The 288358-nt window shown below is 38.8% G+C and overlaps 3 protein-coding genes and 2 long non-coding RNA genes across 5 annotated transcripts; 4 read left to right on the top strand and 1 right to left on the bottom strand.

Moving 5' to 3' along the window:
* Positions 1 to 23673: 23673 nt before the first annotated feature.
* LOC125254372 lies at positions 23674 to 26113 on the top strand. The gene is made up of 3 exons (XR_007181648.1): positions 23674 to 25564; positions 25877 to 25937; positions 26021 to 26113. It is a non-coding gene; the product is annotated as an uncharacterized LOC125254372 (long non-coding RNA).
* Positions 26114 to 55640: 29527 nt separating this feature from the next.
* spon1a (spondin 1a) lies at positions 55641 to 288062 on the top strand. Its single transcript, XM_048169100.1, has 16 exons — positions 55641 to 56218; positions 57701 to 57807; positions 78730 to 78863; positions 97222 to 97295; positions 97886 to 98008; positions 102967 to 103115; positions 231414 to 231478; positions 265761 to 265962; positions 267423 to 267563; positions 268010 to 268085; positions 272589 to 272771; positions 279749 to 279919; positions 280543 to 280710; positions 281189 to 281353; positions 284083 to 284349; positions 284757 to 288062. The coding sequence occupies exons 1-16, from the start codon at positions 55966 to 55968 to the stop codon at positions 284918 to 284920; spliced, it is 2442 nt and encodes an 813-aa protein (XP_048025057.1). The 5' UTR covers positions 55641 to 55965; the 3' UTR covers positions 284921 to 288062.
* Positions 132481 to 153388, top strand: LOC125254479. Its single transcript, XR_007181673.1, has 2 exons — positions 132481 to 143308; positions 150574 to 153388. It is a non-coding gene; the product is annotated as an uncharacterized LOC125254479 (long non-coding RNA).
* LOC125254477 (myb/SANT-like DNA-binding domain-containing protein 4) lies at positions 170153 to 171573 on the top strand. The gene is made up of 3 exons (XM_048169102.1): positions 170153 to 170748; positions 170862 to 170972; positions 171296 to 171573. Exons 1-3 carry the CDS (start codon positions 170394 to 170396, stop codon positions 171469 to 171471), a joined length of 642 nt encoding a protein of 213 aa, XP_048025059.1. The 5' UTR covers positions 170153 to 170393; the 3' UTR covers positions 171472 to 171573.
* LOC125254476 lies at positions 236060 to 247766 on the bottom strand. The gene is made up of 7 exons (XM_048169101.1): positions 245655 to 247766; positions 244612 to 244729; positions 242059 to 242174; positions 240076 to 241131; positions 239740 to 239898; positions 237302 to 237397; positions 236060 to 237169 (listed from the first exon to the last, which is right to left on the bottom strand). The coding sequence occupies exons 3-7, from the start codon at positions 242059 to 242061 to the stop codon at positions 236867 to 236869; spliced, it is 1617 nt and encodes a 538-aa protein (XP_048025058.1). The 5' UTR covers positions 242062 to 242174; positions 244612 to 244729; positions 245655 to 247766; the 3' UTR covers positions 236060 to 236866.
* Positions 288063 to 288358: the final 296 nt, after the last annotated feature.

The raw sequence follows: 288358 nt of genomic DNA, 5'->3' as shown, positions 1-288358 counted from the left end.
CTTAAAAGTTGTGCCTGATCAGTACCTGGATGTGACCTGATAAGGTCAGTATCGGGGTGCTGCTGGAATTGGTGCTAGTGAGGGAGGCAGAGGTGCTCAACCTGTGGTCTGTGTGGGTCCTAATACTCAAGGATATTAATGTGAACCCTATTCTATCATTCGAATGAGGTGTTATACCATGATTTCTGAGGTCATTAAAAATCCTAGTGGGCTTCCAACTTGTGAGAAGTTAGTTTTAAGTTAAGTTGTACAAAAACATTCAACTTAAAGATAACCTATCTCAGCCATGATTGTAACAGGTAAAGTTATAGAAGTAAAATGTTAACATACAATTTCATTATCACATAAAAAGTTGTCATGAGAATGTCTCCCTAAAGGATTATGGGATAAAACTGATATTTTAATAATCCACAGCTATGAATTTGTTACATATGCTCCCAGGAAGACGAAGATGAATGTAGAAATCCAAGAAGGTTTATTAACAAGGCTTAAAGGTAATCCAACAACGTAACCGTGTGCTACAAAGCAGGTTCACACAAACAATACCGGACAACTAAAGGGTGAAAAGGCAGGAACTTAAATACAAGGTTAATAAGGGAACTAATGATGATTAAATGAATTACTATGACAACTAAAAGGTGGCGGGAAAACAGAACAAAGGAAGACATGTGACATGAAAACTAAACTAGAAGTTCATGAAACTAAGATAAACAAGGCATAACTGTAACATTACGCCCCCCTCTGAGTAGGCACGTACTCGCGCCGTAACAAAATAATAAACTAAAGAGGGTGGGAGGGTGGAGGCTTTGGAGGAGGGCGAAGAGCTGGAGAAGGGCTGGTGCGAAGGAGCAGGCAGAGGGCTGGCAGAGACAGGTAGGCCAAGAGGCAGAGACTCCATGGAGGCATAGATGGAGGGAGCATCCATGGGGGCGGTAACGGGAGGAGCGGCCAGATGGAACCAACCCAGAGCACGGTAATGAAGACAGCCCATGGTGGTGTCGATGGAGGGAGTGGGCATAGTGAAGATCTCCGTGGGACGACCAATGGAGACTGAGCCGATGTTAGAGGATCCCTAGGCGATGACGGAGAGCTGATGGGACCGAATGGCACCGCTGGAACTGGAGACCTTGGCGGAGGCGCGGTGACGAACACCCGAGGCGACATCAGAGTTCCCGAAACCTGAAGCGGAGCCAGTGTGACCATGGACCTAGGCGAGTCCGGGGGGAAGGAGGATCCCACTGCAGCTGTAGGGGTGGAGAGTCGAAGCGCAGCAGGAGGCTCGTAAGTCCGTGGCACAAAGGTGACGACTGACCAAGAGCGAGCCGATGGGACAGGGAAGCATGGTGTAGTTTCATGGTGGAGGGTCTCTGATGGAGTCGAGGGTGGTAGGAAGCAAGGTGAAGCCAACTGGTCGACAGTCCAAGGTGTTATGAGGGAATCAGAGGCCGGAGGCTGAGCCACAGGATCCACTAGATCTGCCGATGCTGTAGAGTGCAGACACGGAGACTTCACCTTACTGTCAATAAACACTGGGGAAGACGAGTGACTGCAGGAAGACAGCTGAGGCAGGGCTGGCGAAATGGCAGTGCTCAATGGTAGAGGTGAGAGAGGAGGGTGGGGCAGGGTGGGAAGCAGTACCTCTGTGTTCCAGTCTATTAGCCAATCTTCTCCGGTGTCGATCTCCACCAATATCCCCACCGGGACGGCTGTTGCCGGCTCACACCCCTGGTCAGACTCACATGGGAACTTCGGCTCCGGGGCTCTAGTGGGCGCTGTGGTTGCAGGCTCCATCCTAGCGGCAGGCGGAAGCCCTCTGTCTGCGGGGGGCTCAGGCATCGTCGTCTCCACGGTGATGGGTGCTGGTGGGCTGTGCTCTGGGTCGGCTTGCGAGACGTCTGTGGGGTGTGGCTGGACGAGGCTGCTGGAATCCTCCGCTTCGCCCACTGTGTAATCCAACAACGTAACAGTGTGCTACAAAGCATGTTCACACAAAAAATACCGGACAACTAAAGGGTGAAAAGGCAGGAACTTAAATACAAGGTTATAAATATAAGGGAACTAATGAACACCGGTGATGATTAAATGAATTACTATGACAACTAAAAGGTGGTAGGAAAACAGAACAAAGGAAGACATGTGACATGAAAACTAAACTAGAAGTCCATGAAACTAAGATAAACAAGGCATAACTGTAACAGAATTGGTTATGTCCATTGCTATCAATAGTGTCATACTAATGGTTTGGTTAAGTGTTTTATAAATGTTGAGTGGAACAACAAAATTGGGTTATTGGATTATTGTGTGCTTAACTTCAACAACAATCCATTCAAAATCTATACTAAAAAAACATCCAAATCCATATGTTAAACTAGCATATATGTAACACATAACAGTAACAAATACAAATTATTTGCATTTAAGTATTTTGTCCAATTTGTATTTCTTCAGTACATACAAATTAATTTTCTTTTGTTTATATAGTCAAAAGAAGGGTCTTTCTCATTCTAAAAGCATATTAAACATACACTGCCCGGCTAAAAAAAAAAAAAAAAAAAAAAAAAAAAAAATCGCTAACCTCTTGATGGAAATAAATGTTGTGATGTTATTTCCATCAGGAGGTGGATCAATTTTTGGTCAAGGTCTTGTATTGACAATGCAAGAAGTGAGCACTCTGTAAAGTCTCCTAAAAGACTAACACAGAGGTTAAAGTCAGGACTCAGAAGTGCCCATTCATGTGTGAAAATGATTCTTTGTGCTCTCTGAAACATTTTTTTCACAGTTTTAAAAGTTTCTAAAGAGAAGAGTTTCTAAAGAGTTTCTCACAGTTTCTAAAGAGAATAGTTGTATACAAGAATTTTACAAGTGTATGGTCTATTGGACTAAAAGCTAATTTTAGCTCTTTGAGTTTCAGGGAACTCATGGTGATTCTTCTTGTATGGCTTAAATTGTATGAGGAGTCAATGTTTCTTTGGGCATTTATAGAGCAGGAGAAAATAGACTGGATATTTTCTGTGATTAACTTTTTTTCCTTATTTCTTTTTCTTTTCTTTTTTCTTCTTTAGTTTCATTATGCATTTTTGTCATTGTCCCACTTGCTGGCTTCCCTCAAAGATGTTTTATGACATGTCAATGCTATTGTAACCAGCACAATGCCCTCTGCCATATAGCTACCATCAGGCATCAATGCCCCATCTGTAACTCTAACATTAATGATTAGCTCCATAAACCCAAACAGTCTCATTCAGCTTAGCTGGGAGTTTAGGGAAATGCTACATGTTGCTTGACTTAGTGCCCAAAATGTCTGGCTTTAAAATGTTACAGACTGATTGGTTTTATTAGACTGATTGTAAGTTTACAATATTGTTAGCCCTTGTGGCCATATAAAGCCAAAAGCCAAGACTTCATGATTCCACAGTAACTGCCAGGATCACCATTCACCAGTCACCATGCCTGTCTTCTCTGTACACTACATTTACATTTACCCCCCTTGTAATCACCTGCACACACTTCTCAATAACACACACACATATACATATACAGTATCTCACAGAAGTGAGTACACCCCTCACATTTTTGTAAATATTTTATTATATCTTTTCTGATAACACTGAAGAAATGACACTTTGCTACAATGTAAAGTAGTGAATGTACAGCTTGTATAACAGTGTAAATTTGCTGTCCCCTCAAAATAACTCAACACACAGCCATTAATGTCTCAACTGCTGGCCACAAAAGTGATTACACCCCTAAGTGAAAATATCCAAATTGGGCCCAAAGTGTCAATATTTTGTGTGGCCACCATTATTCCAGCACTGCCTTAACCCTCTTGGGCATGGAGTTCACCAGAGCTTCACAGGTTGCCACTGGAGTCCTCTTCCACTCCTCCATGACGACATCACGGAGCTGGTGGATGTTAGAAACCTTGCGCTCCTCCATTTGCTCCACAGATGCTCAATAGGGTTTAGGTCTGGAGACATGCTTGGCCAGTCCATCACCTTTACCCTCAGCTTCTTTAGCAAGGCAGTGGTCGTCTTGGAGGTGTGTTTGGGGTTGTTATCATGTTGGAATACTGCCCTGCGGCCCAGTCTCTGAAGGGAGGAGATCATGCTCTGCTCATTCATGGTTCCCTCCATGAATTATAGCTCCCCAGTGTCAGCAGCACTCATGCAGCCCCAGACCATGACACTCCCACCGCCATGCTTGACTGTAGGCAAGACACACTTGTCTTTGTACTCCTCTCCTTTTTGCTGCCACACACGCTTGACACCATCTGAACCAAATAAGTTTATCTTGGTCTCATCAGACCACAGGACATGTTCCAGTAATCCATGTCCTTAGTCTGCTTGTCTTCAACAACCTGTTTGCGGGCTTTCTTGTGTATCATCTTTAGAAGAGGCTTCCTTCTGGGATGACAGCCATGCAGACCAATTTGATGCAGTGTGTGGCGTGTGATCTGAGCACTGACAGACTGACCCCCCACCCCTTTAACCTCTGCAGCAATGCTGGCAGCACTCATATGTCTATTTGCCAAACACAGCCTCTGGATATGACACTGATCATGTGCACTCAACTTCTTTGGTCGACCATGGCGAGGCCTGTTCTGAGTGGAACCTGTCCTGTAAAAACCGCTGTATGGTCTTGGCCACCATGCTGCAGCTCAGTTTCAGGGTCTTGGCAATCTTCTTATGCCTCGTTTCCACTGAGCGGTACGGTTCGATTCGGTACAGTTCGGTACGGTTCGGAACGGTACACCTTGATCAGGCTTGCGTTTCCACCGCCAACAGTACCCTTACTTGATAGGCGTGGTGTAGCCGGAAAAGTAATGATTGACGTCATTCTCACGCGAAGAAGAAAACGACACAGTAAACAACAATGGAGGACATACAACAGATCTTGTTCTTGCTTCTCGGCTTGAGGCTGTCTGTCACAAGAAGAAGACGAGCTTTGCTTGTTGGCAGCACCTACCAGCAAGCAGAGGAGAAAACCCGCGTAATTTAAAACTATTTTCAACTATCTCAAATCTGTGGTTTATTTATAAAGATAGTGCCTATTTAAAAATTTGATCTGACGTTGTTGGAGTTGTGAGATCCAGGCGATCACCGGGCGCTCGGTACTAATGTACCCAGCCGAGAGCAGCTGTACCTCGGCTAGTCCTTCTGACATTCGCCGCTGGCTCAGATGTCTCTGTAGTGGTTAAAAACAATATATCATTAATCTTGTGTATAACGGGCAATCTTTGCTCTCATGAATTTATAATTTGTTCCCGGGCAAATCGTTTTTGCTGAGGGCAAAGTGAAGTTTTATAACTTTAGCGCTGTAGTGCGCGCGCTGTACGTTTGACTGAATTGTTTGCTTGTCTTTATTTCTTATTGTATAGCTTGTCATATTTTATACTTTTATAATGGTTATTATTGATAATTAAAACTGACTTTTAACAAAAAGAGAAGGTTGTTTTGTCTTATTTCATTTTATTATAGGCTACATACAGTGAAGATAATCACTGTAGAGTACATATACACATATTGCCTGAACCACACATTTTTTAAATAAAAACAAAAAGAGGCAGGGTTGTGTTTTATATTTTGTTTTGTTATATAACCTACATGAAGTGAAGATAATCAATGCACGCGTTGCCTGAACAACATTTGTGTGGCGCCTCGTGTTGTGTTGTCATTCCCCTTGTAGCACGCGCAAGTGACGATTCTCTGTCAACCAATCAACGTTCTGCAGAGTGTAGCTCCACCCTTTTGGTATGGTACTGTTGTGCTTGGTACCCCAACGAAAGGGTCCCAAAAAAGTGGTACAGTATAGTTCGGAATTAGGGTACCATTCACAACTTTTGACAATGGAAACGGCAAAAAATGCGTACCGTACCAAACCGAACCATACCGCTCAGTGGAAACGAGCCATTATAGCCTACACCATCTTTATGTAGAGTAACAATTCTTTTTTCAGATTTTTTTAGAGAGTTCTTTGCCATGAGGAGCCATGTTGAACTTCCAGTGGCCAGTATGAGAGAGTGAGAGCGATAACACCAAATTTAACACACCTGCTCCCCATTCACACCTGAGACCTTGTAACACTAAAGCCCCGGGTATACTTCGGCCGTCCGCGTTCGTGCACCGTCCGCATGACGTAATTTTCGTCATGCGGAGGGCTCGCAGCTTGCCGCACACCCTGGCCGCGTGCAGGCCAAATTTTGAGACCGCGCGAACAGTCCGCGTGCAACAGAGCATGCGCAAGCAGTATAGAAGAGTCCACTAGGTGGCAGTACACACAGTATTGAGCACAGTGTTCAGCCGTCAAAGAAGAGTGTGAAAAGACCGGTTTAAAAACAACACACTTGAAAAAAGAGAAAAAGACGACAATGGACAGCGAACTTGACCAGCGTTTGTGCGAAGAGATTAGAAAGTAACCACATTTGTACAATTCATGTTTGAAAGAGTACAGAGACGTGTTTAGGGCGGCAAATTCATGGAGGGGGATAAGTAAAATATGGGAAAGGATGCACTTCTTTTCTTCTCCGATCATGCCCAGTGAATGTCACGTTGATGACACGACTCAGTGCTGCTCTCCGATGTCTGGTAGAGCATAGAAAAAAGCTGTACTGTGCATGTGACGAACGCGGTCATCCGCGCACATCCGCGCACATCCGTGGTGTAGCATACTTTGAAAGAAGCGCAGACGTGACTGCGCGCGTGACGCGTCCGGGCGCGGAAAGTGAAGTATACCTGGGGCTTAGCGAGTCACATGACAAAGGGGAGAGAAAATGGCTAATTGGGCCCAATTTGGACATTTTCACTTGGGGGTGTACTCACTTTTGTGGCCAGCAGTTTAGACATTAATGGCTGTGTGTTGAGTTATTTTGAGGGGACAGCAAATTTACAATGTAATACAAGCAATACACTCACTACTTTACATTGTAGCAAAGTGTCATTTCTTCAGTATTGTTACATGAAAAGATATAATAAAATATTTACAAAAATGTGAAGAGTGTACTCACTTCTGTGAGATACTTTATATATACACATTTTTTTTGTATAAAGCACAAACTATGCTTTTGCATAGTTTGTGCTTGTTGTTTAATAATCATTTGAAACTCTTGAATTCTGTCATGGAAATTATATATAAACCTTAGATAAACAATTTAATAATCATTTAAAAATTAATTTATACCTGTATTATATTACGCAGTACGCCGCAGATGAGCGGTTTGTTAAAGTAATTAATGGATGGATGATTCCGCTTCAGGCGCCATCTTCTGCCGAAACGTGGGATTTCATTCAGTGTGCGACTCTCACAGTGCATTATGGGCATTCACTAGCCACATCAGTTGTACACATTGTGGGATTGAATGAGTGCACTCAATAATATCCACTAAGGTTTGGACACCACTAAAAATTACTGTTCCCTCAAATAGTGCCCTATTTAAGGGAATGGGGCGATTTCCCATGACAACAGCTGATTAACTGTTCTTGGACAGAAATTTCTTATTATTGCTGTTAACATAACTGTTGCAAATAAGATATATAAGCAAACTGAACATCAGGATTGGGGAAGAAAGGTGATGTAAGTGACTTTGTATGTGGCATGGTTGTTGGTGCCAGATGGGCTGGTCTGAGTATTTCAAAAACTGCAGATCTACTGGGATTTTCATGCACAATTATCTCTAGGGTTTACAGAGAATGGTCAGAGAAAGAGAAAATATCTAGTGAGTGGTAGTTCTGTGGGCAAAAATGCCTTGTTGAGGTCCAGAAGTCATAGAAGAATTAGCAGACTGGTTTGACTTGTCTGCCATCATCCTCATCAACTCTCCATAAAAGCCAGAACCACACACACAGGGCCTTGTCTGGTCTCATCCTTGCAAACTTTAATTGCTTCTTTGTCTACTTTTTGGATTGCCTGTATTGCTAATTGCTACATACTTGCATCTACTTACCCAGTAATCACTGCGTGCTGATATACAGCCATACCGCACGGCTACGAGTGTGATATTGCGTTTATACAACAGTTCGACGGCACGAGTGTGTAAATACATAAGAACAACAACGGAGTGTCTTTAAAACCCTCTTTTGTGCAGCACTACTTCCTTCCGCCACAGATTCATATCTCAAGTTGTCAGTTGGACCAAGCCTCCGTTACTAACTCTAAAACGTCACTTTAGAACTAGTAACGAAGGAACGTCGAGTCGCTTCATTGAAACACACTGAATTTTATACAGTATTAGAGAGAGAGAGAGAGAGAGTAGGCTATTACCTGTCTGATATATTGCATTACATTCATTCTTCAAGTTGATGTCCATAATATTATATCCATTATAAAAGTCCGTTTGAATGTCCTCTGAGGAAAGCGATCTTTGTATAACACCACAGCGCTAAAAACAACTTCCTTTGCAAAAGTTCCTTTCAATTTAAAAGTCTCTTGTGCTTCACTGACTCATTACTCCTGTAAAGTGTTGCCGCCATCTAATGGCGTATTAATGTAACTTTCACTCAATCCATATTACTTACTAATGGACATATTTATATAAAATAATATTTATTGAACAACAAATAAGCACAATTGTACAGTTCAGTCAAACAAAGCACTAGTTATTTACAAAAAACAAAAACAAAACAAAAAACATTTACGCTTGAATGTGGGTTTTACAAATATTTAACGAATGAAAAGGATTTTAAAGAGCTTGTGACAAAACCTCTTAACTCCATTGGATCCTCAAACTGTCAATCAAACCTCATTACATTAATCCGCCTCCCCTCGTGAATGAAGTGCGCACGCAGTTTGGACATCTCCTCTATGTAATGCCAAGGTAAATAAAGATCTGATGTTTGAAAAAAAAATTGTAAAGCGTTTTCTTTACTCAAAAAACCCTATGTTTATAAAGTTTAATGTTTTACGTATTTGAAGAGCGGAGAAGAGTCTTCGTCTGATATGTCCCGTCTAGTTGAAGCCAATATGCTATATATAATGATGTAACATAACGTCGTTTATTATTATCAAATTTAACATAGCACAATTCGACTTGCTCTGGAACAAATAATAGATTAATAAAGACCAAAGATTGCCTGTTCTATGTACTCAAATTGAATAATGTCTCATGTTTAACCACTATAAGAGCCAGCGGCAAATCCACAAAGCACTGGCCGAGATTAAGCTGTTCTCGGCAGTTACAGAAGCACTGAACGGCCGCTGACGCCCTGGAGCTCACATCTCCGAAAACGCCAAAACAAGTTGTAAAAAAGGCGCTGTTATTAAATATGAGTCACATATTTCAGGTCTAAACAACTACATTCTCGCCTAAAAACTATTAAAACTACAGTTTGTGGTACAACAAGTAGTATTTGTAAAAATTGCGGTTGATTTGGTCGGCCGCCATGGCGGTCACTTCAAGCGGAGTGATACAAACGGTGAAAAGGTAGGAGGAGTGCTGTTATCGCTGAAATATCGCATGGCTATCAGCCAATCAGATTCGAGAACCAGACAGAACTGTTGTATAAATATATATAAGACCCATATATGTGTTCCCAGTTCAAACCCATGCCAACTTGGCCCATAAATATATCATGCAAGACCCATATATGTTTTCCCAGTTCAAACCCATGCCCACTTGACCCATAAAAATTCTATGCAGGACCCATATGTGCATTCCCAGTTCAAACCCATGCCCACTTGACCCATAAATATGCCATTCAAGACCCATATATGTATTCCCAGTTCAAACCCATGCCCACTTGGCCCATAAAATTTCTATGCAGGACCCATATGTGCATTCCCAGTTCAAACCCATGTCCACTTGGCCCATAAATATGCCATTCAAGACCCATATATGTGTTCCCAGATCAAACCCATGCCCACTTGGCCCATAAATATGTCATGCAAGACCCATATATGTGTTCCCAGTTCAAACCCATGCCCACTTGGCCCATAAAAATTCTATGCAGGACCCATATGTGCATTCCCAGTTCAAACCCATGCCCACTTGGCCCATAAATATGCCATTCAAGACCCATATATGTGTTCCCAGATCAAACCCATGCCCACTTGGCCCATAAATATGTCATGCAAGACCCATATATGTGTTCCCAGTTCAAACCCATGCCCACTTGGCCCATAAAAATTCTATGCAGGACCCATATGTGCATTCCCAGTTCAAACCCATGCCCACTTGGCCCATAAATATGCCATTCAAGACCCATATATGTGACCCGATCTGGCGAAATGAGTCGGAAGTCGCAACGTTCTATTTTAAGATATGGGCCGATAATGTGGAAAAACAATGAAAAAAATCGATTTTTTTTTTTTTAAAGCTAATTTCAAAGAACAGACTTTCAAAAATAATCTCCCAAAGTTTCGTAGTCCAGATAATTGAGTAAAGGTGTTTAAATGGCTATTAAATTTGACATGGTTTTACTAAATTCGCTGGAAATTAACTTCTCAACTCCTCTCGTCACTTATGAGCATTTCCCAGTATCCCCTGAAACGTCATTATCTCTGCTCTACAAATATGGTGTTACACGTTGTATAGAACCAATCAAAAAGCTTAGAAATGTAAACATACTGACCTAAACGCTGATTTTTAACAATGGGAAGCCCCGTTTCGACTGACAGGCACGCAATCGGTCCAGCCATCCTCCTGTCAGACTAGCGCGCCTTATAAAATAAAACTCCCATTTGCGTGTCTCTCTTTAAAAGCCAATAAAAATTGAATCCATATAGGTAGCACAAAAATTCTTTTTGCATACAAAACCAAAGACTTTAAACTTTAATATCAAGCCTCCAACATGCTTCTGTTGCGTTGTTTTCACCCTCTAATGAGTCTGAGTAATATGCGTTTACAACAAAAATAGCACAGCAGCTAACTGAATACAAGTATGTATATTTCACATGCTCATAACTTCATGAAAAATGCACAGATCATAAAAATCGCACATCAATATTTAAAGCAGATTCTCAAGATTAAAATGAATCCAAAATCAATATAATATATTGCGTTGATCACAAGATATTACTCACGAAATGATTTAACATACTTGGCTAAAAACATGTCTCTCATCTCTCCGGGATGCAGTGTGTATCCAATGTTCCCGGACCTATCCATGTTCGTTTTCCAACGTGGAATAACACATAATAGATATCATTTTAAAGCTTAGAATCTCATCTTTGTAATGCATCTAACCATTTCGAAAAACTCCTAACGAGTGATGAGAAGCTCCTCTAAACCGGAGTTTAACGCCCGTTGGCGCCACCTGGCTGCGAAAAAAATGAACAACAATTTTTCAAACTATTCTTTATAATATCGCCACGAAATTTGAACCAGATGCAGCTCACATATAGGAGAGCATCACCAAAAAATAATTTTTTAGCGATCTTATTGTGTTCCTGAGTTATTCCATGTCAAATAAAAAAGAAAAAATATTTTTAAAAAATTATATATATTTTTTGTCTTTTATCAGCTGTTTGTCAGCAAGATAATGTCCAAATGTAATGTAATTTATATTTTCTTAAATTTTAAAATGTTTTCTATCAAATGATACCTACCTTTTGACTCTCCTTGCTAGAGTTTTGGAGTTATGAGTCTTTACTTTTGTGTGTGTCGCTCAGAAAAAAAAAAAAAAAAAAAAAGAACTCTAAAAAAGCCTTCAGGTCTTAAAGGGTTAATTCAAATAAATACTTTAAAATAATTTGAGCTTCAGCCTGGTTTAATAGCATTTATATATATATAAAAATGTCTTTGGTCAAATTAAGCTGTAAAATAAATAGTTTATCCCTTTAAATGCAATGGATTTTGAAAGATATAAACAAAAAAACGGGCAAAAAACTTTCAAAGCGATTTTCTCAGGTTTTCAATTGGAAAAAGAGGGCAGACGACCATAATTCAAATGGGTATATCTTTAAAACCATTCAAGGTATGACTTTGACTAGGATATCATTTTAAAGCTTATTGTCTCTTCTTTCCATTGATACCAAAATCTCAGTTTTGAAATTTGGGTCACTGTGACTCATTTTGCTGGATCAGGTCACATATGTGTTCCCAGATCAAACCCATGCCCACTTGGCCCATAAATATGTCATGCAAGACCCATATATGTGTTCCCAGTTCAAACCCATGCCCACTTGGCCCATAAAAATTCTATGCAGGACCCATATGTGCATTCCCAGTTCAAACCCATGCCCACTTGGCCCATAAATATGCCATGCAAGACCCATATATGTGTTCCCAGATCAAACCCATGCCCACTTGGCCCATAAAAATTCTATGCAGGACCCATATGTCCATTCCCAGTTCAAACCCATGCCCACTTGGCCCATAAATATGCCATGCAAGACCCATATATGTGTTCCCAGATCAAACCCATGCCAACTTGGCCCATGCCTGTCCCTTATGGGGCCCATGTAATCAGCTCATATGGGCTTCCTATGTGGGACTCGTACTACAAAACCTACATGGGACCCGCTGATTTCACCCAGTCAAAGCCCATGCCCACACAGTACCCATGGAACCCGTAGTTAACCCATCTGGGCCCCACGTGTCATTGCTGGCTGGGTACCTTAATCATCTTCCTGCGTCCATTCTGTGTTCCTGTTTCCCTGGGGTCTGTTCTTCGCACCTCACTTAATACATCCAAGATGATTTGACAGATACCAGATCTTCTAATCGTGATAACTGAACTCATATAAATTTGCGGATTGGATTAAAATATCTGGATTAAATTATCTCAGTTTACTGCGCATTCTTGTGTTCCTACTCAAAACACAATGAGCAATGCAGTGATTGGCTGGCGTCGAGACGGCAACGTAGTGACATCATATAGTTAAAAAGACACTAGACGAACTTGACAAATTTCTGGAACTTTCATACGAAAACAGCCAAGCAACCAAAACGACAAAAGTTATAGTAGATTAATGAAATGTGCACTTTTTCACTTTTTAACATGGTTCCCATTTATTTAGGCTATATTCATGATTTCCTATTTGTACAGGCTTTACATTTTTTATTTCAATGTTGTAATTAGGAATTCATTGAACTTTACCTTTGAAGTAGATTTGTTATGTGACAGCATTAAGGGTCAAGATCAAGTTATCTGCATCTCCTGTGCTGCATCAAGCCACTCCCATAATAGCTATTGTGATTCAAATTAATGCAGCACAGCATAGACTACTGTAGCCTACATCATGTGTGTAAGAATCCAATAAAATTAATCTCTCAATGAGTAAAACTGTCTGTGTCTATATTATGATAGACTACACAATATAAATATATAGGCCTATTTAAATATTTTTTGTTTATTTAATTATTTATTATTATTGTCCTTGGTTCACATTAAGGTACTCTTGTAAGAATGTAGCAATGGCTGGGACAGACTTCAAGCATCACCTCCGCTTAAAAAGATGCAATCTAATCCTGTTTACATGAAATGAGCCTGCTCCCGAGCAGGTTTATGCTTACGGACATGTTACTTTGACAGCAAGTCCAGGATGAGCATCGAAGAACCGAACAATCCAAGACCATGTCAAATCATCATTAGTGAAATCCAGCTAACTGAGTTAGTGACGTACGAAGAACGGACCCCTGAATTTCCCTCTTCTCCATTGTCGTCTATTCTGCTCCTATAAAGATAAGAGACACAATTATCATCTGCTTCAGCGATCAGCAACGTGTGTGCAACTTACCTGTTTGGACTCATTCACTCTGGTTGTTGTTTATTCTTTGCATCTGCCCTCATTTTTTTCTGTCAATAAACACTTAATACTCAACTTTCGCCGTTGAGTCTGTGTTTCCGTGACAATAACAGAGACGGTAAGAAAAAAAAAAAGGGTCATACAGAAAACACAGAAGGAATCATAAAAAAAATGTGATTGTGAAACAAATGAATGAGTACGGAGTATTTCAAGATAAGCCTACATTGCTGTTTTACAACAATGCATACTCACAATGTATTTTTGAATCATATTCAATTGATCCATATTTATTTTTTTTTCAAGAATTTATATGTTCAAGTTTAATGTTATTAACTGCAATTCATTCATTCATTCATTCATTCATTCAAAATTCTCATTGTTTTAAGCCAAATAAACAGTGTGCTGATTAAATATTATATATATATATATATATATATATATATATATATATATATATATATATATATATATATAAAAAACAAAAATCATTGTGTGTGACTGATATGGGAAAATAAAATCAATCTACACTCCATACCCTTTTAAAGTTGCTGGAGCTGAAAAGATGGCAGGTGAGGTGGATCTATGTGCAAAGGATTTATTGAAGAAACAAACATAAACAAAAGCCAAAAACAAAAGGAACACTGAGAGCACAGGGAACAGAACCATCTACACAAACAGCAAAAGAAGGAGGCTTTCTGCCTCCTTTTTCCCGTACATAAACGAACTGTGTTACATTTGTGCGAACCCCGGGAGGAAGGAGGGACATGCTGTCAGGGAGCCTTCACTGCTGAGGAGGTTGAGCAGCGCAGAAGAATGAAGACTGCGAGTGGCTGCCCGAGGCGGTGGTGCTGGAGCGAGCATACAGCAAGTGGGACGGAGAGCTCACTGCCATGCTCCTGTGTCGAGGTGGGGGTGGCTGCCATCCTAGAGGGAGCGGAGGAGTCGCCATCGTCTCCTTTTCTCTCGTCTCGTCTGTCCTTACCCCCAGGTGCTGTGGCCGCCGGGGCAGTAGAGTGCAGTCTCATGGGTACCCCCCGGCCTGTGGGCCACACAAACATAATAAAACATAACATAACATAAAATCCAGGCCTGGTCCTCTGTTGTCCTTCACTGTCATCGCTCCTCCTTTTATGCTTCTGGGGCTCCTCTGTGAGAGATACGAGACTGGTGCCAAGCGCAGGTGATGCTCTTTAGCAATCACGCCACCGGTCTCTTGCCGTTTCCTCACGGCTTTTGTCCCGCCCTGCTTGTCACATACCCCCATCGCCAGGACCAAGCCTGAATTTTATGTTATGTTATGTTTTATTATGTTTGTGTGGCAGGCAGTCGGCCGTGAGGGACTGCCAGCATTTTACTTTCATTTTGTTGTTTGTTTATTTTATATATTAAAGTCGTTTGCCGGTTTCCACCTTCTTCTTCCTGTACATAAACAAACTGCATTACACCACTCTTGCGTTGTCTTGGCTGAGTACTTAGGGTGATAGGGTGATTGCACAGTTGGAAGGTACTTCTTACCAAGGCTCTTCTCCCCTGATTGCTCATTTTGTTTGGTTGGGCGGCCAGCTCTAGAAAGAGTCTTTGCTCCAAATTTTAATTTGGGAACCTTCAGCACAATATATTTTTCTAGCCTTCCCCAGATCTTTGCCACGACACAATCTTTGTTTCTGAGCTCTGCAGGCAGTTCTGTTGACCTTATTGTCTTCGTGGCTTGATTTTTGCTTTGATATGTATTTTCAACTGTAAGGCCACATCGACAGGACTGGTGTGTGTCCTTCCAAATCATGTCCAATCAATTGAATTTGCCACAGATTTAATCCAGGTTCTAACCAATTTGTATACACTCACCAACTCAATGCATTTAGGCATTTAGACATGGTCTAATGATCTGCTGAAGTTCCAACTGAGCATCAGGATTGGGGAAGAACGGTGATTTAAGTGGCTTTGAATGTGGAATGGTTGAAATTTCAGAAACTGCAGATCTACTGGGATTTTCATGCACAATTATCTCTAGAGTTTACAGAGAATAGTCAGAAAAAGAGAAAATATCCAGTGAGTGGCAGTTCTGTGGGCAAAAATGCCTTGTTGAGGTCCAGAAGTCAGAGAAGAATTAGCAGACTGGTTTGAGCTTTAAATGCCACAGCTTTAGTATTGTTGCTGACCACGTCTATCCCATTATAACCAGTGTACCCATCTTCTGATGGCTACTTCCAGCAGGATAACGCACCATGTCACAAAGCTCAAATCATCTCTAACTAGTTTCTTTAACATGACAAGTTGTTCACTGTACTCAAATGGTCTCCACAATCACCAGATCCCAATTCAACAGAGCACACACCAACACTGGGAGAACATGCAAACTCCACAAATTCTTGAACTAGGGAACTGGCTGTGAGACAACAATGACCCACTGTGCCATCCGGGCTTTAAAGTCATACTTTTAAAATAATATTAAACTTTTGATGAGATGTTTTTAGCCTCTTTGTTCATCGCAGTGTAAAAGAAGAGGTCAAGGCCAAAAAAGAGGTCCTCCTACTGTTATTGTATTAGCTAGAAGAGAACTAATTCAATTTAAAATATCAGTCATCACTTAGAGTGAACCTACTTCATTAATTAATTACAACACTGCTTCAGTGAATAGACTGTGGGTGTTCCCTGGGCTAAGACATTAAGACACTATGAAGCTAATTCTGACACTCTGTCCCCTCACACTAGGAAGCTAATTCTATGCAGTGGGAATAACATCAATATATCTTCCAGCACTTCTTGTTTTCCCAAGTTGCTTTGATTGAGGGACATTTTTGTTATTGAAAAATAAAAAATAAATCAACTAAGAGGAAAACACCAGTGATGGGAAATTTTTTGGCTGTTGACATGTAACTTGTTTTGTTTGCTTTGATTTCACAGTAAACTCCACCTGACCTGAATCAGAAGAGGTTCAATAGAGTCTGACAGAGTGTGTAATTTCTTCAAAGCCTTACGGATGCTGTGTGGGTCTACGAAACAGGGGACAAAGACCCAATGAGTTACGCTTGAATTCCCACCCTCCACCAGAGTCAGCCATCCACACTGATGTCCTGTAATGACTTCTGAAGGACCTTGGATGACCCAAATGCAGATATTAGAGCCAGATTGTTTAAGTCGACAACAAGTCCAATCACATAAGCCCATGACAGAAGTCCTCTGTAAAGATCTGAAATATAGTGGAATGTTAAAATATAAATTCACTGGGCCCAGTGTTAATTTCGTTGACGAATCTTTTTCGTCATAATTTTCGTCAACGTCATTTTTTCATGGACAAAAATGAGACGATGACTAAATAAATTTGAATGACTATGTAGCGATAGACATCTCTGCAGCAGTCACTCGCGTGTAACAGTCACCAAAGTGATTAACTTATTCACGGGAGAAAAATCAGACAGACCACCATCGTCTCTTGAACTCACAGCATCAGCACCCTTTTTTTTATTATGCGCATGCTCATAACATACACAGTGCGCGGGACATGCACGTTTCAATGACGTCACTGCGTAGACCAGCACTTCTCAAAATCCGGACTCCGGTCCGGATCCGGACCTGGAGGGAATTCAATCCGGACCCGCCTCCATTTCGTATTTCAACAGCAGTAATTGTGTGTAAGGGATTAAAAATCTGGATTTCCTACTTTGATAAACGCATGTCAAAATCATTTGTTTAGTGTTTTATGTCTTTTTGGAGATGGTCCGAAATTAAAGCGAAGGCGAGATATTTAAAGTTTTCCTTCGTGATTCAGTTGCCATGACATCCAGTGAGCATATACTTTTGATGTAATTGGGCGCGAGTCGCGCGACGCGACACTTCACGCGCAGTAAGCGTTTGAATGGGTGTGGAGCAGTGGTTCTCAACCTGCGGCCCGTCACAAATGTAAATGCGGCCCGCGATATGCCGACCACAATAATAATAATAGCCTAATAATAAAAATAAATTAGCATACAATTTATTTTTGTTTTAAAATTTAAATTAAACTGAATTAAAAAAATATAAATGAGCTATAATGCTTTATTTGTCATATAAAATAATTGATTTATTCATTTATTATTTTCAGACATCAGGCAATGTAGGCTAATGACGCAATCACTCAGTTAACGAAACAAACACAAGTGCGCGCTTAGGAAGAACTCAAACAGTAGCCATTAATTTTGTAAATTTAAGCCTCAAAATGGTCAAATTTGTTATTAAAGGAGAAAAACTAAATGTGTGGAAGATAAAATGAAGGAACACATGCAAACAAGAAGAGTCGCAGCATCAAGCAGCAAAGGTAAGAAGAATGGAAGAATCAGTTTGCTGTTAATGAGCGAGATGGGCAGCCTTCCTGTTTGCTCTGTAGCAAAGTACTTGACAAGCAAAACCTACAATTTCAAAAGACTGAACTGTGAATTCGATGTGTTTGTTTGATGTATTTTAAATCAGTAAAATAACCGCATCAGCGCACCCGCGGCTGGATGAGCCCAACTCTCCGATGCTGCGCGAGGGATTGCGACATGACAGAATGCTTGATATCGTCAGAGATTGTAATTAGCCTACAGTGCGCTCAGTGTTGTTTGTAAAAAGAGCTGAGTAACATTTGCTTATTAAGGCATTTATGTGATTGTTTGGTGACTATTGCGATGATGTTGAAGAAGAGAGTCATAAAGTCATACAGAATTAAATAGCAACTTAAAGTGATTGTATATACAGTTTGTGTGTTCATTGAGCATTACTGATTATTATTGTTAAGCTAATGTCAGTAAGTTAGTTTTTATTTGTTATTTATTGTGTGCAACATCTTGGTATAATAATAGTATTATCTGCTAATACCATAACATTAAATCTGATTGGTTTGCATTGGTGACGTCATATGTAAATTATATGCGGACCGTGAGACTTGCACTTGGACCATTGTGCGGCCCACTGGGAAAAAAGTTTGAGAACCACTGGCGTAGACTATAACATGACTTTGCCACTTATACTTATTCAAATATGCTTAACACTCCCACTCAAAGACATGTTTATAGCATTCTATAGTGACAAACAAAAACTAAACAATACATAACTCCAAAAATAAAACATTTGGTATACTTTAAAAAAATAAATAAAACATTTGGCAGTAATCTAAAAACCTCTCAAAAATAAAAAACACCTGCCAGTTCACATTATTCTCCAAACAAATACCTCTTGAAGTTCTCAAACTTAGCTTTTGTCACCGGCTTGGTAAGGACATCAGCTATCATGTTCGCAGTAGGGCAATATTCTATAGATATTTTCCCTTCTGTGTGTGCAGACCGTACAAAGTGATATTTTATATCAACGTGTTTACTTCAATGTCTGCATACTGGGTTCTTAGACAAAGCTATCGCCCCCTGGTTGTCCTCATATATCTTGACTGGTACATGCTGGTTACTACTATCAATTCCTTTAAGTAGTTGTACAAGATACATACTCTCTTGAGTAGTGGCAGCTAGTGCCATATACTCGGCTTCACAGGTGGATAAAGCCACCATTGGCTGTTTCCTACTCTTCCACGATATGACTGGACCATTCTCAGTTAAGCTGAAACAATATCCAGTTGTGCTCCTCCTATCATTTTTATCGGCTGCCCAATCAGCATCACTGTATCCCTCAAGCTGTAGGCTTTCCTCACATTTTCGGAAGTGTAGTTCTTGATCTATAGTACCCTTTAAGTACCTCAGTAGGTGTTTTGCTGTAGCCCAATGCTGTTGTTTTGGTTCTGCTAGGTGTTGTGAAAGTTTACTAACAACCCAGCTCAGGTCAGGTCGAGTACATGTCATAATGTATATCAAACTACCTACTATCTCTCTATATCCTGTTGAGTCAATGACTTCACCTTCATTGTCAAAGTTTAACTTTTGTTCACATGGGGTGGATCTTGGTTTACATTTGGACATTCCAAATTTTGCTAACATCTTCTTTATGTGTCTCTTTTGGGTCATTTTGATCTCTCCATCACTCTGTATAAAATCAATACCCAGGAAGTGTTTAAGTGGACCCATATCTTTCATCTTAAACCTTCTCTTCAACATTTCTTTTACGTCACTGAGTAAGGTGTTGTTACTCGCTGCTATGATTAAGTCATCTACCCATACTAACAAAATCACTTTCTCATTCTCAAATTCTCTGCTGTAGACACAATGATCAGCATCATTTTGTACAAAACCATTCTCTGTAAGGTGATCATCCAGTAACATGTTCCAGTTACGTCCGGACTGTTTTAAGCCATATAATGATTTATTGAGTTTACACACTAAGTGTTCTCCTGTTTTAGATTTGATCTCAAAACATTCCGGTTGCTCCATATATACCTCACAGTCCATCGGAGCATGGAGGTAAGCAGTCTTTACATCCATTTGATGTAGGGTAAGATCCTCCTGTACAGCCACTTGAATTAATGCACGGACAGAAGTCATGTTGGCTGTTGGTGAAAAGGTCTCTTTATAGTCAATCCCTTCCACTTGACCATACCCTTTTGCAACATATCTGGCTTTACAAGTCTCAGATCCATCTGGGCTCTCTTTTACTGTATATACCCAGCGACCTCCCACTGCTTGTTTGCCTTTTGGCAGTGGCGTCAGAGTGATAGTCTCATTCTCTGTCAAAGAGTTCATCTCCTCTTTCATCGCATCAGTCCACATTTTTGACTTCTTAGAGTCCATAGCCTCTCTAAATGTTTTAGGTACATCGTAAGCCACTCTGTAGAAATAATCTACATTTTCACTTTCATCATTATTACACTCAGCTTTTACACTGGTAATCATTAAGGTATTCTGGAGCTTTTCTCTGTCTTGTAGGATACCTTCTTTCTCCCTGTTCATTCTGAGTACTATTTGTCTGGGTCGGACCCTCCTCAGTACCGGACTCTTTACTTTCTTTAGGCTGTTCCTGACCTTGGTTGACTATTTTTGGTGATGTATCTCCATAATTCTCAATTTCGTCCCCCATGTCACAATCTGTCTGAGTCTGGTTATCTGCGCTACCTTTGGTGATGAATTTGACCAGCCTATGTTTTAGGACTTTTCCTGTCTCGGGATAATACACATTATATGCTGGACTATATTTATCATAGCCTACGAAGATCCCTTTTTCGCATCTAGAATCCAGCTTCTTCTTATCCTGCTTATATACGTAGCATTCAGAGCCAAAAATCCTCATGTTAGACAGGTTAGGTGTTTTTCCTGTGAAAACACGGAAAGGTGTTTGCTCTAGCCGCTTACTGTAACACCTGTTGTGGATTTGAGCTGCTGTCTGTACAGCATAGGTCCATAATTGCTTTTGGAGGTTACTCTCCAATAGCATGCATCGTGACATCTCAAATAAGGTTCTCCAACCTCTTTCGGCAGTTCCGTTCTGATGAGGTGAGTAGGGTGCACTGGTCTCGTGCCTTATCCCGTTACTCCTAATTAGAGACTGGAATTCCTGCCCGTTAAATTCTGTGCCATTATCAGATCTTATACACTTTATTTTTCCATATGGAGCTACGTCTGCTATGAATTTTTCTTTAGCCTTTGTCGTGTCACTCTTTGCTTTGATAAAGTATGGAAAAATCATTCCAGTGTAATCATCAGTAAATGCTATCGCATACTTGTATCCATCTTTATCTGCTGGTTCTATAGGGCCGCATAGGTCTGTGTGTGTACTAGCTCTAGTACGGTTGTAGCTTTAGTGTCTGCCTGTCTGTTTCTACTTTGTGTAAATTTGCCCTGTATGCATATTTCACAGTTTTGATTGGACCTGTCATGTTTCCCTCTTATCGTCATCCCTTCAACTACCTTTTCTAATTTTGCAACATCATCAAAATTACAGTGACCAAGTATCCTATGCCACGTTTGAATGTCATGACTACCATACACTTCATCAACATTTTCATTTTCTACTGTGTTAAGGTAATAAAGCCTACCATACACATCCATTTTAAATTTGGTACCGTCCTTCTGAATCAGTCAGTTATCGCCATCTTTAAAGTGCATCTCGGCTCCGTTAGCTGTAGCTGATTTGACTGAAAATATGTTTTGTGGAAACGATGGGATGTATAGTGCTTGCTTTAGCCTCGTTTTCACTTGTCGTCCCTCGCTGTCCAGCAAGTAGACTTCGGCTTCTCCCCTCATCTTCGCCATCCGGCTCACCTTGGTTCCGTCGGCAAGCTCGATCATGTGATCCTCGGGCCTGAAGCTCTTGTCAACTGTTATGAACTTTGTGGCGTCATTGATCATGTGTGATGTGGCGCCGCAGTCAACCAGGAGACCCTTCTTGTTTCCTCTTTGAATAGAACAGTCACTCATCTTGAAGAAACAGAAAGATGTAGGCTCTGCCTCTGTCTCTCCATCTGCTTTCTTCACGTGATCACGGCCTCGTCCTCGGCCGCGTCCCTTTCCTCGCTGTGGTGTGTCCCATTTTCGATCATCTCTTCTCGCCTGGGATTCGTCGGGACATGTCCTGGCCATATGTCCCTTTTTACCGCAGGTGTAACACTCAATATCAGTCAAATCCATTTTCTTTCCTCTCCCTCTTCCACGTGATCTCGTTGTCCCGCTACTCTTCATCACGTTGTCTTCTTCTACATTCACGTCACTTTTCCCGTATTTTTCAGTACTCTCGTAACTTCGTAGTTTTGTTTTAAACTTGCCGAACGTTACAGCGTCATTAGTCTGGGTGATGTGCACAACAAACGGCTTGTATGAATCAGGTAGCCCCTTTACTACCATAGCTATCTGAAGTCCATCACTAATATGCTCGTCTGCTCTTCTCAATGACGTAAATATAGTCTCTGCTCGAATAATGTAGTCAGTGACCGTTTCATTGCTAGCCTTCTGGAGTGAGGAAAGTTCACAATACAAACTCACAACGCGGGGTTTGTCCTTTCCAGCGTAATGCTCGCGAAGAATCTCCAGTGCTTTTCTTCCATCACGTTTCACGTCCCTCATTATCAACGACAAACTTTTGTTATCTAGGCATTGTACCAGCTCTGCATATGCCTCTCCGTTCTTTGCCTCATCATCCGCGAGAGCTTCTTCGTCTCCCTCGTCTATCTGCGGGTCCTCCAAAATAACTTCTCTGAGGCCACGCAACTCCATGTGCGCAAGGAATCTCGTTTCCCAGAGTTCATAATTTTTCTCATCACCGTCGAATAAAAGTCTGAACCATCTTTGTCCTGAATGACTGGGCCCATAACCTGTAGCGATAGACATCTCTGCAGCAGTCACTCGCGTGTCACAGTCACCAAAGTGATTAAATTATTCACGGGAGAAAAATCAGACAGACCACCATCATCTCTTGAACTCACAGCATCAGCACCCTTTTTTTTATTATGCACATGCTCATAACATACACAGTGCGCGGGACATGCACGTTTCAATGACGTCACTGCGTAGACTATAACATGACTTTGCCACTTATACTTATTCAAATATGCTTAACAGACTAAAACTATGACAAAGATCTACTCTAATTTACGTCAATGGATAAAAACAAGAAGAAAATGATAGAGAGGGACGATTTGGGAAGATATCCAGTCAGGTCTGCTGTCCTGGGTGGAAGATGCGCACATTTGAAGTGTAACGTGCTGATCTAACCATGGGAAAAAGCGGCCTTATTGCGCACTCTACAGGCTCCTGCAGCAGCACTTCAGACTGCTTCGCAATCAATGAATAGTGCACATTTATGCCAAGCGATTGCTTATAAGCTAATGTTTATGAATTATGACAATGTTTATTACACAATGTTTATATGGTAGTATGTTTTAGACGGTTGTAAGAATGCATATTTTATCTCCCTCATCTGAGCTTAAATGAGACTGCAGACATTTCAGAATAAGAGTCATGGTGTATTTCAGGATGGTTTATAATTATTTTTTCCTGGTCATTATTGTTATACTATATTTAAATTTAATTTCTATTTAATTTATAGTAAACTATATCTTCTGTCACAGGAAGGAAAGACTAAGAACATTATTTGACACATTCTATATATTTTACCAGTATAAGAATTATAGTTAACTAAACCTAAAACAAACAAACAATAAATAAATAAATAAATAAAATAAAATCTTCATTACTTAAAATAAATGTTAAATGAAATAAAATATATTTAAAAAGTAAACTTTTTTTCCATCTAGTTTCCAAGCTTTAGCTTAACTTGATGTACTAAAATAAAACACTCCCATTGTGCAGCTCTTCTATCAGGAGTCGAGTCAAAATTGAGCTTGCGCGTATATAATGTGCACGGCCGGTGTGCGATACCTGTGAGTTGTCAGAGACGCGACATCTTGGATGACATGGGGGTGAGTAAATTATCAGCAAAAGTTTATTTAAAAGTGCACTGTAAACGATTTCTGTTGTTTTCACAGTATTATTGCTGTATTATCAGAGAAAGCTTACTGTAGAAACAGTTTACAGTAAGTTGCTGTCAATTTTATAACTTTTGCAGTATTATTGCTGTATTTCCATCTTTGTCTTACTGTAGAAACTATTTACAGGACAGTTGCTGTCAATTCATGCGATTCTTTGAAAAAAACAATAGAGTGGGAAAATAATTACAGTAATCCTTATATTACTGTTAAATTGATGACAGTAATAATCCAACAGACAAGGAATTTTATTTATTAATTATATATTTATTTATAAGGAATTTTATAATACATCGTTTCATAAGGTAACCCATATATTAAGGCATTTAGCATATAGTTTAATGTTTTATGTGGGTGTTTTTTAATTGCGTATCTTTATGGTTGCCAGATTTTGACACAAAACCAACCAATCTCATAGGTTATAGCCAACAATTTTGTGGCTGGGAGGTAGTTGTAGAGATGTAGATGTCAATAATATAGGCTAGGTAAATAGATAAAATCAATTCCCATGATATTTTTTTTATTATTATTATTTTGCTTTCTATTAAACACACTAATTACATAAAGAGCGGAATCGCACGGGATATACCTGGCAACCAATCATCTAAACCGTCAGCCCGCACTCATTTTCCAATTCATTTTCTGAGCCTTTGAGGATGAGCAAGACCAACAAGAACCAGTCAGGTGAGATATACAATTTTATTCAATATCTTAAAGATGTGTATTTGTAAAAGTTTCACCCCAAATGGGAAGATTTACCACTAACGTTAACCTTAAATAATCAGTGGTGAGATAGTAGTTTGTAACACAAACATTCTAACGTTAACGTTAGACAGTTAACTTTAGCCAAATACTAATTATCACAAGGTTTGCTGTTAATGTTAGTTAATAATTTCAAGTTTAGAACAAAGTAATCGAAATGTTCTTGTTTCTGAACATTTGTGTGTAACTTACACCGTGTGCGTGTGTCCTGTTGCGATCGAGGCCTTACGTGCCTAAGCCTAAAGCTATGTTCGAAATCGACCTATTACACTAATGTTATGCACGACTTGAAGGGACAACCACAGTGTTTTCAGTCATATTATACATTTATTACGTGAGTACAACCGATGTAAGTTACACTTAAAGTGAATACACAGGCAGTGAAAGTCGCGCCGAATTAATTCCCGTGTCTCGTTAGTCCTTCTTCAGACCAGACGTTCACAGGATTTTGCTCACTCGTTTTCATTAACTTCTTCAAGTGCACTAGTTTATTAATATCTGGATACAGCCACTGCCAACGGACTGCGGATAATTTAGTTGTATATTTGATATTGTTTGATATTCACGATAATGGCTATTATAATCCCCGTTTTTTGTCACTTTGGGTGCTTCTCATTTCTTCATTCATAAAGGGGATGCATTGTGAAACGAATATCTCTGTGTAGGTCTATGCAGTGTTGAATATGTTTTTCATTTCTTTCAGTGTGCATGTTGTTCGACATTGCAGCGTGCTGATGAGTTAATAAAGAGGTAAGTCATTTTCAGCTATTGAAGAACGCAGTAAAATTCATAAAATGAGAGCGGTTTTAGCTTTGTAACGGATGGAGGAGATCAGGATGTCTATGCAGTGTTGAATTTGTTTTTCATTTCTTTTAGCGTGTATGTTGTTCGACATTGCAGCGTGCTGATGAGTATCGCTCTTCGGTTAATAAAGAGGTAAGTCATTTTCAGCTATTGAAGAACGCAGTAAAATTCATAAAATGAGAGCGGTTTTAGCTTTGTAACGGATCAAGGAGATCAGGATGTCTATGCAGTGTTGAATTTGTTTTTCGTTTCTTTCAGTGTGTATGTTGTTCGACATTGCAGCGTGCTGATGAGTATCGCTCTTTCGGTTAATAAAGAGGTAAGTCATTTTCAAGTCTGTTTATCACATTGATGTCTGTCAAGTTGTAGTGCAACTCAATTTTTGTGTTTTGTTCTTTATAGGCAGCAAAAACCTGGGATCTGCATTGGCCCTGTCAAGTCTGGAGAGTGTTTTTACAGTTTAATGAATTAAATTGTAATAAAAGTTTTTAAATGGACTTCTGAGTGTTGTCATAATTTACGTGACATCTAATAATCAGTAATATAACTGTGTGAAATTTTTTTTGCATACAAGCCTTTATATTTCATTATTTTTTAAGCATGTAACAGATTGTAGTTAGTTATATGTTGTGTATATATGCGTATATGTGAATATAAAAACTACCGTAATCAATTATACTGCATAGTAACTTTACAGTATTTTAAAATACAGTGCAAAAACATGAACTGTAATTAATTTTACAGTATAAATATACTGTAAGTTATTATACAGTATGTTGTGAACTACTGTAGTCAGATTTACAGTAATATTACCATGGAATAAAATACTGAAGCTTGCTGGCTATTTGTTGCCAGTAAGTTACTGTTGATTTTACGTTAAATTTTTTACAGTGTGGACTAATCCTTAATAAAGGCCTTCTGAAGCGAAGCAATGTGTTTGTGTAAAAATATATCCTTATTTAACAAATTATGAAGTAAAATATTTAGCTTCCACCAGACCGCAATCCATATTCAAGTTACGTAGTAAACTTTTATCACATCAGTTACACTTTTTCTGTAAGTTTAATAGGGAAGGTGTAGGACATAGCGTAAGCTTTGTGAACAAGAGTTTTACACTTTCTTCGTACACTGAATATGGAAGGCGGAAGCTAGATATTTTACTTCTTAACTTGTTTAAATATGGATATTTATTTTACACAAATGCATCGCTTTACTTCAGAAGGCCTTTATTAAGCCCCCAGAGCTGTGTGGAGGACATTCATGATGGATGGATGTGGATGGAGGCACTTTCTCCAGCTTTATACTCATTGTTCACTATCACTGCCATTATAAAGCTTGGATGCATCAGGATATTGATTAATATTTCTCAGATTATGTTCATCAGAAAGAAGAAAGTCATATACACCTAGGATGGCTTGAGGGTGAGTAAAGCTTGGGCTAATTTTCATTTCAAAGTGAACTAATTCAATCCAGGAACGCAACAAGGTAAGGTTGAGACCAGACAGTGAGTGAATGGGTGGAGTGCAGTATATATGGAGCTGGCTGCTGATTGCTGACAGGTGAATGGCATTAGTTATCTGGTGATTGGGACCTGGTGACGGTGGTGACTGTGTTGACTCCCTGACAGCTCCCTATTTAAGGTGTCTTAGGGTAAGAGAGTATGTAACATAATTGATAAAGTTAGATAAATTGAGAAAATAATTAAATAAAAGAAACGGGTTCAAAAAATAAATAAATAGAATTTAACAGTAATATCACATTTTGATAGGAACAGGGAAATTCCATAAAAATGCATAGGCTACAATGATATTTTACCTGTTGTTGATCAACTGATTATACGTGTTACTGAAAAAAAAGGCATTTTCCTTTAATTAAAAGTAATTGTTATGTATTAGTAACCTTACATGTCCTTAAAAAACTGTAGAATTTAACAGTCATATCACATTTTGATCAGAACTGTGAATTTCCATAAAAACGCGTACATTGACACCAAATGTAGCCTACATTTTGTCAGCTATTTAACAGCTATAATATGTGTTACTGGAAAACACGTAATTTGTGGTGGCACGGGTGAGTACGTCCCCACAACGTTTTCAAACACCTCACTGCAAGGATGTACTCAATAATGATTTTATGTAGCAGAGCAGAGCATTCATATCATTTGTTTGTTAAAGAGGCGATCAGGCGCTGGAATGTGTTGTTTCTAAAAACATACTAAGTGCTTAATGCCACCGTTATCAGTGACTGAAGGCAACAGTCAGTGTTCCCTTGTGGCGTGCACTGCACAGTCTTCACAGTTCACACAGAGGAGCGGCTGGAGCACTTAACGCTATTGCAGAGACCCTGAATTTGTTGTGGCGAAATCACAAAATAAACTGCACACAAATATGTTCGTATTCTTGATAAACAATCATGGATTAACGTCTTTGGTTTTTATGAGATTAAAAAAAAAAAAAAAAAAAAAAACATATAGCCTACGAGGTCAGATTCTAACGAAGAATCTCAAACTTTTCGACGAGGATTCAGCCACCAGACCATTGAAGCTCAACAGCCGTACAGATGATACAAAAATAGATCTGTCAATAAAATAAAATCAATGTATAATTGAAATTGATTTCTGTACAACATGTTATTTTTTTCTGCAATCGTTATTTCATTATTGCACATATTTCACATAACACCTTTTTGGCAGAGGCCATTTACACTAGCTCCACCCACCAATGTCTGGTTAGAGTAGGCAACACTAAAAAAATACAACAAACTACCTAAAGTCTCTGGTGTAGGGTGTAGGGCGTGAAGCAATAGATGTCAGCCTTTGCTACAAGCGACCCGCGTTCAAATCTGCCTTATGCCAAAGTCATTCTTCTCTCTTTTCCCATCACATATCTACGGTGGCCCAGTAGTGCACAACACAACGAAATTAAAAAAGCAAACATAAGTTCACAACACAACGGAATAAAGCCACAACACAACGGAAATACTCCCGACCAATAGGGGGCTCTCAGAGCTTGTTAATATTAGTATTCCTTGCCAATGTTCTATAAAGTCGACAGTCTTACAAAGATATCAATACCATGATTAGTTTTAAGTATGTAAACGTTGTATATCGACATGAAATATTAATTCAAAATCACTTGAGTGCACAATAGCTTCATATTTATACCTGTGAATGATTTGACGCGCTACCACGGCGAATGATGAAGGGATCGTCTGACAATTCCACCAAATGGTTAAAATGTATAATTTGTATTTATTACAATGACTTTGTTTAACATTTAAAAACAGACATGTTCAAATTCCAAAGCTTGTTTCTTCCTGTTGGTAAGACTGACAAGCTTTGTAATTTGAACATGTCTGTTTTTAAATGTTAAAAGTAATTTTAATGAATACAAATTATACATTTTAACCATTTGGTGGAATTGTCAGATGTTCCCTTCATCATTCGCTGTGGTAGCGCGTCAAATCATTCACAGGTATAAATATGAAGCTATTGTGCACTCAAGTGATTTTGAATTAATATTTCATGTCGATATACAGTGGTTATATACTGTTGAAACTAATCGTGGTATTCATATCACTGCCGACTCTATAAAACACTGGCAAGGAATACTAACAATACCGAGCTCTGAGAGCCCCCTAGTGGACGGGAGCATTTCCGTTGTGTTGTGGCTTTATTCCGTTGTGTTGTGGCTTTATTTCGTTGTTTTGTGGCTTTATTCTGTTTGTGTTGTGGCTCGATTTCGTTGTGTTGTGGCTTTATTCCATTGTGTTGTGAACTTATGTTTGCTTTTTTAATTTTGTTGTGTTGTGCACTACTGGGCCACCACAAATCAAATTGAAAAGACACATAGTTTTTTAATTAAAATGAAGAAAATATTTAAAAATGTAAATAAAGATCCTGACGGGTATTTAAGCTTAAAGGGAAAATCCTACAAATTAATTTAAAATGAGGTCAAGCTGTAAAGATCATTGTCCATGCCTTTTCATCGTGTATTCGGTAAACCCTGACAGTAGTTTTAAACACTAATAGTGTGCAGTGCCACAAAGAGTTAGCAAATGGCCCTAGGTATTTTAAGGGCATAAACTAATTTAACACTTAAATGTATTTCTTTCCACAAAATACAGGGATATGCTCTATGTGCTCTTTAACAGCATGTAAATAATACTAAAAATAAAGTAATAACTCAAATAAAAATGCCTTGAAACTAACATTTTATTGCACCTTTACAAAACACCAAAACAGAAAACATTTTGTATTCTTAGTCACATTTCATTGTCAAGGGCACTTCACATCAAGTCAAGTATTTATCTTAACATCAAAACAATGTAAATTCCATTGCATTTACAATCTAGGAGGCATAACTACTCGTATTCATTTTTGTCCATTTACTACTACATATTCCTGTCCACCATTGTGCAGTGAACAATGTCATAAAATATGAAATTATACAAAACAATAAAATATAGAAGTACAAAAGACTAAACTTCTTAAATTATGATAGCCACAGTGTTGCTGTAAACAAGTCAAGAAGCGGTTTATAACTATAGCAAGCTTTTAAAATAAAACCATGGAAATAAATAACATTTCCAGCAAAAGCGATGCTTCAAGACACAAATGTGTAGCTACATTTAAAAAAAAAAAAAACTATCGGGCCTGGATACTAATAATACAGAACACGTCCTTGGGAAATAAAACAGATTTTGAAAGAACATAGCCATGCGTTACAGTACAAAAAGTTTGTCCTGTACTGTTGAGGAGAATGTCACATTTCTGAATGGGGGATACAAACAGTTATAATTAAAACACAAACCAAAAGAAGAGCAGAAACATAAATGAGCATTTACAAAATTATCTCATTTGAGGACACACAGTTAGTTTAGTTACTCATAAAAACATTGGTGTACTTTATCAGTGATAAATGATAAACACAGGCCATAAAGCCACTGCTATGTATACAAGACAGCATAGAGCCAGGTCAAATTAAAAGACCTGTTATACTCAATGCTTTTGGGTTGACAGAGAACACTAGCTTTTCTCTCTCTTTTCCACCTTGTACCTTTATGAGGATTTATCCTGAAGATGCACCTTTAAAAAAAAACAATAATAGTAACAATAACCTTAATTTCTGCACATTTCTTAACCTAATGAATGCAGCCTATGACTTACCTTTGCAAGAATTCTAGCATGGCCAACTGATGTTCAATATTGTTGTGTATTGCATTTTAAGCATTGTACATTTTGTCCTTACGACACCCTGTACTGATGCTCTTGTTTTATGACGCATGCTTAGTTGAACACTGAACGTTACCTGTAGACCAGTACACAGTAAAGTTGCATTGTACGAAGCTCGTGTCAGTGTCGTCGTTTACTGCAGCACACGTTTTTTATTTAGTGTTATTCAGCTGAACACGGCTGCACGCGATTGCACGCATTCGTCGGAAGCTAATAGGCAAAACGCCTGTGAAGCCAATCGCGCTGGGAGAATAGCGCAAATAGAGAAAAAGAGACGATGGCTGCACATTACAAAGACGACACAATCCGCCGCGGGAGGATGGCAAGTAGGCATGTTACCACTGTGAAAAAAGTGGTCATCCGGCACAGGAATGCTGGTACAAAGACAAAGACTGCAGAAACTGCGGGAGAAAAGGGCACATTGAACGTGCATGTCAAAACAAAAAGCTGGGTGTAAGTGAGAAAGTAAATCCAACTAAACACATGGAACCAAGGAAAGGTTATGTCAAGAAAACTAAAAAGAAACATGTAAATCAAGTGGAATATACAATGAAACAAGAGGATGAATCTGATGAAAATGAGTTCTCACATGTTATGTCTGTGGCTTCAAATTCGGATGGCTACTGGGTGACGCCACTGCTGGATGGGGAGGCCCTTCCCGATGCAAGTGGACACAGGCGCAGCTGTATCGCTCGTGGCAGAGTCAACTTATCTAGAGAAGTGGCCACACCTCTGTCCCAGGGAAGCAAACCTGACCCTGAAATCATACACAGGAGAGCTTGTACCTCTTTCAGGGGTTGTGGATGTGACTGTCGAGCTAAACAAACAGAAGGTAAAATTACCACTGTATATTGTGAAAGGTAGTAGTCACACAGCTCTAATGGGCCGAGCATGGCTAGAGAAAATAAAGTTAAACTGACAGGAAGTGCACTTAGTAGTGAAAGATTCTACCAGTTTGCAAAACATCCTGAGGAAGCATGCAGAGGTGTTCGGAGATGAACTGGGGAACATGAAGGATATTACGGTAAAGCTGGCCATTAAACCTGACAGTAAAGTGCCTAAAAGCGCGCCCTGTCCCTTATGCGATAAAGCCAAAGGTGGAAACAGAACTAGACCGCCTGGAGAAAACTGGAGTACTTAAGAAAGTAAATATGAGTGACTGGGCCACGCCCATTGTTCCTGTTTTAAAAAAGATGGAACAGTCCGAATCTGTGGCGATTTCAAGGTTACTGTCAACACCGTTTTAACCGTGGAACAGTACCCCTTGCCGTTAATCGAAGATCTTTTTGCTGGATTATCAGGTGGCCAGAAATTCAGTAAAACAGACTTATGTCATGCTTACCTTCAAATGCAGGTAGATTCTGTTTCCCAAGAGCTGTTGACCATCGTGACGTACAAAGGCCTATATAGATATCAGCGACTACCTTTTGGGATAACTTCGGCTCCAGCATTGTTCCAGCGTGCCATGGACCAGATCCTGAGTGGCTTGAATGGAGTACAGGGTTACCTCGATGACCTGTTAATCACAGGAAAAGATGATGAGGATCATCTCAGGAACTTGAATACAACACTGCAGCAGCTAAAGGAGTATGGTCTCCGGGTAAAAAAAAGACAAATGTGAATTCTTCCAACCCACCATTGAGTATCTTGGTCATGTAATTGACAGCGCTGGTCTCCACACAGTATCATCAAAAGTAAAAGCTATTGTGGATGCACCATCTCCTAAGCATGTAAGCTAGCTGAGATCATTCTTTAAGGCTGCTGACATACTATGCAAAGTTCTTGCCAAACCTGGCCAGAAGGCTTTGTCCACTACATGAACTGCTGAACAAGTCCAAACAATGGAAATGGTCCGACAGATGTGAGAAAGCATTCAAGGATGTGAAATGTGTATTAACACAATCCAAGGTCCTCACTCATTACAACCCTTCACTACCGATACAGCTGGCATGTGATGCTTCACCATATGGCGTCGGCACAGTACTTTCACACGTTATGCCATCCGGTGAAAAAAGGCCAATCGCCTTTGCGTCAAGGACCCTGAACTCAGCAGAGAGCAATTACGCTCAAATTGAACGAGAAGCCTTAGTAATCGTATTTGGTGTCAAGAAATTTCACCAATACTTGTTTGAGCACAGATTTACTCTACTTACGGACCACAGACCACTTATCTCTATCTTTGGTCGCCAAACTGGCATTCCCTCGTTGACGGCAAATCGCATGCAGCGTTGAGCTTTGTTGCTGTCGGCACATCAGTATGACATCAAATACAGAAGATCCAAGCAGCGCTGTAACGCTGATGGACTGTTTAGGAAAAGGAATCACAGGAAAAGATTATGAGGATCATCTCAGGAACTTGAATACAACACTGCAGCAGCTAAAGGAGTATGGTCTCCGGGTAAAAAAAAGACAAATGTGAATTCTTCCAACCCACCATTGAGTATCTTGGTCATGTAATTGACAGCACTGGTCTCCACACAGTATCATCAAAAGTAAAAGCTATTGTGGATGCACCATCTCCTAAGAATGTAAGCCAGCTGAGATCATTCTTTAAGGCTGTTGACATACTATGCAAAGTTCATGCCAAACCTGGCCAGAAGGCTTCGTCCACTACATGAACTGCTGAACAAGTCCAAACAATGGAAATGGTCCGACAGATGTGAGAAAGCATTCAAGGATGTGAAATGTGTATTAACACAATCCAAGGTCCTCACTCATTACAACCCTTCACTACCGATACAGCTGGCATGTGATGCTTCACCGTATGGCGTTGGCGCAGTACTTTCACACGTTATGCCATCCGGTGAAAAAAGGCCAATCGCCTTTGCGTCAAGGACCCTGAACTCAGCAGAGAGCAATTACTCTCAAATTGAACGAGAAGCCTTAGTAATCGTATTTGGTGTCAAGAAATTTCAGCAATACTTGTTTGGGCGCAGATTTACTCTACTTACGGACCACAGACTACTTATCTCTATCTTTGGTCACCAAACAGGCATTCCCTCGTTGGCGGCAAATCGCATGCAGCGTTGAGCTCTGTTGCTGTCGGCACATCAGTATGACATCAAATACAGAAGATCCAAGCAGCACTGTAACGCTGATGGACTGTCTAGGTTGCCTCTGCCGGACACACCACCAGAAGGCAGTCAAGCTGACATCTTTTACTTTAAGGAAGTACAGAGTGTGCCTGTCACTGCAGCTCAAGTGAAACGATTCACAAGAACTGACCCAGTTTTGTCAGAAGTTTTGGCCTAGATCTCTCATGGCAAGAGAGGAGAGATGGCAGACAACTTCAAACCGTACCTGGTTCGACAAAATGAGCTCACAGTACAATCGGGCTGCCTGCTATGGGGTTATCGTGTCATTATACCCCCGCCCCTGAGGAATCTTCTGCTAAAAGAACTTCATGCAGGCCACGCAGGAGTAGTGAGGATGAAAGAGATGGCCCGCAGCTACTTCTGGTGGCCTGGTATAGATGCAGAGATTGAAGAGGAAGCAAGAGGTTGTCCAGATTGCCAGAATGTAAGAAGCATGCCACAGATAGCCCCCTTGCACCCATGGGACTTCCCAGAGGAGCCATGGCAAAAAATACATATCGACTTCGCAGGACCAGTGGAGAGTCACATGTTTCTGATGATTGTCGACGCTCACAGCAAATGGCCGGAGGTAGCAGTCATGAACAGCACATCTTCTGAGAAAACCATTGAAGAGCTTAGATCTGTGTTCAGTCGTTTTGGGATACCACAGCAGCTCCTAAGCGATAATGGCCCCCAACTGGTGTCTCAAGAGTTTCAGTTCTTCCTGCGTGTGAATGGGATTCAACACATCAGATCTGCGCCATATCACCCATCCACCAATGGCCTGGCTGAACGATTCGTCCAGACTCTGAAGAAGCCTCTAAAGACATCACAGAGTAAGGGCTCGCTAAACCAGCGATTGAACACTTTTCTGTTGTCTTATAGAAACACACCACACGCAGTCACTAAAGTCTCTCCAGCTACAGCACTGCTGAAACAACAACTACGCAGCAGACTGGACCTGCGGAGACCAACAGGAACCAACTTATCACAACAGCGAATGCAGGTGGAGAGGCGATGTAAGGCAAAGTTGAGAAGTTTCAACAGAGGTGACCGCGTATTTGCTCGTAATTATGGAAAAGGAGCAAAATGGGTACTTGCAACCATTCTTGCACAAACTGGCCCTGTTTCATACATTGTTGAAACTAAAGACAATCAGACATGGAGGAGACATGTTGACCAGTTATTGTCTTCAGCAATCTCCAGTGATGACCCCTGTGATTTGGAGGTCCAACAACAACTTACATCTCACATCAACCCTGGTCAGTATGTGGTACCAGAAATCATGCCCACACCACCTTCTTCTGAACCTTGGGCAAGTGTTCCTTCTGAGAATACATCTCCTATACCAGCTACATCAGAGACTGTTACAGACACTCTAGTAAAAACACCACATGTGCCTCCTCTTCATCGTTATCTGACTAGAGTGCGGAAACCACCACAAAGGCTGGATCTCTAGTTAGTGGTTAACCCACGTCGTTGGGGCAGAATAATCCCCAGGGTTCAGCCAAGGAAACGAGGCAGTCTACCCTCTATCCCTAGAGTTAGAAGTTATGTGCATATATATATTTACAAGTGTTTATATTGTTAATGTTCCTAAAGTAAAAAAAAAAAAAAAAAGATAACATATGTATGATGTCAAAAATATTTAGTTGTTGAGGTTGATGTTGAAAGTAAAAGGGGAGGAGTATGTTGTGTATTGCATTTTAAGCATTGTACATTTTGTCCTTACGACACCCCGTACTGATGCTCTTGTTTTATGACACATGCTTAGTATGCACTGAACGTTATCTGTAGCTATACCAGTACACAGTAAAGTTGCATTGTACGAAGCTCGTGTCAGTGTCGTCGTTTACTGCAGCACACGTTCATCGAATGGGGATGCAACAAATATGTAGTAGAGGGAAAACATCAGACACAGGGCCTCGGTAAATCTCAAAAGAGTCATTCACAATCATGTGGTCTACTGCTACCATGTATAAACTGGCTGTCAGTGGGTTCTATCCTGTGAACAAACAAAAATCAGCAAGCAGTAACATTTACAGAATGTGAATTTTGCAGATTTCATATCAAGTCAACCACAATCAGTAACTTTGTGGTGTAAGATTAAAAATTAAGTAATCACATGAATGATACCAACCACACACTACTATACATGGAGTAGGTAGAAGTTGCTCTGGGCATACATCATTTGGAACACAAGTGTCTTCTACCATCACAAGAAACTGGTGTTGGTCATTTTTGAAATGGGCAAGCAGCAACATCACTGCCCCACAAACATGATCCCCTCCAGTTTGGTGAGGATTCTCCCTGCTCTGCTTGCTCTCTCTGTGCACTAAAACTGAAAGTATTCTAATATTCTTCTGAATTTACTGGTAGTGGCTTCTTCAAAGCTGTCGTTTATGCCAATGCCAGTAAGCTCTTTAAAGTGTGCTTTCATTCCTGCTGCCTGGAAAGGATATGGCCACTCATCAAGTAACTCTGCGGTTTCCTTTCCAAATTGGATGTCATTTCTTTGGGAAGTGTAGGTAGCAGTCATCAAGTTGTAGATTGTCTTTACATTGCTTTCCTAATTTTGAAAACATTTCAAGCTATTTCTCATTTTTTTTCTTACTGCAATTCTGAAGTTTCTCCAACTGCCAACTGGGGTTCTGAATTTATACAACCATACTCCAATTTCCATTTCTTTGACTTTTCTGGCATATCAAAAAGTGATCTAGTGGTAGTTTTTGCACTTTTGAAATTGTCAATTCGACAGAATAGTTGTTTAAGGAGAGAGTCATATCCACTTCCTACAATCTGGGAATTAATTTAACCCTCAGGGGTCTGAGGATTTTTGGGGCCCTGGAGAAGTTTTGACATGCCCTGACATTTGTGCTTTTTTCAGTTGTTCATAAACATATTAATGACAAAAGTGTCATTACACTGTATTCAGCACAAGCTAGGCTACAATAATATGTGAGGAACATGTATGTACATGTTTGTGTTTTTGAAGGAATAACATTTATGCGTGGTTATTGAAAAAACAAAAAACTTAAGTCACTGAAATAAGGCCAAAAAAATATATTAAAACTGTGTTCACAAGGATTCTGGGTATTGGAGGTTGTAGACTAGAGTTTTTGCTTCAGAATGAAGTAAAAATGATCCTTCCTACTCCTTCATATAAAACAATAGAGAGATTTAAATTTGGTCAAGAAACACAGTATGCATGGAGGCGTGAATCCTCATGTATAATGGGTGATTCTCACCTGAGAAGACAAAAGAATTGAATAATAATGACCTGAAATGACTTGCATATTAATGAGGCCTTTCAGTCAGGTAGGCTGTGAAAAAACCCTCTGTGATCATGCTGATAACAGGATTAAAGTCCACTCAGGACAAAAAAAAAAAACATGATTTTTGTGATCTCATGCATGCACGTATTATTGCACATGATATGAAAAAAAATTTGTATAGGCCTATGTTAAATTACACTACCAGTCAAAAGATTGAACACATTGCCATTATAATGTTTTTAAAAGAAGTCTCAAGTCTCTAACCAAATAATGGTTTTCTATTTTAATATACTTTAAAATATAATGTATTTCTGTGATGCAAAGCGTCTGAACATTATTACCTCTAGGGCATTTCATATAGGCTACTATATTTGTTATATTATAGAGCCTAAATGTTGATGTGCAGTTGACAAACTATACATCATTAAAAAGATCTAAGACTCGAGCTTCACATTTTGACTTAAAATCTTATATTGACCATAATTTCTTAATATGCTTAAAAGCATACACATTTGGAGAAATATTGATGGATTCTCATATGTTTATATAAATTTTCTATACAGAGGAGTAATATTTATTATTCTATATTTATTGTCATCATTATGAGCGCTGGATGCTGTGTTTCTAATTCATACTTGCAGCCGGAGGGCGCTCTGCCCTTTTTGTCCACAAATGCCTCAGTAAAAGAAGAGGCATATCATGTGACAATCAAGGAACTAACAGAGGCAAGAGATTGCTAAATATGGCTATTCAAAACACTTTTGAAGACAATAAATACACGATTGAGATGACGAATGCATGTATTGATGGAATTTGCGTCTGAATAGCGCTGGCTCCGTGGGCGTGGCCGCATTAGCGGATAATGAGCTGAATCACAGACTTCTGACATGGCTCTCTTTTCATACAGATTACATAAACACAGAAGGTTTGTTTTCGATTTGACTTATATGTTTTAAAACCTGACATCTTAACGTTTTTTTAGACATAAGTGTAATTTTTTTGTCATTAGTATTCACTAAGTTACAGTTCATTTTCTAATAACTATCAGATTGGACTTCGTTCAGAGGGAGACGAGAGATCACGCATCATGTTAGTTTTCTTTATTTTACAAAAAGCACAACATTTTGTTTTTACTCTGAGTGTACACAAATGAAAGAAGATATTCCACAGATTAAAATGGTGTATAACTCTTAATTGTATGTGCAGCATTGACGGAGTATTTTGAGTCTCTTTCACACTGATAAGAAAAAAACCACGGTGGTATCGCCGGCGATACCCTCAGACCTCAGAGTGTTAATCTCTAAAGGACTTTTCTGCTGACAGTTTGAACTGTTGCAAACAAATGTGCCCACTGAATCATCCAAATATGTTTGTTGTCTTTTGTGATGGCGATAAACATGAGCTTTGAGAGCACTGTATTTTGTGAACTTAAGTTTGCAGGCTGGGAAACAACATGGATATTGAGCATTTGCTTCAGGTCTGTGTAAGACCTGATGACTAACGTATCCCTTAACAGTCTTAAAAGAGCAATCACAAAATTTTCACAAATACATCCATATAGTTGAAGGTAACACACCTGATACGAAATAGTTTGTCCATCCAATGAGTCTGCTTCCTTAAGTTCTAAAAAAACACAAATAAATAAAACAACGAACCAGAACCAGACTCTGCTAGTCTGGGTAAACCCAGCCTGATCTGCCGGCGATTTGATTTCGCTCGGCAACTCAGTCTGGAAACCCGTGCATTCATTTCTGCTGCGCTGTTACACTTTTGCGGGAACCAATCACAGACTGGCTTATCCACCTTGCTCGCTATTGGCGGGTATAACACGATGACGATAGAGAAGCGACGGCAAGCAGCTTTCAAACTCTACCCGTCTCTCGCACGACCGTCACTCCAAAATAACAATGCACAATCACAGTGACGCCGATTGTGTTAAGCATTTACCTTATCTGAGAGAAATGTAGCAGAGCGTTGATCTGACAGTCTCTTCATAGGAAGATTACAAACAGCGATTAATGACACACAGTGATTCTCTGCTGTTATTTTGGTGGTTTGCTTCACGATGTGACTACAGGACTCTTTTACTTCAATGCCCCTTGATGATAGACAATATTTTTATTATTTGCTCTATATGTTTCGTCTCCCTGTTTCTGTCAGGGAATAAACACAGAGAGAGGATCCAAGTGCAAGTAAAACCGGATTTATTGACAGAATATGCTGTACAATAACTTCACTCCAAAAGGACAGTAGTTGCAGTCACAAAGACGAGCTGACGCCGTGATGTGTAGAAACAGAGGAATCGGGTGGCGCAGGGCTGCAATGGGTATCAGAAGCCAAGGGATAATCCAACCCAGACGCGGGCACAAGATGGAGATCCAGAACCCCAGGATAACAGGAGGTGAAACACAGAAACACGACAGCGGGACAGCCTGCAACGAACTGACAAAGACACCATGTAGACACACACATTAAATAGCAAACACTGAACAAGACACGGCTGGCAGCACATCACAATCAGACAGGTGGGTGACGCCCACACAATCACTCACTCAGTGCAACACACACCACAACCACACGAGGGCGAGTAAGTGAACCCATGAACCGTGACAGTACCCCCTCTCCTACGAGCGCCTCCTGGCGCTCCCAGGAGAGCCTACCTGTTGACGATATTCATCAATAAGAGAGTGATCCAGGATGTCCCTGGCAGGAACCCAACTCCTCTCCTCCGGACCGTAACCTTCCCAGTCCACCAAGTACTGGAATCCGCGTCCCCTTCGCCTAGCGTCCAAAGCTAAAAGCCTATATGAAATGCCACAGAGGTAACATAATTGTTCAGACTCTTTGCATCACAGAAATACATTATATTTTAAAGAATATAATAGAATACCATTATTTTAAATTGAGCTGAGACATGATTACAGAGGGTTTTTTCACACCCTACCTGACTGAAAGGCCTCATTAATATGCAAGTCATTTCAGGTCATTACTATTTGATTCTTTTGTCTTCTCAGGTCTAAATGGCCATTATTCATGATGATTCACGCCGCCATGCATACTGTGTTTCTTGACAAAAAGTGACTTACAAAAACTAAATCAATATATAGTTTTATATGAAGGAGTAGGCAGCATCATTTTTACATAATTCTGAAGCAAAAACTCTAGTCTACAACCTCCAATACCCAGATGTCTTATGAACACAGATTTAATATACTTTTTTTGGCCTTATTTCAGTGACTTAAGTTTTTTGTTTTTTCATTAACCACGCATAAACATTATTCCTTCAAAAACAAAAACATGTACATACATGTTCCTTACATATTATTGTAGCCTAGTTTGTGTTGAATACAGTGTAATGACACTTGTGTCATTAATGTGTTTATGAACAAATGAAAAAAACACAAATGTCAGGGCATGTCAAAACTTCTCCAGGCCCCAAATCAGCCTCAGACTCCAGAGGATTAAACTCTCGACGATGCTGAATGACTTCTTTAGTTAGCAAACAAATTGCTCGAGTGGGTATAAATACCAATCACTTTTTGTTTTTTTGCACAACCTGCAAAAATCGCTCAATGCCATTGCTGCTTCTGCAAACTGCGGATCAATGCTACAAACCAATACAAACTAACCCTGCGTCTCAATCAGCTCCCTAGTTCCCTAGGTCGTGAATCAGTATATCATGCAAGTGAATGTGGCTGATTCCCTGATCAGTGCCCTGACTACTGAACTAGGGAGCTGATTGAGACACACGGTAAACCTGTCTGGAGTTTTCACATCGCTCTGCAAAGTACGTCACCCAGATCGTTGATCTGATTGGTTGAAGGACTATCCAATCGCGTGACTAATGCTCGTTGATCATGCCTCTTGTGCAGTAGGAAATACATAGCAAACTCCCTAGACCAATGTTCAATTTTAAATTGAGCTTGGTCTGGTGATAGCCAGACTAAGACTCTGCTGCAATAAAACAAAATAAATAAAATTAACTAGACAGTTCTGTAGCCCAATTACTATTTGAAGTCTTCCAACAAACAGTCTAGCGAATTGCATGAAACCTTCATGATCTAAACTGCAAGATGAATAGCTTACAATTGAAAATTTATGTAATTAGCCATTTCCACCGGTTTGCCATTAACATTTAAAATAATTTTGGATGAAAGGTCACTTGAATAAAAAAAATACACTTACCATCAAGGTCCAGTGTTGATTTGTTGTCATTCTGTCATTTTGAGAATCCACAGCAGAATATGTTGCTTAAAACAGTCACGTTCACACACTTTAGCTAGCCTACTTGAGAGAAACGTTACAGATTGTTTTTTTTTTAACGAACGACTGTATTCAAGCAAAGTAGCAAACCCAACCCCGTGCACTATGAAAAACACACACTGTTAAACTTGTAATGTCATACAATAAAAACAATAAATGTGGCCGTTTCTATATTTGTATTTTTTTTTAAATCATGCAAAGAAAAGGACAGCTGAACCTCACTCCGAATGTTACTGTGACATGAGCAAATCAGGTCCTGCAGAGACCTTGTGTGCGTTGCCTGTTTTAGCCAATGTGTGGCGCCAATAACTCTGTTTACATCCAGTCACGCAATCCCATCGGAGCAACTAACGTTACCTTAATTTTTGTGTTTTCGTCTCCACTGGCAGGTTATATCTTGATTAACTTAAAGGGGATATATAGAGGAATGACACCCAGTGGTCGAAATAAGTACTGCAGTCCAAATTCAAAATATTGTTTGCCTCACCCCCTCCTTCAAAGACGCGGGTTGCCAGGTTGAGGACACGCAACAAGAGGGAGCGCAATTGACAATGAAAGCTGAGGAGACTTACACACTGTAAGCTGATGAGTTGATTTATCTGTGTTTTGCTGTGTTATGCTGTCGTTCATAGAGATTTTTAGATGAATGTAGAAGCTTTTTAGGTCAGGTAGAATTTGCGATTCTCTGACCCTGTTTGTTTGCTGGTTTCCATGGCTGCAAAACGCAGTGTTTTCCACCAGCTGGGAACCTGTGATGTCGAAATACTATTGGATAAACTGGCAGCACATGGTTTCACACAGACCAAAACAAAATCAAAATAAGTTTATCTACTTTAAAGGTGCTAAAGAGGATGTTTTGTTTTATACATTTTTGCAATTTTACTTGAAACGAGACTCTGCGCTGACTGCGCTATGGGGAACGTCCCCCGTGACCCATGTTCGAAATGCCAAAAATCACAACACTCCAATCCTAGTCCATCCCCGCTGCCACCAAGGAGGCCTAGCTAAATTTAGCGAAGCCAAACCTGGCCTGGCCAACCTTGTCTGATATACAGAATCTCCAAGCGCAAACTCCAAAGAGGAGAGCAGGAAAGAGCGACTGCGAAAAGGCAGTAAGCAACTCAGACCCACACACAGAGATGGGCATCCCGGAGAGTGGAACTCAACTGAACGCTATAAACCCTCGTATGAGGGGAGTACAACCACTCATCCTAGGATCTACTCAGCCGCTAACAAGGTGCTGAGGAGGCTGTGCGTTAAAGAACCCCTGACCCAGGGGAGCACAAACCAGCCTGGGGGCCGGTCTAACGGGAGACTTCACAGAAGTCTACAACCAATAACCAGCTACCTACCCTTCACACGCGGCATCAGCCAGCGGCCACTAAAGTTCTAGGAGCAGAATAGAACCCAGAATCAGACAGGGTAAATATTTAGCTTGACTAGAGCTAAAGGAAATAAATGCACCAAAATTCATTGACCTTATAAAACACGCGGCGATAGCTAGTGCAATTAAAATTCACCCATAGGGGAGAGACATACAGAAACCCATACAAGCTGTGCCAACATGCTAGGTTTAACACCTGAAAGGAGGCCCCAATGGGGGCCAACGACTTCCATAAACACCTGGCAACAACAGGGTAATGCATGACTCAATCATGGAATGATATCAGTACATGACCAGCCCAGCTGGGCCAACAGGAAGCTACAAGAGAAGCCTGGAAAGGCCTGCTACTTAAAGAACCATGTGGCACCAGCCCGTGGCCATAACAGGGCCCTAGCTCAAGGAAGGGCCAGTTATAACCTTAAATGACAAATTTGAGGGAACTAGCTACACAACCTGAGCCTAGGCGCACACATTCCAACAGGCAATGTTAACTATGCTGAAAAGCGTGAGCGAACCGGAAATCGTAGACCAACAGCGCTGTATTCAAAATGAGCTGCATAATAGAGAGGCTATAACAAATAGCCAACAATCAAACAGCAATGAAACCCAGCTGCTGCGGTACAAACGACCGGGAGAGATCGGGCAAACACTATTCCCTACACTCACCCTGAGTGTGCAATCCAGCAGGTGATGCACTCAGTGAAACACAGGCCCTAACCGGGGAGTACAACAAAAACACCGTATTCATAGATACAGGCTAAACAAAGCCTGCTATCACAGAAACAGGTGTAACCTGTGGCAGCATAAATAAGCTCACATAACACGCCTGCATATAACATATGAAGGGGAAATCTGGGCAAAAGTCGCGCAGGGCGGCCTAGCGGGAGCCGTGAGCTCACTCGCTTCTCCCACCTCGGCCATCTCCTGCTCTCTGGGGCTTTGAGCCAAGAGAGCACTCGCTAATGGGTCTGAGGATGACAAGGACAGAACATCATCGTCATCCCCCAGAAGCGCGTCCTCGTCAGTCACTTTGGCATGAGAAAGATTAACACCTCTCTCAAATTCCTCAGCGAGCTCCACCTGCGAGCCCCATGATTTCAGCGTATTCATGGGGAAACGCTCACAGTTAACACAGACAGCACCCTCGAGTACTGTCCGTGTGTGCTCCTCGCCCAGACAAATAACGCACAAGTTGTGTGTGTCCTCTGGTGTCAGAAACCTGGGACAAGGATCAGCACACTTCCTGAACGATTTCTCAGACATTTTGGAATAGCGTGAGATTGGCACGAACAAAACAGTCGCGAAAAGAGGATGCCGGCTGTTTCCCCAGGCGCTCCCTTTATACACATATACTTTTTTCATGGTTCGCGCCGTTTGACGTGATAGGATTGGAGTGTTGTGATTTTTGGCATTTCGAACACGGGTCACAGGGGACGTTCCCCATAGTGCAGTCAGCGCAGAGTTGAAGTTCCCTTTCGAAAGGGAAATGTAATTTCAGATTACAATTTAAGCATTTTTTTGTACTAGGGCTGTCAAAATGGCTGAAAAGCTAAATTCGAAATTCTTTCTGAAATATTTGCAAAATTTGAATTATATTCGAATTCTAAAGGCAATTCTTAATGTTAGAGGAAAAAAGTGCTTTATTGTCCGCTATGTAAGAGAGCGCAAGCGAGCGCAATAAGCAAAATACACAAAATCAAGCATCGCATCTTTTATTGAAATTAAATGACATTCACTTTTTTTTTTTCAAACAACCGTTTTGGTAACACTTTATAATAACTGCACACTATGAAGCATTAGTTAAGCATTAGTTAATAGTTAATTAATCACTTATAAAGCATTAATAGACATTAGTAAGTAGTTTATAAATACAGCTATAATTGCTTTATTCTTGATTTATAAGCATATCTATAATGTGTTTAATAATTGTATTTTCATACTTTATTAATTATCAATTTATCATTTCTAAATTAAGTATTACATTATTTACAAACCAGTTATTTAGGAGTTGTCAGAAGTTCATTTAGGAAGTGTAAGTAAATGATTAATAAACTATTTAAACATTCATTTATACATCTTATTATTTAGACACATAGTAATAGTTACTTAGTGTGTTAGTAAATGCTTTATTAACACATATTCCTACTGCAATTCATGATTAATTCAGGTAGTTATAAAACATTTAGAAGCAGTCAGTTAACTATTTTTGTGAGCTCATCTAAAGTGAGGACTGTTTATGCTTTGTAAAGCTTTTATAAATGAGATTTAAAGGTTCAGTGATCTTCTGCACTGCTGTTCTCTAATGATTTAAAGTTAGTGCTGAGGTAGTTTTGACACTGGGAATAAAGCATTTAATAACACGCTAAGTAACTAATACTATATGTCTAAATAATAAGATGCATAAATGTACATTTAAATATTTTATTAATCATTTACTTACACTTCCTAAATGATCTTATGAACCACTGACAACTCCTAAATAACTGGTTTGTGAATAATGTAATACATAATTTAGAAATGATAAATTGATCATTAATAAAGTATGAAAATACAATTATTAAACTCATTATAGATATGCTTATAAATCAAGAACAAAGCATTTATATCTGTATTTATAAACGGCTTACTAATGTCTATTAATGTTTTATAAATGATGAATTGACTATTTACTAATGCTTAACTAATGCTTCATAGCGTGAGTTATTCTAAAGTGTTACCACTGTTTTTAAATAAAAGATGTCATTAATGTGCATGCAAGGTAACAAAAAGTGCATAAAAACTGTAAGTACATCACGACACTAACCTGAGAAAACACGCATCAACAGACAGCGTAATGTTTGTACTACATGAACACAAAATAGCGACCTGCCATTCAGAAACAATCTGCTCACTACACATATTGCTCGTCAAAACACCTGAAGGTGTTTTTTTTTTCTTTTTTTTTCTTGGACAATGTTTCCAGCTGATGAAAACACGCGCTCAGCTCTGGGGTTGTGTTTCCCGAAAGCATCATTAGTCAACTATGGCCGTAAGTCCCACTGAACTCTCTTGGTAACGACGGAACTTGCGACCATAGTTTGCTTTGGGAAACGCACCCCTGACCGATGTGGCAGGTATGGTCAAATATGTCTTTGCCAGCTGCGCAATATGTGGAAACAAACATACCGCACGGTTTTTGCCACCAACTGAGAGGGTTTTCGTCAGCGGGTAGCGTAGCTTCTCTTTCATACATATCCATCTGCTCCAAAGGCCTGCTGCCTTCTTCAGCACTGCTTAGGGTCTGACTGCATATGCCGTCGAACTGGTTGGCCATAGCAGACAGCGCAGTCTTTTTTTCTTGCGTCAACATTAGCGCGCTCACTTTTTTACTCCTCCATTATATTTATCACATTAATGCACCCTGCACCGCGCTGTACTGGATAACATAAACAAGCCGCATCAGTTACGTCATCATGACTTGCGCTCCTCTTGACACTGCAAAAATTCGAATGCACAGGTTTTACATTCGAATGTGCCCTTTTTTTTTAAATTCGACGAATATTCGAAATTCTAATTTTTTTTGACAGCCCTACAATGTACCATTTCTCATGTTGCTGTGTAAACACGTTACTTCAGTTCATGGTGTATCACCGTTATTCCCAATAAAGGAACACTCCACTTTTTTTGAAAATATGCTCATTTTCCAACTAAGTTAAACAGTTGAGTTTTACCGTTTTCTCCGGGTATGGCGGTACCACTTTTAGCATAGCTTAGCATAGTTCATTAATCTGATTAGACCGTTAGCATCTCGCTCAAAAATGACCAAAGAGTTTTGATATTTTTCCTATTTAAAACTTGACTCTTCTGTAGTAACATTGTGTACTAAGGCCGACGGAAAATGAAAAGTTGCGATTTTCTAGGCCGATATGGCTAGGAACTATACTCTCATTCCGGTGTAATATTCAAGGAACTTTGCTGCCATACCATTGGAAAATATCAAAACTCTTTGGTCATTTTTGAGCAAGGTGCTAACGGTCTAATCAGATTCAATGAACTATGCTAAGCTATGCTAAAAGTGGTACCGCCAGACCCGGAGATTGGCTGAATGGATTCTAATTTTTTTATTTTTTTTTTTTAAAGTGGAGGGTTCCTTTAATGGCAAATGTTTGACACCCTGTGCTGCCATGCATTGCACTTTTTTTTTTTTTACGTGTTTTTTTTTTTTTTTTTTTTTTTTACACTGTACTACATGAAAGGTAATTTTCAAAAATCCATAATAGGGGCACTTTAATGCATTTTAGTATAAAAATCGTAAAGATAATACACCCGATTGTTTTCACAGTGCAATAGTGAACCAAGAAATAAATATTTACAGAATATGCAAATAATTAAACAACAGAAGAACATAGGAGTAAGGGACAATGAACGATACTAAAGCAAAGAAATTAACAAAACATTCCCTAACTTACATCATTTAATGTACTAAAGTAACAAAGAAAAAAGTATAAAAAAAATAACTTTCCGCAACGAAACACCAACTAAACTACACTAACTAAAAAACAATAAATACATGGGGTAGCATCCGCTTCTTACCTGGTGTGTAGAAACAAACTCAGGGCCCTATTTTAATTTATTTGCTAGTTTAACGACAGAAAAAAATGGTTGGCCCGCCAGGCGCATGGTCCAAAATGGTTGTACCTAGTCTCTTAATAAGTGTGTTTTGGGCGTAATGTGCAATAAACCAATCAGAGTGTCATCTCTCATTCCTTTTAAAAGCCAGGTGCACTTGCACCATAGTGGATTGCTATTTACATGGCAGAATATAGGGTGCTCCTCAAAATCCTTCCTCGTTTCCTCGCTCCTCTGTCCTCCATCCTATGACCCGGAAACCGATCGAACTCTGCCATTTTGAAGGACATCTCAATTCTCTAATTGCACTGCGAGAACGCAAGGAATGAGGAGTGAGGAAGCTTCCTGAGGACTCATGAGCGAGGATACACAGGTGTATCCTTTGTGGAAGTCTTTCTCGTCGAAAAACCTGACGCACATGTACATTCTGTCACAATAATTTAAATGTATGCTTTACTTTTGCAGTTTAAATAAACTTTACATCTCACATATTTCAATGGGGCATCTTGCTTTATTAATATTTATTATGATTTTTTTAAATAACCAAACTTTAACAACATATGGGTAGATCCCTCAAGTGCAGCTGATGACGCTTTGAAGTGACGCTAAAGGGAGCAAGGATATATCATTTCACTTGATTCAATTCCTCCATCTTCGCCTCTTTTCCTTGCATCCTTCCCTCGCATCCTGAAGGGGAGGAGCTAAGACGCGAGGAAAGGAAACGAGGATGCACAAATAAGAATTGAGAAGCACCCATAGACATCCTCAACCTGAAGAGTTAGTTTAAATACATGTTTGTATTGAGTTAGTTTAAATACATGTTTTTCTTCTCTGTCACTTCCGGGTCTTTATGGAGAAGGTGAAAACACAACCAAAATATGCCACAATCCACAGACATAACAAGTGTTGAATCAGTTCGATTTAGTAACTGTGTAAAGTTCATCAATTATGAAATGAGTTAAATTAATCTATAAAGCATGATAGTCATCATCCAGCTCAGTTCAGTTCTCATCCAATAGTGTCAGTGCAGTCAAATTAATATTTCTGAATATTACGGATCCACAATCCTTAAAAATGAAGCTTGCAATTTATGTATAGGCCTAATGCATTTATGAAATCTCCAAACTAATAATTGGCTATACTGGAATGGAATACTATAAGTATTTTAGCATGAAACAATTGTACATTTCTCCTTAAAATAAATACAAACACAGCATATGACTTCACAGCATGCAGTATTCTCCACAAACGTTGGAGAATTCTTAGTGGAATAACTCATCAAATTCCACCTGAGAATCATGCAGTGTTGAAGGGTGGAAGAGGGCACTGCTTGTGTGGGTGGGCATTTGAATACTTAACACAAATTCACACACCTAAATAAAAGACATTTCTGCCAATAGGACCTATTGACAGATGGGCTCTGTTAACATGTTGCAATTAAAACCAGCCTAATAATTAAGAGAATACTTTGAGGAGAAAAGGAGGTTTTAGACGGATGTCAAAACAGTATAGCACCTTTTTGTTTTGCTCATCTCTGCTTCTTATTTTATGTCTTAATTAGCTGAAGCAGCTACTTAACTGGCAAAATTAACAATAATTTCACTATGTACCAGAATTATGGAAAGCCAAAAGTTGATGGCACATCATAAAAATGCTTATCAATTTGTCATTTTGTCAAAATATCATTTTGTCATTCAAAGCAGTAATCATTCATTTACCAGTAATATTTTACACTTTTTCCAAATTTGTGAAAATCTGTCTGCTGACATACAAAGCTGTGTTGCAGTTAATTGAATCACATTCTTGCCTCCATTTTAGTATGTAATGTTCACTTTTCACAATCTAATCACCAAGCGATGGATAAAATTAGCCTCACCCTGCTTTTTCTTGTTCAATTAGCCACTTCACACCAGAATAACACTTAAGTATATATAACAATGAAGTAAGTTTGGTTGCAATTTCACTTTCTTTGCAGACTTCAGTGAGTTTGTATGTAAGTTTTAGCAGGGACGTGCACAGGAATTTTGAGGGGCAGTTGCTCTGACCTAAAAAAAAGGGCCTACGTGAAATTCTGCATCCATTGTACGAATTTTTTATTTATTTTTTTCCAACTCGGAAGGGCAACATGAGTCGAGAAGGGCATATGGGCAGTTGCCCGGGCAACCTGAGCAACCCCCCTGTGCACGTCCCTGAGTTTTAGTTATGTTCAATCAACTTTTGAGTGAAAACTAAACCAAGGGTTCAAATAGCTACAAGGTAAAAAATAATCTTTACACATTAAGATATATGTTAATTATATTTCTGTCATGACAACTCTCAGAGTGTTTGGCATGGTAATGGGAATGACAATGTTGATATGTTTGGTCTTGGTAGAATAGATCTACTACGCTGCTGTTGCTTTATTGCTGCTGCTGCTGCAGAGCAAGCTACTACCACTACATACACGACACGCTGCTTTGAGCAAGTAAGACGCGCTGCTGCTGTACAATATATTACCCGTAGCAGATCTATACAGGTGGAGCTGGGGAAGGTGGGGGATTTCTGAAGTGCACTGCACTGCTAAGACAAATGCTAACTCATGTATTTGAAGATTGAGCATGCAAGCTCATTGGCTAATAATACAGCAAGAACCAATCGTCTGTGTCCTGTAGATAATGATGTGATTATGAGCAGGCTGAGTTAAAGGACCTATTAGCCTGCCCATTAGAGTTTTATGCCAGAACTTTGTATTTGTTAAGTTTCATGAGCTGTTGTCTCCCCTGTGTGGCAAATTCGGAAGTAGTAGCAATATACTCTTTCATAATATAGTTGTTGCTGGCAGACATTTGTGAGGAAAGATGGGCAACTCTGCTTCTTGCATCCCACTTCCTCACTTGCCACTTCTCCTTTATAAATATGAAGATGGAAGTGTACACCCAGCATTTTTTTTTTTTTTTTTTCAAATGCTGGGTTGAGCCCATTGAGTCATTTTGTTAGGTTATTTTTTTCATGGTTGGGTAGTTTTTGTGTTTCTCAGCTGTTGGGTTAGAGGTATGGGGTTAGAGACATTTTTAGTGTTTTATATACATTAGATACAGTAAGAACACGAACAAAGAAACAAAGTGCTTTCATTTGTTCATGTGTTCAAGTTATATAGCCTAGAAAAGATATATGAGTGACCAAATGTAAAATAACACAGCATGGTTTTCACAGTATAAATTAATAGATTAATGCTTATTAAAGCTAAATATATTCAGATTAAGAGCTGTGAGTGATATTAACACACGTCAGATTTTCTCCTAGCTGTTCATGTCCACTTACGATATAAACTGAGTTTAGCTAAATACTTATGGAAGTAAAATAATGCCATATGTTTTGAATTGCACCACTTGAAAAAAAAAAATGCATTGCATTAACCGTGCTTGTATTTTAATGCATTGTATTTTTAGGGCTTGCATTGTTATGGGCTGAAATTCAACATGGTTGTACATTTAAAGGTGCAATATGTAATATTTTTAGCAGTAAAATATCCAAAAACCACTAGGCCATTGTTATATATTTTGTTCACTTGAGTACTTACAATATCCCAAATGTTTCCAACTATTTGTAAATCGTGAGAAAATTGCAATTTTAACCAAGGCTCCGGGACATGTGAGGAGTTGCCTGTCAATTGCGTCATACCCGCGTTAACCCTTGGTTTCCGGTTGAATTTTGTAGAAACCATGGAAAGGCCAAAGACGCTTTAATATAATGCACGTTTTAATAGACAAGGGGACAACTGTTTTGATATATTTATATAGACAGAAAACTGATTGTTGTTATATAGCTCAACATGTTTAGTCTTATTGTTTAAATCTAATTTTCTTGATTTTTTTGTGAGTACCATGCTTTACCATGCCTCAGAGAAAAACACTATTTTGTGAAGTAGCTAACATAGCATAATCAGATGCAGCTGTATTTTTAGTAACAGTAATACAGAATTTTCTCCATCATACAATAAATTTTAAAATTAATTGCATGCCATTTATCAACACAAGCCATCCAGCATTTAAAGTCCCTGTAAAGTCAATTCTGAGAATTCTTTCTAAACACTTTATAAATGTTACATGTATTACTGAAACACATTACAAAGACTGTGAATTGTGTAATGCTTAATTGTGAAGTTAGAGCGTTAAACAGTTTTTCACCAAGTCTCTGCTCAGGATTTTTTGGGCGGAGCTAAAACGGGGGTCTGATGACGCACTTGGACCCCCTGAGCATAGCCCCTCCCCTAACACTATATAACTGTCGATGACGCACCGAGCATGGCACCGCCTCTAACTCTACAGCGGTTCACTCGCTCAATCTTGAGTGCCATTACAGTTATACAGCCCTTTTTTTACATTTAGCTAGTAATGCCTTCGTCATGCAAATGCATATTACATGGTTGTTATAATATACAACATGCTCGGTCTCCTTATTTAAATTTCCTAAAACGATGACATGAAGGATTCTAAAGTGATCGTTCTACACCGGATAATTTTACAAACTTTCATCAGACAGCTGGGATTCACAGATAATCCACTGTTTTTGGTGAATGTTACTGAACAGACCTCAACCCCCCTCCCGCCTCGGCCTTCCTACCATCCCACCGATAACCGATGATATATGGGGCCGGACAGAGTCTCTCCCATCCCGGCCCTCATCCTCCAGTCTCGCGGCACAGTCATCTGTCGACTCGACAACAGTCGGCAGTATGTGCCCACCAATGAGTGTAAGTTGCCGAGTTTGCTTATTATAATTAGTAGGTAGTCCACAGTGACTCTACTAAAATGTGCAACCCTCTAAATGATTCTTTTTATATGCATCAGTATGTTTGACTCATTAGACTCAAGTCAGTTGAGACGGCAGCTCTCGTGAGTGGGTGTGGTTTCAGCGCAGACAGCGGACACGCCCCCAGCATTTGAGAGCAGAGAGAGCTGCCTATTTTTTCGAGATTTTGATAACTTATTTCATTTACTTGCAAATTTTTTTAATCATTCAAATTTGGCTGCGTGGTTAATAACACATTTTTCTGCGGTGTGACAAACTCAGAACACATACTTTAAAATGACTTTACAGGGACTTTAATATGATATTCTAAAATTGATCTAGCTTACTGCAGTGTGTCTCAAACAAGTGTCTCACAGCATCCGCCGAGCGAACGCATAGAGTAACGTTATAACTTCATTTTCAACACTCTCAAATGTACCTAATATGATAAACAGAGCCGTGTTACTGTTACCTCATACTCATGACTGGAAAAGCGGAAGCGGCGCCAGCGACTGTGGCATAATAAAAGTTCCGCTGCTCGTGAGGCAAATGTTGCGCAATCGCTCCAGCGGCCTCGTTCAGCTCCCACAACACTCGGTCCTGCTCTGCTTCATACTACAGTAACGTTAATAATCACATCCATGAACATGATTTCTTCCCGAGCCCTATCCCTATTCTTTTGCACCGTCCGTTGAGGTGGAGACTACATGTTCCAAGATTCTGCGCTCAAACTTGGCATCATCAAGCTATGCCTTTGTCTTTAATAGGCCTCTAGCGACCTCTGGCAGACAGAATTCTTACATACTGTACCTTTAAAGATGCCATAGAATGCTTTTTCACAAGATGTAATATAAGTCTAAGGTGTCCCCTGAATGTGTCTGTGAAGTTTCAGCTCAAAATACCCCATAGATTTTTTTTATTCATTTTTTTAACTGCCTATTTTGGGGCATAATTAAATATGCACCGATTCAGCGTGCTTCCTCTTTAAATGCTCGCACTCCCCACCCCAAGCTCGCAACTCTATAATACATTGCACAAACAAAGTTCACACAGCTAATATAAGCCTCAAAATGGATCTTTACAAAGTGATCATCATGCAGCATAACCGATTATGTAAGTACGGTATTTATTTGGATGTTCACGTTTAATTCTAAATGAGTTTGAGGCTATGCTCCATGGCTAACGGGCTAAATACACTGTTGGAGAGATTTCTAAAGAATTAAGTTGTGTTTATGAATTATACAGACTGCAAATGTTTAATAATGAAAATAACGACAGCTCTTGTCTCCGTGAATACAGTAAGAAATGATGGTAACCACATTTAACAGTACATTAGCAACATGCTAACGAAACATTTAGAAAGACAATTTACAAATATCACTAAAAATATCATGTTATCATGGTCAGTTATTATTGCTCCATCTGCCATTTTTCCCTATTGTCCTTGCTTGCTTACCTGCATAAAGTCTGATGATTCAGCTGTGCACAGATCCAGATGTTAATACTGCCTTGTCTAATGCCTTGAACATGGGCTGGCATATGCATGAATTTGGGGGCGTACATATTAATGATCCCGACTGTTGCATCACAGTCGGTGTTATAGTGAGATTTGCCTGTTCTTTGGAGGTCTTTTAAATTATATTTACATAAGAAGGAGGAAACAATGGTGTTTGAGACTCACTGGCTACGTACGAAAACTAGAAAATGCTGCTTTCAGAGGACACATTTCAAGGTAGGAAGGCATCAAGGCACGTCCGAATCCAATGATCGCTTCACTTCCTGTTTCCTGAGATACCTTCATCTGATTAACATAGATATATCTTTCGCTGCCTTTGATATCCCACAATCCTGTGTGTTCCTTTTGTGACAGTTGAGCTAGAAAAATAAAGATGGTGTCCGAAAGTTGCGTTTGCTGGTCAGTTTGTAAATGTACATTTTTGACCAACATTTTCCACTTTTGATGTCATTTCTAGTGCAAAATTACTACTGTAGTAATTAAATATTTGTTTAATTCTCACCAAAGCTCATGCTATTTTGCTGTAGATCATTAAACGGTTACACTGCCTCAGAAGTCTGTCCGAAATCAGTTTGGTGAGATGTCACCAACCTTACAATTTGCCTGATAAGGCATCAAAGCATCAAGTCAGCTACCTAGGTTTTCGGATGCAGCCAAAGTATTTCATTTCCATGTACTGAACTCTTGTTATTCAACTATGCCAAGATAAATTCAATTTTCAATTCTATGGCACCATTAAGCTGTGAATATTTCAATTCAAAACATTTCACACACATTTTCATTGTTAAAAATGCGACAATCCATATTCACCTTTCAGATTTAATTTCCAAAATATTCATTCTGTTTAAAAATACAACCTATAATATTCAGCAGGCAATTTTCGGTCCATTTTATAATGTCTATTTTGCCTAAAGACTGCATATAAAATAGCTATCAAAATGAATGTTGTTAACTGTGGTTTGACTAAAAGTAATGACTAAAACTTGACAAAAAAGCGATGACTTTTTGTAGACTAAAACTAGACTAAAATATGAAAGACAAAAATGACTAAAATGTGACTAAGACTAAAGAGCATTTTCGTCTGAATAAAGACTAAGACCAAATCAAAAATGGCTGCCAAAATTAACACTGCTTGTATCCAAGATAAACGGCTTTTCCAACAAGAAAAAAAAAAAAAAAAAAGTAGGGTGGGACTTGATTTTTGGGAAATTGGGAATTGATTGGATCGTTGGATCATTGTCATTTGCTAGTGCTGTGATCACATGTGAGTGACTGGTTGTCCCGCCCTCACTCCAGTAATCACCTCATCAGAGAAGAGAAGTGATGTCACTGCAAGAGGGAGTGTAACTTATTTTGATTAAAGATTGCAAGGGCACACACACACACACACACACACACACACACACACACACACACACACACACACACACACACAGAATAAAACATAAAATGATGTGCACTGATAAATCATTTATAATAAATATGGCAATATTCCATAAAAAATCAAGAATTGTCAACTTTAATTCAATGGTGACTTAACAAAGAAGACCAATCAAAATTTACAATGCAAATATTATAATGATGTCATCATTGTGGATACTATTTTGAATTAACATGTTTTTTTCATTTTTAGATTTTTTTTATTTTTTATTTTTTTTTATTTTAATGTTACATTTCTTAAAACGTGTAAAATTAACAATTTTTAGAAAGGAGAAGCATCAATACAACACTGCCTTGAGAGCCTAGTAATTAGGTGCTCTAATATAAAGGCATGATGAGTGTTCCATTTAAAAAAAAACAAAAAAAAAAAAAAAAAAAAAAACAAAGCTTGCATTTATAATTAAGGAATATACATTGGTCGAAGAGAATCACTTGAAAGAAAAAAAAAAAAAGTGACGATCTTGTAAAAAAATGTGGGGGAAACAAAAAAAAAAAAAAAAAAACGAGGCTCTTTGCTCTGAGCATGTGGTCTTTGTTTGAAGTTTGTGTGGCTGAATCCATTCAGCTGTCAGTGTGAGACAGCAGCAGCACTAGAGTCAGTCCACTCTAAATGTGCCACTCGGAACAGGCGGCCGATTCTTCATCTCTCATTCTCTCTTCAGTCCAGGATGGCAAAATAACACGGTGAAGGCGAGAGAAATCAGCATCTGCGTATATGGGAGACTGTTATTACAGCCAAGTTTAGTTTCCACTAGAGTTAAACACTCTAGACACACGCTTATAAATGCTTATTGATGAAATGAAAGTGAAGCGATCGGAGATGTGGAGAGCCCGTGTCCTGCTGCTGTTCGCCGGATGCGTGTGTGCGAGTGTGCCGGAGGAGCCTGCGGACAGAGCGGCTCCATCTGACGGCTACTGCAACTGGATAACGCGGGCTCAGCCGCATGGAGCTGGAGGCAGGAGAGAGGGCTTCAATGAGTTCAGACTGCGAGTGGAAGGAGACCCGGAGCATTATCATCCCGGCAGCACTTATCGAGGTACATGTCAGTGTTTCAGCTGTTGTTAGGACCACCGGCGCGGACAGAGACGCTTCACAGTGCGCGCGCTGGAGATATGCGTTGTGTCTCAAAAACTAGCGAGTTACCTACATAGACAGCATGTTTGGGCATCAAATTGCCCAAATGATAGTGGAAACTGGAGTTTGTTGTCAAGCGAGTTGTCTCGGTAAATATGAGGTTTTGAGTGAAAGGTTGTGTAATGTTTGTGTGGTCTAGCATGGCTTTGCTGGTTTGGCGCTCTGTGTCTCTTCCAAACTAACTAACTAACTACAAATTATCATCATATATGTATATTTTTATAGCTACTGTAGCTGCTGGGTAAACAAGTAATCACTGTACCACATTAGCATACATTCAGCAAGAATGTTGTTAGATTTTAACTGTTAAACGTGTTTTCAGGACAGTAGTAGCTGGCAAGTTGTCACATTTATATAAAGGCACGTTGTCACATATTTAATTTTAATTTAATTGTTTAACTGTTGTCCCGCAATTTAAATTAACCTTTTCTATTTTTGCAGTATTACAAATTATTCAGTTTAAGTACTGCTGAAAGATCTTATATAACTCTCAATATATTTTAAATACAGATGTCATAGAAGATGGCTTGATTTATTTTAGGCAGTGTTGTCATATTTCTTTAAAAAAAAAGGCCCGTCAGCTTGCCCTGTTCTCCTCGTGATACTGAAAATTGTTGTATGCACCTGCTGTCAAAATTCTGTATAATTAGGTAGCCTAGCATACTAGGTTATGAGACACGAAGGGAACACTGCAGATAATTGTCAGGTTTAAAAGACACTGAAAGTGTATATGAATTGTATCTGAACTATTATGACATTTATTTTTTTCTACCTACACTAAAAAAGAATTTTATATCTAGTACATTACACAAACTAACATTATATAATCCTAGATCAGTCTGTATACATAGTTTTATATATAATTTAACTATGGAAGTCAAAGTTTTATAATTTTTCTAACCATTTGTACTGTGTGCATTGATCAATGATCTGCTTATATGTGCATTATAATGTATGTTTGAAATATTGCATATGAGCATAAGGTATAGAAAGAAGAAACATTATTGTAAATACAAGACATAGGGTTGTTAGAGTTTTTTTTTTTTTTTTTTTTTTTTTTTTTTTTACTACAATTGAAGTTCCTAAATGAAATTTCGGGAGGAGTAAACCCATTTAATTTTTCAGTGAACTGCTGGAGCAAGCAGTGCACCTTGTTCTGGCATCAGCTGTTTCAGCATCCCTTCACACCAGATCTCAAGTTGAAGCCGCTTTCTTGAGTCCCTCCACTGCGAACAATTAAAAAAAGTTTAACCTCAATAGCTAAAAATATGGGCAAACACACTTGTGAAATACCTAATTGTATGTGTTTTTTTTTTGTTTTTTGTTGTTTATTACCTGTGAAATCAACCAGAAAATTCTGAATAATTATTGTGATTATTTCCAGTAACCCTGTATGCAACCAACCCTGCGTACTTCAGAGGCTTTACTCTTATCGCTCTGAAGGAAGGGCAGAATGGTGACCAAGAGGAGGATTATGCTGGGAATTTCCAGGTGAGATGCATCACATGTGTCACATATACAGTTTTTAATATGTGGTAATTCAATTTTGTTTAATTTAAAGGGATAGTTTATCTGAAAATAAAAATTCTGTCATTAATTGCTCACCCTCATGTCGTTCCTAACCCATAAGTTTTGTTCATTTTCTAAAAACAAATGAAAAAAGAAAGAAAGAAAAAAAGATTTATTTCCCTCCATTAAAGGGCACCTATTATGCCCCTTTTTACAAGATTTAAAATAAGTCTCTGATGTCCCAAGAGTGTGTATGTGAAGTTTTAGCTCAAAATACTTCACAGATAATTTTTTATAGCATGATAAAATTGCCACTTTTTGGGGGTGAGCAAAAATGTGCCATTTTAATGTGTGTCCCTTTAAATGCAAATGAGCTGCTGCTCCTGGCCTAAGAGGGCAGAGCTTCAAGAACTCATTCTCTGGTGTCAGGAGTCAGGATGCACTAATAATGTCAATAACTGTCAGTAACAGTGTTCAGTCCAAACCGGATTCGGACAATAATGCCTACAGAGCCAGAGAATATATGTTGCATGGACATAGAACAAGTATAGTTTCGTTTAATTACGGTTATAACTTATGTTGTCGTCTTGCTTTTATCCATTATCAGTACAAGCCTGTACACCCTGTCCGATGATGGCCAAAACTTTACTGATGAGTTTTATGACGTTTATTGTACTTCACACAAAAGATGAAGCATCCATTGTGACTCCAGTAAATCACTGTAAGAGCTTAATAAAACACAGTGCAAGAAGTGTGCATTAAAATATTAACTATAAACTCTCTCTCTCCCTTGCATTATCATCAACATACACAACGAATTACACACACACACACAAACCTTCATTACAATTAATTGTAAACAAACATATACAGATCTTATGCCTTTTCGGGGTTATCTTTATAAACTGGTTATCTTTATATCCGTAATTCAACTCTGATGAACTGTAATAAAGTGCGTGCTCTCCCTTTCATTCCTGCCGTATCCAGTATCGCTCTGGAGACTATAAGCTGGATCAAGAACAGTTGGTAGTGATCCATCCTTGAGTAACAACTTTTTAGCAAGACCTGTGTTTTGTATTGTCCCTTTATATTGACATTCGTTCACAAAGAAGTCTGGTGTAAAATGATTTGTGCATAAACAAATTTAGGTATATGGGGGCACATTCCCTAAAAAATAAAACTAATCTACTGCGTCTTCTGTGGCTCTGATGTCAGGAGTACATGAAGACTGTTATGTTCACTCTTACATCCAACAACAAAACACTTCAATCGCTTACGAGACGTTCTTGTCGCTACAGCTGCTCCAGCCTGGAGAATATGGCAGACTGTGTACAACTCGCTAAGGGTGGGGTCTATGCTAATACGGCAGAGTCTGTCAGCAGTTGTGGGTGGGGCCTGTGCAAAGTGATGTCACTTTGCCCAGAATCTGCAAACGGCTTGTTCTGAGACACTGCTTATGATTTATGGAAATTAAAAAAAAAAAAAAGGAGGGGATTTGTATCATTATAGGCTGGTTTTGTACACACGCTGCCAACACACATTTATGTTCAAACACCATGTAAAAGTGGATTTTGGTGCCCTTTAAAGTCCATGCATGCAAAACCCTGATGCTTCAAAAAGTTTGTACAGACATTTTAAACATAATCCATATGAATCAAATGTCAAACAAGTATGATTGAGCTTCCGTTTACCCTATTTAATGAGCTCAGTAAATGTGCATTGATCAATGTTTATATGTGAATTATAGCCTAAATTAAATCTGGTAATAATATAAAGTGACTGTGTCTCTTCAGAAGACTTTAATTAAACTGCTCAATTCATATGGATTATGTTTACAGTGTCTTCATGAACTTTTTGAAGCCTTGCAAGTTGCATGGACTTTCAATGGAGGGACAGAAATTTCAGGTTTAATTAAAAATATATTTTTTTTAAGATAAACTACAGTCTTATGGGTTTATATTGACATGAGGGTGAGTAAATGATGACATAATTGTTTGGTGAACTAACCCATTAAAGGAAAACTTTATTATTTCGGTATTGTTGGGCCTCTACTTGATGTCCAAAGAGCACTAAATAAGTATAAAACCTTATAGATTTCACAGTTGCCTTAGGCAGGATTTCATGAATATTAGATACCTTATAGTCCTTTTGGGACAATGAATTAGACAAAGATTCCACAAATATAAAGCTGATGGTTTAGTTCGTATTAAAGCAGTCATCCTGATTGCCTGGCTGTGGGATCTGCTGTACTCCCTTTGTGCGCTGGAGCCAAGCTCAGATTCAGCCACACCTGGCAAAGCTCTTACATCAACACCATATGCTGCCTCTCCGCACGAGCTCTCATGCTATGCCAGAGAGTGGAAACGGAACAAAAAAGGCCCATTAAATGTCATATAAACCATAAATCTCAGCTCCCTGCAGAAATGCTCTGCTCAAACCTGCTCTTGCACAGAAGAGATTTCTTGTCTTGCAAGTGGGATGTACGTAGAACAGTGGCTCTCAAATGGTTTTGTTTCAGGTCCCAGATTAGACATTTACAGTTACAGTTGGCGATGAACACAATACAACACCATACCAAAATTGTTTAGTGTTAAAAAGTAAATCCTTTCTGTAAAATCATTGATGAAAATTTAGATTATCAAGAACTATGTTGGACCAACAATATGCAAAATTTTGATTCTTTTATGCTCTTGAAAACCAATAACATATATTTATACATATGCAATATGTGTAGATGCATATGCATATGTGAAGAGTGCCATTTTATGTCTGTTACCATAGCAGTGAGACGCTTATCAAAGAAAGCCAGTCATATGACTAAAGACATTTTCATATGTGTCAGAGCAACTCAGCATCACGGACCAGTGCGTAACTTGTGTGTTACCCTTTCTAATATCTTGAATTTGAAGAATTCTAAAGAAATTAGCTACATGGTCATTCCAACAATTAATCATCTCTGAATCAGAGTAGGTAGCAAAAATTGTTAGGAGAGTCTGCACTGTGCATATACAAGGTATTTTTGCTTGAGTCTCATTTAAAAATGTATCTAAAGTTTTACTATTGATTACTAGATTATATGGTAACACTTTACTTGAAGGGGTGTGCATAAGACTGACATGACACCTTCATAATCTTGACATTACACGTGTCATGAATATGAAGGAGGTTTTATGCATGTTTATGACAACTGTCATTAAGTGTCATTCGCTCAATTATGTCATTTTTAATGCAAAGATGACATTGTTTGAGATGTCTTTGTCATGACAACTTAACCTGACTTTGTCATGACAACTACATTAGCAAAACATCATAACCTGTCATAAACATGACATAGCAGATTGATTAGCAAACTTAAAAAACTACTTAGCTTTATGGGTTAACATTACATTACATTATTTTGGTAACACTTCAGTATAGGGAACACATATATAAACGATTAACTATGACTTTTCCCTCAATAAACTCTTAATTTACTGCTTATTATAGTTAATTGTTAGGTTTAGGTATTGGGTAGGATTAAGAATGTAGAATAAGATCATGCAGAATAAGGCATTAATATGTGCTTTATAAGTACTAATAAACAGCCAATATTTTAGCCATATGAATGCTAATAGTAATAAGCAACTAGTTAAAAGACCCTAAAATAAAGTGTTACCATTATTTTATAACAGTGTCATCTTTTTTACGAAATTTGAAATTGTCTATTATCTGACCTTCTGTTGGAGGAAACTTAAAAAAACAAAAAACAAAAACAAAAAAAACATGAAATGAAAAATAGTCATGACGCTGTTATAAAATTATTTGTCAGAGTATTGTCACTTAATAACATTTTAATGACAAGTTCAATTTGTACCACTGTACTTGAGCTCAAGATACATATTTATGACACTATTATAATGGCCTCATGTCAAAACCAACTACATGACAGTTTAATGTAATGTTAACCCATAAAGCTAAATGATGTCAAGTTGTCATGACAAAGACACTGACAGGTTACGATGTATTGGTTTATGTCAAGTTGTCGTAACAAAGACATCTCAAACAATGTCATCTTTGCATTAAAAATGACATAATTAAGCGAATGACACTTAATGACAGTTGTCATAAACATTCATAAAACCTCCTTCATATTCATGACACATGTCATGTCATGATTATGAAGGTGTCATGTCAGTCTTATGCACACCCCTTCAAGTAAAGTGTTACCGATTTTATTATTTTTTTTTCTTTTTTCCACAGTCTTCAATTGGATAAAAATTTAGTTTGGCTCAAGTTCAGTTGGATCTCTTTTGTGTGATTGAGGTTGACATGAAGGGTTTTCTTTTCTATTGCTTACAGATTATTAGGATGTATAAGTTTGTTAACTTTATCTAAACTGCAATGGTTCTTTTTCGCTTAACTTCCATAAGTGCTTACTATGGAAATACTATCCCTAAAAGGCAAAAATTGTGAGAATTTAGCGTCACTTAACACCAACTTGCAATAAAGTGGGGAGGGGAAGAATACAGAGTTGGGGTGAATATTTGATTTGAAAAAAAAAAATAAATAAATAAATGCTTCAGACTACACTGGTAATGTGTATGATGGAAGATTACATAAGGAGGCCAGAAACAAATAGCAGGGGATTTTTGGCAGAACAGCATTTGTTTTCTGATTTTTCTGCTTGAACACATAGTTCTAGCATAAATCTGTAACAAGATCTGGCAAAATCCTTGAAGTATGACATAATATAGTGGCATAGACACAGGACATAACGTACTTGGAAATGTCAAGTTGTACTGTATATGTTGCTTCTCCACTGCAAACAAAAATATACCAACAAGTTTTTGGCCCAACCAAGGCACTAACATTATGATGCCATTGCCTTGGAATTATTGGGCTATAGGCGACCCCATCACAACATTATGAACTAATTATACAATGGTTCAAGACAGATACTTATACATAGATGAGGCACAAATGCATTTACATTTATTCATGAATTGTTAAAAACACAAGCATGTGGGGTAACACTTTAGAATACTGTTCCGTCATTAGAAAAAAAAAATTTGTAATGCAATATTAACATACTAGTAACTACTATTAACTAACAGGGAACTCTGATTAACGAATTAGTAAGTAATAGTGCTCAGTTAAATTAGATAATTTACTATTAGCCAATCAGTTAGTTTTTTTTTTATTTGGATAGTAATGACTCAAGTGTTACTACATCCTTCTAAAAAATTTACTGGCCATTTGGAACAGTATTCTAAACTGACCATCATGGTAACCCACTAGTAATGACTCAAGTGTTACTACACCCTTCTAAATGAATTACTAATTATTTGGATCAGTATTCTAAAAGTGAAGATCTCGGTAACCCACTAGTACTGACTCAAGAATTACCAAATCTGTCAGAAGCAAATACTATACAAAACCTTAAAAAAACCTCAAAAGTTTTCAGTGACATCAGTCATTACTACAGTGTCATCATGCTTTTCACTTTAGAATATTTATGTAAATAATTAGTAATTCCTTCTGAAGGATTTGGTAATACTTATTTCATTACTAGTGGGTTACCATGGTCTTCATTTTAGAATTAATTATAAATTATGCATTATTCACATTTACAATGAGCCATAGGCATAATTTGCAGGTGGAGCGGGTGGGACATGTCCCCATCACTTTTTGCCAGGGTTGATATTGTCCCTACCATTTTTTGAAACATCTCCCCGTACGGATGTATACTAATACAAAAGAAACATCTCTGGTTGATTAGCAATTTGTTTGTTTGTGTTAAATAAGAGGTGATCTGGCATTGGGATGTTGTTTTTGAAATCATACTGAGTACTCGTTGACGTTGTCACTGTTATCAGTGGCGCAACAGTGTTCTTTTGACGCTCGTGCACACTGCACGGTCTTCACACAAACGAGCACTTTAAATGATTACTTAACGCTGTTGCGGAGACTCTCTATTCGTTCCTGTGAAATCACAAAACAAAATACACATAAACGTATCCCTCCCTGCTTTTGATATACAATCACTGATGAACATCTTTGGTTTTAATGAGGAAGAAAAAAAAAAAAAAACTATACTAGGGCGGATTAGAACCCAGATCCTCTGGCATGCTTAACAAAAATCCTACCACTAGCCCATTAGGACATCAAATTAATTGTTAATGTGGATCTATATATTTATTCAATACTAACAACATATTGTTTTATTGTAAATGTAAGGATGAAACTATCACATTAAACTTGAATTCTGTGTCAATAAATTGTGCTTTTATTAGGCAGTTGTACATTTCTGATATGCAATCGTCACAACCCCCCTCCCACCTCCACCACCACACACACCTGTCCCACCCACTTTTTAAAACAAAGTTACGCAATTGCAATGAACCTGAATATAGCAGTTCTTAGTAGTACTCTGAGAGGTATGAAAAAATAGTAGTTATCGATTAGCTAAACATGAACTACCTCATTCAACTGAGCACTATTACTTACTAACTTGTTAATCAGAGTTTCTTGTTAGTTAATAGCAGTTAGTAGAATGGCAATATTGTATTACTCTTTTGTTCCTGTGTAGTTATTCATTAATGACAGAACAGTATTCTAAAGTGTTACGAAATGTGGTTCGTTTTGAGGTTTTTATTGTGTGAGTTGATGCAGCTTGAGTTCCTCCTTCAATGTAAGTCTATGTGATTTTTGTTTTTCTTTTTCCAAAAAGTTTTTTTGGCAGTTTTCCCTTAATTATATAGGATAGTAGAGATTTAACAGGAAGCAAAGAGAGAGAAAGGGGGATAGGAAAGTTCCATTAGCAGGGACTCTGACTTGGGTCACCTGAAGCGTAACCACACTGTCACGATTCCTGTCAGTTCCTGGACTACACTTCCCATAATCCTCCCTGCCAGTCACATGCACACTCCACACCAATCATCATTTGCCACATACAGCTGTAGCTTATTATCTGGACTATTTAAGACTCACTCACACACCACCTCATTGCGAAGTCTTGTTAACCTGTGTTGCAATTCTGAGAGTTCTATATCTCCGATCTGTTTACCGTTTACGATTCTCTGCCGCCTGCCTTTGGACTGTTTATTGTACCCTGACCTGTGAGTGATATCTGCCTGTCCTGACCATTGCCTGTATCCTGACCACGATTCTGCCTGTCCCTTGCTGTTCCTGTTTGTTCCTGTTTGACCCTGCCTGTACGACCACGCTTACTTTTAATAAAGCTTGCAAATGGATCCCTGCCTGAGTCCCGTTTTGTTACACACACCATGTGTGAGCACTGCCCACGTGTTTTTTTTTTTTTTTTTTTCAGGTTAAAACAACGAAACTCCTTTACAATGATTTGATGATGATCATCATCTATATCTATAGCAAAAAACAGACATGAGTTATGTGCCAAATGTAATACTTTTAATTAACTATTAATTAACAAAGAACCACCCACTTAGACAAAGAAACAGTTTGACTAACATGTAATAAACAGTGAACGTTTGGTTTATTTTACATGCTGTAAAGGATTTATCTGATAATATAAGTAATGATATAGAACAGAAAAAAAACAAACAAAAACAAAATGCGTGTAGACTTTGTGTTAAGAATAGCTGCCAGTCCAAAAGTAATAAGTACAGGCACGACACTAAGCTTTTCTCATTGCAAGACGCTCATTGTATCAACGGGTGCTTTGCAAACATGACTCTACTTGCCTGTGTGAGCCAATCAGATTGAAGCTTGCCAGTTCAAGAAAGTATTTTTTTTCTTTTTTGTGCAGTATGCTTTAGGTGGGCCATGGGTGTACTGAGCCTGAGACTTGGGGTTTTTCTGAATACCTAGCCTTACGTATGAGCAACACTGATGCTGGTTCTTATGACTACCTTGTCCTGTAATCATAAACAGAATTTATTATGCCTGGATCTTCTATGTAATTAACTGAAATAGGGTCGACAATGGCTGCTTTTGGTGTAATTACTCAGGCTTTAACATGCCCACGTAGGCAGCACTCCCAAAGGTATATGAGCCATGGAGGGCTGAAGGAAAGGTCGGCGTCTCGAGAAGACACCCTCACTGCTCCTCTTTCCTTCCTTGTCTCTGTTCTTTTTTGCTCAATTCCCACGAGAGCACACCTTCGTGTCTCTGCCCTTAATAAGTGAGAGCACTGCCATACTGACTCTTCCAGTCAGAGCTGCCATACAGAGACTCACCTTTCACCCCTCTGCTACATTTACCACTGTAGCTGGGAGAGATTGGTATTAATGATGGGGTCTTAAGTGCTGTGGAAAAGTTTCATGAGGTGGGATCTGTTTTAAGGACAAGAGGCTTAAATTTTAACTGCATTTGGCTTTTGGCTACTTGTAATCTTGTTTTTACACCTTACTGTGTTGGGTTACTTTGCACAGAATATAAAAATAAAAATGTATCAAAAGTGTCATGTTATGTGAGACACTTGATACTATGGCAATAGACTACTATGATTTTTTTTTTTTTTTTTTTTTTGATAATTTATTTTTGGTAATATCTTGATAATATTTGCATACCATGGTACATTAATACAGTAATCGTTCAATAGAGTGGTACATTTCAGTGTACCATGGTATCATCAAGATTTTTGTAAGGGTATACTGAAGAGTGTTCCTTCAGAAACCCTGAAGATTCATGACCACAAGTACCGACCTCCCCATTAACCTCCAGAATCAACCCGGAGGCAAGTCGCATTTATTATTTCGTTTCTTATTATTCCCAGGAGCTGGCATACACATTCTCTTTTTTGGGCTTTTATTTGCTCTTGAAATTGATTTTGCGCCATAGTTAATTAGTGCCAGCCTTGGGTTTCTTTGAATGGATGATGTGCGGTATGGCTCTGTGAGGGGAGACTGTCGAGGAAACATTCAGTCAGAGCCCTTCAGTCAGTGATATGCTTCCTGGCCGTATTCAAATTCAAATATGATGAAGGCATTGTGAACATATTATTTCTGAATACCTGAATCCCACTGCAGTGACTGAATGACAAAAGTGAGAAAAATGAATTGTTTTGCAGAATTTTTGCTTTGTGTTACTTTAGAGAAATGACACAACAGCAGATTTGGAGAGTTTAAACAGAAATATGCTTCATGGCTCTGTTTCAAAACCTAGTGAGTTGCCTTGCTGCCTACGTAGCTGCCTTATAGCTTTTTTTTTTTTCAAACAGGGAAAACAGTTTTTCTTAATTGCTTTGTCTCAGTTCTCGAATGAGATTTTTCCACCTCAAAACTATAAGTTCAGATCTCTGAACAATTAGTTTATTGTTCACACCAGATTTTAATGTTTTATTCATTTCAGCAAATTGCACGTTTTGGCACATGTGTGCAAAAGATTACAATTGTCTACAATTTGTGAAATAATTAATGCACATAGCTTGCTGATCAAAACTGATGAGTTGTTTATCGGTTAAATTGTATAAAAACATTCTTTCATTGTCTGAGCCATCACATGCAAAATGATGCATTCAGTTATAAAAATCTGCAAGACATACATGTGTATTCCATAAATATCTATGACATGGAATGTTTGTAATATCTGCTGAATGACCTGCCATTAAAATTAAATAGGAATTACAATCTTAGCAATCAACCATTGACTTTTTCAAGTAAACTATATCTACTGTTGAAATATGTATCTAAAAACCAGTGTTAGACACAATAGCATTTAGCTAGATAAATCTGACATTCTTGTATAATATAGTAAGCAAAAAGTGTCAACAAAAAAACATCTAAATATTTTGACCAGTATGACTCACATGCTGAGACACAATATTTTTTTTTTCCAGTTTCACATTGGAGAGCTTCTTTGTAGTGGAAATTAAAGTTGTAATTCTAACTAAAAGTGGTACTGACACTGTTTTTTTATGTTTAATGTTTAGCTGCTTGCTTTAGAGCAATATATTGTACAAGGTGGTATATAAATAGACGTGTTGTTTCTTGAAGTGACTGGAGTGACATCACTATGATCAGATGCTTTCATTACTGCTGTTTTCTCACCACTGTCATTTTTTATTTGTGTTTATTTTGCTATTGAGAAGAAAGTGCAAAGCATATATTTACATATTCATCTAAGTGCTACTCCCAGTAGCATGGGTGGCGTTGGGATATTCGGAAACAGTATACACTGTAAAGGTATTTCAAACTTCTTTTTACCCCTAAGCGAAGAAGAACTTCCCCATGAGTATATCGGGGCCTTTACTCTGGAGACTCAGGCCGTTTTTCACACTCATCTGGCTGGAGAGACAACCATATCAAACCATCCACCTCAGGAACAGCCTCCCTGGAACTGGTTGCTGGTTTAGATTCAGTGCCTGGAGTGACAGTCACTTAGAGCAGCACTCTGTCTTTCTCTCACTTGTTCGTCAGCCTTCAAGGTTGATATAGCCTAATAAGGCCTGGCTTTTTTTTCTGTGCCTCCAGAGAAACCTTTTGCAACTAAGGTTATTTGAAGTACGGCTTATTTAAAATCTGTGAGCATGCGCCTTTTCAGCCATTTTTGAGACTGCTCTAAAAGCACTTTTTTTGGGTTCTCCTGGGAGGTGAGCTGGCACTGGTGCTGACTGACTGCTTTCCTTTGGACTTCATAACAACGTGCTTTAAACAAAGCAAATAAGCATATAAATTTATTGCAGGTTCTGCATCTTGTTCTTATTAGGGTGAGTAATCATGCTGTGGTACCTGCTGAAACTATAAGCCAGCTATGGTTTGAACTATATTTAACTTAGATGAGTAATAAATATTTGAATGGGAGAGAACAACTGTTATTGGCATTCTTTATATAACTATAATGTTATATAATTAAGGGAGGTATTAATTAAGTTGAAGATCTTACCTGACACTATTACTACAGTGACCATTTTGACTTTGCAGTTTCCGGAATCAGACTCTCTTTATTGATGTAATTTACTTTTTACATCATCTGGGATACCAGCAGCACTTGAACCACTAACTGTTATCTTAGCCAGAAAGCTGGAACAAAGCTCTAAATCCACAATGCCGGTGTATAAGGTCAAAATAAAAGAGAAGCATTGCAAGAAATACAATATATCTGGATGGTAATAGATTTATAAGAGGATGCCTGAGCTAGCTGAAAAAAAAAAAAAAAAAATGTTCCTTAGTAATTTTTACCAAGGTTCTGTGAGGAAAAAACACAGACGTCTTTGATTGTGATGGGATTACATAAATAAGTTGTTGATATGAATGTGCTCAGGTTTTTCTCTAATGATTTAGTGATACATGACCAAAAGTGCCAGGAAAATGTGGGCCAGCTGGCTTTTAACTAGGGTTGGGAATTGAAAATTCGATTCCAATTCTGAAATCAGATACTTAAGCTCAGGAATCGGATACTTGTTATGAAATTAAAATTTCGAAATCTGCTTATCAATTCTTGTGTGCCCATTTTATTGTGGTTTTAAACCATCCAAGCACAAGAAGACATGAAAGAGAACTCAATTCGGCACGTGCACACTGTTTTATGTGCTGGGCACATCCAGAGTGTGCGCACAAAAAGGCGCTTCTCACATAGTGCATGAATACTGAATTTAATTCCCTTTCGTGTCTTCTTGTGCTTGAACAGAAAAAATTATGTCATCTTCATAAACAGTCGGTTATGTCTTACATGAACATAAACAGTTAAGAAAGAAACAAATCAAAAGAAAAAGAAAATCACTCACTAATCTTAACTGAATAACTTGTGTAACTTTAATTAACCTATATTTTATTTATAAAATAAAACTATTCAGTGTTATTATTATTATTATTTTTTTTTTGATTTCAAGTTCTGAACTTTGTTCAGTTGTATTTATTTGTGCTATTGCCAATTTGCTTATTTGTTATTATTGCATTACAGACTGTATACATGTACTTGTGTTTAATAATGTTTGAAATTATATTAGTTAGGATAGTTGTTCTTTAGGCTACTGACTTTTGTTCATGGTATTCTGCTCCAACAGAATGTTTTGCAAAAAGACAGAATAAATATGTTTGATATCTAAATGTTAGATTGAATTTTGTTTTTACCATATTGGACTCAAAACTAGGAATCGATAAACAGAATCGGAATTTGAATTGGAATCACTAAAATTCAAATGATACCCAACCCTAGTTTTGACCCTACATTTTTCAAACTACTGGACCTTAGACTCACTTTTTGAGTGAGTTGGGATGTTATAGTACAAACTATATAGATTCTATATAGATCTCTAGTTTTTAGATCTCTAGTCTATATAGATCTCTAGTTTTTTTTAGATCTATAGTTTTTGAAGGGGACACAAACAATACAGCCAAAATTGTACTTGTAAGGATATGTGTAACACAAAGTGATAGTTGTTTAAATATGAGTTAGGTTTATAGGTTCACCACGCGGCCATATTATAATTATTACATTTTCTTGAAAAAAATCTATGCATGTTAATCCAAACAGGGAAAAAAAAAATGCTTGTCTTTGTAACCTTTTATCAAAATGTGATAATTAGATTTTTCTCTAGTCGGGCTGTGCAATTAATCGTATTTTCGACTTCCAACGATTATGAAAACAAGATAATTGAGGTAAAATGGTTACTGTACCGCTTCTGCATTCTGTTCAGCACACCTTCCTTTCCTTCACAGTGGTGCACTTTCATTCCTCCCTACCCAAACTTAACATCCAAATCATCCGAATAAGAGAGGGATGTAAAATGCAGTCTACTGTTGCTAAACTTCGGGATGTGCTTGATATTAAACATAAACCGTGCTATTAAAAAGCGCATTAAGCCACAAAACGGACGCTGTTCCCTAGGCGGCCGGCCACCTGTGCGCGTGCTCCGAGACATAAGCAAAGTGCTTCAGATACGCTCCTAAACAGTCAAATAGCCAACACCAATAAATCAAAATGCCGTTTTGGTAAGTATCCTCGTAAATGCAGTTGGTTATAACTTAAGTGTACACTGAGAAAGTGCGCGTGTGTATTGCTGCCTTCACATGCTATCGGAAATTTGATAATTATCACTTCTGAAGTCGTGATTACGAGCTCATCACATTCATGTTGCGAAATGAAAGGGTGTTCATGTGCAATTTTTACCTAGGAAACTAATTTACCATAATTCCAAGACCTTATGAAGGCAGTATAACAGTAGGCCTATATTGGGTCCGTGCACCTCTTAAAGTGATAACAGCCAACATTAATGACTGTATTAATGTATACAGCAGTTATTTTATATTTGATTACTTTATTCAATTTCTGATGGGTATTACTTATCTGTATACCACTGTTAGTACGTCTATCTGAAAAACCTAAAGTGCTGTTTATTTCATTTGTATTTTTGTTCTGTTGTATTTTTTGTCTGCTATGTTTATAAATAGTTTCTTTGTTCTTATTTAATTTTTTGACTGTTTATTGTCTTCTGTAGCTGTAGCTGAGGACTTTTTACTTACATTAATTAACCTAGGATTAGTTTTTGCTGAAGTACTGATAATTGTGAAATTTCACTGACATTTAAAATTACTCATATCATGAAATAACACTTTGATCATATCACCCACCAATAATCCTGTTAAATAATCGTGATTTCAATATTGACCAAAATAATCATGATATAATCAAATAATGCCATAATCGAGCAGCCCTGTTCTCTGGAATGGCTTTGATTCTCTGATGGCTTAGGCCGAAAAATCTTTTAACCACTCCACTCTAACTGCTAGTCTGCTACAAGCGCATGAGAATAAATAAATAATAAAAAATAAAACTCAAACAAACAGAAATGGTGTAATAAAATCAGACCCTGCCCTCTATTTTTTTCTTATTCAGTATTCTATTTCACTCAGAAATGTCAAAATGTTGAAATAATGTTGGTCACAACTTCAGTTTCACCCAAAATTCAGTGTCACATAAAATTAATGGCATCATGCTCTGTTGCTCTAAAATCATTTGACCGGTAAGGTTTATTTGGCTGGAAGGGTTTGTTTGACAGTACATTTCATTGCCTCAGCTGCAACAGTTTGCTTGCCATCAGTCACCCAAATAGTGCAGGTCAGGGCAGTGGAGGTCAAAGGTCACCCAAATGCTTTTCACAGGTGAATATATTACAGGATGGTTGTGAGGAGTCATAGAGACAAAAGCACATACGTACACAAAAATGTTTATATTTCCCACAGCTAATGTTAAGATTTTTGACAACCCTCTGGTTCTTTTCACAATGTGTATGAATATTTGCAGAGAACATATGGCGTGAACAAAACTTTATATCTTATTAGTGCGTTCCTATGGTCCTAGTCACACTGGGATGAAATTGTCTGATGTCAAAGCAACATCGAGGAAAAAAAAAAATAATAATACTACTTTTTGATTACTTTTAGATTACTTTTGTCCTAACTTGTTTATAACATTAATTTAAATAGCATAATATTGTACCATATGATAAAATAATACAAGAAAGACATTAAACATTACATTATACTGTAAAACCGGCTAAGTTCAGAATAATCTTTTTATAATAAATAATTTTTGTAAACATTGATTACCTCAAAAAAATTTAAGTTAAGCAACTCAATTTTTTAAGTAAACAATAATTATAAATAATAATTAAGTCAAACTGAAGAACAAAATAATAATTTGAATTTTATTTAATGTTTAAATCCACTGTACTTAAAAATATTGTTTACCATTCATAATGTCTCTCATTTTTCAATTATTTTGATGACGTGGTTGTAAAACAACTCGAAGATCATTTTGGTAGAATAAAAAAAAATAACTTTGCATTACACAAACTCACTAGTTACAATTAAATTGAAATATTGAACAAACTAACACCTAAAGTTTATGGTTTAGTGTTAGTTAGTAACAGCACACCAGCATGCACTAATGTAGCTAACCAAAGAGACTATCACTCGCATGAACTGTTAATCAACATGCATTATATAGCCTGAAAGTTTTGCAGCCCATTCTCATCCTAACCACAGGCAGTACTCTTCACTACAATGGTAACCCTACAAAACTTCAACATCACAGAAACACCTTTAAATACCAAAATAACAGAACATTAAATAATAACAAATATTCCCCTGTATTAATCTTGTGCACAAACACACACAATAACACTCAATTTCAACATTTACTCTCCTTACACAGTGTGATGGAAAGCATGCTGGGAACTTGAAATCTGCTACAACTCAGTTTAATGTTGAATGGATTCTTCTGATAATGTCGGTTAGAGCAACAACGTGACATATATTTAAGCTTTATGTCACTCAGTAAACTTAAAAATAATATTTTAAGTATAAGGGTTTACTCAAAAATGTTGAGCTGCACAAAAATAAAACTAAACTGTAATTGTAAATGAAACTGAAAATGTAATTATTTTAAGTTGCATCAATGATTTAACAGACTTTAATAGCAGTGTACTCAATCTTTGTAAGTTAGTAGTACTGTTCAGGTTTGGGAAGGAACATCAAAAGGTTTGTAAGCTGACGAAAAGCTAATAGTTATTAGTTATCCTAGTAAAAAAAAAGTAATACAGTATATTTAAGGGTGTTTTCACACCAGAGCGTTTATTTCGGAAGCTGGTGCGTTTTCTAACTTGGCTCCGTTCATTTAGGCATATGTGAACACGGCAATATTTCATAATGGGAAATATATAAAATGTAGCAGTGTTTGATTCTGTGCGTGCGCACATTAGTTACTGCAGTTAAAAACCAAAGAGTGCCTCTTCATCTTAAAACAGTGTGTAGTCTCTGTGCAAGAAAGCTGTCCAGACAAAGTCTTGATTCCCGCTCTAGCTGCATTATAACATTCATATAGTGTTTGCATGTTTCTCGACACAGTCTATTATTAGACAGCAAGATTAGGGAGAGTCAATGAATTCTGAATAATTTACTGCCATTTTGTAAATATTAAGTAATCATTGTAATCCAGAATACATATAGGCCCAATCCCAATTCTCTTTTATACCCCTTTGCCTACCCCTTCACCCTTCCCCTTGCCCCTTCAAACAGAGTGGCAAGGTGTAGGGGTGAAAATATTCCCCTAAGAAATGGGACACCACTACTACACCATTACACATGTCATCATAGTTTATTTTATTAGTGTCCTGTAACATTTAACCGGTATGAACAGCAATGAAGTGCAAAGAACTAAACAGAAATTAGGCGCGAGCACATTTAACAGATTACTTTTGCACTGTATTTTGGACTTAAGAAAATGCCGCTCGGTTTCAGTTCGCAAACGTATGAGCCTTCAGTTTCTCAAGACGATACAGAATAATACAGAATGTACAAGACTGGTGGAGCCGCTCTTCCATCGGGCCAAGTTTCATTCCGTGCCGAGCCGGCGGGTTTTGTTTCATTTGAAGGGCTATCTGGCCCTTCCCCTTACCACTCCAGCCAAAAGAGAATCGAGACACCCCTACCCCTTCACGTGAACGTGCAAAACGAAGGGGTAGGGGAAAGGGAAGGGGTAAGGGGTAGAATTGGGATTGGGCCATAATCAGTTACTACCCAGCACAGGTTTTTTTTTTTTTTTTTTTTTTTTTACATGCATGCTCATACTGTTATGGACATTTTAAATTATGTTATGTTAAGGTCAGTAGGTTTAAGTCTTAGATGATTTGGCTTTTTGACATGGTAAATTTAGTTGAGGGACTTTTCTATGGAAGCTTGTTTCCATAAGCATAAAATTTATTTTCACTAAATAAGTTTTACTAAATATGTTCCACTAAATAAAAAATAAAAATAAAAAAAGAGGTAATTTCAACTTTTTATCAATTCTGACTTCTTTCCTTGCAATTGTGAGTTTGCATCTCACAATTCTGACTTTTTTTTTCTCAGAATTGCGAGTTTTTATCACACAATTCTGACTTTATACCTCACAATTCTGACTTTTCTATCAGAATTGCGATATATAAAGTCACAATTGCATGATATAAAATTTTAATTTCGTCTTATAGTCTTTTTAAAGACTTTTTCTCAGAATTGCGAGTTTATATCTCACAATTATGACTTTTTTCTCTGAATTGTTTATATCTCACAATTCTGACTATAACTCGCATTGTGACTTTATATCATGCAATTCTGACTTTATATCATGCGATTTTGACTATAACTCGCATTGTGACTTTATATCACGCAATTCTGACTTTATAACATGCAATTTTGACTTTATAACTCACAATTCTGAATTTTTATCTCGCAATTCTGAGAAAAAAAGTCAGAATTGTGAGATATAAACTTGCAATTGCGATAAAAGTCAGAATTGTGAGATAAAAAGTCGCAATTACCATTTTTATTTTTTTTTTAAACTAAAAAATAAGCTTCCTTTCTTTTCTATGCTTGTCTGTGTTTACAGACAATCTGGCAGTCTGCATTAGTGGTGGGGAATTTTCAGTGACTCTTTCTGCAGGTTACACTGTTACATCAGCAGGTGGCAGCAATTTAACAGCAAGTAAAATGTCTTTATGAGAGAGTCATTGAATCATTCATTCACACAATTGTTCCAAAAACCAATGATTCATTCAGGAAAGAAACAAGTGTATTCATTAATTACTCATTGAATAATTTACTCAACCGATTTTTTTTCAAAAATGCTGATTCATTCAGGAACGAAAACAATACTTACGTTTGTTGCTCAAAATTTGACATTTTTTACAAACCCGATTCCAAAAAAGTTGGGACACTGTACAAATTGTGAATAAAAAAGGAATGCAATAATTTACAAATCTCATAAACTACTAATATTTTATTCACAATAGAATATAGATAACATATATGTTGAAAGTGAGACATTTTGAAATGTCATGCCAAATATTGGCTCATTTCGGATTTCATGAGAGCTACACATTCCAAAAAAGTTGGGACAGGCAGCAATAAGAGGCCGGAAAAGTTAAATGTACATATAAGGAACAGCTGGAGGACCAATTTGCAACTTATTAGGTTAATTGGCAACATGATTGGGTGTCATAGAGTATGCCGTTAGGGACCAAGAGAGATGATAGGAAGGCATAGGTGAACACCGGGATAATCCAAAGAGCACTTTTTATTTATCCAAGCAGTAATCAGCTGGGGTGAAATTTACAAATAAGTGAGTAACGCATAAATGAAAAAAAAAAGAACAATAAATGAGCCAAAAAACCAAACAAACAAACAAACAAACAAAAAAATTACAAACGCTTTACACAGCGTACACTTGCTCTAACTTACCAAGAACAAAGTAAATTTGCTTAAACAGCATAAACATAACCTGCAGTTTAACTCACTGACCCCCTCCTTTCCCAAAGGCTGAGAAGGTCTGGCTTAAATATCTTAAATTCCCGATAGAATAGTAAGTGGACTATACCACCTTTTTAGCCAGACAACATAAAGAAAAAAAACAAACAAGTAATAATAAAAAAAATAACAATAATCTCATGTTTAAAGAAGAGCTGGACAGCCATTGCAACAGAAAATAAACAGATATAGAAAATACAATTAATAAACATAACAGTTAGACTAGGGCTGGGCGATGTATCGAATGCTTTTGTCACGCGCATTTCTTCAGTAAAGCCGGTTCCCTGATTACCGCTAAATCGCCATCACCTGCTTTCAAATGGAGCGGCATTTAATAGACAGAGCTGTAGATCACTGATAAGCCACGCAATATCGCGTTCAATATCGATATGTATCGCCGCCGATATTGAACGCGATATTGCGTGGCTTATCAGTGATCTACGGCTCTGTCTATTAAATGCCGCTCCATTTGAAAGCAGGTGATGGCAATTTAGCGGTAATCAGGGAACCGGCTTTACTGAAGAAATGCGCGTGACAAAAGCATTCGATACATCGCCCAGCCCTAAGTTAGACATGTTTTCTTATTCAGCTCATTTGTCAAAAGAAAACACCTGAAAAAAAAAACAATTGGTTCGTTCCAGCCCTTTAAATGCGCAACCTTGAAAGCGCCCCTCCCTTTGGGAAATCCCCGATCCAACCAGGAAGTAAGTGGAAGCGTCTAAGCCAGAGCAGACGAAACGGCAATCATCTTTACTCTTCAATCTTAGAAATAAACGGTATAGTAACAAAACAAATGTGTTATGTCCTTATTTAATGAAAACTGAACTGATAAATGAAGCGTGCTGTGATGTTCGCTGATATGTGCACCTATCACCGAACATCCACCACAGCGTCCTCATTCCCCCGTTCATGCCATCTTACCCAAAACATGACGACTGACCAAGGTAACTAAACCTTTTAAATATAAATGGTTTTATTGTCCGAGTGTGGAAATAATTTATGTGAATCATGTAAGGACTGTATATCACAGAACCGGTAACGATATAAATACATAATTAAACACATCTCATTGTCACATTGGGTATAAAAAGAGCCTCTCAGAGTGGCAGTGTCTCTCAGAAGTCAAGATGGGCAGAGGATCACCAATTCCCCCAATGCTGCAGTAAAAAACAGTGGAGCAATATCAGAAAAGAGTTTCTCAGAGAAAAATTGCAGAGTTCGAAGTTATCATCATCTACAGTGCATAATATCATCCAAAGATTCAGAGAATCTGGAACAATCTCTGTGCGTAAGGGTCAAGGCCGGAAAACCATACTGGATGCCCATGATCTTCGGGCCCTTAGACGGCACTGCATCACATACAGGAATGCTACTGTAATGGAAATCATAACATGGGCTCAGGAATACTTCCAGAAAACATTGTCGGTGAACACAATCCACCGTGCCATTCGCCGCTGCCGGCTAAAACTCTATAGGTCAAAAAAGAAGCCAAATCTAAACATGATCCAGAAGCACAGGCATTTTCTCTGGGCCAAGGCTCATTTAAAATGGACTGTGGCAATGTGGAAAACTGTTCTGTGGTCAGACAAATCAAAATTTGAAGTTCTTTTTGGAAAACTGGGACGCCATGTCATCCGGACTAAAGAGGACAAGGACAACCCAAGTTGTTATCAGCGCTCTAGAACAACATATGCTCCCATCCAGATGTCGTCTCTTTTAGGGAAGACCTTGCATTTTCCAACATGACAATGCCAGACCACATACTGCATCAATTACAACATCATGGCTGCGTAGAAGAAGGATCCAGGTACTGAAATGGCCAGCCTGCAGTCCAGATCTTTCACCCATAGAAAAAATTTGGCGAATCATAAAGAGGAAGATGCGACAAAGAAGACCTAAGACAGTTCAGCAACTAGAAGCCTGTATTAGAAAAGAATGGGACAACATTCCTGTTCCTAAACTTGAGCAACTTGTCTCCTCAGTCCCCAGACATTTGCAGACTGTTATAAAAAGAAGAGGGGATGCCACACAGTGGTAAACATGGCCTTGTCCCAACTTTTTTGAGATGTGTTGATGCCATGAAATTTAAAATCAACTTATTTTTCCCTTAAAATGATACATTTCCTCAGTTTAAACATTTGATATGTCATCTATGTTTTATTCTGAATAAAATATTGAAATTTGAAACTTCCACATCATTGCATTCTGTTTTTATTCACAATTTGTACAGTGTCCCAACTTTTTTGGAATCGGGTTTGTAGAAATGAGAAAAAAAAAAGAGAGAGAGAGAAAAAAAAAAAAGATTTAGAAAAAAAATGTTGCTCTGAAGCTTTAATGTAGGGCAAGAGGTTTTGCTGTAAATGAAGTACACTGACTTCCATGTTTGGCTCTCCATGTCATATCAAATACATCACCTCTGTTATTGCTGTTTGGGTTATTGGGTGGAGGAATTGTGGGTATTGTCACTGATCTAATAAAAAAAAAATCTGAAAAATCTAATCGAATCTTCCATAGTATTTTACAAATTTTCAAGGAAAATTATTATTATTATTATTTTTTTTATGTATTACATGAATAGACATAGAAGATAAGTAACAGGTATGCAACCATATTTAAATCGGACACATTTGTAATGATGAGTGTGGGTTTGTGCACTCTGCAGATAATTGACGAGGAAGACACACAGTTTATGACAAACTGCCCTCCAGCAGTGACAGAAAGCACCCCTCGCAGAAGGACCAGGATACAGGTGTTCTGGACAGCACCACCGTCAGGCAGTGGCTGTGTACTGCTGAAGTAAGTTGCACAACTATCCTCACCTCATAACCAAGTGCTAAATTAAGGGGACTCTAGGATTCTATGGTGATTGTGGTCATAGGACAAACTACTCCTCTCAAAATTTCCAAATTGTTGGTCACTTGACACTAGATGTAATAATAAAAAATAAAAAAATGAAATAATATAATCAATTAAAATATATGTGTGCTATATATACAGTTGTAAGAAAAAGTATGTGAACCACTTGCAGAATCTGTGAAAATGTGGAAAATTTTAACAAAATAAGAGAGATCATACAAAATTAATGTTATTTTTTGTTTAGTACTGTCCTGAGTAAGATATTTTACATAAAAGATGTTTATATATAGTCCACAAGACAAAAAAAAAAAAAAAAAGAAGCTGAATTTATTAAAATGACCCCATTCAAAAGTATGTGATCCCTTGATTCTTAAAACTGTGTGTGGTTACCTGGAGGATCTATGACTGTTTTTTTGTTTTGAGATGGTTGTTCATGAATTAAACAATGAACAGTTAAACTGAGCTCTGTTCTTCAGAAAAATCCTCCAGGTCTTGTAGATTCTTCAGTTTTCAAGCATCTTTTGCATATTTGAACCCTTTCCAGCAGTGACTGTATTATTTTGAGATCCATCTTTTCACACTGAGGACAATTGAGGGACTCAAACAGAACTGTTAAAAAAGGTTCAAACATTCACTGATGATCCAGAAGGAAACATGATGCATTAAGAGTTGGGGGGTGAAAACTTTTGAACAGGATGAAGATGTCCAAATTTTTCTTATTTTATTGAAATAGCGTTGCTTTTCATTTAGTACTGCCCTCTGGAAGCAACAGAAAATACTTGCATGTTTCCCGGAAGAAAAAATAAGTACAATTTACCTTGATATTCAAATTCAAAAGTTTTCACCCCTCAACTCTTAATGCATCGTGTTTAACACAGAAAACAGAACCTTAGCTGGTTACCTACATGCTAATTCCCAAATGTCAAAATTTTGATAGGAAGTGGCAAAAAAATCTAAACAAAGTCGTCCATGGGTCATTTTTTATGATCTTATGCATATAAATGTCTATAACTCCAAAACGAAATGAGATATTTTCACCAAATTTGACACACACATGTATGGGCTAACTCTGAGGACACATAAAACAATTGGTGGGATTGAGCCTCTTGGTGGTGCTATAATTGAACAAAACATGAAATTGCCATTAACTACAATACAGTATTATAATAAAAAAGGTTACGTTTTATGAATGCATTGGTGTATCATTACAAAACTCAGTATGGTCCTATTGTAATGAGACTGGTCTTAATGGATTCCTAGTAACATAGATACCAAATTTTACATAGCCAGCTGAACTTCCTGTCCGCCATTTTGTTTTTCCTTAAAAACCTACTTTTTCGAACTCCTCATAGACCGTTGCTGCGATTTTCACTAAAATCGAATCTTATCATCTTCAGGCCATGCTGACAAAAAGTTGATTTCAAGTTGATTCATCAAACCGTTTTCGTATACCACAGCAAAGAAGTAGGTGAGGATTATTAAGTGTGTGGATCCGTGTCCTCACTATCTGACACTAGATTACACACACAAGCTGTGGGTTCTCTGTCTGGGGAAGAGCACACATGGTAAGTTCTCGAGGGAGCTGCCTATGCAAACTGAGCATGTTCCTTTAAGAACGCTCCGTTCTCATCTGGGTCTCTTCTCCAGGGAAGTGAGTTCAGCATCTGGGCTTAGTGGTTTGGCCCCGCTCGCACTGAGACAGGGAGGAGACTCAGATCACGGGGCTCGCAGATGGAGCTCGTCAGACAGTTTGAGAGGGCGTGACCCCTCATGCTGAGGGGCTGAGGAGGATAGAGAGGGTGAGTTCACGGAATCCTCTCAGCCACCCTGTCCCGCGTATGCTGAGCTGTTAGAGATTATGGAACTTGCAGACTACAGTTGCCATGGCAGCGCGTTAGGATAGAGGCCTTCACACATTAACAAAGAATGATGATCGGTTTCTCTCTGGCCATAATCCTACAGCTCAAGTGAGCTTCCCATTCCTTCCTGACCTGCATATTGAGGTTGAGGCGGTATGGGAGAACCCAATTCCTAAAAAAAAAACAAAAAAAAAAAAAAACACCTTTTTAGGCTTAAAGCGGAACTCAGTAAGATTTGCGAAGCTCCCCCTACAGGTTCCTTCAGTGAATCACACTGTCGTAAACACTCCAAGCGCAGCTCTGGACTACAACGACTACAACGCTCACCAGCGCTGTAGTTTTGCAAATACAGTACAAGAAAGCTGCCTATGCAAACTGAGCATGTTCCTTTAAGAACGCTCCGTTCTCATCTGGGTCTCTTCTCCAGGGAAGTGAGTTCAGCATCTGGGCTTAGTGGTTCGGCCCCGCTCGCACTGAGACAGGGAGGAGACTCAGATCACGGGGCTCGCAGATGGAGCTCGTCAGACAGTTTGAGAGGGCGTGACCGCTCATGCTGAGGGGCTGAGGAGGATAGAGAGGGTGAGTTCACGGAATCCTCTCAGCCACCCTGTCCCGCGTATGCTGAGCTGTTAGAGATTATGGAACTTGCAGACTACAGTTGCCATGGCAGCGCGTTAGGATAGAGGCCTTCGCACATTAACAAAGAATGATGATCGGTTTCTCTCTGGCCATAATCCTACAGCTCAAGTGAGCTTCCCATTCCTTCCTGACCTGCATATTGAGGTTGAGGCGGTATGGTAGAACCCAATTCCTAAAAAAAAAAACAACAAAAAAAAAAAACACCTTTTTAGGCTTAAAGCGGAACTCAGTAAGATTTGCGAAGCTCCCCCTACAGGTTCCTTCAGTGAATCACACTGTCGTAAACACTCCAAGCGCAGCTCTGGACTACAACGACTACAACGCTCACCAACGCTGTAGTTTTGCAAATACAGTACAAGAAAGAGGAGGTGGGTAATTTGCAAATACAGTACACTCGATGGAGGTGGGTAATTTTCGAAATTGTCTTATAAAGTCATAATATATACATTGTTTTTGAATTACCATAAAGCATTTTGTCACTCTCGCATGAATGTGAACATGAGGCGAGATTGTGTCGGGTCGATGCAGCTCAACTTGCAAGTGCTGTATTCTGGCGTAGACGTGCCAGAGGGGGTTAGTGCTCGCCTCAAACACACCACTACAAGTCAATCAACCATCGTAAGGACTTAGAAAACTATTTATGAAGGTAAAAAAAGTTACTTAGTTCTGCTTTAATAAGGGTGAAAGACCTTCACGTTTTCCATGGTGTTAGGTCGCCACCCTGTGGTCACAGGTTGAACTGTTTTTTTTAGGTCTGGTTACTATTTAAATACTTAAATATTTATTTTAGACCACTGTGAAACAGTTTCAGAGACTGTTGGGTTTGATGGCAGCAGCATCTAACATGATACCTTTTGGCCTGTTGTACATGAGACCTCTACAGTGGTGGCTCAGGACCAGGGGGTTTTCCCAGAGGGGCAATCCTTTTCGCATGTTCAAGGTCGCACAGCAATTCTTACGTGCCTTGGTTATGTGGAAGAAACCCTGGTTCCTAATCGAAGGTCCCTTGTTGGGAGCTCCTTGTTATCTCAAAATGTTAATGACAGATGCTTCCCTCACAGGTTGGCGAGTGATTCTAGATGGTTGCTCAACTCAAGGCAAACGATGGCTGTCTTTCTTGCTCTCAAGAATTTCCTCCGAGATCTCAGGGGGCCACCATGTGCTCATCCACTCAGACAACACATCAGTGGTCACCTACATAAATCACCATCCAAAGGAAGGGTTTGCACTCACATCCTCTCTGCAAACTGGTGCACCAAATCCTCATGTGGTCCCAGGGAAAGCTGCTTTGGGAAAGCTCACTCAGGGCAGCGTTCATCCCTGTGTGCCAAAATCAGGGAGCAGACATCCTGTCGAGGCAGAGGCTGAGGCCTGGGGAATGAAGGCTCCACCATGAGGTGGTGGAGCAGATATGGAGGGTGAGGGTGTTAAGCCAGACACAAGTGGATCTGTTTGCGTTTCGAGAGACGTCTCACTGTCTAGTCTATTTTGAATGGTATTTGTGCTACGGGTGGTACAGTGGAATGCTAACAGGTTAAAGGTCTATGTGGTGGCCATATCTGCTTACTACATTCCTTTGGGTGGAATGTCTTTAGGGAGAGACCTGTTGGTAACCTGTTTCCTCAATGGCACATTGAGGCTGAGGCCTGCAGTATGCACTAGGGTACCAGCTTTTGATCTGGCCTTGGTGCTCCAAGGCCTGTCCCTGGCTCCCTTTGAGCTTATTAAAGAGGTTCCAGTCAAGTTTTTGACTCTTAAAATGTTGTTCCTCCTGGCTATCATGTCTCTTAACAGAATAAGAGATCTGCAAGCCCTGTCGGTTACCCCTTCGTGCGAACCTTCGTACATGGTGAAAGCATTTCTTCATCTGACACCGGGTTATGTTCCCAAGGTCCCCACTAATGTGGCTAGAACTATTGTGTTACAATCCTTCTGTCCCCCACCCTTTTCAGGACTCTGGCCAAAAAAGAAATAATCTGCTTTGTCCAGTTCGAGCTTTAGATGCTTACGTCCAGAGAGCTGCCCTGTGGAGTAAGTCAGAGCAACTTTTTGTCTGGTTTAGGTCACCCAGGAAGGGGTCCACAGCGTCAAAGCAGAGAATGAGCAAGTGGATAGTTGTGGCTATCTCTCTTGCATATGAGTCGGCTGGACAACCTTCCCCAATGTCAGTTCGAGCCCACTCTATGTGTATGGCTGCCTAAGGCTCTCTTGTTAGGAGTTAAACTTTAAGATGTTTGTGATGTGGCAGGCTGGTCCTCACCACACACATTCATGAGGTTTACAACCTGATCTTGAGCTCTACACCAGGGTTTCAGGTGTCCTAGTGCTTTTTCTTTCTTATTCTTGCCATATTGGATTTCATTTTTACTACCCACCAGGCTACATCTCTGACTTGTGCTGATCTTTTATCATGGTCATTGGGCCACATTTCCACTGTAGATGAGTGCCACTGACTGTAAATAAATAAATAAATAAATAAATAAATAAATGTGGTGGGACTCCATTACAGTTAGTTCCCATTCAGTCGGTCACGTTCGACGTACGTCGGACAGACCGACGAATAGGAATCTCGCTAGAGAGGCCAATCTACTTCGAGTGTAACTAAAAAGAGCCAATGCACATTGGCATGCAATCATATGCATCAGCTGCTCGCCTCGCAGCGCGGGTATATAATGAGCAGCAGGTGCGTTGCATCTTCAGCTTTTCGCTTCGGAGCCGAACGGTGTTTGTTCCTGTTCTCTGCAAGCGAGTGTCTGCTAGAAGACGAGTCAAGCTTTTTGGTTGAACTTCTCTTTTTTTTCCGAGTGCAGGCGAACAGCACAGCAGCGGGGTTGAAGTCCTCTCTTTTTCTGTTTTTGTTTCGTTTGCCTTTTTTGAGCAAATAGCTGTTTTGACAGCGTCGGAAGGCTGTTCTCACGGCCGGTACGGTGCGCTTTTGAGCGCTGAAAAGCCGTTTTTACGGCTGGTAAGAGTGAGCGCCTTCAAAGAGAGAGAGAGAGCACACGACAGGCTGCACACAATCCCTGTCTGTGTTGCGGCGGCCGTTCCCCTGCGTGCTTCAGCACTTTTAAAAGAGTAAAGTCCCTGAAAGAGCTTACACAAGTAGATTCGCGTCTTTTTAAAGATGACATCCTACTTGTGTTTCTGGATGCGGTCGTTCCTGTCCTCACTGACGGCCACGATCACTGTTTCACATGTCTGGGCGCGTGTTGAAATGATGTTCGTGGGTGTTTCATGTTTTCATATGAGAACATGATCACGTCGACACGCCGGTCGTGACTCTTCTTTCTCCGGGAAGCTTGAGTCCCCTCTGTTGTTGGCCAGCTGCCGCTTGTGTGTAAAAGCACAGCCGCGGGTCTGCCCGACACTCTGGGAAGACCGTGGAGATCAGCGAGAGCAAACCTCTCGCTCCTCTGCGTGTCGTGTGCCGTCGAGCTGCCGGGCTGCAGCGCGGGTTGTCACGGCAACCCAGCGCTCGCTCGGCGCTCTAGATGCGCGGTTCCCTTGCATAATCTCCATTGTAGCGCCCTCTCTGGTGCACCAGAAGAGGTCTACTTTGCTGATATGGCTTGGGTGACATGAGGTTGAGGGGTTCCTTCGGGGATCCAACCCCCTAGGGCCCCTTCCCTCTCTAGCGCATTGCAAGCTGTGCAGTTTCTGGATTGGATTGCTGGTCCGTCTCATAGGGGAACCTAGCATTTCATTCAGAGCTCCAGCTGAGGGACAGACGTCGATTGCAGCATCGGAGAGAGTGCTGTTATGCTCTGGAAATGAGGGTGACGCTGCCCACTGTAATGGTGTGTGCTTATGCTGACTCAGATTCGGAGTTTACAGCCATGCTTTCCTGGGTCTTCCAGATGTGCATGGAAAACTTGGCAGTATGGGGGTATGTTGGTGCCATAAATATGGAATGCCAAAAGTGCCAAAATCTGCATAAGTTTTTCCTCTCTCACTACTCTCTTGGTTGGGGTGGCTGTACACAGACCACACCCACCCTGCATGTGAGGCCAAGGCACTCTTTTTGCATGAGGGTAGTTCTGTGCTGGGGTTGAGCTGCGCTTGTTGACTAACCGTGATCAAAGTCACGGCGCAGGCCCTCAGCCAGACGATGTCCACCTCAGTGGTCCAGAAGTGCCCCCTGGCTTACCTTGTGAGGTGCGAGAGGTTGTCAAGCTAAATGCTTTCTCAATGCTCCCATCTTACGAGGTGGCCTTTTCGGTGACACTGTCGAGGACTGAGCCCAGCGGTTCTCCTCAGTTAGTAGCGGATCGGGGAGCTTCCCATGACAAACCGTTGAGTTCCTCTTGGGCCGCCCCTCGGTCTGCTCGTCGCCAAGGGTGTCGTCCCCTGCAAGAAACTCTGGCCCAGCAGGCTCTGCTGTGTCCATTGCGGGGAGATGACGCCTCCCGTCTCTGCAGCTGTTTAAGTGGTTGGTGAGAGTTACCCCTGAGACGGGCGACCCAGAGATGGGTGGGGCTGCTCTTCCACCCCTGGAGGAGGGCCGGGTGGTAAATCCTTTTATTGGGTTTGTTTCTGTTCCGCCACTGACCCAAGAGGCAGTGGTACCCAAAATTAAAAGAGCAGTTCCTCCATTTCCAGGTCTGAAGAGGGTTTGGAGAGCAGTGGGAGGAGAAAAACCTCACCACTCTCATCCCCCTCTTCTGTCGCCAGCAGACAGCAGCGAGCAGCGGGCAGCCAAAGCCTCGACTGCTCCCTCTGTCCATCCGTGGAACCAGGTAAGTGTTGCCTAGCACACTGTGATGCTGCTTCGGGCCGCCTCACAAAGAGAGCCCCCCGAGCCGCGTCCCTGTGTTCCACCTCGCTGCCCCGCTGCGGGTACGCCGGTGGTCCCTTTGGTCCCGCTTGTACGGTCTCTGCGAGCCTGGTTAGCGCTCCCCAGTCCGTCTCGCTGGCTCATTCGGACTATCAGGCTAGGCTATGCGATTCAGTTCGCCCGGCATCCCCCCAAGTTCAGGGACGTCCTCTTCACTACAGTGAAAGATGTCGTTGCCCCTGTCTTGCGTGCGGAGATCGCAGTCCTACTGGCGGAGGACGCGATAGAGCCGGCCCCTCCAGCCGATATGAGGTTAGGGTTCTACAGTCCCTACTTCATTGTACCCAAAAAGAGCGGTGGGTTACGACCGATCTTGGACCTGCGAGTTTTGAATCGGAGCCTGTACAAGCTACCGTTCAAAATGCTGACGCAGAAGCGCATTTTTGAGTGCATCCGTCCCCGAGATTGGTTTGCAGCGATCGACCTGAAGGACGCGTACTTCCATGTCTCGTTTCTTCCGCGACACAGGCCATTCCTGCGCTTTGCGTTTGAAGGTCGAGCATATCAGTACAGAGTCCTACCCTTCGGGCTGGCCCTGTCTCCCCGCGTCTTTACGAAAGTCGTAGGGGGAGCCCTTGTTCCCATGAGAGAACAGGGTGTTCGCATTCTCAACTACCTCGACAACTGGCTCATTCTAGCACAGTCCCGGGGTTAGTTGTGCGAACACAAGGATTTGGTGCTCAGACACCTCAGCCAGTTGGGTCTTCAGGTCAACTGGGAAAAGAGCAAACTCTCCCCTGTGCAGAGGATCTCTTTTCTCGGTATGGAGCTGGATTCGGTCGAACAGATAGCACGCCTCACAGAGGAACGTGCTCAGTCGGTGTTGAACTGCCTGAATACGTTCAATGGCAGGACAGCGGTCCCACTGAAATTCTTTCAGAGGCTCCTGGGGCATATGGCGGCCGCGGCGGCAGTAACCCCGCTTGGTCTGCTTCATATGAGACTGCTTCAACACTGGCTTCACGGCCGAGTCCCGAGATGGGCGTGGCAACGCGGCACGTTCCGGGTGCTAATCACTCAGGAGTGCCGCCAAGCCTTCAGTCCGTGGTCGGACCCTTTGTTTCTCCGGGCAGGAGTGCCCCTAGAACAAGTGTCCTGGCATGCTGTGGTATTCACAGATGCTCCTGCCACCGGCTGGGGTGCCACGTACAACGGGCATGCAGTGTCAGGGGTTTGGACGGGACCCCATCTGCATTGGCACATCAATTGCCTCGAGTTGCTAGCAGTACGTCTTGCTCTGAGCCGCCTCAAAGGGCCGCTACGGGGCAAGCATGTACTGGTCCGTACGGACAACACTGCGACCGTTGCGTACATCAACCATCAAGGTGGTCTACGCTCCCGTCGCATGTCGCAACTCGCCCGCCATCTCCTCCTCTGGAGTCAGAAGCGTCTGAGGTCGCTTCATGCCATTCTTGTCCCTGGTTTGCTCAGCCATGTGGCCGACGAGCTATCACGAGCTGAGCTGCCAGGAGAGTGGCGACTCCACCCCCAGGTGGTCCAGCTGATCTGGAGAGAGTTTGGAGAGGCTCAGGTAGACCTGTTTGCCTCACCGGAAACCTCCCACTGCCAGTTGTTTTACCCCCTGTCCGAGGGAACACTCGGGACAGACGCACTGGCACTCAGCTGGCCCCGGGGCCTTCGCAAATATGCGTTTCCCCCAGTGAGCCTACTTGCACAGACCCTGTGCAAAGTCAGGGAGGACGAGGAGCAGGTCCTCTTAGTTGCGCCCTATTGGCCCGACCAGACCTGGTTCCCAGAACTTTCACTCCTTGCGACAGCCCTCCCTGGCCCATTCCTCTGAGGAAGGCCTTCTTCTCAGAGACGGGGCACTCTTTGGCACCCGCATCCAGACCTCTGGAAACTCCATGTCTGGTCCTGGACGGGACGCGGAGGTTCTAGGTGACTTACCCCCTGAGGTACTTAACACCATCACTTCGGCACTTGCACTGTCTACGAGACGTGCTTACGCCTCGAAGTGGAACCTGTTCGTCGAGTGGTGCTCTTCTCGCCGAGAAGACCCCCGAGGATGCTCGATCGGAGTCGTGCTTTCCTTCTTGCAGCAAGGGTTGGAGCGTAGGCTGTCCCCCTCCACCCTCAAAGTCCATACTGCTGCTATCTCCGCTTACCACGACCACATAGATGGCAAATCTGTTGGTCAGCACGACCTGGTCGTCAGGTTCCTTAGGGGGGCGAGACGGTTAAATCCTCCTCGTCCCCCTCCATACCCTCTTGGGACCTCACTCTGGTGCTAAGAGCACTTCAGATTGCTCCCTTTGAGCCTTTGCAATCGGCAGACTTAAAGATTCTGTCTATGAAGACTTTGCTGCTGGTTGCATTGGCCTCCATCAAGAGGGTAGGGGACCTGCAGTCATTTTCGGTCGACGTATCGTGCCTGGAGTTCGGGCCGGGTGATAGCCACGTGGTACTAAGACCCCGGCCTGGCTATGTGCCCAAGGTTCCTACCACTCCCTTCAGGGGCCAGGTGGTGAGCCTGCAAGCGCTGCCCTCGGAGGAGGCAGACCCAGCCCTGGCTTTGCTCTGTCCAGTTCGCGCTTTGCGACAGTACATAGACAGAACACAAAGCCTCAGGACCTCAGACCAGCTCTTTGTCTGTTATGGAGGCCAGCAGAAGGGAAAGGCTGTCTCCAAGCAGAGGATGGCCCACTGGATAGTGGATGCCATCGCCCTGGCTTACCAAGCTCAGGGCGTGCCCTGCCTACTCAGGTTGCATGCTCACTCCACGAGAGGTGTCGCATCCTCCTGGGTGCTGGCTCATGGCGCCTCACTGACAGACATTTGTAGAGCTGCGGGCTGGGCGACACCTACACGTTCGCTAGATACTATAGCCTTCGTGTCGAGCCGGTCTCCTCCCCTGTTCTCGCCACAGGTCAGAGGCACGGAGAGGCCCCGGCTTAGTGTCGGCTTGCTGCGCTACATGCGCTTCTTTTCTCCAGAGAGTCCCTACAAGGCAGACCCTGTCGAGTCCTCCGATATCCCTTCGGCAGCCGACGTTGCGGAGCGTCTGGCGCCAGGCCTATACTCCGTTGTATCCTTGAGAATCGGGTTTAGGCTGGGTTCCATATGTGTGACCCTACGGGGATCCCATATGGTTGGTTCCACGGTTGCTCCTAAACGAAGCCCGTGTCTTTCCCTCTGGGAGAACCTACCCTTCATCGGGTTGGAGTCACCCCAGCTCTTCCATATGTAGCACAGCCCTACAGGGTTAGTCCATATGTACTTCTCCACATAACTCCTTCGGGGAAGGATGTGGCTTCCGCAGCGTTCCTTTCCCAGCGAAAGGGTACGCTTTCCCAGCGTTATCCAATAGTCTCACTGAATGGGTTTTGGGGAACAGCAGTGATCGACTCTCTCTGTGTTAGCCCTGTCCCACCATCCTCAGGCAAGGGGGTTCAGGTGGCTTACAACAGAGCGCTGGAAGGGGGCAGCTCCTGTGGCGCTTTGGTAGGGATTCCTATTCGTCGGTCTGTCCGACGTACGTCGAACGTGACCGACTGAATGGGAACGTCTCGGTTACAAAGGTAACCCTCGTTCCCTGAAGGAGGGAACGGAGACGTACGTCCCGTCGCCACAGTCGCTGTACCCCGCTGATGCTGCTGCCTATCCGGTTCGGCTCCTCAGCGAAAACCTGAAGATGCAACGCACCTGCTGCTCATTATATACCCGCGCTGCGAGGCGAGCAGCTGATGCATATGATTGCATGCCAATGTGCATTGGCTCGTTTTAGTTACACTCGAAGTAGATTGGCCTCTCTAGCGAGATTCCTATTCGTCGGTCTGTCCGACGTACGTCTCCGTTCCCTCCTTCAGGGAACGAGGGTTACCTTTGTAACCGAGACGTTCTGGCCCACTTGTTTTTTTTATCTTAGATTGTGACATATACATCATAAACAAGATGTGGTTTGTTAATGTTAGGCCTGGTTTTAACAGCTCAAAAACAGCTCAAACATGCATTTTAGTCTGGGAATAGGCTTAAGCCTAGTCTGTGAAACCGAGGGTGAATGTCTTTCTAATATCTTGTCCTATATCCTTAGAAACCATTTTAGGCATTTTTTTTCCCCCCTATGTTGGTTAAATCCATTAAAGAAACACAATTTTTGTGTTTCTTTTATTAATTCTGAGTCAATCGAATGGGTTTTGTAATCCAGTCTTAGACTGTGTGGACACTCTTAGTCAGTCCATACAAAATTAGACAGTGCGGATCATCAGTGGACGCTAATAACAGGGTACAGGTATGTAGGCAGGAAGTTGACTGAACATGAAGAGATTATGACTGTTCTATGATTCACTTGTTTTTCATATGGAATACTATTCTAAAAATAAGTTGTGAGTCTCATAACTTTATATGGTTCACTGTCTGTAATGGAGAGGCTTGAGAACAAAAAAGTGTGTTTTAGTGGTTGGAAAATAAAAAATGCAGCAGGAGAAAAGACAGGAGGAGTGTATTGGACATGAAAAAAGTGCTATATATAAAAAAAAATAAAAAAAAAGACATGGAAGCATCAAACCAGCATGAGCGATGGAGAGGGCGAGCTTCAGGCAGTCAGGATACAAAGAGGTGGGGAGCAGGGCAGAAGAGGTGGAGTGTGGGTAATGAGTAGAGATCCATGGTGAAGGTTGCTGAACTTGACTCTTTGCTGTGAGTAAATTCTAGAGGGGATGCTGGGAGCAGAAATGCTCTATGAAATCAAAACTTTCTCTTTCTCCTATTTACTCCAAACAGTCTCACAAGTAAAAGCAAAAGAGTGAAAAACTAGCTTGACATTGAAAAATTTAAAGACAGCAAGAAACTTTCTGTGGTGTGTCAAACTGTTTTTTCATGCCCTCCAGATCTCCCCTGCAGCTGAGATCTCATGATTAAAAACTTGGTCCAAAAGGAAAGACAAGTGAACTTGCAAAGCCACTGGGTAAACAGTCAACATTTTGCTTGTTTATGATTTGACCCTTTCACATGCAAGTTGAAATATTGTAGCTGAGTCCCTGGTGTGAGTTTAAGGCAACCATCATTTTAGAATATATCACATTATTATTTCCATGGCACACCGCAGCCATATGACTGATGTGTCAGTTTTATTTATTTATTTTTTTTATTATTTAGAATTTTAGAATATATTATTTTAATGCTTTTTAACTATATTGTAAAATATATTTTATTCTGATACTGAAAAGTATTTTGACATTTAAACACCTTTACAACGATCATAATAGTTGATCTATAATGGGCAGTGGGCGTCGCCATGATAGTTTGCACTGCAATGCAAAGAACTGTCAGATTTACAAAACAAAACAGTGAACTAGGAGAAGAATAGAGTAAACTTTATAATTATATATAGTTATATAGTTTGTCCCCTTGGAATTGTAAGGTTCTATCTGACATTTTTGTCAAAATTGAGTTATTCACATATTCTCATTCTTTGACAACTTATTTACATTATGTGATGTTTCTTTTTTTAAAGTTTTAAAGTTAAAGTACATTTTGGGACTTTTTTTTTTTTTTTGTTTGGTTCTATCTACAAAGTCAACTCTAACTTGGTTCTATAATGTTCTATCTGTGAGCCAAGCAGCACTTTGAATGCACACGCAAGGACCAATCAGCATCAGCTTTCTTTGTCATGTTGCCAGACTGCTCCATGACAGCGGAAAAGAGCGCAGAAAAAACTAAAACAGTGAAGACTAAACAATTCCACTCAACGTGATGTTTATTAGAAACCTCATGATCGCCTATTTTATTTATGATCTTGTTAGTGACAGCAGCCAAAATTCCAGGGAATTTCAGTCTTTTTTTGTTTTGCTGTAGCTATTGCTGAGGAGTTGTTTTCATAGTTAGACAACACGCTAGCCATCAGCACTATTAAGAGGATAGGTTCAGGTTTTGTAGTCTATTTGCTTTATTCCAGTCACGTCATTGTCATATGAGGGAATGTTATATACTTTACAAACTTTTATCATAATGCAAGCACTTGCTACTTCCATTTTCATCATCAGTAGTGCTTAAGAATGTGTAACATGGTGTGTAGACAGGCTGATTAAGATGAAGACGAATTAAGTTCTAACTCACAGTTTAATAGAATAACCCAGACAGGTTAAAATCCAAACAGGCGGCAGGGTACCCACACACATAACTAGAAAAAGGTGCCGTAGAACGTGTTTTGAAGATGTAAAAGATGTAATATAAGTCTAAGGTGTCCACTGAATGTGTCTGTGAAGTTTCAGCTCAAAATACTCCATAGATTTTTTTTTTATTAATTTTTTTAACTGCCTATTTTGGGGCATCATCAAATAAGCGCCGATTCAGGCTGCGGCCCCTTTAAATTCTCGTGCTCCCGCCCCCCGAGCTTGCCCTTAACTTAAACAGCATAAACAAAGTTCACACAGCTAATATAACCCTCAAAATGGATCTTTACAAAGTGTTCGTCATGCAGCATGTCTAATCGCGTAAGTATGGCATTTATTTGGATGTTTACATTTGATTCTGAATGAGTTTAATAGTATGCTCTGTGGCTAAAGCTAACATTACACACTGTTTGAGAGATTTATAAAGAATGAAGTTGTGTTTATGAATCAGACTGCAAGTGTTTAAAAAATGAAAGATTAAAATGGTGTATAACTCTTAATTGTATGTGCAACAGTGATGGAGTATTTTGAGTCTCTATTCACACTGGTAAAAAAAAAAACCGAGGTGGTATCGCCGGCGTGACCGCCAACCCGGGGAAGTTAAGGATCTTTGGGTGAGCTGAGTAAACCTCTATATAACGTGGATCACTGTGATGAGATTTTAAAGAAATATTTTCTGATTGTGTATCTGCAAACATTACTTAATTCACCACTGCATGTTGATGAAAGGCAAAATAAAATATTATTAAATAAAATAAGAAAGCATCAGAAAAATGGGGTGACAAAATGTTGTGAACTCCATTTACACTGTATTTTGTGGTTGGATCGCCTGAGACTAAATATCTAAAAATCTGAGAAGTAAAAGTTATTTTTTTTTTTGTACATTGCAGTGAAAAAAAAAATCACTTGTGATTTCTCTTTCTTATGGGTGCTACTTACAATAAAAATATGACATCTGTGAAATCAGCTAATGCCCTTTCGTTTGGTCGGACTGGTGCACAAAAAACATAAATAAAAGCTATTTCTGTTCAAGCTGCTCTCAAATGCTGATTTTTCATTTATAAATGTGTGAAGTAAAAGCAAGGTGAAGCACCAAATGAAATATAGATGTTTTCGAGGCAATTGGAGGCTCATTACAGACCTTTCGCAAAAAGCAATTTTGCTAAAAGCCAAGACGAATAATCCAGTTTAACAGCCACAAGGTTAAATAATTACAATATAATTATATGCCACTTTTTTTTCTTTTCTTTTTTGGTTTCCAGGTTCACAGTGTATAAATACAAATGTAACCTGCATACTGTCTGACAGTGGCACAAATCTCACTGCCGGTGGTTTTCTGGGTTGATGCGGGCCCTTGAATTTGCATTGCATAGCCTTGAGCACTGGCCTGAGAAGATCTCTCACAGACACACACATTGGGAAAGAAGCGATTAGCATCAGCTGTGTAAAAGCAGGAAAGTGAGTCTGCCCTTAATAACATCTCATTGATAGAATTTAAATTGGATGTTAAATAACCATTACCGCGGCTGATTGCCTGGCCGGCCCTGGAAAGTGAGGAGGCTTTCTGCCAAAGCCGCTCTTCTTCAGATATGTGAAATTGGGGTGAGATTGAATTAGAGCATGGACAATTAGAGTGGTACCATCAGTACCTTAACATAAAAGGTGGTGTGGGTGGGTTTGAATGTTTTAGAGTCCTTCTGTGTCTCTCTCATTCTGTGTACGGTCCATTGACCCATGTTTGTCACCCACCATCCTTCTAAATGAACGCTTCTGATGGTGAATAGTGATTGAGTCAGTGGTGTAGGTTTCATTTGAACACCAAAAGACATGCTCTGTGGAAGGGGAAAAGTTGGAATGGGATATGTGACTGTACTTTCTGCTGTCTGCCTCAAAAGCAATCAAAATAAACAGATAAAGAGATTGAAGCAGTAAATAGAAGAGCTATCAGTTTTCTCCTCACATCATCAACAATAATTTGGGTGAGGGAAGAGTAACTGGTCACAGCCACCCATAGCGCAATGCAATTCAATTAGACAACTGAAGTAACTGGGGAAAACTCAAGAAAAAAACACTTGAATGCCTCTGTTTTTCCTCTTTCCTTCCATTATCTCTTTAAAGTTGCCCTGGAATCAAAATCTTTTTTTTTTTTATACATTACATTTCCCGAAATGACAAAGCAAAAAACAAATTTGTGATAAGTTTGCAAATTTATAAAAAAAAAAAAAAAAAAAAAAAAAATCACATCAACAATTATTCAGACCCTTAACCCATTACTTCGTTGAAGCACATTTGGTGGCTATTAGAGACTCAATTATATTTGGGTATGAACACCTGGATTTGGAGATTTTTTTCCCATTCTTCCCTGCAGATCCTCTCAAGCTCGGTAAGGTTGGGCGGGTACCATTGGTGGACAGACATTTTCTGGTCTCATCCACTCACTGCCTCTGAAAAACACCCCCAAAGCATGATGCTACCAGCATCATGCTTCACTCTTGGCATGGTATTGCACATGTGATGAATGATGCCTGGTTTCCTCCAGACATGATGCTTGGAATTAAAGTTCATCAGACCAGATAATAATGTTTCTTACAGTCCTTAAGGTGCTTTTTGTTGTTGTTGTTGTTGGTGGTGTTTTTTTTGGGTTTTTTTTTTGGCAATTTCCAAGCATGCTTTTATTTTCATCTGGCCACTTTGCCATAAAGCCCAGAGTGGTGAATTGTTGCAGTGATGGTTGCCTTTCTGCAACTTTCTCAGCCAGAGTGACCATCGGTTTGGTCTGGTCACCAAGTCTAGGAAAAGTCAAGGTAGTTCCAAAGTTCTTCCATTTAAGAATCATGGAGGCCATTGTGCTCTTTGCAACACAGCTGATGCAGACCAATTATTGACTATGGGAGAAATCAAAGCAAACCCACACCAACCTAGGGAGAACATACAAACTCCACACTGAAAAGGCTCCTGACTTGAACCAGGGACCTTCTTGCTTTAAGGCGACTGTGCTACATTTGCAAAGTTATCATGCTTGAGCTCGTTATTCTTTGTGAAGTGTTAGTTTGTGCTGTGGACACCTGTTTGCATACAGCTACTTATGCATATCTCTGACAGATGTTGTTCCTCTTGCATTGCAGTCAGCTTCCTAGATTGCAGTGGGAGTGATGCAGTTTTGTTTTGTTGCATTCATTGTATCACTCACTTACAGTGTAAACACAGACACATTAAAATTTATAGACCAATGATGGGCAACTTTGGTTCTGGAGGGCCACTGTCTTACAAAGTTTAGTTATATCCCTAATCAGAACAACTGCCTGTAATTTTCAAAATATTCCTGAAGACTTTGGTTGGAATTTTCAGGTGTGTTTGATTAGGCATGGAGCTAAACTCTGCAGGACAGTTTTCCTCAAGGACTGGATTTGGCCATCCCTAGTATAAACCTAAATTACTACTTTAGTTGGAAATTGTATTTGTTATCAAAAAAAAAAAAAAAAAAAAAAAAAAAAAAGTAATTAACTATTTACCTAATAACTATTGTAAGGAATGTTACATGATATTCTTTACTCTAAGAAAATCATGTCATGTGATACGGGGATCACTTTTTTTAAGGTTTAAATTTTGGTGAGTACAGTTGATAATAATAACTAGTTAATACTTTTCAACCCTGTAATCATTAAAGTTGAAATTTGGACTGGAGTTTTTGCCTTTCACACTTTTTTTTTTTTCCCAACCGTCAGCATCTTTTATCTTTCAATGGATAATGATCAGTCCAGTGAGTGAAAACTACTGGTTCATAAATATTCCTTGTCATTTGGATGAGGACCACCTGGACTGGCTCCAGCTCTCTCAGTACAATAATGCCAGGCCTGTTCCTCAGATGAGAACTTCAGTGTTTGAAGAGGAAGGACTTTTTGTTTACTCTGAGATTTTTCCAGGCTGTATAAAGACCTCCATGGCTGCCACAAGTATCTGAGATGTCACCATGTAAACAGGCGTCACCAACTCTTTTGGAACTCAGAGCTTAAGCTATGTCCATGATCGCTTATCCGATTTTAATTACAACTTGACCAAAGTCTCTCTCTTCTCTCTTGTTTACATCCTCTGAATTCTTGGACTGTGCTACAAGGTTCATTCTCATCTTCAAATCAGCTATTCACTCTGCTAGAAAAAAGACCATATTTGACCAAAATTAAATTGCCATAATGGTCCAAGCTGGTTAAGTGATGGTTTATCTCCTGGGCCAGCATAGTTATCCTGTTTACAAGCAATACTCTGGTTGACCAAAATGATATTTCTGGTGAAGCTAGTTAATTAAAATGTATGGTGGGATGACCAGCACAGTAGTATCCGAAATCCAATTGGAGACAAGCTTCTGGCCCACATTTAGATCCATACAGACATGTTTTTTTTCTTCTCCTGTTGTACAGTGCATCAGCACATATAGTGTCAGAACATGATGATCAGCCTGCTAAAACATGTAGTGTCAGAACATGATGATCACCCGGCTAAAAGGGAAACTTGAACATTTAGAAATGTCATTAGAATGTGACTTTTTTTTTTGTTTTTGGCATTTTTAGTTCCAGCAGAAACGCATAAATATGCTTCAAATCTGCTGGCTTGTGATATCTAGGGCGCAGCCTTTTGTGATGTACTGCTATTCGAATTGCACGTGCCTCTTTTCGTGGATTACAATCACTCCATGGGGGGTTCATGATTGCTGCCTTTTCAAACTGCTGATTTGCAAGTTATACTTTCTTTCTTTTCTTTTCTTTTTTATTCTTTTCTTTTCTTTTCTTTTCTTTTCTTGATTCCCTATCATTACCTTGTTCTCATCTCTCTATCTCTAGGGCTAGTATTGTTCAGAGGAAGATCATCTCTTTCCAGGATGAGGGCTCGCTCACGAAGCGGATGTGTGAGAAAGGTGAGTCTTTTATTACTCCTAGCTAGATAGTTTAGCACATTACAAGGGGTTATTCTCTGAGATTTTATTTCACAGTGTATAGTGCTTTTCCTATTTTCTGTCTTCTCCCCCAATTTGCTTCCTCATATAGCCGTTTCTATCTGAGCTTTGGTTGTTTCGCAGGCCTGATTGTCCAACATCCTGCCTGGAAGTTTCTAGCAGAGATCTTTTTTTTAATGGGAAGATATCAAATTCTGTGCCTTGATAACCAATCACATCACAGCCTTAATGTCGTTGAATTGCTGTCAGTGCCATGGACTGAAGCCTGTCACAAATTTAACTGATTTTCTCTTATAGAAAATAACTTTTTTTTCCAGTGTAAACTCCAAAAATAGATCAAATCCAAACAAAAAGCTGTTTCTTAACAAAAGCAGTTTATACATAATACATCATTAAATGTAATTATAATTTTGTAGATATAATTTTATAGATCAAATAAATAATACATAAATAATAAAATACTTATTATTTATATTAAATAAATAATAAATGTTGCTTACATTTGGATATAAATTATTGTAATAATCCAGCCATTCTCTCTTGTCCTTTAGAACCGCTGTATGGAGAATCCACAGACAAACCTCTGCTGGACTGCTGTGCCTGTGGAACTGCCAAATACAGAGTCACCTTCTACGGGAACTGGTCAGAGAAATTGCACCCAAAAGACTACCCAAGTAAGACACTATGTCCTCTATGACATGTAAAGTGTGTAATTTTTTCAATGTTAAAATACTTTGTCCTATCCCAGTTTAAAGTGCAGAGACAACAAGTAAGCCATTATAATTGTAATGCAATACTCAGGCACAAATGATACCTTACATCATGTAACCCACATGAGGAGAGATTTTCTGTTGCAAAAACAGGTGTAGTTTTTTTTCTTCTTCTTTTTTTTTTTTTCTTCTTTTTTTCTGGCGGACGGTACTTACATTGAAGGAGGGAGGGAATCAAGCCATGTCAAGAGAGCAGAATATCATAGAGCAGTTCTTGTGGAGTACACCCAGTGGAGAAATGTATAGTATAACATTATACATTTTATTTAAATTGGTATTTTAAATTTTTTTCTTGTTTTATTTGTGATATACAAGTAATTTGTGTATTTACAAGTGTTACATGTTTGTGTGTCGAAAAGGGACACTGGACTAAAATAAAGTACCGTGAAACACATTTTTTTCTATGAGTGTATGTTCAAAATCCTGCCGTACTACAGAGGGCTATTCATATAGCTTATCAGTAAGTTACAATATATTTGTCCCAAATTGTTAATGTACATACTGACATAACCCTTGAAGCAATATGTTTGTATTTTTGTATATTTTTGAGTCTGAGCTTTATACAGAAAAATATCTTTTTTTTTTTTTTTCAAACACCAAACTCATTGTCACCAGTTCATCAGTAAAGTGAACTTGTCCCTGTTTGTTGGTTAGGTCCGCTATGGACTGTTGGTTATGTATTGGCACATCTGGTTTGTACAAACGTTTGAGATGTCATAGCCACGGTGTAGCATGTCGCTTCTCATCTGGTGTGCGACTGGCTTAAGCCTCTAAAGCTTTGGTTAAGTTCAGTTGATTTGATTGAAATGTATAAACACTCTCATAGTCTTGCTGATCATTAAGCAATTACCCAGAACACCCTAGCAGCTTCACAACAATGGCTGGCATTATAACAGTAAGTTTTGGAGTAGCAAGCAGCACTAGTGGTTTAAATCTGTTGGCTCAATCTATTTTATGCTCACAATATGTCTATAGGATTGTTTATTATAGGATTGTTATAGGATTGTAGCATTTTGCAACAAACATCAGTTTAGATGTGAAATATGCAATCATTTCCTCATTATTTTCCCTTAGCACCTGTCCACTCTTGTCTTTTGTGGTTGGTGTGGATAACCTTGAGAGTGTCTCATTGGGAGTAAATTAAGCCTGGGGATTATAGTCACTCTCCACTTGAGCTTCTGCAGCTCAGATCAATACTCTGATTAGAATGTACTCTTGGAGCTAGATGAACCTGATAAAGAAAGTGTGGTGCCCTAGTTTATGGGGTTAGGAAACAGTGAAAGACATACGGGTAAACCGACACACACACACACACACACACACACACACACACACACACACACACACACACACACACACACACACACACACACACACACACACACTTGTACAATAAATAAACACATGGAATTTATGACTGTCACATGTGCAGAAAACATTCCCATGTGACGGTACAATTACATGTATCCTAAAGCAAGCACACTGTTGTGGACATCTGGAATATATGCAGTCGTTATCATTTCATTTTGATGTATTTGCATAAATTACTTGATAAACAAATCAACTTTAATTAATCATAGCCAAAAGCACATATTATAATTTATTCCCATGCCACTTTCATCGAATGATTAAGGCACATCAACCAGTCATAGTCTTGACTCTGTCGCTCAAATAAAAACATGCCTATGGCGCTAACGGTGGAATTAGGTTCAATACTTAGAGTAAGGGGTTTTAATAAACCTTACCTTGGCAAGCAAACTAATGATTGTGAATGGTAATTTCTAGTCTGCCATTGTTTAATAACAGGTTGTCCCACCCCTGACAAAAATAAAGAAATTGCCATGTTGAACGTATGCATGGGTGGTCATATTGCAATGTTCTCTTGGTAAATAAAGTGCATTCTTTTATAAGCATAATTTGCATATAAATGAGGCATTTGTGCTGAAAATAATGACAGTGATTACTGAAGAATGCAATTGTTTAGATTTGTACAAAATATAGGGTTTTTAGGAAAAAAAAAATAAGCATGGAAATCTACAGTAATAATAAGTGAGGTGTAAGCATATCATATGAAAACATATCAATGAAATAGAACAAACTCATATGAATTCCCCACCAATCTGTAATGTAAAATATTTACAGATTGCCATGAAAGTGTTTTGAACATCACTGTTTATTTCGTCCCACTTGTGGAAATCAACCAATCAAAATGGCTCACTTGTAGATTATACTAAACTGGGATATGAGAAAGTAACATCAAAAACATTACACATATCACCTTGAAGCTTAATTTCAAAACAACTATCTTGTCAAACCAGTAGATCAAGGGCATTTCGACAGCAAAATACATATACATATTTTTGAAGCAGATAGAGAGGAGAAATAGAGAGATACTGTGTTTGGCAGAACATATGAAAATAAGCATTGGAACATCAGAGCGCATCAGTGAGATTTGATACAGGTCTGACGGATTGAGCGGATTAGCGGCACAGAGAGGATGTGGTAAGCAGTTCTTCACAGAGCCAGTGTGAAAACTCTGTCATGCCTGTGGAATAGCTTAAATTGGTGAGTAGAAATTAGATTGAGGGCTTTAAAGGCCCAGACTGGGAGATCTGGAACTTAATGCCTCAGGGTAGAGATTTTCCTACAAGGTGACTTTATTGTTTGAGCAGGACATTATAAAGTTGAAAGAGAAGTGTGAAGTAATTTCACAACTTTTTCACAGATAGGATATGACATTTGTGAAACTCTTTTCAGTGGTTCAGAGTAGGACTGTCTGTCATAACTCCGGCTTAATGTAGCACCATAATCTAATACAACATTTCTATTAAGTGAAGAATTTGTTTGTGATAAGGTGGAACTTGCCTTTGAAGGACTTGGCTAAGAGGACAAATTGAGGACATACACTCAAAAAGTCCTGGGTAAAGCTATTCTAGTGTTTTTTGGCCGGCCCCTGCGGGAGAACCTGTGGGAGGTGGAAACCATTTATATGACATTTGTGGAAGCCATCATGGAGTAGTTGTACATAGTACACAAAGCTCCTCTAAAGCTTCACACTGCTCCTGCACAAGAGAGGGATGCTTCCTCATTATCAGAAAAGCAGGATTATTATTTTAATGATTGTATAGTGTTATGTACAATGCAAAACTTTTAACCTCTATGCACAGCATTTTAGTTACAAATTTTTGCTTGGTGGCACTTTGGTACACAAGTTTCATTCCATCTTGGATTATTTCCAGATTCCATTTAACCTCTTCTTCTCATCATTTCCTGTCAGTGCTCTAGGGTCTTTAAAATACCATATGAAAATATGAATAATTGATTTTCTGATATATATATATATATATATATATATATATATATATATATATATATATATATATATATATATATATATATATATATATATATATATATATATATATATATATATACTTGCAATATACTCTTTTATATTACATGTAAAATGAGTATAGGATAGTTTAATTATGAGCACATTTCCCATTGATTTGGCTGTTGTGGGCCATGCTCTGTGCCAGAGACTAGTGTCACATTTTGACTGAAGCTGTGGTTGACTTATTACACTAAGAGTCATTTGCCAATGGGTAATGTGAATCCAGTCCCATGAGAGTCAGGGAGTGCTTTGTACGTAAAGTAATCATTTGGAGAATAATTTAGATTAATATTGCTATGGCTGCTTGTTCCTGAAATTACAATATTTATTTTACATTATATTTGTCTTTTTTGGCAGTTTTATTGGGACGATAGTGGAGATAGGACAGGAAATTATGAGGAGGGAACAAAACTGGGAAATGATGCAAGCTGGATTCAAACTCACATTACTGTACATTGCATTGCACTGGCATGTATTATTCTAGCCGAGTGCTATATTAGGATGATGTAGAAAAAGAATGCTAGATGGAGCGCAAGAATGTTATCACAAAATGCATTTTTCAAAGATAAAATATTTTTTTAATTTGATTTTGTCTTTAAATGCAACACTTTAGCATACTTTTAAAAAGAGTACTTATTACGGAAATAAAATACTTTTTAAAGTATATGCTTAAGTTTGAACTGAATGCAATGATTTTTATTTCATGTTAACTGTTTCCCCGCCATTGGCAGAATTTTCCGGCTTTCCCGTTTTTCAACATTTTAATGTGGGTAAGCATATATTCATATGACAAAATATTCTGTTCAGATATTCATATGACAAAATATTCTGGGGGCCATGAAACTTGTGAAAATGGTTGAAAATGCTGGCACTGGCTGGCAACTTAAAAAAAAAAAAAAAAAAAAACACCAGCGGGGAAAGAGTTAATTGCAATTAAATAAAATATATTACAGTTTAAATTTATATTATATACAATTACTTGAACTTGAGTGCTTTTTTGACTCACATTTCATAATTACTTCTGTTGTACTGACTTACATTAAATATACTTTAATTCATTCTATTGAAACGTGTCATGTATTTAAATATATTTGTTATTGCACATTTGTTACAATGACATTGCAATTTAGTACATTTTTAACATATTAGCTTTAAACGTAATCAAATTACACTTTGTTTTCAGTCTGTTCCCTGTTCTGTTTTGCCTGAGTTCTTATCCTGTGTATTTAAGCCATTAGTTCAGTTTAACACAAACTATGCCAAAGGTTTGGTTCCCAGGGAACACAACATTAAATATACTGATGTGTATCTCCAATGTGCTATGCATAAAACCATCTGAAAAATGCATAAATGTATGTGTATATTTCACTAATGATCAGAAACACATGGAAATTGGTTTATTTAGTAATTATTTAAGGATTTTATAATGCATCATTCTAAGACATCGGAACTTTTTGTACCTTAACAGGGAGAGCCAATCACTGGTCGGCTCTCATTGGAGCTTCCCATTCGAAGAACTATATATTGTGGGAGTATGGAGGTTATGCCAGTGAAGGAGTCAAACAGATCGCTGAACTGGGCTCACCGGTCAAGATGGAGGAGGAGATCCGTCAAAAGGTAAGGATGCCGAATTATTGCCTACCCAAACTGTTAATTTATTTAGCCACCAAAAGCTTATCCAGAGTTAGCCATGATGTATAAAGAAATATGATATTAAGCTATAGTCCTTTTAGGTGTATGTTTTTTTTTTTTTTTTTTTTTTTCTGCCCTGTGAATGAAACGGCAATATCTTCTGTGTTTTAATGTTGTGCTGTATATCTAAAAAAAAAAAAAAAAGAATTATGGGATCTTAATGCCCACCAGTGGTTATATTGTGTTCTAAATTCTGCCTGGATATCTTTTTGGATCTAGAATTAATGTCTTTACACAACTTCAGGATAACCCATGTATTCTTAGACAAAGTCAACTTGCGAACCCGCAGCTGCAAACACATGGTTTAATTATAAGTCAGCTGGGTGGGCATTATCCTCCTTGTCCTTGAAGAACTTTGATAAGAATAATAATAGGAATTAGAAGCAGTGTCTATGGAAATTCAATGATAAAATGGAGCTGAAATGGATCAGGTTGATCATTACATTAGTTCTCCACTGGAGCATCATAATTACCTGCTGTTGAGGTCATTTTGTGAGGAGTATTGAGAAAAGACCTTTGCAATTGACAAGCTTGCAGCCTATTCTCTAAGTTCAGTAGAGCGTGCAGATGCTCTTGGAGATCTGTGAAAGGCTTAGATGTTTGGTTCCCAGTACGCACAATGCATTTCCATTTGCAAGATCAGCTGAGAATTGACATGGAAAGGATAGAAGATAAGAGGATGAGGGAGATTATTAAACTTAGTTCTGTTTCAATAATCATGTCTCTTATTCTCTCAGTTGTCATCTTTCTTACAATAGTGAAGGTACAATAGTGTAATATAACAGTTTAATAGTGATTTTAATAAATCAGTGAAGCTTATGACTTATTCTACACTGTTAGCAAGCAATTATTTTCTTGATTAAAACAGGATTGATTTGACTTTGTAACACTTGTTGCATTTAATAGTAATAATAATAATAATAATAATAATAATAATTTGTATTATTTTATTTTATTTGTCTACACAAATCTGTTTTGACATAGGCTTATATTCAGTTTGGTACATAACTTTGGCCGAGTTGTTGTTTTATTTACACTTAATGAGTTTCACCAAATAAAGGAAAATACTACTTGGGCAACCCCATGAGTCTTTGTTCTTCTCATGTTTATTTTTTCCCCATCCCATTGTTGCATGTAGGATTGGAAGGCATCATTCTTTGTACTAAAATCTTTGTACTAACACATTCAACTGGACTGAAATAAGAAAAAAAAAATGCATTGTCCCTTTAGACCAATAAGTTTCAGGCATCCAAACAGCATTGGCTGATATGGTTGGAAATGGCGCTTTGATAATTAAGTCTTCAAGTCAGTGCACCAAAGACACTTCAGCTCTTCTGAGCAAGTGATAGAAACCCTGAAGGAGGTACAGTATCACTGTGTGGCAGCTCTCCAATAGATCTGTTATGTGAGCCATATCGCTGTGTGTTGCATTGGCTCTTGAGTATGTTGTAAGCAGAACTGTTTACAGTTGGTTGGAGTGATAATTATCCTCCCTGGGTTTTTACGGTCCAGATAGCAAACAAATCCTACTGGAGGCTAGAGAGCTGGAGAGATCCATGTTGTGATATGGGTCATGGCTTGGCTGAAACGTGTGTTTGGCCAGCGACTGAAAATGTTCACTCTGACATTTACACTTTTACATAGGTTAAATCAGATCAAAAGATACTCACAGTGTATAGTAACAGCTGGGTCCATATCTGAGACACTATTGGAAATGGCGGTTTCATATCTAGAAAAAAATTTGGTAAAACTACTTAAAGGATTAGTCCACTTATAAATAAACTTTTCCTGATAATTTACTCACCCCCATGTCATCCAAGATGTTTATGCTGTATGTCCTACGCCTTTCCTATTCTACTTATGGAACGAATGAAGCGGCAATTAAATTTTTACCGTAAGTAGAATAGGGAAGGCGAAGGACATACAGCGTAAACTTTTTGGCGAATACGGAAATGCGGTTTTGGCGGAAGCACTTAGAAGGTGAACATTTGTTTATATAAAGCATATACATTTACATTTTTTCAAAAATGACTGAGCGTTTCGCTAGATAAGACCCTTATTCCTCATCTGGTATCGTTTAAAGCCCTTTGAAGCTGCACTGAAACTGTCATTTTGACCTTCAACCGTCTGGAGGCCATTGAAGTCCACTATAAGGAGAATAATCCTGGAATGTTTTCATCAAAAAACTTAATTTCTTTTCGACTGAAGAAAGAAAGACATGAACATCTTGGATGACATTGGGTTGAGTAAATTATCAGGAAAAGTTTATTTGAAAGTGGACTAATTCTTTAAAGCCTTTATATATAATGCATTATAAAAGTATTTTAATGCATTAATTATGCCTTGTAATGTACCTTATAATGCAATGTATGATGTCATGAATAATTGTAACTGAAGGTATAATACTTACATAACACCTTTAGAAAGTTCAATAAGATGCATTAAAAACACATGACACACACACACACACACAGACACAAATTCAAATGTAACAAGGCATCTGCAAATATTAAAATGCATTTTAACTTTGGTCACAATAATTAATGAAAAGATATAATGCATTATAACATACATTATGAATACCCTTATAATGCATTGTACAAGTAAAGTATAACCAGAAATTCTTCTTCAAATCAAATTATTGTGTTTAAATGTTGGTGCCAAATAGGTATATTATTATGTATTTACATTATGCATTTGATAAAATGTACTACAGTGAGTTTTAAGGTCCTGAAATAATTGAAGCGAAACCAAACAATGAACTTGTGTGACATCATTTGGCCAAAAGGTGTTTTGAAGTTCGATCCAGTGTTTTAAACAGCCAACTTTATGTAAAACTTTTTGCATCTGTTAAACACCTTCAAGCTGCCATTGGTCCATAACGATTAGGTGGGTGTGCTTTGGTGCACACATCCCTTTGATCAGATGCTTGCTTGTTTATTGTGTTATTAAGAAAAAAGTATGTTATATTTAAATACTTATCTAAACAGCTCCCAGTAGTGTGGATGGTGTCTGGATATTTTAAACAGTTTATCATTGCTAAACTATTTAGAACTTCTGTTTTCCCCTGAGCGATGAGTGAATAAGAACTTTGCAGAGAGAATATCGAGGCCTTTAGGGGCAAGGCCAACAGTATAATTGCAGTTAAATTACTTGTATATACTTTATATAAGATAGCAGCACATGTGTGCACAATAAGTACTTTTGATAAAATGATTTTTTTTTTTACATAAATGAATCAAAATACAATAGAAATTAGAACAGCTCTATCCAGGAGTGATGCCATCAATGTGTATGAAATTAACACTGTGATTGGCATAACCAGTGAACTTGGTTTATGCTTAAAAAGCAGCTTTACAGAAAATCCAAGTTTCAATGTTACAATGTATAAGGTCATATTATTGATTGGTAACACCTGTTGGTGCTGAAGCAAAGATTATTCCTGTTCTTACTGGTCTCAGACTTCAATATCAAAGTCGATGTTGTTTTTGCTCAGTTCACAGTAAATATTAAATTTGCTATTATTACAGTCTACAGAGTTCATGAATGCTCAGTTAGAATTCATATTGACCCTCAAGAACAATTTGAATGCAACAGTCTCCATGTACAGAAATCAGACATTTCTTACTATTCAGAGTTAGTACACTTGCCATTCTCCAAGCTACAGGCAACACTCAGACAATAGCAGTGCTTAAATCGAGGAATCATTACGCGCTGTTACCACCTAGATCGAAATGAAGCAGTTGGTCGAAGCCCAGAGTTTGATGAGATGAATGTGGGGGGTGTTCGGCACAGTGAGCCAGCGGGTGGGAACTCCACAATGTGACATCTTTCCTTCTCTCGAGCAGAATAGAAGCACCATCTGTCTGAGATGTCTAATTTATGTTCATATCTATCCAAAGATTGTGCTTTCACTGTGCTTTCAACTTTCAAGTGGCTTTTAAAAGAATCTGGAATTATGAATTACCTCTCATTGAAATGAAGCCTCACCTATTGCCAGAGGACAATTTTCTACCATCCATTCTCCAAATCGCTTGTCCTCTGTAGGGTGCAGGGATGTTGGAGCTTATCCCAGTGTCTCAGGGCATAGGCAGGAAAACACCTTTAGATGGATGGCCATACTATCACAGCGTGATTAAAGATATTTTACTTTAAATTCTTTAAAATTAGAAATGAGGTGAATTAACTATTATGTTCAGCACACAAAACAAATTGCATCATTCAGTTTAACAAGCTTTAGTCAAGAGCACTTTCTGAATTTTAAAGAGTTGAATTAGATGACTAAATTGCAGTGATGGTAAGTATGCCAGGTTGTGATAGTCTGCTGCATCCATCACAACCTAGTACCCAGAACCAGCCTGCAACATGGGTAATTATGCTGTGCCAGTTGCATTCAGCACAGATTTTCAGGACATGTTTCCACTGTTACCTGAATTGCATAACTGTGAATCAAGTAGTAAAGTGGTCAATAAAACAAAATGCATTTGATTATAATTAACATGACCAATGTGTACAAAACTAAAGTATCCTAAATTCCTGTTTATTTTTACATATCTGTCAGTCTGAGGTGTTGTTGCCATAACGTGTTGCTATGGGTTGCATGTGACTTGCTTTTGACTTGACTGATAGGGTCTATAGCGTTTTCAAAAATCTCAGTTTTCGAGGTTTGAAAACTCCGGAGTAGTGTGGACAGCAGGCGTAACCGTAGCAAAATGTATGCGTTTTAAAACGAAAGCACACTAGTGTAAATGTGTAAATGTAGGTATTCCACAGTCTGCTTGGGAACCTAACATCTCGAGCCAAATATGGTTCTTTCAGTGAGTAGGCCTACCTATGGCGCGACAGGAAAAAAATATACCAAAGAATTTTTAAACTTTTTTTTTTTCAATAATCAAACGTAGTGTGTCAATTCAATTATCCACATATTAGATATTTTAAAATATTACATAATTCATTGATGCCTGTTTGTCATATATAATACATCGACCAATCGTCATCTGGCACAACAAGTATAAATTTGCACAATGTGAAGTGCACAATGTGAAGTGGAGCGGTATTGTTCCGGTCATTCATAAATCAGTTGAAAATTACATGGACATTTGGACAGACGAATTTACATTTATGAAGTGATCTGAATCTGCGTCGTTGAAACAATGGATGTTAATTGACTACAAAGCACTACACAAAACCATGCAACACCAAAAGTCGCATTAATGGTAAGTAGTATTCAAGTCACTTGCATTTAGCCTATGTATATTGATACACCGTTTACCATTTGATCAAACTATCATAGTTGGTTAAAAAAAAGCTGCAGTGCAAAGCTGAATTTTTAAGAGCCATTACTCCAGTCTTCAGTGTCACATGATCCTTCAGAAATCATTCTAATATGCTGATCTGTTATCAATGTTTGAAACAGTTGTGCTGCTTAATATTTTTTTGGAACCTGGATTCTGGATTTTTTTCAGGATTCATTGATGAATAAAAAGTTAAAAAGAACAGTATTTATTCAAAATAGAAATTCTTTTAGAATTCTTTACTTCTTTACTTCTAGTTTTTACTTCTTTACTTTTTTTTTATTAATTTAGCACATCCTTGCCGAATAAAATAATTTATTTCTTCCAAAAAAAGAAAGAAAGAAAGAAAGAAGGAAAGAAGGAAAGACAGAAAATTACTGACCCCAAACTTTTGAACGGTAGTGTATATTGTTACAAAAGATTTCTGTTTTAAATAAATGCTGTTCTTTTTTTAACATTTTATTCATCAAAGAATCATGATAAAAAGTATCAAAGGTTATAGGCCTAAGTATTTTAAAATAGAAAATCATTATTTTAAATTGTAGTAATATTTCACAATATTACTGTTTTTTGTGTATTTTGATCAAATACACAGTGCATCGCAGTTTGTTGTGTATGGGGCTGCATAGCAGACCAGTCAGGGTGCCCATGCTGACCTCTGTCCACTGCCAAAAGCACCAACAGAGGGCACATGAGCATCAGAACTGGACCATGGAGAAATGTAAGAAACTGGCCTGGTCTGATGAATCACGTTTTCTTTTACATCACGTGGACGGCCGGGTGTGTGTGCGTCACTTACCTGGGGATCACATGGCACCAGGATGCACTATGGGAAGAAGGCAAGCCGGCAGAGGCAGTGTGATGCTTTGGGCAATGCTCTGCTGGGAAACCTTGGGTCCTGCCATCAATGTGGACGTTACTTTGACACATACCACTTACCTAAGCATTGTTGCAGACCATGTACACCCTTTCATGCAAATGGTATTCCCTGGTGCCTGTGGCCTCTTTCAGCAGGATAATGCACCCTGCCACAAAGCAAAAATGGTTTGAGGAGCACAATAGTGAGTTTGAGGTGTTGACTTGGCCTCCAAATTCACCAGATCTCAATCCAATCGAGCATCTGTGGGATGTGATGAACAAACAAGTCCGATCAATGGAGGCCCCACCTCACAACTTACAGAACTTAAAGGATCTTGGTGCCAAATACCAGATACCTGATCGGTGTGTTGTGTGTGTGTGTGTATATATGTATGTATGTATGTATGTATATATATATATATATATATATATATATATATATATATATGCCCTTTTTACCTGTCCCTGAGGAACTCTCTGCACGTCCCTGTTCTCAATACAATGTCAGTATCGCAAGTATTTATACTAATTTCCGCACTTACACCCACTTGTCTTAAGCATGGAGTCAAGCACGCTAATGACAGGATCACAAACAGGTAGCCAGCCAGAGTTTGCAATGTGCAGTGTCCTACACATCATGCCCATCAACCCCAAAGAGGACGACACGGTAGTGAGCACAGCTTGGTACATGCAGACCATCCTCAGTTAGCCTCTCTCTCTTGCTTCGTGGAGCTGGTAAACAGTGCACAGAAAGCGTGATCATATAGCGTCATCAGCATGTGCTAGTGGTTAACAAAAAGGCCATGTTGAATCACACTTTGGCAGTGGTAGCTTTTTTATGTGTGCTGAAAAACAAAAGGAAGCGGGAAAAGAACAAGGGAAAAGAGCTTGAGGTAAGCAGTTTTAAGTTTTAGCGCCATGTCATGTTGATTTCATGTCACATTTTTATTGGCTGGTCAGTAGAAGTAGGTCGTAGCAGCAAACACACTGTGTGTTGATCATGCTGAATTTCTGACACTGTCAGAAAATGATCGTAGGCTATCTTTGGTCACAAGACCGGGAAAACAGTCTTGACTGTGACTGAATATTACCATGTTGATGTCTTCAGGTCAGGACTATTATCAAACATGTGAAGTTGGGAGCAGATCGGACATTGTATGCCCGAGTTACAACAACTTCCTTTTTCGTGGTGTTAATATCATACAGTAGCACTTAGCCAATTGTTGCATGATTTAACATGTTTCTAACATGTTTGGTACTTCATAGCATATTTAAATGTGTTTCTGGGAGTGAATCACAGTTCAAAGCATACCATTTCCTGTTGTCAGCAAGTGGCACTATGACTAACTGAATATTGGCATATAGATGTCTTTTGGCCAGGACTCTTATCACACATGTGAAGTTTGGGGCAGATCGGACACTGTATACCTGAGTTACCACAGATTCTTCTTTCATGGCGAAACATCAAATTTTGTCAGGCAACCACGGACACGCCCTTCAGCGAAAACTCAAGATCTTCACAATTTAACATCACTAAGACCTTAAGATTAGACTGACATCATATGTTTTTTATCTGGTTAAATCTCTAGGAGGAGTTAATCACAGTGTAAAACATGCCATTTCCTGTTGCCCACAGGTGGCTCTATGACTCTATGGCTCTATGATTGAATATTGCCATGTAGATTTCTTCAGGACAGGACTCTTATCAAACATGTTAAGTTTGGGGCAGATTGGACATTGTATACCCAAGTTACAACAACTTCCTGTTTCATGGCAAAACATCACATTTTGTCAGGCCTCCACGGACACACCCTTCAATGAAAACTTTAGATCTTCGTAATTTAACATCACAAAGGCCTTTAGATTAGACTGACCAAATATGATGTTGTTCTGATGCAAAATCTCTAGGAGGAGTTTGTTAAAGTACAACATCTGGAAATGGCAAAAACTGCAAAAAATTTGCAGAGAAAATTCAAAATATCTCACTTCCTGTTGGGTTTTCAGATTTGGCACCCGCAGACTTTTTTGTAGGTATTGGGTTGTTACATGTGTCTACCGAATTTCATACCTGTACGTGAAACATAGAGCGAAGGGCGCTTAATTGAAATTTTGTAGGTGGCGCTATCGAGCCATTTTGCCACACCTAATTCTGAAACCCATATTAGACGTAAATTTTCACAACTTCTGACACGTGCAAAGTTTCATGAGTTTTCGAGCACGTTTAGACCCTCAAAAATGCGATTCATTTCGGAGAAGAATAATTGACTGAGCAATTACAATAGGGTCCTCAGACCATCGGTGCTCGGGCCCTAATAACTCTATGGCAATGTTACTACCACTCTTCTTCTCTCGGGTCTGTCTCAGGTTTTTTACCTTTTTCTTTCTTTCTTTTTTTTTAATACTAATTATTTGTGCTTGTCAGGTTCGGTAACAAGTTACTTGGGTTGATTCAGGTCAAGTACATATCTTGGGACCTGAGAAGACATCTAGTATAAAGCTATAATTAATGTAGATGTCACACAGATCATTTTCTTAGAAAGGTCTATATTGAGATTTCTGACTTTTGATTGCAGACTTTTATCAGCTTTGGTATCAGACATTTACAGAAGCTTGTTTCTGCCACTGAATAAAAATTAAAAAAGGTAATTTTTCTCTCACAATTCTGACTTTTTTACCTCAGAATTGCATGGTATAATTGCAAGTTATAAAGTCAGAATTGCATGATATAAAGTTGCAATTGTGTGTTATAAAGTCAGAATTGTGTGAAAAAAAAGGTTTTGAATGCTTGTTTCGGAGTAAAACAATTTAAAAGATGATTGCAACTTTTTATCTTACAATTCTGACTTTTTTTCTCACATTTGTGACTTTTTATCTCAAAATTCTGACTTTTTTTCTCACAATTGCGAGTTTACAACTCACAATTCTGACTCAGAATTGCAAAATATAAACTCGCAATTGCAAGTTATTATGTCAGAATTGTGAGATATAAACACACAATTGCAAGTTATAAAGTCAGAATTGTGGGATATAAACTCGCAATTGTGAGAAATAAAAATTGTGAGATATAAATTTGCAATTCTGACTTTCTCGTAATTGTGAGTTTTCAGAATTGTGAGATAAAAAAGTAATAGTTGACTTTTAAATTGTTTTATTCTATGGCGGAAACAAGTTTCCATAGACATTGTTGTGATCTCTTCCAAAACCCTTGAGGAGACATATGAGATTACTGGGGTCGTTGTGCTGCATTTATGCTTAATGTTATCTAGGAAAAACATTTAAATATTAAGGCAATCTAATTTTTGATTTTCCCCCCACCCTTCGTGTGGTCGGTTCCAGTATTTTTCTAAATATTTCAGTTGCTCTTTTACTGTCTTGTCCTGGAAGAGGTGACTCATCAGCTATGATGAATTTGAACTCTGAAGAAAGAAATACTTCCTTGTGAATGCTGGCGTGGACAGAAATAGTCTTTGTGCTTGCAGTGAAAATTCAGTCAGGGCTTAGTGTGTGTGAGAAAAAAATAAATAAATGAAAAAGGAGGGGCTAAAATCTATCAGTATTTGTGTGAATATTTTCTATGCCCAGCCAAACAGGTGTGGCTGTAGAGATGTCTTGTAAATGACGGCTTTATTTTGAGTAGCTCAGGCCATTTCAGCATCTTAGACATTTTATATCTGTGTTCCCATCTGTCCAACCTTCTGTCTGGTTTGTATTGTTTTCTCCATTGTTGTGTTGATAAAGAGCCATATCCTGTTGATAAATAAGCAGTCTTCTCAATTTCCTGCACCGCAGCTCATCATGATGTGTCTTCCCCTCTAGAGGCCGTTGCTAGTCATCGTTGTGAGCTAAAATGTTTTTCATAAATTTTCAGGTCATTGTTGACGCTCTGTGGGGGAGTAAATGGAAAATAAAATCTCCATGCTTCGGTGGGTGCATCTCATTCAGCTCAGATAACACTAATGTTTTCTCCAAACCCTTTATGCTTCTACTATTTCTAAAGAGTCCCGGCTTCCACACAGCAATGAGAGTGTGATTGTTTGTGTTCTCACCCGTGTAATTCCCTACCCAAATGCCACATGGCCATATGCTAGTGCTGTATGTTTGCATATCATGTAAGGCCTCTCTTTATGAAGGGTTCTTTTTATAAGATTTGGTATATTTTGTACTGGACACAAAAAAGATGTTCTCTTGTCACTTTTAAAGTCATATCGAAACAACATTTGTTAGCCATTTTATTTTCGTAATGTTCAAGAGAATATTCAATCAAAATTTATTGAAGAAAAATTGTCTCTATACTACAAGAGGGAAGAAAATTTGATAGTTATGATGTCTGCCAAAAAGGGAAGTCATTTCAGAGGCGAAGCAAGTATTTTGATGAAAGGTTGCAAAGGACATATTGTAAAAAAAGCGAAAAGTCATCAGTCTTTTTCAACAAATAACAGTGATGGGCTTTTTTGAGTTTTACTCACTCCAAAAGGTTTGTCAATTCAAAATTCGACAAACACAATAAATTAAATTAAATGTTTTTTACAGTGTAATTGCCCATATTTAGTCCTCTCACACTATTAATTTATGTGGTCACGTACCTCTCTCATTCAGCACAAATTCAAATGTTTCCATTCTCACAATGTAACATTTGGTTAATAACCTATTATTTCTTTTGTAAACAAACCTTTTGTACTTCACTCGTGTTCACATGTCATACTAACAAGAAACTATGCTTCTAAACACAGGTCGAGAGCTGTCCATTCACACAAGTTTACAATGCTGCTCTGTTAGAAGTATGGTTTTGGGAAAGCAATATTTAGCATTTTTTGGGCAGTACATCAGGCGATCTGTGACAGGTCTGTATTGCTTGCTACCTGCAGCCTGAGACTAGATGGGCAATAACCAGACAGATTTTGTTGAGGTCACTGAAATATCCCCCTTTCCTGATGTTATCTGAGCTGAACACTATAGGCCTGAATAAAAATATGGCCTCAGCAGCTGATGTCATTGTATTGCCACACCAATTTTTTTTCTCACTTCTCACCCAGTTGGTAATTTGTGTATGCAGCTGGCTGCTACCTCAGCTCAGTGTGGTGCTAATGAGAAGACTGCTGTTGTGGTGTTTTTAATGGCTGCCTTGTCTCAGGTTCTGCTGGCACAGGCCACCAGAGGATCTCAGATGGATTGTAAAATTCTCCATTTCCTGACTGAACAACTGCTGTTCTCTCCCCACATGGACAAAAATAAGGTGCCACCTGAAATAAAGATGATAGCAATGATAGTCAAATCTACTATTGCAGTCTACATGAGAAAATGGACAATGTATCTCCCACACGCTTTTTCCAATCTTTTTTTTTTCTTCTCTTTTACGGTTTCTGTGCTGTTTTTTTTCTTACTTAAAATCCTAAACAGAAGTCTTCAAGTCTCATAAAGTATGGTTGTGTCTTTTAAATATGTTTCTGTTTTGTAACTGTATTACGTTTAAAGCTGTAGTTTTAAAAAAACTTCCAAACACAAGCAAGACACTCTAAAGTTCTATCTTTCTTAAACATCATTACCTTAGTTTGAAGTTAACACATGCCAACCCAAATGCGGGTGACTGCATTTGGGTTGGCATGTGTTCGACTTCGACTGGAGCCCTATTGGAGATAAGGCCATTTTTTTTTATAAATGTCAATGAAGGAGAGGCTTCAATACGCTGAAATCAGTATGCTGACTTTTGCGAGGAAACAGTTGACCACTTTATGGATTGACAGCAGCCGTGGCTCATCTGTAAGGGCATCAAAAACACAGACCTATGTACACTCTCAGAAATAAAGGTACAGAAAAGACAAAAAAAAAAAAAGGTACAAATGCTCGTCGGTGGGGCAGTACCCCCAAGGGGAACAAACTTGTACCATATTAATGGGTACAAAGAAGTACCCCTACAGTTTGTGCCTTTTAGGTACAAATATGTACCTTTGAGGGTACAAATGGCTCATCGCTGGGGTGGTACCCCCGAGGTACAGCAATGGTACCCTTACCATAGGTACAGAGTTGTACCCTTTTATACTGTACCTTTTGAGAGACAATTTGGTACCTTAGCAATACATTTGCACCTTAATCCACTGGTACAAAAATGTACCCCATTAGATGGTACCAATTTGTTCTCATTAGTGATACCACCCCAGCGACGATGCCATTGTACCTATAAAGTGGCAAAAATGTCCTTGATAAATAGAAAAGAATGAGAGCAAAAGAAAGCAATGTTTTGTTTTCCCACAATCAATGATTTAAAAGAAGTTAAACTGTACAAATAAAAACTGGAAAGAGAATAACGACCGCACACCACAATCTTCGTTTGCAATAAACTTTAATAAACAAAGTTTTTCACATTTAAACAACTTTAATAGAGAATCACTTTATGAATGCATTACTTACTGCAGTGTAAGAACATAACATAACATAACATAACATAACATAACATAACATAACATAACATAACATAACATAACATAACATAACATAACATAACATAACATAACATAACATAACATAACATAACATAACATAACATATATTGACTAAAAGCTACTGTGAGTGTTCATTGTATGCTTAAAGGATTAGTTCACCTCAAAAAGAAAATGTCCTAATAATTTACTCACCCAATGCCATCCAAGATATCCATGTCTTTCTTTCCTCAGTGGGAGAGAAATTATGTTTTTTGAGAAAAACATTTCTGGATTTTTCTTCTAACAATGGAGTTCATTGGTTACCATCGTTTTTAAGTCCAAATCAATGCAGTTTCAAAAGTCTTTGAAGTGTTTAAACGGGCTGTACGCGATCACAGCTGAAGAAGAGGTTGTTTTCTAGCGAAACGATGGGTCATTTTCAAAAAAAAAAAATATAATTTATACTTCAATAGTTTGGATTGAGCTGATCAACAAACAGACAGGGAACTACATCACGTTGAAAGGTCACGCCGGCGCCGGCAGAAGTACCGCCCCACTGTTTACAATGCGAGAAAAATCCAGAAATGTTTTCCTCAAAAAACATAATTTCTCTCCCACTGAGGAAAGAAAGACATGGATATCTTGGATGGCATTGGGGTGAGTAAATTACACTGCTAAAAAAAATATAGGGAACACTTAATTCAGCATGATTTCAGCAGTTTAGCCATTTGATAGGAGATCCGAATCACTGATTCATTTCGTAAAGCGCTGAAGCAGTGTTTTGAAATCGGCCCATTACTATATTGTTGGAAAGTCGTCAAAGTATTCTCGTCGCTTTATAATATTAAGGTAGAACTACTGAATTCACATGAACTGATTTAAATATGTTTTTAGTACCTTTATGGATCTTGAGAGAGGAAGTAGCAATGCTGCTATGGAGGCCATCGAATTTAATCAAAATATCTTAATTTGTGTTCAGCCTTACAGTACAGTGTAGAACAACATCAGGGTGAGTTATTAATGATAGAATTTTCATTTTTGGGTGAACTAACCCTTTAATTACCATTATGTCGTTCCAAGCCCATAAGACTTTCGTTCATCTTCAGAACAAAAATGAATATCTTTTTGAGGAAAACTGTCCCTCCATTGACAGTCCACTCAGCTACAACTTTCAAGGTCCAGGAAGGTATACAGACATCATAAAAGTGATCCATATGACTCCACTGGTTTAACCTCAAATTCATGAAGTGGGAAAAAAGCTTTGTGTGCATGCATAAGTGAGAATACAAGCACTAAGGGGCTCATGTAAACATGTCACAATAAAATAAGTACATAATCAAATTCATAAATATTACACCATTTAAACATTAAAGTACATACTGAGTGTATTGTTACAATAACTCAGTATGTACTCTAAATGTTTACAATAAATGGTGTAATATTTATGAAGTTGATTATGTACTTTTCCATTTCATTGTGACTGTCGTGCGCTTGACAAAGAGCACACCTACACCATGTTCTGATTGGCTGTGGTTTTTGATTGATTTTGTCGCATCACTTGGTCACATCGCAATTGGTGTGGCCGGAAAAATGGCTCTGCGCTAGAATCTTATCCCATTGCATTTGGTTAGAACATGGTGTTACTTTTATGATGTCTTTACTACCTTTCTGGACATTGAAAATGGTAGTTGCGTAGGCTGTCAACAGAGGAAGAGAAAGCACTCAGATTGCATTGAAAAAAGATCTTCACTTGTGTTCCAAAAAATAACAAAAAAATCTTACAAGATGCAAGATCATAATGGTGAGTAATTAATGACAGAATTTTCATTTTTGGGTGAAATACTTGGGTGAAAAACTTTCAATTTCCTGTATGTTCAGTTAAAGTTCCATATTGAGATTTGACAAAAGCTCAAATTTTACATGGATTTTCAAAGTTATTCATACCGAAACTTCAGCAGTCTTGGAGGAATGTGTTGCCGTTTGGTTTCCTTCTCAGCCTTCTTGACCCTTGTTCAGGATTTCTGCACAGGAAAGTTATTTGAAGAAACTGATATTCTTTTAGATACACAAGAAATTGAAAGAAACTGAACTACAAAGTAGCATGCAGACCAGGTTGGGGTGGAAAAACAATCATACAGTATTTTAAGTTCATTAAATTAACAATTGCTATCCTAATACTTTCCAATTCAAACAAGACACTATAACACATATGCATGTAGGGAACATCCACGAGTATGAACTAAATCGTTCAATGTGTGACGATATGCATAAAATGATAAATGCAACGGCTCCCGCATTCATTTACCTAACAAGCCAGATGGCAACCAATAACGTTACTTAAACAGCTTATTTAACATGTAACAAAACATAATTCTCATATTTTACCACAGTAGTGTTAAAACTGCTTCCACAAATCCAAAATCCGACTTAAAAAGAAACTTTGACCGAGAATATCTTCGTGTGTAATGGCGCTGGTGTCTCGAACTTTTCGCGCCGACCAGGCTCTTGTTCCCACAATGCAACGCGTAATTCAAAAAAATGGATAAAGCCCTGTAAAACTCAAATACGGAAAATTCCTTCAGATTAATACAGTACATTGTACTGTATTTTTACGGACTTATTTTACAGTGTAGCTGCTACCCCAGAGGATTGTGTACCCTGTAACTTGAAAAGTACTTCTTAGTACCCAACAGGAAGTGTACCCTTTGACTTGAATAAGGTACTTTTTTGTACCCTACAGGATGTGTACCCAAAAGGTACTTCTAAGTACCCCATGGGAACACGATAGGACCTTTAATGGTACATTTGTGAATGTTGTACCTGTTGGAAATCTCAGAAGCATAGACCAGGAGACTTTGGGATCTCTTGAAGCAGAAGTTACTCTTTATTGAGAAACACGCTGTGCGTCGCTGTGGTCATCCAAAATCTAACTAAGGCAGTGACTTGGTAGTTCATATACATTCAAGGGGGAGGGATACATAGAGTAGAGGTGTGGACAATCTAAACAAAAGGATGCAAATGCAGTACAGGAATCAGATCATTGCCTACATTTCCCAGCCATGATCTAATCAGCATAACTGTGTCATTCAAATGCATAGGTGCTAATCCAATCAGTCTGGCAGTATCACCTATACCTTTACATTATCATAGAGACAAAAGCACTGCTGTATCTTGAGCTTGTCCTGCCAAATGGTCAGGATGTAGGATCCGCAGATTTTAAACAGATTCTTAAATTTGTAATTCCACAGTTCCCCCTTTGAGAGTTCTAATAACTCTCACATAATACAAATTTAAACCTTCTTAAATCCCTTCTATAACATATGTTTGTTAACATAAGTTCCATCTTCCAGTCATGCAACTTGTAACAGTTACAGGCACATACATCTTATTCTGTGTCGTGTCCAACATTTACATAAGTGTTGTTCTTTAACTTGAGTATACTGTTGACACACATATACAACGCAGGGTGGTAACATGTTGTATTAACTACATGATGACACAGAAAAACCATGTAGCATAAGCGTGGAAGTCCTAAAAGTCCATGGCGCCTGAATAGCTGTGGAGTCTGTTCCCGGGAGAGTCCATTTCCATGTTTGTCCCAAGATGATTATTTGTCGTCGTGCAACTCCGAGTTGCTCTGATGAGTCCGTCATCATGAAGGTTGTTCATGGATATCTGAGGTGATGCTTTACACCAGGTGCTGCTTGTGAGACGTCATGGCATATACACAGACCTGCACACAAGAAAACAAAGAGACAGCAGACCAGCAGTATTCATGCATAGACTTTAGTATGTTACACCTCTGATGATCGTATAGTTTTTCTGTCTAACTCTGATCATCATAACCTTCTAGTGATCGTATAGTGGTTTTGTTCTTCTTTTTCTTAACCTAGTCTTAATCAATTTGACACCTATAGACCAGTAAGGTTGGGATAAACTGAGAGAGGGGGAAACCTATGAGGAAGTCTTCACCACAGGGTTAACCCCCGAGGCCTTATGCACTTCGGTTCTTCCCTGGGCTCCTCACTGGTCTGTGTGTCCTATTCTCTCCCTGTAGTTAATTTCCAAATTTAAGATGCTACATCTCCATCTTCCATTGAAACATCAGTCATAGCAGACATCATAACCCATTGAGGATGGACAAGTGAATGGAGTGTGCTGCAGCATAACATTTAAGGCTGTGAGTGTACTTAACCAGTGTCCCCCAAATAGTGGAAGTGACAGTCAACTTTCATTTGTTCATAATGAGTCTTTCAGCTTTCTAGTAGATTACTGGGGAAATTAAGCACTCACAGCCCAAATGGTTAGCATGTCAGCAAGCTGTTGCTCCAAGAGTTTGGAGAAGAGGGGAGGGGCAGTTTCAGTGTAGCAAGTAGACTGAGTAGGAGCTGAGTAAAGCTGTTCATTTCTTTTGATGTCTTTTTGTTTTTCCTACACTCTTTCATCCAATGTCCAGGTTTACCACAGTAATGACAACTGCCTTCTCTCTTAGGACGTTTACGTTTCTGTCGATTCTCTGTGTTGACCTTAAAGGATGCTGCTGCAATCTTTACTCTTGTCTTGACATCTGAGTCTCTTTCCCAAATAGCTAACCTATCCAAGCTGTTTTGCAGGGTTCCATTGGACCATGTGAGGTCTAAGAAAGGCAATGCATTTCTGTATTCTGATGAAAGCCCATCAAACCACATGCGGACCAGTGGTCCATTATCCTCTAACACCTTCTCTGGAGTGTCAGCTATTCCACTGTATGCTGCAGCTAACTGACAAAATCTTTCAGTGTACTCACTTACAGTTTCATCCTTCGTCTGTACACAACTAGTGATCTTTGACCAGTCTACCTTTGGTCCAACAAGGTTCTGTAACACTCTCAGAACTCCTTCTCTCAATTCACCTTTGCTGGAATGCTGAAACTCAGAATTATTTACAGCACTTTCAAAATCATTGAATTCTGACTCTTTCAGGATTTGTGACATTAGCTGGGTGACGTCAGCTAGGGACATATCATAGAGCTTCATTTTTCTGGACAACTCTGTTCTAAACTCAGAAAAGTTTCTATGCACTGATGGCAAATTCTCAGCAATTCTTTCTATGTCTTCAGGACCTATAGTGGTACTGACCGCTTGTAACTGCAGTATGGGGGTTACAGATGGAACTGTGTCAACCCCTTTTGCCCTACTCTGAGCCTTTTGTCTCGCTCCACACACTTCAACTGCATTTACATCTTTATCCATGAATCCAGTATTGCTATTGCCCTCTAGTCTACAGAAAGACTGTAAGTCAGGATAGCTTTCATCTGACTGTTGGTCTTTTGAGTCACATTTGGTTAATGCTTTGTTACGACCCAACTTCTGAGTGAGACGAGACACTCGAGTGTGCAACTGTTTGTTCTGCTCTTCTAACTTAGTAATACGTTGGAAATTTGTTTTTGTGCAATGGATAGAGTAAATTCTCTGTGGCAGCAGATAATGCCCTTCATATTTTTCTTCCGAATACAAGCACCAAGTACCTTTTTGCATTCTTCAATGGACCAAACTTTTTCTGGATGAATCCCAAATTTCTTTGTCAAATCCAATCTGACTGACTCAGTCACTATTGAGTCCATGTGCTTTCCTAACAATGATTTGAACTCACTATCTGTCCATAAAGGGGTAGCTAGTCCACCTTTCTCAGTTGTTGGAATTTTTCTAGCATTCTTTCTCAACATTGTGTAATGTCTTTCTGGCACAACAATACACTTCAACACTTCCCTGACAGAGCAGAGGTTAATCTAGTTAATACACATCGTAATGTATTCAACCTTCTCTGGTGAGCAGAGTAGAACCAACTTGCTAAGACACTGTAACAGTTATAACCTTCCCTGAGTTAACAGAGGATGAACCTTCTTCTCTAGCAAAGTAGAGGGTGGCTATTCTGTTAACACACCACCTTCCCTGATAAAACAGAGGACAACACAAATTATTAGCACTTTACACTAATTCTTCCCTGCCTGAACAGAGGATACCTAATTATTAGCATGTGATGCTAAACTTCCCTGCCTAAACAGAGGATAAACTTCATCTCTAAAAGAACATTTTTAGAGGATAACTTAGTTAACCAAACCCTACAGCTGTCTGTTAACTCCTCTCTGACGGTGCAGAGGATAACAACTTTGTACTGGTCTTAATGGTTCTTTTGGATAGAGTATCACTCACCAACCCTTGGGTGTACAGGAAAATTCAGCCTGGATCTTCTTTTGGATCAGATCTTTGTTGTGCTTGAAGTTCCAATCTGGATTGAGGTGAGAAGCTCTATCCGGGTCACGGCACCAAAACTGTTGGAAATCTCAGAAGCATAGACCAGGAGACTTTGGGATCTCTTGAAGCAGAAGTTACTCTTTATTGAGAAACACGCTGTGCGTCGCTGTGGTCATCCAAAATCTAACTAAGGCAGTGACTTGGTAGTTCATATACATTCAAGGGGGAGGGATACATGGAGAGGTGTGGACAATCTAAACAAAAGGATGCAAATGCAGTACAGAATCAGATCATGCCTACATTTCCCAGCCATGATCTAATCAGCATAACTGTGTCATTCAAATGCATAGGTGCTAATCCAATCAGTCTGGCAGTATCACCTATACCTTTACATTATCATAGAGACAAAAGCACTGCTGTATCTTGAGCTTGTCCTGCCAAATGGTCAGGATGTAGGATCCGCAGATTTTAAACAGATTCTTAAATTTGTAATTCCACAGTACCCCATGGGAACACGATAGGACCTTTAATGGTACATTTGTGAATGTTGTACCTTAACTATTACTTTATATGACAATGTACCTTTTCAAAGGGTACATATATGTACCTTTCACCATGCATATTTCATTGTGTACCCCTTTTCTTTGGAAAGGTACTTTTTGGTACTCAGCTGGATACATGTTTGTTCCTTTGCTGGCACATTTGTGAAATCTGTACCTTAAAGTACTTAATTATACCCTCACTGTACCTTTATTTCTGAGAGTGTAAGGCCTTGTCCACACTAGTATGTTTTTGTTTGAAAATGCATCTTTTTCTCTCCGTTTTGACCTTCTGTTCACATTGAGACAGCGTTTTTGTCAAGGAATACTGAGCTAAATTTTGGGCCGATCAAGGGCCGGAACTATCCGTTTTATAATAAAATTTAACATATGGCTTCGGCAGGAGTGTATTATGATACTAAGTGGGGCAGAGAGTGCCTGAGCCCTGCCCAGCTCTGTAGCACCCCACAGTTTCCAGTGTAAATCTGTGGTGAAAAATGGAACTGCAGCACTCTCCAATCTCTCTAAGAGCCATTGATTTCAGACTGCCCTGCTTATTTTTTCACGTTACCTTACATAAACCTCGCTTCAGACCAAGATGATATCAGTCCGCTTCAGCTTGTGTGTATTAGTCTGCATTAGGTAAGTAAATAGTTGGCATGTGTGTTCTTCCTATGTGCAGTAGTGTATCAAATTAATTAAATGATAAATCCTTTAGTTTAAACATGCTTGTATGAATAGCCTTTAATTAGTTCTGTTGTTTGTTTTATGGTTGTTATGAGAATAGACATGACTTTCTTTTCCTCACTGGAATCACTCCACAAATTGTAATATTTAGGAGGCAATAAATACTACATGTGTGTGTTTAAGCCTGTCAGTCAACAGTAGAGCACCACCCTCAGGCTGAATAAGGCAACATCTGTCAAAAATATGTCTGGAATAACTTGAGTTGGATGAGAGACAGTGACATTGCTCATTGTTATTATGACAGCTTAGAATTTTAGATTTGCTTAGAATTGTTATCATGACAGGAGAATTTTGAGATTTTTTTTTTACTTCTGTGGAAATAGCAGTGTGTATTTGTGCTCATTGTCATGTTTCAACACTTAGAAACTGTGGATTCATTTAGTTTATTTATAGCTAATACTGTCTTCACTCTGCAGGCAGAACTTCCCAGGTTTAGCACTTGACATCAGAGCACAAAACACCCAGAGTTGTTGTTAGAGTTGCGTAGGTGAGAGGAAAAATAATAATTTGCTCTACGGCAAAAGAGCCTTGACTAACAGACATAAAGGACTGGCTTGATGTTTGACACGGTGACAGAACTGACATGAAACAATGTTCAGTCAGCACTCCGCTGGAGGTATTTTCTCTTCCATTTGATGAGGAAGTGTTACATTCTCCTCCCCTGCCTTCACAACTCAGGGTACAATAACCAAATAATCATACTCCAAAGCTTTGACAAAGTCTGCCTTAAACAATAGCCAAAACTTTTAATTGATACAGGGTGTGAAGAGACTTTTTGTCAGGATGTTTATTAAGACGACAGCAATATTGATCTCCCTTTTATGCTAAATGCAAAAACATGAAACAATCTGAGAGAAAGATTGTTTGTGCCTGCTGAGATGAAGAATGGGGAAGGTAGAAAATTCACACTATACAGGAATTTTCGAATGTGAAACCCACACAGGCACTTCAGCAACACATGCAAAACAGCAGTGCCAAGTCTGTTTTCTTTTTTAGGGGTGTTGTCCTGTACATGTTTGGTGTGTATATAACAATATTTAACTTCCTTATGGCTTGTTATTGCATTTCTTTGCTTTTGTAAGAATTAGTTTTGTTTCTTAGAAAAAAATCAATATACTTGCATTTAAGGAAGTCTTTCAATAGGGCATCTGACATTTTATTACCTATGAAACTGTAAATGATTACTATAAATTATAAATTACACCATCTACCACCCTGCTCTCTTGGCATCGGCCATCAAAAAACCTATATCTGTCAACCACTACTTTCAATCCTGTCAGTCCTGAAAATTCATTTCACTATCAAAATCCAGTATGTTGATAGATAAAGCACAGTTTCTGCCAATTTCATGTTAATCTTGAGAACCTATAGAGTAGTATTGCATCCTTCATATCTCCGAAAAGTCTTTAGTTTTATCATATTTATAAAAGATACATGCTGTACCGTGCCGAGCTCCTGGAGGGGTGCCTGAGCTAAAGAGCCACAAGCGCGCACAGCTTTTGTGTAGAGATTTTTTGTAAGCTGCAACATCATTATAAATAAAAAGGGAACACAAATGTTTGTGTTGTTTACATTATATGCACTTGCACGCCGATTTCCAACAAAACACATACATCTGATGCAGCCTTACTCACCAGCCGCAATCTGCAAATCCAGCGCCGAACTGGGACTTGTTTACAAAGCATTTATCACCTAAATTCCGGGAACAAACAAACATAAGTGTGCAACTCCATTGCTGCTCCGGAAAAACAAACTTTATCCACTGTTCCCTTAAAAATGTGTTCTTTGAGAAGCTGAAAAAGGTAATTTTTCCCTCACAACCAAAAACACACTCCTTCGGTGACAGGAGCTGTGTCTCATTTCGGAGGCTGCGTCCTCCGGAGGTCGCATTTGAAGGCTGCATACGTCATCAAGGATGTCTTATTTAAGAAAGTAACCGTAATAAAATGACTGATATTCATTGTGAGGTGTAAAATACTATAATTTCTTTCTTACTTTGCAATCTAACAGTTATTTTTCTTAAAGGGCACCTATTATGCCCCTTTTTACAAGATGTAATATTGGTCTTGGGTGTCCCCAGAATGTATTTGTTAAGTTTCAGCACAAAATACCCCACAGTTAATTTATTATAACCATTTGAAAATGTCATTTTTGGGGCCTGTTTTAAAAAGAGCTGTTTTGGTGTGTACCACCTTAAATATAAATGAGCTGCATATCCCCGCCCTGCCTTTGGATGAGGGCGTAACTTGCATACCTATGGCAATAAACAGTCGGTAGAAGCAGAATGGCTGAGAGTGAGAGACCCGCTGTTTTGAATGGCATTCAGCCGTAACGTTACATGTTTGAACCGGAATCAGACCCAGATGATGAAGAGACTCCGGCAGAAGAAACACAATTGAGAATGGAGCAGGACGTCTCTGAATGGTTATTTGATACATTTATGTACTTATAGAGTTTTAATCGCGTCCCCTTTGCAATTATGGATGCGCAACACACACACACACACTGTGATAACGTTCGCGCAATTTTTTGAAACTACAAACACAAATACTGTGATAACGTTTGTTAAGTAAACATACACAGTTTTTAATACAATATCTTTAAAAAAATATGTATATATACGTGTGGATACACACTATACAAACCAGGTTTAAATTATATACACAGACATTCTACGACGACGACAACAACTTTAGACGCATTTGTTATTGAATTGGCTGACATCGACTGAAATGACTATTTGCTCAAAAAACATTAAATACACTTACTTCTTCTGGAGGTGACGTTGGATCGCGAACAGTAGGCAACGATCCACACTTGAGGATTAACTTTGAAGCAAGACCTGCTTTGAATTGACCCTCGTTCTCAAAACAGTCAGTCAAAAAATGATTTGCACGAACATAAACGTATTTTGGAATTTTGAGTGGCGCCTTTCCTTCGTAAATAAAATCCATCCACTGCGTTTTCAGTGGCTCTGATGTCGGAAGTAAGTGAAAACTACTATGTTCATTATTACATCCCACAACAGAACACTTATGTTTCTTAGGAGACATTACCGGCTGTCCTTGAAACAATGGAGGATGGTTGACAGATCACCGAGGGCGGGGTCTATGCCAAAACCAGATTGTCAATCAAACCACGTGGGTGGGGCTTAGCACAATTCTACGTCACAGTGAGAGCAATCTTAGAACAGGGCATTCTGAGACAGTGCTTATGAATTATTGAGATTGTAAAAAAAACACTGGGTGGATTTTTCTCATTCTAGGGTGGTTTTGCTCACACACTGCCAACACACATTTATGGTCAAACACCATGTAAAAGTGAATTTTGCATAATAGGTGCCCTTTAAATGAGACTGCCTCGATGATGTATGCAGCCTTTGAAGGGTGCAGCCCCTGAATTGGGCCATTGTTGAAAAATCTCTCAGCTTCTGTAACCCGACCGAAGCTCTTGCTCTTGCTCTGGGTGATCAGGGAGAAGTGCCTATACAAGGAATTCCACCCTTTATTACGTGATAAAGGGCCATACTAGGAAAAAAAAAAAAAAATCACGAAACATGTCCACAACCAGAAGTTGTATATTTGGCACAGAAATACTCTGTCATACATCCAACTTGTGTTTTGAAACTTTGCCCATGTTTAGCATGAGAATGCAACTCTTTAACGGTGTAAATAAGTCAGAATGCATGACCCCCATTTAATTACTGACAGGATTGAAAGTAGTGGTCGACAGATTGTCATGACAGACATCATCTCTTCTACAGTGTTCATACGCCAAACATCCAAACACAAGTGAGACACTCTAAAGTTCTATTCTGATAGCTCTAAAGACATGAGCCATCATTTATAATATAACCAGGGTTTGAAATTTACACACATCAAACCAAATGCAGGTGATGTCAAAGGTGCGCTTTGTGCTTTTTAAAATTTTTTATTATTATTATTTATTTATTTTTTATGATCATTTTAAAACCATTTTCAATTTAATATATTACCCATTACATCATGTCTAGAAATTGAGGACATGGAAATATCTTTTTTGCTGGTGTGAGTATTGATCTGCTTTTTGAAGGCTATATCAGAATGATCCTTACTTGTATTTCCTGCTGTTGCCTGTGTATAATAAATTACAGAAAGCTGTTCTGAGTATAAATAGGACCCATTAAACAGCATCCATGCCTGGGTGGGCAGACAAGCTGTGAGTTTTTTTATTTTTTATTTTATCTTGTAATCTCTTTGTCACTCTTGTGAGAGAGCCCCTGATGAGTCTGTCAGAGAATCGACTGCCCAGATCACTTCTAATGGATGGCATGCTGACAATGACCAGTGTTCTACTCCGCCCCACTGTTCCTCAGATCAAGGCATCACAGAGATCTTTATAAAATACCTCTTTATCTCAAAACACACCTCTTTCCCTCATCATTACGCCAGACTTAATGGCATATGACAGATTAAACACATACTTGCGTGCAAGTCTCAATGTCAGCCACAGTTCACTGACTCTCTGATGCATAATGCATAAATGGCAGACACTGACTCAAATTGACAGTTCAAATACTATTAGCCAGCTTCTAGTAATAACTTAATTTGCCAAAGTTTGTGAAGTTCATGGCACTGACTCTTTGAAAGATAGTCAGAGCTTTGCTTGAGACACTAGTTTAAAAGTAAACTAGATGTCCATGAGCAGAACCAGACATTTTTAGATCCTTTTTATTTACGGTCGTGACATAACCACATGAAGATGAATGATGTCAAACTGACATTTACCGCAAAAGCCATCCCGACTGCTCATATTATATATCATTATTTTAAGTTTACTGTTGTGAAATGTGTTAAGGCAAGGTGACCGTTTTGAACATTGATTTTTTTTTTTTTTTTATGTACTTGCTCAACTGAACATATACAGCAGCAACCAGTTGAACATATTGTACATTTATTCTTAACAGCTTTGTTTAATTTACATAAAATTAAAGATGGTGTTTATCATGACTTACATTATTTTTAACAGAAGGATTATTCCAGTTGCTAGAAGCAGTCCACTAACACACGATAACATTTGAGCAACATTATTAATAGGGATGGTAAACTTAAGGAATGTAATGCTTCAACTCAAAGATTCCTGTTCCAATAATAATTCTTACTTGAGAAAGCAGCAAATAATTACTATATTTTGTCTTCATGTAACACATATAAAATACTAGGCAAAAAAAAACTAAAAACAAAACAAAAAAAACAGCATTAAAATATGTATTAAAACAAAAATGTTCCATGTACCACTAAGTACATGTCAACATATGAACAAGCATTCATTAATTGCGTTAGCTGATTCCATCCACATATTTTTATTCACATTTTGGGATATCGGATGAAAAAATGTTGTATAGAATCACCAAGATACGCATAAATTCTAAAAAATGCACATAAAAAAACGTATGAGCTCAACTGAGTGGGATATTTTTTTATAACATGCGCATAAACTATGATGTAAACACATTTACGTTACATTTTGATGTGCATCAAAAAAGACATGTGACTTTGTGATGGGGCGGCATAAATGGACCAACCAGCGGATCAATCTTGTTGCACAGCATCTGAAATATACTGTTTTGGTAATTCTGAAATGTCTGAGCAAAGTCTGTTGTCAAAGTGGTCCGGTATAATTACCTTCCTTCAGAACTGTCCTACACAACTGTGTTACCAAACAGCAGGCATCCGCATAAGAAAGCAAGTTAACATGACTGCATTTATTAGTTTTCATCTGCATGCTCTGAGGAGTAATATAATATATGTGTAATATAATATATATGAAAATGATTACAGTATATACAGTGGCTTCTACTGTGTTAACTTACATTTTTCTTATCTATTTTTTTCCCGCCAGTTCATTAAATTTTATTCTCTGATTCAGTGGATGGAAACGGTGCTTTATTCACAAATGTTTTATGCGATATTCCAATTTTGCGCACAAGTTAAATTTGCAACTTTGAATGGAAACATAACTACTGATCCTTGATTTATTGTTTAGATTATAGTTTATTATGTGTATATGACCTAAAATGACTTGAGGTTCAATGAGCATTCATTTGTCAATAGACAATGCAGTACAATAATGTGTTGTCTGTTTATTTATTTTTTACTGTATTACCACATAAATCTTATCGCTCACCACATTCAATTTATAGGCACAGTAAACACTGCCTGTTTTAGTACAATGTTCTATCCGCATCTACAATAACTGCTAAATGAATTGAGCATCATTAATTATTTGTAAAACTGTGTACCTGGCTCTTTTTGTGTTTTTCGTGAAGAAAAACACTCTTTTCGTGAAATTCTTTGAGGGTATTGTAGTCTTGAAAGGACTGCTGCATCCTCTCTATCCTGGTAATTAGAACCGATCCTCAAATGGGCATGTTTTCACCTTTACCAGATTCATATTACATTAATGATTTAGGTGCTAAAACAATGCAGGCAACATGTACACACAAACAACGCTGTCAGTGGCCATGATTCTGTCTTCGCTGTGTGTACTACCTAGCATAAAGACTTTGTCATAAAAGAACAAACTCAATAGATACTTCCAAATTCTGAAAGGATCTCTCAGGGCAAGAAGTGGCTTAGCAATAAGATGGATATCCAGGTGGGCATGTTCTCTTCACGTCCCATCAATCAATTGTGTTTGTGTGTGTGGCCTCTCTACAATGCCGTACTACAACCCTGAAAGCATCAGACTGGAGAGATCGCAGTCTTTGAACATCCTCTGATAAATGTGACCTCTGGTGTACAATCGCTCAGGCGAGATACGAACTGTAATACAGATTCAGGAGAAAAATAAATAAATAAATAAATAAACTATACCTTTACTAGCTGTAGTAGTAGTAGTACACAGAAAAAATATTAAAAGATGATAGATGAAATATGAATAGCCCCTGCTAATAGCATTCTCTCTTGCAACACGGCTGTGACCTCTTCTATGGCTACTGTGGCTACATGACTACAAAGTGTAAAGTGGCTGCAGGAGAATGCAGTGACAAAAAAAGAAACATTTCCTGATTTCTTTTCACCGACAGTCTAAAACCATCATGACTTTGGATGACCGCCATTTAGTTCTTTCTTGTTTTCACTTTCTCTCTCATCGTCCATGCATTACATCCCTGTGCAGGTGCCTCTCTCAGGGCCTTGTGTCGTCTCAGGCTGCCGCATTGTTTGAAAAACACCATCCTGCATAATGCTGTTGATGATTGTTTAATTTCAGTCAACTGGCAGATTTTTGGGCACTTGTCAAGTCAACTATAGTGCTGGGCAGAGCTGTTGCCTTTTAGGAAAACAAAGAGCGTTTTCAAATAGAACAGCTAAAAATTATCGGCTTTTTGGCAGGCAAAACTGTTATTATGATTCAACATCCTGCAATACTAAGCGTAGGCAAGTAGGTCTTAAAACGCAGTATGAAATTATGATTGTATGAATCGGTCTGTGTGTGAATGTGAAATCTGTGAAAAATGTTTTTTTTGTTGTTGTTTTTTTTTTTTTTTATAGAGATGATTCCAGTCTGGCATATTGAAAGCCCCAAATTAAAGATAAACAATAAAGCAATCTCAAAATGTGTTTGTGATAATTTTTTTGCTGTTAAGCTATCACACAGTAGATATAACCTCGACAACAGCCAATCCAGTACACTCAGCTATTGGACGAAATGATGGCTAATTCATATAAACAGTCACGTTCAAATATTTCTATATGATCCATATGATGCCCCACTGATAGTTAGGTTTAGGGATGGGGTTAGGTGGACCTTAATGCGTATGTTTTTTGTTTGTTTGTTTGTTTGTTTTTTCTAAACTATTTTTTTAGTTGAACTATCCCTTTAAGCTGCTTCATTGTGTGCAGCAAAATATAGATTAAGTTTATTAATAACAAGGTTGATATGAGTTGAAACTGCTGAGGTTATGTGCTTATTTTTTAGAGGGCACTGCTGAATATTTCAGCCAAGGCTGGAGTAGCTTGGAGCTGGACTATTTGTCTTTTCCAAAACAAACCTTTAGACACAATTAAGTAAGTCTGTCCTTGGAAAATAACCAAAGTCTTGGTTTGCTGCAAGAGACTGAAAGTTATTTGCTATAGAATAATGCAGACAATAAAGTGATATAGCAGTGCTGCTTATGGTATTGTTGTTGTATTTTACATTTTAATTGAATTGAAGACCCTGTCATAAATCTTGCTAATTTTAACACAGTATAACAGAGTATACACCGATCAAGCATAACATTATGACCACTGACAGGTGAAGTGAATAACACTGATTATCTCTTCATCACGGCACCTGTTAGTGGGTGGGATATATTAGGCAGCAAGTGAATATTTTGTCCTCAAAGTTGATGTGTTAGAAGCAAGAAAAATAGACAAGCTTAAGGATTTGAGTGAGTTTGACAAGGGCCAAATTGTGATGCCTAGACGACTTGGTCAGAGCATCTCCAAAACTGCAGCTCTTGTGGGGTGTTCCTGGTCTGCAGTGGTCAGTATCTATAAAAAAAGTGGTCCAAGGAAGGAACAGTGGTGAACTGGCGACAGGGTCAGGGGCGGCAAAGGCTCATTAATGCACATGGGGAGCGAAGGCTGGCAACAGACGAGCTACTGTAGCTCAAATTGCTCAAGAAGTTAATGCTGGTTCTGATAGAAAGGTGTCAGAATACACAGTGCATCGCAGTTTGTTGTGTATGGGGCTGCATAGCAGACCAGTCAGGGTGCCCATGCTGACCTCTGTCCACTGCCGAAAGCACCAACAGAGGGCACATGAGCATCAGAACTGGACCATGGAGAAATGGAAGAAGGTGGCCTGGTCTGATGATCACGTTTTCTTTTACAACACGTGGATGGCCCGGTGCGTTTGCGTCGCTTACCTGGGGAACACATGGCACCAGGATGCACTATGGGAAGAAGGCACGCCGACGGAGGCAGTGTGATGCTTTGGGCAATGTTCTGCTGGGAAACCTTGGGTCCTGCCATCCATGTGGATGCTACTTTGACACATACCACTTACCTAAGCATTGTTGCAGACCATGTACACCCTTTCAGGGAATTGGTATTCCCTGGTGGCTGTGGCCTCTTTCAGAAGCCACAAAGCAAAAATGGTTCAGGAATGGTTTGAAGGGGAACAAGTTTGAGGTGTTGAATTGGTCTCCAAATTCCCCAGATCTCAATCCAATCAATCATCTGTGGGATGTGCTGAACAAACAAATCCGATCCATGGAGGCCCCACCTCACAACTTACAGGACTTAAAGGATCTGCTGCTAACATACCACAGCACACCTTCATGAAGCTAGTGGAGTCCATATTGACGGGTCAGGGCTGTTTTGGCGGCAAAAGGAGGACCAACACAATATTAGGAGGGTGGTCATAGTGTTATGCCTGATCGGTGTATACACAATATCTACACACTGAAACTTTTTACTGTCAGGTTCTAAGGTAAATTTACCTAAAAGTCCTAAAGTTGATTTTACATGTGTTTGTTGGACCTTTGTAGGTCTAGGAACAACATTCCTGTAAAAGAAACATACACATTAGCAACACCTAATTAACATTAACAAGACCTAAAATTACAATGTTGTCAAAGCCCCAATTCCAGTCCTAAATCTAACCATACATACAATGTGATCCTGATTCTGGAACATCTGCAACCTGCTGAATTTTCATGCTGGTCCAGGCTTATTCTGATTAGTCCATATGCTAGTTAGCATAGTCATTGGGTCTCATTCAATAGTAATTGCATGTATTATTCGTATTTATAAGCACAGGAGAAGAAAAAAAAAAAAAAAAAAAAAGCCTAATTTACAACACGTGCATACGCACATAGATTTGTTCTTAACATCATTCTTACTGTAATGAATGTGGAGTATTCTAAATGAGCGACCGTGTGCCCGAGGATAGAAATTTGCATAAAATACACCAAAACATTTCCATATAAGGGCTTTCTGCACACCCTTTCCTTTCATTGCTCTCAGCAAACATGATGCTCTCTAGGGCACGCTCTCATCTAAGAGATCCTCAAGCACTGTCAAGTGTGCCATCCTCCAAACAAGTTCAAACAAAATAAACATCTTTAATGCAGACCCAGATTAGAGAATAAAATTTAGAATGAAAGTTATTGATAAATTCATGAAAATCTTCGTATGCAGATGTCACACGCATGGTTAGTGAATGAGACCCATTGTTTTCTCCAGCAAAGCATGTTGGTGAACATCGGTTAGCATGGTTTGTAGTTCTAAGCTGGTTAATTAAACTAGTCTTGTCGGTTAAGTTAGATCAGCAGCCTGATGCCATCTTTTAAGCCAGGCAACTCCACACTACAGTTTCATGAAACAACATGGACCATTAAATGACCAAACCCCTTCAGAGGTTTTCAAAATCCACAGGTGGCTAGGGGAGCTGGGAAGCAGGGCCTGCTGCTGAGCTACATATGCTAATGATTCATTCATTTAGCAGTCCATTACGCCTCAGCATTCAGTGTTCCTGGGCCAAGAGGGAGGGTCCTGACGACTGAACACTGCTGCTTGACAAACTGAGCCTCTGTGCTTATATGCCCACGGCCACATCACATGCATCTGTTTGGTCATGCTGATGAGATATGCTCTCCATTTTCCTAAGCCTCCAAAGGTATGGTGGGCATTTACTGCGTAGAAAAATAACTAATAGACATTAGCTGCTTTCTTTGTAAAGTAAAAGATAAATGCACAGAAGTTTTATGTTTTCTTTATTTATTTATTTTAGTTTGGTTAAAGCCATAACAGTCTAAATTTCTAATGTCAGTCGGCACATCCCGTGAATATTAAGAGCTTTTTCACATGTTATTGCCCTTAAACTGTCAAATACACACAAGGTTATGTCAAAAACAAACAGTTCTCATAAACAGTCGGTTATGTCAGTGAACGTAAACAGCAAGTAAAGAAATCACATCTGTATATTGAATCAGATCTGTGTATTAAAATGAAAGCAGTGTAATACAGTACCTACTGCTTCACATATATGCTGTTAATATGAATCAAACAACAAAAGAAAAACAGAAAATCACTCACTGCTCTTGATTGAATAGCTTAGTAGCTTTAATAAGAATGAATTTCTTACTTGAATGCAGTTGTTAGATGCTCTGGTGAGGAGATAAACATACAGGGTGTATGCTAATAGGGCAGATTCCGTCAGCAGTTTAGGGCGGAGCCAAAGCATTTGTAACATCACAAAAGCTACAATCTGCGACACTGCTTATGATTTATTGGGATTATAAAAAGAGGAGTGGGTGGATTTTTACCATTATAGGGTGGTTGTGTATGTTTAAACACCATGTAAAAGTGAATTTTGCTTAATTGTCCCCTTTACGGCATGTTTCTTGATAAGGCATGCAGAAAGCATTCAGCCACACACCTGCTATAAGGAAAGGGTCCTTTGTAGCAAATTTCTTAACCAGAGTAAAGCACTTATTTGCCGTGTTTCTAATCACAGCTGGCTGATAAGCATCGAAAGGCTCTTGAGCAGAGGCGCAGATATGGCCTCCCATGAACACACACACACACACACACACACACTTGTACGGAAGTGTGCATGCTTTTCCAAAGATGTAAGTCAGAAACGTTGAAGCATTTGCTTGCGTTAAATGACTTTTAGTCATGGGCTGTTCGCACACACTGCACTGCTTATTCCAGCTATTTCAGGCACAGGTGTAGATTGGTTTTAACATTGATGGTGGCATTTTGAAATCAGACTGAATAGATGCACAGATATGCACATCTGCACAGTCTGTATGCGGTTTGCCACAGTATTATCATTTTAAGTATAAGTAATAATAAAAACAAACAAACAAACAAACAAACAAAAAGCCATAGACATGCACCAGTAAAAATTAGTTATTGTCTTTTTTGTGTGTGTGAGAAATTAATAATTTGCATGGGTGATCACACAACGTGGAAACATTCTGAACTTAAAAGAACATATTCTGATTCTTAAATGAATTATCTGGTTCACAAAACTAGTTCTAAATTATTCTTTCCCAAAATTGACTGATCTTCTCTTGTTTAAAGCACTCACTTAAAGTGAGGATTAGTGCACTTTTAAATGAAAATTACCCCAAGCTTTACCTTCAAGCCATCCTATGTATGTGTATATCTGACGAACACAATTGTAGAAATATTAATAAATATCCTGACACATCCGAGCTTTATAATGGCAGTATGTGTTACCAAACGAGTATGAGCTGAAGAAAGTGTCTCCATCCACATTTATTCATCATAAACATAATCCACACGGCTCCGGAAGGTTAATAAAGGCCTTCTGAAGCAATGCGTCTGAAGCAATCCTTTAATGATGACATAAATTTGAGTCTCTTCGTCACATTAAGTGACCATGTAACTTAGTTCAGAAGTCATATGGAATACATTCATTATACTTTTATGGTGCGTTTGCAGCTTCAGTTACCTTTATTTTCAATTATTTTATTGAAAACATGCAAATTCTTCACAATTTTTCCTTTTGTTTTCCACGAAAATAAAATGTGTTTGAAAAAGGTTGAGCAAATGATAGAATATTCCCTTTTGGGGAAACAATTAATTTAACCTTGATAGTGACATTTGATTTGAGGAGTAATATACCACACTCTCACACACTCTCACACACACACACACACACACACACACACACACACACACACACACACACACACACACACACACACACACACACATCTTTACTTCTGTTGACACGCTTTATGCATGTTGCTCTGTCTTTACACCCCTCTGTCAACACTATAAATTTGAATCATGTGTTCTTGCTCATCTTTAATTCATGTGCCTCTCTTCATAAATCTGTTTACTGTAATAGTCTATACCTGGCCTGTTTTATGTATGTAAATAAGCCCTTTACTCTGAGATATTTTTTTACAGCGTAATATGCATCTGATTTGTACGGAGCCCAGGAAGTCACCTTTAGGAGGAAAAATCTCTGGCCACAGTTTTGCAATTCGTCCCCTCAGTTTATAAACCATACACACAGATTCTTAAATTGTTTCCTTGTTTTATCAAATCGCTCCCATGGATGAATAAATCTTACACATGAATTTCCAATCAGTGCGCTAAGATTTGTGAACCATACTTTCAGTTTTCAGTCTATACCCACAAATTCATAATCCGTGCCCACACTTTCAGAATCCTTTCCCACAGTTTTGCAAAGTGTACTCACGGATTTGTGGCCCATCCTTAATTTTTTAAATCTAGTCCCGACACAAGAACAGAGCAAGCTGCCAGTTCTGTTAACATATCTTTTATATATAAGCGAATAAAAAAGGCATATTTTAGCATGCAAATATTTTCTCTCAATACCATTTCATCAATATTTGCCATGCCTACTTCCAGCCTCAGGTATTTGGCAAAATGGTAATTGCAAAGCCTTCAGTCAGCTCCACCAAGAAGGATGAAAGCTTAATGGAACATAGAGGAATAATCACAGAAGACGTCCATGACAGTCAATTAAGCACAAACAATAGAGTGTTATTTATTTACTGAAGACATACAAACCCCTTTCCAGACATCTGCCACCCATTCTACTTAATAAAGTATGTCTGTGTTAGTGTTTATAATCAAACTGACTGAAGATTTACCAAAAAACAAGTAAATGCGAAGATAGAATTTTTCAAATTTTAGCTGTGTTAACTCTGCTTAGTTAAAGAAACCTGACTGCTTGACAGCAACTGCTCAGCACAGCTGAGGATGGAGGGCTTATCAGAAGAAACATGCTGCTGAGGAAAGGAAAGCTGTGGCTTTCCGTGACCCACTGGCATTGCATTTGCCTGAGGAGATTATGAGGACAGTAGGTGACATAAAGTCAGTGTGGACACATTCTAACAGTAAACCACTGTAATGTTCAAACAGTATAGCCTCAAAGAAGTATTTGTCCTTATTGTCTTTGTTATTTCACATTGCACTGGTTGGCTTTAAGTCTTTATTTATTAATTAAGGTTGTCAAAGACCCATAGCCATCTGTATAAAAATGTCTTTTAAATTTAATTGGTTATGCTTGCAATAGCTGCTACCAATCACTTCTTTGAATTCAAGAGCAGCCTGCAACAAAAGGTGTCTTGTTTTCTGTTTATTTCAGTACCCTTTAATATCTCAAGTACTTTATAACAACTATATTATTTTATTTTTAGTAAATGAATGGTGTACATTTTAGCACTACAATTTTACTGATATGTTTCAAAAATTAATATCTCTGTTGTAATAATTTTGCACACCCATTTCTCTCCAGTAATGCAAAACAATTTGTTGCAACAGTGTTTAGGAGAAAATAACATACAAGAGGTATTTTATCCAGAGAGGCCTTTGGTCCCATTTTACACTATCATCTAAAGTAATGTTCATGAAGTTAGCAATTAATTAACATATTACCTATTCACAACTGTAAAAAGGGACTAAATCTTAGTTTTGTTTTGTTTGTTTGTTTGTTTTTTTACGTTAAATATGTAAATGTTAAAGTTATGTTCAGTTTGTGTTAGTCACATACATTTAGTTTTCATGATTTTTTGTATTCAAATATGTTTGAAGAAACATAAACCTAATAATTACTTAGGTTGAAAAAAAAAAAAAAAAAAAAAGTGAACTCAGGAAGAGCCAAATGGTTTTTCACAGCATGGTATGTTCTAGTTATTTTAGAGAGGATTTTCTTACCGTGTTCATTTTCTACTGAAATAGATGTAGGGCAAAAAACAACCCAAGTTAAAACAGGAAATCGCTGTGTTTAACCAGCTTCTTCACAATAACTATATTACTGTTACCTGAAAGAAATATACTGATTTAGTTTGATGTGTGTAACAGGGCCTATGAGCTTTATTAACCAGCAGGAGCAATCCATCAATAATTTTACTGCTTCACTGCCACTGCAAGAAGTCATTTCCAAAAACCAGTGAACTGCACTCACAAGAGTCATTCTCTGGAATATGCCAGAACAACGATTAGATGAGTGAGCAAAAACTGTCTGTATCTTAATACTGACCAGTGACTGTGTAGTAGTCACTCTGGAGAGGAAAGCATTTGTGTGATTAACATGATATTTTTGATATTCCAAACAACATATTTAAATCTGAAATTCACTTTTTGTTTTTTCTTTCTTTCTTTTTCTACAAATACTATGAATACCTAACTGAACATACACGCTATACAGTAGTGAATGTGGAGGGGTTTGTGCAGAAAAATAGATTGTTCAAATTAGGTCAACATAAAGAGAGAGTTAACATCCACTCCTTCTCCTTGGTCTTTCCATTGTCTCTTTGTCCACCCTGATAAATGACTGTATCAGGCTTTACAAGCACACATGATGTACGCATTGTTCTGGCCACAGTGGATGGCCACAGTTGGCTAATCAATTTGAAATCCTACCGGAGAGAATGGAAGTGTTTTTCTATAACGTATCAGCTTAAAGCGGGGAAGCATTTGATTTGAACATCAAACTGGCCTACAAGACCCAAATAGAACCTTTCACCAAAGATTTATGAGCTGTTTTATCCCTACTGTACTAGAAGTGTTACTTTATCCATTTGGGAGGACATGTATTAGAAATGTCGAAGGGGACAATTAATTCCTGACAATGATAGCAGTATCACAGTTACCAGTGTCTAAGTTGAAGTTATTAGTATTCTATGCACTTGTGGCTAATACTGCCTTTGTGTGTGCTGACACAATGAAGAAAATGGTTATGACATCAGAAAACCAATGTACTGGAGATGACTTCCAACAGAGTTGCAAAGAGGATCTTCTCCCAGTGCCTAAGGCAAGAAGAGAAATCCAGAACAATTCTTTTAGCATTACCTGGACTTTGCAATATCCCTGGTTTTCACTGCTGGCGATATGTGGACTATGGCATTTTTGGAGATTCTTGGCCATTTCTTGACTTCTTATGGGAATCATTTGAATCATTTCAGAAAATTAAAAAATATAATATCAATTTAATGTACATACAGTTTGATGGAAAAAAAAAAAAAGAAAGAAAGAACTTCCCTCTAAATATTAAAGGAAAGTATTTGCATGCTAATTAGCGCTAATGATCTTTTTAGCACAATGATTAACTCCAGGGTGTTCAGCTGGGATTGAGTGCCATGGGGGGGACTAGACAGCCAGCTGCTGATGCCAGCAGAGTATGTTCTTAAATGCTTCTATGCATTTACCATAAACAGCAAATACATTAATGATAGTTGGGCATATACATCTTAACTTTGCCAAATTGGTGTTATATTCACAAAACTAATGGTCTGTGCATTAATGTGCAAACTTGTTTTATGTAATAACTGGGGTTATCTACAACTGCCCTGGTATATAGGAGTTACTTACTTTAGTAAAGCAAAAGTCTTGCAAATATTTGTAAACATTTTATGAAGATCATGTGTAAGTAAATATATTACTATTCCACAATTTAATGTGTGTAATTAAATGTGTTATTACAAATATAAATACATAACATACAAGTTTCAACAGAATTTACATTAGCGTTTCAATTTCTAAGTTTACTAAGTGTAGATACTCTGTCTCATTTAGATTAAAAAAAATGTGCATCACTCAATTTCTGCAGTGACGTAGGCCGTAGGGAGTATGGCTTGTGAAAGTAACTTTTGATGCGATCGACCCAATTTCGAATCCGGCATTTATTTTCAACAAAAAAACCTGAAGCTTTGGAGCACAAGACTTAAATTTGGTCTCATTTTAAAGAAGACCTTTGGCAGATTGTTTTCGAAGTGAAAAAAAAAAAAAAAAAAAAATATTAACAAAATGCATAATTTTATAGTTAAATGGCCCTGGACTTAAAAATTGCAGTTTTAATGGGTTTCAATGGAGGCATTTTTTTGTCCTTAGGTCCTATATTTTGTGTACCTGATGTAAAATAGATTTATTAAAGTAAGTGAGGGTGAAATAGTAAGAATACAATAAAAATACATCTACCAAAATGTATGCAGTTGGAATTAACACAGGCTAAATGATTCAAAAATAAATAAATAAAAAATTAAGAAGATAAAAATGTCCTAAAGTATTTTTATTTGAAGAATATTATTTCTGTAATACATTTTCATTATTTATTTATTAACAATAACTTTTAAAACGTATTGTGAATTCCATCTTGACAATCAGCACAATCATGACATTTGTGCTGGCTGTAACTTTTAGTGGTGTTACAGTAATTGGTGTTTTTGCCACTGGTTTTATGTCTTTGGTCTAACTGGTTCTTATTGATTTTAATTGACAAAATAAGAATTAATGTTGCTGTATATTAGAATGATAACTCACATTTCTGAAGGAGAAATTTGATATTTTTAGATGCAAATCGTCCCCTTGGAATTATAAGGTTCTATCTGACATTTTTGTCAAAATTGAGTTATTCACATTATTCATATTCTGTGACAACTTATTTACATTATGTGATGTTTCTTTTTTTAAGTTGCGTACATTTTGGTACTTTTTTTTAGAAAACAAAAAGGTTCTATCTACAAAGTTACACTCTAACTTGGGTCTATAAGGTTCTATCTGCGTGAGCCAATCAGCACTTCGAATGCAGACACGAGGACCAATCAGGATCAGCGTTTTTTGTCATGTCACCAAATTAGCGGAAACGATTGCTTTAACATGCTAAATCGGTGAATCGGTGATCGTTAGACAGCAGCACTATTAAGAGGATAGATTCGGGTTTTGTAGTCTATTTTCTTTACTCCAGTCATGTCATTGTCATATGAGGTGAAGTTATGTATATACTAGGTTATGTTTTAACCTTGATCCATCCTGTGTACTTGTACTGAGCTGTATGTACTATGTATCTATAAAGCTGTACGAAATGGCACACTGGATTAAAGTTAAATTAAAGTTAAGTTAAATTTTACATTGTTGGTAAAAACCGAGTTGTTGCATAGTTGAAGTAATTTAAATATTTTAAAAGTGAAACATTTTTAATTATATATAGTCAGTGAAACATTTTTCAATGTTTATTAAACTTTGTTAAACACCTTTGCTGAAGCATTGTCTGTTTTCTTGCAGTTTTGTTAGTCTTAAAATCTCTTAAATTTTACAATATTAAGCCTTAAAGGTCAAATAGTCAATCATTTAATTGATTGGGTCGTAATTACAACAATAAACATTAGCATGTTATTTCAGCCATACTGATGTCTAGAGAGAAAGCCATTGTACCTGTCCCATTTTCAGTGGAATAAAGTCCTGTCAGATGTATTACAGTAGCTGCTTTCTGTCTAAACAAAAGGAAAATTAAACTTAAATGGTTCCTGCAATAATGTGTTAAATTACCCATCATATTCCTACCTAAATTTAACATCTGCACTGGACAAAAGATTAAGCACTGCCTTTTATGCTTAACTTGAACAAGAAAAAAATATTCATTTAAAATATGAAATAAATGTCATAAAACCATTAAATTTAACTTTCTCATGCATGTCAACACATTGTCACAACACTAATTTTGTGTTCTAAAACAAATTTTAAGTAAACTGTTTTTCATGTTTGAAAGAAAGTTGTTCCCCATATAGATTTTGCTATATGGAATGCAAAAACTTTGAAACTCAATATCTCAAAACTGCTCAGAATGCAGATAGATCCTTATAATTCCAAGGGGACAAAATGTCCACCCATTTGTAGACTGACCCAGCTCACCCAGCTGACCAAACCCCTTACAAATCTCATCAGGAGAACACTTATCCAGTCCTTGTTTTACCCAGTTGCATTAAACGTCAAGTCAGAGCCTGCCATGGTAATGCAGTGGGCTTTCAGCAGAAGTCAATGGGAACATGGTGCCATTTCCTCAAGGCAGGACACAATAATTGGGCATACTTAACCATTCATGCTGTCCTACTGGGCATGCCTGTGGCTGTCCTGAGATGCTGGATGCTTACGAGCTGGAATTTTCTTGTCGTACTCTTATGAAGTCTTGTGCATGTGCAGTTATCTAGGGGTAGTGTGATAATTGCAATTATGGAATGTTTCATTGCAAAATTGATCTAATAAATAAGGTGATGTTTTACTCTTATGTAACACAAAAAGACAATTAAACCATCTGCTATGTCCTATCCTTACAAAACGACTGACTTGTCAAACACAACTTGGGCTATTATTTGTGCCTCAGCAGCTCGGAGATGGTCATGCAATCTGCCAGAAAAAGCTTGTTAGCCCATTCAGGCATGCCATGTTATGACAGTTATTAGGGGATGGAGTAATTGTTTTGAATTTAAAATTGTGTTAGAGATGGCAAAGCAAATGAGGCACTGGCCAGGATGTCTGATTTGCAGAATGAGTGGGAAACATCTTTTCTTCAGCTACATTGTAATAGATTAACATTCTGGCTTTTTCTGTATGCCATTCAAAGAAATAATCATGTTTGGGTTAAACTACTTTTCTTCCCTAACATGGTTTTAATAATTCATAATTATTTCTTCTGATGTAAATTGAACATCTCAAATAATGTTTCAATGCACTTGTTTCAGTTTATGCTACATAAATTCACTGGCCTTCTGTGGAAAAAGTGTATGGCTTTGTTTTTTATTCATAGATTTGTTATTCCCCACCTTTCAGATTTATAGGTAAATGACCTCTGTTATGCTTTATGTTATGGGTCCTCTGTTACCTCTGTTACCTCTGTTATGGGTCATAGGTTTGCTGTCAGGTCCTTATGGCTTAGTGTCCAAAAACTTTGGAGCCACTGCATATGAGACCTTTAAACAGCATTTTTACATCATAATTACATGTAAACAACTAATTTTTGGAATTTTTTCACTGTAAACCTCTTAAACTCCAGTCCAGGGTTCTGCCAAGTTTAGCTCCAACCCTAATCAAACACACCTGAACAAACTAATCAAAGTCTTCAAAAGTACTTGCAAATTACAGGCAGGTGTGTTTGATTACAGTTGTAAATAAAGTCACTAGGACTCAGGTTCTTCAGGACAGGAGCTGAATAGCTCTGCTTTAAAACTTCTAGAATGATCAAGCACTCTTGGAAACAGACAGCTTAATCTCTGTAGTAAGTATTGACAAGCTTTACTTGTTCCTACACACTGTTCTAAAAGTAGAAACAGATGTTTCGTTTTGCACCAGATCCGCTGGTGAATGCCAGCGGGATGGATGCTTTGCCCACACCCAAAACCATCTGCTGCTCTAAATAGTATTCATGGATGCACACTGGCTTCATGTCAATTCATAGGGTTCAAATTCAGTCATTGGAAATCTATAAATATGGCATTAAAATTCATTGTTACTTTGGTACCATCAAATAAAGCTTCAAGTGTATTTGAGGAAGTACTGTATATTTCAAGCAAAAGTTTGTAAGTGAATATAATGACAAGGGGATTCTAGAATCTGAGGTGGCTTGGGCAGCCATGGTGAGACAGAGTCCGTAGATGACCACGGTGGGTCAGAGTCCATAAACGGCCATAGTGGGTTATAGTCCATGGGCGGCCATCTTGTCCGTAGACACAGGCGGAACGGGCATCTTGTCCGTAGACACTGGCAGAATTGAGTGCATTGCAACCGGCGGAATTGAGTGCGTTGCAACCGGCGAACTTGAGTGCGTTGCAACCGGCGAACTTGAGTGTGTTGCAACTGGCGAACTTGAGTGCGTTGCGGCTGGCAGGCTTGAACTTGAGTGCGTAGCAACCGGCGGGCTTGGACTTGAGTGCGTAGCAACCGGCGGGCTTGGACTTGAGTGCGTAGCAACTGGCTGGCTTGCGTGCGAAGCGGCCGGTGGGTTAGAGAGCGAAGTGGCTGGCTGGCTTGGGAGCAAAGCGGCCAGCGGAGGCTTAGGAATGCCAGCCGCTCGTGCTGAAGTCAGCGGTGGATCAGCCACACTGGAACGCAACCCTCTCCGCTCTTGGACAGATCCAGAGATGTGACATGATTCTAGAAGATCAGCAGCGACTTGACTTGGCTCTGGAAGATCGGTGGAGACGTGACTTGGCTCTGGAAGATCGGTGGAGACGTGACGTTTCTCTGGAAGATCAGCGGTGATGTGACATTGCTCTGGAAGATCAGCGGAGACGTGACTTGGCTCTGGGAGATCAGCGGGGACGTGACGTGTTGTTGTTGTGGTAGCTGCCATCTTGTGAGTGTTCTCTTTAGCGGCAGCCATTATGTTATTCAGCGAGGTGTCGTGTTCCTCCGCGACGCCCACAGTAAAGGGAGATCCACTCAGTTGCAAAGCCAGCTCTATATACTGTTCTAAAGTCCCGTTAGGATCATGTAATGGCATGATGGAACTGAGCGGTCCACCGCGAAAGAATATCATAAGGCACTCCTCATTAAAACAAGTTAATGGTGCCAGTTCAATAAAGTCCATGACATAATCCTCTATAGCTCTTGACGGAGACACATTAACTGGGCAGATGGGTTCATTTTAGATGAGACAGAAACACTCACGGTAGCTGCTGGATCTTGGTATGGCGAAGTCTTCTGTAACGAAGCTGGACTCAGGCAGGGATCCAATTGCAAGCTTTTATTAAAGGTGAGTGTGGTCGTACAGGCAGGGTCAAACGGGAACAAACAGGAACAGCAAAGGACAGGCAGAGACGTGGTCGGGATACAGGCAAGGATCAGGACAGGCAGATATCACTCACAGGTCGGTATACAAAGCACAGGTCAGAGGTAGGCAGCAGAGGTATCGTAAACGGGTAACAGGCAAGATCATCAACAGATAGGCAGACAGGATACTAACGCTCAGAATTGCACACAAGGTAAACAAGACTTCGCGATGAGGTGGTGTGTGTGAGTCCTTTATAGTCCAGATGATGTGCCAAGTTGTATGTGGCGACAGGTGATTGGTGTGGAGTGTGTGCATGTGACTGGCAGAGAGGATGATGGGAAATGTAGTTCGGGAACTGACAGGAACTGACGGTGATCGTGACAAATATAATATAATATAATAAATATATTAAGATATTATCAATAGAATGAATTCAACACAGGCTCACTTGAAAAATGTGCCTGTGGTAAAATTTCTGCTAAATAATGTTTTTGTTTTGTTTTGTTTTGTTTTGTTTTTTGCATATGTAAAAGAACAAATGTAACAGATAAACTGGCAAAATTTTATTATGTTTATTATGTTATTTTTTTTTTTGTTTTTTTTTTTTTTGTTTGTTTGTTTTTTTTTTGCATATCACAGCAGTTTTAACCAGACATTTAAATGTCCGGTGAGTGCCGCTAAAATTGCATTTGATAATAACATGCCACCTACACTAAACCTTAACCTAAACCTAAACTGATTATGTAGCTTGCTTCTACAAGTCTTTGAGTTCTTTTATAGTAACTCATGTTTCATGGGACACAAGTGCAATGCTATAACAGGTGAGCTACCACGCAAGTATACTGTGTCAGATAAGCCTTACATATGGAGCTTATCATGTTGTGCAACCATCAACATTTTACAAATCATTTATTACAAATCATTCACTTAAACAGTCCTTATTTACAAACCAAAATTATACTCAGGACACAGGAATATGTAAGGGATAACACTAACCACTTAAACATTAAGGAGAGCCGACAACTGAGCTGAACATAACAGAGACTATAAATACCAGGCGAACATAATGACAGACAGGTGCAAATAATACGTAACCAGAACAAACAAGGACATAATTAGTAAATAAAGGAAACCGGAACTAAATGGAGTGGGGAAACAGGAACTGAATGAAACAAAACAGAATCAAAATAAGAGTCCAATTAGTAGTGATAGCACTATGCTAAAAGTGTTTTAAGGTCAGAACATAGTAATGTGCAAAGAACTGCATGGAAATAAGTCCTTATTCACCAATAATCTGCATGCCCCTGTAATCTTAATTTGTGTGAAAATGAATAAAAGTTGTTTGTGCTTTACTTTTTACTACTGTTCATTTTAGCTGGAAATGAACAGTAGTTGTACGTATATTGTACGTATAGGTAAATTTAGTAATATTAGTAGAGGCCTGTTTTTGCAGTGAGTCTATATGTTGAATTAATATTATTTCAAGGAAATTATGATTACTACTGATTTTATGATTTTCATTTATATTCTGCACACGGCTGATTCTCTTCATGTTCTGTCAGAAGGAATAACCATCTGCCCATCTGCCTGTCAAATCACACTCATCCCTCTGTCCTCCACTTTAATGCACCCGTTCACTAGACATCATGTCCTGTGAGGCAGCCGTAAGCTCCATCCAGCTGTTTCACACTTCCCTTCAGATTTCGGACAGCCTGTTCGTGCTAATGTAAAGCCAGCATGGAGTCATGAGCAAAGCTAAGCTCCAGACATGATGTTCACAGGCACACTGACCCGATCAGCAACCACAACGAAAGGCTCTGTGAATCTGTACTATTTTAGTGAACTTTGGCTGCTTTTTCCCTCCGGCCACTGTAAGCTTTCTTCAGCTTATGACAGGATAAGAGAGGTGTCTCCAGAGAAACAGTGAAATATTCAAAAGTCTCTCTAATGATTGAGGACAGCCAGAGGAACGTAAAGCAGCTGCTGTCTTATCAAATTTACTGTCAATAGATTTTCCCAGCTGCCCTTCTGATGTACTAGACATCAATCAGCTCACCATTAAGGACTGAAATATTGGACACTTGCACAAAAAGCTTTGCCTCATTCATCACAAAATCTGACAGATATAAAAGATACAACTGCCACTGCTGTTCTTTACTTAAAGGATGGATTTTTATTTCTTAATAAGGAAAACTGAAAATTCTGTCATGACTTTTGCTTTCACCCTCATGTTGTTCCAAACCCGTATGTCTTTCTGTGTTCTGTGAAATGCAAAAGGAGATGTTTCGAAGAATCTTCATTCTTCTTTTTTACTTAGGATGAAAACTACACTTTAAAACCTTAAAACGAATAACATTTCTGCACTCGTGCCATCACTTATCATATTGTATTTATTTTGTATGCTGAGGGACACAAAATGTGTTTTCTAAAAATGCCTTGTCTCAAATTACCATACATCAAAAACAACATTAACACTAGAACCGCCACGGGGTAAAATTTATCCGTGGCTGTTTTTCAAATGTACATAACAGATTTTCAATGAAATATCCAAGCCTCCCAGTCATTGACTTTTACTAAAATTGTGTTATTTACAATCCCCTGTTGTTAAAAATTGTTTAGATAAAGCCAGATAATAAAAAAAAAAGCAAAAAAAAAAAAAAACCAGGGTATTTATACCTACAGACCTGCCAACATGTACGTATGTTGCTTAGCGGGTACGCTTTTTGACCTCCGAGTACGCTGGTACGATTTGTCACTCTATACTATGCAAAAACCCGGTGACTCCTCTGTGCACGCGTAGTACTCAAATCTAGCAAAAGAGCTCGACCAATCACGGCGCTGGGTTCATTTCCCCAAATAGCAAGGATGATTGACAAATGTGTATGGCCTATCAATAAAAAGACACTGCAAATCGACAGCAACACAAAATACTGCTCGATCTCCCTCCCTCCTTCCACTTCCGAGTCCCGCCATCTGATAGTGACTGAATTCTCAAACGAGAACAGTACAGCAGTCATGGTACTTCTGACTCCTAATTAAGGTAAACAGGTATAAAATGATCAAGTAATGTTGAACAACAAATCTAAATAAAAATTAAATCGCTATATGGCTTAGTGATTATGAAAATGCTGTGATGTGTGACTGACTGACAAGCGCGAGTCTGGAGAAACAGGCGTTTATTTATTTATTCTCAGTGTTGAGAAACGTAGCCTAGGCCTACATGTGTTGCGTCATTGTGTTAATACTAACTAATGTACCTAATTATGTAACATAGCCTACTTATTTTGTATGAAAACTAGCACATTAGTTACTTATGCATTTAAAATTACCGTTGTCTGAACTCGTCTCAAAGCAGCGCGAGCTCCCATAAACACAAACGCGCGCGCGCGCACAGAGAGGTAAAATGAAAATTGCCGTGCTTGGTTTAAAATTTGTTCTTGCTTGTGTTTTTTTTTTTTTTTTTTTTTTTTTTTTGTCAAAAAACATTTTTAATTGTCTACCCGTGTTTTTAAGATTCGGTAAATGACAGACGCTTTAGTTAACACAACCTCTCGTTAAATGACTTCTTGATATTCTTGAATAATCGATTCGTTTTGCTCTTATTGGTCCTGTCTATTCTTTGTCAACTGTTTTCTATAAATATGTTTGTATTGGCAAACCTTTATTCAGAAAATGTTTGTCTTGTTTATAATTCAAAGTCAGCATGCTACAAATAGAAACCCTTTTTTTTCTGTGGGATTTAGTATCATATTTGGATATTGGAATAATAAATTAAGTACTTTAAATGAATCACATGTAAACTCAATGTTTACTGTTTTCTAAGGGTTTCTTAATTGTAGACTAGTTTTCATTACAAAACCTGTATAAATGACTCGACTGTCAGGTTAATTGTATGTAAATATAGCCTACTTGAAATTGCAAACAAAAATTTTTAGTCCATATTAAATATATGAATGCCATTCACTTGTGGTTGTCAGTTTGTATAAGAACACATTATGCAATGCAATATTAATCATTAATTAAAAAAAAATGCTTTTCAGCAGGTGTAGTGAAATTTTTAATTGTGTCAAATTAAAAAAAAAAACTTTAACAGTCAAAATTAGACTAACGAAGATGGGTGTGTGTGCTTTGTGTATTGTATTCTCAAAAATGTAAAAAAATATATATGATACCCCCCCCCCAAAAAAAAAAAACGTGTCCCGTCCCATCACACTGGTACTCAAAACAATTTTCCAAGGTTGGCAGGTCTGTACCTATAAACTCCAGCTGGCCATATATGCTTTTATATTTGCGCTGTCATTTTTGCACCGCTTATGTTTTAACGTTCTATGTTACTAGGCAACGCCTTTCACCCACTGAGATCGCGGTAATCAGTTTTAGTCACGATGGATAAAACGCGATTTTATGGATGCCAAATAGAGACACTAAATGCAATGATTGATGAGTGCTATTTATTCTAGCCTGCCTGTTTCCCAAAAAAATTATTTCTGAACTATGATGTAATGAATAAAACGATTTTTAATATTTACCCCAAGTTTATTGGTGTTGTTCTTTTATTCAAATTATACATAACTAAACAAATTAATAATTAATTAGGTGAAACTGTGCACTTGAATTTGTTGTTGCATCATAGGCTACATATTATGCAGTGCGGTGAATTATTATTGCTCTTTATTGTCTATTTAGGGTATTTTCGTAAATAACATGGGCTAACTTAATATGTGATTAATGACTTTTTTTTATTTATTTTTTTATTTCAACACCCACATATGTATTTCTTTTCTAATTTTCTTTGTCATTCAGGCTGGTTTAGCCTATATTCACCGTTAAGAAAAGTGATTAGTGAAAAGAAAATAACTTTGAACATAAAACAACAGGACAAAAACATTGTCATTTTATGACTTTATATATTATTTTGTAAAGACAATGGCATAATACAGTGATATAATATGTTTTTTACCCATATCAAAACAGTAGTCGTGTGCGTGGGTAAATTTTACCCACTGGCGGTTTTAGGTATACAACGACCCCTGGTTCTAGTGTTAAATGATCATACAAGTAGTCCGTTTTATTGTGCACTATATTCCAGATCTTTTTGGGTGATGTGCGTTTAAATACTCACACCTTTATGGAATTGATCGGGATGAAATTTACAGCAATTAACAACTTAAATTTGGCTCTGCTCCTCACACAAACCTCGCACTGTACCACTAGAGAGGACAGCGAAACACATTGACAATAAATAAATTATGGTGATTACACTTATCTGTAATGTTTTTCTTCGTACTGTATTTTGGAATGGTTAGGGCAAGGTTAAGCAATAGAAGTGGGATTAGTGGTTCCTAAAATATCTATTTGATGGAAACTAAATTTGTCATTGTACAACATATTTTTAATGCATTAATTATGCCTTGTAATGCACTTTATAATGCACCTGCCCCAGGTGTGTGTTCATGGTGTGTGTGTGTGTGTGTGTGAACTTGGATGGGTGAAATGCAGAGCACTGATCAGTACCGATGTTATGTAATCCTAACCTATGTGTAAACAGTGAGAGCAGCCATATAGTAACAAGTTAAATTGACTGCTTTTATGATATCTTTATATTGCTTCAATGGCATTTTTGTTTGGACGTTTGGAAGAACATGACCGTGAGTAAACAATGGCATCATTTTGAGTGAGCTTTAATAAATATGTATTACACAACAAGCAAAATGATTAATATAAATGCTGACAGGTGTTCAATGTTTATTTTAATTGGCATCTTCCTCAAGAGCTTCAAGCATGAAGAAGGACACAGTGAAGGCCTGTGGGAGAAAATGCCACACCTGTTGTTTTGTTTGGCATGTGGCGACATGAGAGAGAGCTGGACCTAGGACAAATTTCCCAGGATCCCTGTTGGATTTCATGAATAATCAGATAAAGGCATGAATTAGCAATGACGCTTGGCTGGGTGCTACTGCTTGGATTGCCTTTTTTTTGGGACAATAAAAAGATTAAAAGATTTCCAGGGTAAGGATTGAACCTTAATTGGGCTACTTCCCAATAAGACTTTAAAAACTATCGAGAAATGTTAATTAATACAGCTTTTTTTCTTGTTTTGCAGAGAAGTTGTGCCTTAATAAGAGCTTCTGCTTTTTTGAACAATAAATTAAATATTGTGTGCACTGTTTTTTGTGGGCACTACAGAAGGTACTAATGAGGATAGAAGTTAAGGTTGAGCCCTATTTTGTGTGCTTAAAAACAAGCTACAAAAATAAATCACTGACAGGATATTCACTGATAAGCTAACTGAATGGCATTGTTTTTAACACTGATGTCTCATTAAATTTTACAAAATAAATAAATAAAAAAATGTAAAGGCTGTTGTGGTGCAAATTAGATACCCTTTAATTAAATACTTTAATTATTTATATTTTCTTCAGTAATTTTGAATATTTTTATAACAGTGTACCCGAACAATACCCTCTTATGTATGCAATTTGCAGGGGCGTGACTATGGGTGGGGCAAAAGTCCATCTGCCCACACAACTCCAGGCCAGCAATCTGTGCAGAAGTTTAGGACAGAGCCATTGAATTACATTAAAGTTACTTGCTTTTATTAGATTTAAAACTTGCTGTGTTGATGTTGTTCATTTTGATTGCTATCTAACACTATCTGAAATACTATCATTTCTTTTGTAGTAATGATGCTACACAGAATATTTATAAAAAGATAAAAAGACACAAATGAGTCATAATTAATAATGCGTTTAATTGCGTACAATACAAAATAAACATTCAGTTAGAAATCCTAAAAAAAAACATGTCTATGTAGTTCTTGTATAATGTTCTTGTATAGTAAATGACTGAATGTGCGCCTATAGTCTTACTATAAATTGAGCTTGTATTAAATTGTGATATGAAATAATTACAGTGTTATAGTGTTCATAATTTATATGTTGGTTAACCAGTTTGATTATGTTCAATATGTTCTACCATAGTTGTGGAGTCTCTTGTCAGACAGAACATAATTAAACATAAACATTAAAAAAAAAAAAAAAAAAAAAAAAAAAAAACATTTTCTATAGGCTACACTTGAGCAATAGCATGAACCTGGCTCTCTTAAACCTAAATGGAATGGAAAAGGACTGGAAGACCAAGAAAACATTCAAAATATGATATATTTCTTAGATTTTCTTCTTTGAGAAGATTTTTGAGAAGCCATTTATTCTGATTTTATTATTTGTTTATTTATTTATTTATTTTTACATTTTTGTGTACATATTTCCTGTATTTTCTGTTTGTATCATAATAAAGACCAACAGATAAATACGGATGGCCATTAAAACATTGCTAAAACAACAAAGCTGGTGGTATATATACATAAATATGCAGTGGGGTTTGTTTAAAGATAGAAACAATATCCTAGAACCTTCATTTTTTTGCTTAGCTGTATATTCATAAAATTTAAAGTTAATTAAAAAGACAGTTTGTTAACTAGCATTACTTATAATCATCCCACTTTGATCCTCCTGTCAGCACTCCTTTCAGAAAGAAAAAAAAGGTCACTGTAAAATTATAGCTAATAAGGACTAATTCAGCACATCAAATGTGAGCCACTTTTCTAATGACATAGACTTGAATGAAGGTCAAAGCTACTGTAATTCTCTAAATTAAATGCATAGTCTGATCAGGGTTTGTTGTAGCTATTTCTCATCCAGTGCCACATAAGCAACTGAAGTTCATTTCAGACCCAGATTAATTATTTATATTTATGAATCTATGGCTTTGTTCTAAAAAACCTAGTGAGCTGCCTTGCTGTCTACTGCCTAAACTGGCAGCATCCTAATTAGAATCTCATAAGTGCCTCATATGGGACATTCTACACAGGCAACAACTCTGTATGCCATACAAATAGCATGAGTGAATCTGTAACAGTATTCACGGCATCAGTCAAGCTAATTATATTAAATGCATTTTCAATAACTCATCTCATGCATTTACAATGCATTCTAGTATTTTGTTCCTTGGGAAAAGCACATGCAACGCTATAGGCACGTACTTATGCACTATTCTTTGAAATTTTGTAATAAATAGTGTAGTGTGTTCACGTTGAAAATTCCAAGTAGTGTGAGTAGTGTGTTCACATTGAAAATTCCAAAAAGAAAAAGTGAAAAATGTTGTTGTGCACTTCATGCACTCAACTGTCACAGCTTTAATAACGTAGCAGTGGGGGAGGGACTGTTAGCCTCTGTAGTGAATTAGCTCAAAAGGTAAATATAAATAATTAATCATAACTTGTTATAATTAATTATAAATATTTTAATCAGTTAATCGAATTAACATGATGTAGCTGAATTAATATTACAATCAATTAATCTTTTCAACCAGCGTTCTTTCCACTCAGTATTGATCATCTATCAACTCTTCAGAAAGGATATTTTCCATAGCCACAGAAAAAAAAACAAAAAAAACCTCTTTCTTAGCATGTAGCTTTAATCGTAATCGTTGTCAGTGACATATGTTAAAAAGCAGATCAGAATCAACTCGCAAGAATGTGCACACAAGTTTTATTGAACTAAATCACGGACACATAGCTAGACTATACACACAGACATATAAATCACGCATACATAGGAAATGAGAGAGTGGAAATTAATTTTAACTGTAGCATAATAGAGGAATGGAGCTATGAAGAGAGTCCTTTTTAACCTTTTTCATAACTTAATACTAAATTGCCATTTAGTGTTCAAATGTACGATACTTGCAAATGCCTTAGCTGTTGAGGAGCGTCCGGATCCGCAGGCTCAGGAGAAATTCTTGATAGTTTGTAATCAATATCTTCTGCATTGTCGAGGAAGTTGCGGATGGCTTACAGTGAATGAAGCCTGTTGGCACGGCTGTGTTGGCCGGCTGGCCTGGTCAGTTGACCAGCAAAAGTAGAATCATTAAGAACAAAGGCAGAAAACCTGAAGAGAGAGTGTGATCTGTGTGGGGGCTTTTTAACCTCTACAGAGTCACACTTTTGAGTTTTGGATTGACCAATGAGAAAGTTGCAGTTTCCAAGCGGGAAAGTTCCTTTGTTTGAAAGTGGACTCATTTGCATGATGGGAGTAAGCTTGTAGTTTATGTCCATTTATACTCTGATAAATATAACAAACATACAATGCATTCTTTGAGATGGTGATGTCTACCAAAGTGTAAGTCATTAAACAAAGAGTAATTTGATATGAAACACCACCTAGATGGGTTACATTATTTAGAAGTTCTGTCCTTGGGCATGCATAACACTATACAATATACAGAAGAACAATATACAAACCGTAGTAATACACAAAATTTATTGGGGAAATGCATGTTCCTTCATTTAAGCAAATTTTTTAATGAATTGGTGGAAAGGATGCCATTTCTATGCCCTGCATGTCTGGTTCTTGTATTGAGAACAATCAATGTGCCAATTTGAAATATATGTGGGGAGTGAAGATTGACTATTACAATTATGTGTTTGATCGATCCAGATGCTACACCTCCAATGTTATTTGACAAATTAACCATACAAAGTTCATACATTAGACAGTAGAATACATAGTGCATAGTAAAAGTGCATAGTGTACAGTAATTCATTTGGGTTCTAGAATAATTATGCAGAATAAAAATATACCTTTATATACAGAATAAAATATACTTTTAGGAACAGCCTTTGCATCAAGTGTGCAAGGGAAAAAAGTAGGATCTGTCATCAGAGTTTTTACAGTGATGTTAGCAGAACTTGTATTTTTGCCACAAGTTTTGGCTGCTTCAGGGTGGCATGAAGTAGCACAATGTGGCATCATTCACGGTTCTGATCTGTTCCCCTAATTAACCAGACCAATCTACAGCAGATGCACACACACAGTTATATGCCTGTGTCTAATGACATCATGGAAGATAAGTGAAATTAGAGCCTCAGTTGAACATGCACATGGTGCATCAACACATACATACTTTTTCTTGTTTCTCGGCACCTCTCTCTCTCTCATGTTGTTTTTCCAGTTTCACAAAACATACCAGCGCAACACGCGGTCTTCTTTTTCTCAAGCTATGTGTCCTCTCTCTTCTCGCACATCCACATCCACCCACCAACCCACACACATTCATGCTGTCTGCCCAATGCATTTCCATCCCCATGCTTGAGTCTGTAGTGATATCCGCTGCATCTGTTATGCTAGCCCTCTTTGGGACATCATCATTTATAAATGACATGAAGAAAATTGCATTTAAGATACAATAATATTCAACCAAATAATAATAAATAGAATAATAATAACCATCATAATTTTAGTAATATCATTTGACATCCCGTTCCGCCAATAAAATTAAAATCTATTTGCTTGACATTTTTGGCAACAAGGAAGTGAAGGAGACATTAGCACATGTTAGGTCAGATGCTGTCAAGGCACAACAGTGAGTTATATATATAATGTTATATATATAATATATATTATATGTATAATGTTTATTGAACATAACTTCAAACAAAAACACTCTTCAAAATGAAACGGAACAGAACAAACAGGATTAAACAACACAGAAAACAGACTGAAACACAGGCCTTAAATGCACTGAACAAATAAAGGAACTAATAAACTAGACATACCTGAACATAACTACAGGACTAATTAACTAAACACAGCTGAACTCAAACACTAATCAAAACAGAAACCATGGATACAAACAAGTGGCAGGAAACTGAGAACAAGGGGGAACATGTAACCGATGAAAAACAAACTCTAAACATGAACTAAACAGAACAAAACAACTCAGACCTTTACTATATATATATATCATGTGATTTCAGTTCTGTCTTCCCATTGGTCCTCTGTCTTCATTGTTCACAGGTGTTCCTTGTTTTGTCATTAGTCTCCCTGTATAAATAGCCCTCATGTTCCATTGTTCTCTTGTCTAGCTTAGTTTATTGTAACCCGTAAAGTCCAAGTCCAAGTCCAAGTCCAAGTCCAAGTCCAAGTCCAAGTCCAAGTCCAAGTCCAAGTCCAAGTATCTTGGATTTATGTTATTAAAAACTGCACTTGGGTTCTCAACAACGCTCGCCTCCAGTGGACTCCCTCTACGTTACAAATGTGTTTTCAATGCACTGTTTTTTTTTTTGTTTTTTTTACAAAAAAAAAAAAAAGACAAACATTTATTTATTTATGTGTGCCAGGCATAAATGAGAAATTCTTTTAGTCCCACCAAAAATTTTTGTTCAGATTGTAATAATAGCATTTTGCATACTCTAGTGCTTTTAAAAAATAGGTGTAAGTATGCAGTATGCATCAGTAAATATTTACATTTGCAGTATGTGTAGTACTGTATGACTCATGTGCATGTTTAATTAAGACATAATGGAAATGATGCAATTATACTTATGCTGTGATGCCATTGGCTTCAAGGTAGCACTTTATTGTACAGTCATGTTAGGTACTAACCCATAGTATGCATTTTTTAAACCTATATTAAGATGTTTTTAAAAAAAAAAGCATAACAACACATTCTCAGACCAAACCTTATGACCACAGCAGCAATATTTAAACCATAGTTCATTTTTAGTTTTACTCTGCCTTGAACTAATTTCATGGCTGATCTGCTCGGCTTTCCAACACGACAGGCCAATTCTTCCTAGACAAGAGAACCCTGCTCTGAATGCCCACAGAGAGACTTGGGGTTTCAGCCGGTATTTTCCCCATTTAACGGGTCAAGAGCAAATTAAAATATGCAGTAAGCCCTCCATGCATCCATTAATTAAAACCTAATATAGGTTTTAATATTCATAAGTGTCCTTGGAAGTGATTCTGTAGGTAAATGCAGGCTTAAAAACTTCTTCACTCCAATGACATTATGCAAAGACACAGATACTGACTCACACATGGATATGCTGAGAAGGGCAGTGAAGCATTATATTTTGAGGGATCATGACTCAGGGTTGGTATCAAAACCTACTGGGTTCAGTAAGTAATGGAGTGGCTGCTGCTGCATTTAAACCCACTGAGATGAAGACGGTTCTTTTAACAATATCCCCACTTGTGGTTTCATGGATTAAGTCATTTCTTTTCGTCGGTAACCATCTGGTCAAGGATACTGCAGTGATACTGATTACATCAGCATTTGCATGTTTAAAGGGGTCTTGTCATATATGATTTAATTCCTGTGATTGCAAAGCTTACTTGGTAGCACTTTACCATAAGGTCCATTTGTTAACATTAGTTAATGTAATAACTAACATGAACTAACCATGAGCAATACATTTGTTACTGTATTTGTTAATCTTTTTAATGTTAGTTAATAAAAATACAGCAGTTCATTGTTTGTTCATGTTAGTTCACAGTGCATTAACTAATGTTAACAAATACAACTCTTGATTTTAATAATGTATTAGTAAATGTTGAAAATAACATTAAAAGGATTAGTTCACTTCTGACCATAAAAGGATCACAAGATTGTGCTGTGGATGGCTGCCAGTTGTTTTACTGTTTTTGTTAATTTGTCCTGTCTTTAGTTATTATTCTACAATCAGTTTAAACAGGGATGAACTGCTGAACATTCAGCAGTACACATTACACATTATTTTATTGTCTTAGATTATTCAGACATTTTGCTTGATATTGTAGTAGGAGGGGCAGTGGTGCTGCTCAAGAGCTGTAAGACATGCAATCATGCAATCCTCATCTAGGACAGTGATAAGTCTGCTTACAGACAGGAGGTTTAAGAGCTGGCTGTCTGGTGCAGTGACAACAACCTGGAGCTGAACGGTCCATGTTTAAAACAGTGGAGATGATTGTGGACTTTAGGAGAAAACCCCAGCACTCCCTCTCTCACCATCATGAACAGCACTGTGGCAACAGTGGAGTCATTCATGTTCCTGGGCACTACCATTTCTCAGGACCTGAATGAGGAAACTCACATAGGTCCAATTGTGAAAAACGCCCAGCAGAGGTTGTATTTCCTTCGCCAGCTAAGGAAGTTCAACCTGCCACAGGAGCTGCTTCTGCAGTTCTACTCTGCAGTCATAGAGCCTTTCTGTATCTGTCTGGTTCAGCTCGGCTACCCAGTCAGACCTCAGAAGACTGCAGTGGATAATCCGGATTGCTGGGAGTATCATCGGTACACAACTTCCCACTCTACAAGAACTGTATTCCTCACATCCAGGCCACTTCCAATTTAAACTGTTGCTGTCTGGTCGGCGCTACAGAGCAAGAGTTTGTTGTAATCGAACCTAACCTGCCAACACACTCTAAAATGACTTTGTTAAAGGACCTTATTGAAAGTAAAATCTTTGTTTCTAATGTTGAGTTTCTTCAGACGTTGGGTACTATTCATACAGGTTATGTGTTGTAGTTTGTTGTACTTTCAACATAGGTTTTTTTTTTTTTTGAGAATCCAATCCAGCTAGGACAGTAACATTGACCAGTGGTATCAGGTTGGAGCAGGATGATCTGTTTGACCAACCAATGAAAGATGGCCAGATCATTTGAGAAACCTGCTGGAATAGTCATTATTTTTTTGCAAATCCATCTGCTGCCATTAGTGATGCGACAATTACACACTGTGACTTTAAAAATTGGCTTGATTATCTTTAATTCTCAGTTCTGGACTAGAATGTCACCTCTGGACTAGAATCTGTTCTAGTCCAGAGGTGACATTATGATGCCTTTGAAGCTGGTCTGAATTCAAGTTCCTTCAGAAGTGCCTTCACAGCTATAAACATATTAATTATTTTCTGCTTGAGTACTTTTAAAAAATATATTTAACATATCCCATACTTTCTTAATGTCTTATTAAAATCTGATGGCTGTGTTTAGTCTTGAATAATTTTGCTTTTATTTTTGATTAATTATCATGATTATGATTTGATCATAATTTGCATTTTTATGTACAGGTAATTGAATGTAAGTGTAGAATGAGCAAATGACACATTTGGCATTAATCAACATATATTCATTTTATGTATGCAGAGCTCCGTGCGGATAATTAAGAGCGGCAGCTGTTGTGTTACGGAATGGCATATTTAAAACCCAAACTGATGAAGCTCCTGATGATTCGGTTCAATTCTTTTGTTTCTGATGGCTTTGATTAATGAGGATCAGGAATCCGTTGTATAAATCATGTTTACATTCTGTCAAGTGGAACTAACTTTCTTAAGGCTTCTTTGCAGAATTGAAAAGTAAAATCCATACAGACACTGGACCAAGTTAAATCAGGGTTAAACATATCTTTCCAAGGTGTAATTACAGCCTTGATTATTATTCTCCAGTTAGAGTTCTAATACTTTTTTTCTTTTTCTTTTTTTTTTTGGCAAGGACACTTAGCATATAATTAGGAGTGAATAAATAAGGATTAAAAAAAAAAAAAAAAAAAAACACAGAACAACAACAACTTGAGACAGGCAGTGCACATTCTAAAGTGCATTAACATGCATTTATTCAGTGTGTGGTGTACAAAGAGAGAGGGGAAAGGGCTCTGAACTAATGGCTATCTGCACTTAGACTGAGATGACGAGGCACAATTTATTTTCATCTTCATCTTTACAAACTTCTCAGAAGGCTTCTTCAACAAGTGATGTTCTTCAAGTGATGACTAAATATAATATATATATAAGCTCTAAAAAAAATTTGGGTTATTTATTTCTGGGTTGAGCCTTTTGGGTCATTATTTGGGTTATTTTTCCAGTGTTTAGGTAGTTTTTGTTTTACCCAGATCCTGTGTCAGATGTGACAACCCAGTGTTTGGGTAATTTTTGTGTTACCTAGATCCTGGGTCAGACATAACAACCCAGGGGTTGAGTTATTTATTGTGGGCATTTTGAGACCTCTTCAGGAGAGAGCAGTGCAGCTCCATCAAATTGATGCATGTCTTCGGTAAGATACAGTTTTGTGTATGTTTTATTTTATCTAAAAATTCGTTGTTGTTCTGTATATGGTTTAACTTTATGCAAAACAAACATACAGGGGCGCAATGTGAGGGAAACAAGTGTTGCATCTGTCTTTTTGTGTGACGGAAAAGCCTGATGCCTTGCATAAAAGTTTAGTTTAGTCTAGTCCAATTCTGATTGGTGCAATGTCATCCTGTGATGTGTGCCAATGGAATGTGGAAGCTATAAAGCGAGCCGGCAACACAGCTGTTTCAGCCTACTGATCTGAAACAAGCCACTCACAGGCATACAGTAAATATGGCAAGGGGACACATCACAAATGTCTTGGAGGGATACCGCCGATAATAGAGCTGTAGAAGATGCCATACTTTGTGTGTAATGTGCTTTGAGAGGCAGAGGTGGAGGCAGCCTGCCCACCTCATATGCCATAGAAATAGCCTCAACAATCCACCTGCTTATAGTAGGTTTGGTAAGTGGCCCGAAGCATGCCAGCAGTTGATCATATTTTCTCCACTGAGAAGTTTTTCTCAAATAAATTTCAAGGGCCCTGACAGGGAAGAGTAATTGTAGCTTTTCACGTACAGCCAACAATTGTGGAGGATGAAAGGCCTAAAGGACTATCGACTGGGCCACATTAGTGGGTTCTTTGGGCACATACCCCGGTCTTGGGTGCAAAATAGCTTTGTCAGTTGCTCCCTCCTGCTTGGAGTTTGCTCCAGTGTTTGTAACTCTTTTGAGGGACGTAATCACTAGAAGAAATACCATCTTTAGTGCGACACATTCATCAGAAGTCGTGTCCAACGGTTCAAAGGGTGCCAAGAATAACCCTTCTAAAACTACTGTCAGGCCCCAAGCTGGAATCCTGACTTGAGCCGTAGGCTTCATCCTCAAGGTTCCATGGAGCAAACGAGTAACTAGATGGTGTCTCCCCAGAGATGCACCATCTAAAGGCATGTATGGCCACATATATGGCCATAACATGCACCTTTATTGTGGAGGGTGAAAGACCAGCAGAGAAGCAGTCTTGGAGGAACTCCAGCAATGAAGCCACTGGGCAGTTGACTGGGTCAAATAGACACCTCCTACAACATATAGTAAATACTCTCCACTTCAAAGCATAAAGTTTCCTTGTGGAGGGAGCTCTAGAGTTTAATATGGTCTCTACTACCCCAGCAGAGAGACCTGCATCTAGGAACTGATCCCCCTCAGGGACCAGACCCATAATTTCCACATCTCCGGGCTGCCTCAGGGCCTGCAATATAGCTAACATCTCTAGGCAGTATATGTGCCAAGAGAGATGATGTTCGCTCCACCAACTCCGGGTTGAGCGCCCTTACATGACTGCACCCCACCCTGTGCAGGACGCATCAGTCAATATTATTTTGCAATGACACGATGCTCCTAGTACAGGGCCTTTAGACATGAACCAAGGTTTCTTCAATATGATCAAGGAACGAAGGCACCTGTGCGTTACCTTGACTATATGGAACAGGCAGCCTCTCGAGGCTGACTGCTGATACATTTAACAGAGCAGACTCAGTACCCTAAAGTGCGGTCTCTAGAGAGAGCGACCCCCCCATAAGCAGGTTTTCTTGCCACGCATAAAATGAGTTTTGGGTTCATTGGAAAATGTTGTGCGATTTCCTGAGGGCTCCACGGGGTAGCAGGTGTTGTTTTCTCCAGCCCTGGAGGGGGCACTATCAGAGGCTATCTAAGCCTGCTTTGAAAGAATAACTGTCCTCAGATCCGTTTTCTCCTTCGTGAGATTTGGTTGAGAGTATTGCTTTGGCCCCTGAGGTTTTTGAGGGGGGCTCAAGCAGCAACACTCTCTTTATGTGCCTGCCTTATGAGGAGCCAGCCATAAATGGGCGGGACTGCTCCTTGGCTTCAGCCCGTGGGATTTAGATTTGCGAGGGATAAACCTCTGAAATGCTGCTTGTTTCTTTGCCTCCTGAAATCTCTCGATGACTATCGCAACAGCATTGCCGAAGAGACCAGGAGGCAACAGCGGGGCATCAAGAAGGAAGGCTTTATCCTTCTTCTTGATGCCCAAGAGGTTTAACCAGTGGTGCCTCTCCATTGCTATTAGAGCTGCCATGGAGCAGTCGATGGTGTGAGCCGTCTTTTTAGTGGTGTAGAGAGATGGATCAGACGCAGCTCTTTAATATCGTCGGGCCGCACCCCTTCACCCTCATCTAAATCCTTCAGCAGGTCCGCCTGCTGCTATATATACCTTGCTCACCAGCGATGTAATGTGGCACAGATTGGTGGGCAATGTCAGGGATTTTAAGGACGATGCAGCGTCAGGTGAAAGATAGGCAAAGTCTCCTCGACCTTGGGCATCATCCCATAACCATTTTCTCTCAGTCCCACTAAAGATGAATAATTATAAACAGTGGGACTCGAAAGCCTTGCTGAATATGGCTTATTCCACGATCTCAACACCCCAGTGTGGAGATCCTTGAAAAACAGTAAGCCCTGACATGGAGGTTGTGGTGCTGACTGAAGGAAGTGCTCATCAAGTTTGCTTTTCTTACGCGCTTCCTGTCTCTTGGCCGGCCACTTGATATTCAGTTTCACCACGGCACAAGTAACAACATCCACTAACTCCTCATACTGCGGTGAATGGGCTGGCGAGTCACCCAAATCACTCGCTTCGATGCTGAGCACATCCAATACCTCAGAACTAGACGCGCTCAGTATCAGGGCTGAGCACTGGACCCAGAGGTTGAGGGCGGAGAAAGGGCCAAAGCCAACTCAAACCCCTCCTCTAGATCCATCTACGAACCACATGAGTGAAGTTGCTGAGCTGAGTAAAAATAAATCAACCCATTTTGCTGGGTTAAATAAACAACCCAATTTGCTGGGTATAATTAACCCAACATGTGTTCTGTCCTATATTTACAAAGCCCTTGGGTTGAAAACAACCCAAATTGGGTTGTTTTCAACCCTGTTTTTCTTGCAGGAAAAACAAGCCCCTGTGTCCTGTTCTTTTAGTGGAGTGGTTTCCTGCTGTCTGTCATGTCTCTAGTGTATATCGTCTTCCTGTTTGGTTGGTTTTCAATTTATGCAGTTTCAAGCTGTTTGAGCAACAATTATTTTGAGTGTATGTGATTTCATTTCATGCAGTCCATAAGACAACAACAATAATATGTCAACTGTCTGAAAGTCACTTGTATATAACATTTAAGGTAACACTTTCTTTTAACTAGTTGCTTATTAGCATGAATATTACTAGAATATTAGCTGTTTATTAATACTTATTAAGCACATATTGTTGCCTCATTCTGCATTACCTTATTCTACATTCTTTATCCTAGCCAATACCTAAACTTAACAACAAACTTACTAATTATTAATAAGCAATAAATTAGGAGTTTATTGAAGGACAATTCGTAGTTAATTGTGAATATGTGTTCCCTATACTAAAGTGTTACCACATTTAATTTCAGAAGCACACCCATAAATAAACTTCACAAATGTAGAAATACAAAATTCAGTAACATTAGTTAATGCAACATTAATTAACATTGAGCAGTACGTCTGTTACACTATTTATTAATCTTTGTTCATGTTTGTTAATAAAAATACAGTAATTCATAGTTCATGTTAGTTCACAGTGCATTAACTAATGTTAACAAATACAACTTTTGATTTGAACCCTTTCACACGTAAGTTTAAAATATTCTGGTTGAGCCCCCAGCGTGAGTTTTCAAGGCAACCCTTATTTAGAACTTTAGTTAGTAACTTTATTGTTTCAAAGGTGACTTGTCATTGCTTGACATGTGACACATCACAGCCACAATAGCGCTGTATGACTTATGTTTTGCTTTTATTTAATTTTTCCTTTTTTATTCAAAATATTCACAAACTTGTTACTATAACATGAAATATATGATATTCTGACTGTCAAATATGCGTAAGTGGATGTGTATTGTAGTTTAAACACCTTTATAATGATCACGTAAGTTGAACTATATGCGCGATGGGCGCCGCCATGTTAGTTTGTGCCGCAGTTCAGAGAATCAGATCTCTTTGATTTACAGCATGTGAATTCATCCACTTCTCTTGAAATGCATGAAAGTAAGTTGCCAGTGAACAGGGAGAAAAATAGAATTGAATAGAATACAATACAAGAATTGTATTGGAAAGTATTATTATTGCTGCTTCCATAGACAACAAATGTATTGATTTGTTAGTACAAACCCGATTCCAAAAAAGTTGGGACACTGTACAAATTGTGAATAAAAACAGAATGCAATGGGGTGGAAGTTTAAAATTTCAATATTTTATTCAGAATACAACATAGATGACATATCAAATGTTTAAACTGAGAAAATGTATAATTTTAAGGGAAAAATAAGTTGATTTTAAATTTCATGGCATCAACACATCTCAAAAAAGTTGGGACAAGGCCATGTTTACCACTGTGTGGCATCCCCTCTTCTTTTTATAACAGTCTGCAAAAGTCTGGGGACTGAGGAGACAAGTTGCTCAAGTTTAGGAATAGGAATGTTGTCCCATTCTTGTCTAATACAGGCTTCTAGTTGCTCAACTGTCTTAGGTCTTCTTTGTCGCATCTTCCTCTTTATGATGCGCCAAATGTTTTCTATGGGTGAAAGATCTGGACTGCAGGCTGGCCATTTCAGTACCCGGATCCTTCTTCTACGCAGCCATGATGTTGTAATTGATGCAGTATGTGGTCTGGCATTGTCATGTTGGAAAATGCAAGATCTTCCCTGAAAGAGACGTCATCTGGATGGGAGCATATGTTGTTCTAGAACTTGGATATATCTTTCAACATTGATGGTGCCTTTCCAGATGTGTAAGCTGCCCATGCCACACGCACTCATGCAACCCCATATCATCAGAGATGCAGGCTTCTGAACTGAGTGCTGATAACAACTTGGGTTGTCCTTGTCCTCTTTAGTCCGGATGACATGGCGTCCCAGTTTTCCAAAAAGAATTTCAAATTTTGATTTGTCTGACCACAGAACAGTTTTCCACTTTGCCACAGTCCATTTTAAATAAGCCTTGGCCCAGAGAAAACACCTGCGCTTCTGGATCATGTTTAGATATGGCTTCTTTTTTGACCTATAGAGTTTTAGCCGGCAACGGCGAATGGCACGGTAGATTGTGTTCACCGACAATGTTTTCTGGAAGTATTCCTGAGCCCATGTTGTGATTTCCATTACAGTAGCATTCCTGTATGTGATGCAGTGCCGTCCAAGGGCCCGAAGATCACGGCATCCAGTATGGTTTTCCAGCCTTGACCCTTACACACAGAGATTGTTCCAGATTCTCTGAATCTTTGGATGATATTATGCACTGTAGATGATGATAATTTCAAACTCTTTGCAATTTTTCTCCGAGAAACCCCTTTGTGATATTGCTCTACTATTTTTCGCCACAGCATTGGGGGAATTGGTGATCCATATTGACTTCTGAGAGACGCTGCCACTCTGAGAGGCTCTTTTTATACCCAATCATGTTGCCAATTGACCTAATAAGTTGCAAATTGTTCCTCCAGCTGTTCCTTATATGTACATTTAACTTTTCCGGCCTTGTATTGCTACCTGTCCCAACTTTTTTGGAATGTGTAGCTCTCATGAAATCCAAAATGAGCCAATATTTGGCATGACATTTCAAAATGTCTCACTTTCAACATTTGATATGTTATCTATATTCTATTGTGAATAAAATATAAGTTTATAAGATTTGTAAATTATTATATATCCTTTTTTATTCGCGATTTGTACAGTGTCCCAACTTTTTTGCATTTTTGCATTGCATTTTTCCTTTTTTATTTGAAATATTCACAAATTTGTTAACTATAGCATGAAAGATCTGATAATCCGATTGACGAATATGTGCAAGTGGATGTGTTTTGCTGTTTAAACACCTTTATGATGATTGCGCGATGGGCGCCACCATATTTTTTTACACAGCAGTACAGAGAATCAGATCTGTTGGATTTGATTCTCCCAAAGTACATGAAAGTAAGTGAGCCGGTGAACTGGGAGAAGAATAGAGTAAAATTTAAAGTTACTTACACAATGTGTATCTGAAATAAATAAAATGTGTCTAATTATTATGGAACGAATTGTTATTGCCGCTTCCATAGACATCAGTGTGTATTTTACAAACTCTAAATGTATTGTTTTGTTAGTACTTATGTATATTTAAATGTCTGAAACCTAAAATAAACATTATGTGGTTGAAAACACTGCGTATTTGTGATATATTAAAAGTGCTGCGCACATCCATCTCTGGTTTAGCGCCGGCCAAAGCACGCACAAAGCACACACAAATTTGAATTTGGCAGTTCATCACGTGATGTACTGAACAATCTAATCACACTGGTGTGATCGTACGTGTCAAAAGGTTAATAAATACTATAAAAGTATTGTTCATTCTTAGTTCATGTTTACTAAGGCCTGGGGCACACTAGACGATTTTCAAACACACCTGTTAATTTCAGGACTCGTGAGATCAAACATGACTTGAGAAGATAAACAAATGGAGGACAATCGATGTTGTCCAAAAAAAAAAAAAAAAAAAAAAAAAAAAGAATATGGGTGATCTTCTTTCTCAATACTCAATTTCTGTGGTATGTTTGTGGCTGACAAGTTTCAGCTAAAGAGGCACACAACATCCAGTAGGTGATGCTTGCTCACTCTCATTGGCTATCACGGGTATCACATCAGAGGCAGCCCGATCAAAATTTGAGATCAGGGACATTCCATCTCGATCGGGAGCACTTTACATAATCGTAATGCCACCACACAATAGACTTGTCACACTTATGACAAGCGTCGAATCAGGCTGTGCCTCCCCAGTCATCCGGGGGGTGCAAATCTGGCTTAAAATCTTCAAGTGTGTGGCCAGCCTAAATAGTTAATTAATGTTAACTACTGAAACCTTATTGTAAAGTTTTACCCAAAGTTCTGTCATGAAACTCTAGATGGCACAGGCTAATAGGTCCTTAACTGCTTGCAATCACATCATTCTCTATAGAGCACAGCTGATTGGTTCCTGCTGTAGGGTACAACAGGGCTAGAGGTGCACCGGGGTAAAAGGTGCGTTTGACTTTATTCTCTTTTAAACCACTAGATGGCAAAACAAAAATCAGCTCAGCACTTTTCTTTAACATCCTCTTTTGATGATGCATGTGGAAATTTGGCTGATCCTTGACGCAGTATATTCTGCACTAATTTGATATGATTAACTGATTAACAGACTGATATGATATGATTAACAGACTGTCCTTCAAAAAAAAAAAAATGACCCTATAGGTCGTTTTTCAAGCACCTTATTACGACTTATATTTACATTTTAAAGGATACATCCAGGTTATAGAAACTGACAAGAGTGCTCAGCAAGAGTTGGTCATGTAGAGGGGCGAGAGAGGATCAGCCGCCTTGTGCCATGTTTAAATTATTTTTGCTAGGACATTCTGCTGGGCAATTATGTATATGATGGTGGTAAGTTGTTATAGTGAGTATATACTTAGAGCATAGAGGGCATACAGTCACCGTCCGAGTACACTTGCTTAAAAGACAAAGTGATTAACACATGATTTGTCCCTTGATCTACACCATGTTCAATAACCTACTACACTTCTGTATAATGTGACAGAAGCAGAAGCCTTTGTGCCTAAAACAAGGCAACTTGCCACTTGAGCTGCTTTACTAGTGAGGAAGAGCTGGAAGAGGGAGCTCTGATTCTAATGTGCTTTGTGTGTGTGTGTGTATATATATATATATATATATATATATATATATATATATACAAATACTACTTCTTGTACCACAAACTGTAATTTTAATAGTTTTTTAGGCGAGAATGTAGTTGTTTAGACCTGAAATATGTGACTCATATTTAATAACAGCGCCTATTTTACAATTTGTTTTGACGTTTTCGGAGATGCGAGCTCCAGAGCGTCAGCGGCCGTTCAGTGCTTCTGTAACCGCCGAGAACAGCTTCATCTCGGCCAGTGCCTCTGGGATTTGCCGCTGGCTCTTATAGTGGTTAAACATGAGACATAATTCAATTTGAGTACATAGAACGGGCAATCTTTGGTCTTATTAATGTATTATTTGTTCCAGAGCAAGTCGAATTGTGCTATATTAAATTTGATAATAATAAACGTTACGTTACATCCTTATATAGCATATTGGCTACAACTAGACGGGACATATCAGACTCTTCTCCGCTATGTAATACGTAAAACAATAAACTTTATAAACATATGTTTTTTTTGAGTAAAGAAAATGCTTTACAATTTTTTTTCAAACATCAGATCTTTATTTACCTTTGCATTGCACAGAGGAGATGTCCAAACTGCGTGCACACTTTATTCAGGAGGTGAGGCAGATTAGTGAGGCTTGATTGACAGTTTGAGGATCAAATGGAGTTAGGAGGTTTTGTCACAAGCTCTTTAAAATCCTTTTCATTCGTTAAATATTTGTAAAACCCACATACAAGCGTAAATGGTGACCTAATTTTTTACTAGTGCTTTATGTTTGACTGAACTGTACAGTTGTGCTTTTTTGTTGTTCTAAATATTGTTAATAAATATGATTTTATATAAATATGTCCATTAAGTAATATGGATTGAGTGAACATTACATTAATACGCCATTAGATGGCGGCAACACTTTACAGGAGAATGAGTCAGTGAAGCACAAGAGACTTTTAAATTTAAAGGAACTTTTGCAAAAGGAAGTTGTTTTAGCGCTGTGGTGTAATGGATGTTATGGAAAAGGACAAATACAAAGATCGCTTTCCTCAGCGGACATTCAAACGGACTTGTATAAAGGATATAATATTATAGACATCGACTTGAAGAATGAATGAATGTAATGCAATATACCAACCAGACACAGGTAATAGCCTACTCTCTCTCTCTCTCTCTCTCTCTCTCTCTCGCTCTCTCTATTACTGTACAAAATTCAATGTGTTTCGATGAAGCGACTCAACGTTCCTTCGTTACTAGTTCTAAAGTGACGTTTTAGAGTTAGTAACGGAGGCTTGGTCCAACTGTCAACATGAGATATGAATCCATGGCGGAAGGAAGTAGTGCTGCACAAAAGAGGTTTTAAAGACACTCCGTTGTTGTTCTTATTTATTTACACACTCGTGCCGTCGAACTGTTGTATAAACGCAATATCACATATCGCACGGCTACTCGTGTGATATTGCTCATATATATATATATATATATATAATTAGGGTTGTCACGATACCATAAAAATGTCTTACGATACTATACCAGCTGAAGTATCACGATACCAAGTAGTATCGCGATACCATGCAGTATACAAAATGAACCAAACTTTCATAAATACATGAAAACAGACCAGATTTTTCTCTGAATACTTCATTAATGAGAATGAATAACAGGCTTTTATTACCAATCAAATGAATCATTGTAAACAAAATTAATCTTAGCACTGCACAGAAGCTGTATGAACTGACATTACGATGTAGCATTTATGCATTTACACTTCAATTACAATTGCATAAATAATGTTATGATATTAATGTTTCAAATATAAAAATCTGAATATAGAAATAAAAATGTTGGCGGGAAAAAAAAATATAGAATAGGCCTACTTTTAGATGGGAGACTAAAGTCGCCAGTAGGTGGCAGCAAGTGTTAATGATTAAGTCAATGAATCATTCAACCGATTCGTTCAAAACAGCTGATTCATTCAGGAACGAAGCAAATGACTGTCTTAATGAATGGATTAGTGAGTCAGTGACTCGTCCAATTTGTTCAAAAACAGATTCATTTAGAAACGAAACAAAAACAGCGCTCTTGCTCGTGTCACAAACTATCAGGAGCATTTTTGCCAGCCTATCTTGAAATATCTAACCCTGACTGGAGAGCAGTATGTATATTAAAACATATAATACATTTATAATTATAAAATCACGATTGATATGACTGATAAGAACCGAGTACAAACCCGCTATAACTTATTGATGAATGGAATTGCATTTGTCTGAATCGTGTTCGCAAAGATGTTTCTAGAAACAAGCTATTTAATCTTTTCCAGAAGTGGCCAAATAAGCAACGGAAAAACTGTGAGAATTCATTTTTATATAAAGATTTTATGATGTTAATTAAGTGAATTAGGGCACAGCAGACAGTCAATGGCAGTCTCTTGTAATGTTTTTTGCAGGCACGCATGTTCAATTGAAGTGCACCTGCCGCACATACAACATTCCTTACGGAACTGACGATACTACCGTTTAAAAAATACAATGGCATCGCCAGTATTTTGAAGCTTTAGTATCGCGATACTACCGTAGTACCGGTACACCGTGCAACCCTAATATATATATATATATAGCCTATATATAAATATATATATATATATATATATATATATATATATATATACATATATGTTGTTCTTATTGTTTCTAGAACTCACTCTGGGGGCGTATTACAGAAACATTCTATCTTAGGTCTTAACTTAAGATAAGATAAGTTAATTTAGGATTTTTCACAAATTCACATTACAGAAGCAAATCTTAACTTGATTTAGGATTCTTATCCTATCTTACAAAATCTCATCTTATCTGTAGTTAGGAAATCTTAAACCGCTCCATCGAGTTCGGTAATCAACTGTCAGGTCTGTTACCAAGCAACCAACAACGCGCGCATACTGCTTCTGAGATAAAAATAAAACTAAAATGGAAAAACAACGGCGTGCTTTCAATTTCAGTGCAGCAGAGATAGAAATTTTGATAAGCTCCGTCGAAAAGGGGAAGCCTGTTTTATTCGGCAAGTTTTCACCTTCGCTCTCTAACGAAGATAAGGAAAGAGAGTGGGCAAAAGTTGCCGAAAATGTTTCTGCGGTGTCTGGCGTTTCTCGTAGCGCAGAGTCTGTGAAGAAAAAATTCACCACTCTTGTAAGCGAAACGAAGAAGAAAGCTGCTTTACAGGCAAAAGAGGTAAAGAAAACGGGAGGGGGAACGAGCGACGCTCCATCGCTAACTCCTTCGGAAACGAGAATACTGGGTGTCATCGACAAGGTGCACTATGAAGGTAACTTAAGACAACACAGGACTTGTTGTTTTGTAATGTTTGGTTTGAAGGTAGCAAATAAACGTCAGTGCTAATATGAAATTTATACAGCTATGCTTCCATTATTGACCCAGGCATCCCTGGTGGTTACGAGGTAGGGCTGGAGATGGACCAAAGTGAACTGTCAACAATACAGCTGTCAGATCTGGAGGAGGGAACATCAGTGCCCCTTCAGCTACCCCCATGTATGCTATGCATTAATTCTCACCTTGTCTATATGTTGAATTCTGTGCATATAATTTAGCTAAACACGTAAATGAACGGCAAGAACACATTAAAGGTCTTCTGTTTTCAGTTAAAAAGGTGTCTAATAATTAATTTTTACAACGGAAGTGATTAAATATATTTTAGCTCGATAACAAATTTTTCCTAGAACTGCTGTAAAGCCAAAACAATCTCTGTCTTTTAATTTTCCTATTATCACTGTGATGCTGCTGTGAAACAATCTGTATTGTGAAAAGTGCTATATCAATGAATGAAGATGACTTAGGCTTATGTTGTTTTACAGCAAAAAGACAGAAAGTCTCCACTTCGAGCCATGCAACACAGTTGCTAGAGATAGAGAGGGAGAAATTAGAGTTGTACAGAGAGAGAGTGGCCATTGAGAAGGAGAGGCTGAAGATAGAGAAAGAAAGACTGCAGATGGAAAGATCACTTTGTAAAAGATGCAGGGAGGAATTGTAGATTCTAATGTGTTAAGCTTCTTTGTTTTGAGTTTTTCTTGATTGATGTCTTTTCTATGCATTGCAGTGTTAATTTAAATAAATGAAATACATAATTCAAAAAGGTGATTTTATTGCATTTATTACTTTCATTCTTCTCTGCAATGTTCATTTAACAAAAATAAAATGTATATAAATTAAACTATTATTTCATGTTATTTCATGCAATTATTTCATCCCATTTTGGGGCATTCTACACCGACGTCTAATTTGCAAAAAATCTTTGAATGAGCCGATTTCTTATGTAGAGCCCTTGATTTTGTCCTTCTGGCTGATGTCTTTCTTCATCCTCCTCTGCTGCATCTACCTCTGGGTCTGGCAGTTTTGCTAGTCTGCATTTGTTGTGCAAGACAGCCGTTGCTTTGATGAACAATGCAACCTTCTCTGGGGAATACTGGAGGTAGCCTCCACTAGTGTCATGACATCTCCATCTAAAAGTTACAAATAAGTCTTATTCACTGTAGCCATTGTGAGTAGAAGCACATTTCTAAATTCCATACATTCTAAGAGGTACTTTTTGTCAAATTAACATACAACCAGATATCATTCCTATTCATTTATTTATTTATTTATTTATTTATTCATGTTTAGTTGTTTGTAGAATTAGCAAGAGTTGACAAAGTCATCAAGTCTAATGTTATTTAGATGAAGGGAACATATTTTTTATTATTATTTTGGCAAATGACATTTGGGGTCGCCCCAGTACCCAACAGCATATAAGGGTTAAATACTTTTGTTTTGGAATACCTGCTCTTCCAAACCCCAAAAAGACGCTCCTGTCTTGACCTGCATCTTTTATGAGCCTGGTTATATCTGTATTGTGAACAGGATATAATGTAATAGGCAATACTGCTCACCAATTACATTATTATTGCAGTACAGTGTAGTATAGTACACTAATAGATTAAAGATCTATGTCTGTCATACCACATTTCTGCTGGTGTTTGCGGATTGATCACAGGAGTCATCAGGAATGGCTTTAAAGGGTAACCTGAATCACCCAGCAGCCAACCATTTTGTCCACTTTCCTCCAGGTATGCAGTGATGTCACTGCAGTAAAGTTTTTTGTATTAAGGACTATGCAATTAACACATAAGTTTATCAGATGATCATAATAGTATATTGTCAGAAACAACTAATAACAAAATGTTAACTATTTCAATAATTTTTAATTATTTTTTAGCATGACATTAATTTTGAGTTGATAATGTATATTGAGCATAATCGTAAAATAATAAAAGTTTTAAAACCCAGAGTTTATTCATTTAAATTGGCAATAAATGAGAGACTATGACACTACTAAATGAATGGTTATTTTATACTATTTATAATGTAATGAAATCTGTAATCTAACCCTGTCATACCTTGTATTAAAAATGAAGGCATCGTGCGTTGACCCTGGCCACCTTGCCACCAAATGTCTTATAATCATATTGTGATCTCCTATGGCCTGTACATTGAGAGCATGATACCCTTTTCGGCACACATACGCCACCTCATTCTCTCCACTAGGGGCCTTCATTGGAAATAGTGAGCCATCGACTAGCCCTATCACCCCCGGCATCCTACTCGCTCGGAAAAACTTTGTTTTGATGGTCGACAGCTCCTCTCCCCTTGGAAACCGAATGTAGGTAGGAGCTAAAGCACTGAGTGCCCTGGCCACTTCTGTAAGATTTTTAGATATGCAACCTCACTTTGAAAATCGCCTTTTGCAAAAAAACGTAAGGCGTTAGTCACTTGCAGAATGACTGGTAATGCTCCGTGACGGCTCGTTGGCCTCTGTAATGTTGGTCGCAATTTGTCAACTAACTGCAAAATCATGTGTCGTGGGAATCTGTAATTATTTACAAGTATTTTATCGTCAAAGCGCAGCACATCCTCTGGGTCCTCCAAAAGTCTCTCCACCATCAAACGTCTCTGCTCTTCCTCTTGTAAAATTAATAAATGTAACGCCATTCTCGAAACAGGCTTTTGTATTGTGATTTTTACCGTTGAATTTTAAAAAAGGTTTGAAGTTAGGACACCAGTGAGGTTGTCCTAAAGTTAAGACAGCTTTTAGGATTTTTTGTCGAGTTACGATGCTTCTGTAATGCCCATTTCCTATCCATAGTTAAGATAAGATTATGCACTTAAGAAATGTCATTCTGTAATAGCTTTTGTCCTAAATGAGGTCCTAACTGACATTGCCATGGTTACCAAACAGATAAGATAGGATTCTAAAGTTACGATCTTTCTGTAATACGCCCCCTGGAGTCCCCAACAGAGCATGCCATGGCTCTTTATATTCCGACAGGGGCTGCAGCATAATTTTATATGGAACTTGCACTTTACTTGTATTGGAGAATATAGAGTTCTGACATAGATGCATCTTCTGTATTCTGTCTTCAGCTTTGTCACACCACCCAGCGGAACAGTCATAGCACAAAGACAACTAGTAATCTCAACGCCCGCAATAGGCAGGGAAACTGAGATGCACTTTCTGCGTGTCAGGGACAGATGGCATATTGGCCACGATTTATCTGGTTTCATAGTTGGCTCAGGCTCTATGCAAAGGGCTGAGGCGGGGCTAGACAGTCATGCAGAGCACTGTCCAGACACACAGAGCCAGTATGCACATTGGTTAATGTGAGCAACACTACACACCCAGATGAAAAACAGCAGCACAGCTGGTGTTTATCATAGAATGCAGTGAACGGTGGCTATGCTGGCATATATAGTGGTTCACGAGTTCACACTTAGTGTAAAAGAAAGCGTATTTGGCGTGCTGTCCGAGGAGAGGGGTCCGAACTCGATATTTGGCCCGAACCCAGAGTACTCCCCCTGTATCTTTGGTTATGATAGTAACCAGGTGAGTGTGAGGAGACTGGGTGGTGGAGGGATGCAGAAAAAAAACTGTCAAGGAACATTGGTGAGTCAGCTACATATTTATAGGCCTCCTTTTATGCTAATTGGGTATGCTCATTTGAACGTTGCTCCTCCCGAACTTTGTTAATAAAACATAATTTAGTGTAAACAACACTCCACACGCATATGTGAAACACATCGACACAGCCGGTGCATAGCATAGAAGGAACATAGAATGCGTATCATAGAATGAACAGCAGTAGTGCTTTATTTAAGGCAGACCACTGTCCTGAGTGAGTGACTGAAGTGCTTTGTCCTCTGTACATAGCAGGTCGCTACTCGTGTGAATGACTGAGCGGCCGGAGCTTTTTGTGCTTTGTGCATGGCAGGTCGCTGCTCTGAGGCAGGGGGCTGCTTATGTCATATGAATGAGTGAGTGACTGGAACTTTTCTGTGCTCTATACATGGTACATTGCTTATATCGTGTGAATGAGTAAACGGGTGGAATTTTTTGTCTTCTGTTCATGGCAGACTGCTGCCTTGAGTAAGGAGCTGGAGCGATTTGTGCTTTGTATACTGCACATTTAGAGAGTGGGAGCTATGCAGGACCTGTGCCGGCATGAGAACCCTTAGCTGTAGTCTCAGCACTCGGCTCACAGCTCCACCACAGAGGGGGGAGCATGTGAAGCCGGGTTTATTTCCTGAAGGGTTGGGTGAGAGGAGTGTGGACACTTAGTTGGCATGAGCTTATCACTTAAGGTCCACCGCTTATAGAGGCCAGACGGATTCATGCAGCGCTGCTTCTGAGTTGGCTACGCCAGGCAGAAACACAGTGGTCTGGAAGGCATCTGAATGAAAAACGTCATACTCACTGTAACACTGCAGGGGAGCTGCAATCCAGGCACCATCTTCTGGCAAGCGTACCTCAGTGGCAAGCTGTAGATGGCTTCTTCAAGACAGTGTAGCTGTCTGAAGGAGAAAGATTCAGATGGAATGACATCCAGTGCTGCCTTATAGATTGGAGGAGCCCACCTCTATTCCACTCACTTGAATGCCATTGGCAGGAGAATTATCACCTGTGAGATTTCATAGGGCTTCAGTATTCTCTGAGAATGTCTTTCACCATAGCGTCAGCTACTGACGCAATGTTGAGAGAACCAAACTCAAAAGGGAACCATATTATTGTACTTTGTGAATGTACCCTTAGTTGTGCCACTGAATTGCATTAACACAGTGTTGTAGGTTTTGACCAGTGGCGTGCAATTGTGTTCTTGTGATAATTTCATATTCCATTTTAATGTTGACACTTTTTTTATTATTATTATTATTCCTCTGTAAACTGCAGATGTTATGATGGTCATAGACATTGAGATGTACATTTAATTTCACCAAGCTGATTGCTCATAAAAAAAAAAAAAAAAAAAAACTCACAGATCATGTTTTCAAATTATTTCAAGTTTGAATGTGTTTTTTTTTTTTTTTTTTTTTTTTTGCGTGAACAGTATAATAGGCCAGTCATAGTGCGATGGAGGCATTGCCTGTTCTCATGTGACTTCCCCCCATCCATTCTTAATTATGCCCTGCCAAACACATGGCATCCTTTTTTTTTTTTTATCTCAGTGGGCTCAGGGGAGGCTGCCTCCCACTGTAACTTTAACCACTGATGTTGCTATTGGACAGTGTCACTTTAGAAAAGAAAAAAAAAAAAAAGTTATTTATACACTTTTTAAAGCTGCAGTCCAAAATCAATTTTTGAGCAAGTACATAACCAGCCAGTGTTCAAAACTATCTCCTCATCTTAGCCCGATTCACAACGGTAAAATAAGAGCAACCTGGTGAATTTCTGCGGGAAATTTGAGCATGCAGCAGTTCGTCTTTGCGTCATTACGTCACGTCCATAAACAGAAAAAAGGAGTCCAGGCAAGTCGGTTTTATCAATGATGCTGCTTGTATGAAAACCACTCATTTCCGTCAGCTGTAAACTTCTTGTAAACCTATTTTCTATACGTGATTATTTTGTAATAACTATATATGTCTTGAAATGTGTTTTGATGTATGTTTATATCTTTTATTTCCCCTATTCCATTGTATTTTATTTGTATGTTCTTGTAAAGCGCTTTGATATACAACTTTTAAATGCACTATAAAACATAGTTTATTATTATTATTATTATTATTATTATTATAAATGCATGTTTTGGGACTTCTCTTGGTAGACTAGCATGAATTGACCCATAGCAAAGCACCATCTGCTGTTTTGGAAGAGGAAGTTGCTTAACTGCATTTGTGAGAAAATCTGCCTGCACACATTTGTGAGAAAACCAAGCCGAGAGATCTCATAAAAAGGCAAGTGTCTTATATCGTAACAGACAGGATTTTTTGTTTATTTATGGCACAATATTAACTCCATAGCACTGCCTCATTTGCTTCCTCGAAGGAAAATCCCCTGGTTTTGATATAAGTATTTTATGACCAACTATGTTGGATTCATCCTAAGCACAAACACAGAGAGCAACCTCAAGTTGGCTGTGAGCAGTTTCTCTTTTGGCCAACTACCATCAACCCTCTGACTCCACTATAAATGAGACAAATTAGAGACCAATTGCAGACACAAGTTCTGTCCAGATGGTGCTTAATTGGTCACCAGAAAGAGCTAAAACATTGAGCAATAGTGAAAGCTTAGCCAGCACTAACCTAAATCTTAAAAAAAAAAAAAACATGAACAATACACCCTGGTTTATATAATAATAATAAATTGCATTTCCTTTAAATATTTATGAGGGTAACTGGAATTCCCAGTCTAATGAACCTGTTGCATTTGCTACAAAATAGCTTATGTTGCTTTGCTTTGAGTTCAAAATATAAAAAAAATACAGTACAGTTAGACAAGAAGCCACAGACACACATGCACATAGTTAACTCATTATGCCCTGGCCTCCCACTTTCAGATTTGTAATAACTAATGTGTAAGTGTACTGGCAAATAAACAATCAGTTAACTGTTATCACATGCTTCCCACATCCATACGTCATAATTGCCATGATTTTTACTGAATCCACAGTGTAGTGATCAGCAGGCAGACATGAGGGCAGACTCCCCCATTACATCAATAGTCCCCTTTCATCTGCCATAATGAAAGGCACAGGACTCCAAAACTCACACCTCCAAGAGAAGTTCCACAAACAAGGAAATAGATGGACTAGGAGATGAGCCTGCAAAGACAATCACCCTGCCCATTTGTGCAAGGGAATAATGGTGACATTAGCACTGAGCAGACAAAAGGCCCCGATATAAGTTCTTTTTCGTTCTTCATTTAGGGGTAAAGCAAAGTTCGAAATGCGTGACCAGCAATATACTGTAATCGAACATCTGACGCCGCCCACACCTCCTATTACATTATCGTCACTGACCAATGGTAGTACAAAGGTGTTTTGCAGCTGGAGCGAACTTTGCCTGAACGAACTTTGTTTTGGCCTGATTTTGTTCAACATGATGTCACATCAGTTCGTTCTTGGATTTCATTTGAAGTATATCGGGGCCTTAATCCTATCACAATTTTCCCCATTGTTCACCCCAGTCCCTCAGTCCTAAGACCTGAGATGTGAACTGACTCCACTCACCAGACAGGTTTTGCTGTATGGCTTGAAGCCACAAAAGATGTATTTTCTATATAAAAATGGACACACAATGGACAAAATGGAGCAAATCTATTATATAAATTATAAATGAAGCATTTCTATTATCAGAACTGCATATACTTAATGAGTGCTGTTTGTGTATATGCAAAATATACAAACTTACCTATTAAGGTATACATGAATGCATAGGTAGTTCAACATAACCCAATGATGTTTGGACTTTATGTTTTCAGCATGATGCCTATGTCAATCTGAAATTGGTTTGGAAAGTGAATTATGTATAGGAAAATCCTTAAATACATTGTTCTAAACATGAACTTTAAACTATGCAAATTAACCTCATGCAAGAGAGGGGCCATCCAGTGGTCACCTCTGACAGCATCAGCCAATCAAAACACTGGATCTGAAAGGTGCCAATTTGCATTTCCATACTTCTCGGGACAGATTAAAAGTCTTGTCTGTGAGACAGAGAATTGTGCCAGTTTTCGGATTGCTGCAGTTTCCCGTTCTGGTTCCAGGCCCCAGTTCCTGTTCCAGTCCCGGTTCAAGGTTCAAGATGTGCTAAGCTAAGTCCAACTCTATGGAGTTGTGAGGGTGCTCTCTCAAGACTATGAAGCTCTAAAAAGAGAAACAAGGAAGTTATGCAAGAAGTGAATTTGGGGAGTTAGAAAACTGCAATGGAGACAATGACGTGAAAGCTTAGCCCCTATCTTCAAAATATCTTCTGCACCAACTTCAAAATTCTCTCTTCAGAGATCCTCCCGATCTGGGTGTTTCAGACTGCCCTGATCTGCACTGACTTCAGAATCTAATGATCCTTCCGTCTGCATGTTCCTGAGAATAAGGATCGTCTGCACAGACATCAGAACCTTCAACTTCAAGGATGCTGCTTCTTCTGCATGTTCCAGGAAAAGGACCTTCTCTGTACTCCAAGAGTTCAACGTTCACAAGTACTTTGTGTTCAAGGCTATGAAATGGATTCCAACTCCTTTCTTCCCACTGCAACACTGCCCAGCACAACAAGTGGAAGATGTCGCCCTCAGATTCATCACAACCAGGAAGATGTAAATATCACTTACCAAACCCCTTTCCAGAGACCTTGGCATTGGTGTATATTGTCAGTATATGATTATCTAATTTGCATTAGATTTTGCATAGCTGATATCAGTTGATAACAAATAATCTCTTGATTTATTTGTTGAATTCAGAATAAGGTTTACAAATTATATAATTGTAATTCAGTCAGCAATCTTCCATGATTGTTCTCTATTGTCCAGGTGAGATTCCTTGAATGGTGCCCCGACATATTGGATGGAATTATCTGATGCTCTCACACTCACCTTAGGTGATGTGTGACCAAAAACTCTATATTAACATTAATACAAAATATTAATATTAATAATGAAGACCAAAAATAACTACAATTGTGGTGCTCTCATATGAGGCTCATCCAAAATAACTACAACAGAGAGACACTTAAAGCCCCTGCACTGATTGGATACATTGAATTATAAGAATTATATTCCAGTTTTAACTATTTTTCTTCCAGTTTTAACACATTAAAAGTCAATCATTATAGCACCTCCCAAAGACTGAATCTGTATATTACTGAACTGGTTTATAATATGATTTAAATTTCACTCTAATTCCTCATGAAATACAAATAAATGCAAATGGATAGCATACCTTAGATAATCTGATAAGAAATAATTGAATTTTATTTTTCTTTTTTTTTTCTTTTTTTATTGACTGAAGACTGAAGGATTCACATACACATAACTATTGACTAACACACACCCTAGTCTAATCCTGGTCTGACTTACAGACCTTCAGACCAAATGCATTATTTAAAAAAAAAAAAAAAAAAAAAAACACGGCACAGTGTAGCGTTACACCAGAGCAGAGCAAAACACACTTTTGTTGTTAACAACACCTTATTCACAGGACACAGTACTAGATTCTTAGCATTACCTCTCAAAAAAAGTAACTCTTTTGTTTCAAGTAATTGTAACCCTTTTGTTTCAATTAATTGTAGGTAAATATTAATTTCATCAATTGTTATGTTTGTTCTCTGTGTTAAGTATGCAGTTTTGCTGACTGAGAAACCAGAGACTGAGAAATTATTCTGAGTTTATTCAAATTGCTCATGGTATGCACAGTGTGTACAGCTGCAGAGCACTCGTAAAGAACAACTATTCTCTGGATTTATTAAGGTTTTCAAGGTTGATGGCTTCATTTATTTGAAAGGTATTCTTAGTTTTGTTTGAGCAAGCAAGTTTGAGCATTCTAATATTACTTCCAATATTTCCAAATTATGTTCATTTTCATAGAGCGGGCCAATATCGTGACGATTATTTAAAATCAATCGAGAGAAGCAGATATCGTTATTGTGATAAAATACGATTAATCGTGCAGCCCTAATTTAATTTAATTTGACTTGACATTTGATATTCAAAAGTATCCTTGACATTTATTCAACAGTGCTTTTGATCTGCCTGCATTGACACTATTCTTTAAAAGGAAAAATTATATACCAATTATCAATGTAAAGCTGCTTTGACACAATCTGCATTGTAAAAAGCGCTATATAAATGAAGGTGACTTGACTTGACTTGACATTCTTGCGGACTGCTGTGAAATAATTTGAATGATTTCCCCAGGCCAAGGATTGGCAAACTCGGTCCTGGAGGGCCACTGTCTTGCAGAGTCCCCTCTGTTGCTACAAAGCCGCTGGTCTGGTTAGCACTCTGGGAGATCTGAGGGTTACAGTGGGAGCTTCTTCATCAGGTCCGCCCCTACAAACCTCCCACTCCTCCAGTGCACCATGTGCTGTCAAGTTGCCAGCTGTTGCCACGGGACCCTCTTCGGAGGTTCTCCACGTCACATTCGGCGCTCCAGATGAGGATTTTATGTCCATTGCTGCATCGGAGAGTGGGCTTTTGGACTCTGAAGAGGATGAGGAAGCCGAACTTCCACCCTCTGGGTCGGTCGTTCAGGCTGAATCGGATTTAGAGTTGATGGCCATGCTTGCCCGGGCCACCACGGGCATCAGGTGTGGTTCTCAGCCACGTCCCGCCCCAGTGCCATTCTCCCCGGAGGTTCAGAAGACGTGAAAGGCACCTTTTACTGCCAGAAACCATTCTTCTGCCTCCTCCACTCTCACTACCCTCGATGATGGGGCCGTCAAGGGTTACGTGGACATTCCACAGGTGGAGTGTGTGATTGCGGTGCGCTTGTGCCCGCAGTCTGCTGCCACCTGGCAGAATCGTCTGTGCCTCCCGTCCAAGGTGAGTAAGACGACGGCAGCTCTGGCTGCTAAGGCTTACTCTGCCGCTGGACAGGCAGCCTCCACCCTCCGCCCAGGTCTTGCTAGTTGCGCCATACTGGCCCAACCGGACCTGTTTTTTGGCTGTCTACAAGGCGTGCTTATGCCATGAAGTGGAGTCTGTTCACTGAGTGGTGTTCTTCAAGGGAAGACCCCGAAAATGCCCAGTCAGCTCTCTGCTTTCCTTCCTTCAAGATGGCTTGGAGCGGAGGCTGTCCCTCTCCACCTTGAAGGTCTATGGGAAAGCACGACCTGATCATCAGGTTCCTGAGAGGCGCCAGGTTAAATCCTCTTAGGCCTCACCTCATTCCCTCTTGGGACCCCTGGCAGGCCTACAGAGAGCTCCCTTCAAGCCCCTTGAGTCAGTCTAGCTGAAACATCTGTCATTGAAGACAGTGTTCCTCACCGCGCTCGCTTCCTTTAAGAGGGCCGGGGACCCGCAAGCATTTGTGGTCAGTGAATCAAGCCTAGAATTCGGGCCGACTTCCTCTCACGTTATCCTGAGACCTCGGCTTGGATATGTGCCCAAAGTTCCCACCACTCCCTTCCGGGACCTGTGGAGTTCTTCCTGCATCCTGCAGCAGTCAGACGCTGCGGAGGCATCCGACGCCAAGTTCAGTACTCGTGTGCATGCCCGGTTGGTCAGCCCTTGTACTGGGCTAGATGCCCATATGATGTGATTCCCTGCGGGTAGTCCTATATGTGTTTTGTCCATTGTACGGTTTCCCTGATGGTAAACCCGTGTCTTTCCCTGGGCGGCTCTGCCTTGCCCTATCTCTGTACTGTAGTGTTCCTCCCTGGTTAGGTAGGTTCTACCTCAGAGATTTCCATATGCGTTACTGCCCCACGGGTCACTGGCCAATTCCTATTGGCTCGTTTTGTACCACTAGGAGGTGATAGGGCTCCCAAGCGAGACCCCATTACGTCAGCATCGACATAAGGTCTCCGTTCCCTCCTTCAGCAAACGGGGGTTACAATAGTAACCTAGTAGTTCTTGACCAGAATATGCTACAGCATGGACCATAGTAAAAGCTTTGCCTATGCCACTCTACACTGTTTTCCTTCATCGGTGTTAAAAAACCCATGCTTTGCTGAACTATCGGGACTTTGTATCTGATAAAAACAATGAATAAATTAACAAATATAATTGTACTTGCCATTTAAAAGCATTGCAGTCTATAGAAACAATTGAGATATTAAATAGATATTTATTTTTCTTTGTTATGGGCAAGTCACCCACAAGTCCTGTACCACACACTATGTTACTCTTACAGTATTGTTGTGCAAATTCAGCAATCAGTTATGTTCTCTGAAGTATCTTTGCTAAAATGTTCATTAGGTTATGAAATAAACTGCTATAGCTGTTTATAGCATTATAAGCTGATTAATGATCTGTGGTATATTGTGCTATTAAGCCAATAAATCCTTCTGATGCTTTTCAGAAGCTTTAATACCAAAGATGAAGAGAATAATGGTTTCAACAGATTAATTTATTTACGTTCTTTTAGTGACTGGCAAGTGGTTACATCATAAATAGAAAGTGTTGCCCCTGGTCCTGAACTGAATAACTTATATTTGAGAGCAATGTGTTTTGATCTATTAAGACTTGTTTTGATCTACTAGTTTTATTATTTCCAACAAGGGGCACATGAGGACTGGTTCCAGTGAGTACTTGTATTTTACTTTGCTCTCTTGTGATTTGACAAAAATGGCATTTGGGAACTACTTCGCTTTTTTTTTTTTTTTTTTTTTTTTTTTCACTTGTTTATCTCTTACCAATGTTTGATTCAAATTAAGATTGCCTCCTACATCATACTCTATTATGCCAATGTTTGCTGAAACTATGGTTTTGGGAAACAATGAATGCTGCTAACGACAGAAATTGCGAACATTTTTGGCTGACAGTGCTTTTTGAGAAATACAAGCCCAGTCCAGCCTGACACAGCATTTTATCCAACCAGTGCTGCAAACAAATATACACCAACCTTAAAAAAAAAAAAAAAAAAAAAAAAAGGTAATATATTAAATAATCAATAAATGTATTAAATAATAAATTTTATGTATTTATTTATTTATTTATTTATTATTATTTTATTTATTACTTGTTGTAGTGAACACAATAATTTTATGGTAATACAATATAATATGACTTATTTCATGACTTATAAACATTTCTGGTTTGTTGTCATTGACAGGTCTGTATGCCTATGATGAAAACACTATTAGTAACATCTGAATGTCATTGCTTATTTGAAAAAGATTTCCTCATTTCTATCTTTAAAACCTAACAAAGAGAGGTGACCTCAGGGGCTCTACCAGTGGTCCAAATAGAAGGAACTCTAAATGAAATTGACATTATTGGAGGTTTGCTCTATTGCACAGATGGTGTCTGGGAGCTTTCTTTTCTGATGAAATGGGTTGTTGATTGAAGCTAGACTGGGGAAAACGGCCCACTTTCACTTGCGATGAAAACATCTAAGTATGGAACATTAAAATTATAGATTGCCTTTCAATGGAGTCTAATGTTTATAATAGGGTTAGCAGCGGGACGCAAATGTATCTTTCAGTTGACCCTGCATAACATAAGAAATCCAGCAACATGGGTTTTGCAAAGGCTTGCTAATGAACTGATTGTACATTTCAGTAGAGGAACATGACCTGCAGAAACACAAAAAAAAAAAAAAGAGAGAGAGAGAGAGAGAGAGAGAGAGAGAGAGAGAGAGAGAGAGAGAGAGATGTGCAAACTTGGAATGACTCTGTTATTGTGGCAAAGGAGCCTTAAAAGCAGAAAATACTTTGACATAGCCAATTTTGTTTGATTACTCACATTCATGTGATATTAAATTATTTATCATGAACAGTTGCTATTCAAAATTATATGTAGAACAATACCAAGCAAATTTAATACATTTTCATATTTAAACAAAAATGGATATTATTAATTTTATTATTCAATATTACTCTCAACTAGTCTCAACATTGTTAATTAACTTGTCTCTCTCTTTCCTGTGCATCTCTCCAGATGCTGCATGATTTAACAGACCTGGGGTGCGTTTCCCAAAGCAAACTATGGTCGCAAGTTCCGTCGTTACCAATAGAGTTCAAAGGGACTTACGACCATAGTTGACTAAGGATGGTGTAGTGGTAGTATAATCAATACTGTATTTTCTTCTTTGTAAATTATGATTTCAAGTAAACTTTTTTTAAACGCTATCTGTTGAAGAGTGTACCTGTATCCTTACAGATAATGGACCCTCACCTAATGTATGATGAGAAACTCATATAAATAAATATATGCCTAGTTACCTACTGAAATGTGTATGCTCTGTTTTGATTCAGTTTTCATTGTGTTTTAGTTCTGTTTTCCATGTGCCTGTTTGACCTAGTTTCCCAGTGTGTTTGATTAATAATCCCATTCACCTGTTGTTTCTCAGTATCTCATTAGCTCTTTTGCTCTTTTGTTGTATTTAAAGGTCCCGTTCTTCGTGATCCCATGTTTCAAACTTTAGTTAGTGTGTAATGTTGTTGTTAGAGTATAAATAAAATCTGTAAAATTTTAAAGCTCAAAGTTCAATGCCAAGCGAGATATTTTATTTAACAGAAGTCGCCTACATCGAACGGCCAGTTTGGACTACATCCCTCGACTTCCTTCTTTAATGACGTCACTAAAACAGTTTTTTGACTAACCTCCGCCCACAGGAATACACAAAAAAGGGGGCGTGGTCTTCCCCGTGGTCCTCCCACGGGGAAGAGCAAGAGTTGCGTTTGTAGAGTGTGTTTGTCGCCATGACGTCGAAACTGCTGTTATTTTCATCCCGCAGTCCAATCACCTTTGTTTGGCCTTCCCAGGGACGCTGTACTTAGAGATCAATGGTTACAATTTATGTTTAACTCGGTTCCCGAAAATTATAATCCACATGTAAAACTATGTGCAGCACATTTTGCTGAGGACAGCTTCCTCAATCTCAATCAGTTTAATGCCGGATTCGCACAAAGATTATTCTTGAAAGATGGAGCAGAAGCTGCTGTCGAATCACAACACAGGAACCGCTGGCACAATCAGAACTTGTTACGTATTTCTGAAGGAGGGACTTCATAGAACAAGGAAGTCATCAGCCCGTTTTTATGACAGTGGAAACAGCAGTATACAGATAAGTAAATTATGTGAAAAATACTGTGATTTTTTTTTTACACGCGAAACATGAACACATGTTATATTGCACACTATAAACACAATCAAAGCTTCAAAAAACACTCCCTACACCTTCCTCTAACCGTACCCAGTAAACACTTTTAATATTATTAAACACTCGTTCGCAGTTTATTTCCACTTTTAAAACATTATTTACATTTTTATTGAAAATAAATTTGAGCTGGGCAAAAAGGCGGATTCGAATCCGTGTCGATCGCTTTAAAAGCCAGGTCTGTGAGCCTTACTCGTAGTTTTAGCTTTAAAAATTATTGATGGGAAATGAAAATATTAAAAGCTCATTTAGCTTTTAATAAATTAAATTATAGTTGTTGTTTCTTATTTCATAAGACATGGAAATGAAACTATCCACAAACTGTATATTTTACTGTATAATGCAAAGCAGTCTCTCTTCGTTTTTCCTGTCTCAGACGATATAAGATGCAAGTGGAATCGTAAACAGGAAAAACAAACTCCACTCACAAATAGGCACTGGAGGCTGTCAGATCTACCCTACAATGGTCACATTTTGTTAATATGAACTGAATTAGCATAATCTCTGTGTCATGTTTGGAGATCAGCATGCAGGAAACCGTTGTGACAGTTCTGTCATGACATCCATATTAAAACTGTGATATATTTCAAGAACTCTGGGCTTCTAGCTCTCTTTTACATAAACATGATGGTATGTTTCTTTCCCCTGATACTGCAAATCATACCAAAACAGAACAACCAGATAAAAGAGACAAAGACTGAACAAAGACTACCATAAAACAGTCTTAATTATTACTAACACAAGCCAATGAAAGCAACGAGAAACAGGTGTGGTGCATTAAACAAACAATGAATAACCATGGTAAAAAAAAAAAAAAAAATTCTAACAAAAGAAACAAAACAGGAAACAGTGCAAAACCAGAATACAATTCAAACAAAACTCAAACTCAGGGGCTGTTTACATGACACCATTTTCAACTAAAAACAGAAAACCTTTTTTTTTTTTTTTGACTGTTCATTTAGATGACAACGGTGTTTGGGGAGCCTGAAAATGCAGACTTTAAGGGAAAAACAAAAACAAAAAAACAACGGGTTTCAAAGTGCACATTTTTGAAAACAGTAACAACAAAAACTCATCTGTGAAAACAGTGACAGCGTGCACATGCGCATATATATATATATATATATATATATATATATATATATATATATATATATATATATATATATATATATATATATATATATATATTTTTTTTTTTTTTTTTTTTTTTTACATTGTTGTCTTGTAAACATACTCTCAGACAAAACATGAGAGTACCTAACACAAAACTAGTTATACAACTTAATTAAGGGGGATTCAGTTTGCCTAACAACAGATTAAGAAGGAAAAGATGCTCACCAGATGATTCAACTATTCTTTATGATTCAACTATTATTTTATTCATGAAAACAAAAATAAATACAACACAAAAATAAAATACAAGAAAGACAATCAATCACATTATACAAAACAATGTAATGGATAGGTGCATTGCAGAAATTGGGCATTAGGTTGCACAGTTCAATAATGTGAAAATGGATGTGTGTGAGAGTCTTATCTGAGGGTATACAGTTCAAACAAAAGTTTCAAAGTTGAAGTTGTCCCTTAGACGATGAATCATCCACCTACTGGTGATGAATTCACTCCAACCAATAACAGTTCTCAAGCTCCAGACTCTTCCCAATCAGGTACAGCCAGACTGCCTTTAATAATCTCCATAACTTAAAAATTGCAGTACAGTTGTATAGTTCAGTAAATGTTAAACTTGTTTAAAAGTCAGTGGCTCACTATGTTGTGTTTATTTTGTGAGATTCCGTAACTATAGCAACCTCTTCTCCATTGCTGTGTTTTGCCAGAAACTATCGTGAAATGCTTAGTATAAACACTTAGGTAAGGGTGATGGTTAATACATTTGTTGCAACACTCTTAAAGAAATCCCTTGCCTCAGGGATTTTTTCCCCCTCAGGGATAACCTTAGTTCAGAGGTTTCATGCAACCGGGCCCTGGTGCTGGGCGATGAAGGAGACTTGGAACTGGATGACGAAGGAAACTTGAACCTGATTTTTTTCACATTCTTAAATTATAGAACTAGCGCTCGAGTTCAGCACCCCCACTTCAGCCTTGGGAATATCTGTGGGGCTCCACTCTATTCCCTCATACTCCACTAATATTCCCACTGGAATGTACACAGAAACAGGCTTACACATCTGGTCAGACTGGTAGGCAAAACCAGCTAAATACAATTCAAACAAATCTCAAACTCAGAAAAAACGTGACAGTGTTATTGGTTGTGCGTTTACAGTTTTTCGGTATGCATATCCTGGCAGCCGTCGTTAACATCAAACTTTGCTTTGTAGCTTTAAATCATCCAAGTTGAAGATCTTTTACCACAATCATTTTCTGTTCAACAAATTGTTTAACATTACCACCCATTTCAAAAGGACTGAAATTTCAATCTGCTCAAGCTAAATTGTTTACATGAAGGCTTTTCAGTTTGATTGAGCCATCAATCTGATTATAAATGAATTATTGGGTTGCATGTGAACGTAGCTAATGTTCATTGGGCTGAGGGGGGAAAAAATCCCATTTAAAAAAAAAAAAAAAAAAAAAAAAAAGATAAGACTGATCTCTGGATCATAGACACCTTTTTGACGAAAGCATTCAGTTATTCAGTAACACCATAGCAACATTCTAACCACACCTAGCAACATCATCAAGTTAAATTTTATATAATTATTATTTTATTTGCCATTTTATTGATAGTGACTCAATATATTGGTGGTTACACTACTTTTATGAGCATTATCGTACCTTTTTTTTGTACCAAAATAATAAAAAGTGATTGCTTAGCAACCTAAAATACAACTTTTATTCCTAATGTTTTCCATCACCATTTCAAAATTCCTCTTCTTCTGACATTAACAGCTATCTGAGCTGCTATTCTTTTCTCTTTACCTTCTTGCCAATAACCATTTTGTTGGCTGTCAGAATGCACTTAGTACTCTGAGTTAAATGGTCTGTCCTCCCCAGAGAGGAGGTGTGTGGATGCTGGCTTTATTGTTGTTGATAAGTGCCTTCAAAGTCCCAGTCTAGGGGCCTAATATCACACATCAAAGTTTCTCCATCACATGAGTAGCAGTCAGAAGCAAGACTTGTGCTCCTACAATACCGCCAATCATAAACTGCAACAGTAATAGACTGTTTGCAATGTTTTCCCCATCATTAGTTGCTGACTTAATCTGCCTTATGCATCTTCTTGCATAGTTCCACAACAATCTCAGAAGATGACTGATACAAAAAAAAAAAAAAAAAAAAAAAAAAATATTTATATATATATATATATATATATATATGACTTTTACTCCCATTAAAAGTGTTCTTACATTTACGGTTGTTCAGCAAATTTTCACAGGCAAAATCCAGTCATTCCAAAAGCAATCCACATGATTAGGAATGTTGATGTAAGACATAAGATTTCCACACAGATTTTGCATTGTGTTCAAGTTGGTAATGGGAATTTGCCATATTAACAAACAGAAAGCAGTTTGGTTTAAAAATTACTTCTCTGCGAGTTGTGCTTCATGCATAACTACAATAGTAATGGACAATGGAACTTTTTTGCTCTGCAAAATTATGCTTAAATTTACCTAATGTGACCACACCTGTAAACACACCAATCAATCAATCAATCAAACAAACCCAAACAAACAAACACAATTTTAGATTAGTACAATTCACAAATTATGTTTTAGCTAGCTTGCTATCAAATACTTTATTTTAAGAAAGCAACTATTAGTTGACAAATCTGATTAATGCATTACATATTAATGCAATACACATTTCAGATATGTGGTCTTGCAGTTTAATTTTATTATTTATGCTCTCCTTACTCTTTCCTACTTATTAGTTCATTATATTGTTATTCCTGATATCCAAAACAACCAGACTCTTGCTCATGTAATATTACTTAATTATCAGCGCAATCTTTTGCAATTGTAATGATGGGTCGACAGAATGTGGATCCATTTGCACCTTTTATTAAAAGAACTTACAATGCAGATAGGGCAATGGCAAAGACATAAACAGGAACAGGCAGAGGTCGTGGCAGGCGGCAGACAAACAGAATCGGGTCACAGGCAAGGATCAGGGCAGGCGGCAACACAATCAAAGTCCAGTAAACAGGCAGGGATCAGGGCAGGTGACAACGGGTCACAGAGAATAAACAATCCAATCGATAACAGGTAACAGTCCACAGGAAAACGCTCAGAAATGATCACCAAGGCAAATCAAGACTTTGCGATGTGTATGAGTGTGTGTGTGTGTCTTAAATAGTGTGAGTGTGATGCAGTGCAGGTGTGGGTGCAATCAGTCCCAGGAATGAGGGCCTATGGGTAACCTAGTCCGAATGAGAGATGATCAATATTCAGGTGATGGCTCCCTCCGGCGGCCCAGAGGAAGAGCCGCGGGAGCCATATTCGGGACAGAGCCCCGACTAGGTACTGTAGTCTCCTACCCCGGCGCCTGGAATCAAGCAGTTCTCGCACCTGATAGGCTTCCTCGCCTTCGATCATCAAGGGTGGGGGGGGTGCAGGCCTTGGCTCCCTCTGGCTCCCCTCTCGGACCCCCGGAGGGTTTCAGCAATGAAACATGAAAAGTAGGAGAGACACGGTAATTAGCGGGTAAATCTAAATGAAATGATACTGAAGTTATTTGTTTGATAATTTGAAAAGGCCCTACAAACCTGGGACTGAGTTTTCTGTATGGAAGTCTTAGCCGAAGACTGGTTGACAGCCAAACCCATTGTCCCACGGTGTACTGGGGATTGGGACGTCGATGTCGGTTGGCCTGCATCTCCTGCCTTCTCACGGCACACTGTAAGTGTTGGTGAGCTTGATCCCAGGTCTCCTCGCTTCTTTGCATCCACTCAGTAACAGACGGTAGATTGGATGGTTCCCCAGACCATGGAAATAGTGGAGGTTGGAAGCCCAGAACACACTGAAAGGGCGTGACACCAGTGGCAGGTTTTTGTAGAGAGTTTTGGGCGTACCCCACCCATAGTAGATAACTCTAGTCAGTCTGGTTGCGCTGGCAGCATGTGCGTAAGAATCTGGTTATTTCTTGATTCATGCGCTCTGTTTGGCTGTTGGATTCTGGATGGTACCCTGAAGTGAGGCTAACATTGACATTTTTGAAGAAGGCCGACCAAACTCGAGATGTGAACTGTGGGCCCCTGTCCGACACGATGTCCTCGGGTAATCCATAGAAGCGGAACACATAATTGCAGAGTAGCTCGGCTGTCTCGAATGCTGTGGGTAGTTTGGCCAGTGGTATGAATCTGCAAGCTTTTGAGAAGCGGTCGATAACTGTAAGAATGGTGGTGTGGCCATGGGACTCTGGAAGATCGGTGACAAAATCGATGGCTATATGAGACCAGGGATGCTGTGGAATGGGTAGCGGCTGTAACAATCTGGCTGAAGCTTGGTGTGATGTTTTGGTTGTTTGACAAACTGAACAATTGGCGATGAAGCAGGTGGTGTCTGTCAGCATGGAGTCCCACCAGAACCGGTTTTGTAGCAGGTGGAGAGTGGCTGTGACACCCGGATGACCTGAGCTTGGGAAGTCGTGGACATGATGAAGTAATCTGTCCTGGAGCTGTACTGGAACGTAAGTCCTTTCTGGTGGGCATGTTGGAGGAGGAGCTGCCTGTTCGTCTGTTCGTGTGTAATCTCTGATGATGTCCCACTAAACTGGGGCGAGCAGTAAAGTGTCAGGAATTATGTTCTCTGCATTTTCCATCCGTTCCACCTTTACATTTTTTCTGGATTACCTTGACGCTGGGAAAGGATGGCCCCTATGCCCGTGCTGGAGGCATCCACCTCCACAATGAAAGGGAGTTCTGGGTCTGGATGACGGAGAATGGGTGCAGTGGTGAAACGCTCCTTTAGTTCTTGAAAAGCTTGTTCAGCTTCGGAGGACCAGACAAGATGTGAGGACTGCCATTTGTCATGGATGTTAATGGGGTTGCGATGCCACTAAAGTTCCGTATGAACCGCCTGTAGAAGTTGGCAAAGCCCAAGAACCGTTGTAACTCTTTCAGGGTGTGAGGTTGTGGCCATTCAAGCACCACCTTCACCTCGCTGTCATCCATGGAAACGCCCTCACGGCTGATGACATACCCCAGAAAGGATGTTGAAGTTTGATGGAACTCACACTTCTCTGCTTTTGCATATAGTTTGTGTTGTATCAGTCTCTGTAATACTGCCCGTACATGTTGAACGTGTTCCTCGAAGGAGTTGGAATAGATGAGGATGTCATCAATGTAGACAATGACCCAGCATGTCACGGAAGACATCATTTATGAAAGACTGGAAGACACGGGGACTGTTGGACAGCCCGAACGGCATGACGAGGGTCTCGTAGTGACCAGTGGCTGTGGAAAAAGCTGTCTTCCATTCGTCCCCCTCTCTGATGCGAATCAGATTGTATGCGCAGCGGAGGTCCAGCTTGGTGAAGTATGCGGCTTGTCTGAGTTGTTCAAGGGCTGAAGGAACCAAAGGCAAGGGATACCGGAACTTGACAGTGATATCATTCAGTCCACAGTAATCGATACAGGGTCTTAAGCCGTCATCTTTTTTCTTGACAAAGAAGAACCCTGATCCTGCTGGTGATGTGGACGGGCGGGTAAATCCTTTAGATAGTTCCTCCTCGATGTAGGCTTTCATTGCTGCTGACTCGGGTTGTGACAGGGGAAAGATTCTGCCTTTGGGAGGTGTGGTACCAGGCAGCAGATCGATGGCACAGTCACCGGGACGATGAGGTAGCTCGGTGGATTTTTTACTGAATGCCACGGCCAGATCGGGATATTCATCAGGTATGTTAAGTTTATCAGTGTCAGTATCGTGGAGTGAAACAGCTTGAACCGGCAGGTGAGTGATTTGTTTCAGGCAGCTTTTATGGCAATTAGCGTCCCATTGTACAATCTGGCCATCTTTCCAGGAAATGTGAGGATTATGCATCCTGAGCCCCAACAGACCAAGGATCACAGGGTTGTTGGGTGAGTGAATGACGTAAAAGTGGATTCGTTCATGGTGAAGGGCTCCTACTTGTAAGGCGAGTTCAGCGATGATATGGGCCACTCTGCCTCCTCCGATGGGCTTCCCATCTAGTGCCTCCACTGTCAACAGGGAATTACAGTCTGTTAGGGAGATGTTATGATCTTTGATGAATGTGTCTGACATGAAATTCCCAGCGGCTCCTGAATCCAGTAGTGCGTGAGTGGATATACTTTGACTGGATGGGATTTAATCTGGATGGGAATTTTGAAGCAGTTGGAGGAGTAATTAGATTGATGTGGGGAACTCACCGCTTTGGAATTGGAGGATTGAGGTCGTATGGGGCAGTTGATTTTGACATGACCAGCCTGACTGCAGTAGAGACACCAGTGTAGTTGTCGTCTTCTCTCTCTCTCCGGGAAGAAGTGGAGTATAGCCGAGCTGCATGGGTTCTAGAGCGGGACTTACTGAGGTGCATAGTCGGACAGGGCGCCGGGATCGTAGGAGATTGTCGATGTGAATGGCTAGTTCGATGAAAGCGCTGAGTGAGTTTCCCTCATTCCCTCATTCCCTCATCATGCGAGCTCGGCTTGTAGCTCCAATGTTAATCCCCTACGGAACAGCAGCTTCAATGTGTCCTCAACCCAGTTTGTTTCAGCGGCCAGAGTACGGAAGTTCAGTACGGAAAGTAACTGATCGCCAGCGCTCTTGCCTCCTTCGGGGTGTTTGAATACTTCTTTAAAGTTTCGCAAGAAGTCCTGAAAGGTGGGAAACAGCCCTGAAAGGGCTGTCATCTCTCCACACCGCTGTGGAGTAAAGAGCTCACAAACGATATTCGACTGGATTCGGTCGGATACAGAGACGGTTGCTGGTTGATAAACACGGAACATTGGAGAAGGAATCCCTTACATCTGGCGGGAGTGCCGTCAAACTTTTCTGGGAGTGCTATGCATGGGGTGACTGGAGGGGAGGCCACAAAGCCTGGATTGGCGGGAGCAGCGGGCGGCGGTGTGGCGGCTTCATCAGGGCTGAACCGGAGGCCCTGGAGCATTTTCACCAGCTCTTCGGTAAGGGAAGTTAAGTGGTTAAGTTGATGTTGATGCACCACTAGCTGGTTGGCCTGGGCAGATAATTCAGAAGAGATCTGTATGTGGGCTGCTGGATCGCTGTGTGGCAAAGTCTTCTGTAATGATGGGTAGACAGAATGTGGATCCATTTGCAGCTTTTATTAAAAGGACTTACAATGCAGATAGGGCAATGGCAAAGACATAAACAGGAACAGGCAGAGGTCGTGGCAGGCGGCAGACAAACAGAATCGGGTCACAGGCAAGGATCAGGGCAGGAGGCAACGCAATCAAAGTCCAGTAAACAGGCAGGGATCAGGGCAGGCGGCAACGGGTCACAGAGAATAAACAGTCCAATCAATAACAGGTAACAGTCCACAGAAAAATGCTCAGAAATGATCACCAAGGCAAATCAAGACTTTGCGACGTGTATGAGTGTGTGTGTGTGTCTTAAATAGTATGAGTGTGATTCAGTGCAGGTGTGGGTGCAATCAGTCCCAGGAATGAGGGCCTATGGGTAACGTAGTCCGAATGAGAGATTATCAATATTCAGGTGATGGAGCCGCGGGAAATACCCCCCCTCCCCCCTCATGTAAATTAGATTTCTTGACAGTCATGTTGTAATAACACATTGCTTAAAAGCGTGTATAACATGCATTATTTTGCCGACTGGTTAACATGTAAAAAATTAAAGCTCAACATGAGAAGTGTTGTCTATTTTTGCCTCTCAGACAGGAGATTTAGAACTTATCCTCCCGTGTCCCGCCATTTCTTATTTTCCTTTTTATCTTCTCTGTAACATTGATTGTCTTCATGCCACTTGATTATTGATTTTTCAAAACCATATTGCAAAGGTCTGATATGGCACTTTTCCAATTGCCCACTGCCAAGGGATGGGGAATTTAATGTTCTTGTCCTGTTTAGCGAATTGATTTAATATGTTTTCAGTAATGCAGTAATGCTGGCCAATAAACCTGGATGATCACACAGCTGACATTAGGAAAGGTTCACCCTTTACCCCTCTTACAACAAATAACCCTGCAAGGAAGACGACTTTGAGTTCTGTGCTCAGCAATGTAATGGTATTGATGCCATGGGATACTGAAGCAAAATTCCATTCTTCTAATAAATTCTAAAAACTCAGCAACTTGCATGTTCTAGAATTTTATGTCTTAATTTATGGTGCTGTTGAGTGAGTAAATGCATATATGCAGTTATTCTAAAACTTCCCGCAAGGAGCTTACAATTAGAGCTAGGTTTAATTTGGGCTCCTCATCAAAGGTTTCATTAAGGATTAAAATGAGCTGACTGTCAAAGCTGTTTCCTAAGAGATACATATTCACCCCCTCATACAATTAAAAGGATACATAGTATAGGCTATTCATTCACACTTGAGAACAGGGACATGGGTGAAGACATCATATACGCAGTGCAGGGCTGTTAATGCAGTATGATTCAGTGACTATCTTTAGAGCTGCAGCATGTACTTATAATCAACAGAAAGTTATCACCTGGAGGTAGATTTCTCCCTTTTGTTCTCCCTCAACTATGTACATGTGTTTCTTCATGGAGTTTACAAGTGTGGAGTTGTGTTCAAGTATGGAAGCTGGCAATGCAATCTCTTTTGGCTCGTATATTTTTCTGTCTTTTGTCTACTTCCATGCCTGACTCTGGTCTGTCAGTTATGCCGTGTGCCATGTTTGGAGACATAAGAGTTGTGCCTCGTTTCACATGACTTAAAACATTGTGGTCACAAAAGGAAGGGCAGTCATCTCACACGGCACATAAATTGGCTGAAAATGATGGTGATTTTTTTCTAGCATTGAGCTAGTTCCTTCTGGACAGTCAATACTATCATGCGGTCATCAGGATGGACAACATGTCTGTAGTCTCATACATAGAACATCTGTGAGGAATGTGATTACACTCCATGTGGAGGTTAGCATGGCACAATTCTTTCTGTACAGAAAAAGTTTCCGTCACTAAGGGTGGTACATATCCCAGATCTGGTAGAGCAGAGGTAGATCAGTTTGCTTTGAGGAACACAGCTCATTGACCCCTTTGGTTCTAAGTTTCTCCTCCATCGCCTATGGGGATAGACGCTCTGGTTCATGTGTGGTTGTTGGCCTTCCTGCCAATAGGTCTGCTTCCAGTAATTCCTATGAGAATCTGGGAAGACTGAGTGAGTCTTCTGTTAGTGGGGCTCTCTAATTAGTTCTTATGTCAGAGATTGTGGAGACCATTTTGAATTTAAGAGCCAACTCTAATAGAAGGCTTTGCATTTAAGTGGCAGCTATTTGTGTCAGTGCACGGAGCACATTCTGGATCCAGTTCATTGTTGGTTCAGTGCTAGCATTCTGTCAGGAGTGTTTTTCTGTAAGCGTGGCCCTAGTCTCAGCCTCAGACATCATGTCCACAGATCGTTGACTGAATGTCTGATGCATTTGACACACTTAACTGGAAACACTTCAGGAGTTTCGAAGTCGTCATCTAGTTGGTTGAATTATACAGGATGTCCGGGAAACACGTGTGTCACATTCTTTAACGGTCTGCCTCGAAACAAATGCCGTGACGCCAAACTCACTCGTATAAGAAGAATGCTGTTGTGTTTACAAGCACTTACCAGGATCAACTAAATGCTGGATTTTCAAAAGTATGTGAAGTTTGTGGCTCCACAACGCTCTTGAATTAATCATTTATAGATGCATGCCGGTCTGTTATTGCAGAGACATCAAATTTATTACATTTCCACGGCCCTAAACATGAGGCGGAACAAACGAACTGTGATTGGTTGCGTTACATGTCAGTCAAACATCCTCTTGGCCAATGAAAGCTGTGATAGAGTCCAGACCTTCTGCCGTCAGTCTGAAGGGCTGGCTATGCGAGACTAGCATGGCCCTAACTAGGTGTATGTAGTGGTGATTGCATCAATTGAAGGTGTTTCTTTCATGCACTGGACAGCTGAGACTTTTCTGTCTTACTTGTGTTCCCTTTTTGAACTTATCTATAATTTGATAAAATTTAACAGGGCCTCCTTCTGAACATTTGGAGTAAGTTTCTAAGAGAATTCTGACTCTTAAAGGACTAGTTCACTTTTATATAAAAAAATTAACCCAAACTTTACTCACCCTCAAGCCATCCTAGGTGTATATGACTTTCTTCTTTCTGATGAATATAATCTGAGATATATTAATAAATATCCTGATGCATCAGGGGTCATGAGTATGAAGCTGAAGAAAGTGGCTCCATGGGGGCTCTGGGGGATTAACATGGGCCTTCTGAAGCGAATTGATGCATTTGTGTTAAAGAAAAAAAAAAAAAAAAACACATTTAACAAGTTAGGAAGAAAAACATCTAGCTTCCACCAGACTGCCTTCTGTATTCAGCTTACAAAAAGAACAGAACTGGCGTTGCGTCAGTTAAGCTTTTTCCGTAAATTGAATAGTGAAGGCGTAGGACATAGTGTAAGCTTTTTGAACTGTGAGAGTTTTAGTCTGGAGAATATGTTACTTCATAACTTGTTAAATATTGTTTTTTGGTTTTTACACAAACACATAGCTTCACTTCAAAAGGCCTTTATTAACCCCCCAGAGCAATGTGGAGTATGTTAATGATGGATGGATGTGGATGGAGGCACTTTCTTCAACTCATACTTGTTGATCTTGTTCACTGCAATTATAAAGCTTGGATGCGTCAGGATATTTATTAATATATTTCTGATTGTGTTCATCAGAAAGAAGGAACACCTACGATGACTTGAGGGTGAGTAAAGCTTGGGGTAATTGTCATTTGAAAGTGAACTAATCCTTTAAGATGGTTTTGTTGCAGGCCTTGACATCTCTTAAGAAATAGCTGTTTGTTTTGTTTGTGACAATAAATGTTTTACTGCTACAACAAAGGATGCTGCATTGAGTGAAGGATTTTATTTATTTATTTTTTGCTCTTGCTTATGAGGTGTGTGGTTTATCTTCACCTCTTGACATTCAAGATCACTGTATTAGGGTTGTTGCATATTCTCGGGCATTAACTAAAGATGTGTCTGTGGAGGATATTTGTGTGGCGGCTGGGCCTATCCGGACACAGATTTTATCATCTTGACATTGACTTGACTCCTGATTCCCAGGTTTTACTGTATCTGTTTGAACATGTCAGTTCATATTTTTCAATCAGGCTATGCAAACAGGCTGATAAATTGAAGTTGCTCTGTAGTATGGCACTGTGGTATAGTGTTCCTATAGTGTCAGCTACTGACACGGTGTCGAGTGAACCTTTGAAACGGAACATCTAGCTTACATATGTAGTCCTTGTTTTCTTGAGTAGGGAACAGGACACTTTGTATCGCATCATCATTAATATCTTTACTTATATAGCACTTTATACAATACAGTTTGTTTCAAAGCAGTTTCACATGAATAAACAAGAAAAAAAACATAATAATGTAAACATTAAATTTGAGACAAATTCTTCTCTAAAGCAGCTCTACAGAAGACAATAGTGTCATTATATAGTTTAAGTCAGTTCAGTGTTGATTCAGTTAAGTTCAATAACAATTATGGAATTCAAGGAGTTCAATTCAGCTATAAGCAGCTCTACAGAAGACAATAGTTTTGTTATTCAGCTCAAGTCAGTTCAGTGTTGATTCATTTCAGTTGCAAAATTTATTATGAAATGAAGTCTATTTAGCTGTAAAGTAACTCTTTTCATTTTTCACTCTTCTCAAGTTTTCATTCTCATCCAATAGTGTCAGTGCAGTCAAATCTATAATGCAGTATCACAAATAGTAAGTGTTTAATTCTCATGGTCTTTGCTAACATTTAAGGGCTAAGTTTTGGTCGTCCCTGGGTGCAGGCCCACCATCTATTCTGGATACGGACCAGATCTGGCTGACTATGGTAACCTCGTGATAAGGATGAGTCAGACAGACTAATTAAAGCATAGATGCCATTTTTCTTTCAATTTAACAAGTACGCTGGGTGCTATGGGGGACTTCCCAGTTGTGATAGAACTAATTAATGCAGCCTAACAATCCCCTAACAGATTTGAGAAAAGGATCTACTTCCTGCAGTCAATTTTGTTATTCTAGGTATTATCAGCTTTCCAGAATTTTGCTGGATATGTGGCTTTCAAATGACTGATATCAAATGGTAGCTAGCAAATATCTCATACAGGTTTTTAACTTTACAGAGATTTTAAGAGCTTCCTATCAAGAGTTAGACTGTATTCTAAGTTATTAGATGTTGAGGTTTTTAGTCCAATTCTGAGGGTTTTTTTTTTTTTTTTTTTTTTTTTTTTTTTTTTCCCATGCATTCCATCAGTTTGTGAATTGGTATGTTTCGTCGGGCCTCAAAGAAATATAGAGCTGAATTACGTCAGTGTAACAGTGAAAACTCATGAACATGTTTATTAATGATATCTTTCAAGGGTAGCATGTACAGGGTGAAAAGCAACGGTCCTAGTACTGAACCTTGCAGTACTCCATACTGAACTTGTGTTCGATATGACACCTTACTGCTTACTGATTTACTGCTACAAACTGATAATAGTCAGATAAATAACAGTCAGATATTCTACCTAACTAAACTTCTTCGTACTACTTCAGCTTCCTTCAGAATAATCTGAGAAGTGATGAACTTTGTGGCCTATCCTTGTTTTTTCACTTCTGTGTGAGGTTCATGCAGTAATGGCTTGTTCAGGAAAGTTCAGGTATGGCCTATTCGTAATGCAGCATGACAAAGCAAAGTCTAGGCAGAAAAGGTTTGCTGAGATATAGGAACTACACAGAGCCCTGACCTTAACGCTAACATACACTTTAAACTGTGAGCTGGGTCACATCATCCAACATCAGTAACTACCCCCAGCAATGCTCATGAGGCTGAATGAAAGTGAGTCCCTACAGCAATGGTCTAGTTTCTTGCTACAGTATCTCTTAAGAGTGGAGGCAAAGAGAAGACCAATGATTCATGATTTAATGGATTCAAACCATTCTTTCGTTAATTGTTACATTCAATTCATTGTGGCAGTGCATACAGGAATGGTTTTACGTTTAACTCAGAAATTCTGCTTGTGTTGCATGATTGAAACCCTGATTGTGTAACATAAGAACTTTTTTGCATTTGTGCATGACTTTGTGTATAATTTCTACATCAGTATACAATTTTTCAAATAATAAAAATATGTTTCTGGGTCCCACTTCATATTAGGTGGCCTTAACTGCTATGTACTTAAATTAATCATTAGATACAATACACTTATTATGTACACTTATTAATTACATCTGTAATTAATTTCTGTAATTACATCTATAATTACAATGTTGACTCTTCCCTTAAACCTTAACCCATCCTTAAACCTACCCATACCACTAAACCTGTCTCTAACCTTACAGTATACCACCTCAATAGCAGCAAAAGTGTTTTGCAATACAATATGAACACAATAAGTACATTGTACTTATTTGTTTGATGTAAGTACATAGTAGTTAAGGCCACCTTAAATAAAGTGGGACCAGTTTCTGCTTCTAATATTTTGTCCAAAAGTAATAACCTCTGAAACGACCTCTTCCTTTTTTTGCTAACATCACAAATCTATCTTATTTTTCAACCCTTGCCAACCAAGAATCTGGCTCTATTCTGGTATGCAACATACACTTCTTTATGATCTAGCTATATCTGCAGTCAACCTAAAACCATGTGTAATTGCAATGGGGAACAAAAAAGCTGTTTTAAGGCAAAGAGTGGTCACACAAAATATTGTTTTTTTATTGAACAAATGGCAGTTAGTTGATAATTATTTGTGGCATATAATTTTTGAAAACATTCTCAATTTACAGCATTTTTTTTTTTTTTTTTTTTTTTTCATAAGTGCCTATAACTTTTCTAAGTACTGTAGTTTTTAGGAGATCGCAAACAAGACAACCCCCCCCCCCCCATAAAAAGGATTTCTAATTCTTTTTTTTTTTCTTCTTCTTCTTCTGAGACTCTCTTTCTTTCCTGTGCAGAGATGAATCATGTGTTACCTAAATTAAATCAAATGGCTTTTTAAATGACTCAGGCCGGGACCACAGAAGTTCTCAAAAGACGTTAACAGTTCAAAGTGCATTGTAGTGCTTAGTTTTGTGAAGGTAAGATTCCATTACTGCTTGGTGTCCAGGCAAGACAAATTGGAAGGAAAATTAGAAAGAAGAATCTCTGGCCTCAGCAACCCTGCGTGGGGCATTTCAGAGCCAGATTCCACCCTTAGCTTCAGTTAATGTATTTTTCTTTAATCTTTCTTTATCCTAAATGAATGCTTATAATGCAGCGTAAGCAAAGTGCTTGTATGCAATGGCCAGTCACAGTGATGCTGCATGAACTGCATGGTTTGTAAACAGGAGTGCCAAATCTGGTTATTTAATATATGTCCACACATGGACATGTAAGAATGAAAGAAACTGTTGTAACATGGATTTTGAGTGTACAAGAGTTTCTTGGTTAACCAACTTACCATTCTGCTTGACCATCTTCACCATCTAATAGCTGGTTCACCAGTCCATCTAAAACACACTGTAAAATTGACTTAGGGGAAAAAAAAACAAAACATGCAAACTGATTGCCTTGAAAAAATAAGTGAAATAAGAATAGCATGTTAACAAATGCTTGTTTAGTGTACAAACCCTGTTTCCAGAAAAGATGGGACATTTTGTAAAATGTAGTAAATTCAAGAATTTGTGATTTGTTAATTCTCTCAAACGTCTATTTAACTGACAAAAGTACAAAGAAAAGATTTCCAATGTTTTCACTGAACAACTTTATCGTATTTTGTAAGTATAAACAAATTTTGATTTTGATGGCTGCAGCACACTCTAAAAAAGTTGAGACGGAGGCATGTTTACCAAAAGATGTCATCTTGATGGAAGTTTATGTCTCTGTACAATCCAAATATATGCCTCCATCATGTCATGTCAACACAAACGCAAGTCACCCATGCCGTTTGTACTGATGCACCCCCATACCATGACAGATGCTTGCTTTTACACCTATCGCTAATGAAAGTCTGGATGATCCCTTTTGTCTTTAGGACTGAGAACTCGATGTCTGTTTTTTTTTTTTTTTTTTTCCAAAAACAAGCTGAAACATGGACTCATCTGACCACAGCACACATTTCCCCTGTCTTTTAGACCATCTGAGATGATGCATTTTTTATTGTCATTGACCATTACCGTGTGTCGTGAGTTTGTAAATAGAATTTAAATAGACAAAATTAGACAAATAAATAAATTTACTGATTTTTATTTAGAAAAAAATCAGAAAGATACACTTTATAGTTGAAAAGTGAACTATAATTTTCACGTTTACTGTTGTTTTCCTCAGTTTGACCTAGTTTTCCCCATTCTGTTTAATTAGTCATTTCATTCACCTGTGACCAGTTAATTATCTTAAGTTCCCTTTGTGTCACAGACACGTCAGGTTCAAATCTCCACCAATCACAGCGCACGCCATCGCCAGAGTACTGATCACAGCCACCTGCACCTCATCACTCCACTCATCAACAGCACTATAAAGCACATACGCACACAGCACTCCATGTCCGGTCTTGTTCGCATATACTCCATGTTATGCTTACCTCAAGGACTCCTCTTCGTATACTCACCTGTCTCCAGCGTGTCTCCTTCCCTCTGTGTGCCTCGTCTGCTGTGTGGGTGTGTTCCAGTCAGCTCCCCAGTTCTCCAGCGATCTCCAAGCTCCAGCGTATATCTACCTGCAAAAGAAAGGACAGTAACTATACCTCATACTACCTGCTCAACCCACTCTACAACCAGTTCACTCACATGTGTGTGTTCACCTGCTCTACTGTGGTCAAATAAACAACCATTACCTGTTACATCTGTGTCTGTCTCCTGTATACCGTAACACTTTGTTTATCACGTGTTTATATGCCCTGTGTTCTCCTTCATTCCTTGTCTGTTCTCGTTTATGTTATACTGTGTTTAGTGAGTTCCTGCCTGTTTTGTGATTAAATATTGCTCTTCGTATTCTCCTTCATCCTTGTTCCTTTATACATTCATGTCACATAACAGAAGAATGGACCCATGTGGTGTTTTTGTTTCTTTTTGTTTTGTCCTTCCTCTGTCACTATGGACCCTGCAGTAGCCCTACTATGCCTGGAGCAGAGGGACTGCTCCTTGGAATCACACCACAGGGATTTTTTGGAGTTGACATGCCTAACACACTTTCCCAACCACTCGCTCTGCGTGTTTTTCTTCTCCAGCCTAAGCGAGCGGTCTCGGGCACGCCTCCTAGGAAGCAGTACTCGGAAGGATTTCGCCGCATTCGAGAAGTGGGAGGACTTCGCCACCAGCCCCACTCCACTGCCAGAGACCAACCAACCACCTCCAACGCATGATGTGATGGAGATGTTGTTCGAGCCCACCGCAGACTGTGGCCACCTGCGAGAGATGAGCCCGTAACGAGGATCAGGACGGAGTGTTCCTTCACCTCGGAGCCCAAACCACTGACAGAGTCTGACCAGGTGCGCGAGCCGACAACACCGTTCATCGTTGAGGGAGTGATTGTGGAGCTCGAGGGCTGGGAGGAAAGCCCCGCCCATGACACCACCGCTGTTGAAGTGAGTTTGTTGAACTCTGGCCATTATTTTGATGAACTGAAAGACTTGAGGCTGATTTAATTGACTTTTCCGAAGAGGTGATTCCCAACTCCTATGTATCTCCAGAGCCCACTTTGTCTCCAGAGTTGCCTGTATCTCCAACGCCGATATCTCCAATGTCCCTTGTCCCCACCTCCGTCCTCGGTCCCACCGGCTCAGCCTCTGCCCTCTTGACATCCGTCTTCACCTCAGATGCTCGTCGCCATGGCTCCACCTCGGTCTCCCGTACCATTGGCTGCGCGTGGGCTCTTGGGCTCATCGGCTACATCTGGGTCTCCATCTTCAGCTACGTCTCCGTTGGTCGTCCCCTTGGGTGTTGTCTGCTACCAAGTCAACACCACCATGGCTCCTCCCACCTGCGACTCCACCCTGGGGCCTCGTCATGGTTGGTCTCTGGACCAACATCTGGCTCCTCCTGCTCCTGGCTCCCCCTTGGCTCCTCCGTCCCTCCACTCCTCAATGGACTTTTGTTTTTTATTGTCTGTTTTTGTTCTTCTCCTCTTCCTCATCCTCCTTCTTTTATTATTTTATGCATTCCAAATCACTTTAACCTGCCATGCTCCTTATCTCTCTGTTCTAATCCTTCCTTCACATTCTCCCCAAAAGCTGCTGACATTTGCTGATGGATTGTATGGAATTACCGTAATAAGTGTATATTGCCAAAAAGCACATGTTGTCTACTATCAGGAGTTATTTGAATTATTTTGATAGTGCAAACAGTTGAAGGGTTACAGCTTGGTTGGATGTGTCGACGACACACCCGGTTTAAAAGGGTTATACTTACACGAGTTCAAATAACTAAAAAAAAATCTGTGTAGAGTACTTGATAATTTACTTTAGATTTACTCTTGACTTAGTACAAATCAATTTAACTTAACTTGGCTTCCTATTTCTCAGTCACTTTGGCATTGTGTTAAGACTGACACTAGGAGTCTCTCTTGGAGCCCCAAAAACCTCTTACGTATTCAGAAAAGGCCAAGAAGAATTGGCAAGTGGAATTTGCATGCCAGCTCCACTCATTGTGCTTTGGCTCTGAAGATCAAAGCTAAATGTCTCTTATGGTAAAAAGAGAAGTGATTATCCATTCATCTCCCTATGCTGCTGGATCCATAAGAACATTTCAGCATTTTCTCTCAGTGTGCAAAGATAAGTTCAGGGAGTTCCCCTGGGTACATCAGTGATACCCTTTTTCCACCAAGGCAGCTTGAGTGCTGGTTCGGAGTCAGAGCCTAATTCCAAATAAGTTCTACCAGAAAGACTCAGGAAGCAAAGAAACGTTTGAATACAATTTATTCAACAGTATGAATGTAAATATCAAAGAAATGGTAAAGTTCTTTGGCGTAGGCCCCGTCCATAGTACAATCCAGAGAGTAGCAGACGTTTGCAGATCCTGCCTGAAAATGAAGGCAGGGGCGGAGCCTACCCCTGATGTATGGACAGGGACCGACCTGGTGGTGGTGGGGAGGATGGAGGTGAACCCCGGCGATGGTATCTGCGAACACGATAGTGGGTGGGAACAGAACTTATATACTCAGGTGACGTGTAATGATTGGTTAGAATATGAGCAATGACGTGCATTAGAGTCTTCCGGGTAGAACTTCCGCTAAACGCTCCCATTTCTACCAGAAAGACTCGGGAAGCAAAGAAACGTTTGAATACAATTTATTCAACAGTATGAATGTAAATATCAAAGAAATGATAAAGTTCTTTGGCGTAGGCCCTGTCCATAGTACAATCCGGAGGGTAGCAGACGTTTGCAGATCCTGCCTGAAGATGAAGGCAGGGGCGGAGCCTACCCCCAAAAGTACTGGGAATGTGAATGAAATACGCACCAGTTGGAGGATTCTTTGAATACGTTCCTAAATATTACCAAAGAGAAAGAGATAATGAATGCACAGACATTAATAAATGTTTAATCATTAACAGAAAGAATCATTATGTCATAGCTTTAAGGATGTCAAGAATGCCGCATAGCCCATAACATTGCCACATTAGGTCGAGCATGATAGCCAAGTAGGCCGATAGGCCAGCGTATAAACATGCCATGTAGATCATGTATGATGCCACGACAGGCCAGAATGAGGGGAAGACAGAGTGGATGAATGAGATACCCTGATATGCCGAATAAAGCAAGCCATATAGATGTAAATAGTAGGAATAGAAACTGACGCCGTAACGGGTAGTTTGTCTCGATAGGATACTTACCATGCTATGGTCAGAAAGTTAGTCTGCGATACTAGAAGACTGCATATGAGGACCATGGTCCATAGAGATAGCGTTCACTTGACCCTGAGTGAGTATAGGGAAATCATAACGAGCGATATTAAATCGTATGAAAACACCACCACCAGTAGTTTGCATTAGTAACGTACTAGTATTAAATTATGATGAATAAATGGCATACATAATGAATAACATTGACTGATAAAGATATGGAGTGAGGCTACGTTAATCTGATTTACGTGTAAAGACCGCAAAGGTCCTGTACCTTGAAAAGTAAATATAGGCCAATTCGAGAAGACCTTGGAGTTACGTAAACAGACTACCTGGTGGCCATGACAGGCTTTAATTATATGAAGAGCTAAGACAGGCCTTTGTGTAGAACCACGATATGCCATTTGATGCAAAAATGAAAACCATTTAATGTGAGGTAATAAGCCATTTGATGTGATGGCAATGATATGCCCAATGGCAACGATATGCCCAATGGCAACTATATGCCCAATGGCTGATGGCAACGATATGCCCGATGCAAACAATTTGCCCGATGGCCGATGGCAACGATTTGCCCGATGGCAATGATATGCCCGATGGCAACGATATGCCCGATGGCCACGATATGCCCAATGGCCACGATATGCCCGATGGCTGATGGCAACGATATGCCTGATGACGACGACCTGTCATGATGGCCATTATATTAAACCTTGAATGTTATAGCAACAATATTCCATGTAGCTAAAAGTTATGATTGCCATCAAATGTGAATGCAATGAGAGGCCATACAATGTAAGGCAATGATAGGCGATTTTATGAGATGTCAACAGTAAGCCTGATAACAACAATATACCTACAATGCTAAGAGTCAAAGCAATAATAGGCAATTTAGTATGATACTACGATATATTTTATGTAACGCAAAAGTCATGGGACCATTCCAAGCAAAGCAACAATGTGCTATGTTACACGAAACCATGATTAGTCTGTTATAAGTAAAGGCCACGAAAGGCCCATAATGAATACTGATTAAATGTCACGATAAGCCAATGATATAAAAGGTACACATTTGTGAAGACCGAAGCTAAAGATAAAGTAGAAAACAATGACACCACCGCTAGTAACTAGCAACCAATAATCGACGTAATGTGATTACAATGAGTGAATGAGCATGAGTCATTTTAAGTAAATAATGAAAAGGTATATATGTTTTCTATAGGAAAGACTCATTCAATATGCTTAGGCGTGACTCCCGCTCACGGCTAGATAGAACTAAGCAGAGAGAACTTTGTCTAACTGTCAGAACCTGCTCAGAGGACCCCCAAAGAAATTAAGTTTGACATGACATAAGTACAAGAATACTTAATGCATGGGGCAGATAAAGATTGAGAAACCTTGTTGTACGATGCCCTTGCAAAAGGGAAGCACTTTACTTGACAATGCTGAACCTGGCTGAAGCTAGCAAACCTTTGCAAAAGTATAACACCATGAGCATCGTTGTTCAATACCTTAGTAAAGAGAAAAGAGATATTCGGGAGTGCCCTGCACAGAAGGGGCACAATGAGCACAAGTGAAATGCTTATGACCAGGCGGGTGCGGAGTAGCCTACGGAGCACAGTAACTCTGATGTCGATGTGTAGTAGGCAGCACAATATATAACTTTAGATATGTCGCGATGTGCGCATCCACAAGTCATGACGCAAGGATAGCATAGTTGCACATGTTTAGGTCCTGTCAGTTTACGCGCTATTCTGTGTGCACACACGTTAAAGACGAATTGCTTTCACTATGCACCTATTTTTTCCTGGATAGACACGTACATGCAGATTTATGTCAAATGTCCTTGTACACTCAGTGCATATGGCTTAGGTAACGTGAAGAAGAAAACTGATGTGTATCATTATAGGGGTTCCGCGCATTCGATCTTAACTTACAGCAGGCTTGCTGCTGTCTGTATCATGCATGTTAACCAACAAAGTACAGAGAAATAACATTGCAGCTTTAGAGATGATATGCAAGATAAAATCACTTGCTCTGATAATTGTTTTTTTTCAATTTTTTTCTCAATTCCAAGAACGCAGAGTTGCAGACTTGCGTTCTTGTGGAGTCCGGTCTTGCCAGCGACCTTGAAAGAACTAACTCGGAAGGACACAAGGACACAGAACGCATTGTTTAAGAATTGAGATATGCTGCAAACTTGTAGCTCAACTGACTGCCCCAGCATATTATAAGTGGCTAATGCACAATAAATCCAACATAACATCACAAACAAATGTCATAACCTATTAAAAGATTTCTTTCAAATTATTATAGACATTATTTACATATCATTTTATACCTTTTTATTTCACCGCGTGTATTTATGAAAATTAGTAGCCTTAGTGTTACATGATTTGTCAATGTTAAGATTTTTTTTTTTTTTTTATTCCAATAGAAATACTGCAGGCTTTCTTCAGGTAATCATTTTATTAAAATTAAGCAAAACAAACGGTTTACTTTCACGAGCCGTCACGTATTTGCGAGCTTGTAGCAGGAATCTCAAAAGTGAGAACGAGACTTTAAAGCTTACAGCTTCCGTATGTCGACAGCCGCAGACCTAAATGCGCGTCTCGTGCCTCCTTTCTGAGGCGCGCGTTTGACCGTTTCTATAGAAATCGGTGCTTCTAAGAGGCGTTGCTGTGACGTGATGACTTTAGCAGTCAGCGATTGGACCTTATTTAGAAGGCGGGACATATTCCGCCATATTGCGCAATAGACCCTTTTCACATGACGTCACACAGCTTCCGTTAGGACTCGAAGCAGTGTATCCTCACTTCCGTCAGCATAGTGGAATACTAGCGCGACTCGAATGAAGTGTACTCAATATTTGTACATATGCCACAAATGTGGTTAAAGGATGACTGTAGTCGCCCAATTTCATGTAAATTCAAGGTGAGGTATTTGGCAGCCGCAGATCTCAAACAAACTTACCGATCGGTGCGATTTGCTGCTTAAAGTCGGAGGAGTTGAATACGTACTGAAGCCATACATGCACTTTTCTGTCTTTATTGCAGATGAAGCTGTTTATATATATTTGTGAAAAAAATGCATGTTTCCAACATTTACGTGCAGTAAAAAACTATTAATTCAAACCTTAATGCACTACTTATTTCAGTGCCTACTACAGGCCTAAGTACAATGAAGATCAACATAAGCTTATTCTTTTTAAATATCAAAGTCTATTTTTATACTTTTATTTCGATAAATATGGCATACATAATAATACAAATTGTGTTTAATATAATACTGTTTCTACATGAAGACTGTTAATGTTGTAAAAACTGACTCATGTACATGGCATTGTCATTCGTCTCTTTATTGCAGAACAAGATCGTCGCATACAAAAATATATATAGAGGATTTACAACAGTACTCATTGTTATAGCAGCAAATGAACAAAATCAAATTATTTCTCCAGGGAATAACATTAAATGAACACATAGGCTACTTCCGTTTTGTATTTTCAATACACTTCTTACAAATGATACAATCTTAATATATTGCAGCAGTTCAGTTTAAACTTGTATGATGTAAAATTATCTCAAATCTTCACACCATTAATTCTTCGGAGCATTATATGTGGACGTGTTACTTCCAGATGTCCATTATTTGTAAATAAATCTCACAAGAACAATATCCATTATCATATAGCCTACCAATTTCTAAAAATAAAGATTTTTTTTAAAGACAATATTCTTGTTATTCCAAATAGGCTAACAGATTTGTGTGGACACACAATCGTTGTGATAAAACTCAATTCATTGACAACATTGCTAAAGTTTCTGCTCGTGGAAACCCTAACCAAGGCAGTTACAGAAAGGAAATAATAAATATCATTACCAGAAGAAGCCGACTGTGTAAATCCTTGACATAAACCGTTCGCATTTAAAGTTATTAAAGCATTTTCCCGAGAAGTCGCCGGCGCGAAGGTAAGACGGAACAACTGATACACTGCTTTGCGGATAGGCGGAAGTTAACTGACGTCATTGTGAAAAGGGTCTATACACTTTCTCCCATTCAAAACAAAACGAGTGACACAACTTGTGTTATTCTATAGTCTTTGATAGTAACCGTGGAAACAGGTATTGACAGCTGCGTGATGTCTAGTGGCACGCGGTTTCATCCAACACTATGGAACATGGCAAGCAAACTTGGAATAAGAATTGGAGCGAGGCTCAACGTCAGCATGGCGTTTATGAAATGCAGCAGCTTTGCGACTAACTCGACTCAACAGATGCCGCTCAAGCACATTAATAGACAGGTGAGCAAAAGTACACGAGATGAATTAATGTTATGTAGCTCAACACCATAGATGGCTCAACACGATGAAATTTTAGAATATCATGCTGTTGATCTTGCTTACGGTCAACAGACTAATAGAATAGCAGTCTACAACTTTAACACTCAAGTGCAATTTAATGTGATAGTGTAACGTTAGACCAAGTTAAACAGCAATGCGTTACCTCAGTTTTAATTCATAAAATAAACTTACCTGTATGAGTAGTATTTAAGCACTTGCCAGTAGGCCTACTTCAGTAGAATGAATTGACTCGTTCCTATTCCTGGAAATGTAGGCTGGGACGCGCATGTGGCACTGAAATCAGTCTCTCGTTAATCGCGCCCGCGATTCCGCGCCGAGATTGTGCCTTTAGCACAGGTAAATTAAATTCATTAAATACAGTAAAGACTATGCAGTGTTATTTACATTAATCATTTCCTGGATCTGAATACTTACCTGAAATATGTCAAACACCCTTTATTTCATTTAAATCACCCTAAATGATCTAGAATTAGCTACTTTCCAAAAAGGGTTATTGAAATAATCTTAATTTGTCATATCACGATATATGACGTTAGTCGCAGAAAGATAACGCAATAACTATGGAATGAAATCGACTGTCCCTTTTTTGCACAAAGAAAATCTGGTGCACGTGCATGAAGCTGATCACACAGGACATAGACGGAGACTTTAACTGCAGAAAGTAACACGTGCAGGTAATTTTTTATATAGAGTATGTAAATGACATAGCCTTATTACCACGCAGGACATAAATAATGATGTTTCTGCCTCTAATGTCACAAGGGAAGTCACTCGACACTATGCGCCATGCATACCCAAGTTACAAAGCTTGTCGTTCTTTCTGCTGTTGGACAACGAGTCCAACTCCGCTTTCATGCGGATCATTACGACATGCTATGAATGTAACAATGCGAACGAGCACCGTTCCGTCTCAAACAAATGCGTGCTACTGCACTGTACGGCTCTGCTGATGTATGTAAAGAGCCAAAGAGTATGATTATACACCCAACGACATCAATATGCATAAAACGATGGAAATACTTATCACTGAGATGAAGTGGCTGTTGTAGTGATGACTAGAGAATGTTGAAGATTGCTTTGATGATAGCTAGGCCCTTTGATGATATTGCTGAACGAAATTCGAAAATAGAATCCGCGGGTGGACCTGCACACTTCTGAAATTTGAGACGGCAAATACGATCACTCTCATAGTGCGACCGCTTCAGTGAACGTTCAAAATGATAGCTAACGTGAACTTAAATGACGCTGCAGCATTATATCCCATCTAAAATAAACGTTTTCACATTGTAGTACATCGGACTACCGCTAACATTGTCTGTGTGAATGTTTAGATATTCACAATTATAGGCCTGTACATGCGTCGTGAGGAACGTCAACTGCGAGCTGAACGCCGGCGATGGTATCTGCGAACACGATAGTGGGTGGGAACAGAACTTATATACTCAGGTGACGTGTTATGATTGGTTAGAATATGAGCAATGACGTGCATTAGAGTCTTCCAGGTAGAACTTCCACTAAACGCTCCCATTTCTTTGTTTTTTGACACCCAAAGCAACAGCTCTGAACCAGGAAAAGTGGTTTGTAAGTAGCACCAAAACATTGCTGGGCTAGAAGTAATTACAGCTTGCATCAGGGGCTGGGGGCAGGGTTACCGTGACCAACAAGAAACTTGTGATCGCCATTTTGAAATAGCAGCTAATTGAGCTAATAGCAGCTTGATTGTAATCTCTGTCTATATACAAATTACGGCAAGCCATGTTTGGATGCTGATATAGGTTCGCAAACCATGAGCATCAACAGTAGTGAAACGTCTGCGATTGTTGATGGAAGGCTTGTTTGAGATGCATCTGAGAAGTGCGGCCAATTCGGTGGGTGACTTCGAAGTGCCGCAGGTCCGCGGGAGCATTTGTAGAGCATACGACTCCTTGTACTTTTGGAATGTTCTTGTGGTGCTTTGATGTCATGCGCCGATCGCTCTGTGGGAAGCCGATGCATCTCGAAAAAGCCTGGTGTGTTTGTGTTTGGCACTGCAGTGCTAGATTTATATGCAACGTATGCAATGACGTAAGACCTGGCTCTGTGCTGGCTCTCTAGCCCGTGGAAAGGCAAACCGGTTCTTAGAAGGCTTGTCAGTTGAATTAACTCCGAACTGGCACTAGGACTAGCTCTGAACTAGCACCTGGTTCGTACTGTTGGAAAGGGGGTATGACAGTCTTAAAGAGGCAATTTCCTTAAAGAAAAGCAACTTTCTCTAAAACAGCTGCACAACCAATCACATCCTTTTAAAGATGCCCGGCGAACGTGCCGGCATGTTCTGCTGGATTTTTTTCTTTATGACAGCGGAAACAACTTAAAATACTCCATCATTTTTGGCCTTACAGATGAGTGTAAGACATCATTATAAACTATAAAGGGTACACTTTTATTTGTGTACATTCACAATAACAAAAAAAAAAACTTGGCTTTTTATAAAATAAAGAAAATAAACAGTCTGCGCTTTCAGCTGTCTCTGTCTCCACAAGACACTTTCTGAAACACGTCTCAAGGCTCGAAATTGCGACAATTTTAGTCGCATATGCTCCCTAAATTTTAATGCGTGCTCCCTCAAAATATATTTGGGAGCATTTGTGTGAGTTCAGCTAATCCTTGAGGTGCGACCTGTTTTAATTTCTCTGCAAAACGTTCGCTAATTACTATGTGCCTTATGTTACCTCATACAGTTACCGGTCCACCGTTCTATCACACAACCAATTAAGCTTCATCTTTATGTTCTTAAGTTTAAAGCAAAATTTAGGCTGGTTAATATAGCAGTTAAGCAACATCACATGACCAAGAAGCTCGCTGTCTTCCACCATCAAGATTGAAAATGTGACATTGATTTCATTCAACAGTTGAATAAACAAGTAGTTAAAATTAAATCACTTACTTTTTAGATGCAATATTGACTTTTTTATTCTGTTTCAGCACCAAAAATAGTTCCAAACAAATATCAGAGCAGAACCGTCGCACATCTCGCAGCAACACTCTGCCTTGTTTTCATTATTGAATGATTCAGCATTTTTAACAAATCAGTTGAGTCAAAGATTCAATGTCCCTTTCATAAAGAGCCTCATTCTTGAATGAATCAGCCGTTTGAATGAATCGACTCATTCGTTTGAATGAATCACTCACTCAATAAGACGGTCACCTGCCGCCACCTACTGCCGGTTTAATTTCATGTTTGAAAGTATCATTCTTTCCAACATTTCTTATTTGTATATTAATTTTTTTAAACAAACTCATAACATAATTTAATGCAGTTTTATTTTTTCAGTGTAAATGATTTAATTTCATTGGTAACAGGCCCATAGTGTCTTATTATTCTAGAATTTACTGATCAAATTTAGGAATTTAAAATGAAAGATGAAGCATTAAACATTATAAACATTTAATAAGATAAAAAGCCCTTTATAAAGGTAAAAAAAATGCCCTTGGGGTAAATATCACAAATATGCAGATTTAAATATGTCAAAGCTGATCCATTTTTTTTTTTTTTCTGGGCATGTAAATGACAAGACTTAATGTCGAGCCCAAAAAGTTTGGAGCACCTGCAAAAATTTAGGAGCACCACAACTATTTTATTTATTTATTTATTTATTTATTTATTTATTTATTTATTTATTTGCAGGTGCTCCTAACTTTTTGAAGTTGGGAGCACCAGTGCTACCAAGTAAAAAGTTAATTTTGAGCCCTGACGTCTGAATAATGCATTGAAACTCAGCAAATACTTATCAAATAGACATGAGATATATGTCTTTAGAAAGCTTGAAGTGTACACTTTTAAATGAAGTCATATTGAAAACAAATATTCTCTGTTGGTGTATGTGTATTTCATCTGTATGAAACCAATGAGAGGTACAATCTTCCCTGTCTGGCTTCATTATCTGTAATGTGACCATGACCATGCGCAGCGCAGCCTTTGCCACGCAAATCGTCAATGTGCGTGGCACTGTAACCTGTAAATGCCCCCATTACTTAAAAAAAAAAAAAAAAAAAAAGCATCAGCTTCATCATTCCTCTGCTTTTAATTGAGTTTGGAAGACGCGCTGTGAGTTTACTTTGAATATACCTCAGAAGAAGAAGAACGCGATTGATATCCAGCAGAGGTAAGTCATTTATTCCCACTTACATTATTTAACGTGTTATTGTTATATAAATTGGAACATTTTAGAATGTTGAGACAGTGTTTACTGTGAAATACTGTGTTCGTGAATATCTGCTCTACTAAGTAAACAATGTTTCAAAGAGTAAATGGTCTCTGTAAGCACTGTGAGTGAGTCACTTCCAAAATAAACGTTTTCTGTAAAGTAAAATTATTATTATTATTATTATTATTATTATTATATGCAGCCCTACAGGTAGGCACAACAAAGCTGGTGTTCTTTATATATTTTGTGAATTTTAAATCACAATTTTAACCAGAAAAATCATAATTAGACCTGGTTGCTTCTGATATCAGCATGTTTACAGTTGTTTTGTTGTTGTTGTTTTTTACAGGAACCAGATGCCACTGACGAGTCGTGCTAAAACTGTTTTTCTCTGAGAGCGCTGTAGCAACATCTGCAAGCCTCTACATGAACATGGTAAAATGGAGAAAAAAAAAAGAAAAAAAACCTTGGAAATGTCAGATATGTTGAACAGGAACTGTTTCAGGAATGACACAAAGGTGTGTGACTGTTTAAGTCTCTGTCTTTAGGTCAGTGTGCTCAATAATGTGCCTTTTTGTCCTTTGTTATGTATATTTGGATTATGTTGTGTTGTAAATAAAATACAATCAATCAAAAAGCTGTTCTTTTAAATCTCCTCACGTTCTTTGTTCTATTTCCCTCACACTCCCATTCAGCTGACAGGGCCATTAAAGAGGGTCTTTGTTCACGCCCCCGCATACAGTCTTCTGACACAAAACGTGTCTTACAAAATTTAAATCAATATATTATTTTATGTGTATGAACGAGTGGGCAGGATTATTTTCACGTTGTTTTGAAGCAAAAAATGTAGGCTACAACATAAATTTTTCAAAAGTCTTGTGAACAAATATTCAGTATGGGTTTTATGACCTTATTTCAGTGACTTATTTTTTTTTTCACAAACCACGCAAAACTACAAACTTTCACATACATGCTGTTCACATATTATTGTAGCAGAGTTTGTGCTGAATATAGTGTAATCTTTCTCCATGAACATAAACAGAAATAAGCACAAATGTCAGGGCATGTCAAAACACCCCCAGGGCCCAGAAAACACCTCATGCCCCAGAGGGTTAAAAGGCTGAGAATCACCTCTTCCCATCCTGGTTCTTCTAATTCCGGGTTTGGGGCATTGGCAGTGAGCACTGAGGGTGATCTCAGGGTTATAATGGGAAAATTTCTGCCCTCTCAAAGTTGGCAGCAATGCTTGCCCGGATGGCTGCAAACATCAGGCTTGAGTGGACTCCTCTGCCCTGCCACGAATGCTCATGGTTGAATGATTGGTTCCTTTCTTCTGCCCCGGTTCCTTTCTTCCCTGAAGTACTTGAGGCTCCTCTGCCCTCACTACCCTCAATGGTGGGGCAATTTGCCTTAGAAGGATGGGCATATCAGTACAAGTTCCTCCCTTTTGGGACCCTGTCCCAGATCTTCATGAAAGTCACAGAGGCTGCCCTTGCCCTATAAAGAGAAGTGGGCATTCACATCCTCAACTACTTTGACGATTGGATAATCCTAGCTGTTTCTTGAGAGTTGTTGTGTGTGGGGACTTTGAGTCACCTGTCTTGAGGTACTTGAGTTAGGAGACAGGAGACAAAGTCCTCTGCAGAAGCAGTTGGGCTTGCTTGAAGGTCAGTATGGTGAAAGATTTACTCGCAAGCGTATCACCTTGGTCGTGCTATTGTTCTTCCCCCGTAAGGTCAGAACAAGGGTTTGTTCACTTGGGAAAGCTTTTATTTCTTCCTGTTGGGGAGGGGATTACAAATCCCCACCTGTCCTGATGTGGTGATGTGATTGGGTCACAGCATTCCAGGTGTCTGTCCCTTAACATGCCCACCTTTCATCCTAAGAAACTTTTTGTATTGTCTCAAAATACACGGTTAAATAAAACAATGTCTTTAGGACCTTGGGAATGTTTTATTTCTTTTTCAAACCTATCTCAAAATCCTTGTGGTAGTGTTCTGAACTTGTAGAGTCCAGACTTGATGTGAATTGGTTGGAGTATCTCATTTCTGTCTCAGTTGGTGTGATTACATTGGCTTTTATTCCAGGTGCGGTTTCCACTGTGTGTGCACAGTTTCCTGGATGAGTAAAAAGATGTATAGGACATGTTTCTTAAAGTATTCATGGCCATTTTTGTGGTTTCAAGCCAATATGTAAAGAAATTCTTTCTTTTGGAGCATTTCTTTGTTCTTGCTGTGCTCTAGCCAGAACCAGTTTGGCAGCCTTAGAAGTCCATGGTCATTCACACCCTGGACTCAGGCATGGAGGACTGAGGTAAACAAAGGCAACTCGTGATGAGATTAGCCTATGATCAATGGGCCGTTGATGTCATCTTTCCTGTCCTCCACCTTTGGCAGTCCTGATTACAATTAGGGATGCACCGATACCACTTTTTTGGAGTACGAGTACGAGTACTTGCATTTCAGTACTCGCCGATACCAATACCAAGTACTTAATAAAAAAAACATGATTTCAATTTACAGGTAACAGCTTTAGTCATATAAATTTAACAAAAAAACAAGGGACTAGTTTGGAATTAAGAACATTTATTTAAAATGAAAAGCATGTTGTATGCAAAATATTACAGAATAAATAATTATAAAAAAAAAAATTAAAAAGTGACAGTGCAACTCAAGTATTTTTTTCAGTTTGTTGTAAACTCTGCCGCTTTGGACAACACAAGGGGCATTAATAAACATCTTTGCTATTTAGTGCACAATATTTGAATAAACTAACAACATCCACCAACATAGAACTGCGGCAGATAGTGCAACTGAGGTAGGTATTAACATCAAGTCTAAGACGACTCACTTAATGGAGCCTATTTAGAAAAAGTGAGTGGCAGGTTTTTTTTTAAGAAAAGTAGCTTTTCTGCATTATCAGCAGTCAGCCTGTTTCTGTTTTCATCTATAATGTGTGACACTGAGCTAAAAAGCCTTTCACTTTCCACACTGCTACATGGGGCTGAGAGGTATTTCTGGGCCATTTTAGCCAAAGTGGGGAACCTAATTTTGTTGACACCCCAGTACTTCAGAGGACTGTCTTCACGAGGGCTTGGGGCCTCTCCGAGGTATGTGACGAGCTCAATGGCAGCACCTGCTGCCAGCGGCTGTGCTGCCTGGGGCTGCTCCTTAGCGATTTCTTCAAATACAGTGTCCAGACTGCTGCTAGTGCTGGCCTGGGCCTTGAGGAACAGTTTAGCAGGAGGTTCTGCAGCTTCTGCCCGACTCTCCTCTGCCTCAGCTCTGGACATCATCTGCAGCTCCTGCTTCAGGTGCAGCTTGGCCTCCGGAGCAGTGTTGTTGGAGAAGAAGCGATCTTTATACCTGAACAAAATTCATGAATGTATTAATATGTGGAAAAATAGGACAGATTTTAGTTTCCCCTAAACCACTGTCATAAATGCCAGCCATTTGGCTTTCTGGTAGTAATAAGGGAAATATATTTCATATTATATATATTGCATACATTTGTATTTGTGTATTTTAGTTGAATTTTTTTTGTATTGTGTATTTAGTACAAAAATATAATATAATATTTCAGATGGAAATTAATCTTACATTTAGTACTGTAGTTTATCATAATAGCACACAGACTTTACCTTGGGTCAAGTATGGTGGAGATGAAGTACAGTGGATTGGTCTCGACGTCACTGAAGCGCTTCTTGACAGCTTCCAGTAAGGTTGCTTTCATTGTCTTGACGCCGTGGTCCTCGTCTGTTTCTCTGTTTAGAAGTCTCACTAGCACAGTCACAGCTGGGATGACATCAGAGGCTAGTGCGTCATAGCTGCTCACTTTTTTATTTAGTTCCTCAAAGGGGGCGAGGATGGCAACAGTCTTCTCCATAAGAGCCCATTGGTGAGCAGTGAGATAGCCAGGGAGTTCATGCTCGGACACATACACCCCCAGCACTCGCTTTTGCTCAATGAGGGACTGGAGCATGTAATACGTGCTGTTCCAGCGTGTCTGTACGTCCTGCTGCAGTCTCTTTATTGGCTGGTTGAGCTGTCCCTGAATGTCCTCGAGGCGGGAGTAGGCTAAGGCGGAATGTTTAAAATGCCCAACTATTTTCCGCCCCACTGCTATAGCATCAGCTATGCTCCTCTGTGCTAATAAGCCCTCGTGAACAGCCAGTTGGAGCGTGTGCGCGACACACGGCAGACTTGGGAGCCCTGCGTCATTCATTGCTTTAATCATGTTTTTGGCATTGTCACGAAGCACAACATGTACTGATGTTTTAGGTATACCCCATGTCTGGAGCATTTCCTCAAACACATGCGCTATAGCCTGGCTGGTGTGCGAGCCGCGGAATTGTTTCGCATGTAATATGGCTCGTTGCGGCGTGAAACTCTCGTCTATCCACTGGGAGGTTAGGCTAATTAGCGACACGGGGCTAACACTGCTTGTCCAAATATCCATGGTGAAACTAAACGCAGAGGAGGCTTGCAGTAGGCTGTGGATATGTTTTTTCACGGAGTCGTGTAGTTTAGGCAGCTCTGTGTCAGTCATGTAGCGGCGGCTTGGGACATCATATCTGGGCTCCAAAACATGGAGGAGACGCAGGAATCCCACATTTTCTACCTCCGAGAGTGGCTGGTCACTCAATGCAATGTACTCGATAATTGCCTGTGTTATTTTCACAGCACGTGGATTGTCTCTGGACATTTTCTCTCGTCTTGCAAGAGTTTGCTGCAGCGTGGGTTGTGTTGGTTTAGAAGCGTGGGTAAACTCTTTGTACTCATTGTCATGTTGGGATTTTAGGTGCTTGATTAAATTACTTGTGTTAAATGCGCTACCTTTTGAGCTTCCTCTGGACAATTTCGCTGAGCACAATTTGCAGTCCGCCTTTGTTTTGTCGTCTTCATTCACTTTGAAATAGTTCCACATGGCTGACATGTTGTCTCGCCTCGCCTTCTCCCCGCTCTGAGCTGCAGCCGGGGCGGGGCCTGGGGGCGGGCACTCGGCGCCTTTGATTAACCCCTTACACGCCGCTCAAACATAGACATTTCTCAGACCGTAGTATCGGTCCCCGGTATCGGGGGACTTTTAACGAGTACGAGTACTTTAGAAAATGTGGTATCGAGGCCGATACCAGATACCGGTATCGGTATCGGTGCATCCCTAATTACAATAGTCATTTAGTTGTCGTTGAGGGCCCTATCACACTCTTTTGTATTAATCAAAGTGGGATAAAATGATGTCTGTTGTGAAGCTCTGTTGCCATCATGCCTGCTGTTCACTACAATACGAATGCACAAAACTGCAAGTGTATGACAAGAAATAGTCTGTAATTTGGTCTGTATTACTCATTTAATACATGTCTACATTAAAAATGAAAATAAAATTAGATATTAACCTATATTTCTGACAAAATACCATGGTTACAGTTAGTGTTACCACAGTAAAGCCATGATAAATGTTGTTGAATTGTTGGTTGAACAGTATTCTAACTGGATCGGCTCAGTGTTTCAGTCAGCGATCATTCAACTGGCTTTAAACTAAATTAAATCGCAGAGAGATTTCAGCTTGTGCCTGAGACCTCTACTCTGAACTCGAACACTTCTCACTGGCTGTTTAGTGGTCGTGTGATCGAGACAAGTAAACACATTTGTGAGTTGTGCACTGTGCAATGTGCGACAGTAGCGATGTTTCGTTTTGCACTGTTTCCCTGGCCTAAAATCTAGTACTGCCACCTTGTGTTGATATTGTGAAACTGGACGATTTGTAAATTTTGCGTAGCGGGCCACATATAATATATTCTAATAGACAAGCTGCGGGCCGTTTGAAATTCATCCACGGGCCGCATTTGGCCCGCGGGCTGTAGTTTGGACACCCCTGCTTTATGCTGTAATTCACTCCCAGAAACACATTTCAATATGCCACAAACTACCAAGCATATTAGAAACACGTTATATCATGCAACACTTGGGTAAGTGCTAATGTATGCGATTAATGCCATGAAAGAGGATATTGTTGTTACTCAGGCATACAATGTCCAATCTGCTCCAAACTTCACGTTTGATAATAGTCCTGGCCTGAAGACACCTACATGACAATATTTAGTTACACGCAAAGTGCCACCTGTTGGCTGCAGGAAGTGTGGCACTTTGAAATGACTTTGCCGTAATTCTCCCGTATTTACTCCCATACATGCATGTCACCCACTGTTAACTGTTTTCCTAAGGCCACTGGGTGGCAGTGAGCCCGGGTCCGAGGGCCCTTTCATCGCTGCTTGCAGCTTTAATTTTGCATTATTTTCCTTGAAGTCAAGTCACCTTTATTTATATAGCGCTTTTTACAATGCAGATTGTGTCAAAGCAGCTTTACATTTATAACTGGTACATAAATTTGGCTCTTAAAGAATCATGTGTGTGTGTTTTTTTACTTTTATTTATATATATATATATATTAACTACAGCATAGAAAATAACAAGGACAATTACAGTAAAAGAAAGATGCAAATGAAATAAACTGCTACTGCTACTGCTACTTTTTACTGACGCAAAATTTGGATGCGTCCCACAGGACCCCAGTGTCTGAGGCATGGGTAACAACTTAGCCAATCATGGCCGACGCAGTGATGATGTCGCAGGGTGCTCCCAGCATATAAAAAAGCCACTTGGATGAGTGATAACTGCACAGTCATAAGTGCACTGCTCCAATGAGCCTTCCATTTCTCCTAGACCTGCACACTGAGGTGTCAGGTTCATGGGAACATCAATTCCCCCATTCTGCTTTGAATTATTCTAACGTAGCTGGGCGTAGCATCCTACATCCCCACGGGTGGAGATAAATTTAGTGAATTATCTTTCACCGAGGACGTCCTCATCTATGTGGCTTAATTTTTCAGGCATCAAGGAGTATGACAAAGCTATACTCTTGGACGCCCCTGTCTCGCCCTCTGGACTGTTCTGCGCTGCCGTTGAGATGGTAGTGAACAGGTTCGTTCCTCACCGAGTGCAGGCCAAATGGATTGTTTTAAGGGGAAATAGTCTCCCCCTCTGAGGAAGGTGCTAGGGTGCAATAGTTGTGAGCACCCTGCAACGTCATCACTGCGTCAGCCATGATTGGCTAAGTTGTTACACATGCCTCAGACATATGCCTTAAGACTGCACCAGACAGCCAGCTTTTAAACATATATGCAGACTTATAAACATTATGTATGAGGCCAATGATGGTAGTGTCATCTGCAAACTTTAGACATGTGACAGAGGGGTCTTTGGCAGTGCAGTCATTGGTATACAGGGAGAAGAGCAGTGTGGAAAGAACACATTCCCAGCCAGTGCTGATTGTGCAGATATTGGATGTGAATTTCCCTATTCTCACTTGCTGTTGCCTATCTGTCAGAAATCTGGTGATCCACTGACAAACAGAGCTAGGAACAGAGAGCTGGGTTAACGTAGTCTGTAGGAGTGCTGGGATGATGGTGTTGAAGGTTGATTTGAAGTCCACAAACTAGATCCTCGCATAAGTCCTTGGTTTGTATGCAAATCAAGGCATGTTGATAACAAGGAACACAAAAGAGGCAAAGCTTCATGCTAATGCGGTTGATTTTATGCAACAGACAGTTGTGATTATAGCTGCCAAGAACTTTAGGAGCTGCTAAGGACCTTTCAGAGCTGTCAAGTACACTTTGTCTTTGTAGCCTCAAGAGAGTATACAGTCTACACAATTTTATGGAAATGAAGTCACATGCAGATGAACACACACAGATGGTGGGGATACCTTATGCTAATTAATCGATTTGAGATCGTAATTAATGCCTTTTTATTATTATTATTATTATTATTAGTGCATTTTCACAAACAACAGAAAGCCATTCTATTTTTTTTTTTTTTCATGTTAACATGCAGTGTGTAATTGACATACATTTTATTTCTTTATATATGTGGTTCATTTATGGACTATACTTTACTATTTTTGTTCCCTGTCATTTTGCTTGATGTTTGATTCATCATGGGTTCCCTCTTATGTTATACTCCAGGGTTCCCTTATGCATTTATGCATACGCACTCTTCAAAAATGGCGCTGATTGTTGACACACTAAGATATATAAATTGAAATGTATACATGTTTAAATGGAATGAAGGAGATGTAATGACTCTCCCTGTAATACTCGCTCTCACATGCATGTTTATAGAGCCGTCTAAAAGGATGCCAGTAGATGTGGATATAAGAACACTTTCCAACTTTTTTTTATGCATGATATTCTCTAGTCGCATACAGGTGACTCGCACATGTACACTGTATGGGTGGGGTCTCGCTTTCTTGCGTCATGACAGAATAAATAAAATGCTTATACATTACATAATTCCTTTTTTTTTTAATTAACAAACACTATTGTATCTCATTATAACTTAAACAGGTTTTTAAAAAATCAGTACTCTGTAATACAGAGTGGGGACTTTAGTCTGTTCTGATAACAAAATATTAGTATACTTAACCCTAGAGAACTTTAGGGAATTTACTGACAAACTTCATTATCGACATGAATACTTTACGTCATCGAGTTTGAACAGTCCTTGTTTTATAAACTGTCTGAAACAACAACTTTAAACAGTCTATCTGGGTGTTTAGCTACACTACACAATTCATTTAGACATACTCAGAGAGGTATGCAGGAGGTCTGCAGTTATGCCTAGAAACCTCTGGGGGAGTGTGCGTCTTTTTCTTCTTTTTTTTTTCTTCAATTCCATCAAATGATCTTGTGTCTCCTGGTTGAGTATTTTAAAGAATGAACAGTTTCTGGTGATGGTATGTCCACTTCCTTCTGCAGTTACCATTGTGTCTTTAACATTGGTGACTGTGGGTGGCTTTCATTGTATGGCGTTGTTAGCTTGTTCTGCTCTTGTTGCTGACACAACACTGTGTCACCAGGTTTGATTGTAAAGTGTATGGCATGTCTTCTGGTGTCTATTGAGGTTTTCATTTTGTCCTTTTTGTCTCTTTTGCGGATGTCAGCATCAGCCTCAGTGGTGTTTGGACTAGCAAGGGGAATCTTTGTATGCACCTTCCTTTGAAAATCTCAGCTGGTGAAGTCCCTGTGGTGCTGTGAGGTGTGGATCTGCACTCACGAAGCAAGACATTCAACTGTTGCCGCCATGGAATGCCTTGCGTGTGTGTAATTCAAATGGCTTTCCCTAAGGCCCACATGGAAAAAACCTATATAAACATATATGTTTCAATATAGGTTTGATATAGGTTTTACATATATGTGACATATATAAAATTGGCCGTTTTCCTATATTATATGTACATATATGTACATATATGCACACATATATGTACACATATATACACATATATGTACACATATATGCACACATATATGCACACACATATATATATATATATATATATATATATATATAAAACACATATATGTACATATATGTACACATAATATAGGAAAACGGCCAATTTTATATATGTCACATATATGTAAAACCTATATCAAACCTATATTGAAACATATATGTTTATATAGGTTTTTTTCCATGTGGGACCAATTTCACGTGTTCGTGTAGCGGTGTGTTTTCTGCGTTGTGTCGTAATCAAAGACAGACTGCAAAAAATCTTGCCATCAGGTCCTCACTTTATTCTGTATAACACAAATGGCAATATATGAGGACTTGTGCAGCATACAAACAGCATGCGGCAGCAACGCACAACGCTGAGAAAGAGAGATATTAAAAGTAACTTAAGTAAAGAAAAATAATCAACGAAACATCTGAATGTACATCACAGAGGGGTTTTGGATTACAATCATACAAATATATCATGTGAATTCAGCTGTTACATGAAACATGGCCTTAATTGAATCACCGCAAAAACTTTGTGCGACCTACCGCTGTGATGTCTCATGCAGACTGGGAAGCAGCAAAGTGCGTCAACACCCCAAGTCAGCATGGCAGCAGGAAACCCCAAATATGGTCATGGCAAGTGGAATCACAAAATAATTGTCTAAATACATAACTGCTACATTCGCACATACATAAGTTCTTGCATAATTTTTTTCGTTAATTCTTAGTTTTTGCCTTGATAATAGAAAATATGAGCTAGGCATCATGTATGACAGTCAAAAATGAGATATGAGCTACAAAATGACCAGATCCTGCCATTAGCTATATAGAAGACATATCTTGTATGTATAGGGCATATATATGGATATGAAGAAGCAATACAGGAGACCTATATTTCCTGTATATGCACATATATGCACCTCAAATTTGCCTATATGTGGCATATATACACATATATGCAGTATATATACGCATATATGCAGCATATATATAGCATATATGCAGTATATATGCACATATATGCAGCATATATATAGCATATATGCAGTATATATGCGCATATATGCAGCATATATATTATCATATATGTGCATATATGCAGCATATATGTACATATACACTGCATATAGGTTTCATATATGCGCATATATCCACATATAGGTTCTTTCCATGTGGGGGTGTGCATAAACCACTCAGCTGTGGCATTCGCTTGTGGCCAAAGTGTGGCTGTGACGGAATCCAAGATACTCAGCAAACTGAGAACATACTGCTGTTGAAAGGGGTCCGTTATCAGTTTTAAGCACACTGGGAATTCCGAATATAGAGAAGACAACATTGTTGTTCAGAGATTTCTAGTGTTCTGCCATGATCTAGCAGAGCCTCTACAGTCAGGTCTGGTTCTCTGAGTGCTTTTCTGTGCACCCTGGATGAAGTGCAGCTTTGTATCAACTGCGCCTTTATCTCACGATCAACATTGAAAAACTCACAGTCTTTTGCAAGCATTCTGAGTCTAGTTTGATACATGTCTAGGTTCTCATCAGCTTGTACAGCTTTTATGAATTGGTAAATAAGTTACTGTGTGCTCTTTTTGGAAGCAAAGTAGCCATTTAGTTTTGTTTTCGTTTCTGCATAGCCATCATCATCTGATGTAAACGTGTTGTAGATGTCATGCACGCCAGCAAGGTGCAGTAATAGCGCTCTCTGCCTCGCATCACCGGTAATATTCAAACAAGAAAGTTTTTGAAATGCTGCATCCACTTATTCCATCGAGTTCCTAATGAACTGGGATCCGTTTCAGTATAAAACGGCTGGATTGATGCATGAGTCATTACGAATTGCATAGCTATGGCTTTTTAGGTCGGCTGTGTGTACTCACTCATTGACGTGCAGGCATTCCCAACCTTTAGAAACACACGCTGAGATTGCTTTTAAATCATTGTCACCATTTTAATGTATCTCCCTGTTATACTCACTCTCACATGCATATTTATAGAGCCATCTATTGGGATGCCAGTAGATGTGGATATAAGAACACTTTCCAACTTTATTTATGCATGATATTCTTTAGTCGCATACAGGTGTCTCACACATGTACACTGTGTGGAAGGGGCCTTCTTGTGTCATGACAGACTAAATGAAATGCTTACACATTACAGGAGATAGAATGTATTGCATGTTAACTTACCTATTATGACCAAGAGCAAACATGTCATGACACCACAGGTTGAGAGCTGAAGGTCCAGTCAAACAAGTTCCCTTTCAGTCGGTTACATTCAACGTACGTCGGTAGTGACCAACAAATTGGGATATCGCCAGAGAGCCCTATCAGCTTCGAGTGAAACTAAACAAGCCAATGGAATTGGCGTGCAATATTTGCATAACGCGTACCGCCCCGCAAGGCGGGTATAAATACGGAAAGCTGATGCAGTCGCACTCTGTCTTTTGCTTCGGAGCCAACCTGTTGTGTTCCTGCTATTGACTGAGAGTGAATTTCTCAAGCCTTTGAAGAGCCTTTGATTCATCGTGCTGGTGTTAAGGCACCCTACAGCAAAGCCGCGAGCCTTCAACTGCTGTTTTCACAGCATTGTTTCTGCCCGTTGGTTTGCGATTTGGGCCAGTTCCTCTGTGCGTGTGACTCAGGGAGTGGTGTACCTGCAGTCACATCATGGCTGTTCCCTGTGTGCTTCAGCGCAAAAGAACAAGATCTGAATTTCCCCCTTCTAAAAGAGCTTCACAGACGAACACTGCGTCTTTTTCAAGATGTAATTTCATCTGTGCGTTACTGGATGCGGTCGTTTCCTGGTCCCCGATGATGGTCACAATCGCTGTGTCACATGTCTGGGCGTTCAGCATGCTGAGGCAGCTTTTGTGGATAGTTCATGAACATGACTAGTGTTGAACTCTGGATGGCAGGGACGCTAAGGGGTATGCTGGGATCCCCCTATTCGACTAATGCCTTGTTTCCACTGAGCGGTACGGTTCGGTTCGGTTTGGTACAGTTCGGTACGGTTTGGAACAGTACACATTGATCAGGCTTGTGTTTCCACCGCCAACAGTACCCTTACTTGATAGGCGTGGTGTAGCCGGAAAATAGTGATCGACGTCATTCTTGCGCGAAGAAGAAAACAACATAGTAAACAACAATGGAGGACATACAGCAGCTGCCAAAAAAGGGAAAAAGAAGAAGACATACAGCAGATCTTGTTCTTGCTTCTCGGCTTGAGGCTGTCTGTCACAAGAAGAAGACGAGCTTTGCTTGCTGCATGCCAACATTTGGCTTTTCAGAATACCAAGTACGCAAAGATCAGACATCCATGCCGCAGGACCTACCAGCAAGTGGAGGAGAAAACCCGCGTAATTTAAAAACTATTTTATTGTGTCATGAAATGTAGTTTTAAAAGTTTTTCAGGCGAGAATGTAGTTGTTTAAACCTCAAATCTGTGGTTTATTTATAAAGATAGCGCCTATTTGAAAATGTGATCTGACGTTGTCAGAGTTGTGAGATCCAGGCAATCACTGGGTGCTCGGTACTAATGTACCCTGCCGAGATGTTTTGTCTTATTTCATTTTATTATAGGCTATGTACAGTGAATATAATCAGTACATATGCACATATTGCCTGAACCACACATTAATAGGTTTCATATTTTTTTTAAATAAAAACGAAAAGAGGCAGGGTTGTGTTTTATATTTTGTTTTGTTATATAGCCTACATGAAGTGAAGATAATCAATGCACGCGTTGCCTGAACCACATTTGTGTGTGGCGCCTCTTGTGTTGTCATTCCCCTTGTAGCACGTGCAAGTGACGATTCTCTGTCAACCAATCAACGTTCTGCAGAGTATAGCTCCTCCCTTTTGGTACGGTACGGTACAATGAAAGGGTCCCAAAAAAGTGGTACGGTACGGTTCGGAATTAGGGTACCATTCACAACTTTTGATAATGGAAACGGCAAAAATTGCATACCATACCGAACCGAACCGTACTGCTCAGTGGAAATGAGCCATAAGGTGATGGCTCGCTCCGTTGCTCAAGCGATGGCTATGCTTGTGGTCCAGCAGCGACACCTGTGGCTGACCTTGGCGGACATGTGGGAGACCGATAAGTATCGGTTCCTGGACTCTTGTGTGTCCCTGGACAATGCACCTGTTCTCCGGGCGGAGATTGCTGTCCTCCTGGCAAAGGATGCAATCGAGCCGGTCCCTCCAGCTGATATGAAGTCAGGGTTTTACAGCCTCTACTTCATTGTACCCAAGAAAGGTGGTGGGTTACGGCCAATCCTGGAACTGTGTGTCCTGAATCGGTCCCTGCACAGGCTGCCGTTCAAGATGCTTACACAGAAACGCATTTTCGAATGCATCCATCCCCAGGATTGGTTTGCAGTGATCGACCTGAAGGACGCGTACTTTCATGTCTCGATTCTGCCTCGACACAGACCCTTCCTATGCTTTGCGTTCAAGGGTCAGGCATATCAGTACAAAGCTCTACCCTTCGTGCTGGCCCTGTCTCCCCGCATCTTTACCAAGGTTGCGGAGGCGGCCATTGTTCCGCTCAAGGAACAGGGTGTTCGCATTCTCAACTACCTCGACGACTAGCTAGTGGGAGCAGTTGTGTGAACACAGGGACATGGTGTTAGCTCACCTCACGCTCCCGTCGCATGTCACAACTCGTCCGCCATCTCTTGCTATGGAGTCGGAAGCATCAGAGGTCGCTTTGTGCCATTTACGTCCCAGGCCTGCTCAACCGTGCAGCCGATGAGCTCTCACGGCAGCCTCCGCTTCCGGATGAATGGAGAATCCATCCCCAGGTGGTCCAGCTGATCTGGCAGTGTTTCGGAGCCGCACAGATAGATCTGTTTGCCTCTCTGGACACAGCCCATTGCCAGTTGTTTTATTCCCTGACCATCGGCACTCTTAGCACGGATGCTCTGGCACACAGCTGGCCCCGGGCCTACATAAATATGCATTTCCCCCAGTGAGCCTACTTGCACAGCTCCTGTGCAAAGTCAGGGAAGACGAGGAGCAGGTCTTGCCAGTGGCTGTGTATTGGCCCACTCGGACCTGGTTTTCGGAACTGACGCTCCTCGCAACAGCACCTCCTTGGCCCATTCCTCTGAGGAAGGACCTTCTGACTAAGAGATGGGGCACCCTATGGTATCCACATCCAGACCTCTGGAAGCTCCATGTCTGGTCCCTGGACGGGACGTGGGGGTTCTAAGTGATCTACCCCAGTCGTTCGTAGACACCATCACTTCCGTTAGAGTTTCTTCTATGCAGAACCTCTATGCGTTGAAGTGGAACCTGTTCGTCGAATGGTGTTCCTCTCACTGAGAGGACCCCCAATCATGTTCGGTCAGGTCAGTGCTTTCCTTCCTGCAAGAGGGCTTGGAGCGAAGGCTGTCTCATTCCACCCTCAAGGTATATGTTGCCGCTATTGCCGCACATCACAATGCAGTCGATGGTAAGTCTTTGGGGAAGCATTACCTGATCGTCAGGTTCCTGAGGGGGGAGAGGAGACTAAATCCACCTTGCACTCCCTCTATACCCTCTTGGGATCTCTCCCTGGTACTTACATCTCTCCGGGATCATCCCTTTGAGCCTTTGCAGTCAGTGGAGTTAAAAGTATTGTTCCTTAAGACAGCCCTCCTGGTTGCATTGGCCTCGGTTAAGAAGGTAAGGGGGACCCCTGAGACCCCGGCCTGGATATGTGCCCAAGGTTCCTACCACTACCTTCAGAGATCAGGTAGTGAACCTGCAAGCGCTGCCTTCAGAGGAGGCAGACCCAGCACTCTGCGCCTGTACGTGGATAGAATGCAAAGCTTTAGGACCTCAGATCAGCTCTTTGTCTGTTACGGAGGCCAGCAGAAGGGAAAGGCTGTCTACAAGCAGAGGATGGCCCACTGGATAGTGGATGCCATCGCCTTGGCTTATCAGTCCCAAGGCGTGCCTTGCCCGCTCGGGTTAAGAGCTCACTCCACTAGAGGAGTTGCCTCTTCCTGGGCGCTGGCGAACAGCGCCTCACTGACAGATATCTGTACAGCTGCGGGCTGGGCACCAACCAACACATTCTCTAGATTCTATAGCTTTCATGTGGAACCGGTGTCTTCCAGTGTACTCGCTTCCAGTAGCTGGTAACGTGAAGGACCCGTTCTAGTTTCGGCTTGCTATGCCATTCCTGCCCCCTGGGCCAGATATGTGCATCCATTTGCTCCAGTGAGTTCCCCGCCTGGCGAAACCTGTCGAGTTCCTCCGCCTCCCCTTGCGGCTCGGACATTGCGGAGTGTCTGATGCTAGGCCAAACGTCCGTCACCGATGTTGATGTTTGGCTGGGTGCCATATGTTGTGACCCCTCCACGTGAGTGATCACATATGTGTATTGTCTATGGTCAAACTCCCTACGGTGAGCCCGTGTCTTTCCTTTAGCAGAGTCAGCTCTGCTGTCACCTGTCAGATGAGTCTCCCCCTACCTCTAGGCTGGAGCCATCCCAGGGATTCCATATGCGTACTGCCCACAGCCAGTCCATATGTGCATTTCCACGTAATTCCTCCCCTCCAGGGTATGTTATGGTCTCAGCAGCGTCCCCTATGGATTCACTTCCCCAGTGTTGTCTAAGTCTTACCGAGTGGGTCTTGCAGAACAGCAGTAGACTCTCTCGGTGTAAGCTCGCCCTCTTCTCCGCCCCAAGGTGCGCCGGATGGCTGGAGCTTACGGTGGGCACTGGAAGAGGTCAGTAACTGTGGCGTTTTATTTGGGATCCCAATTCATCGGCCACTACGGACGTACGTCGAACGTGACCGACTGAAAGGGAATGTCTCAGTTACGTATGTAACCCTCGTTCCTGTGCCTCCGCTGTAGTGCAGACTCAGGTTGTTTCCTCAGCGAAAAACAGAGTGCGACTGCATCTGTTTCCGTATTTATACCCGCCTTGCGGGGGGCGGTGCGCGTTATGCAAATATCGCATGCCAATTCCATTGGCTTGTTTAGTTTCACAGCATCGCTCTCTGGCGATATCCCAATTCGTCGGTCACTACTGACGTACGTCTCCATTCCCTTTTCAGGGAACGAGGGTTACATAGGTAACCAAGACATTTTTGATGGTGTTTGTGAATGGAACTAGAACAGAAACAGAATCGTTGAACTATGTTGCTAACTATGGAAATTGTGGCTATAGTTGGCTAACAATGTGTTTAGGAAATGCGCCCCTGCTTAATTTCCTCATACTTTAAGAAATTTCTAGTGATGCTCCAGGGAATGCAAATCTACAACTGTGTTCTGCTTTTGAATGGATAGAAACTGGTGTGTAAGAAAGCTGGATCAATACTGCATGGGAAGCTCAAAGTATGAAACAAAGCGTTGTGTATTTGCATGATAAAGAATGATGTATTTTAACCCCAGAAGTGAAACCATTCCTTTGACAGTCGTCAGTGATGTCCTTCCCATGAACTCCTGATATGGTTTGAGTGCGAGAGAGCTATACACACTGCTGGCCTGCGTGCCGTGAGCCATTGATGAAATATTTATACAGCTTTTATAAGACTCTGATGTGATCACTCCATCAGCAGGAAGAATATGAAACTTCATACATTACTTCCTGTCAAGACAAACAAAGGGATGAGAGAAAGACAGAAACACTGAAAAAAAGTACTGTGATTCTTAGTCTTTTTTTTTTCTTGTTAAAAAAGCAAAATATATTTGCTTAAAGCAAAATTGCTCAAGATATTAAGACTTGTTTTTTAGAGAATTCATTATGTTTAAACGATCGACTTTCATTTTGTTAAAAAATAGCTTACTTTTTAGTTACCAGTGGTATTAGAAAAAAAAATGCTTCTCAGGTAACTGTATCTTGTTTTAAGGATGTTTATATACTTTTATTGGAAAAGAGACAAATTTCTGATAAAGAAAACTGCTTGAGACTATGTGTTACAGTAATTTTAGGGAGTTAAACACTGTGGCAAATCAGAGCTGTAATATATTTATATATTGATTTACTTTTCTCTTTCATCACACAGGGTGACGAGGTCTTGACCGTCATAAAGATGAAGGCCCAATGGCCAGCCTGGCAGCCCCTCAATGTGTGAGTAACTGTCATATAATTAGTGTGTGTGTGCTGGTATATCTTTCCTCTTTATAATGTCATTAAAATACAAACTAAATTGTTAAAGATTAAAGATTAAAGATTAAATATTCCAGTTTAATATGCACATATTAGTATGTCACTTATATTTTGTCTTGCATAAAGCAAATGCTGTGGCTCTTTTGCACTTTCAAAACATTGCTCTTTGTTTGAGTTCTTCTGTTTCAACCAAAAGTGTGATGTGGACAGGACTATCTCATTTTTTGAGTAGTGGCAGACCAAAAGTGTTTGGGAAATGTCTTGATTATGCATGTAACTTTGGTTCCTTGAATAAGGAACAAGACAGTGCTCCCTACAGAAATGTATTGCTGATGTGCTGCCCTCTGAGGCAGTACGTCACCAACGCTTTATAAGGAAGTGCCTGAGTGGAGTGAGCTAGAGGCAAAGTTGAACCACATGCCTGACGTAGAAGCATGTCATGGAGCAGATGTAGCTGAATGATCATAAATCTGATGGATGTTTATTCCATATTTATATCGTTCATAGACACAGGAAGTTTCTCAGGTTTGCTTTTGGGGGCATAGCTTACCAATTCAGGTTCTTTCTTTCAGCCCAGCCTTAGCTCCTCACACATTTACAAAGTAAATGGATTTTGCTTTGACTCCAATGGATTCCAGGACATATGTGCTCTGAACTTCCTTTTTGACCAGCTGACTTTTGTGCAGTCCAAGGATTTGGTCAGTGTCAGTGTTGAGAATCTGTTCTCGATGTCAGGGCTTGAGGATGGATCCCTGGAAGAGTATTCTACTGCCGAGGCAGCAGACCGTGTTTCTAGGGGTAGTATTAGACTCACACTCATTGCCGGCATGGGTGCTTTCTGCTCGTGTTCTACTTGTCGACTGAACTACACTCCAGAAGAGTGCGATTCAGTTGATGCAGTCCAAGATAGGCATAGACCCTGATCCTTTTTCTGCGTTAGAAAGTATTGTCTGTAAAATGTGACATCCCCAGAACAACTTCTGAACTTCAAAAGCCTTGTAAAAGTACATAGTCATATGGCAAATACAAACAGTCTGTGGTCATCAAAGACGCATGTCGTGATGGACATAACAGCCTATGCGAGGCAACATGGTCACTTGCAAATGTACTGTGGAGAGCCTGCAGTGTTTCCAATCTCTACATGATAGGTCCCCAAACTCTTCATCCTGCACAGTACCCTAAAGTGACTGAGTAGCAGGGGGAGTCCGTTCTACAGGAAGAACTCTGCAAAAGGGGCCACCATGAACCATGAAGGCACCACTCATACAACGTTGCAGACATGACACAAGGCATGATTCCTGAACTGTAAAAGCCTTGTAGCATGAGGTAAACCTGAGTACACTGTGTCTTATGGTCATGGACAGCTTTACTGAGCTGGATTACTTTGTGGATGAAGTCACGCACCCCAGCCTTTCTGGGGTAGGGAGGCAGACCGCATCTCCTCATCATGACATAACAGTTTTCGTGTAAGCAAGCCACAACTACTAAAAATTCATGACTAAATTGCTGTCATCCGAAACAGCATATGGCGGAGCTGACAAGCAATATCAGTCATGAGCAACCAATCACATGAACCGAATGTAGCACAAGCTCCAAATCAATCGTACATGGCAGGAAAAAATGTGAGAAAGGGTTAACCATCTGCTTGCAAATTATACTCCTTTCCTCGAAAAGAAATAAGTCTAGAGTGAGGTAATTATTATATGTATGTAAAAATACATACAATAATAGCTCAAATTAAGCCACAATATGCCATGCCTCATATCCGCTCTTGCAGGCATTGGCCAGCCTGCTGCCAAACTCTTGAGGGCCACAGACAATCACATAAACACTTGTATGTAAATTCAATTGGAGAAAGCTGTGCACAGGGTCTGGTGAGAGAAAGGAATTTCCAATATCCAAAATAAAATATCCAAAAACCACTATAACAGTGTTATATATTTTGTTGACTTATGTACTTACATTATCCCACATATTTCCAAGAATGTTTAAATCCAGAGAAATAAGCAATTTTATCCAGGACACGGACCGTGTCTGTGCAATGACATTGATACGCAAAGGTACCCTCGATTTCCGGTTATTTTGTAAAAAAAAAAAACATGGAAACACCAACAACGCTTTAAAATATTATATGTTTTATTAGACAAGGGAACAACTTTTTGGATACATTTATAGACAGAAAACTAATCATTGTTATATAGCTCAACATGTTTGGTCTTATTGTTTGAATCTTGTTTTCTTGTTTATATTAATATGACATTCTAATAACAATCTAGCTTACTGCAGTGTGCAACAAGTGTCTCATAGCAGAATGCACAGAGTAATGTTATAACATAATTTTCAACACAAATGTACAGTCAAACCAAAATTTATTCAGATACCTTGAACATTTCATTCATTAATACAGTTTATTCACTAAGTCTCAGAGTTAAACTGTGTCAGAAAAAAATAATCTTAATTATGTCAGATAGCACTTAAGCAAAACATGGTCAGGTCAAAGTGTCTGAATAATTTTTGGTTCCAAATTTTTATCAATTTACTAGTCGTCCACTGTATGAAGAATTTCTGGGTATAATATGTCAGTTTACTTTATTTTGCTATACTCACTTACATAAATGAGTTATAGTGTCCTGCACCAATTATTAAAAATATATGAAAAATAAAAAAAAAAAATGTCTGAATAATTTTTAGTTTGACTGTATTTAATATGATAAAACAGTGCTGCATTAACCCACATAGGCTTGACCGGAAGAAGCGGAAGTGGCGACTGTGGCATAATAAAAGCTCCACTGCTCTCAAGTCGTGTGTCACGCTCGTCTCTCATTAGCAATCGATCCAGCGGCCTCATTCAGCTCCCACAGCACTCGGCCCTGCTCTGCTACGGAGCCCCACACATGGCATGCAAGAAAAAAAATTAAATCGTGTGCGCGATTTACTATTTCGTTCCCTCGATTGACTAAATCGTGCGCACAATTTACTTGATTTATAAATCGAGGGAACGAAATAGTAAATTGTGTGCACGTTTTAGTAAATTGAAGGAACGAATTAGTAAATCGTGCGCACGATCATGCCTCGTACTGCTTCATACTGAAGTAACGTTAATCTCATCCATGAACATGATTTCTGCCAGAGTCTTGTAGGATTCTTTTCCCTTGGCTGTGAGGTGAAAACGACATCTCCCATGATTCTTTGCTCAATCTCATCATCGTCAAGCTATGCCTTTGTTCAGAATAGGTGACTTCTAGTGGTGAAAACCTACATATTGTGCCTTTAATATGTTTATATGCATTTTATAAAAACAATGAGACACTGAACACTATGCGATATTGTGAATATTGTTTGAAGAGGTTGTACACACTCCACTGTGTTTTGTACCTAACAACAGTCACGATAAGCGCACAGCCCCTTGTAACTTAAAACATGCTTGCTCAGGTGAACTGACATCCATGATTCAAGTGTTTAACTCATTGCAGCATTCCATGCATAAAATTTTCTTATGCGTTCTCAGTGTGTTGTTACATATTAAATATTGTTACAGTCATACTTAGGGTTGCCAACCGTTAATTCGGAATCATCCTGTATTTAAGGCATACGCTCTAAATTGAGAATTAATCATTACTTTGACACAAATTTGTGAACATAGCCCTTCGCGGAAGACTTTAAGACCAAGCAGACCCTTCTGCCGGCTGGTCGCTCCTGCTTCACAGCAAGCAGGTCTTGCGCCAACGGCAAATCCCTTTCACTGTTGCCGTTTTGATTTCAGCAACATTCAGCCACACAAGAAAAAATGCAAGTCGTTACAAAAATGCAAACTTTGGGTGAAAAACACAAGAAGTGCTTTTTGCCATTTTTAAACTGTTGGCATATAATGCAACAAAGATTGCTAACGTCAACAGATTTAACTAACAGGCCTACCAATCTCTGTGTAAAAATAAAATAATGATGTTCTTCTGAAGTCATTTTACCCCCCTGTAATCTGACTCCAAATCTTTGGTGAAAATTGTAATTCTGACCCCCCTCTACAAAATAGTGGATTACTCAGTAAATAATATACATTTAAAATTTAATATTTTGGCTTTCTACTTCATTTATGTTTGTCTTTCTTCAGAAAAAAAGAAAGAAAATAAAAAAAATGTAGCAGGGAAAGTTTCTGAAATTTGGTTGATTTTGACACGAAATTACCCAAATGAGTTTATGTCTGAACCTTGTATACATCTTTTATACACATACTTACCTGCACTGTAAAAAAGAAAAAGTTAGTTCAACTCAAATTTTCAAGGCAACCGACTGCACAGAATTTTTGAGTTGAAGATATCAACTTAATTTAAGTTTTGAAGAACTACAATTATTAAGTTGCGTCAGCTAAGTTTTTCAAGTTCTGAGAACTAAGTTTTTTAAATTCAAGTTACTGGAACTTTCAAGTCTGTAAAAGCTTACTATTTTGAGTTCAGATTACCATCCCCTGTAATAACTTACTATTTTGAGTTTAAATTACCCCCCCACATTAAATCATCCACTGACAGTAAACCAGTTAATTTATGCATGTTTATTTGAACGACTTTGGCACAAACAGCTTTACAATTCCACAATGTAAACAAGTAATCTTATGCCCAAATCAGATACATCAGGTTTCAGTACTATAATATGGGCAGTTTTATTTTTTACTTTCTGACTCTTGTTGAGACCTTACAAATAATGCAATATTGACAAAGATTACCGATAAACAGTTGTATAGTGCCTAAGAACAGAATTGTCTAAATCCCCAGCTGAAAAAGCCAAATTATCTGAACTTTCTGAACTTTGAAATTAGCCAAAAATGCAAACATGCAGGCTATAACAGTAATGGTGGAACACAGCTTGCTTCTAATGAACAATCAATACCGTAGTCTCTTGACAGCAATATGACAGATACACATAAAACATTTGTTTTTAAATTTAAAAACAAATTCAAATATAGCACTTGTGTACAGAGCAAATAAGGCACATACGTCGATAAGTTGGGGAAATCAAATGGAACAACATAAAAACTAAGGTGGTCTATGTTAAGACTTACAAAATATACAAACATAATAAATGAACAGACATGATAAAAGAAATCTTCCCCATGGACACTTGCCACACCAGCAAAGATGCAGACTATAACGGCAATGCTGAAACAAAGCTTGCTTCTACTGAGAAACAATCAATAGTCTCGTGACAGTTATATGACAGCTAAAAATAACAGATTTGTTTTTAGTCAAAATAAAGGAACAATATAAAAACTATAAGGTGGTCTATGTGTAGACTTACAAAATATCCAAACACAAATGAACAGACATTATAAAATAAATCTTCCCCATGGAAAATGAATCACTGGTTTAACAGCTTGGTCTTGAAGCTCCGGACACGCTGTGAGCAATCGGTGGACATTTCCATGAAAATGTGCTGGATAGTTTCAAAGGTATACCTGATGTCTTTTGGGAACTCCATGTTGAGGGCATAAAGCAAGCCAAAAAGATACGCAAGGGCAGTCGGGGTGTCTGGGATGTCTTTCAGGACAATGGTTTCCTCCAACACAAGGGCAATATTAATGACTGCGTCGTTATCATCATCAAGCACTGTGAGGACCCCCATCTTGATGCCTTTCATCTGTTTGTCATCTGCATCAGTTGCCTGACAAAACAAAAACACCACTGAAACAATGTCCTGTAGAAAACTAGTCAATAAAGAGTGATGTCTATTTGTGTATGGCCTCTTTGCTATACAACACTACTAAAAGCTGAAGGTCTTCCAAGCTGCACTCACCAGGCATCTAGAGAAAAGCTTCTCAGTATTCTCCCGCAGAAATATGGGAAGACCTTCCACAGCTGCCTGTCTGCGATGACTTGTGATGTCAGATGTCTGTTTTGGAAGAATATAAAGACAAACAAATACTTTTGTTTAGCTCTGTGAAATGTACTTGTGCATGTGCACTTGTGCTTGTTCCATTTGTATTCCCATCTCTACAATTGTACATGTAGGCAGATAAAATAATTGCAGGCTCTGTTAGTTTGTTAGTGTTTCTTTTTGTCTTGTAAGGATAAGTTCACTATTTTGCACTTTGAGCCCCCTTTCTGGGTTATCTTGGATGAAATAGAGTGTTTGACGAACACTCAACGAATACCACTAACCAATCGATAAGTTGCACATCTTTGAAAACTAACGTTTAGGGTTGATTTAAAGACAGGTTTGTGAATGCATGTAGCTAGCCATTATGAAGCATGGCAGGGCCGATTCTAAATCAGCCAAAAGCTCAAGACGGGACCAATAGTCAAAATTCTGGTGTCAAACACTCTATTTCATCAACCCAGAGAGGGGGCTCAAAGTGCAAAACCGTGAACGTATACTTTAAATATTACTGTATTAAATAGTCAATCAAGATGGAACTCGCTCACCAATGTAGCTGATGCAAAAAAAGAATGAAGTTATATTACATCAAAAGTGCAGAGTGCTAGCTTGGTAGTTCCTTCTTGATTAAAGGGATAGTTCACCCAAAAATGAAAATTCTGTCAGTAATTACTCACCCTCATGTTGATACAACCATGTAAGTCTTTCTTTCATCTTCGGATCACAAATTAATATTTTTGTGATTAAATATGAGCGGTGGAATACTCCTCCATTGGCTTTAAGGGGGCCCAAACTTGTCCGTCCAGAAAGTCAGCGAAGAAAATGTTTAAATAGTCCATGCCACTACAGTGACTCAACCGTACGTTTCTCAAGCGACGATACTACTTTTCGTGTGAAAAAAACAAACAAAAGAACGACTTTATTCAACTATTCATTTTCTCTCTTGTAGGCCTCTGACGTTAGTTCACGAGAGCTCCATGATGCATGCGCGAGAACTAAACTGACGACGGTCTTCTTCTACTACTACTTGTTACTGGCTGCTCACTCCTTAGGAGTATTACCGCCACCTAGTGTTCAAGATGAAGTGCTGGCATAGCCGGAAGCGCTAAACTTTGTTTACAAGCAGGTGAACGCGCACGCTGTATGTAAGCTATTGAATTCGACATTGATCGTGCTTTTGGTCTCGCTCTAAGTAATTGTTTACAATGGTTAGAAAGTGTGCATTTCCTGAAAAACTAAGACTTAACATTGCCACAAAATGAACGGCTTACCTTTCACCGTTTCCCATCAAATGATCGTGATTCACTGTATCATGTATTATGTTTTTTTTTTAATTTAATATATAGCCATATACAAATAAAGACAAAACTAAATGAGTGTATCATGACTTTAACAATTACCACATACTGCTTCCACTTACCTTGTTGGTCTGTATAAACAAGTTGGGCACAGCTGTTGATTTCAGTAATCTTTTTTGTTGAACTGATTTGAAGTCGTCTGGAGAGAAATGTTCACTGCACAACTTCATGTGCTTGACGAAATTAATTGGTAAATTAACATCCCGTTGAACAGCCAGCAGCCATAGATTCAGTCACTCACGATCATTTGATGGGAAACGGTGAAAGGTAAGCCGTTCATTTTGTGGCAATGTTAAGGCACCTTTACGTTTACTCGTTAGTTTTTCACGATTCGGACATCCAGGAAATGCACACTTTCTAACCATTGTAAACAATTACTTAGAGCGAGACCAAAAGCACGATCAATGTCGAATTCAATAGCTTACATACAGCGCGCGCGTTCACCTGCTTGTAAACAAAGTTTAGCGCTTCCGGCTATGCCAGCACTTCATCTTGAACACTAGGTGGCGGTAATACTCCTAAGGAGTGAGCAGCCAGTAACAAGTAGTAGTAGAAGAAGACCGTCGTCAGTTTAGTTCTCGCGCAGGCATCATGGAGCTCTCCTGAACTAACGTCAGAGGCCTACAAGAGAGAAAATGAATAGTTGAATAAAGTCGTTCTTTTGTTTGTTTTTTTCACACGAAAAGTATTATCGTCGCTTGAGAAACGTACGGTTGAGCCACTGTAGTGGCATGGACTATTTAAACATTTTCTTCACTGACTTTCTGAACGGACAAGTTTGGGCCCCCTTAAAGCCAATGGAGGAGTATTCCACCGCTCATATTTAATCACAAAAATATTAATTTGTGATCCGAAGATGAAAGAAAGACTTACATGGTTGTATCAACATGAGGGTGAGTAATTACTGACAGAATTTTCATTTTTGGGTGAACTATCCCTTTAATGGTTTAAATATTAGTGGACAAACTGAAGAAAAGGCCTTGTAGTCAATATAACAACCTGTTTGTCAAGCATTTCCAAAAGGGTTTCCATCTCTCGACTAAAGGCGCCCTTCCTGGCACGATACAATTTCAGCAAACGAGGGGTGAACATCTCAAGGGCAGCTTTAAATGTTCCCATCAGGTCCTTTGTGGTCACACGAGTGAACTCTTGACAAATCTGAACGAAACAAATGCAATACAAATACAACAAGCTGGTAGTGTGATTTCATTATTATAATTAAGACTGCAAACTCTCAGCCATGATGCAAATGAACCTACATACACTATTATGAAAAAAACATAACACAAATGTAAACAAATGCACCAAGTTCAAGAAAAAAAAAAGATGCCTTGCCTGTTCTTCAAGAAATAGACCGGGCCACCTCTCTAGAACCTCTGAGACCATGGGCTCCATCTCCACAATCTCCATTCTCCTAAGGGAGAATGTGATGTCCATCTTCTGTCTGATGAACTCCATGTCCTTGTTTTTCTTCTTCATGGCTTCAACCAGGGAAGACCTCAGGTCTTCCAAGTCATCCTCAGTGTGGCTTTCAGGATGATCTGGTACATGGTTGACCTCACCTCGTTTTGGTTTTTTCAAGGAAAACCTTCCCTCCGGACCACCATCCCCATCATCATCATCTCTTCTTCGCCTGTTGACACCATGATCATCTGCCTCCTCCCTTCTTGATCTCCTGTTGACACCAACCTCATTACATCCAGCTTGACGTAGTTTTGATCTGTAGTTCCCCATCTTGTACTTTATGCTGGTTGTCCATCCCGCATATCCAGTACCACCACCAGGCTCTTTGAGGCAGGGATGTTTGTTGACAAGTTCAGCGGCAACAGAATCGAACTCATGTTTTTCAGGGTAGGCTTTCACAGAAAATATTTCTTGTGCCAGCTTGTCCAGAATCTCTTTTTTCACATCTCTGGTTACATGTAAACCCTTCCCTGATATTTCAAATGTGTCATTCCCCTTGCGGAGTATCAGTTCAACATCATATGAGAATTGTGGTACTGGGAACGGAGTGGGCCACTGTGAAACGTTCCTCCTATATGTCCGCACAACTGAAGATAAGCTGTGGATTGAGTCTGGAGATCCAATGATGGCTGTGTCAAGGGAAGAGATGGAGGATGACCGAGTTGGTGTTGGAGGTGGTGGTGATGGCATGTCCTCATTGCTCCACAGAATATGCAAGACAGCCTTTTCTGAAGGCAACTCTGCTATGTCAATCAGGTTGCAAACTGCCTGGCCAAAGTCTGAGTCTTCATACTGTATACAGAATTCACCCACAAGTTCAAGTTTGTGACGCAGTTCATTGTACAGTTCCTCTAAAGTTTCAGGAACTTTGGTCAGCCGAATCTTACGGACGAGTTTGGGATTTATGTGGACCAGAAGCAACAAAGCCTGTAAGGACAAAAGAAGAACAGATATTTGCATGACACTTTAAACTGAAGCCATATACAGTCATGGCCAAAAGTATTGGTGCAAATTCACTAAAGAATTGTTGGTTTTTAAGCAAAATTCACACACTTTTGAAGGTTTTTTGATAAAATAACCAAACCGGGATATTTTCAATAGCTCAACACAACTGAAACAACAATTGGTTTCCCCAAATGTAACAGAATATATCACCAAAATACTGCGGGAAGTGAATACATGATCGAAAGTGAATGCATGGTCGAAAGTATTGGCACCCTTCACAACAAGTGTCTTTTGCTGTGATAAAAGCACACTTTTCATTGTTAAAATCCAGTGCTAAGGTTATGGGTAGTCAGACGTCAGCTGTGGTACCACCCTTGAAAAATATCAGCCCATTTCTAATGGACAAAAATCTCCAGTTTACTCACTATACATCTCTGTTGGTTTATATGGACAGTATGAGGTTTTCTTCAAGTAGAATCGCATTTATTATCCTTTACAAATGGGCTTATAATACTCAGGAATGCTACCACAGCTGACGTCTGACTATCCATAACCTTAGCTGTGGATTTTAACAATGAAAAGTGTGCTTGTATCACTACAAAAGACAGTTATTTTGAGTGCCAATACTTTTGACCATTCAGTATTCACTTCCCGTAGTATTTTGGTGATATTTTGTGTTGAATTTGAGGAAACCAATTTTTGTTGTTTCAGTTCTGTTGAGCTATTGAAAATATCCTGGTTTGTTATTACATAAAACCACCTTCAAAAGTTTGTGAATTTTGCTCGAAAACCAACACATCCGGAGGGATGCCAATACTTTTGGCCATGACTGTACCTTGAACACTTAAAATCAAGTCATTAACTTTAAACTTTAAAATTATGAAAACATACAAACAGAAAGGTGCTTACCATTTCAATTTACTGCAGTAGCCAAGCCCTTGGGGTCACCATCAAAGTTCTAGCAACTTGATATGCAGCCAATGGGTGGTAGTCGTTCAAAGTCTCTGGATCCAGGATCTCTAAATCTGAGTGACAGTTATCAATGAGTTGGTAAGACCGATAATGTTCCATGTACCAAGATGATAACCTTGTGGTGACAAAATACACTTTCCACCACTTGTCCACCAATATGTGTAGTATTCTAAAGAACTCTGGCAGTCCACTGCATTCACCCGCAGACACTATCATGTCCCTCACATACTGGGTCCCATACAAATGTACTTCTTTGGCAAGAGACACATCATCTTCATTTGGGTACTTCTTTTCTAGTACTGTCCTGAGCTTTTCATCTAAAGATGATATTTTCACTCTATCTACACTACCAACATGCAATTTTGGCTTGAACAATTGCTGTGTGTCAAGAAGATATGCCATGAGCTGTTGATGCTTAGTGGAAAGGGTGAGTAGTACATTCTTAAAACAGTGAGCATCATTAATTGCCTGTTTGAAAAAACTATGCTTAGACTCAAATCTAAACGTCCACAGATCCACTAATGGCCCAAAGCACCGTGTGAGATGCACATAGTGATCAATGAAGTGATGTTTTGGTTTCAACTTAAATTCAGGAAAGGTGTCAGTGAGTAACTGTCGATGGTCAGCCAATTTATTCCCTAAGTAACATAATGTTCCCTCTGATAATGTAGTAGACACCGTAATCTCCACAATCTCTTTAAGGTCCATTAAAATTTCCCATGACTGCTCTTGTTCAGGTATATAGCTCCCAATCAAGAGAGGTAGCATACGTAAAAGTGCCCAGTTTTCATGTCCGTTACCGTTTACCTTTCCAGATGCAAGGCTCGTCTTTGTAATTGCCTGTGGCTTGTTGACCAAATCAGAGAATTTGTATGGAAACTGTTTTATGCGGTTATTCAGTCCATCGAATGTAATGAAACCTTTTCTAATCAATTCTTTCAAACACAAACTTAACTCCACTGCGACAACACCTTCAAATAGATCATGCAAAAGATCAGGGGGAAATCCAGTAACTGGGTGGAAGAAAGACAACTTACTTAAAGCACAGGATGATTTAACTCCATTCACACATGGCTTAGGCTTATCAGTCAACTTGAGTTGTTCCACAAAAGAATCGTGTTGCGTCACAGTTCTCAGTGGAAAGTTCCTTGGTTCACAATTTCCAATTTGGTCTCGACTGATGCAACAAAATCTGCAGAATTTTTCGACATTAAAAGCTTCCTGAAAACCTGCTAAGCTATGTGCACCAAGGTTATCAGCACAGACACAGAACACTGTTCCCTTTACAAACGTATCTAGAGCCTCAATATACACTCCTATCTTTTCAAGAAATCCAAGATCCTTAATCAAAGGATAAAGAAAGGCATCATACCCAAATTGTCTGACATCGACAGTTTTTCCAAGACAAGCCAGTTGAATTAGGGGGAGAGTAGAGCGAAACTTGCTTGGTAAATTCAACAAAATCCAATAGACAGCAGTAATTTTATGGATTTTTTTTGAGGACCCCAAAGGATTACATAGTTCCAGGTCATCTATGTAAAGTCCTATAGAGATACTTGCATCTTGCACACCCAGAAGACCATTGTCTTTGTAGTACTGTCCATCTCGAAAAGAGCAAAATTGACCTGGGTTGTCCCCCTGACTAAACACCAACTTCTCCACAAAATCTGGCTGTCTCAACAAAGTTCCAAGAACCTGGATGATTGAAACATAAACAAATGTTTGTTTATGGGTTATTTTATATGTATACTCAGTAGGCTGAATTACAGGGAACTTATCTTTAAAAAAAAGATTTCTCCTGTGATCAGTGGCCAATGCACCCTTTCCTTGAGTGCTTACAATTAATGGATTTGTTTCCAAGACAGCATCAATCTTATGGAGAACACTATCATCTAATTCAATGCCATGTTCTGCAAGCACTGCTTTGAAACCTTGTTGAGAGTGAGATTCTGAAAGATGTAAAATGTCATTAAACCCCTCAACTATTTTCTGTACAGCGTGTCTACTAACATGCAATTCAGTTTGCATACGTAGAAAAAATCCAGCAGCCCTGTGTTCAAGAGTCTCAGCATCTACATACTCCTCCTTTTCTTGGACATCTGAATTTCCAGAACTACTTGGAAGTGTATCTTCCTCATTACAGATACCTAATGGTTGGTCAGAGGAATCTGTCTCAATGGACACAGGTTCATTTTCTAAGTCTGCTCTTAAACAGGTTCTGATATCACCATGCTTGTGTTTCCTACTTTTGTGTGAACTAAAAGTCTTTAGATTGTTTGTTTTAAAACTACATCTCAAGAAGGGGCAACACACAGTCTCATGTTTTTTTAAATGGTGTCCAAGGTGTGTGAAGAAAGACTGCTGCGTGCAGATTTCCCGGAATTCACATAGATCACAAAAAAAGGTGAATTTATCTTGTATTTTGGCTGTCTGACAATGTGATCTGGTCAAATGTGACTTTAAGGCACCAGGTGTTTTAAAAGTACATACACAGTCACTGTAAACACACGGCCAGTAAGCTCCTCTTCTGTGCTTGAGCCGATGGTGCCTAAGCAGACGCTCTTGACTGGCGCTGGCAAAGCTGCAGAAGAGACACTTCATAGAAAACCTAGCACAAAAATAAGAGGAGAAAATGAACACATACTTCGCAACCGTTTATGTTAATGCTGTTGAGCTTCAGGGCTAAAACACACAAAGGTAGGGCTGGTTATTGTTCAAAATCTTTCAATCCGGTGCCAATTTCGATACCTCAGTTTCGATACCGGTTCCTAACGATACTTTTTTCGATACCACTTTTATGAAATCCATTTTAACAAGATTACAGAACACATTACCTAAGGAAAACTTTGGTTTTATTTTTTCAGTTTGACTCAAACTGAAACAAAAAAAGCAAAAAGGAACAAAAAATGTTTTATAAAGAGCTCATGCTCACCAAAGCTGAATTTATTTTAATAAAAAATACAGTAAAACTTGTAATATTGTGAAATAGTATTACAATTTAAAATCTTATTTGAATATATTTCAAAATGTAATTTATTCCTGTGATGTCAAATCTGAATTATCAAAATCATTACTTAAAAACTTCGAAATCTGACATGTCTCTTTTCATACAAATAAAAGATATTCTATAGATTCAATTGATATATTACTTATGTCTCTATGACAAAAAATGACGGAGTATTTTAAGTCTGTTTTGCTGCAATGTGAAAAAAAATCCTACAAAACGCGCCGGCGCGTTAACGGACTTAAGTTTAATGTCAATGAGCAAAGCAGACGTGCATAAAACAATGCCATCATTCATCGTGAATAACAAACATAACGGCAACACAAATCTTTCAATTACTATGTGGACAATAATTATATTGAGCTTAGCTGTTCAAAATAAGCTAGCTTCTAACCGATTAGCTAGTGGGGGATTTTGTATTGCCATAAACGCCTCGCCTGGTTATGATTTATCGCTTTTGTTTCCCGCAATGAAATGTAATACAAATATCAAATGCATATACATATACATATTCATACGATTAGCTTACCGTTAAAAGGAATGTTTCTCTTCGACAAAGACGTCAGGGAAAGTTACCGCTGGCATCGTGGTGGATGCAAACTTTCGCAGGGAGCTCCTGGGAAAATCCTTGGAAACCCCGTCGCAGCCGGTTGCCATGACAAATTTCAAATGAGCATGCGCAGATAAGTTGAACTCACTCTAACTGGGTTTCAACTACAACTTCAAAATAAACTCAACTCAGTTTATAAAATAAGATGAACTTTTCCTCAGAAACGTCTGAAAGTGAGTTCAAGTGGCTTACAACAGATAGTTCAAGTTCCAACTAGCAATTTTATTGTCAGTGAATGCAAAAATCTTAGTAAGGTGAACAATTTTGAGTTGTCGTTTTTACAGTGTGCAGATACTGAAATGACATACACTGTATGGTACAGTACAAATATTTTGAATGTCCCTTATTCTGTCCCTTATTTTCCTTTCCAGAAGTTGGCAACCCTAGTCATACTTTCCATTTGTCGGTAATCAAACTCTGGCTCTTGGAAAAATGGAAACAACACTTTTGTGTTACTTTACTGAGGAAATAAACACTTATGACACATGTCAGAACGCAAAGCTGAACAAGGCAGAGGTGAACGACAGTGCTGAAATTGTCTTTTGTGACATTTAAATGCGATCTCATGCATAATAAAGCACAGTGATTGGGTTAAAAGAGTTCTTTCTCATGAATGATGTGGAGAAAAGCTCAGAAACTGATGACGTAGATGCATACTCTCCAGCCACGGCAGCCAATTATCACTTCAAATAAACGCACATACCTCACTTTTAACTACTTTTTTTTTTTTTTTTTTGTAAGCTAAATAAAGGGTGGAATAAACTACTATTCTAAATGCAAGAAATAAATTCCTACCAATACATATCTCTGGAGTCTACGAAATGCTTAATTTCTTAGCAGTGAATAGTTAATGTTTGAATGAAAGAATCCTAACCAAAAGGAACACTAATAATGCTAATGGTGACTTAAAAATAAATAAAACATCATCAGAAACACTGAACAGATTTATCCCCTTTAATTTGAAAGGACACTTAATGTACATATCCCCATAATTCTCCATGTTTTGACAAAGCACACAACATTGAATTATTATTATGGTGCAAAGTTATTATTATTATTATTATTATTATTAGTATTATTATTATTAGTATTATTATTATTTTTATTATTCACCCCAGCCACAATGATTCTCCTTTGGGCATGTTCAGTAATAATTGCAAAAAATATGAGGTTCAAAGTGCTTTTAAAGCATGATAAAAATCAAATGCACACTGTTTCCAATTTATAGGTAATTGCAGTATTAAAATATTTACATTTCATAATTCAATACTAAATGAAAGGAATAGAGGTAGTCCAGGCAAACATGAGTGGTAGGCAGGCAGTAAAGACTCATACAAGGTAATCCAAAGCAGAGTCAAACACAGGAAGAACACTCATAAATTGAAGCCAGAGCTAACAAGACTTTGCAGTGAGTCAATAGACACACAGGGTTTAAATAGCCTGAATGATGTGGGACAGGTGTGCAGTAATCAGTCCAGGAATGTAGGTTTTTGTGAATTGTAGTCCAAATTGAATGCTAATACTCAGGTGAGTGAGACCTCCAGTGAAATATTGAATACATTAAATTCTGAGGAATTTAAAGGAAAAGGGTGTCACCACCCTTGCTCCCCCGCAGAAAGCTTGGGGACCGGGACAGGTGACACAGCTGAAGTCTTTGTGAAGTAAGACAGATCTGCGGACTGTAATTATCACCAAGAAGGCTTCAAAGAGGTCCTGACATCTGTGGGCCAGGATCCATGAGGGCAGCCCCCTCCGGAGGGGGTCCTGTGTTAAAATATCTGACACCCGTCCCCCTTTGGCGCCCTCAGGGGGCCGTTATGCTAACCCTGCCACCCAGTGTGCGTCAGGGTGCAGCGGTCTCCACCGACCCTCCGAGGAGAGCTGGTCATGACTTGATTCGTCTGTTTCCAGAACGTCGAATCAAGTGCTCAAAAACACCAGAGGCCAGTCTCGAGAGACTGGTTCCCTTAGTAGATTTTATGGCAGAATGGAAACTTCTAAAGACTTCAGCTGTGTCACCTGTCCCGGTCCCCAAGCTTTCTGCGGGGGAGCAAGGGTGGTGACACCCTTTTCCTTTAAATTCCTCAGAATTTAATGTATTCAATATTTCATTTAATCCTTAAATTAACCCTTTAACACGTACGATCACACCGGTGTGATCAGTCTTGGCTGGCCCCAGGAGCGTACGATCACACCGGTGTGATTAGAACGTTCAGTGCATTGCGTGATCAACTGCCAAATTCAAATGTGCGTGCGCGCTTTGGCTGGCGCTAAACCAGAGACGGACGCGCGCAGCGCTTTTCATAATTACATATATGCAGTGTTTTCAACCAAATAATGTTTATTGTAGATTTCAGACATTTAAATACACACGAATACTAACAAAACAATATATTTAGAGTTTGTAAAATACACAATGATGTCTATAGAAGCGGAAATAACAACCCTTTCCATTATAATTAGACGACACATTTTATTCATATCAGATACACATTGTGAATGCAACTTTAAAGCTTACTCTATTCTTCCCCAGTTCACCGACTCACTTATGTATTTCGGGAGAAGTGGATAAATTCACGGGTTGTAAATCCAACAGATCCGATTCTCTGTGCGGCGCAAACTAACATGGCGGCGCCCATCGCACATATGGCTCAACTAACATGATCGTTATAAAGGTGTTTAAACTGCAAAACACATCCACTTGCACATATTTGTCAATCGGAATATTAGATATTTCATGCTATAGTCAACAAATTTGTGAATATTTTGAATAACAAAGGAAAAATTAAATGAAAGCAGATTATCATTCATACAGTGCTGCGGTGTGTCACATAACAAGCAATGACGCGTCACCATGGAAACCATAAAGTGATACGTTCTAAATAACGGTCGCTTCAAAAAACTCACGCTGGGGGGGTCAGACAGAATATTTAAAACTTACGTGCGAAAGGGTTAAATGCAGCCCAAAACAGTCAAAAATGACAGGCTGAATATATTAGAATACAAAGAGAATTATAGCTCGTAATAGTTTGTAAGGTATTATAGGGAAATATATATGGATTGGTGTGAGATACTCTTGTCCTCAGACAAAGATATCGTGACTTGTTTATATGAAATAAGACAAACAACACCAAATAAGACACACGATAACATAGAGTGCTTGCTGAAGACACAGAAGCTAGCGTGCTCTGCATCCGGGTGTGCTTTATAGTTTCCTGGTCCGTGATGTCACCCGTCTCTGACGTCTCGCTACGCGATTGGTTAGATACATGAGCGCTTCAGTGACGACATCACGCAGAAGGTTCCCAATGCGTTGTCACGCAGCGTCGATAGTTCCCACGAAAGGGAACACTTAGCTATATGTACAGTCAAGAGCTTTAGAAGATGAACGCAACACGCAAAGCTTCATGTTCAGGGCATAATTGTGTACAGAATTTGTTCTTTTAATATCACTGACTTAGGAAAACGCCTAACCTGTAATTATAAACTGCATTCATATTCTGGGCTCATCTGTTTATTTATTTATTTATGTTTTTTGCATGAATACTAACCTATGCTTTATTAATAAGGAGTGCCTACAGAGTTTGGTCTTTTACCACGTTATTCTTAATGCGTTTTTTCATATTAAGCACTTTAAAATGTCCCCGAGGAAACAATGTGAAACTTTGCCTGTTTTGAGTTCATGTTCTTGTTTGTCCTTTAATATCACTGTATTAATGCATTCTGGGCTCATCTGCTTGCCTGTATGCATGATCAATAAGGTGTAGGCTATTCTGAGTTTTAATATCACTGTCTTAAAGGAAATGCCCTGAACATGAAACTTTGCGCGTCGCCTTCATCTTCTAGGCTCTTACATGGTAGGCTAAGCGTTTTCCTCCCATAGAGATCAGATGGGGTTAATTATTTGAAAGTCATTTATTGAACCAGTTTTTTTTTTTTTTTTTTTTTTTTACAGTGTTTTTATATGTTAGATATTAACATACTGAGTATAGTGAGTATATCACACAATAGAGGTTATCTTTTTTTTTTTTTTACAGTGAAGATGTGCATACTTTATGATCAAATGGAAATTGTGGAATTTTAATCTGTTCAAATGAGAAAAGAGTGTTAATTAATTTGAACTGGGTTGTATATCTCCCCTCTCTCATCTGATCACATTGCTGCACAGATACTGGAAAAGGTGAGAGAGAGCAGTGAAGAAAAAGTGAGATAGTGAGAAGTGAGATTCTTCTATTTTTATTTCTGAGTAGGTAGTAAGAATGAACTTTAATATGTTCATAATATTTAGTTAATTCCCCAGAGAGTCAGTGGAAATATACACATTTGTACCTAAACTAAAAAAAAAAATATGATAGTTTTTATGTCTAATTTATTATAAATTCATACATTAGAAGCCATTTATTTACCCCCATGTTGTTCCAAACCCATACCTCTCTTCCATTCAACATAAGAGTAAATACTGAATGTTCACAATTTGAATTTAAAAGTTATGTGGACAGACTCTGTCAAGCTCCAAACACAACAAAAAAGGACTATAAAGGTATCAGAAAAAGGAAATTGAAGGAAAAAAAAATCTTCTAAGAGTCTTCTAAGGTCATAGCTTCATGTGATATTCCCCGCTGCTGTAGCTCTCAAATCTGATTTGCATTATTACATTCAAATATGATTCATTAAGATGTGTCAAGGCAGTTTCATTATCAATAATGATTTGTCATGGAACAAGTGATATTTGATTTCACTGACAATCAAACCCAGAGCAACCTCTCTATCATCATCTTAGTTTTTGCATATATTTTTATATATATATACTGATGTTTAGATCTAACTATTGCTAAGTCAGATCAGATTCCACATTGCAAGTTAGCTAGCTACCTTTGAGCCACTGAAATCTATTACCTGTTCAGCACAAAAAAAAACCCCTTCAGATCTCCTCTCAAAAGCCATGCCGATATTTACTCTCATTTTAGCACACACAGGTGATTCCCAAGATGTCAACGATGATTGCTGTTTAGACCTTTCTATATTAAAGGGTTTGTTCACCCAAAAAAAAAAAAAAAAAAATCTGTCATTAATTATTCACCCTCATGTTGTTCAACACCCGTAAGACCTTCTTTCATCTTCGGAACACAAATTAAGATGTTTTTAAAATCCGATGGCTCAGTGAGGCCTCCATTGACAGCAAGACAATTAACACTTTCAAAGGCCCAGAAAGGTACTAAAGACATAATTAAAACAGTTTATGTGACTACAGTGGTTCAACCTAAATATTATGAAGTGACGAGAACACTTTTTGTGCACCAAAAAAACAAAACAATTTTATTCAACAATAACTAGTGATGGGCTATTTCAAAACACTGCTTCATGAAGCTTCATAAAGCTTTACGAATCTTTTGTTTTGAATTGGAGTGTGTACCAAACTGCCAAAGTCACATGAACCATTGAAATTTCGAAACGTTTCAAAACGAAGCCTCATTTACTGAAATCACATGACTTTGGCAGTTTGATACACGCTTACTTTGCTCACGCTGGTTCACAGTGAATGAATGCAGTGAGTGAACTCCATCCATCTCTGCATGTGCAGTGAGGACGTATTAGGCATTAGTTGCGCATTATTTTCACATTTGCATAGTTTCCAACATTTTTGTGTTAAAATTACAGCATTTCACTGGATTTGTAATGATAAACATTTGTAGACCATTCACAGAAACGTTAGTTTGCCATCTAAATAAAAGCTCAAAGGTTTATCTCTTCCAAGTGAGGAAACTGGGACAAAACTATTGTATTTTCCCTACTGTAGCATTAAATAGTATGCTCATGAAATATTCATTTATTTTACAGTGCATTTGTTTTACAATATATGGCTATTACTGTCATTATTATATGTCATTATATGTAATTATTATTATATTCTTCCTAAAACACCAGTGGGAATGTAATGTAGACTGAGACACTATATCACAACAAAAAAGAGGGTTGAGTCCCTTTTAAAGTTTAGAAATGCATTTTTTCCCCATTTTGCACAATGAACATGGGTTGGAGTTCTTAATTTTGAACACTCAAATTGGTACTCAAGTCACCGCTGACGTTGTGATTTTTGGATCATACGTCTCTTGAGGTGTGGTTATGAGTACATCAGATGACCACTTCCCCCCCCTTTCCCTAGTTCAGGGCACCAGTCAGGGTCTTTCACTCCCAACAGGGGCTTTCATTCATTTACAATTAATGTAAAGTGGTCAGCTGATTTATCTGAAAGATTGGTGAAATTGCTAACTTGTAGAACCTTTTCTGTATTATCAGCACAAGGAAGACACAAGTGTAATAAAATACATTTTATTAACAAAAAGATAAACAAGAATTACTAACACAACTACTAAATGAATACCATGAATGATAAAGGAATAAAGTGCATAAGATACATAGAATACAAGTGATTAAGTTGGGTGTGGGAGTTACGCTATCTTATGGAAAGATAAACTGTTTCTCTGAAAATAATAAGGTGGAGAACCTTATTATGCACCAAACAAATAAACGAAAGATTATTTGTTATTAACTAACATCAGCTATATTACATCTAATGGAAATTAGGAAATTATATACTGATAATATACAACAATGCCAAGGTCTCTGGAAAGAGGTTTGGTTAAGTGATATTTACGTTCCACTTGGTCGAGTCCGATGACGGTGACGTCTTCCACTGGTTGTGCTGGGCGACAGTGCAGTGGGAAGAGGAGCCAGAATCTGTTTCAACAGTCTTGAACACGAAGCTCTGTGGGATGCTGATCTCCTGGAGCACCAAAGGGTCCTAAAATCTGGAACACGCAGATGAGGCCCTGGTTTAGGTGCAGAAGGTCCTTAACAATCTGGAACACGCAGACGAAGGTACCTTGAAGTGAAGGTTTGCTCTCCTGAGCTTAACCTTGTTGCAGATGTCATTACTGTCTCGCTGGATGGAAACTCTGAACGTAGTGTTTGTTGATGTCTCTTTCCTCACAAGCTGGAGGCTTAGAACGTAGTCGTCTCTGTTGCTGCCTCACAAGCTGTAGGCTCAGATCACGGGATCTGTTGTTGTCTCTTCTGGATGGACCAGAGGCTCAGAACGGTATATCTGTTATGTCTTCTCCCTTCGCAGGGCAGACTCAGAACGATGTATCTGTTGTGTCTCAGCTTCGCAAGCCGGGACTCAGAACGGTCTATCTGTTAATGTCTATCCCCTTTGACGGACAGACTCAGAACAAGGAGTGTCTGTAGAAAGGGTACCTTTATCCCTTTCCGATGAGGAGGAGATTGCATTTTGGCGCTTCTCCATTCGAGTGCTGTGATTGGCTGCTGGCATCAGAGGGGACACACACAGTGTGGCCCACCCTTCTCTCCCCTGTGAAACTCATTTGCATAAAGCACAAAGTTGGAAGTCTTTACAGTGTCTTTAAAGTTTACCAATGCATTTCTCACTTTCCAAACCACCACCAGAATACCTTTGGCAATATTCTAAACAAATAGAGACTAAACATGATGGAAAAAGATTTAACTGTCATTCAATTGTACATTAACAGCTGACTTTGCATCAGAGGTTGCACTACAAATAGCTGTCACTGAGAATACTTATTTTTGTGAATAAGTATGAAATGGATGTGTAGTTTGCATCAGTTCTAAGGTTTTCAAACATAGTTTTGAATGGATTCGGATGGATCTTTGTGATCTCTCTGTTTCACCCATTCACCCTCTGCTAAGGTCCAGAGGAATTTTTATGGCAGTCTCTGGCTAACCTTAGGAAGTAGCGTCTAGATGGTGAAGGGCAGTAACTGCCTGTGGACCAATGAGAAGCCTTGTCCTTCCCAGGCTTGGTACAAGAGGTCTTCTTCTTACCCTCTAAGAGAGGTCTGGATGTTGTTCTTCCATCTTTATCTGATGGCGTTGGACAGTTTGTTTGTGTTAGTCCACCAAGATCCAATCAAAATGTAGCAAACCTTTGTCCACTGTTACAGAGAGAGAGGGGCCCGGCCATAAACTGGGCCCTGGAATTCACTACATGGCCATAACTGGAGAACTGCCTCTTTCTCTCCAGATAGCAACAACACCTATGTTTAACGGGATGGGGGGGGGGTGATTATGTGCTTAGAGTGCTTTACTTTCTCCTTGTTTAACATTATAAGTTATCTAAATTGATCAGTGCTCCCAGAATCCCCCAAGCACAGACCATTTCAAATTTATAATGCTGTGTTCACCTGATCGAGTATATTTGGACGCATTAGGACTTGAGAGCAGACAGGAAATTGCTTTTGAATTGACTCAGAGTGTCATGAAACGCTCAGTACGAAGCAAGAAGTGCTTGAGACCAGAGCTATAAATGTCTTTCCCTCACACTGTACAGTCATTTGACTTTATAACGGCAATTTATGTCTAAAAACCCTAAATAGGAAACATGTTCTTTCTTTATTTCTCTTTCTCCTCTTGTTGTCTTCTCATCTTATCTGCAGACCTGTTCAGTAGATGTATATTTAGAATAGCAGCTAATGCATATACTGCTGTTGGAACTTTCCAGAAACCTTGAAAAGCTTGAGTTGGGTTGATTAGCAGTGCGCTGACAAGCAGACAGTAAAATAATGGGTTGTCAATGCAAGTCTCTAATTAGCTGCATGATTTGTTTTGTGTTTGTGTTTGTCTGTGTGTTTCTTTTAAAGGGTGAAGTTTGATGATTTCATTTTCCTTAAAGGGGTGAATAAAGATATGACTTTAAAACAGACTTTGCTTTTGCAGCACTGTCATAAAGCATATGTGTGTGCATGTGACTGTCATTTAAAATTATATATGACAGGCAGGTGGTGCTATTTTAAGATCACTGCTTGTTATTTCAAAGGCTTGCACATTAAGCATAGTCACATTAGTTAGGCTGGATAATTCATGGCACACAGTTTGTTTTTATGCATGTCTATTAGGAATGCACCAATTACCAATACCAGTATTGGTATCATCTCGATACTGTGCTCATGCAATCATACTTGTAGGCTACACATTAAAATGTTCTGATACCAAAACCCAATAACACTGTCTCAATTATGTTCAGTTAGTTTCTATTTTCACAGACTTTTAGTTTGTTTTCATTAGTTACTGTTGTCCTCTGTTCTATTTTTCCAGCCACTCTTTAGTTGTCATATAGTAATTAATTTAATCAGCACAGGTGTTCATTATTATTTCATTCCATTGGTTTGTACTTAAGTTGCTCCTTGTCCTCTGTTTGGTGTCCGGTCACATTTATGTTTAATATGTGTTACTACTGTCTGTTTGCCTGTGGATTATTATTAAATTTGTGTTGGAAATGTATTCTTCTGTCTTGTCATCAGTCTGTTACACAGACCTGTGACAACCATGCAGCATGTGTTTGTGTCCAGACAAAGAAACACTGACAACAGACCAAACAGAGAGCATAATGGAGATATCAGAGAAGGATATCTATAAGATAAATGTATCTAATTAACAGAACATTAAACAAATCAAATATTCATGCCTAGCATAGTTGATAAGCGAAACACAAGCTTATCAAGAGTATCCGTTTTTTTTTTTTTTTTTTTTTTTAACAAACATCACTGGAAAATTTGCAGTTCGATCGGATATGTCAATAGCAAAGTAAAACGAGGAACATATTACTAACATTAACGGATGATAAAGAGAGAAAGAGTGTGCGCACTTCTGTTGCAGGCTTTTGGTTGCTGATCGCTCACTCAGTACACATGCGTCATTTGGATTAAAACTAAATTGTATATTTAAGTAAAAACATGAACTGTTACATGCATAACAAGTGGTTCCCCATTATTACAAGCGGCACAGTAATCACATGACGTTTTCAATAAGTTTTTTTGTGCACAAACATCCAAAGCGTGCACTCTCAGACAGAGTGTGAAAAGCCTACTGAATCAAATTCTCTTTCGCATCTTCTTGCACTTGAACAGGTAAATTCACACAGAATTATGTCAAAATGCCTGTATCAGTGAGTATCTTTGTGAAACATATTGTCAGTTATGTCTTATATCCTACCTGCCTGTATTTCCATACCTCCGTGCACCCTGCTCGCACAGACATCACACGTCATCACACGTCATCAGCGCGTTCAATTATGCTATGCAGAGTTAGACATTCAGTCATCAGAGTTAGACACTCAGTGTGTGTGTGTGTGTGTGTGTTTAAAATACATGCTGTTCTGAGCTTTCTATTTATGAAAAGGTCCTGAAAAAGTATCATGGTTTCCACCAAAATATTAAGGAGCACAGCCATTTTCAACTGAAATATTTATCAGAAATGTTTCTTTTCCACCAAATGAGCATATTAGAATGATTCATGAAGAATCATGTGACACCGGCGGCTTGATTAATAGCTGCTGAATATTCCGCTTTGCACAGGAATAAATTACATTTTAAAATATATTAAAACAGAAAACAGCTATTTCAAATTGTCTGCCCCAATAATTTAATGTCTTTGAATGATCACCATTTGTGGAATTTTTTTGGCAAAAAATAATTTATCAGCATACCAACAACATCAACAATTTTCAACAATACATTCATACATTTTATTTGAGTTGGTTAAATGAGAGATGGTGACTAGTTCATCCCCTGAGGACACAAAAAATTCCCAGTAACCTCCAAGCACTGTGAGTGTGTACAAATGTTTGACACTGTAATCCTGTCAATGGTAAACATCTACCTGGTGGTCCACCCCACTGTGTGAGCTTGCTACGCTTCTCTCTTTTAACAGAAAATTTCAGAGGGGTGAACTTTATCTCTGACAGCCATATTGAGCCAATAAAAAAAGGAAATGTATATGTCTGGAAATGGAGAGTAATGGGGGTTACGGAGACCTACAGACAGAAATGTAACCAATGTGATTTGTTAAACTTGGGGAACCATGCAGAAAATATAAACTCTGTATTTTATTTAAAAAAAAAAAAAAAAAAAAAAAAAAAAAAAATATATATATATATATATATATATATATATATATATATATATATATATATATATATATATATATATATATATATATATATCAGTATTTTTTTATATTTATTTATTTATTTATAGAAGTAGTCATGTAATAACCAAATATAATCTACAGTCAGTTTAAATCTTAGCAATGGGGTCCTGGGGTTTATAAAAGTGATGATGTACCATCAGGCAAGGAAAAAAATAAATAAAATAAAAAAAAAGGACGTTTGTGCTAAAGCTTTCTTCATTTGTATTTTGTTCCATTGTATCACTCTTCCTGTGTATAGTTTCCTCTAGACCTGTTTCTGGTTAGTTGTAATTTCTACTATGTGTATATATAGTTCTATATATATTTGTTTCTGTAGTCCATTGTCAGTTTTCAGTTTAACTTTAATGTTATAGTGGTTTGTGTTCTCTTTTTCTGTGCACCATAGTCACCATATTTTGGATTGTCTTAACTTTGGTTTTGATCAATCCAAAAAAAAAAAAGACCTAGCAGTCGTCCCACTACCCAAGGCAAATCGCACCCTCAAGGGACATTTTTATGATTTCTTACATCTAGCAAATGTGGTGCATTTTGATGACAGTGTCCTTATTTAATATTTTTTGAGCAGGCTTAACCCTCATGTTATGTTTGGGTCATTTTGACCCAGAGAGGATTTTCCCACCTGAAAATGCTAGTTAATGTTATTGCATTGGACTAAAATTTCCTGACTTTTCTCACCCAGAGTCTAACAACATCCCAAAAATGTTTTGATACTTTTTTGTATTTTGTTTGATTTATTTGTTTATTTATTTATTTATTTTTCACTTTGTAACACTTGCGAAAAATGACCAGCCTACAAAAATTGCTTGTAAATCTCTCACTATGCTACATCATCACCAAATATTGTATTTAATCTTTTTGTCAACTTGTTTTCTTTCAATTAGGACAGGTTTTGTATTTCGTTTTGGAATTAATCAATCATAGGCCTTTTTTATCTGAGCTTACATAACCCAGTTTTTGAGTGCAAAAATAAATAAAAATGTGGATAATTTTGTCCATATTAAATAAAATATGAAAAAAAAAATGTACTGTTTATCACACTAGTGTGCTTTAATGTTTAATCAGGAAATTTGTTTTGAAGTTCTTTTATTTTGTACAAAATGGCACAAAGTCACACTTGTGGTGTTCACAGTCAAAAATGAACGGCCTACAGAAAAAGAAAAAAAAAAAAAAAAGGCTTATAAATCTCTTGTTATGCTATTTTATCACCAAATATTGGATTCAATCTTTTTTTCAACTTGTTTTCTTTAAATTAGGAAAGGTTTTGTATTTATTTTTGAAACTGATTGATCGTAGGCCTCATTGATTTGAGCTTATATTGGCCAAAAATGACCGCCCATTGAAAATTAATGGGGTAGTTAAAAATCAGAGAAACAATTAGTGTTCAGGAGTGTGTTCGTCATGTTCATGTTCACATATGTACATGTGGGCTTGCAAAAAATAAAGGCCTCAGACCTGTGCATGTATGGATACATGCTTACGCATGCATCCTCACACATACACACGTTCATGTACACAAACAAACTATTTTGAGTATTACAGATTTTTTTTCACAGAACTTTAACCTCAAATCTGTGAAGTTCAGATCAATGAGGCCTCTGAAACTCTATTTCCCAAATCTATTCCAGCCCCTGAGCTCCTAATCTTTTTTTGAGAAAGATCTCGAGTCACGGACCCCAGGCTAAGGTTGTGCTCTTCACCAGCCCCCTGAGTTCCCTTTCAAGGGAGCTCATGCTGTGTCGAAGACACTGTGGGAACACCTCTGTGTGACTGCAACGTGAAGCACATGTGAAATCAGTCCAATGGCATGACGGAACATCATAGGTGGGTGACGTCATGACCAGGAAACTATAAAGCACACCCAAACCAAACAGCACTGGCTTCTGTGTCTTCATCAAGCACTCTAGGGGACTGTTTGTGAGCATTGTGAGCAGTTGTCATTGAGAACGCTCTGCTCCCGCTGGGCACTCTTTGTGGAGGGTGCCTCGGCTCGCATTCCCCGCGGCTTGGGTCCCGCTGCTGCTGAGGCACAGCGAAGGCTCTTGTCATGGTGTTTGCAGACGGACCTTGCAGAGGGGTTTGAGACAGGCCGCGTCCTATCTCTACCCTCACCTACTCGGTCCAGTGCTTCATTGCAGGGCTTGGAAGCATGCTCTGTGGTTTCTTCCACCCCCGGTGAAACACTGGTACTACAATTATCCAGCTCTGAGGAGTTGGATGTTGTTAGTATCGATCCTGGTGATGTTAAGGATTCGCCACCTCACATACAGGCTTATGAGGAGTTATTGGAGGTTGTGACTCGTGCCATAGCCAGGTTGAACATTGACTGGCCAGCCGAGAAACAGGAAGTTCACCATTAAAGTCCATTAGACAAACATTTCCTGATGCCAAGAAAGAAATACATTTACTTCGTTATATTTACTTGAGTATTTTTTTGGAAAATTTTTACTTTTTAGAGTAGATTTAAATGTGGGTACTTTAACATTTCTAATGAAAAATCTGTACTTTTACTTCGCTACGCTGACGTTCCTCTCGTTACTTTATTTTAATGCAATAATGTATACATGTTAAGAAATGTGTAGTTTATTCCAAGTCTCTTTTTTTCATTTACAATGCCCAATTCACAAATGAATCACTCTTTTGAGTCTATTCTATTCAAAGTCTTGATCAAACAAGTTGGCAAAACTGTCTAAATTGGTTTGCGAATCAGTTTGAATGATTTGTTTAGTTCCCTGCATGCACTGAACCGTCTGAAGTAGTTTTCACTTCAGAGCGTTGGATGAAGTGGCAGTGGATCGACGTCAAATAAAAGCAAATCTGCAAATGCGTCCTATTGTTTGCCAGCGATGAAGATCTTTATTAGTTAACCTGCATATGCTGTCTGTGAACAATTCCACAGATATCGATTTCAGTTGATTTCAGTTCATACAGCCTACATTTTACAACCAAACAGATTATTACACCTCAATAACAAAGTATGTAACATTTCTTTACCTTTTTTTTTTTTTTTTTTTTTGGACATATATCTTAATTTATACAGTAAATAAGCTAACGTTGTTCAGAGAGAATGAAATGAACACTTGCTGTTTTCTCTCTTTCTTTTTTCAAATGTAGCTGTATACGTTATTATTATACAAAGCAAAGGACATGCAATGATATTCAGGCTACAGATGCCAGAAATAATGCTTGTCTCTTCTGTGTTTATTGCAAAAATGTCTAAATATGATGTGTTATATCATATATATATATATATATATATATATATATATATATATATATATATATATATATATATATATATATATATATATGTTACAAAGTAACTAGTAACTAGCTACTTGAGTAGTTTTTTTTTTTTTTCATTTTTCATTGGATACTTTTTTTACTCTTACTCAAGTAACTATTAAGATTATTACTTTCACTTTTACTTTGAGTAAATATTTTTATAAGTACTTGTACCACCTCTCCTTTTCGGCGATGCTGTCTCCTTGGGAGATTCCGGTCAGGAGAGTCCTTCTCTCTCAGGTGGGGGGCTCACTCCTTCACCCCCGCCCAGAGTCATGGAAACTGTGCGCTTGGCCTCTGAGGGGGCCCAGCTCATAGATTCGGGCCTCTCAACTGAGGTTGTGGAGACCATAATCCACTCCAGAGCTCCCTCCACAAGGAGACTTTATGCCCTGAAATGGAGAGTTATCACTTTTTGGTGTGGGGGTTGTCTGTTGGACCCAGTAAACTGCCCAGTTAGTCCAGTTCTGGAATTTCTGCAAGAGCGTTTTGATGCAGGTTTATCCCCTTCCACCTTTAATGTTTATGTGGCTGCCATCGTCTCTTAAGAGAATTGGTGACTTACTGGCCCTGTCAGTATCCCCCTCCTGCCTGAACTTTGCTCCGGGCATGGTGAAAGCCTTCCTTTACCCCTAGGCAAGGTTATGTTCTAAAAGTTCCTACTAATGTGGGTGGATCTATTGTGTTGCAGGCCTTTTGTTCTCCTCCTTTCATTAATGCAGACCAGGAAAAACTAAATCTGCTTTGCCCGGTTAGGGCCTTGGATGTGTATTTCCACAGAGCTGCCTTGTGGCGTAAGACTGAACAACTGTTCGTGTTTCGGATCACCCAAAAAAGGGTACCCTGCATCTAAGCAAACTATGGGCAAATGGATAGTTGAGGCTATATCACTTATGAGTCGGCCTATGAGTCGGCTGGCCAGCCTTCACCTTTGATGGTCCAAGTCTACTCAACCAGCAGTATGGCGGCTTCCAGAGCTTTGTCATCAGGGGTTTCCCTACAAGAAGTTTGTGATGCGGCAGGATGGTCCTCACCACACACATTTGTCAGATTCTATAACCTGGATCTGGCCTCTACTTCAGTTGCCAGGGTGCTCTCGTCTTAGTGTGCGCTCACGATTTCACACAGACAGGCAGTTGGTATTATGGTGGCATAGGTATTGAGGTTCCCACAGCATATTCGACGCAGCACGAGTTCCCTTAAAAAGGGAATGTCTGAAGTTACATATGTAACCATAGTTCCCTGAGAGGGAACAAGATTCCTCGTTGCATTACCATACTCCCAGCATGCCTGTGAACGACTTGCTTCAGCCTATCAGAAGCTATCGCTTTTGATTTGAGTGTGCTTTATAGTTTTCTGGTCATGACGTCACCCGCCTATGGCGTTCCATCATGCCATTGAACTGATTTCACATGTGCTTCACGATGCAATCACGCAGAGGCATTCCCACAGCATCATCGGCGCAGTGTCTCATCCCTGTTCAGGAAACCATGTTTACATACGTAACCTGAGACGTATTCCTCACCCTCCTGCTCTGACGGCTTGACAATGACTTCCGACATCACCAGCTTGAACACGTCTCCTGGCCTGCCAGAACCACCTTATTACCCGGGTTTGTCATCTCAGCCAAGGTTCTCTGATCCTCCAGCTCTACCTTGGTCCTCTGATCCCTTGGTTCGGCTCCAACTTGGCTCATCATTCCATCCAGATCCCTTATTTCCCATCTCCTCCTTGGTCTGTTGACAACCTGGCTCATCCTTGGACTTCCTTCCCTCTAGCTTCGCCTTGGGTGTTTGGTCCTCCTTCTTCATCTGGGTCCTCCATTCCCCCAGCAGCTCCACTTTGGTCCATAGTTTCACTGGCTCCACCCCAGGCTTTCAAACTGATTTGGAAGACTGAAGCTCAATTTTGGGACCTCCATTCTGCCGTCTATGCCTTGCCTGTCTTGGTTTGTCTTCTGGCTCCACTGTAGTGCTGCAGCCCAGTTCACCCCTGACCTGGAGTGGGGTGAACTGATATAATATAATTTAGGGGAAAAGTACTTTTTCCCTTACATGTTAGTGAAATATTATTTGTTATATCAACATTTATATATGTATAAATGCTTTCAAATTTAAATACTTATGTATTAGCTTGCTTTACTGTAATTACAATGATATTATGTTACATTAAAAAAGTGTGTGGGGGTGTTTTGTTGTCATTAAAATAATATCCTAATACAAAAGAATATTAATGATAATAAAACAATGAGAGAATTTTGTTAATACAAACGGTAACACTTTAAATCCAATTCTCACTATTAACTAGTTGCTTATTAGCATGCATATTATTAGGATATCGGCTGTTTATTAGTACTTATAAAGCACCACTAGTGTCAAAAGTATTCACATTCAATACTCAAGTAGAAGTATAGATACTAGGGTTTAAAAATACTTCTGTAGAAGTTGAAGTATCAACTCAAGCTTTTTACTCAAGCAAAAGTGTAAAAGTACTGGTTTCAAAACTACTTAAAGTATAAAAGTAAAAGTAATGTAAGGAAAAAAATGCCATTAAGGACAAAAGCTTAGGCCGCACCACAGGGGTCTATTGTGCACTCCACCTCCTCAAAATGTCATCAATAACCTTTATTGGAATGTAAATGTACATCCGAACTTAACTACAGCAATCTGTGAGGGCATCGGACAAGAAAAATGCGGGTAGTTTTGGTGTACCCAGGGCAGGCTTAGTAACGATCAGGGCTTGACATTAACACCCGCCAACCAGTCAAATGCGGGTAGTTTTCAGCTGTTTCAGTTCACACCGCACTCGTCTGTTGGACTTTGTTGGATAGTTGTGATAACCCTGTTGGCGTTGGTCGGAGTCTGTTTTTACCAGACTGAACATGTTTAATCTGCATTTGTTTGGTCACCTGAGCATCCAACAAACGGCAACAAACTCTCTGTGCGTTCCAAACGGGATATATCGCCCTCTGAAGAGCACTTCGGAGTGAAAACAATCATGGCCACCATATTGAAGGGTTGTTCCAAACCAAAGTGTTCAAAACTGGCCACTTTAAAGGGCTCTTCGGAATTAAGGATTTCGAAGCGTACAACTGATGGACACTTCGGGCCCCCATAATCCTTTGTACAGGGAAGTTGTTTGATGTCACAGAATAGGTACATGAGGTTAGGAGTTCGATTTTATCTATAAATGTATGTATAGTATTTTTCTATACTACTGTAATATTTATACAAGTTAGATTTAGTACATTAAAGGCAGGGTAGGTGAAAAATGTATAAAAAACTTTTTTTCAAAATTTGTTTAAACTTTATTTATATATCAATACATAATTAAAATGTAAGTACTCTGAAAAAGAAAGTATAAAAATCGAGTGTCTGTAGACCTCTCACGACTGTTTTAAAGACAGCTCATTATTTCCATTCACTCCACCCCCTCCCTTCTGGGCTCCTTCCAAAGCCACGCCCCCCAAAACACATGAACGCGTGACTCCGACCACTGAGCTGGAAGATGCATTATTTACCTGAGACAAGCGGAGAGGAAGGAGCACAGTGCATGTAGTGACATCATGTCAGAATCACATGTAATAAAAATAACTTTATAATTATGAAGATAAACAAACAAGAATTAGTACTCACTATCAAGCTAGCATATTGATATTGGTAAAGTTTAAAATATATATTTTTTGATTCGCTAACGAGCTAGTTATCTATAAGGCAAAGCTAAAAACAGGTTGCATGATACACGTTTTTCCATTACCATCATTTACACTGTGATGAAGATGAATCAACACAACAATTACATCACATTTATAAAATGTCTTGATTACAGATAAACAGAGTAACATACACTCAAATATCAACTCACAACTGCATTGCAGACACAAAATAATAACACACACATACAACAAAGTGTGTACGACACACACAGATACAAGATAAAGACATCAGTAAACATAGGTAGAGAATATAAAAACAAAACAAAGGCGAAAAAAAACGTGCAGGTAAACTTACAGGTGAACATGGTAAAAGAGTTAGACAGAGGGTAAATATAGTTCTAAGAAAAGTTCCTAGATGCGGAGTAACGTTAGGCCTACTATCTGTTAAACATGTATTTAGTTATCTAAAGCAAAATTATGCACAATTCAACACTATAGCTATCATCTTGAGCTAGGCCTATAGATTATTTATCGTCTCTACTATGGCTCGCTAAGTAATGTTATGTTAGCTATATTACGCAGCTACGTGTGCTAATGACACATGCTTCATGAAAAAATAAACAAAAAAATATGTATTATCAAAATACAAAAAGAAAGATTTACCTGTCCAGCAGAAATAAAGCCATCAAGGAGTCACTTTTCAGCCCCTTGAGTTCCCTCAGTTCTCGCCATCGCTGGAAAGCCACGCCGATATTAACTCGCGTTTTATTTCTTTGTTTATCCAAAGACTTTTTGTTCATTGCCTTTTCTTGTACTGTTACTGTCTTCCTTTTTTTGCCTGGTTTGCCTTCACTAACTGCATAGGCCGGTACTGTGAATTTTGCTTGCTGTTTCTCTGCCATTGTTTTGGTATTCCTAGGATCCGTGCCTCTTGAATTCCTCAAATCAAACGTGCGCGCGCAAGTGGGCAAGTCATGTGTGGCAAAAGGGTGGTTGCCATGGTTGCGAGAGAGTGACAGTCGCCTAAGCCAATCCTATGTTTCGTCCCGAATGGAAATAATGAGCTGTGTTTAATACAGATTAAATGGTCTAGAGTCACTCGATTTGTATACTCTTTTTATCAGAGTACTTACATTTTAATTATGCATTGATATATATAGAAAGTTTAAACAAATTTGGAAGAAAGTTGTTTATAAATGTTTTACCTACAATGAAAAGGGTCAAAAAATAAAAAGGGTCACGCTAAAATAAAGTTTAAAAACCGGTGTATACGCTAATTTATTCAAACGTCTCTCTATCGAACTACCTAGCTTAATTTGCGGAGGACGAAGAGAAAGCACCCGTTTGATAGCCTAAATGAGCCAGTAGTAGAGAAATAATAACTTTTAAGAAATAATCTTTTTTTGAGTAATTTGATGACATGTGCAGGTGTGATGGATCGCGTACAAACCAATAGTGTGTCAGAATATGTTTATTCTCATCCAACCAAAATCAAATTCACTCTATCCAGATGGTGCGATTTATCTGGATAGTTGTTTTTTTGTTTTTTTTCAAGCCGGAATGAAAACAAGCCGAAATGAAATAGGAGTAACGAGGCTATTTTTAAAATGTAAGGAGTAGAAAGTACAGATAATTGCGTGAAAATGTAAGGAGTAGAAGTAAAAAGTAGTCTGAAAAATAATTACTCCAGTAAAGTATAGATACCCGAAATTTCTACTTAAGTAAGGTAACGAAGTATTTGTACTTCGTTACTTGACACCTCTGTAAAGCACATAGTAATACCTTATTCTGTATTACTATATTCTACATCCCTTAATCCTACCCAATATCTAAACTTAACCACTGCCTTACTCACTGTTAATAAGAAGTAATTAGGAGTTTATTGAAGGCAAAAGTCATAGTTAATAGTTTGTTAATAGTGAGAATTGGACCCTATACTAAAGTGTGAACAAACATAATTGTTCTTTTTATATGTTTTTCTCTTTTATCTCCTCTAATGTATGGATGAGATTTACTGTATGCAATCTAAATGTGAAGTCATCTCATTTCTCTCTCTACCTCAGTCGAGCTGCTCCCTCAGCTGAGTTTTCAGTGGACCGCACACGTCACCTTATGTCCTTTTTGACGATGCTCGGTCCCAGTCCTGACTGGAATGTGGGTCTGTCATCAGAAGACCTTTGCACCAGAGAATGTGGCTGGGTCCAGAAGGTCGTTCAGGACCTCATCCCATGGGATGCAGGAACAGACAGTGGGGTCACTTATGAGGTGAGCACTTATGGAAAGAGATACAATGGGGTCCAAAAGTCTGAGATCATTTCTGTTTTGCAATTTGTCTAATTTACTATAGAATTTTCCATCACAAATTACATTATCAGCAGGACAATTTGAGTGAGCATTTGAAGTGAAAGTGAACGTGAAATTCGGTACAGTTATATTCCAATTTTGCTGACTTTACAGTAAGCAAGGAAATCAAATATTTGCATGCACTAGGAAAAAAGGCCTGAAATCTATAGTAATTTCTTTACTTAGGTATTTCAAATTCCCAAAACTTTCTGTTTCTAGGTTTGAATAATAATAATAATAATAATAATAATAATAATACAACTTTTTAATAAATCTCAGTGTGGCCTCACCTTTGTTCCACATTGTGGAAAGTTTAGAATGATTATAGTTTAGATACTACAGTGAAGTCTTTGGGTAATGAAGGTTGTGACAAGTATACACTTGCCCAAAGAAAACTCCACTAAATGAGTTCTCTCTGTATTAATAACACAACAAAATAAAAACAGGAAAAATTATGACTTAATTTAAAAAAAGCAATTTTCCAGCTAAAATGGTCCACCGGAGACCACACAGTCATGACCATAGCTTGATTCTGCCATCTACTGGTGTGTGTCAGTCTGTCTGAACAAAACATCTGCTTGAATTGACATCATTCCAATGGATAATGATCAAATGTTTGTTTGTTTGTTTGTTTGTTTGTTTGTTTGTTTGTTTGTTTGTTTGTTTGTTTGATTTACATGATTTACATATTGGGGGGTTACTGTTTTTACTTGTGGAGTGGTTAGGTGATAAAAGGAATATTCCAAATTAAATATAAAGTAATCTCTATGAACAGCATGTTAAATATATATATATTTCTTTATCTTTTCTTCTTTTCTTTTTTCCCCAACTTGTCTCATCTCATGTCTGTCAATAAAACTCAGGCTGTATTGAACCATTTAATATTCCTTTAAAAGTATCCGCTAACACAACCTTGGATTGCTCACTTGTTTTTGTCCCCTATCATTGGGGAGTGTGTCTGTGTATATAATTTGTATTGCTCCCCTAGTTGAGCATGTTATATTCGACCTTTCTCAGCAACCTTGCTACTGTTGACTGCAGAGCTAATCTCTCTTTTGGAAGCCTAAAGGCTTGGTATGGTGTTCCATAAAGGAACAATTCACAAAAAATTAGTCACTTATGATTCTTTTTACCCATTCATGACTCGTGATACTTTTTTTTCTTCTCTTGTGGTACATAAAAAAAGGTTTGTTCAAAAGTTTTTTTTTTGTTGTTGTTTTTTTTGTTTGTTTTTTTAAATGAAATTATAATTTTAGTTTTAACAATCTCTTTAATTCCTACAACCAATATTGGTTTAATATGATTTTACTGTGGTTATTTATATAAATGACTTGAACATTTGACATGGTGGTAAACTGGTTTATTTATTTAATATGCCATAGTCTCCCAACAAGCCTACAGCACCTCAGGAGAAAATTCGTCCCCTCACAAGTTTAGACCATCCACAGAGCCCTTTCTACGACCCAGAGGGTGGCGCAATCACTCCTGTGGCCAGAGTTGTTGTGGAGAGAATTGCCCGCAAGGTCTGTTTCTTTACTTGTCTTAGAATAATTCAGTTTCAAAAGAAAATGTTCTTAGCTGTTGCGTTTTTAGCTTTTATTACAGTGCAAAACATCTCTGCATTATTCATGTCATAAAAGTCTATAAACTGAGAGCTAAAATAACTCGACAACAACAGATGATACATATTTATGAAGCCAGCATGTCACAACAGTACCCTGAAAGTATTGAAAGTCATGCATCCTCTATCGGAAAAGAGTTAGATTACTTTATAGGAATTAAGTAAAAAAAAAAAAAAAAAAAAAAAAAAAAAAAAAAAGGGGGGGGGTATAACCTGCTGCAGTTTTCAATCAGACAATCAGATAGCAATAGTGAATCAAATCCCAACACTGTGTAGAAGAATATGATTGAATGAGGGACATCATTTACACTTTGTTTGAAAGTTTGAGTTGTTTTCTGATGTCTGCAGGGTGAGCAGTGCAACATTGTGCCTGATAATGTGGACGACATTGTGGCTGACATTGCCCAGGAGGAAAAAGAAGAAGGTTTGCATCTCTTTATCTTTTAGTCAAAGGCGACCTTGAGTGTGTGTGTGTGTGTGTGTGTGTGTGTGTGTGTGTGTGTGTGTGTGTGTGTGTGTGTGTGTGTGTGTGTGTGTGTGTGTGTGTGTGTGTGTGTGTGTGTGTGTGTGAGAGAGAGAGATTTTAACTATTCAGTATTGTAAGGAACTCCACATCGGCCCAAAAACAGAATCCGATGGCCTGGGCGAAGGTTAAAGCGTGTATGCCCTTTCAGAGCCTCTGAATGTTCACTTAATTTCACTTGTTTAATCTGACTCCAATTTCAAATGATTATTACTCTTAGGTTGTGTTTCCAATTAGAAATTAATCATTAGTTATGCCTTAATTTAGATTTTTGATTATTCTGATTACCTTATATCTTCAATTATTTCGTATCGCTTACGAATATATCGCTTTAGAAAAGTCACTTTGGCCAACTGAGTGCTCTTCCCAGACACAAACTCGTCAGTTCTGACCTTAAACATTGGATGCAGGGTAAATATCTACCTTTAAGTCGGTCGTGCTCTGCTTACTCGTAACAAAAAGCATAGTTTTTATGTTTACGAAAACTGCAACTTATTTTAGGCAGCGATAGTCAGAAATCGAAATGGACTTAATTGATGTGCCCCATGCTCCATCTATTAAACCTTCCGTATGATCAATCCTGAACACAGATTTGCGGTAATACCTTCGCTTTAATCTACTAGAAATAATGAATTAAGAATAATACAGAATAAACCAAATATAACATTTTATTTGTCAAGTAAAAATGTATCATGCCAATTTAGGGTTAGGGCAAGGCGTTGTCCTTTGCTATTTTTTTGAAATCTTCTTTCCAGATGAGTTTTATTACTTTATTGCAGGGCACTTGATCTCAGTTTTTGTCTAGCAGGAAAATCAAGTCTTACAGTATCCTAAAATCCCCCAGTCCAACGAAGAGGAATATTCTTGAGAGGTTACTGTAGGCTTGGGGAACTTATATGAAACATGAGAACATTATGTATATTTCCATTAAAGTGCCCCTATTATGGTATTTTAAAAGTTCATAATTTTGTTTTGGAGGTCTACTACAATAGGTTTACATGCATCCAAAACACATTTTTTCATAGTGTACAGTACATTGCACAACATCTAATTTTTCAAAGAGTCTGAAAACAATTTGTTTGAAGATTCAGTCTTTCTAAACCCTTCCTTTCTGTGAGCCTACTCTGCTCTGATTGGTCAGACGGCCGAGTCCAAGGGTTTTTAAAGACAGTGGGCCTCCTTTTGACACACAACATAGACAATGGTGGACTACTCTGCATACCTACCCTGACATGCTCGGTCAGTCCCCACACTTTGAAAACCTCTGGCCCAGTCTGTTGTCATTGGTTTTCTGCTCACAGCACGTGTCGAAAAATAAACGCCTATTACCATATCTAAATGTCAGCTCTGGAGTCTTCCTCCGCACTTGATACACAGTGATACAAACAGGAACAATGGTGTCCGAATTTCCGTATCAATTCCAGCACGAGTCTTCATCATTTTGAATTGCGTGCAAAATGGATTTCCTTTTTACAGTCCTATTCTCCATGTACATACAATGCACTTATTACAATAATTAAAATAACTGGGTAATAACTAGGTACTAACCCTTAACCTACCCCTAAACCTAACCTTAACCTCCGTAGTTACCTTATATTACCAAGTATTTTCTTAGGTAAGTACACTGTAAGTACATGTACTGTACATGTACTGTAAAATAAAGTGTAATCAAATAAAGTGCTACTGAAATAACAACATGATGCAGCTGTTGACATGCAGTATGGGTATCCAGTAGGGCTTCTTCTTCAAAAAAAAAAAGTTACTGTGGCTTTAAATGAAAATACTCTTAACACTTTAATACTTTTATACTTTCAGTAACATTTTGTTTGTTTGTTTGTTTGTTTGTTTGTTTTTGTTTTCTTTTTTGTAGCCTGACATCACTTCAACAAGTTTTCATCTAGTAAAACATTTGGTAACACTTTATTTTGATGCTCCTTTTTGAACATTCTGTTGATTATAAGTAACATTGCATCTACATGTCAACTAACTCTCATTAGAGTATTAGTAAACTGTCTGCTTAATATCTCCTAACTCTTTATTGTGATGGTCCCTCAACAGACATTCTATTGACTATAAGTAACTTTGCAAATACATGTCAGCTTATTCTAACCCTTCCAGTCTAGTAATACTCTACTAACACTCTAATGAGAGTTAGTAGACACGTAGGTGCGAAGTTACTTATAGTCAACAGAATGTGTTAAAGGGACCATCAAATTAAAGTGAAACCAAACATTTAATTCATATAACTCTCTTGCTGACTGCTTAGAGCTATGGATTATCTTGTACTACAAGAAAACATATTTCATCTTCAGCCACCCCCAATTTTAGCACAGATCATTTAGCCAGTAGCCGTCAGGTTGTAGTTCTATATCACTTTGGAAGATAGTTTAATTTTAAAACCACAAGAAAACTTTTTTTGCTTTCCTCTAATTTGACATAAAATATAAGGCCTATAGTTGAGGGGCCTCTTGCATTCAACACTGTCAGAAAAAAAGGTACGGCGCTGTCACTGGGGCAGTACTCTAAGGTACAAAAGTGAAAAGGTACATCTTTGTACCTTACTTACCCCTAAATGGTGCATATTAGTACCTTAAAGGTACATTAGTACCTTAAAAGTGCATATTTGTACCTTAAAAGTACATAATAGTACCTTCTTACCTTTGTACCTTAGGGTACAGCCCCAGTGACAGCACCATACCTTTTTTTCTGACAGTGAAAATGGTCTATGTGATCTCTGACGAAACACTAGAATTAATCAGAGAGCTCCACCAGCAGAAGATGCACTCTCATAAGAACCACTGGAAGCAGACTTATTGGAGGAGAAAGCGTGCAAGCAGGGCATAGGATCCACCTCTGCCCTGCCGAACCTTTGCCAAATCAGTCCTATAGTTCAAGGATGCAACTGTCGTTCTCCAGGCCTCAACCCATGCCTTGGGAGAAGGTCTGCTTATCTGAGATATGCGTTGTCCATAGTGACATAAAATTGTTCTGCACCTAAAAAAGAATGCACTGAACTAACCTCCTACTGATGACCATATGACAGTCCTGGATGTCTGGAAGGAAATAGCACAAAAAAAAAAAAAAAAAAAAAAAAAATATATATATATATAATTTATGTGCCATGCAAATATATCACTTCCAGATAAACTAAGCTGCTTTGCCTGGAACATACAGAGTCTAAAACCACCATTATTTCTAATGTAACTGATAACATTTACTCTTAACACTTATTGCGTGGTAAGGAAGCCAACAGGGACAAAGTCCTCAAATGTACCTCAAAAGCAGGTCCACTGGTGAAGCTGCTGCCATTAGACCCATAAGCCTGTGAACACACCTACAGGAATGTCTCACCCTGCTCTGAATCAATTCAGACAAAGGAGAAATGACAGGCTGTAGACAATCACTCTTGCATCGTGCATGAGTTCATTTCCACCCCTAGGAATACGGTCTGTAGCCTCGGCAACAAAACAGTCTTCTGGAGGTTTATTCTCAAATCTAGCCTCTGTAGGTCACTGAAACACAATAAAACGCTGAAAATGTCAAGGAAACATCATCTTCCTGAAGAAACATAATCTTCCTGAAGAATAGAAACCTGAAGAGTGATATAGCACATTCTTTTGAGATACTGGTGACACACACCTGGAGGGTATTCCCATAGCATCAGCTACTGATGCAGAGTCAAGTAAACAAAATATGTTGAAGTGGACCTCATCATGACTTCAACTTATGTTTGCAGTTATCTCAGATAATGTAGTTGTGGCAAGTAGGACGATGCCGAGAACCGTGAGAATGGGGCGAGGCCGGTGGCGCGAGTGTTAATGAGCATCACCTGTGCACCACACCGGTCTTGAGTTTCCCACGGCGGAGCTCCAGGAGCATAAAAGGAGGAGCGACGACAGTGAAGGACGAGAAAGGTCCAGGCCTGAACTATTTTACATTATGTTTTGCTTATGTGTGTGCGGCAGTCGTCCGTGAGGGACTGCCACTATTACTTTTGTTTTGTGTTTGTTTTTATTAAAATATTGTTGAACGTTCTGCGTTTCCTGCCTCCTTATTCCCTGATCAACATACCTTGGTACAGCGGTCTTTTAGGGAGAATTTAATGTTAAAGAGTTCATATTGAAGATCTCTAATTTTTAATTGTAGACTTTAGCATCTTGGCAAATCTCAATGACCAGATTTTCCTTTGAAACTCCACAGGAGACACGAGTGAGATTATTGTGGGTTTTTTTTTTTTTCTCTGTAGGAAAATTGAGAGATTTAAGCAACATGTAAGCATTCCCATTAGCATTTTTTTCTGTTTCATGGGCACTCTCTTTATAAGCTTTCAAAATGCTAACAAACTAAAATGTTCACTAAAATGAAACTTTTCATCCTCTCACTTATTTATTTCTGTTTTGTCAGATGACACTCCAGAGACATGTATCTACTCCAACTGGTCCCCATGGTCTGCGTGCAGCTCCTCAACATGTGAGAAGGGGAAGAGGATGAGGCAGAGAATGCTGAAGGCACAGCTGGATCTCAGTGTGCCCTGTCCACATACACAAGACTTTGAGCCCTGCATGGGGCCTGGCTGCAGTGATGAAGGTCAGAATCAAACAATACAAAAACAGGGAACATGGAAGATATTGTCATGCATACTCAAACTAGCTAAACCATATATATTATTTTTAAATCATAGTGAGGAGCCTCACTGTCTACATGGTTGCACTTTATTTTACAGTATGTGTTCCTCAAGTACATACTATCAAAATATGCTTATTTTTGTAATTCCACAAGGTACCACTAGTGTAGTAGAAATTACATACTTAACCTTTAAGGGCACTGTACAAGTAGTTTGAAAAGTAGCTTTTCAGTGTAAATAAAAATGGAGGACAGTATTTAAGCTAACTGTGGCATTATTGGTATCAATTTTCTTGACATTGGCCATGGAATCTAACCAGAGATTCAGTCTCAAGAAAATAGTCTAACATTTAAAAAAAAAAAAAAAAAAAAAAAAAAAAAATTATATATATATATCAAGTCTCTCACAAGGAGTTCGTAGGCCGCTCTGCGTACATTCACATTTTCACAACAATTATACTCTAACAGAGTCAACTAACAACGTCATTACTTCAGGATGGATGATTCTGATTGGCTAAGAAAAATAGACAAGATTAGAAATTTTCCACACGTGGACAGATAGTAAGACGCATATCTCCCTTCGTCACGGTGATGACGAGGGGGACCCTGAATGTAGGTACCGGATGTCCTTTTGGGTTCATGACATGGTGTCTGCTGGTCTCAAGCAGAGTGCCAGTTGTCCAGTACAAAGGGACCTGCACAGAACACTTAGCGCACATACACAGATACATGATTCACAGCTTCTTCAAGGTTGAAGTTGATCTGAGCTCTGCTCTGAGTAGGAAACTTTACCAAAACATACTGATAACATGTTCTTTTCTCAGATGCTTTAACATACATTGAAGAAGTCATTCAAATAATTTAACAGAAATATAAATGTTGATTAATAACTTAAAAGATATATATTGAAGTGGCAGTGGATTCCAGAATCCATCCCTTCAATATATATATATATATATATATATATATATATATATATATATATATATATATATATATATATATATATATATATATATATATATATATATATACACACAAACCCGATTCCAAAAAAGTTGGGACACTGTACAGTTGTGAATAAAAAAGGAATGCAATCATTTACAAATCTCATAAACTTATATTTTATTCACAATAGAATATAGACAACATATAACTACACATTCCAAAAAAGTTGGGACAGGTAGCAATAAGGGGTCGGAAAAGTTAAATGTTCATATAAGGAACAGTTGGAGGACCAATTTGCAACTTATTAGGTCAATTGGCAACATGATTGGGTATAAAAAGAGCCTCTCAGAGTGGCAGTGTCTCTCAGAAGTCAAGATGGGCAGAGAGTCACCAATTCCCCCAATGCTGCGGCGAAAAATAGTGGAGCAATATCAGAAAGGAGTTTCTCAGAGAAAAATTGCAAAGAGTTTGAAGTTATCATCTACAGTGCATAATATCATCCAAAGATTCAGAGAATCTGGAACAATCTCTGTGCGTAAGGGTCAAGGCCGGAAAACCATACTGGATGCCCGTGATCTTCGGGCCCTTAGACGGCACTGCATCACATACAGGAATGCTACTGTAGTGGAAATCACAACATGGGCTCAGGAATACTTCCAGAATACATTGTCGGTGAACACAATCCACCGTGCCATTCGCCGTTGCCGGCTAAAACTCTATAGGTCAAAAAAGAAGCCTATCTAAACATGATCCAGAAGCGCAGGTGTTTTCTCTGGGCCAAGGCTCATTTAAAATGGACTGTGGCAAAGTGGAAAACTGTTCTGTGGTCAGACGAATCAAAATGTGAAGTTCTTTTTGGAAAACTGGGTGTGGCATGGGCAGCTTACACATCTGGAAAGGCACCATCAATGCTGAAAGGTATATCCAAGTTCTAGAACAACATATGCTCCCATCCAGACGTTGTTTCTTTCAGGGAAGACCTTTCATTTTCCAACATGACAATGGCAGACCACATACTGCATCAATTACAACATCATGGCTGCATAGAAGAAGGATCCGGGTACTGAAATGGCCAGCCTGCAGTCCAGATCTTTCACCCATAGAAAACATTTGGCGCAGCATAAAGAGGAAGATGCGACAAAGAAGACCTAATGTTGAGCAACTAGAAGCCTGTATTAGACAAGAATGGGACAACATTCCTATTCCTAAACTTGAGTAACTTGTCTCCTCAGTCCCCAGATGTTTACAGACTATTATAAAAAGAAGAGGGGATGTCACACAGTGGTAAACATGGCCTTGTCCCAACTTTTTTGAGATATGTTGATGCCATGACATTTAAAATCAACTTATTTTTCCCTTAAAATGATACATTTTTAAACATTTGATATGTCATCTATGTTGTATTCTGAATAAAATATTGAAATTTGAAACTTCCACATCATTGCATTCTGTTTTTATTCACAATTTGTACAGTGTCTCAACTTTTTTGGAATCGGGTTTGTGTATATATATACAGTCCCCTCCAAAAGTATTGGAACAGTGAGGACTATTCCTTTATTTTTTCTGTAGACTGAAAACATTTGGGTTTGACATCAAACAATTTATATGAGACAAAAGATCAACATTTCAGCTTTTATTTCCAGGTATTTACATCTGGATCTGATACACAACTTAGAAGATATAACCTTTTGTTTGAACCCACCCATTTCTCATGTGACCAAAAGTATTGGAACATGTGACTGACAGGTGTGTTTTGTTGCCCTGGTGTGTCCTATTACATTGATTATTCAAACAATAAATAGCACTAAATGTCTGCACTCAGTTTCAGATTTGGGTTTTGCCTGTGCAGACTGCATTTATAGTTAGACGTGTAACCAACATGAAAACCAGAGAGCTGTCTATGGGTGAAAAACAAGCAATTGTGAAGCTGAGAGAAGATGGAAAATCAATCAGAGCCATTGCACAAACATTGACCATAGCAAGTACAACCATTTGGAATGTCCTGAAGAAGAAAGAAACCACTGGTGTACTAAGTAACAGACCTCGAATGGGTAGACCAAGAAAAACATCAGCTGTTGACGACAGAAACATTGTGAGAGCTGTAAAGAAAGACCCTAAAACAACTGTTAGTGACATCAGCAACAACCTCAAGAGGGCAGGAGTGAAGGTATCACAGTCTACTGTCTGCAGAAGACTTCATGAACAAAAGTACAGAGGCTACACCAGAAGATGCAAACCTCTCATTAGCAAGAAGAATAAGAAGGCCAGGCTGGAATTTGCCAAAAACTACAGAGACAAGCCTCAAACATTCTGGGGCAAAGTTTTATGGACTGATGAGACAAAGATTAACCTCTACCAAAGTGATGGAAAGGCTAAAGTTTGGAGAAAAAAAGGATCTGCTCATGACCCCAAACATACAAGCTCATCTGTGAAACACGGTGGAGGTAATGTCATGGCTTGGGCTTGCATGGCTTCTTCTGGGACGGGCTTATTGATCTTCATTGATGATGTAACACATGATGGCAGCAGCAAAATGAACTCTGAAGTGTACAGAAACATTTTGTCTGCCAATTTACAGAAAAATGCAACCAAACTGATTGGGAGATCCTTCATCATGCAGCAAGATAATGACCCAAAACACAGTGCCAAAGCAACAAAGGAGTTCATCAGGGGCAAAAAGTGGAAGGTTTTAGACTGGCCAAGTCAATCTCCAGACTTAAACCCTATAGAGCATGCATTTTACCTGCTAAAAAAGAGACTGAAGGGAGTAACCCCCCAAAACAAACAACAACTGAAAGAGGCTGCAGTGGAAGCCTGGAAAAGCATTACAAAAGAAGAATGCAAAAGTTTGGTGATGTCAATGGGTCATAGGCTTGATGCAGTTATTGCAAGCAAAGGATTTTCAACTAAATATTAAGTCTTATTCACTTTAATCTATTTTAAGTTAATCTGTTCCAATACTTTTGGTCACATGAGAAATGGGTGGGTTCAAACAAAAGGTTATATCTTCTAAGTTGTGTATCAGATCCAGATGTAAATACCTGGAAATAAAAGCTGAAATGTTGATCTTTTGTCTCATATAAATTGTTTGATGTCAAACCCAAATGTTTTCAGTCTACAGAAAAAATAAAGGAATAGTCCTCACTGTTCCAATACTTTTGGAGGGGACTGTATGTGTGTATTTATATATATATATATATATATATATATATATATATATATATAGCCTTTAGTTTAGAATAAAACTAACAGATACAGTAGTTGCATATGCACATGCAGTGCTTTGACCATAATAAAAATAATCTGAGCAAAAACAGTGAGTTCCCCTTTGAAGGAACTCAACGCTGCATCAGTTTCTGATGCTATAGGGATGTGTCCTCGCCGAACCTGGTGTAACTTCATGCTAGCGCCATGGATTTGAGACAGGATTTGAGAGTGGTTGAGACTGGGTGAGTGTATTGAGAGTTATAATGTTAGTGTTTGGTGTTCTCTTTAATATATATATATATATATATATATATATATATATATATATATATATATATAAAAAGTAGAGCTGTACAAGAGATATCTGCCTTAGGTTGAGCTTGACAGATAAAATCTGTCACCTTCCCTAGTTCATTGACTGGAAGTAGAAGTATGGTAGAGCTCCCTGGCTTTTGGGGGGCTTGACTTTTAGAAATGATGACCCATTCTCTGCTGCCTGCCTACTGTAGATCATTAGTCTGGAAGTTGGGAATTATGTGAGCAACTACATATTTTATCTTTGCCTAGTTAGTCTGATGGGTGTAGTGCTATGGACTTTTCTGAGGCTATGTTTATATTTTCCCGTTAGCTCTGCTCTTAGGGGTTTCAGGCTGTCCAGTAGCTGTTGCTCAGGCTGGTTTAATGCAGGAGTCCCTGATTCAGAAACAGTTGAGCATGGAGCTTGGGGCTCTGTTTTAAAACCTTTAGCACTGCAACATGAGATTGTCATGAAAATACTTTTTTTCCCTTGAGAAGAGAGTCAGGAGCGCCGTTAAAACTCCCAATAGTGCGCACTTTCTCACTGTACACTTAGGGATTTTATGAATGAGTTTATGAACGACCTAAGCAACCACACACAGATCGCATATGTCACCTCCCGTAATTTAGTATCAGGCAGAGAGACACACAGATCTAAGCTGCTTATTCATCAAAATTACAGCCATAAACACCAGACATGTGAAGCACAGTCTGAATGATAGGCTGGAAATATTGTTTCAATGTTTATTTATATGGTTTCGTAATCTATGTGTTGCCATGGCAAACACAAGATTTGATCCGTTGATAATACATATGGCTTTCTTCCCTTAAAAAAAAGAAAGTCAACAGGTGAGGCTGAAACACCTGAAATTCCACAGCTGTACACAGAGTTATTTCTCAATGAACACAGCCAGCACCCTCAGGAGCTGACTGTGCATGCCTCATACCCAAACAGAATCATCCATAGTGTCAACAACTGAAGCAAGGTTGAGTTCCCTCGAAAGGGTTATGTGCACTTTGGGTTATGTGCACAATGCACATTTCTTATTTTTACGCCTAAAATGTGTATGATCTCTGTATAATATCTGTCTTTAAATGCAAGATATAAGAAGTATACTTGCAATAGTTATACTTTAGCACAATCAAATATACTCAGACCTCAGCACTACTTACGCACAATTAAAGTGCATTAAGTACAAACCTATTTATGTTAGTATTTTTATTAAGCACATAAATATGTACATTTATTTATGCTTAGCACAAAAAATGTATTTCAAATACATTTTAGTATTTTTTTTTCAATAGGGTGGACTTGCACTGACATGTGTCTCACGTTTTTAACTGCAAAACGTGTTCTGTGAATGGCCATAATTGATAAAAAATAAGATAAACAGCACATTCTTATTTCAGTGTTGTTATTTAAGCAAACAGTTTGCCGCGTACATTTAACAGCATTTACAGTACAAGTAAATATGAATATACACTGCCCTCCAAAAGTTTGGAAATGCCCTAGAAAAGTGGGGTTTTGGACAATATTGGCATGAATCCTTTTTAATTTGTGATCATTTTGCACTGATAAGGGACAACATGAACTACGAAAACATATTTTATTATATAAACAGTTTATACATAGAAAAAAAAAAACTTAAATTTTCGATTCATCAAAATATCCACCATTAGCAGCTATTTGACCTAAACTGGGTTCTAATCGGTTCATTGTATTCTAAACTTAATTGGCAATCAATTGTTGAAGCAATTAAGGGCCAAGTTTAAACCAGTAACCAGGCATCACAGCTGGCAAAGGGGCATATCTGACTTTGACATGTATATATTGCCATTGTTATGTAATCAAAATGAAAATTATTATTGGTGGTCTTCAATGATAATGTGAAGTTACTGTAATGTATTTGCACCAAAAAAATGATAAGGATTTATGCTGATATCGTCCAAAACCACACTTTGCCAGGGGTGTTTCCAAACTTTTGGAGGGCAGTGAACATATTCATGAAGATACATTAAACTCCCGTTATTCGCACCTTAAATGATTACTTCACTTCAGAACTTAACTCTTTCTTTCTTCAGTTTTAAAGAAATTAAGGTTTTTGAGGAAACCATTCCAGGATAGTGGATATAGTGGATTTCAACAGAGTTCAACGGTTTGAAGGTCCAAATCGTTTCAAATCATTCAATCAAAAGGACAATCAAGGACCATCAAAAAATCAACTAACATATTCAAAAAATATTTTTGCCCACCTTAAGCTAGTATGATGTGGTTGTTCTAGTAAGGCTCCTGACCAAGATGTTCTACCAGATTTGTCAGGCCCCAGATTTGCCTAAACAAGCTTGGACCAGCTAGAAACCAGCTACCATGTTCCAAAACAATTCAAGCTAAATTTATCTAGATTTTCTAGCAGGGCTGGTGGTTGAATATGGAATTTTTTTTGTTTGAATAAGGGTATGAATAACAAAGTGAACCTTGACTTTTACAGATGCTTCCACATGCATGATGTCAGAATGGATCACATGGTCACCATGCAGTGTGACATGTGGCGCAGGTGTGCGCTCTAGGGAGCGCTATGTAAAACAGTTTCCTGACGATGGCTTTCCTTGCACCCTTCCCACTGAAGAGACAGAGCCATGCACAGTCAATGAGGAATGCTGTGAGTATTATTTATTTGTGGACACACAAGGTCAGATTCATTGAAATGTTTTACACATCGCAGATGTTTAGTTTACATATAATTCTCAAAGGTCCTGTAAATATTTCAAAACTTCATAAAACAATGCACTACAACCAATCTAATGAAGTCTAATAAACTGTGCCTGAAAGGAGTTTTCCTATGATAATCTTATAAATTTGCTTGTTGCATAGCTGGTCCATACAACCACCGAATACTGACCCATATGTTGTTGTCTTTGATTTTTCGATGTGCTAAAATTTTTAGCCATTCTGAGTCATAACGACCATGATACTGGCCATAAAGGCCATCCCTTTATGAAAACCCTCTGCTATCAACAGAGAAAAAAAAAAAAATCCCCAAAAAATAGTCTTTGGTAAAACACCTACAATAATAACCTTAATGAAACCTTAGTTTTACCTGTATAATGATATAGCATTTTTTTGCGCCTAACTGTCTGAAACTAACCAGCAAATCCCTTACAGTATATTTTAATAATAAACCAAAAGTAGTTTCCGAGCAAAAAGGGGTTGATAAAAGTTCTTCTCCCACTGACACATTCTCCACCCCAATGATATATACTGTATATGTTTCTACTGGTATAGCTCCAAGCAGTTGCCTGGTTACTGAATGGGGTGAATGGGATATATGCAGTGCCACCTGTGGGCTTGGCATGAAAAGAAGGGAACGGATGGTGAAAATGCCCCCGTCTGATGGTTCCATTTGTGGGGCTGAGGTGGTGGAAGCAGAGAAGTGTATGATGCCAGAATGCCGTAAGTGCAAATGCTCACATGCATGCCTACATGAATATATGCACATCCATGTACGCCAAGTTTAAGATATTCACACACATTCACAGATTTCCATGCCTGTCTGTGAATGTTTATGTGGACATGAATTAATGTATTCATATACATACATACCATACATACCATGTCCACAATTAAATATGCACATGCATACCTACATATTCACACAAAAGAAGTGAACACATGTACATATTAAAATACATAACCCACAAAAATATTCACACATATATTAATGTATTAACAGACATAACATATAAACATTCACATTGCAATATTCCCACACATATTCACATGTATGCCAACATTAGCATATTCACACAGAATACATGCCTACATTAACATATTCTCACAAATACATACCCACATTGTCATATTTATACAGAATACAAGCCCACATGCCTACAGTCCTCAGTGTTATGATGCTGTGTTTTTGTGTGTATAGATACTATCCCGTGTTTACTGTCCCCGTGGTCTGACTGGAGTGATTGCAGTGTGACATGTGGTAAAGGCACACGGACACGTCAACGCATACTCAAATCACCTGCAGAGTTGGGAGAATGCAGTGAGGAGCTGGAACAGATGGAGAAATGCATGCTGCCAGAGTGTCGTGAGCTAGACATATTCTTTATCACTCTATCAAAGACACACACACACACATACACACACACATGTTTGGATAGTGCATTTTCATGTCTCTCTCTCTCTCTCTCTCTCTCTCTCTCTATATATATATATATATATATATATATATATATATATATATATATATATATATATATATATACACAAACCCGTCCGATTCCAAAAACGTTGGGACACTATACAAATAGTGAATAAAAACAGAATGCAATGATGTGGAAGTTTCTTATTTATATATTGTATTCAGAATACAACATAGATGACATATCAAATGTTTAAACTGAGAAAACGTATAATTTTAAGGGAAAAATAAGTTGATTTTAAATTTCATAGCATCAACACATCTCAAAAAAGGCCATGTTTACCACTGTGTGGCATCCCCTCTTCTTTTTATAACAGTCTGCAAACGTCTTTGGACTAAGGAGACAAGTTGCTCAAGTTTAGGAATAGGATGTTGTCCCATTCTTGTCTAATACAGGCTTCTAGTTGCTCAGCTGTCTTAGGTCTTCTTTGTCGCATCTTCCTCTTTATGCTGCGCCAAATGTTTTCTATGGGTGAAAGATCTGGACTGCAGGCTGGCCATTTCAGTACCCGGATCCTTCTTCTACACAGCCATGATGTTGTAATTGATGCAGTATGTGGTCTGGCATTGTCATGTTGGAAAATGCAAGGTCTTCCCTGAAAGAGACGACGTCTGGATGGGAGCATATATTGTTCTAGAACTTGGATATACCTTTCAGCATTGATGGTGCCTTTCCAGATGTGTAAGCTGCCCATGCCACAGGCACTCATGCAACTCCATACCATCAGCGTTGATAATAACTTAGGTTGTCCTTGTCCTCTTTAGTCCGGATGACATGGCGTCCCAGTTTTCCAAAAAGAACTTCAAATTTTGATTTGTCTGACCACAGAACAGTTTTCCACTTTGCCACAGTCCATTTTAAATGAGCCTTGGCCCAGAGAAAACACCTGCACTTCTGGATCATGTTTAGATATGGCTTCTTTTTTGACCTATAGAGTTTTAGCCAGCAACGGTGAATGGCACGGTGGATTGTGTTCACCGACAATGTTTTCTGGAAGTATTCCTGAGCCCATGTTGTGATTTCCATTACAGTAGCATTCCTGTATGTGATGCAGTCAGGATTGGGAAGGTTACTTTTAGAATGTATTTCACTACAGATTACAAAATACATGCTTTAAAAAGTAATCAGTAACGTATTTTGTTGCATTACTCAAGTTTAGTAACTTAATCTAAATACTTTGGAATACTTTGAAATACTTAACACAAAGGACCATATTAATTTGATGTTCTGTTTTAAGTTTACAACCTGTAAATAAAAATGACCTCTACCCATCAGGATTTGGTTTTCCACTCAATTGTATTTTTAACAACATTATTTTTGTAATATTGATTATTTTCTCATCCAGTTTTTTTTTTTTTAAGAGGCACTGCCTCCCTTGCCTCCTCAGAGGAAACGCCCCTGATATGTATGTATGTATGTATGTATGTATGTATATATATATATATATATATATATATATATATATATATATATATATATATATATATATATATATATATATATATATATATATGTAGGCCTACGGGTCTATTCTGGCCAGCTGTGGCAACAATGCCACCTGCTTCTTGAAGGTTACTGTCCTGCAGAGTTTAGCTCCAACCAAAATCAAACACACCTGAACCACCTAATCACAACCTTCAGTATCACTTGATAATTAGAGGAGCAGGGCTGGAACTAAACTATTTTGGAACTATTTTGCTATTTGGATCTTTATAAAAGTTCACAATGTTGTTGCAGACTAATTATAATATGGGTAACATTAAATAAATATTTTCTTTCAGGTTAGATACTGTTTATTATTCACTCAAACTACTTTCTGTTCTTGGTCACTTGATGATCTCTTCAGTGTCTTTATCTGAAACACTACACATTGAAAATTCACCCCAAAAAAGCAGACCATCCAAGTATCTGTAGGATACTCATTTCAACATGCTATGGTTTGGGACACACTAATTCTAATCTCTGATACTGTTTAGGATAGATAATATGCAAATTGGGATTGAGGGTGTGTCTCCAGAAACAGGGCTGAAGATTCTTGAGTTGACACAGTCAACTTCTTGTTTATAGAACTGTTGTATAAATGTAATATGACACCCCCAACCATGCTGTTGTTCTTAATTCTAAATTGTTTGAGTGAAGAACCCTTTAGAAACATAATCCAAACAGATCCAAAACATAAATATTATATTTTAATGCTGTATCTTTTTGAGATAATGAGATCTTTGAGATTCTTTTTAATAAATTAAATTCCTGAATCATATTAGTACCTCTTGTGAAACCTTTTTATGTATTTTAGAGACTCACAACATGTCCATAAGTGTGTTGACAGGTTTAGTTTTAAGACTTTAAAGAATGCAAACTTTCATGTTATTTGTAATTAAGGTTACACATTTCGTAGGACATAAACTTAGTCAGTATACAAATGTTTTTTATTAAATACAGAAATGTCTATTTAATCAATGTGTGTGTGTGTGTGTGAACAGCAGTGACTATTAAACAAAATATACAAAAATAAGTAAATAAATAAATAAGCATGATAAACAGCCTCTTTAAAATAATTCAATGTTCTCCTTGTGCTTGAATATTGTCTCTTTTAATGTCTTTCTCTCTCTAGCGATGGACTGTGTGATGTCAGCGTGGTCTGAGTGGTCAGAGTGCAGTAAGTCCTGTGGGAAGGGTCACTTGATCCGCACACGCATGATCACTCTGGAGCCTCAGTTTGGAGGAGATCCATGCCCTGAGACCATACAGAGAAAAGCATGCAAGATCAAGAAGTGTAATCAAGGAGGCTTAAACAGTGATGAGAGGAAGAGACGCAAAGAAGACCGTAAGAAGAGGAGGAACAAACAGGGACGGGAAGAGAGCGCAGATGAGCTCGCAGGTGAACATGCATCGTCATCTCTGTTAAAGGGATACTCCATTGAAATCTGAAAATTCTCTCATCATTTACTCACTCTCATGCCGTTTCAAATATGACTTTCTTCAATGGAACACAAACTGAGTTTTTTTGAAAAATAATCCTCATCTCTGTGAGTTCATAAATGAAAGTGCCTTTAAAATCTTTAAAATCCAGGCAAAAGAACACTGCGGTGATTCATATGGCCAAGGTTGATTAGATTAGATAAGATTAGATAGATGAGTATCATAACATTACCACTTTCTACTTTACTAATTCATAACATCATGACATTATCAGTACAGACATTGCCACTAAACAGAATTTCAGATGATTAACTGATCTTACTGTCACTAACAGCAGCTGTATCTTGTCTAAATTTCATCCAAAAGGATGCAAAATGAAGTCGTGGTCTGGATGGACTGACTGTACCAAGCTATGTGGTGGAGGAATCCAGGAACGGCTAATGACGGCCAAGAAGAGATTCAAAAATGTGCAGTTAAATAGTTGTAAAGACCGAAAGGAGATACGGGCCTGCAATGTCCACCCCTGCTAGGCCTGTACTGAATGGGCTTGTGGGATGGGACCCAATCTAGATTATGAACGGACTGTGATACAATGTCTTGCAGTAATTTAATGCACTCTGTTTGGGGTTGGAAAGCTGCAACAGGTAGTCTATTATTTTTACTTTTGTTTTCTAGAATTTATAGTGATCCAGGCCTTGTCTAGCCTGTAAATGGACAAGAAACCAACAAGGGAGGGTGCTCAGAGTTGCAATGTACTGTACAATTCAGATGTATTAATATGCATTAATATTTAACAGTCCTGTTAGGAGCTTTGAAATGGTTTTGAAGATTAATTTTTTTATAAGCAGGACCATGGCATTAACATGTTCTGAAATGAAATTTAAAACAAATTTCTTATTTTAAACTCTGTGATCTAAACGAACACACACACACACACACACACACACACACACACACACACACACACACACACACACACACACACACGCACACACACACACACATATACAGGAAATATAATACTTCAAAAAGAAATGACTTTAAAATCACAGTCACATGAGTCAGTGGTTCAAAGGCAGTTTCAATTTTGAGCACAACTGTGTGTATATATATATATATATATATATATATATATATATATATATATATATGTTTTTCCCCCCTCAGCTATTACGAAAAATTGACAAGCACACATGTTCACATTCACCCTGCAATCAAAGTGATAAGAAGAGCTGCATTTAGATGCAAGCAAACATTTGGATAGATACTGAAACTTACAATATGGAACTATTGACAAAATCTTAAAAATGTAAAAACACTGTTATGTATTTACAGCTATAGATGTCAAATATTTACAAAAGTTGAACCAAATATTTATGTCATAAATATATGTATAGCTAAATTTTTACCATTTTGTGGATTTTAGATCTATACCACCAAACCTAAACATAATTTTATAGAGAGTATACATAACAGGTAGAAAAATGTATAATGACAAGTGACAAGTTTAGTTTCAATATACCATTATATAGATATTTAATGCTAATCACTAATCTCACTCCTACCTCTAAACACAACCTAACCATTTCTTAAAAATATATTCAGTATAAAGAATAATGTAACAGACAGAAGTGTAATCACCAATTACAATTTATTTATTGCTAAAATGTCTAAAGGCAAGACAAGAGCAGTCCAATAATGATGTGTTGCATTCATTCATCTCTGTTTTTTGAATCACAGCATGGTGAGAAAAAATATTTTCTGTCCTACAGCAAACAAAATAACATGACAAGTAATGGTTAAATGATTACAGAATTATTTATTTATTTTAAGGTTTTAAAAAGTAGCCTTGTTTAACAATATGTAATCCTTTGAATCAAGTAGGCACCAGAAGTCACACAGAACAGAATTAAATGTTATAATTTCAAATGAGGTAAATGAGTCAACAGTGTTAAACGCATTTTAAAACATAGTCTCATTGATCATAAATACAAAATCAAAAGATTTTTTCCACAATTTGAATATTTATAAATAAGTATTCATATAAGTATTCATAATGTGTGTCTATGAAGTTGTTCATACATAAATAATTTACATTTTAGATGTTGTCAGTGTTGTACTTTTTTGTCTATTCAAATGCAAGTAAATGGTAGAACCACACTATTCATAAAATACATGAGATGAGATGAGATCACAAGATCACTTTGATACACAATTTCTTGCATAATTGTTTACTTGCATCTAAAGACTGCTATTCTTTTAGTTTTGACACCTTTAAAAACTATTATTTTAACTTTTTACTCCACTTAGCTTCTCAATATACAGTGGCCCAAAACGAATTTTGAGACTTAGTCTCACTTAAAATGTATGATTTTTTTATTGCACTGGAAGATATATTATCAAACCAAATGGCACCCGCAAACAAATGATGTTAGACCTACTTTTAGAGCTTACTTCAGTTTGGACTTCTTTTTAAATTGACTTTTTTTCAGCTGGTATCACACAAGTGTCCTAGCAAAGTACAAGTGTAGTTCATCACTTTAACTTGTTCCAATATACAAACAAACAGACAATAAATAAATAAATGCTCCTCTAACATTTGACAAGGTGTGCAAATAAAAAATAATGTATTTATTTTGACCATTACCTCTATTGTTTAATCTTTTAAATCATATCAGACATGTTGAAAAGTGTGCTTGTACAATGTTTAAAATAAATAGTTCATAGTTTTATATATTTTGTCTAATGCAATAACATTCATACAGGTTAAGTATGTTTTCACTGTCTTAATATTTTGGGGAAACATTGCAACACTAATTATTACTTTCAAACAAAAAGTAGAAAAATATTAACATTCACATAACTATTGTTAAGTTGTTGGAAACAGATCTTTATTTTTCACAGCCAAATCCCTTGCAGCATAAACATTTGTGCACTATGAAAGAAAGAAAGACCACTGAGATTAAAATAATAATAATTATAATAATAATTTCAATTAAGAAAATTAAGACTTAATTCACAATTCATTAAGCCTATAGGATGTATAGTACAGGTAGCATCTGCAGTTATTATATATATATATATATATATATATATATATATAAAGACCCAGTCAATTTGCCAATTTGCCTGTATAGTTTCCCTTTTGTAAATCAAGACCTAGACTGGTAATATGTTTGATTTTAACATGATCTCTGCCCAGAAGTATTTCCATGTATACAACCCAGCTGTACTTACTTTTGCAAGATTACTGTAAAATTGTTGTGAGAAAATATACTATTCTTGAGTAATGATAATGGCCTTAAGCCAGTTCAATTAAGTAATGGAACTGTTGTCTCCTGTGATTAATTTTTGGTGTGTAATTTTCCTGAACTAAAGCACATATAACCAGCCATTCCAGGATTTTCTATGTCTCATGTTTGAAAATGAATGCTGTCTAGGACCCACTGATCTGTTATTATTTTGTTCCCCACTGTAAGACATGTAGATACCATTTAACTGAAATATGTTAATTTGTTGGATTTTGATTTGCTTTGGGTTTTTTATAAGAAATTATTCTTACCAAAGTCTTGCATTGATGTTTTGTAGTTGTCTCTCTTCCTTGTTGGTCCTCTGACATGATTCAGACTTTTTGAATATTTCCCCTTTACAATAAAAGGAAATAGTATCAAAGTGCCTAATTCATTTTCTGATTATTTGTGCAAAAGGTTTTATTATATAATCCCATATAATCATATAATCCCAAAAACAGTACAAATGCATCTAAATAACACATTTGATGTGCCACAAGGCTTGGTCTTGGGTCCTTTGTTGCTCTCCCTGTAAGTGATCGCTTTATATGTTATTAACAAAACAGTTGTGTGTCATCTGAGAGAAAAAGAAAAAAGCTACATCATGGTTTTGACGCTATGGGAACACTTCCATGTGTACCGGTGTCTGAAGCACGTCAATACACACAGCAATTCAAT

Source organism: Megalobrama amblycephala, linkage group LG19 (assembly GCF_018812025.1).
Source record: "Megalobrama amblycephala isolate DHTTF-2021 linkage group LG19, ASM1881202v1, whole genome shotgun sequence".
Taxonomy (NCBI): domain Eukaryota; kingdom Metazoa; phylum Chordata; class Actinopteri; order Cypriniformes; family Xenocyprididae; genus Megalobrama; species Megalobrama amblycephala.
Note: the sequence above shows the minus strand (reverse complement) of the source record. Positions and strands in the feature narration are given on the sequence as shown.

Excerpts from the sequence above, each read along its gene's own strand:
- spon1a (XM_048169100.1), top strand. The coding sequence starts at position 55,966 with ATGCTTATTGATGAAATGAAAGTGAAGCGATCGGAGATGTGGAGAGCC. Across the intron at positions 265,963-267,422 it reads ACAGTGGGGTCACTTATGAG|TCTCCCAACAAGCCTACAGC; the intron begins GTGAGCACTTAT and ends AATATGCCATAG. Across the intron at positions 268,086-272,588 it reads CCAGGAGGAAAAAGAAGAAG|ATGACACTCCAGAGACATGT; the intron begins GTTTGCATCTCT and ends CTGTTTTGTCAG.
- LOC125254477 (XM_048169102.1), top strand. The coding sequence starts at position 170,394 with ATGGAAAAACAACGGCGTGCTTTCAATTTCAGTGCAGCAGAGATAGAA. Across the intron at positions 170,749-170,861 it reads CGACAAGGTGCACTATGAAG|GCATCCCTGGTGGTTACGAG; the intron begins GTAACTTAAGAC and ends TTATTGACCCAG. Across the intron at positions 170,973-171,295 it reads GCCCCTTCAGCTACCCCCAT|CAAAAAGACAGAAAGTCTCC; the intron begins GTATGCTATGCA and ends GTTGTTTTACAG.
- LOC125254476 (XM_048169101.1), bottom strand. Across the intron at positions 239,899-240,075 it reads GTCTATTTCTTGAAGAACAG|ATTTGTCAAGAGTTCACTCG; the intron begins GCAAGGCATCTT and ends TGTTTCGTTCAG. Across the intron at positions 237,170-237,301 it reads AGCTTTTCTCTAGATGCCTG|GCAACTGATGCAGATGACAA; the intron begins GTGAGTGCAGCT and ends TTGTTTTGTCAG.